The sequence below is a fragment of the Tyto alba genome, unplaced genomic scaffold (genome assembly GCF_018691265.1).
Source record: "Tyto alba isolate M040663 unplaced genomic scaffold, T.alba_DEE_v4.0 Super-Scaffold_39, whole genome shotgun sequence".
Taxonomy (NCBI): Eukaryota; Metazoa; Chordata; class Aves; order Strigiformes; family Tytonidae; genus Tyto; species Tyto alba.
Window position 1 is genome coordinate 1,796,945 of NW_024881314.1, and position 286,182 is coordinate 2,083,126.

The 286,182-nt window shown below is 47.5% G+C and overlaps 1 protein-coding gene and 3 long non-coding RNA genes across 5 annotated transcripts; 3 read left to right on the plus strand and 1 right to left on the minus strand.

Annotated features, from left to right (window-relative positions):
- Nucleotides 1–42,290: 42,290 nt before the first annotated feature.
- LOC116964075 lies at nt 42,291–122,440 on the plus strand. 2 transcript variants are annotated; one of them, XR_004408530.2, is made up of 5 exons: nt 116,604–116,941; nt 117,194–117,288; nt 118,603–118,760; nt 120,169–120,215; nt 122,059–122,440. It is a non-coding gene; the product is annotated as an uncharacterized LOC116964075 (long non-coding RNA). The 2 variants fall into 2 exon arrangements; XR_006166299.1 differs by lacking the exons at nt 116,604–116,941; nt 117,194–117,288 and adding an exon at nt 42,291–42,434.
- On the minus strand, nt 85,237–89,896 carry SOX9 (SRY-box transcription factor 9). Its single transcript, XM_042802673.1, has 3 exons — nt 88,967–89,896; nt 87,655–87,908; nt 85,237–86,990 (listed from the first exon to the last, which is right to left on the minus strand). Exons 1-3 carry the CDS (start codon nt 89,395–89,397, stop codon nt 86,203–86,205), a joined length of 1,473 nt encoding a protein of 490 aa, XP_042658607.1. The 5' UTR covers nt 89,398–89,896; the 3' UTR covers nt 85,237–86,202.
- A 657-nt stretch (nt 122,441–123,097) lies between the features above and the next one.
- On the plus strand, nt 123,098–127,355 carry LOC116964091. Its single transcript, XR_004408547.2, has 4 exons — nt 123,098–123,186; nt 125,385–125,517; nt 126,098–126,177; nt 127,281–127,355. It is a non-coding gene; the product is annotated as an uncharacterized LOC116964091 (long non-coding RNA).
- Nucleotides 127,356–147,655: 20,300 nt separating this feature from the next.
- LOC116964090 lies at nt 147,656–157,536 on the plus strand. Its single transcript, XR_006166344.1, has 4 exons — nt 147,656–147,753; nt 152,628–152,844; nt 152,979–153,349; nt 154,028–157,536. It is a non-coding gene; the product is annotated as an uncharacterized LOC116964090 (long non-coding RNA).
- Nucleotides 157,537–286,182: the final 128,646 nt, after the last annotated feature.

A 286,182-nucleotide genomic window follows, 5' to 3' on the forward strand; every position in this document is an offset into this window, starting at 1 on the left:
TTTCCCCGTTTCTCAAGTTTTTCAGATTTTTCTTGCCTGCCTCCCCCTGAAATAGCGAGCCGCTCACAGAACGTCAGAACTCTGCACTGCAGTGGCTGGAAAGAATGGTTTTAATTTAGCTCTCCAAGTGAGAGTGTGAGACGTGGACCCTTCCCTCGAGCAGTTCACCTGGGGAGCTCGGGGCTTCTCTGCGAACAGGGAGCCAAGCTCCAGCCTCCTCGGGGACGCTGGCCCCAAGCACCGAGGGGAGGTGACCCAGGGCTCTTCCTTTCCCATCCCACAGTTTGCCTGAGGTCCTGGACCACTGATCCTCCGTGATGATGCCCCAGCCAGCAGACCCTCCAGCACTATCCCCGGGGTGGGGGGGGAAAATGAAAGCATTTCAACCTCTCAGTTGATCAGCCAAGTCCACCGTGGCCGTGGTTGGAGCTGGAGGAACCCAATGACACCGCTGCGCCCCTCAGCCTGTCAGCAACCTCCAGCAACGCTGATGTTAAGCTGTACACGTTGAGCCATTTGAACGCTGCTTTTTGGGCAGGACTGGGGTGCTGCTGGACCCACCATCCCCCCCAGGCTGCTGCTGAGCCTGGGCCAGGTTGTTTCTCCATGGAAGTCTTTCACCACATCCACTTGCAGGTGGTTTCTGCAGCTCTAACAAGCCTGTTAATGCTTGGGTTTTGATTTTTATTCCCCCCCCCCCCCCCCCCCCCCCCAAAACGTAAGGATAGAAGAGGTTGGGAATGCTCACCCCAGTCCCACTGAATCGTCCCCTCTCTGTCCTGGTCTAACAGGTTACACCTTCAGCAAAAGCCTCCAGAGCTCTTTGAGGGGGTGTTAGTTCTCAGCCACTTTCCCATCAGTCACCATCTAAAAAACTACTATTTTTTTTATTTGTTAAAGAGGGTGTGGGTGTTACCTCCCTATCAGAAAATTAGGATTTAAAGGCCAGATCCAAAGCCTGTTAAAGTGAAGGGAAACCTCTCCATTAACTCATTTGGGGTCAGGCCAGAACCTTTTCTGTCTTTCCTCCCATGTGTCTTTTCCTCCCCGTCTGCCTTTGTGCAGACACCACCCTCTCTGGCCATGGGTTCCCAGCAGCTGGCACTGCTCGGGGGCACCTGAGCCACTTTTCACTTCTGTATATTTTACAGTCCCTCCGACTCTCCCCCCTTTCCCCTGAAGTCACTGCCCATCTGTACCGGCCAGGGAAGGCAGGCAGCTGCCCTTTCAATGGAGGAGGGACGAGACAAGGGGTCTGGGGTCTTTTCTAGGAGAGGGGCTGCTCCTGGGGCTCTGCTGGCTGGTGAGTGGGTTTCACCTGTTATCTATTTATTCCCACACACCCCCCCAGAATGCCAAGTTTCATCATTAATTTAGCTGCAAGCAGAAAGGGAAAGTGTCTGGCGTTGTTTCCTTGCTGGGAGAAAGAGTGCTGGTTCAAACTGGGTTTAAACTTAGTCTAAAGCCCCCCGAAAGGTGAGCCTTGGTCTCTCCACGCTTGACTTCTCCTCTCACCTCCTTGGAGGAAAAGCTCTGGCCTATTCAGCAGGCTGAGCTGGGGACTTGTGTCCCCTTGCCACTGCTGTGTCAAGGCTCAAAAATGGATTTTTAGCTTACATTCTGAAGTTTAAATAAAGTAAAAAAATGGGGCGTGGTGGTGGTACATGAATGGTGCATGCTACTTCTCGTGATCCATGAGAAAGATGGAAAAAGGCTCTTGATTTGTGTGTGGGTTTTTTTGTTTTTTTGTTTTGTAGCTTTGCTTGGTTGTTTGTTTGGGGGTTTTTTGTTTGTTAGATTCTTTTTTTTTTTTTTTTTTTTTTTTTTTTCTTTTTAAGCTCTTTGGCCTTGCTAGAATATCTGGGAGTATTGTGGAGAGGTACAAAAGCTCTGTAGGCTGGAGGCTCCATATTGCCTGTGATACATCTGGTACCTGCAGAGCTCCCTGCAGTCATGCTATGCAAATGATAGTGATTAATAAGAATATCTGTGGTTGCCATATGAGTTTGAAACAAGTCCTAGGTGCAAGGGCAGCTTCCCCCTCTGCGAGATGCACATTTGGGTTGCACACAGCTTTGCTCACTTGTTTAATTCTCACTTGTAGCAAACCACACCTTGGAGCAAGGCTGAGCACCTGGGGGCAATTTTTGACCCCGACAGTTTCCCAGCTTCCTTATCAAGTCTCAAAGCCCATCCAGGTGTCCCTAAATCTGGTATCAGTTACAAGCTCCTGGCAGAGGCTCAGCCCCCTTCATCAGCTGGGGCTTCGCAGAAGAAGCAGCAGTTTGATGCTGGGAGCCTGAGCAGTTTTCTTTGCACTGGAGGAGAGTGTTGCAGGAGGTGGGTGAGGTCGAACTTTTTCTCCTGATTTTTGCATGTCGTACCAGGCTCCTGGACTTGGCTGAGATCTGTGTGAGCTGCAGAGAAGTGGGGTTGGGGGTTACGTGCCTCGACTATCACATCTGTGTGATGTTGCCAAGGGATTTAATGTGCGAAGAGGGCCGAATCCAGGAATGAAACAGCTGATTATTGTTTTTTTGTTCTTCAGACAACACAGCTGAGCAAATCCAAGCCTGCTGTCTGTTCATTAAGGGACTAATCCTTAGTTTCCCTCTGGAAATATCCTTTCCAGGAATTCCAAGATTTTCTAAGTAGGGTTAAGCTTAGAAAATGGAGGAAAATATGCTCCTTTCCCATTACATTGGGTATTTCTCAGCTATTTCCTCAATTATTTCTCCCTCTTGCTTGTCTACATGTGCTTCCCTCCTCTTTTCCACCTTCTGCATGGAAACTCCTCTGGGAAGGTCTGGTGTCCTACAAGGGATGAGCTGATGTTTCACCTGCCCCTTGGGCACTTCTCTCACTGCTACCTTGCTGAAGACTTTCTTGAAACGCGTAATAATATCTTTGTCAAATTATGAGGAGGTGTGGGGCTGGGAACTGGGCTGATAAAAGGTCCTTGCCCTGGTTGCAGCCGATCCAACCAAGGCTTCTCCAAAGAGTTAAGGGCTGGGAAGGGGAAGGGTGGTCCATTCCCACTTGTTTCCTGATGCAATTTGATGGCACTTGCAACACGCTCTCCCTCCATCACCTCTAAAAATAATCACAGAGTACGAGCCGGCTGCGGTGTTGCCATGGGGATGCCTCTCATTTATTTTAATCCTAATATGCCTTCCTAGGGAGACGCTCCCCAGTCATGTTTTTAATTGTAATAACTACAGGGTTTTAAAGCCCTAAGTACTGTGTGTATGGTGCAGAGCTGGCCCCGCTCCATCCCCTGCGCTGCCCTGGTTGACGTGTCCTGCCTGGTGCACAGCTCTGCTGGGATGGCCGGGGCAAAGGGAGGTAAATATGGGGGGCAACGTGTGAACTGAGCGGGAATAGGGGGCGGAAAGTCCCCTGGGGTGTTTGTACTTGGCTTTCCTTTGCTAGTCACCACGACCTCTTGTTCCACCTGGAGACCTGACGTGGAGTGGAGCGTGTGCTCCGCTTTTAAACCACCGGCGAGCAGAGGAGAGGTGGCTGCTGGTGGCCTCTACCCATTTCTGGGTGGTGCCTTGTGTCCTGCTCCCACGGAGCTGGTGGCTTTGCAGTTGGCTGATATCCCAGCCATACCCCCGTTCCTCTGGGATGCTGTGGGGCCAGGTGGGCTGCAGCCCAGCCTCCTCCCCTCCCGTTCCTCCTCTGGTTACCCGCCGCTGTCACGACCGCAGCCTGGCTCACCCCCACGAGCTCCCCTCTGGTTTGGGTGGGTGTCTTTTGGGACCGTGTTTCGCACCGTTCCCGCTGGGGCTCGGTGCTGTGCACCTCGATAAAGCCCCTTGGTGACAGGCGCAGCGGCAGTGGGGTTCCTCCAGACCCAATCCCCTAGGAATGCTGCTTAGCCCCAAAGCCTCTTGGTAGCAAACGCTCAAAGCTAAGCTAGTTCTCCCCTCTAAGCCTTCAGGTTTTGGTTGCCTTCAAGGAGAGGAAATTCTCCTGCTGGAGATACCTCTGATCCCTTCTGGCAGAGCAGTTTTCTGGTGCACAGAAGTCAAAGCTTCCTGTGGTGAGCAGGATGCCCCAGCAGTTTGCTACTGTGCTCTTGGGGGGGGGGGGGGGACGACCCTGCTCCCCGCTGCTGGTGACGTTAGCTGGGTGCTTGTAACGGCAAAAACCTTCCCAGAGCGTGGTCTGACATTCTCCCCCTCCTCTTTAAATTAACGTGCCAGCCATGTCTCACCCTAATTAAAACCAGCAAAGAGGACTGGTGCAGGGTGTAGCTTTGGAGGCTGTAAAATCCTAGGACATTTTTATGTAGCGCAATTAAAAGGAAGGTAAAAAAAATTGTTAAGAAATTAAACACTAATTACTTTTTTTTTTTTTTTTTTTTTTTTTTGCCAGCTGAACTGTTTTGGCAGTGGGGCTGCAAGCGGGATGCAAAGACCTGGGATGGTGGGTTCTCTGCTGCCATAAATCACATTGATCAAATGTTCCCTTGCTTTTTAGCAGCGTAACTCATCTGCTGTCAATTAGCCTAAATCACATTTTTTCAATTAAACAAGTTTAGAGGCCTGATAGCGAAGTCTGGTGGGGAAGGGGAGGGAAAGGCAAAGCCTGGTTGTAGGCAGCGAGGTGGAAATATCTTTTTAAAAGGTGTGATCCCATTTTAGTGTTTTCCATATAAAATGCGATATTATCGTCTGTGCTCTGGGGAGCAATAAGGGCTGGAAGCCCGGCCGAGGGGGGAGCCTGTGGAGGGGAGTGGAGGGGACCGGCATGGGCGGCCCCACGGCGGTGGCAGGTCCGAGGTGGCCCGAGGAATTAGACGGGGAATCCCAACCGGGGTGTTTGCAGGTGTGACGGGGAGTTACCGGCTGCAGGGAAACTCCTTCGGGATGAATTCCAGCTGTTCCCTTAAACTCCTGCCCTAATTCCCCGTGGTTGGGGTAGAGGTTTGTAAACCTGCACAGTGCTTGCTGGGCTGGGTGAAGAAGCTGCCCCGTGGGGCTGTGGCGTGAGGGCTCGTTTGTGCTCCAGGGGAGGTGAAATTATCCCACTGTTTGCATGCAGCCGGCAACGGGAATGGGTGGCTTGCATAATGGGTGGCATAATTTGCATTGGATGGTGAAGTAAACCGCTGTTTCCTCTCCCTATGTCTAGTCTTGCTCACCGAACGTTTTCTTTCTTGATTGGAAAAGGAAAACAGGCTGTGAAGTATTTGGAAAAGGATGAGGAAGGGCCCAGCTTGGAGTAAATGGCTTGTTTTTATACCTGCATATCCACCCTGTGCCTTAAAAAAAAAAAAAAAAAAGGGCGACAAAACCTTCCCAGACTGGAAAGAAACAGCTGGATTGGGAAGAAGAGCTGGTCTTGGCACTAGGAGAAAGGGAGAAACAGAGGCGTGTGTGGCTCAGTGGTTAGTGTTTTAGTTATTACAAATATTACCCGTCCCCCTCCCCTCCTCCTGGTGCTTGGTCCCTGCTGGGAGCGCGTGAGGCTGCTGGGGCTTGGGGTGGCCTCTGGTTTGACTGGGGAGTGCTGGGTGAGGGGGAGATGCCAGCGTGGGGGCTTCAAAAGGCTCTGCAGGTAGCTGCTGGTTGGAAATGGGGCTTCGTTTCCCTGGGTTCAGGGCTTTGCAGGGGCTGATGCTTCCTGGATGCTCTGGAAAACAGGGGAAGAAACTGGTGGTCCCTTCCACTTCTCCCCGCACCAGGACGGGATTTGCTCCCAGGACCCCTGGAGTTCCCCCCCCGGCCTCATCCTGCAACACCCGCTCGCTGCAAAAAGGGCTCAGGCCTCCCGGTTTTGCCAACAAGCCCCTGCAGGTTATCCTGTTGGGAAAACCAGACTCATTTATTAATATACATAATGTTAATTGCTGTAATTTGAAGGTTGGCTTCCCACTCCCGGCGATGTGGGTGTGTGCTGCCGGTGTGGAAATGTGTGGAGGAATGTTTCCCCTGCTGAGCCCCTGCGGTGAGGGGAGGATGCTCCTGTGGTTATAATGGTGTTGACCGGTTGGTATTGAGGGTTTGGGTTCCCGTGCTGAAAGAACAATAAGAAGAAGAAGAAAAAAAAAAAAAGTATCCACTTGTTGTAGGCTAAAATTACAGCCAAACTGATATTGAAATAAGTATAATTCACTACCACCATCTCCCCAGGCAAACTTGGCAATGCAGAGCATGCTTTGTTCTTCTTCCCTGCCCAGTTTGCTGCCCACAGACTCCAAAAAGAGCTTTGCTGGCCACTTGGAAGAGCTTGAGCCAGGAGTAGCCCAGGCTGGGGAGAGGCCCACGGCCACCTCGCCATCGGTGCCGAAGGAGCTGGAGACCAAGATGACCCTTGGGGCTCTGAGTCTGGCCTGCCCTTGGGGCTTTGCCAACACGGTTGTGTTGGTGAGGAGCAGAGGGAAGGAGGAGACTTGGCTTTTAGTTCTCAGCAGGGCTGGGCTTCCCTAACCCGTCTAGGAGGTTATAGGATGGGGCAGGGGTGCCTGTGCCCCTGGCCTCCATCCTGCAGTAGCTGTTGGCCCCAGCTCTGCCTGTGTTTAGGTGGCAAGAGTGAGTCCAAAGCTCTGCTGGAGAGAAATTAGGCAGCAGGACCTTGGCTCTCTGAGGTCCTGGAGGACTCCTGGCTTTGTGTTTCTCATCCCAGGAAAGAAAAAGAAACCCACTGTCTTTACGGTCACCTGGGGATGCCAGCAGAAAGCCTGGCTCAGGGCCTCTGCTCCCACAAAAGCAACAAAGCCAGGTCCCCCCCGTGCACAGGGGTGTTTTGGGCTGCGCTTGGGAAATAGCAACTTTGCCAGGAGCGCGTGTGTCCTCACGAGCCAGATCTGCTGTTCCAGCTCTCCTGCCCTGTACCAACGTTTGCTTTGGAAAAGTAGCACTGGTGGTTTCTGGAACGTGATCCATCTAACCCACCATCAGAAAACAACAAAACCAAACCTGTAATTGCCTTTTGGTCTTGAGCAATTTGAGCTGGGTGTGAATTGGCCACGAAGGCTTGAAAAGCGCTGCGTGCTGCAGAGCTGCACGGAGACCGGAGCGCTGCCGGCGGCGGCAGAAGTGAGCGGAGGGGGTGTGTGACACCCAGGTCCAACCCCCCCCCCCCTTTTTTTTGCTTTGCAGCCCTCCTTCACTAGCCCGCCCTACCCTGTACCCCAAAGTAAACCCGCTGATGCTCAGGGCTCTGCTGGCAGCAAACCCAGTGTGAAACCCCAACTTGGCAGCCGCCGCCGCTGCCTGCGTTGGTGGGTGAACGGCGCCACGAGTCCTGGACCTAGCTGGGTGCTTTTAGCTCCCGTGGAGGATTATTAGAAGTGGAGAATTAAGCACTGCATTTCCTGATTTTTTTTTTTTTTTTTCTCCTTTCAGCAGGTCGGTGCGATGCTAGCAGCCCTTCCCCCTTGCCTAGCCTTGCGCAGTCATTAGAATTCCTTTTGGGAAAGGGGTTGGGACGGGGTGTGTGTGTGTGGGGGGGGAGTAAATCTGATTTAATTACAATGACACAACCTGCATGGCCCCGGCGGCTCGGTGGGTTTAATCTGATTTGGAGAGGGGAGGCGGTGCAGCGGCTGCCGCTGGCCTGAGTGCCTCCCGCACATGATGGGCTTAGGGCAGCGCCAGGCGCAGGCTGCCCCGGCGTCCGGCAGTGCCACGGGGGGACCCGGGCTGGTGGGTCCTGGCCGTGGGAGAGGGATGGGATCCTCAGCCTTTCGCTGCAGAGAGCTGCTCGGGAGTGCTCTGCTTCCCCTCGGGTGCCGTTCTGGAGCTGGTGGGATCCAGGCGAGGAGATGGTTTGGTTGGAAGTGACTTGTCTGGTGTCCCAGGGAGGCCAGAGAGCTCTGGGCTGGTCAGCAGCAGCTGCACAGTGTGGAGGTGATTAAATGTTGCTAAGCTCAAATAAAAGAGCTGCTTCTAGTAAATAATTTGAAAAAAAAAAAAAAAAAATTAGCTCCAGACGTCTTAAAAAGTTGAGGCATAAATGGGTCCTGGCTTCTGCAGCTTGTCCTGTGTCTGTTGAGGAAGGGATCTCCCTGGGTGCTAACGCTCCCTGCGGTGGTGGCTTGAACCATGTGCTCTGCTGCATCTCCAATGGCAAAGCTGCTCCTTGCAAATGTGCCCTTTGGGATTCTTTGTCCTGAGGTTTAGCAGATTGCCTTGGCCTTTTTGTGTAACTGTCACTCAGCTTCCTCCTTCACAAGTGTCCTCTCACAGCTGAGAAAGGTCATTGCTACAGGGAAGAAACTGTCCCCTACGCTGGCTCCTGCCAGGGAGGTGTCACCTTCTAGATGCTTCTCTCATCCAAGGGATGGTTCACATCAGCTGCTGTGGCAGTGTGGACCTTGGCTGCAGGTCTTCTTTCCTTCTCTTATGTGGCTACAGATGTCTTTGGATGGTTAGAGGGGTTTCAGTGTCAAAAGGGGACAGGTTTTAGATAAAGTTGAAGGCCTAGGTAATTGGGAGAGTAGTGGTTTACCCCTTCATGGCAGCTTTGGGGAGGGGGAGACATGCCTTGGGTTCACCTGGTACGGTCTGCAGGCAGTGTACAGTGTGTGGGGTTCCGGCTTTCCATGTAGAGTAGGATTTTCTGGTCTGTCCTAGAGAATAAAAGATCCCAAGGACAAAGTAATTGATTTCAACTTTCTTATCAGTGCCTTCTGATGACCTGCTGGCTGTCCAGCTGGTGGATTCCAGCCCGCACCTGCCCAGATTGGGCTTCCCCTCCTGCCGGTTCACAAGGATTCACTTCATGGTGGCGCTGGTGTCTTTCAGGACATCAGGGGTTAACGGTCCTCTGACCGCGATGCCTTCCCCCAGTTTTCCCACACCTACTCCCCTCCAGGAGCCCACTGCTCTGCAGCTCCTGGGGCTGCAGGGAGGGTGGGAGGTGGAAATGTCACCTCCCGGGTGGAAATGTCACCCCCCACCCTGTCTGAGGCTTTGGCAAGGGGGGAGAACACACCCAGCCGGGGGTGGAGAAGGGGCCAAGGCCAGATCCTGCAAAGGCTGGCAAAGAAGATTTTGGATAAGGGCAGGAACGCGTGGGAGGGGACCATAAATCCTGCAGAAGGATCTGGTGAAAGGTGATGGCTTGACAGCTCTGGAGCCCCGTCTCCGCTTGGCCCATGCGATGCTGGCAGGGGCAGTGCATTCTTCACCAGTCCCTGTTTGCTTGGGCACTGGTGTATTTTGCTACCAATGAACGTTTTTCTTGAAATCCCTTGGTTTAGGGTACTTTCCCCCGCTCTGTGCGGTTGCACTCCTTTCCTGGAGTGGCTCAGGTGTGCAGCACAGAGCTGTGTCGCTGGTGTCGTCCCGGGAACGCAGTGGATACCTATAACCTAATTTCCCTGGCTCTTCTTGGTCCTTAAAGGCTTATTTCCTCAGGAATGGAACAGCTATTTTCCTTAGTGATTGGAAAAGAAGCTTGCCTCAGCAAGTTAGTTCTGGAAAAAAGAAAAAAAAAAAAAAAAAAAACCAAAAACCCACACCCAAACTCAACCCCGTCCTTACTGCTTACTCTCTCCTCTTTTGAGGAGCAAGAGGATCCTGATGTTACCGAAGGGCTCTGCACCTCTGGGGATGGCATCAGCACCACAGGGGACCGAGAAGAGCCAGTGGTGACTGCAGGGAAGCTGATGGGGTGGCCTCCTGCCTTGACTCCCAAGAGCTGAGCGTTACAGGAACGTCCTTGGAGGCTGTGGATTTGCCAAAGGGGGCTGAGATGTTGCCCCGGCTGTTTGCTGGCCAGGATGCGCTTGGGGGGGAAAGGCAGCAAATTGCAAACGTCACCTGGAAGTGCTGCAAGCCCCCAGGCCTCTGCTGTCTGGGTTGCTCAGGACCAGTAACGGGGATTTGTATGGAACGTAAGTCCAGGGTTGGGTGGGCAGGATGGAGTGGGGCTGGGCACGGCCTGGGTGAGCCGATGGCTGTGCCTGCCCTGCAGTTGTCTTGATTTTCTGTGCGGTGACGTTCCCCCATGAAATGTCTCTCCTACAACTGCCGGAATCTGATGGAGAAACCTCTTCCCACCTCCTCCTCCTCCCCTCTTGAGAAATGTCCATCTCTTGCATCCCGGTTCCATAGCTTTTCTCTGAACTTTTGCCTCTCTGCTTTCCATGTGCTGCTGTGATTTCCCACGCTGGACTGTGACCCTTGGGGCCAGGCTGGAGCACGCGATAGAGTGTGATTTTTTTTCTGGGCAGCCCTTGAGCTGCATCCCCAGCGTGGTTGAGAGATCTCCCCTGGCACGGCTGAAGGAGTGCTGCTGGCCTCGGGTATGTGCAAATTGCAGACCAGGCACTCCAAACCACAAAGTTTTAAAGAAAAAAAAAAAAAAACAAATAACCCAATAATATATCTGAGGTTCTTTGTGTTTAACTTCTGGGTTTCAAGCTTAAATTTGAGCTGCTTTGTTTTCTGTGCAGTCGGGAGTTCTGGGAGCCTCTCTGCAGAAGGAAAAGCTAAAATATCCACCTATATGTGTGAGTCCTGCAGTGGCAGTCTGAGCAATGCTGGGGGTGAGGACAGTGGGCAGCGCCGCCGGAGCCTTGACAAGTGATTTCAGGGAAGGAAAATTGAGAGACCAGATTTCTCATCAGCATTTTTAAGTTGAGCTCCATCTTGTTTGGAAAACGCTGGGGTGGAGCAAGTGCCGTGACCCAATGCAAGCCTGACTTCCCAGACCACTGAGGTTTTGCATTTCTGCTTTAAAAGTGCTCGTTTTAATGCCACCCCTCCCCTTTTGTGCCAGAAGGTGGGACAGTATCTGATGCTGGAGCATCTCTGGGGAGCAGGTCAGGTCTGGAAAGCTGCTCCGTGTCTGGGGAGACCTACGTGGGACCTGACCCAGTTTCAAGCAAGGTGTTTCTGCTGACATAGCCACCACGTGCTTTAATTGTGGATTATTAAGAACTGCTTTTATTTTAAGAAACTGGCCCCTCCTTACAGTGCAAGTCCCCAAACCCCTTTACCTACAAAAGGGGTGTTGTGCCTCTTACCTTTCGGCAGCATGCACTTTAATTTCAGTTTGCAGCCCTCGCTGTGTAATCTAGAGGCGGGGGGAGCTTTCAGAGCGCTCTCACCCAATAACTCAGCCCAGCCTACAACCCTAGTGAGGTATTTTACACTCCGTCAAGGCAGATAATTAATCATTCCTAAAGAATGAAGAAATGAAGAAATGTTTCTGGACTTCCCCCCCCCCCCCACCTTCCTTTTTAAAGAAAAACAGGGATTTTGGAAACTGGATGCCCCTCTAATAGGATGGAAGAAGGGGTTGGGGATGAGGAGTATGAAGGTTGGATGGCTATTTGGGGAAAACAATAGTGGGGTGCAAGCAGCCAGGTTGGGCAATGGGTGCTTCTCGGTGTCTGTCTGAATGTAGCTGTGGTGTGTGGACAAGGTGAAGGTGCTGCTGAATCACAGGGTGGGGGTGCATGGTCCCCCCATCACCTCTGGCTGGCAGAGGAGCCCAGAGGTCTGCTTGGTTTCCTTCATTTCTGTGTTGATGCTGATGCTCTTGGTGGCTTCCAACTTGGTTGCCCAGGGAGCAGCTCTTTGACCCGCGGATGCCTTCCTTGTAGTTTTTTGGCTAACTGCCTTCTTTTGCCTTTTTTTTTTTTTTTTGGCAGTTATTAAATAAAACAAGGGTGATTTTTAAAAAACCCAAGCCAACCAACCTGAAAAGAACCTTAAACATGGTGCAGAGCTCACCATTTTGATGGGAGTGGCATTTTTAAAGTGAACTATTCAGGAAGGTGCATCATCAAATAAAGACTTCTGTTTACCATTCCCTTCAGCCTCTCTTTCTTCTATTTCTGGCTGCAGTCTGGACTTCAGAGAGAAGGAAACGGTTGTCTCCTGTCTTGGAGCTGATTGGATTTGTACTTAGGCCATGTAGGCAGGGGAGTGTTGGGTCAGCGCACAGATATTTGCTAAAATAGTACAGTTGAGTCTTAATGTCCCTTATTTCCTCTTTCCATAGATCATAGCAATGGGAAAACCATCAGATGGTTCTGCTGAACAGCATCTGAAATGTATGGTCTGTAAGAAGAATTAAAAAAAGACTTATCAATGCTAGGGGTTAGGGAGGAAGCTTTTTCTCTCTGTAGGGAAAATAAATCACCAGGCTGGCCAGGCCATGGCAGACCCCGAGCACGAGGGCTTGAGTACGTACGTGGCTGTGGGAGCTGGCACGTGCTGCCTTGAGTAGTTGCTCGTGACTTTCCCCACCAGCTCCTCCGTGGGAAAGGGGCCTGGGAGAGGTAATGGCTACAGGGTAGGAGAGGCGATGGTGTGACACAGCACCGACGGGGCTTTCCGTTACCGCTCAGTGCAGGTATGGCTTTGGCTGTTGGCCTCGCAGAAAGTCTCTTTACAGTCTGTGAGAAGCACTGAAGATCTCCTTCGAGCAGTCAATTATACAGCGTACCTTAAATTGCTATCAAAAGGTATACAGTAGAGCAATTTCTGTAGCAAGTTGTTCTGGACAGAGCTGTGAATCAGAAGACCTTGTTGCTCCAAGCCCCTGTGAGTCCCACAGGCTTTTGATAACGGACTATGTGTTAGCTCGCTATAGGCTGCACCACACTCAGTTGTGGTTGGTTGTTTTTTTTTTTCTCCTTTTCCATGGCAGCTTAAGCAGGGACATGGCATTCTTCACCTCCTTTCCTCTACTACTACTGCTCCTAGGGCCACCTAGCAGAGAGATGCGGCTGCTTTTTAGGCTCTTACCTTGCAAAAACTGAAACTCTATTAGTGAAAGTTGCTGAAGTGCCTCCAGTTCCAGGAGTGTTCAAGACATGATACAGGAAAAAAACCCACCAGGAATCAGCTGGCAAAGGGAAGCCCAAGGCAGGCAAACAAACCAGTATGTGCAGTTCTTCCCTATTGTTGTCCAAATGGGGGCGGGATGGGAAGGGGGACGGTTGTATTTGCCACCAGAGCTCTCAGGTTGTCCATCTTGGGGCTTTAAAGATGTTGTGGGTCAGAGTTTTCCAGCGGCCCTCTTGTCCTCTGTGCCTGGCGATGTCTCTCAGAGCTCACCTCAGTAATGTGAGGGGATGCTGGTGGCCCTCAGCTGCTCTCAGCTTCCCGAGGCTGATTCAGAGAAGCTTTACAGGCTGGAGTATGTGGGTAGCGAGGAAAAGCCCCCTTGGAAAAACTACCTGCCAGGTTTTCAGCAATTTGTGTCTCCAGCATCACCATCCGCCTGGGAACTGGAAACACACGTCAGCGCTGCTGAGAGCAAGCCAGCCCTTTGTTCGTGCGTCTCCTTGAAATGATATTGTGGTTTACTTAATTAAAACCACAGAACATTATTGCGGGAATGACAATGAATTAAAAAGATTAAATCTGGGAAAAGACCTACCTGGCCATCTAATCCAGCCCAACTCTGCTGTTCTCTGAGGTACCCTTCTTCTGTACAGCTTAAGGCGCCTCAGGTGATATGTTTGCTCCCTGTTCCCCAAGGAAACCTTTCCGTCATCTATTAGGGAGCTGTTTGTAGAAACGAGCAGGCTGGTTTCATCTGCATCCTGCTGCTTAATTATTCTCCCAGCTGTGTTTCCACCCAGCACTGGGTTTACTAAGAAGCCTGGCCAGGCCTGGCAGAGAGGGCTCAGCTCCTCCTTGCTTAGACCTTGATGTTGAGTTGATGTGCCCAAGGAAGGTGCCCTTGGTTAATTTGAAAGCGAGGTCCTTCCTCCTCCCTTCACAGCTGCTTTTTTTCTGGAGCTTTGTACTAGCAGGTTCTTGGGTTGAAGTGGAGAGTTTTTGCTGGCAGGCCAAGCAGCCCTTCCTGCGTATGCAGCCAGGCTGCAGGGTGCCTCTGCTTCCCCCTGGGTGATTTAAACTTGCATTTTGGGGCCATCCTGCATTAGCTTGTTGACTGTTACCTACTTCAGTCCAGAGATTCTGGAGCGGGAAACACGGCTTTGGGCTTGGTGGCGTCTGGTGGAACATCTGAAAACAGAAGTAGCAGGAGAAAATCCTCAAAACAGCCTTTCCCTGCTATGCCAGAGATAGGCAGGTGCATGTCAGGAAGCTCTAAACTAACACCGAGTCAGTCTGTGCTCTATTTACAGCAGTCACTACAGGCTCCCTTCTCCTCCTTCCTCCTATCATCATCGCTTTGCAAGCAGCTCCGTCCCCAGCTGCAGGGCTCGGTGGCTTGCAAGGAGCTGGGCCAGGGAGGACTTTGTGTAGTTGTGCTCCCAGCAAGGTCCTTTCCGCTCTGTTTTTGCAGGGAACGTCAGTCTCTTCAATACCTTGGGTTGATTGGAATGCTTTTGGGGAAAACCTGCCTCTTCCTCCTCTGTGCATCAGTACGGAAGAGTGAACTTCCGAGTGCTGAGGGTGGGGGAAATGGGAGATCTGCTTTTTCTGGGAAAGAGAGAAGCACCTATTTAATTCAGAGGACAGCAACTCTGCTGTGGTGTCTCTGCCACCTATAACCTAGGGCTAGATCAAGCTAAACAGCCATAAATGACTGCAAGGAGGAAGATGTTGGTGGGTGGATGGGGGTCTTGGAGAATGATGCAGGTGCTGGCAGGGAAATGTTTCGCATCCGCATCCCGGATCGGGGTGGTGGGATGTGCAATGCCCACCGTGGAAATCGAGCGGTGGGGAGGGTCCCACCGCACTCCACAAAGCCACACGGGCCCAGATCTGCAGCAGAGATTTTGCCCGCAGCTAACGCTGGGGATGTGCAAATATGAGCAGCTGCTGCCGAGGGCAAAGCTGCCCGAGGGAGGCCCTGCGGTTAAGTGCTGTGACAAAGAAAACACCAGCGTCGACATTTCCACTGCCCCGGGCTCCTGTTTGACCTTGGGCAAGTTGCATTGTCTCTCTGGCCGCATCCTGGAAGGCTGCGTGTTGAGGTGAGGTCTGCCAGGACGTCTGGGTGTGGGAAATGTGCCTCCCCGTGCTCTGCGCGCCAATGCTGCCGCCTGTTAATTCATTGTTAAATACGAACTGTTTGCCGTGCCTTGTCCCCATGAGCTGCAGTAGGAGGGGGCTGGCTTCTTTGCCAGGTGGCCTTAGCAAAAATTAAGATTTCCCTCCTCCCCGCCCCCCCCCCCCCCCCCCCCCGCCTTTGGAAGATGCTTTCTCCCTGCCTGTGTCTCTTCAGCGGGTGTCTGCGTGTTGCCCCGTGTTGAGACCTGCCAAAACACAAATCATTACCCAAGTTATGAACTGAGGTTTGCACTTTGAAACCTCGCCTGGTGAATGACACAAATCCCACGGTGGTTTTCCGCACGCTGGGGAGCAAATGTTAGCTCTGATGTAGGAAGTCAAAACCTTGGGAGCTTCCTACTGAAAACGTACCCTCTGCAAATAACGTTGCTGCTTGTGCTTGATGGGTGCTCACTTGGCTGCCCGAACAAACACAGCTTCCCCACAAAGTTTTCCAACTCCATGTACTGCAATACATACGCGATGGGCATATAAAACCGATTCTATTTCTTTCTAAAGGAGATTTCCTGGAAGTTTTGATTTACTTTCACGTATCAGCCCTTCAGGGTGTGTTCCAGTCACCCAGAAAAAAAACTCCCCTGGCAGCCTGTTGCTAAAGAAATGTCATTTTCTTAAACAGAAATCCTAAACTTGAGGTTATTGCTTATTCCTGTGGCTCCAGGAGCTGAGGCTTTAAGAAGAGCTGCTCGTTTTCGGCAACCTTCTGTTAGTCATGGGAACTGGTGGTTCTGAAATGAATATTTGCAGACCCTCCCCTCCCTGCTCCTGCTCTCTCTTTAATGCAAAGAAAACTCTCACCTCCAGCCTGACTTCCAAGTACGTGATTGAGAACATGTGAATCCACAATGATTGAACTGTGAGTGACCTCCGGGGAGTAAGTGGGTTAATCAAAGCTGGGCTCTTCCCCACACTTCAGTCCCTAAAGCTCCTGCATTTCCTCCTGATGGCTGATAAGGAGGGATTGAATTTATGAAAGAGATGAAGATGTTTGGATAAGCTACAGTACCAAACCAAGCCTGCCTGGCAAGTCGGGGCCTGAAGGAAGCCCATGGAGTTGGAGGGGGTTTGGTGGTGTTTTTTTTTTTTTTTTTTTTGCCCCAGGCCCCTTCTCCCCCCAGCTGGGATTGTGTCTGCGGGGATCCATCCGGAGATGCGGCTGCTGCTCTGCAGTTGCAAACCCTGGGTACCCTGGCTGAAAGGATGTGCTCCAGGGTTCGGCTTGTTCCTGGGCTCAGCAGGGCACGGCCGGGCTGTCTGGCAGCTTGCAAAGCCTCCTCCTCGCCTCGCCGCCCTCCCGGCAGGGCCATGCGCGGTGAACGGCGTCTGTCGTCACCCCGGCAAAGCCAGCGTCGCTGCTAAACACGCTGCTCCCATAGCAGAGCTGCTGGTGTGATGGGGACTCGTGCCACGAGACCCAGGGGATTTTTGTGGGGACACCAGCACACGGTGGCCTCACAGAAACGTGTCCTAGCTCTTGCTCATCCCAAGGTCCAAGAGGTGCAGGGCTTTGAGACCCGCTTGGCCAGCTCAGTGCTGTCCCGTTGGCTACCAGCAAACCCTGGGCAGAGCGCACTGGTGTGTCTGTGACTGTCTTTCCATATACCCGGGTTCTAAATCAAAAATGTGGGCTCATGTTATTGGGAACAACATTTGGTTATTTCCTTGTTCTTCTTTTGCTGTGCCAGAAAGGCCAACACCTGTATCTCAGAGATCGTTATCTTTGTGTATTTTTAGACATGCCTTATCAATGCTGAAAGGAGGTGAATCGTGTTTGGGAAAGGGATCTGCTTCTCTTCCAAATGTGTTTTGGAAAACAGACCTTAGCTCCAGGGGGAGGGGAAGGAAAGCAGCGGTGGGGAATGATGCAGCAACCCCCCAGCTACCCATGGGGGGACGACAGCCTGTCCCCCTTGGATCAGCGGTTCTTTGCTGGGACACGGTGGCTTCTCAGGGGATGCTGAGCAGCCTGGTTCCTGCAGTGGGGAAAGGAGGTGACACCTCTAAGGGTTTTCCCAAAGCTTAAACTCGTGGCTGCCTTCTGCATTCGTAGACCAGTGGCCAGTGGGACGGTGGAGCCGGGAGAGGCTGGTGGTGGTGGGGCACCTGCATGTCGTGGCTCTGTGTCTGGGCTTCCGTCGGTGGTGCTGCGTGCCAGAGGCTGGGCAGGCTCTGCTGAACCCCTCCTGTAGCCCTGCTCACGGTCACGGTGCCTCGGTTGGCCTCCTGGAGCCACTCAAAGAGGAGTTCTCCACTTGAGTTCAGAGCCTTGGGGTGCTGAAGCCACTGGTTGTCCTCCCCGGGGAGGACTTGGCTTTTTTGCTGCACTCTGAGCTTCCCTTCTCCCTCCTGAAGGACACTGCTAGAGCTGGAGACCCCGGGTGCTGCTGCCTGTGACACCAACGAGGTGACTTTGTGAATGGCTGTGGAGGCTTTTTGCCTTCAAGAAGCTTGCAGGTGGGGTGGGGGAAGTTTAAACCTTTGGAGCTCTGGGCATGATCGTCGCCCCCCTTCTTTGATATCCCCCCACCTCCGCAGGAAAAGAAAGTAATTCGGGTTGATGTCTCCATTAAAAAGCTGCAGCAGTAAAGTGGTTGTTGTGCTGAGGGGAATGCCCACAGGTAATTTATCTTGACGTTTATAGAAAGCATAAGGGTTTACTCATTCATAAAATGAAGGAACAGGGTGTTTTTCTGCATTGGCTGGGCTCTGGAGCTGCTCGAACATTATTGTAGCTGATCGTAATCGTTTCCGGACGTGCCCCAATATGCCTACGGGGGGTTGCATGGGAACAGTAACAATGTGGGACAGGAGAGCAAACCCGTTGGACAGGAACGGGCCGACTGGAGCTGACAAATCCTCTTCCTCCCCAGGCTTTTCTGAATGGCAGGAGAGGGCCAGAGCCAAGGGGAGGACCCGCTGGCGGCTGGCACCCAGGAGCTGGCGTGCACTGGGCTTCAGCTTGAACTGGAGGGAGTCCTTGTGCTGGGACTCTCTGTGTTCTGTAGCTCTGAGGAACGGTGAGGAATGCTTTGTCTTCAGAACGAGCTGTTTTTTGAAAATTATTTCTGTTGCTTGTTATTCAAGGACAGATAGAGAAAGCTGCTCAGTGCAGGATGGAGCAGGAGTGGTGGGTCTGGCTCCAGCCTTAGAGCAGAGAGAGGGACTGGGTGTATCTTGAGATTTCCTCCTGTGCTGGTATTTGTTTGGGGAAGGTCTGTAGCTTCCCATGAGCTCAGACCTGCCTGCTGTGTGGACAGCAAACCTGGATTGGGAAGGAGCACCCAGGCTGGCTATCAGTGCTTTGGAGAGTTGCAGGGTTTTTGTGGGCAAATGCCCTGGTTCAGCAGAGCTTTCCTCTTGCCTGCAGTGCATCCACAGGCTGCTCTTGGCAAACCTTATTTAGCAGGTCAGAAGATTATGGAGGTGCTCTGGCCCATCTGTCTTTGTTGTTGAGATGCCCATATCTCTTCTTGGCAGAGAACCAGGTATGTTAGGTTATCATAAAGTCCACGGTGATATTCCAGCTTTTTTATGGCTGACCTCGTGGCACTGGGCAGCTGAACAGCCATGGAATCAGGAGTGTTACCATCGTTAATCCCCCTGTAATCTATTTTGCTAACAAGCCCCAGTCTCCCTCTTGTTAAATTAGCAATTGTAGCAAAACCATCTGTGAAGGATCAGGAGGGGAGATGCACTGGAGAAGACTCGTAGGTCTTTGGAGAGCTGGGGTGTTTGAGTTCCTGGGGGCTGGAGCTGGCCCTTGGGTGACCATCCCTAGGACATGAAGCAGTGGGCTACAGCAAGATCTTCCCTGAAGAGACCTCCTGGTGTTTCTCAAGGCTGCAGGATGTTAAACAAACACACCAAGCTGCAGTAACTGTGACTTGTGTCTCGGCTGCCGGGGAGAGCCCGGTGCTGCGCGGCAAGCAGCGCATTACCCGACCCGTGCTGCTGCAGCAGGGAGGTGGTGAGGGCTCTGCAGTTTGGGGTGTTGGCTGCCTGGCTCCCAAACCTGTATTCTCAGCTCTAAACGGGATTTTCCCTCTCTGGTTGCTGCCAACAGTGAGTGCCCAGCTTGGGACTGATCCTTAGCGTCTGGTGCTTATCATGGTAGCTACTAGTCTGGAAATTGTAGAGCTCAGGGAAACGTGGTAACGCTTTCCTTGTGCGAGAAGCGGAGGGAGCAGCTTTAGCTGCAGGACAGCCGTGTTTCAGCTGGGTGCTGCTGACAGCTCACAGCCGGGGTGGACAAAAACCTATCACCCAAACCCCCCCCTCTGTGAACCAGAGGAGAGCGGACTTGCCCGTGCTTTGCTGGCCCGCGCGGGTGTTTGATAAACAGTGGGACGGACGAGGAGAAACCTGCCTGGAACTGTCTTAAGGTGATAAAATTCCGGCGCTGCTCGAGCGCACTGATTAGTGCGGCTTTGTGGGAGGTGGTGCTGGGTTTGGCTCGGGGCTCTCTCTCCCCTCAGCACCCCGGCAGCTTTCTGGCCATGCACCCCGTCTGCCTTCATCATCATCGGGATGCCACGTGGGAGATGGCTCCAAGTGCCGCCCTTTGGTCCCCCGAGGGTGGGTGAAGTGGCTGGGTGGTGCGAGCGGAGCCGGCTTGGCCCCCCTGCACCCATCCTCTGAACACAGCTGGTTTTGTTGTTTTTTCTTTTTTTTTTTTTTTTCTTCCTCCCCCTTCTCTTGGGAGCGGTTGAGCCACAGTTTTGGCAACAGCATCTCGTGGGGAATGACGTGCCCGAGTGTTTGAGCAGGTGAGCCCGAGCTGGTGCGGGCCGTGACTCAGATACACCCGGCTGCTGCCGGCACCGGGCCAGGGCCACCGGGGGATGCGATGGGCTCCTGAGCCCCGCGTTGGTACGGTCCCTCTCTTTGTATAGTTTTTTTTTTGGTTGGTTTTGTGTGTGTTTTTTTGTTTGTTTTTTTTTTTGTTTTTTTTTTTTTTTTTTTTTTTTTTAGGAGTTTGGTTTAATCTAAATCTTGAGTGAATGAAGTGCTTCATCACTGGCTTCATTTAAGGTGGGTGAGTCACCCGTTGAGTCACGCTGTTGCCATGGCAAGTGGGGAGACAGGAGAGGGGGACATGCCTGCGCTCAGATGGGACAAAGCCGCACGGTCCAGAGCTCTCCCGACCCTGCTCTCGTGCCAACCTCCTTCCCAGTGCGCTCCGAGAGCCGACATCCACGCTGTCTGCAACCATCACCACCTCTACCCCCTTCCCCCCGTCCTCGACCTACGTTTTCGGTGGTGCCTTGGCCAGCGGCAGGTCCGAGCCCCAGGGTCTGGGTGCAGCCCCTGCCCGCAGCTCTCCCCGTGTCATCGGCCCTTGCCCCATTTGGTGTTTTTACGATGTCACGGCGCGTGGCCTCGCTGTGCTGTCGGAGCCGTCCCGGTTTGTGGCGGGTGCCCAGCCCCGAGGGCCACTCCAGCCCAGCTCGGGGGGTAAAATCCCAAAGAGTAAAAATAAAAATTTGACATTAACACCCCCCCCCCACCCCCCCACTCCTCAAAAGCTCACGATGCTGAAGCTCCTCTGCAGCAGGAGCGTGGGACACACACACACACACACACACACACACACACAACCGTGCGGTTTTGGGTGGGTTTGCTCCCCCCTCCTCTTCCTGCAGGGTGACTGCAGGGCTGAAAGGGCCCTGCCCCCTCCCCACGGCCCCGAGTGGGTGACAGGATGCCGAGGGTCACCCCGCGGTCCCCGCCGCGCTCCGTGGGGGCGAGGCCATGACATCACCGCCGCCGCTGCCCATTGGCTGCCCCGCCGATGATGTCATCGCCGCCCATCCCTTTCTTTCTCTGCCATGGAAACGCGATGCGCGCTCCCTGCCCACGGCCACGCACGACGGGGCAGGGTGGAGGATAAACAGCTCTGTCGCTTTGTCACAGAGGGCGGAAGAACTTGTGTCTGATGAGTTATGGCACTTAAGAGAGTTTACTTCATTGAAATAAAGTCTCGCTGCCTTGCCACCGGGCGCGGGACGGGAGGGATGCTCGTCTGGAAACTGGAATTTCCCAGCCGCCACCTTAAGCAGCCCCTGGTCAGATCGGTGGGAGCCGTCTTTCTGATGCTCAGTGTCTTTAGGGAGTCAAAAAAGCTGCATTTGTCTCACCACAACTTAGTCTTTCACCAGCCCAGAAATAATACTTCTCAAGGACGTGGCTGCTGCCTCGCTGGAAGGAGAAAGTGAAAAAGAAACTTTAAAATGTTACAAAAGAAACATTTTAAAAAAGAAACGGCAGACCAGAGGTTTCAAGGGTGAGGTGGCTGGAAGTGTCTGTTTGAAATATGAGTTAAAAGCAGCTGGTCCCTCCAAAGCGGTGCTGCGGGAGTGGGGGCTGCGCTCCTGCCCTCCTCCAGCCCACGGTCACCATCCCGCTATCGTCGGCTGCTGGCTGCACGCTATTGCCAAGGACAAAACAAAGCCCATTACCCCAGCGTTCAACTTTGACCTTGCTGTGGCAGGATTAAAATCTCATGAAGATGGACAACTCGATTGCAAAGAGTTAATTCCAACCCCCTCCACTCCCTTTTCCTCCCCTCTGTTTTTTGACTCCTTTTCTTTCCAACTGGCCTGGTTTGCTGCTGAGAAATTGGGAAAACAAACAGAAAATAGACCTCGGTCTTGTGGGTGCTGCTGTCTGGAGGATGACGCAGGCGGCCCAGCACCACTGCAGCCCGGGGAAGGATGCACAATCGGGGCTTTAGGTTCTCCCTCTTATTTCGGTGGCTCCTCACTTTGCTGTCACGGTTTGTTTTTTATTTTTGGAGCATCTCTCTCTTGAGGCCGGTTGTAGGGAGCCCCGTGGGCCGCAGAGGGGCTGTTTGTGAGTGCAGGATGTGCATCTGGTGGCACCGAACTCCAATTTTGCTTCACGGGCCGGGGCACCTCGGCGTGCTCTGAAATGGGCTGCACCTTCCACACCAACGGCTTAACCAGGGGGCACCTCCCTGTGCCTGCCCTGGCTGTGTTTCCACCTCCTGGTTGCAATCGCTGTTTGTTTCTCGTAGCAGGAGAGAGGTTTTACACATGTACAGGGAGCAAAGAGAGGGGTGGGGGTCCCTGTCTTGCTGCCAGTTACGGGGACTGCTGTGGAAGCACGGTTAATGTTCATTTTCCCAGGGGAGAGAGGTTTTTTCCTAATATAATCTATCTGAGCTTTCATGCTCAAATCTGGGTTTAGAAACAATTTTGGTGAAAAGCTGAGTTTTGCAAGAGTTAGGATGGCTTTGTCATTTTTTAATGAAAAGAAACCACCTCCCGAAATTTCAAGTGGCTTTAACGGTAGTTTTGTATGCATCCACCGGTCTCTTTTTCAAACTAAAACTTTGTTCACGGTTTCCTCAGCTGATTTCCAGCCAAGCGCTGGTGCAGCTTGTGGAGTCGGAGCATGATGAAATGCTAATGTCCTGCCCGGACTTCTGCCCTGTATCACACCTCCTGTTTTTGCTCCAGCCACCCTCTGCGTTGCTGGTGGGACCCACGGCGGGAGGAAGGTCGGTACAGAGGATGCTTTGAACACCTTTGCAAAGAAGCTGAGCACCGGCTGGCTTTGGAGAGAAAGATGTCTCCTTACCCTAGGCAAAGTAACACGTAGTCAAATTTTTTAATGGAGTTTTAAGAGGCTGAAATAAGTGAAAGCCTGCTTTGATCTCTTAAAATCTTGTCTGTGCAATGAGGCAGCCACCTGTTAGCTAATAGATGGGGGGAGAAAAAATGTACCTTTGCTGCTGGTGTGGTCTTACCCTTAGCGGGGAGCTGAGGCTGCAGATTTGCTTCTTGTGAGCCCCGGCTGCTGGCAGCACCCTCGTTTGCCACCCAGGCAAATACATTTTTCATTTATTATATAATGGCTGAGTGTGACTGACATAGCTAGTCAGGAGTCGGAGCAAACCTCTAACCGAAAGGCTCCTCCAAGCTCCCCGAGAGGGAGGGCGATGCAGCTGAACAGCTTCTCATCTCCTTGCCAAACTCCGGCTGGTCCCTGCCAAGAAGCAGCAACGCGGGGGCTCGGGAGAGCGGGTGGGTGGCGGCGGGCGCCCGGGATGCTGTTTGCAGGGCTCGGGCGTAAGTGAAAGCAGATGTGGGATCTCCAGGCGGGCCAGGAGCATCACCGGAGCCGCTCAGACAGGGCGTCTCGGAGGATGCTGTGAAGTCGAGGCCAGACGTACTTAGGCGCCTAACTCCTCTTGAAGTCAGTGGGATCTGGGCTTCAGAAGCAGGGGCTGTGCCAGACCGTGGACTGAAAGGCTCCTGACCCGTTTCAGGCCAAGCTGAGGGTTATTGTTTGCCTGCAAGCAGGCTGCCAGGAGCCGTTTGGGACGCGGCGCCTGTGCTAGCCCTCTCCTGCCGGGAGCCCCCGGTGCAGAGGGGCCTCTTGTTCGTGGTACCCGGGCCAAGAGCATCGCTGAGTCCTTCTGGGCTCCGAGCGCTGCTGAGACCATCCCTGAGATTTGACTAGGGCAGGCAGAGGGAGTATTTTACTCGCTGTTTGTAGCGCTGGGGAAGCGTGGCTTGTGTAAACCTGTATTCACCGATGGTTGCACTGCTGCGCACCGCGGCGCCGGTGCCTCCGGTGACCCTCTCACCCGCGTTCCGTGGCTTTTGTGCGATGAATGTGGAGGATGCTCAGGGATGCAGGGGGCTGGCTGCTGTGCTTCCATCGTATGCGCTTCTCTCATCTCCCACCCCGGTCTGGTGTCCCAGCTCGTCCTCCCCGATGCAAGGCGGAGGATGCTCGGAGGAGGAGCTGCTTCCTGGGACGGGGAAGAGTTGAGCCCTGTTGTTGTTTCATGGCTGGCACAGCTCGGAGCACGTGGCTTTCAGGGGAAGGGTAACTGCTGGGCGCCAGCGTGGGTGTGGAGCGTGTCGAGATGGTGCAACCGACCCCGGGGAAAGCAGAGGTCGTGGAAATATAGGCAGAGAGAGAGCCCAGGGATTGCGTGCAGGCAGCGCTCCCGGAGGTGGGCAGGGAGGTGGGCACGGGGGCGAAGTGAGTGGAGCAGGCCTGTGGGCCGGGTCCGGAGCGGTACCCCGGGGCAGCTCTTGCTTCCACGGGGCATCTGGAGCCTGGGTTTTGGGCGCTTAGCATCACGAGCTTTCGGGAGCATCCTCAGGATCAAGGGGAGATGGGCAGAGCCGGCTCCTGGGGAGGGGTGGGGAGAACATCTCCACTGCATGCAAATCCAAATTACTGGGAGTGGAAACTCCACTTGAGGCAGGAGTAATTGCGGTGTAAATGAGCTCTGTCCTGCCTTTGGATTTCAATAGCCTTTTTAATTTTTTTTAATAACCCCTGTGCTATCCTCCAAGGACTGGGGAGGGCGAAGGGGGAGGATAAACCTCCTGGTTTTCAGCCCGGTATTACTAAGCAACCATGTCCTGAAATTCACAGCCCAATGGAGAGAACTTTGTTTACCAGGAAGAAAACACTTGAAAAGGGGAATCTTTGGCGGAAGCATGACGGGATTAATGCTGGGGTTTCTTTAGGCAGTTTTGTTGTTTTTCAGGGCCTGACCTTCGTGCTCTGATTCGCTTTTGCCAAGCGACTCTTTCCCTGCCTAATTTAGAGTGCGGTATTGTGCTGGGTGGGAAGGGGGAGGCGGGAGAGCCAGGTTTGGCAGCGCAAAATAGGAGCCGAGATTATCTGGTTTAGAGCAGAGGGAGTCGATCATTAGATTCTGTGCTTCTGAAAATCCCGCTGTAATTAATTTTCTCCTGATTTAATTAGAGGAATTGTGAAGGGAGGCTGGGCCAGGAAGGTGCAGGGGAAGCTTTTTGGGGTGATATATAGGTTGTTGGCAGAACAGGAATTAAACTGCCTTCCTCCCCCTCCCTGGGCTGCTTGTTAGAGCTGCTCTCGCCTCTCGGCCATGACTGGTGTGTGGGCAAGGGTGCAAGGTCCCATGCACAGCACATCCCCAGCGAAACTGTCTCAAGTGTTGATTGCTTTTACACCCGTGCCCCCCCTTTTTTTTTTTTTTTTTTTTTTTTTGTGTGTGTGTGTGTGTGTCACTGGCACCACCAGCACTGCAGTGGGACGGATGGGATAGACAGCTTGCTGGGGCTGGTGTGGTGAGGCTGAGCAGTGCTGGGCTGTGCGAGGGACCATCATTTCCAGGTGCTGCCCAGGACGTGCTCCTCGCCGAAGGGGCCAAACGTGGAGGAGGAAATTCAGTTTCGGTTTCTGGCTCCAGCAGAGGAGAGGGTTTAGGAGGTGCTGGTTTGTTCTTGGCTTGGCCGTGTCTTTGCTGCGTAACACGGGTGGAATTGCTGTCTCAACTCTGCTCAGAAACAGGGGGGCTGTTAGCGATGCCGTGAGCCTTTAGTGCATGACAGCTTGCAAGAGGAGGTAGGAAGGGGGGGGTGCTGTATCTTGGGGTCCCCGTGCTCAGCAGAAAGGTCCCCAGCATCATCCCTAGCTTGGCTTTCTGCATCCAACCCTCCGCTGGTGTCAAGCAGCAGAAATTCCTGGGGCAGTGGGTGTGCATTGATTTATACCGGCATCTGATGTCTGGAGGTGTAAGAAGGTGAAAATTCCTGTGCGGGGCAATTCTTCCCTTTGCCTTGCTGGCATCTCCGCTAGCTGCCGGGCAGGTGGGCCAAAAGACTCCCAGGGAAGGGAGGAAGGGGAAAATGCCTGTTGGTTTTGACAGAGCTGTGCCTGCAGCGTCTGTGCTTGATCCGGGGTTGTGCTTCATCCTCCGGAGCAAAACCCGCTCGTGCCGAGCCGGGGCGAGGGCCCTGCCTGCCCCGTGGCCCCCGGCTCAGGCTGCTTTGCGGTCAGCGGTGGCTAATCCTTCCTTCCCTGCTCGGGGCTGGCGGAGGCGGGTGGGAGGGGAGGGCAGGCTGACGAGCATGGGAATCTGGAAGGCTATTCAGCGGTAATTATCGGCCTCAATACTGAGCGAGGGGGAGAAGCGGGGGAGCTGGGAGAGAGGGGAAGACCCGTGGGGAAAAGCAGCTTGTGGGGGGAGATTCCTCCCCCGCCGTCGGGAGCAGGCTGGGGGCAAGGGGAGGGATGGAAGGGGGGTGACATCTTCAGGCAAATTCTCTCCCCCCCCCCCCCCCCCCCCCCCCCCCCGTGCTGAGGATGAGGCGGGTGGTGTGGGTCTGCTTGACGTCTCCTGCAAGCCCTGAGCCTGTGGTTTGGTGTCAGGGACCCCCAGCCAGCTCCTGACAAGCTGGTCGTTATGGCGCGGTGCAATGTGCGATTGCACCTGTTTAATTAACCCCAATTAGTCCGAGTGCTGCTGCCTCTTCAGGCAGTGGTACCTCCTGGGGGGCTGCAGGCTGAAGGGAGGTGGGGCAGAGACCCCACCAGCACCTGGTGAGACCTGGGCAAGGAGCTCCCGAAGGCTTCTGCGGTGACATTTCCAATGTCCCTGATTTGAAAATGTGTTTGGCGTATCCAAACGCCCGGGGCGAAAGTGGGGTTGGGGGGGTTGCCTAAATTTGCAAGGCACCTTGTATCGCTGTATCAGCCATGCACACAGACCTCAGAGGAGCTGTGACACAGGAACTAGAAGAAATCAGTGATCTGCAGCTCCTCCAAACCCTTTGGGAACCCCCGCCCTGATGGGGGGGGGGGTTGTTTAACTCTGGATTTTCCAGTTTAGGATAATTCTGAAGTAGGCATCAAGGATGCTGGATCCAATGTCTTGTGCGAGGAACAATCTGTGGTGCTGAGAATGGAGACGGCACTGCTGTTTGCTCCATGAGCTCTCTTCTTATCACCCAGCAAAGGGTTTGCTCTCCTAGCCTAGTTTCACCTTCCCAAATGACTATCAGATGTCTCTTCCCCTTAAATTTCAGCAGAGCTTTTTTTTTTTTTTATCAGAGGTTGGGTATATCCTTCCTGCCAGATTACCAAGTAGAAGGTATGCTTCAAGGTTTAATCCCATCTCTAACAAGCTGTGGCACGTCATTTGGCTCCGGCATTATCCTTCACAGCATCCAAACGCGGTTGCCACTGCAGGGACCCGGAGCTGGTTTCTCCAGCAGTTTTCACCCTGTGCAGACCAGGTCTGACAGCACCCCATGGGCGCTCAGCTGTCCCTGCTTCCCTCCTTTTTTATTTCCTCCCACCCCCAATCTGGGATATTTGCGAGGCTGTGTTGAGCAGGGGCTCAGGTGCCACTTCCCAGGGCTGAGCTGCCCCTCCAGCGGTGCCGGTGGCCTCGCCGTGCCGTCCCGCTGCCCTCGGCATTGCCGGGAAGCCAGGACCCACTTCTCTCCCTGCTGCTGCGTCTTCGGGACTGTGATGCTGAGGGTAATAAAACCCCTGAGGTCCCTCTGCCCTGCTCTGAATGGGAGCTTTGTCTCTGCAAAGAAATGACTTGAAACCGATCTGGGGAAAGGCGATTGTTATCTGAGGGCTCCTGAACTGTTTGGATCCTGACTTTGTTAGAGATCTTGTAATTTAAACTTCAACCTGCTTATTAGAAATTTGAGATAATAGTTTAATAATAAAAAGCAGATTTTTTTTTTTTTTTTTTCTCCCCCCTTGGTTCCTGTGTTCCTGTCCTCCTCTTTCTCTCAGCTGCTGTGGATATTTAATCATCTGATACACCCCCCCCACACACACTCCCTCTTTGCTTTTATTTTTTTAAATAGTGGGATGAACTGGTGAGATGTTTCTTTTTGAGGTCTGCCAAGGAAAGATCATGCAGGCCTGTCCCTGCGGTCCCTGTGCGTGCATTTTAGAGCATGCCCACGGAGAGCTGAAAGGAGCTGGAGGGAACGCCAGCTCATGAGTTGTCCTCAGTTCGTGGGGGTCCCCTCCCCTCCCAGGGCCTGGAAGTCCCACCGGGTGCAGGGGGGTCCCCTTCCCCAGGGGGGGTCCCCTCTGAGAAAGGCCCTGGACCCCCTGGCTGCTCAGTGCCTGTGCTCAGCCCCCTGCCCTGCCCCGCTGGCTGCAGCCCCACGGGGCGGGGTGTTGGGGGTGTTGGGGTGGGATTTGGGAGCTCTTCCCAAGAATGAGCCTCATCCAAATTCCCCCAGCTGGGCAGCAGCTCCCTGGCCCCGAGAGCGCCCGGAGGAAACGTGTTTGGACATGTGCGGGGTGTATTAGCATTCCTGCCGCCCTCCTCCTCTCCCTCCCCACGTTGCGGGGGTGGCCACTAGCCACGGGGCTGGAGGTGTCCACCCAGAGCCCCGCACCAGGGCTGGGCCCAGGGCTGGGGTGATTTCTGGGAGAGGCTGGCACCCCCCGGGGCTTTCTCGCGTGACGTGGGTGGGCAGCAGCTCTGCCCCGGTTCCCTGCTGCTCGCCCCGATTAACGGATTTCGTAGCGCGGGGAGGGCTCGCTGCCGGGAGCGCGGGGCCAGAGCCCGTGTCTGGCTGTATCGGAGCGGTTCCCCCGGGGGGGGGGAAGGAACGCGGGGTGGGAGCCCACGTGGGTGACCCCGGTGGGTGTGGGACCGGCCACGGCGGAAGCCACCGCAAGGAACCCACGTTGCTGTGTGCGCTGGGGCACCTTCGGTTCCTCCCCGCAGCTGCTCCCGGCAGCGGGAAGCGTGGGGTTTTTTTTTTGCTTCTCTGGCCGCCTCCCGTGGGAATAAAAGCTAATTGAGCTGAGTGGCCCCGGGCGAGATGCTATGGCTCGGTCGTGGTTTGGAGGTGGCCACAGGGGCTGGTACTCACCCGCATGTGGCTCAGACCCCTGTTGCCACCCCCTGCTCCCGCGCTGCCGTGTCGTGGTGCTCGTTCGTGTGTGCTCGAGTCGGTGGGTTTAGCTGGGGCTTTGTGCTCGGAATTTGGAGGAGGGGGGGTTAAGGTGCAAGGCAGGGCTGCGGGTGTTGGGAACCTGCTGGTACCTGGGTTGCGTTTTGGCTCCGCTCGCTGCTGAGTGCCCCGGGCTGGGAGGATGCTCGTGGTGGTCCTGGGGGGGGGGTGGGGTGGGGAGGGGAAAGGGGGAGTGTGGAGCCTCACAAGGACATCCCGGGGGTCCCGCCACCGTTGCGGCATAGCCTTTTCCAGTTGTGTGTGGTGCGGAGAAAATTTCATTACAGAGAGGCAGGGTTTGACAGTCCCACCCGGAGCAAAAGGCTGGGACTCAGCCAGGAGGGATCTGGCAATTTTAGTTTTTACAGGGGCTGTTGGATACTGATGGCTCCCATGGCTGTTGCTGGCTAAGAGGAATTAAAGGGAGACAGAGCTCAGCCGGAGCCGTGACTAGTTTGCAGATTTGGCAGTCTTGCTGTTTAATGACTGTAGTTGGGCTCGTTTGAAGGCAAAGGGCCGAACTCACGAAGTTACCTGTCATGCCTGTGAGCTCTGGACTTGCTCAGGCACCCGTATGGTGGCACTTCAGCCCTGGGCTTCTTGCCAGGCTGGGGGCTGTTTGGGGTGGGCGAGGGGACGTGCTCCCCCTCCGTGCCCCTGTGCTGGCCATGGGCAGCCCCCGGGGAGAAGGGGAGGAGGGTTTGATGGCTCTGTAGGTGCTGCTGAGTGATTTCGTGCTGGGTCCAGGTTACGTTGGTTCATATTGGCTCCTGCTCTGGATGCCACTTCCATGACATCATTTGGCTCTTGAAGAGTGGAGGAGGTGAGACACTTCTGAGCGATTATCTAGTGCAAATAGCCCATGGTAAATAGACTCAGCGAAGTATTGACACTGAGACTGTTTCTCTTCCTAATTTCCTGCTCTGGGTGAGTTTGCCAAGTAGCCAAAAATAGATGGGGGGTGTGGGGGGGTGAGGGAACCCAAAGCCTTCAATCCCAACCTCAAACCAAGACTTCGAATTTCAAGTCGGGGCATATAGCTACTGTCATCCAGGTAATTGTGTTAACAGTTAATGACTTAACTTCAAATGTGGGATCTTGGCCTAGGACTAATTTTAGGAAATGAGTCTCTATTTAACCTGTTTGTATTAGCTGGGGGATCTTCCTCCTGGACCAGTGCGCTGGTGTTCTTACCATTACACCGTCAAATTGAAGATCCCTGCTCTGAACGGAGTTAACTATCCTGGGACAAACAGCCTTAAAGAGACATTAAAATCGGTTCCATGTGGTTGCCTCTTAGCCGGGTGACACCCAGGATGGACGCCTTTCCGAGGTGAGGAGGGATGAACACAATCCCCGAAGGACTGATGCACCTCAACTGCGATCACCAGCAGTTTTCCCATGGGAAGAGCTCTGCATATGCTCCCTGTCCCCTGCCCAGCCCCTCCGCCCCACGGAGCGGGTGCTGCCGGGCCCTTTGCCTTCCTCTCCTCCTTCAGCACCCTCCCCGCTGGCCGTGCGCCGGGTGAGACCCGGCTCGGCGCGGGGGCTGCGTCCCGGCGTGCAGCAGATACTCTGCGCTCTCAGGTTGGCAAACTTTAACTAACAGAGCCCGTTTTTTATTAACCTGCATTTCCTTCTGGTTCCTCTATTACCTCTGCAGAAAAGAATCTGACCCCTTGCTCTCAACATCACCTTCTTTTTTTTTTTTTTTTTTTTTTTTTTTTCCCCCCATCCCTGCTGTTGCTTTGTGGTTTGGGTGAAACTCCGAAAAGCCCTTCTGAGGTTCCCTGTGCCAGCCAAGCGATCCCTCGGCTGTGTCACCGCTCCCTCCTGCCTTTGTACAAAACTTCTGAGAGAGTTTCGGGCTGGCACAGCAGCAGCGCTAAGCCTGTCATAGGTCCCTCTTAATTAAATTTGAAAACTGCTTGGATAAGAGGGCTTTCTGAGCGAGTCAGGTGCTGGGCCATGGGCCTGAACGACTGCCACAGACTAGCACTACCACCCACAGTCCTGATCCCCATGACATGTGTACAGATTACGGAGAAATCCCTCAGCAATGAGGCTGATTTAACTCCTTCGCGCTCTGGGGCTTTTGCACGGGGCTCCGAGCTGTCCCCAGAGCCTGGCCCTGGCAAAGGGACACGTTGGGGTCCTTGTGGCGCTTTCCCGGGGGGCTGGATCAGCAAATGGTGTCGGTAGTGGTGGCATAGACAGCACCTCCATCCCCCAGTGCCGCGGTGGAGGCGTGATGCCGACCTTACTGGGTATGTGCAACCTGCTCGGGGAAAGTGTCACCGAAATATTTCCTTTGGATGCGCCGCATGATGAAAGGAGGAACATCTCCCAGGCTGCGGCTGTGTGGCCCAGCAGTAAGAGGGAGGTTTAGTGTCCCTGTTTTGCCGAGAAGGGGTGGAAGGTGGACAGAATCCCGCGGGGAAAGCTCTGTGCAATGCAATGGGATGACCTGTTTTCTTCTGGGAAATGCCGTGCTTGCTTCACCCCAGCCCACATGGGTCCGGCTTCCCAGGAAGCGTGCCTACCCAGCCTGCAAAATGGGGCCACGCTCGCTGGGAAATACGAAATAAGTAAATAAATAGGCCAGAGCTGTGTTTTAATCCACCTTGCTGGAAGCAGACCCGGCTCTGAAATGGGTTTTGTGTTGCAGCTATGAGCGCTCTGAAGTACCCCCTTTTGTGCACCCACCTGCACTGGGCATCCTGCTTGTCGCCGTGTATATACGGCACGGAGCTGACCACACAATTGCTGGAGGCCTTGGGGTTTCTTTAAAAAGCAAAAACTTTTTCCATGTCCACTGGGAAGAAAAAAACCAAAACAAACTCAGTCAACCCAGTCCCCATTCTTTGGGCACCTGGATTCTACCTGGGAGGTTTGTTTTGCCAAATGGGTGTTCAGTGGTGTTGAAGCTGTGCCCAGCCCCTGTCCTGAGGTTTTCCCAGAATATGCACACTGGTTTTCAAAATTCAGCGCTTGCCTGGGATGGGTGAGAGCTGGAAAAAGCCAGGCAGGGCTGTGCACACGCAGGGCGATGCATGACTTTGCTGGCAGCAGCAATGGCTTTGCCTTCTATCGCTGCTCCCAGTTCTTGACTGGTGCTTTGGTCTAACGGCAGCGGGTGTTTGAAGCAGGAGGGAGAGGTGGTTTAGGAGGGACATTAAAAAGCAATAATGCAGCTTGTTGAAGTATATTGAAGCCTCCTTCCATCCTGGAGTTTTGCTGGAGTCAGGATTTTTTTGTCTCCTATTAAATCACACATTCCCAAGGAGCCTTTGAGCCTGGCGCACTGGGCACGTTTCAGAGCCAGGCCAAAACCAACAATTATCTCCAGTTTCAGGAAATTTGAAGCTGTGGTTAACAGTGTCTTCTTGAGGACTGACAGATGACACAGGTGGCTTAGCGTGCAGCCAACGCTAACCCTGCGTGTCGATGGCATTAATCATCTTGACAGGTTGCGGTGTGGCAAATTGCTCAAGGTGGGTCTCCTGGTTGGGAGGTCAGGGGTTCAGGTCTTGGAAGAGATTTGCGTGAGCACGGGCTTGCAGCCGTGCTGGGCCCTGCTCATGGATCCAACTTGCCGCGTTGGATTGGCCTGACCCACGGTACTCTGTTTCCTACCGTGGCTCGCTGTTGTTATTTCCCCAGGCGGTGGGGAAATCACTCTATTGCTTCCTGAAAAGAAATGGAGGTAGAAATTTTTATAGGCTGTTACTAGGTCTTTACCATTAAGTAAGGGCTGAGGGAATACTTTATTTGCTGAACAGTTGACTTTCACGTTTTCTGCAACTATTCCGATCAAATGTATTGAAAACCTGGGGCTCCCGCTGCCCCTCTGGAGGCAGTCCTGCATCTGTCCCCCCCTCATTCTGAGCCCAGCTCCTCTTTCATTCAAGCTCTGATGGTTTTGGGTTCATGAGGAGAAAGGGGAATTGTCTCAGCTCGGTGAGCGAGCCAACAGCCAACAGTTTTCCAAGTCTTGTTGGTAAGTCCTGGGACCTGCCAGCCCGAGGGGGTGTTCAGCATCTCTGTGTGACTGGAAAATCCCAGTCTCTCTTATTCTAGGGGAATGGGGATCACAAGCACGCAGGAGCTACTACCCAAATGCCTGAAGTAGGGAGGAAGGATATGTTTTGCCAAAGTGAGTCCCTGCTGTTTGAGTTCCTGGTTAGGATCTTGATATCATCTAAAAACCAACACAGGGAAGTAAACAATGAGTCTGTTTTTATTTTAGTTCTTTTTCTTTCTCCCATTATTTAACCTTTTAATTACTTCAAGAGTAGCTGAAACCATAAGTCCCAACAGATGTAATGATTTGTTTGCTGGAGAGCCTCTGCTGCTGGTTCCTTCCTGTAGTCCTGTAAAAGCTGAAAAGAGGAGGAAATATTTTTCTAAGGCAGCTGAAATGAGTCCTCCTTTGGCTGTTCACTGTAATAATACTAGGTGTGAAAAACCCTCTGGTATTTATGAGCAGATGTGATTCAGGAATAATAAAGACCTGAGAACCTGTCATACGATCATGTGGATCAATGAATCATCTGCCAGATATGGCAATTTTGCATATCAAGCTACATATCTGAAACTGATGCTATTTTTATGGTGTTGTCTGGTGGCAGAGGGACTTGTGGTCACTGCGCAAGTCCAAAGTGTCCCCAAAAGGCAGAGGGACCTGGCTGCTTTAGAGGAACTTCACCAGGAAAGAAACTTGAGTCGACACGAACCACCACTTACTGCTGTCTGCAGCTTTGATGAGGAAATTTATATTTCTGTTGAGCCATGCAGAGAAAACAAATATCACCCCCCATCAGCTGCCTTCAAAGGAAACGCCTCCCTGCCCCTCGGTTTTGCCAGCGGCGGAGCAGCAAACGTGGCACCCACGTGTCGTGAGAGCCCCGGGAAAAGCCGCTCGTAGCCCAGGTCTGCAGGAGGGACCCGGAGGAGGCCGGCGATGGGCAGCACCAGCAGCCACCCCGCGCCGGCAGCCCTGCGCCTCTTGGGCTGCAGCTTAACAAGATCAAGGGATTTGCGTTCCTCAGCCGGCACTGGTAGACAGCTGCTGAAATGCTGTTACCTGGCCTGTCTTCGTTTCACATCGGCTAATGGCTGACCAGGGGCCCGAAAAGCTTGCTGTTGCTTTTACAAAAGCCTTTCCTTGCTGCTTGTCTTCCTTTCTGCGGTTTTCCTCCCGTGCTTTCTCCCCTTCCCTCTTCCGCTCTCCCTTACTTGAAGTTCAGGGAAAATATGTGCAGCCTTCCCGAGAGAACATTTTGGCATAGTCATAACTTGTTAAATACTGTAATTAAAATATTTTTCTCATTAACTTGGAAATAATGTTTCTTCCTAAATTATACCAGAGGACTACTTTTTTTTTTTTTTTTTTTTTTGCTAATTGAGTTGCCAGTTTCAACAAAACTGCTTCAGAAAATCCTGGAGTTGTGAAGCTGTCCTTGCTGGGTCCCTCAATCTGCTTCCTGCAGCCCCTATCATCTGCAAAACAGGGGGAGGTTGTCAAAGGTGATTTTTTTAAAAAGGGTGGTGGGGCACAGCTCAGAGGTTCATTGTGAGCAGATGTATCGGGCTGTGTTTGGTCTAATAACGTCTTCTGGGGTTTCCTAGTTTTCCCAAAGTGATGTGAATCCCTCGGGGGTCTTGGTCTGGGGCTGTTGTGTTGGGAAGCCAAGACTTGTGAGTTCACTGCTGTCGGGGTGCTGCTGGAGCCCTCGTCCTCGTGGGCTGCCCGCAGTGAACCCCCGCAGCAGTGAAACCCCCGGCTGCAGAGGACTCGCTCCGTGCCCCGTCCTCTGCTGACTGCACGGCACTTTCTCTCCTGCATTTAAGCTAAAGCAGCAGCAGGACCCAAGAGTTCACAACTGCTGGGACTTGCATGCAAAGCCAGGAACAGTTTTCAGTGGCCTTGGTGATTTTCTGCATGCTTACACATTTCCCTCCAGGGATGCAGAGTGCTGAGGAGGAGGTTACCCACAGGACTCCTATAAAGGGCTACGGGAGCTGAATTCTGGAAGTGTAATTTTCTGCAAAAGAGCTATTGAGGAGTTTTTTTGCATTAAGCCTAGTGCTGGTCTGGTTCTGTCTTGGTGGCTTTCCAAGCCTGTCGCTTTAGACTTCTTGTCCTTGATCAGGTGCCGAGGTACAAGAAAGCTTGTGCAAGAGTCCAGGGAGCTCGGCAGGGTGGAGTACAGTGGCTGGGTTCATGCTGTGCACTTTGAGCATCTTCTGAACTTGGCTGTGGTCCTCGAGGCTCTCTTTTGAGCCCTGGCCCACATTCAGCCCATTCATGTGGAAGGGTCTGTCGCTCCTTTAGCAGCTGGTGGAGGCTTGTTCCCTGTGGGAGTCACTCCACTCCACAAACTGCTCTTCTAGCCGAGGGCTCCATCCCACCTCCCACTTGCTGCAGTTAAGGTCGGTAATGCCCAGGGGAGGTCCTGGGGACTTCCCTCACCTCCTAAAAGAGTTCGCTGTTCGATGCTGTTAATCCTGTTTTAAGAAAGTCTCCTTTTAAAAACCCCCAGATTTCTTCCCTGCACTTGCAAGTTCCCAGGCACTCCTAGTGCTGAGCTGCTCCTCGGAATGTGGACGGGTTTGGGTCTGCGTGGAGCCGGGTGGTTTCAGCCCGGCCGTCCCACAGGCTCTTTCTTCCCCTGGTTTTCAGCATCCCCCGTGAGCCAGGGGCGAGGGGAGATGTTGGGTGCTCCCAGGGCTCCCCGCAGCCGGCGGGGTCTCTCCGGTTACAACCCCAACAAAGCGCCTCGTTCCGCTCCTCCGACAATTATCTGTCCACGGATCCCAGTTGGGTGTTTTCTGTCAAGCTGGTGATTGCGGTTCAGAGCAAGGACAGACTTATGTACACATCACCCTGGCAACGTTTAGGTAAAAGCCTCTGAGAAGCACTGGGGTGCATATTATGGGCTACTGCCTTTTTCTGCTTGTGCGCATGTGAGCTTTTTTCCCCGACACTAGCCCGAGGTGCAGGGAACACCCGAGCTGGTTTAATTACCTTCCCTGCCTTGTGCTTTTGAAAATCTCTACCTTATGTGGCACTTTTGATTTTTTTTTTTTTTTTTTTTTTTTTTTTTTTTCCCCCCCCTCTTCCTTTTTTGGACTTACATCTGTTGCAAACCCTGTTGCGGATCTGTGCCCCAGCGTGAGCTAACCCCAAGCCAGGGTGCAAGCACGGTGGACCTGGCTCAGGTTGGCTGATGCAAACAGCCCAAGGGCTTTGTAAGGAGAATGGGTGGCCCCTGGATTTACCGAGTGTATCACTGAGGTTAATGCGGCAGCATCTGGAAAGCCTTCTGCATGAGACTGCTTGAATGTAACTCGGGCCAAACTTGTGACAACCAATTTAGTCATCTGGAATTGAAGAGGCTGATCTAACTTGATAAGCCAATGCAGCAGCCTTGGACCTTTATTTTAGGATGGGATGCAGGCTCCCAGCTCTCTCCTTTGACTCCCGAGGGAGGCAAGGCAGTAGCTGGAGCAAGTGACTCCCTTGCCTCGTGAGAGATGCTCCTCTCCAAGGAGCTGACAGAGTTTGGGACACTGGCATAAAAGGGTAGCATTTATTTCTCTGCTTGTATAATCATTTTTGATGAGGGCTTTCTGAATATCCGTGGGGCTTTTTGAAGAGGACGATATAAAACCTAGTAAATGTTGGGCATAGTAAGACTGGGTCACTTCAGTTGGGCTAGAGAGGATGTTTTACTGACCTGTTGTTACTTGAGAATTCTCAAATAATCTCCTTAAACTTTAATCTAAGTGTGCCGATGGGTTCATTAACTTCAAGGATGTTCTTGTGTGCTGCTTTCTGAAGCTAATCAAAATTTTGAGACATCTTTGGGCTTCTGTCTTAAAAATCTGATGCCATGCTAGACTTCAGCAGTGCACTGGAATGCAGAGCCTCCTGATTTTTGCTTTGCTGCTGGTGGTCTTCAGAAGCCCTGGGCTGATCGCTTCATGTCTCTGTATTCCTGTTTCCCCTTGTGCAGAATGGGAATATTGCCTCCTGCCAGCACAGGTTACAAAACGTGTTTAATGTTATTTTTCCACTTGGGAAATGAGTAAACCCTTTTGTGCATTGGTGTTATTTGTTGTCTTGGGCAGTTTGAGTAAAGGCATTCTCCAAAGAATTGCTTTTTGGCGTCCTAACACATCGCAAAGAGGCAACATGTTCGGTCTTGTCTCATGCACAGTGTTTGCTCATTGCAACCAGCTCCTGGAAGAGAGTGTAACCAGTGCCCCGGGCACCCTGAGAGCTTGTGGCCAGGGCAGGCAAAGGTGTTTGAGACTGAGAATGAACCAAAGAGTGCTTGCTTGGGCCTTGCACCTCATGGCGAGGTCCCTGATTCTCAAGGGGTAGATTGTATTAAAATCGGTGTGCTGGTTTTCCTCGTTGCAAAGATGCAGAATTTGGGAGAATATCAGTTAAATCAGCTTCCCCTTCTCCCCCGCCTCTGATGTTGCATCTTGGGGCTTTTATATCCGTATCCATGAGCAATATGTTTTGTGGGTGCCAACGGCAGATTAGCTGATGGAATTTATTAGCTCTGGTGGAACCATTTTTAGGCAAGATGTTTTTGCAAACAGTATTTCATCATAAAGCACTGCTGTCAATCACCTGTAGGCGAATGACTCTCAAAAACCCAACCCTAGATTGAAGGAAATGATAAGTAGTTCTGCCTGTCCTAAAAAAATTTTTTTTTTTTTTTTGTCTCTTTATTTAATATGTTGCTGAGTAAATAATTATTGGCCTTCTGTACTGCAGAATGGGTGTGGAGGGTCACCAAGCGTCTTGAAAATGGTTTCAGTTCTGCATTCGATAGCAGAGCCAGATGTTTCCATGAGCAAACAGGACTGACCACGCTGCATTCCTCCAGCCTGGTTGGCGGGTAGGTAGTCAAAGGCAAAAATGCACCTGAGCTGGTGTAGGAGCTCTCCCCTGGCTGGAGATGGGAGCTGGTGGAGGGAGAGCCCTGGCCACAGCTGGGTCAAACCTTCACCCCTGCAGCGATGGTGATGGATGGACCTCGGCTGGGGCTGCCGTCCTTCAGGGCCAGATCGAAAAGCAGAAAACTGGGATTTTTCCCATGGTTGCACGTAGGGAGTAGCTCTGATTTTCAGTGGGAATTACTGAAACAAGGTGGCTTTTTCTGTAGCAGGGACCAGCCGTGAGCTGTAGTCTGGGAACGGCTCCTCCTTGGCAGTGTTGTCTTGGCTGCGCAGCTGGAGATTAAGTCTTTAATTGGGTACAAGGCATCAGAACTTAAATGCTAATTTACATACCTGACATATCAATGGCAAATATTTTAAGGATTGACTCAGTACAGAAGCAGTACCTGAACGGGGGTGAGTGGTAAGAGATGATGAGGTGATGCATCTCTCCAAGAAGGTGTTCGATACATGAACGTTCCCAATGCCAGGAAACACAGAGAGACACCCAGGGCTGGAAACAGCCATCAGCCAATTTCACACTGGAAAATAAAGTGTGTGGAGTTTTTTATTTGGGGTTTAATTGAATGCTGGACCAGCTCGTGTGGAGGGGGAGAGTAAATTCTCCATCCCTTGGAGTCTTTAACGAGAGCAAGCAGCTTTCTGCAAGACCTGCTGTCATTGCAGCACGAGCTGCTGATCCCTGCACAGGAGCTCACCGTGTGAGCTCCCAGCCTTCGCTGCCGAGCAGGGCCCTCCTGGCCACGGCAGCTGTTGGAAAACCATCTCCCCGGGGAGGCTGCGGGTCCATCCTGGGGGCCAAATCCCGCCCCGTGCCAGGGCTGCAGTGACTGTACGACGGACCGTTACTCAGGGCTGCCGTTCTCCAGGAACGGGGCTGGATACGGCTCCCAGCCCTTCCCAGCCTCCTGACAGCAGCTCCTCATCTCCAGCTACTTTCACCACCTCCACTGTTTCACTGCACTGTCACTTTTCTCGCCTCCTTGTTTTCAATGTTTTCTCCGACAGTTGCTTTTTATAATTGTGTATTTTTTTTTTTTTTTTTTTTTCCCCCCTCTCTGTTGCTACCTGTTCTAGCCCTGAGGCGCTGAGCTCGGAAATGCATTCACTGGGGTTTGCCCTGGCCTGTTGCATACATCATCCCGCGGAGGATGGTGTGCATCTGTTTGGCATTTATTAATCGTTGCAGCTTGACAGAGTTTCTTCTCCTTCTCGCATTTTCTTTTCCAAAATTATCTGCTTAAAATAACAGAGCAGCGATTGGTGGTGGGGGGGAGGAAACGATGTTCTTCATGACCTTGTGTGGGCTTCTTGGGTGCACGTACTAAACATGGTGTTTGGAAACTTTCTGTCTTCAGAAATTCTCAGGGATGCATGCGGCGCCCATCACCCTGCCCCCTCGCAAAACGAGAAAGGTGTGGGCTGCATGGGAGGATTCATGCGATGGTGTCTTTTTTTCTTTGCTTATCAGTTGAAAATGAAGTTAAGATTAATAGGGGCCAAGACTTGTTACTGCTTAATAGCTCCCTGGGCATATTACCCTTCCCTGCTACCGTTAAGAGAAAAATCAGCTTTTGCCACTGACTGCCTTCAGGTGACCATTCGGGACACCCCGGTGCCTGATTTGTGAAGCTCTAGAGAAAATGAAGCTCCACTGTGACATGGCTCCGCTCCCCGGGGCTGGCACGCCGGGGGACTGTGGGTTCTCTTCCAAAAACCCACGGCTCATCTCTGCTGACTTCCCCAAGCCCTGCCTGCCCATACCGGCACGGCGAGGGCATAAATGCAAACAGCAGAGCCTCAGAGGTCTCCTGGTTCGGGTGGTGCTTTGCCTGTGAGATGCGTTTGATCCCAGCTCCCTCTTCCAAAGGTAGAAGTGTTGCACAACAGCACGCTCACCAGTTAAATGGAGACTTCCCACCTTCCCTCTTCTCTGGAAATATTTAGCTATCAGCCAGCTAAGGGCAGAAGGAACTTGTTTCCACTACAGTGTTTTTTTCCATCTACGCGTAATAACGTCTTTAGCTGTATGTAATTAACTCAGAAGTGATAGGCTTGTAATTACCCAGCAGAAGCCTGTGAAAAGGATTGCGTTAGTCTTTATCGCGGGAACTTTATTAACAAAGATGTTCTGGGCTGTTTTGGGATAAGCCGAAATGTCTGCGGTGGTGCTGGAGCCGGGCAGAGCCCTGGATGTGGGCAAGGGCTGTCGGGGGGCCCTGGCTCGGCCCCGGCACCAGGACTTGCAGCAGATGGCTCCAGTCGTTGGTTTGCTGAGGTCCTCTGCTTGGGGATGTCTCTGTTTTGGAGGATCATCTGGGACTTCAGTCTATGCTTCTGATCTTCGCTCAAAAGCGTTGGTTTCTCTTGTTTCTCTCTGTTCATGGGTGTCGTTGGAGGGGTGAGAAGGAGGAAGCCTGTGGTTAACTTGTGGAAGCTGTGCTGTGAAGGAAAGACTTGTGAAATAACCACGTGACATGAAATGACTGTATAGCTCTGGAAATTAATATTTCAGGCTTCTCCTGTTTCAATATGATGAAACTATTGCAAACTCAATATACGTATATCGAACATGCTGTAAGAATGCTATTAAAGTACTGTGGTTCTTACCTCATGGTTCCCTCAATGGGGGAATAAGTTTAATGGCTCTTTTTTTTTTTTTTTAGAATGCGGCTCACATCAGTTTGTCTCTATTATCACTCTGACTGGGAAAGACTAGTTGAGTTGGTCAAATGGAGGTGACTCAGAGCTGAACTCGTATGCCAGAGCCTTCTTCAGAAGTTTTGAGACAAATAAAATCACACAACATGCCCCTGGGGATTAGGCCCTGAATTGACCTTAGAGGTTGATGTTATTTGAGGGAAATCTGCAGCCTGCGATTTGCGAGTGAGCAGTTTCCCCTCGAGTTTGTAGCCACTGCGAGGTGGACGGAACGCTGGGAGGCAAGGCACACCCTGGATGCTGTAATGCTAAAGGACCAACACCCTGCAGCGGAGAAATGGAATTATTGAATTTTGCATCTCAGCTGCTTGGGATTCGCTAGAGGTAGCTCTTGGCCATCTTCTAGAATTGTTCTTGTGGTTTGAACCCACAAGTCTTGAGCGTTTAATGGATGTTGTTCCACACCACACGCTTGCCTGCCTTTGAGTCCGCGAGTGGCTGGAGACTTCTGGGTGCTCCACCACCACCCCCTGCTCTGCAGGGCTCGTGGGCAAGTTGTGCTGCCCGCTCCAGAATACAGACGCTGGATGAGATGAGAATTGCCTTTTAGGTCCCACTAGTGACCCGTGTGTCATCTGATCGTGTCAGTGACTTCAGGCAGGGTAGTGCTGTGCTAGAAGTGGCTGTCTTGTTAACACCCGGGGATTCCTGTGACTTGGAATATCGAGGTGGTGGGTAACCAGGTTAATAAATGTAAAGGTAATTGTTGAACAAGAAAAAAAAAAAAGTGACACTGGTTACATAATTTATTTGGTAATTAATTATTTTTTTTTCCCCTGTCATTTGAGTGATTAATAGAGGAAGAATTATTCATTGATTAGGGCACTGGTCTACTTCTTTGGAAAAGGAGTTTGTGTTGTTCCCTGCCACGGCTGTCTTGTATAGATTGGGGCAAGCCATTTCAACTCTTTATGCTCCTTGTGTTTTGAGGCTAGTTATAATAAATTCAGTAAGTTCTTTATCTCGTGGGATTAAAAATATGTTGTCACACACAAAGCTGAACACTGTTCGTATTTAAGAGTCAATATATAGCAGTAACGCTAACTACAGTGAAACGCTTCAGTTTAAATAGGTGTTTTGAATAATAATACTTAAGATGCTGCAAGCATATATTAAGTGTTTTGTATGAAGCTCCTCTGCAGGGGGTGTGGGGACAGGCAGCATTGTCTTCAGTTTGCAACAGAGAAAGTGAATGCAACCTATCTTGCGCTATCACAAAAGATCATAATGAGCATTAATAGCTCTCATTTCTAAACAGACATAACAAGTTCAACACTCGCTTTTACCAGAATGATTATCGTTTGGAATGGGCTCTTCATCTGCTTCATCTCTTGATGTCTCCCAGTCAAGTCTGGGACTGTCTTCCCGTGTATGTTGTTCAGTCCTTGCTGTTGGGCTTGGCGCTGCGGGATGCTGACACATGCAGAAATTAGAAGAGAGCCTGAGACAGGGCAGATATACTCCCTGGTTGAGGGAACGCCACGTTAAAAGGAAATTTGTACCACTGAAACCACAGGACTCGTCTAATAATTTGGAGTCCATGGCCATGATAATCTGCTGCAAGGTCCCAGACCTCTCCAGCCACCAGGACTCTGCATCCTCACCGCCTGGCCATGCGCTGCAGGGTACCAGGGGGGTTCTGGATCTGCTGGAGCCTTGCAGGTAGCCATGGCCCCACAGCTGAGCGGGGAAAATGCACTTCTGCATTGCAAAGAAAATTAAGCCCTTTAGGACAAAATTCTAGCAGAATGCTTTTTTGATATTTTTACTCCCTTTTGTTGCCTGCACAGGTTGGGTAAAATTCTTCACTTCTGTACCCCTTAATTTTAACACATCTGGCTCTTTTTTTTTTTTTTTTTTTTTTTAGGTCCTGGAATCGTGAGAACTTCCAATGACTTGGCAAATCTCTCTGAATCACTGACGTTTTGCTGCCACCTCCACCCATGCCTGTCCCTTGCTTGCTCCCTCGCCGGGTGTCAGTTCGCCAGCCTACGTGCTGAGAAGAAAAGTTAAAAAGGTAAAAGTCTGTAATCTGATTCCGCAGTGACCTGTCTAATCCTGTTCCCCGGTACAGTGAGAGCTGAAATACTTGTACTGCAAAACAATGACTTGAGGAGACTAGAGAAGGAAGATGAGAATCTGCAGGGATTTATTTTTATTTTTTTCTCCCCCCGCCCCCCTCCATCTTCTGTCTTTTTCTGACTGAAAGGTGTCAGCTGGAAAGCAGGGGTGGCAAGGAAGAGCTTGGGACTGGGTGCATGAGTAGCAGTGCTCTGGGCTTCTATTTATAGGAGAGTAGGCATACGGTTTGGGGCAGCCCCAGACTAAATCTGCATGGCAGCGGCTGCACGGATTCGTCCCCGAGCTGAAGGGCTCAAATGTGATGCGTAAAGCACTGCAGCTCCACAAAGAACTGCTGACTATGTTGTGCTCCTACCTGTGGAGCTCACAACAACCCTGAAATGTTTCCACGTTGGGCTGAAAGTGAGGTTTTTGATATGTGGTCGAGCGGCTGAGCTTTCCGGGCTCCTCTGGGACAGCAGTTCAGACCTTTGCTCTGACCCTGCCTGGTTCACATCTGGACGCCCAGGCTGCTGCTGCTCTTGTAAGATCAAGGCTGGTCTGCCCGTGTTTCCTTCCCCTTGACCTTGTGTTGGATCAGGGAGCTGAGCCCAGGCTTCGAGGTCCTGGGCAAGGGCTGTGGCCGTGGGGCTTTCCCATTTTTCCTGTGCTGTGTATGTATGTTTGTGCAAAATCCTTCATGGACATTTTTGGGCATATGGGCTTTTTGATTCTAGCTTGTTGTTGAGAAAAATCTTCCCTGTACTGAGCGTTGGTGCAGGTTCCACTGAACCTACCTGCCTCTGCAAAAGGGTATTTTGGAAAAGCAGCCTCATTCAGATGAAGAACAGGTTTGTTTCAGTAGGTCCTGCTCTGTTGAAAATACAGCACCTTGTGTGAGGCCTGGATGACAGAGGTTATGTTTTGAGTTTGCTGTTGTATCAGAGAGGTGTTCTCATAAGCCACTTTGTCCTCTCTCCTTGAGAATTTCCTCCTGTTGGGACTCTGTTTTCCCCTTTACCAAAACCTCCAGTTCGCTGCTACACTGAATTGAACCACGTTTTGAGAGCAACTTCCAGCTGGGAACATGAGCGCGTGGTTCCTCGAGCTTAATTTTTCTTAAGTCTTTTGGCTGGGTTGCGTTATTTCCTTCCTTATTTTTTTAGGCATAGTACCGTCCAATCCATCTGATATTGCCAACAGTGTTGATGCAAGTGCCGTAGCGTTGTAGAATGGGAAGGCTCGGAGAGGTATGGAATGAGTCCAAGGTCAACGACAGCGGTGCTGGCCGTGTGTATATCGAGGCGAGTCAGGGTGTTAGCCTGCAGAAGGAGCCCCCCTGCAGAAGGCTGAAGGTTGTTATGGTTTGGAGGGGTGGTTTGGGGTTAGACAGCTTAGGCTGGAGCGTGGCTGACTTCTGTCAAAGTTGCATCCAGCAGAAAACACTTCTCATGGAAGTCGTGCAACCAGGGCTCTGTAATGGAAAATCTGCCACACCTTAAATGCTATCGTATTACTCACGAGCGCAATACTGGTAATTAACTGAGTTAAAAACCAGATTTATTGCATGTCAGTTATCACCTAACAAGTTGGCATATCTGAGAGATGCATCAGAGGCCGGATGTGCTGGTTTCCCACCTAAGGTAAGGGAGGTCACCTGCCTTGCCACCAGTGGAGATCCAAAGGTCCAATGGATCTTGCCATTTTTAAATATAACCTCGTTCATGTACAAGAATGTGTTTAACACCACTGGGCTGCAAGGTTATCAAGTCCAGTGTAACGAGATGCAAAATATCCAGTAATTTCATCACAATTTTGTGTGTCTCTGTGCAACTTTCTAGCATCTCCTGATTGCTTCTGACATCAGAAATGTTCTCAGGCTTTTCCCTTCTGCCCTGATCCAGAACAGCACGGTGTAAATGCTGTGCTGGATTCAAGCTCTTTGTTGCTAATCTGCAGTGAAGGCTGTGGGAACTGATGTGATTTGTCACTGCAGCTGCTTAAAAAGGAAATCTAAAGGCACCCTATGCATGCAAGGTATCCAGGTAACAGGATTACAACACCTGGGTTTAAATTTGCAAATCATCTATAGCTATGAGTTGCAGTTCAAATCTTATTCCCCAATTTAGTCTCTGCCCTTAAATCTTCTATTCCTGGACATGCCTTATTTCCAACTTCTTTTGCAGGCTGTTGCAGAGCTGATGTGCCTGAGTGCTGCTGAAGCACCACATCTCATGTATGTTGAAATGTTGAAAGTACTCTGAAACATGTGAACTTAGCATTTCTGCAAACTTCATTATTTAAGAAGTTAGGAAAAACTAAGTATTTGGAACCCAGAAGAGCACATGGATTTGATTTTCTTGGTGCATACTAGGAAAATTATGATTTCTAAAGTTCAGGTTTTCTAGGTACCCGCGTGCAGAAAAGTACCAGGGAACATGTGTTTGGTTTTGTCTTTTTCTGTACCTGCAATAACTCATCTGAATTTGCTCAGGCTGGCAAAAACTGAAGGGAGATGTGACCTCCTCTGAACTAGCCTGACACCTTTGCTCTGAGACCTCCAAACAGAAGATCCCAACGCTAGGGAGAAGGCTTAGAAACATGATGTGGATGGGCTGCTTTTGGGGATTGAAAACCATGATTTTATCAGCAATAGTATGGCCAGCAGGACCGGGGGAGTGATTGTCCCCCTGTACTTGGCACCGGTGAGGCCACACTGTGAATACTGGGCTCAGTTCTGGGCCCCTCACTACAAGGAAGATGTTGAGGTGATGGAGCGTGTCCAGAGAAGGGCAACGGAGCTGGGGAAGGGTCTGGAGCACAAGTGCTGTGAGGGGCAGCTGAGGGAACTGGGGGTTTTAAGCCTGGAGAAAAGGAGGCTCAGGGGAGACCTTACTGCTCACTACAGATACCTGAAAGGAGATTGTAGCAAGGGGGGGGGGGGGGGGGGGGGGGGGGAGTTGTCCATCTCTTTTCCCAAGTACCAAGCGATAGGGACAAGAGGAAATGGCCTCAAGTTGTACAGGGGAGGTTTAGACTGGATATTAGGATAATTTCTTCACCGAAAGGGTTGTCAAGCACTGGAACAGGCTGCCCAGAGAAGTGGTGGAGTCACCATCCCTGGAGGTATTTAAAAGGTTTGTAGATGAGGCACCTGGGGACAGGGTTTAGTGGTGGACTTGGCAGTGCTAGGTTAACGATTGGACTTGATGAGCTTAAAAGTCTCTTCCAACCTAAACTCTTCTGTGATTCTGTGATGGCTTGAGGGAGCACTGCAGCCTGGGAAAGATTCTCTGCCTGTTCTTTGCAAAGCCCAGGGCTTCCTGAGCGGTGGCTGCTCAACAGAAAGTGTGTGATGAGACCAAGGGCATGGTCTGAGCTCAAATCTTGCCTTTTGAATAAACAGTGGGCTGCTGTGCTTAAGCATTCACTGGTGATGTGGTAATCTTGGGAGGCCTGTCCGTCTTAAAAGTGGCTTTAGCTCACAGCTGGCAGTTGCACTGGGAGGTGGTGGACGTGAGCAGGCACTGAGTTCGGAGGGAATCAGAAGCTCAGCTGGCTGCTGGTCTCATCTTTCTGACCAGGAAGTCTGCTTGTCTGTGAGATAATCTCCCGATCGCACAGACCTGGCAAGGAGATGTGCCGGTGGAGGGGGGACAGGTCAACGTTTGAGCCAGCCCAGCTTCTGCTCTGGTGTCTCTTAAGATGCTTTTCTATTTCACAACGTCATGCTGAGCTTCCTCGATGCCAGTCCCAGGCTGAAGGGCCAGCTGGGAAGGGGAAGTACCTTTGCTTTCTTATAAGTAGATCATTGATTTTCAGTTTGGCGTGTGCTTTTCAATCAGGACTGTGGTGGATACTTCTCATGGGGAGAGAGGATCGCACACCTTCCTTTCCTGCTCGTAAGCAGGAGAGAGCACAAAACCTTCACAGCAGTGTCTCTTGGAAGTCAGAGAGAGATTTCCGAGTATCTGCAGCGGGAAGGGCCGATGCCCTCAGGTCCTTCAGGTTCTCCTGTTTCTCCTTTCCAGAACAAGCCTGGAAACCTGGCTGGGAGCTGAGCAGCGAGGAGCGCTCCAACCTCCCTGCTGCCTTTCCATCCTGCCTGCCCCTGTCCCACAGCTGGGACCTCCTTTTACTCCAAGTCACTCCTGTTGCCGTAAGCCAAACTTCAAAGAAAGAATTCTCTGTCTCGCTGGTTCTGCCTGATGGAAGTTGGCCGGGCAGTGCCCTGGGAGAGGCGGCTTGCAGCCCGTCACTGTGCCCTGGCTCCTCTGTCTGATGGGGTCTGTCTGTAGGAACTGGTTCTACATTTGGCTTTTTCTCACTTATCTGCTCTGCCAAGGCCCCCAAAACTTACCCTAGATATTGCCCATGAGGAAGTGCTTGAGGTCCCAGATGTTCTGGATTTTTCTGGGTGTAATACCAAAATACTTTGGTAATAGTCAAAATTTTCACTGCTTGAAAACACCTGAAAGCTGCTGCAGGTGCCGAGTTGCATAGCTGTTCATTTTTGTTGTGCTCCCTCTGAAGCACTGTCCCTCTTTGCCCTGTGGTGCACAAAGCTGTCCTCTGAGAAGCTTATGATCCAAGTATGATGTTTTCTCGGGGTGCAATAAAAAGTGGTTTTTGCAGAAAGAGGCAGAGCCTGCTGCAATTGAGGAGTTTGGTGTTTTAGTAAGGCTCAGCTGTGCCAACGTGAAGCCTGAAGCTTTCTCATCTCTTGAGCAGTCACTGGCTGCCTTTGCCGTGTGCTATGGAGGGGAAATTATCATTTCCATCAGAGATTTACTTGGAGGCCCTGCCTCATTTCCCTAAATTTTGTACCTAATTAAATTCTAGTTCTTGATCCATCAGATTCCTCCAAAGACAACACTTTTCCCCTTGGCACCTTCCACCCAAGGTACCTTCTTTTCTGCTCCCCAGAATCTGTTGTGTGGCTGCTTTGCGTCTGTCTTTTTTTTTTTTTTTTTGGCAGACAATAAATCATGTTTTGCTTTCTTCAAACATGTGGGGGAGATCCCAACAAGATTGATGACAGAGAAGGACGGCTAATATTTCCCCGTACAGAAAACAGTTTTGTGCAGTGCAAAGCACGGAAACGATACAGCTACTTTTTTGCAGGATTATGTGGGACAGTAAATCAGTTTGTTCTCATTTCCCCACAACCCGTGAGGCTGCAGCGTGGGAGGGAGATCACATCTGCCTTTGGAGCAGGGTGCTGGAGGAAAGGGAGATGTTGTTGGCGATGAGCCTGGTGCTGCCATTCCCCAAACCATGCCATCCTCTTGTCGCTTGTGCCAGGTCCCCTGCGGGTAGCCCAGGGGCTGGGGCAGTGCTTTGGTAGAGCTACAACGAGGTGCTGCTAAAGATGGGCTTGCCAGATGTTTTTTGGGGAGGGGGTACACTGTGCTGTGCAGGATGTTGGCAGATACTCATAGCAGGTGAGAGGGCAGGGAGGGAGGGGCTGAAAGGTGGACGATGGTTTGTAGCAATGCAAAAAAAAAGGGAAATATTGTTGAATTTAGTTTTTTAATTTCTTTTTTTTTTTTTTTTTTTTTTTCTTTAACAAGCTGTGCGTGTGTCCATCTCGGCTCTTCTGAGTCTGCGCTCAGCCTGCTGCAGCTGGAAGCGGCCAGCGAGGTATCCTGCCACGCGGGTAGCGCTTGGACCTGTGCTGACACAGAAATACCAGTTATATTCCATTCCCCTCCGCTCTGGCAGGCAAGTGCGGGCACTTCCCAGCTGCCCATCCTTTTCCTCAAACGGGCTCTGGTGGTCCCTGCTTGGAAGGAAGGAAAGAATAAATCCGCGCGAAGGCCGCGTTGCCCTTGCTCTCCGGCCGGCGAGCCCGTCCAGCTGGAAGCGGGACAGTGGGCGATTCCCATCCCCCTGGCCCTGCCGGCCCCGCTCCCCCTTCTCCCCCGCAGCCCTGCCTTGCCCTTTTGTGGAGATTTATAGAGCCGAGTGGGCTGAGAACAAATGAGCAGACATTAAGGCGATGTGTTCTGCATACTAATGACAAGATACTGCTTCTGCACCTCGGGGCAATACTGGGTCAGGCCAGTTTAGCTGTAAACTTTATTTATGTGCTTATTACATCGCAGCTGCAGTTTGCCGGCCCGGGCTGAGGGCTTAGGGATGTGTCCGGCAATAAATTTTGTTTGTTTATTTGAAATAAGATACCCCTTCCCCCCTAACTCTTCCTCTCTTTCTTTTGGGGGGGGGGGGAGCGGGGAATCTCTTCTTTGCCATCAGAGATTTGTGAGTGGCGTGGGGAAGGTGGAATGAAGAGTGAGGGAGAGGTGATGAACGAGGTTTGTGTGGAGCAGTTGGATTTATTTAAGCCTTGATGGTGTAAGGAGGATTTTCTCTTCCTTGGCAGGTAGCAGTGGGCAGAGGAGAGAAAGGGTCTTTTCATCAAAGCTTTGGGAGACCAGGAATCCATCCCTGGCTCTGCCACTGACCCCTCTGGCCAGGCACAGTCCAGTCCCTTTGCCTCCAGTCCTGTCTGGTACCCAGGGCTTGGACACCTTGTTTTTGCCCATCTCACTGACACCGGTGTCAGTTTAGCTGTGCTGCTCTGGTACAAGGTGTGGGGAGGTGGGTTTGGTTTGGGAGAGGACGTGCTCTGTACTCCTGAGATCAGTGGAGAGATGGGCGGTGATTTATGCCCACAGCAAAGATGTTCTAAAACATTCTATTTTTATGGTATTCCCTCCAGCCTGCTTCCTCCTCGTGTTACATCTTGTCTCTTGGGTTTATAAGTGCTCTGGGGGCAGGGATTGTCGTTCTCTCTTGTCCTGGCTCCGAGCTGCTTTCCGCCTTGCTCCATCATTCAAAGCAGTAAAACACATGGAGGACATGATGAGTTTGGAGCAGGAGCTTTGCCCACTCCTGCTCTCATGCAGAGAAGGTAGGAAAGGCTGAGCAGAGCCGAATTGGTTTTTCAGAGCCTCCTTTGAGATCCCCAGCCTGGCTGAGTCTTGCTGGTGGTGTTGTGATATAAATGAAGGATGCCCTCTCTGGGCTGGTGCTGGGACTTTTGAGTGGCGAGCCCTTGTGAGGATAAGGCGTTATTTCACTCGTGAGCCCTGATGGCCTCTGATTCCTGGGGCTGAGCAGGGCTGGATGTGGTCACCTGGAGCTGGGGAACGGCTGGATCAGGGCTGGAAGTGAACTGGGTCAAGGCACAACTTCTGGCAGGGCTAACTGGGGAGGTGGGGTGGAAGAGGCTTTGTAGACCCCATCACCTCTCTGGGTGAATCCACCTTCAACATCTCCATGTCAGTGCCCAGCTCCAGGACGTGGCTCTGTGATGTTATCTGCTGCCAGATAAGCCTGGCTGGGCAAAAATTCAGCCCAGCAAGGAGGCAAAGACTCTCTGTACCTCTGTGTTTACAGGTATGTCAACATTAACCACGTTAAGCATCCATCCCAGCTCATTTCTCATCAGTGACGGTCAGAGAGAGTTTAGGTTGTGGTGGAGCACCATGTGCCTTGTAGGAGACCAACAACTACTGCTTGAGAAAAAAAAACCCCAAACACAATAAACGCAAAACAAACCCAAAAAACCCCAACAACAACAAAAGAGGAGCCACCTGAACTCCCCCAACTCTCCTCGTTTTTGTTCCCTGGTCAGAAACCTCCTTCCCTATCAAGCCTCGCTTGGGGGAAACTGTCCCAGCAGCGCTGCTCCCTGTTGCCATGCAGTAGACTTGAGCTCTAATTGGGTTGGACTTGATTTCCCAGGCCCTCTCGCCTGGCAGGGGCTCCAGATGTCCCCGAGGTGATGGGCCAGGGCTGGGGCGAGGCAGGATGGAGGCAACGGGAGGAGGAGGAGGGCCTGGCTGCCGCGGGATGCGGCCGGGGGCCCTGGCAGGAGCGCTGCTGGAGCGGGCTCTCCTGGCTCGCAGCCTGCTCTCTCAGCCGGAGGTAACAGGGCAGCCACAAATGCCGAAGAGGAGATCAACGGGGGGTGGAGGAGGGATGAAAGAAAACAACCTTCAAAAGAACATGCCCTGCTTTTTTTTTTTTTTTTTTTTTGTTATTGTTGTTGTTGAGGGGAGAGGTACTAGACTGGTGAGGACTTCTAATGAGCTTTCCTCTAGGAAAGCCCGTTATTGCACTGGATCCAGAAATGCCCTTGCTTGATAAAAATATACATGTGTGTGTATTTGTATGGTGTTACACGTTGATTTGCTGTCCCTGCCCATTCCAACGCCAGAAGACTTTGCAGCTCGTAGGCACGTTGTCTGTCTTGCACACTGGTTTCTGGAGGGTTGTCTCCCCTCTTCATTCCCGGCTCGCTCCTGTCCACCACTTCTCTAACAGAAAATAATTTTGCCGTGGTAGTCAAGGTTCTAGACATAGAAATAGGAAGGAAACCCTCCATGCTAAGAGTTTTCTGCATGCATAATTTTAAGAGATTGTCCATTTTGGAGAGTGTTGTTGTGTGTGTTATGCTGTGGCTGGGCCCTGGGAGGGAGAGGAGTGCATGAGGAGGCATCACCCTGTTGATGCGGTGTCCTGGGGTGAAGGTTGGTAGCACGGCTATTGACTTAACTCAAAAATGAGTCCTTTGCCGCTTCTGCCATGAAACCTGAGATTTTACATCGTTTCAAAATGGGCTGTTGGGTGATTTCATGTGTTTCATCTTGACTTCTGCTCTGCAATACCTAAAACTAAGAGGTTGGATGTCCAGAGTCACTGTCCCGTACCCGACTAACTTCCCCAGTACAAAGGGCTCCGTTTCTCCTGCAGCCTGTCATTTACAAGTCTTCCCCACTGACTGAAGTAGAAATTAGGTAGGATTTGTGTAACAAACCCTGGATGTGCCTCTTATTTTTATATCTCCTATTCACTCTTAGACGCCCTACAAATCCGTTACTTCTCTGGGTGCTTCCAGAGCTTGGGGTGTTTTGGGAGGTCTCTGGAGGGCTGTTTTACGCCCTGTGAACAATAGGCATTGACCCAAGCCCTGTGCAAGCAACGGCCTGATGGCTTTTTCAGTGAGATGCCTCATCCCTACAGTGCTGTTGACACTGGTTGGCTTCCCAGTTAAACCCATGGATGACCCTGCTCCTGTGGGAGAGGAATGGAGAAGAAAAAGAGCAAAGATAGGGCAGTTCAGGGCAGGATTGCAGTATCAAGGACCCATGGAGAGCTGATGGATGAGATTGGGAAGGGGAAATGGTGGTGGGACGGACTCCTGATGTCTGCAGGCAATCCCCCAAGATGGAGAGCCCTGCTCTCTAGCCGCTCCTCGTTAGAGGTTTAGAAAGCTCTAATTGGGGTTTTCACTTTGCCTTTCCCAGCACTCAGCCCAGGGCTTTGGCTCAGAGCTTCCCGTCAGCTCCTGTTCTGAGCATGAAGCTGTGCTTTCAGGTGAAATCCTACCCCGGAGGAGGCTCTCCTGCTCCCCTCCCTCCTTGGCCGGCTGAAGGTTTGTGTTTTTGGAGCGGATGTAGGAGTTTCCTCCTCATGGCCTTCAGGTAACTTGCCCACCTGCGGCCTCTGGATCAAACTCAAACCTGTTTTTCTAACAGCAATTGCGGAACTAGGCTGGGTTTGCAGGACTACCGCTTTCCAGCAAATCCGCCCCATTCAAGGAAACCTCCCGGCACCCCCCTCCCCACGGAGCCCCAGGGGTTGTGCTGGATGGGGATGACTGAGCGTGGATTAACCCTTCCAGCTTTGCTTGTCCAGCAAGTTTAGACATCATCTGGGTCCATGTCCACGACAGCTGGTGCAGGGGTGTTGCGGCTGTTACCAGCTCTGCACCCCGAGGTCTTTGGGGTGCAAACTGGGAGAGGGATGTGACACTAGGGTTAACGTATTTTTGGGGAGGGAATTTCTCTGCTTTGTTGTTGGATACAGCCTCTCAGCCCTACTGAAGGGAGCTTTTAGCATGCAAATGCACTTTGCCTCATGCTTTTTAATGTTTTACTTCTCGTAATTGCCGAGACCGGTTGTAATTTTTGGACGTGGCTGGGTTTCCGAAAGCAGCTTCCCCTTGAAAGTGGTTCCCGTTGCTGGTGAGATTTGATTTCTGTCCCCTCCGTTTTTTGGTCTATCGGATTGAAGGAAGCAAATGAGTCGCCCTGGTTAATGTTAGTGCTGGAAAGTCCTGAGGTGCAATAGTGAAAAATAACACGTGTTTAACCTTTGAGTGTTGTTGTATTATATTTTGTTGTTGTGCTTCTCGTACAACTTTGCTGGGAAACAATAAACATTTTGGGCCAGGACAGATCATCAGCTGCGTAAGCCATTGGAGCAGGTCCAGCGGAGCTGCACGGCGTCGCTCTCGGCGGAGGCTCCTGCCCCTCCGGCCGCCTGGGCGCCCGTTGGACGTGATGCCTCTCCATGACACTCCTTGTAGAGATGAGCTTTCCAGAACTCCAGTTCTTAACCCTGAGCCTGGATTGCAACACCACATCTCTCCCCAAAACCAGCAAAATAGCGGTGCAAGCTGTCAAGATGTTATCGTGGTGGTTGCACAACACGCTATTCCATAGAGGGCTTTCCTGGGGAAGCGGCGTTTGAGATGTGCTGTCCGTCCATCCGTCTGTCTCACTGTCAAGAACTAAGTCTTTCTGGGTAGCGTCAACAAAATCTGCTGGTGTGTCAGAGCTATAAAGTACATCAAACTCCAGCAAGTTGCGTGTAGATAGATAAAGGCAGAAGAGAAGGTCCTATTGCTTCCTCTTGTTGAAGGGAAGGGTGCAACCTTATTTCTGCTCAAGCCTGATGGACATCAGAGAATCTAAGTGTGATGTGCCATACTGCAGAAAGCCAGTCTTCATGGGTTCCCCTGCTCTCACTTTCTGCTTTCTTCCTGAAAGCTTTGGCTCCAGAGCATCGAGAATCTCAGCTTTCATAGAAACTCAAGCTCTGACTCTCAAGGTTACAGAGAGAAGCATGAAAATGTGACTCTCCAAGGACTTGAAGCTTGCAAAACTCAGCAACGCTTGCAGGAAATTTGGCTCAAATTTGGTCTCTGGCAGTCAGGCTAGATAGACGTGGTGTTGGAGTTTGTTAGGAAATTTGCACTTGAGTGTTATGTAGATGGATAGTTTGTCTGTCTTTGGTCTATACGAGCTTGTGACAGGACAGGCGCTGTGCAGAGCGAGTTACATCAGGCAAGTGGCTTCTGACAGCGCTGGGCGGGGTGGGTGAAATCGTTCTCTGTTAATTGAAACGTGCCCTTTCCTTAGCGTTCCTCTGAGTGGGGTTTTGAGCTCCTGGCAGAGAGGCTGAGGGTCCTCCAGGCCTTTCCCCAAGGTACGAGAGAAGATGATGGTGCCGGCCCCAAGGAGCATGCAGCCCGTGCAGATGGGGAGGGGAAAGAGGCACAGAGAGGTGAAGGGACACGCTCACGGTCACGGTGCTGCTCCATGGGAGAGCTGGGATGAGATGTCAGGTCTCTGGGGCTCTGGCTGCTGAGCTCCCTGGGATGCCATGCTGGCTGGTGAGGGGCCGGGGCTGTAGGTGCCTGTACTCTCGACTGTATTACCAATTTCCTCCTCTTTACAGTTATTGGCTGCGCCATCTCGATGCTGACCTTGTTCTTGTTTAACTTGGCTTTCGCTGCGGCTGCTGCGTGTTCCCGAGTGATGGATTTTTACCTTTGTGCCAGTTGGTTTGGGGGAAAGGACGTAGCTTCACTGACGTGTTTGGGTTGTGGGTCTCTCTTCTAAGGTCCTGAAAAAAAGCATCCCAGAGTGCTCTCACCCTATAAAATATACCCTGGCAGGAATTTTCTGTCCATATCATGTTAGTGAGCCAGCACTAAATAGGCTGTGATTCTGTACCAGGGCAGTATGGGTCCCCACTTCTCTTTCTTAGAGTGAGCATTTAGTGGAGGCACCCAAATGAGCGTGTTTCCTTTTTGCTGGTGGGCATTTCCAAGGCAGTGCGCTCCTGAGCAGTCTGGGATCCTTTTGGAGCTGCTGGTCTCTGAGGGATGACGCTCCTTCAGCTTCAGACACCATCGTTAAGCTTCAGGAGCTGTGAGAGATGGGGTTAGTCTTCTAGCAAGGCCAAGGTTTGGAAGACTGTGACCTTAGGGGTGCTGGTGCTTGCACGGGGCTCCCAAAGGGATGTCACTGACCACAGTGCCTGCCCTTTGCTGGGAAAGCTCTGGAAGCACCCCCAGCACGCGTGTGCGCTGGAGCTGAGCATCCCGCCTGCACAAGGGCTGATCTGAGCCCGGTCCTTTGGTGCAATCTGTGGCAGGAGGGGGGGGATAAAGGGAGAAGAATAGCTCTATCTGCTGGGCGAGCTGCTAGGCATGGCGCTGGAGAGGATGAAAGGGGAGAGCTGCCATCGCGGCGGCGATCACAGGCAGCCTGAGCAGCTGCATGGGCAGCCAGGTCATGCGGGCAACGACTCGGTCCCGCAGGACGTTTCCCCCCGCTCCGGGTGCTTTTTGAATCTGCAGTTTCCAGCTCAGTGGAACTGGGGGCAGAGAAAGCTCCGGCGAGGCTGAGCTGGCCTCAAACAAAGCGCTTAAAAAGATAAAGGGCGAAAAAAGGGCTTTTGGGGCTCCCATCGCCTTGTTCGCGGCGAGCGCATGGTGGATGGTTGTGCAGCTCGGCGGGGACCTGCCCCGTGTGCCCCGAGTCCCAAATGAAGGGGGACAGGGCATCCCCCCGGGGCAGCGGGGACCACGCTGGCTGGTTGAGCCGCTGGCATTTCAGACCTAATGGCTTCCGGCCACCGAGGTCATTGCGTGGCAAGTGACCACCTAAAACCAGTAGCCCCTGGGCACGGCTCCATGCTGGAGCGGCTGTTCTTTGCAGGAGGGTCCCTGCGGAGCCCAGGTGCCTCCCCGCCACCTCTGCCCCTCCCCGGGTGTTTTAACTTGTTTCCTTTTGGTGGAGGAAACATGACTTTTCCCATTGATGGAATTCAGCCCCGACAATGCCGAGTGACACAATTTCCCACTCCGAGCATGCCGTCGAGCTGCAGCAGTGCTGAGATGCTGGGTAGCCCTTTTCGGAGCCATCTGCATGACAATGCGGCGGTCTGTGCTACCATTAGCTGCCCTTTTGCTATTAGTACCTAATGAAAATGTAACCATATTTAACCCCCCACAGTCCGAGATTAGCGAGAAAGGGGCCTAAGTGGATTTAATTCTTTTGTATGGTGAGCATCAAACTCTCCATTTTGATTGCTCTGTCCCCTCTTCCCCTCTCCAGCGGGAGAGGGAGGCAGGAAAGCTGTGTAAGGCTAACTCTATCCTCTCAGCTGTCCCCGGCACAATGGGCAAAGTATCTTTTGTGGCATTAACGGCTTTGGCTGGGGGCTGGGGGGAGCCGGGGTGGAGAACAATGTGTGAGAAGCTGAGACTGTGGGTTTCCCACACGGCCCAATATGTCTCCCCGCACCCCCCTCTGGGACAAGCAGACCTGCAGCAGCCCAGCCCACAGCTGATCCCGGCTTGATTGGCTTTTTTTTTTTTTTTTTTTTTTTTTCCATTTTTTTTTTTTTTTTTTTTTTTTTTTCCTCCTTCCTTCCCCCCTCATTGTGCTCTTGAGAGATGAAAATCCTTTCCTGGCGTGAAAGGAGAGGCGTGCCTTAAATCCCCTCCCTCGGACGGACCGGGCATGTCATATGACGGCCAAATCCACCGGATTAGTGTGTGTGTGTCTGCGTGCGTGTCCTGCCGGGGGCTGGAGGCGGGGGGCGGGATGCCCGATATCTATATTCCTTCCCTTCCCCCTCTCTCTATATTGATTTCTGCCAGGATATTTATTCATTGCACCTGCTGGCTGCCGGCCTCCCGCTGCCCGCCGGCCTTTCGCTGCGGTTTTGAAGATCCAACCTTGGGGCAGGGGAGCACAGTAAATTCTCGACCCTTTTCCCGTCTCCCATCCCCCTGTGTTTTCCCAAATCCGGGGCCGGGGAGGAGGGGGGGGTGGATAAAGGAGCCGTCGCTTTGGCTCTGTGCAATGGAAGGATCTTTGCGGGAAGAAGACGGGATCTTGCCGAGGAAGGGTTGCTTGGCTGGAGTCTGGGTTGGCGGCACAGCCGATGGGCAGGCGTGGGCTTCCAAAGGACCAGGAACGCAGCCTGGGGCCCAACCCCACCTCGGTGGAGACCCCCCCCTCCGGGTGTCCCAGCCGGTTGCAGCTCTGGACAAGCCTGGCACGGTGGGGGGACAGTCCCCTCACGTTTGTCATTACTTGTGGGAACCCCAATGTTAAGGATTTGTGCTTGTGGGAAGCAACTGCTTACAGGGTCACCTCCTCCTTCCGCACGGGAAGAACGGAGGCAGAGCTCTTAATCGACAAAGCCAATGTCATGAGCAAAGTCAGAGTCGTAGCCAAGAACAGCATTTACTACCATTTAATTCCTGCCTCAGTGTTTTTAATGTCCCAAATTCACAACTGTCTTGGTTCCCCTTCAGGTTTTTTTTCAGTCGTGCTGCGTCATTTCATGCTGGAATTCCTTTTTTTTTTCCAAGAAAACAGTTTTTACAGACCCCACCAGCCAAACCAACATCTCCTGCCTGCCCGCGGCGTGAGAACTTGCATGCTCATGGAGGAAGTCTGCCTCGGTTGAGATGAGTTTAGCCAACCGGGTCTGCAGCCTCCAATCTCTTTCTGCGTGCACGAAATCTTGCTTAGTAGGAAAGAAAAATCTCTGTGGGGCAAACACAGGGATGAGGGTGTGGGTGATGGTCCTGGTCAGTGCGGGGGGTCCAGCAAGTGGCAGCATCCCTGTAATGAAAGGGGCACTGGTGAAACAGCCCAGGGCTGAATGAGGTGACCTGCCCCTGCAGGTAGTTAGGTCTTTCTGCGGGTGAGGTTTGCTAAACGTGTGCATAAGTTTGCTGTAAGTGTGGGAAGAACCTTATTTCTAAAGAAAAATCAATCTCTTTGCAACAGCCAGCCTGATAGTCCTTGCCGAGCCCGGCTGGCAGGGCACGGTGTGCCTGGCTGTCCCTGGGGACGGCGAGCTGGTGGCAACAGGCTCCAGGCACGGGTGTGGAGGCAGATGGCCACGGTGGCCACCACTACCATGGTCAGCGGCCGAGGGGAGGCCAGTGGGGCCGGTGGTTTGGCCACCGGCCGGGGCGGCTGCTGGGGAGGGATGTCAGAAAGCAGCACTGCCGGGGATTGCCTCGCCGCATTGCCCCAGGGTGGGCAACAGAGCACAGGGCTGAGAGCCCCCCCCCGGGGCAAGAGATCCCCAGGAGGAGATGCTCAACCCCGGGGACTTCGAAGATGCCCCAGCCGGAGGGTGAGCAGGGATGGAGAGCCAGGCCCTGGAGCAGCGGGGAACGCGCCCTCCGCCTCCGGACTGGGGATGCTGTGGTCCTCAGCGGGACGTAGAGGTGAAGTGTCGCGGGGCTCGGGCGGGAGGAGAAGCGTGCGAGGGGGTGGGGAGGGCGGTGGGGGGGACGGAGGGGACTGCTGCTTGTGTGAATGTGGCCCCGCTCATTGTTCTGCGGCTTTATTCTCCGGGCCTCGATGGGACTGATTTAGAAATCCTAATCAGGGAGCAGTCTCCTCGCCTCCCGAGTGTGACACAACTCGAGCTGCTCCGGGGCGCCTTTGTTCCCTAATGACAGCTGACTTCATGCAGCAGTGGGAACAGTTTGAGCATAACTCCGCACCGGGGCTGGCAGCTGCAGCCTTAACTCTTTCTTGCCCACCTGCACGGCACAGCGGGACAGGGGAGGTGGCGGGGGGCTGGGAGGAAACGTAGCTGAAATGCATGTAGCCTGTGCAGGGATGCTCGGCTTCACCTCCGGCACCTCGCCTGAGAGCGACTGCAGCGAAGGGGGACTGGGGACAATAAAGCTGCAGCCGTACAACTCTGTTGGAGGCAGCGGGGAAGGAGAAGCAAAGTCATTTTCCACGGGCAGTCGCTGCTGCGTGGCTATTTTGGGTGTCTGCTGCAGGTATTCATTGGGAAACAACTCAAACAAGCCCAACCCAGGGCAATGTTTGCTGCTGCCTTGGAGGAGGGAGGCTGAATTTCAGAAACTGCACGTCCAGTTTTGTTGATGCTTTGAGTGTTGGAGAATGTCTGCAGCCCTGGGTGAGCGTGAAGTGCTTTCACACTGGCTGCGGGGCATTTACATCACTTGCATTGAAAGTAAAAGGCATTGAGTCACTCCAAGATGTTCCCGGAAGAGATTTCTGGCTCTGCCAGCAAAAGAGCTTGAGAGCAAGCGTCATTCTCCCTCTCTTGGCCCCGATTTCTTCCCTGGCAAAGCGGGGCTTGTGATACAATGTCCCGCACAGAGCTGTGTTCTGTAGCGTTGGAATTGTGCTCGGTGAGGCTTGCTGGGCCAGCGCTAGCAACGGTTAAACCCTTTTCCCCTTTCTGTTTGTTGTCAAACCACTACTCTGACCTGGGAAAATACTTCTGGAAAATTACCCTTATTAAAGGGGGGACGACCCGGGAGAGGCAGAGCTGGCTTGGCCTGATGGGTTGCAGTCCTCCCTCCTGCGCCGGGTGAGCCCACGGCGGCTCTGCCCTGGCTGGCTCCGGCGGGGGCAATTAGCAGATGGGTCTATGCTGGTTTCCCAGCACCTGTGTCCCCTCTGCTGTCCCCGAATCGCGGCCGCCCATGCTTGGCCAGGGTCTCCCTGGCGACAAGGCCACGGGATGCTGTGCAGTCCATTTGTCACCAATTGTCACTGTTTTGTTCTGCCTTGTATGCGCACTCGATTGTGTCACGGGGGAGGTGAGGAGGAGCAATCAGGCCTTGTCTAATGGGCTGCGGTCTCCCGCTGCGGGGAAAAACGGAGGGTCTGCCTGCGGAGGGATGGGGAAAAGGAAAGGGAGAGGGAGAGGGAAAGGGAAAAGCCAGCACTGCGGCTGTGCCTGCCGGGAGCATCCCAGGTATGGCCGAGACGGGACGGCTCCTGGCACCGCTGCAGGGCAGGCAAAGATCCTTGCTTCGCTTAGACAAGAATTTAGGTCAAGGATGAGTTTGGCTCTCTGCAGCGTGGCCGTGTCCCCGCCAAGGTGGGGGTTGAGGGGGTGTCAGCCCTTCTCCTTGTAGTGCTGGCAGGGCTGTCCAATCCGCCCCCCCCCCCCCCCCCATCATCTTCCACAGCGATGTTCCCCCCCTGCCACGCTTGTGCGTGGCTGTGGGATGGGGGTTGGTTCTCCTTGGGTCTCTCCTCATCCAAAGGGAGGTGGGATTCCTGCAGGATAAGCCCACCCCAAGGTACCCCTGGCCGGTGAGGTTTTGGGAGCTGCAATGCCCCCGAGGGGGTCTGGCTTTGCAGGTGAGGCTGCTGTAGGCTTCAGGCTGAAGGCGGATTAACACCTCATTCAGACCCCAGCTTCTGAGCAATTCAGATTTCCCGCAAGTGTGCTGCTGAAAGGGATTTGATGTATTATGGATTTTGGTATGCCTCTGTTAGCATATGTCAGTTTTTGGCCGAAGATGTGATCTTGTACTAAACTATATAATTTTTTTTTTTCTCTCTCTGCCCTATCATCTCCAGCTTACCCAAAGTGACATGATTCATCTCTCCCTGCTTGGCTTCATCAACCCCCTTTTTTTTTTTTCCTTAGTCTCCCAACTTCAAGAGCCACCAGGACTAGCTCAAACTAGAGCCGTGGCCAACTCTGAGCCTCAGCACCCACACTCAGGTTTTTCTGTAAACCCTTAATTCAGACCAGGCTGGCCAAAACGTTTACGGGAATTCAGGGAAGTTGTTCAGCATAGCTGCGAGGAGGTTGGGAAAACTTGAGCAGTCAACCCCAAACCAGGCAAGCTGAGGCGGTTCCAGTTTGGCTTCCAGACCTGGAGCTCAGCGTGAAATACCGCAGAGGGAAGGGAAAAGAGGGTGTCCTTGGCAAAGTGTCAGTCGAGGCAACTGAAACTGCTGAGCTTTTGCAGCGCGTGGTATTTGGCAGGTTTCTTTCCTTACTCCCTGGTGGTCATCGGTCCATGTCTCCAAACCGCTGTGTGGTTCAGCTCACTTGGCTGCACGAGCTGGGGGAGTCTCAGGGGATGGCTCTACGATGGCACCGTGGATCCCTGGGCTGCTTTTTCGGTGTTGTTTTTTCGGAGGGGGGGGGGATGTTGTGCCAGTTGCCCACCCAGACTTTGCCATCTCTGAGCCTGGCAGGAAGCTGCTGCCTGAACGGCCCCTTTGTGGTGGTTGGATCCAGCTGAAACGTGGCCAGGAGAGCAGGTTCTGGCCTGGAAAATTGATGCTGGTGCTGTTGACGGAGGAGAAGATATGCAGGGAAGAGTGGGAGGCTAGGGTAAGGTCAGCTACAGGACTGGGGGGAGGCTTGTAAGATTTTTCAGTGATCCCTCCAACCTCACCATCCACCAACACCACGCTACCTCCTGGTGAAGACCAGGCGGTGTTTTGAGAGAGCACCAAGGGGCAGCCCTTCATCCGCAGAGCTGGTGGAGTCCCTGTGCCAGGTGAGGGCACAAAGGACCAGGAACTTCTGCAGAAAATGAGTATTTTCTCTTTCGTGTTGTAACTGTACAATGCAGCAAAGCAAGGAAGGGAAGGACTTCCAAGCAGGGAGTATTAAAGAGGGTCCCAAGCAACTGTATTTCTTCAGTCCTGGGTTTTTCCCTAAAGGAATGGGGATGAAATTGCTCCCCAGCCATGCTGTAGAGCGACATCTGCTCGGCATTTATTTCTTGCAGGGGAGGGCACAGGGAGCTGCTCCCTTCAACCTCTGCTCGCGGTGGTGGAAGGAGAAAGAGCACGTAACCGCTCTGCCCTGGGGGGAGTTTCATCTCCCTTTTGGTCTGGGGTGAGCAAGGTGTGGGGCAGGAGAAAACCAGGCTCCAGCAGTCCTCGGCGTTTGTCATCGCTGAATGGGAACAGCTCTGAAAGTAGAAAGTTGAGCTGAAAGGTGTGACTTGTCATTAAGTGCACGGGTGTCTCCAGGGTATCTGGAAGGGAACCAGATCGCCCAGTTGCACCACGTGTGTTGTATGAATCGCATACTTCAGGGGTGTCCTCTGGTTGCTCATGATGGAAGGACCGTCTCCTCCCCAACGCTTTGTCCTCTGGCATATTGCAAATGTGACTTTGGGGTCTTTTTCCTTAATGCTTTGGAAAGTTTGGGGATCCCTGTGGGTTGAAGACACATCCCTTGCATGCATTGGGCTCGCTCCGTGCCCGAGGGGCTGCTGGGGAGGGTGGTCGTGGGGCTGGGAGCACTGCAGCAGTGTGTGTGATGGGAGACAGGAGAATGGAGTTTAGCTATGATTAAGTTCAAAAGGGAGGAAATAGGAATTATATGGGGTGTTTGTTTGTGTTTTTTTTTTTTTGTTTGTTTGTTTTTTTATTTTATTTTAATAAAGGAAACAATGCTGATGGTGAGCAGTGCCAGCCTGGGAATCCAGGCGGAAATTTATAGCAGGCAGCTCTTCTTTCTCAGCCCTGTTTTCCACCAGGTGCAATACTGGAAAACTTGCTTTCTACCCGAGCCAAGCTACTCCCATCCCACTGCTGCCAGCCCTGCTGTGGGCTGCCCGGGCTCATCGCTGCTTTTCAGGATCTCGAAAAGCCCTGGGTGATACGTGCCCCGTTGCCGTGATGTCTCTCCATCCCTTTGGGCTTTCTGTTTCTGCCAGAGACGGCTGTTTCTCAAATTCCTCCTCAAACCATGGGCGGATCCGTTCTCACAATACCTCGTCTGCGAGAGGAAGTGTCAGGGATGATGCAAATGGTTTTTGTCAAAATATTTTTGGAGGGAATAAAAATAGCTCTTGGACCAAAATCTATTTCTGTTCCCGAGAAGGAGTGCTTGTTACGACTGTTTTCTACAGGTGCTGTCAGAGCAGGGGTGGAAACTGGAAATGCTTGGTTATGCCTTGCTTTTTGGATGAAAATCGGTTGGTTTCCCACAATGGTAGAAAAAGTGTTGTGAAGAAGGGGCTGGTTTCTCTCCGCTAATGTGGCTCCCTTGTACTCAGCTGGGTCTCTGCCTCAGCTTCTTAGCCAGCCTCCTTCCTCCCTTCCAGGGTGAAAAATTTAAACTGGTTTGTTTTCAAAATAGCTTTTGCAAAGATAGTAGAAAAAAAAATCCCTCTGTAATTGTCCTAATGGTACAGATAGAGGAGAAGTATGTGCAGGCCAAGCAGTGTCTGCCCAGCCCCAGGGCAGAGGATCCTGTGGATCCCAGGGCAGAGGATCCCATGCCACAGGGGTGGTACTGCCAGCCCGGGGACTGAAAGTGCCTCCTTGTGCAAAGCCCTGGAGCTGTTGATAAAAATGCATTTCAGTGGGGTCCTTTTAGCCATTTTTCATTTGTTTTTCCCATTTTTTTTTTTTCTTTTGAGGGTTGTAGATTATTTTTTTTTTATTCTGGCTCGGCAGTGTGTTCCCACAGGCAGGCTCTCTGTGCCTCCCTCGGTTCCCTTCGGTGGGCAGAGGGACAGGAGCTCCCAGCCCGGCTCGCTGGAACTGTGTGTACAGGGTGGCTGTGTTCTCCTGGGACAGGCATCAGGATATTGTCCTTGGGGGACATCAGGAGCCTTCCTGGTGGTCACCTGCACATCTGCCTTTGTGACCACCCTTTGAGGGCCATACCCGGTGTACCTGTCCCTGCAGATGTACAGCCAAGCCGAGGGCAAAGACTGTAGCTCCAAAGAGCTGGCTGCATCCGAGGCCTCCCAATCCCAATAGCACACGAGCATTTTTTTTTTTCCTTGCCCTCTTGCTTTTTTTCCTGCCTGGGAATTTTGCTGTGAGTCCTTAGCAGGCTCACAGAAAAGGTTTTGGGGATGGACTGATTCAGGGGAATTTGAAGCTCCGTGTGACTGTGTTCCCAGCTCTGTGACACCTCAGGATGGGCACTTGTCTGGCAGAGGCAAACAGGCTGCGATGCCTATTTGGGAGAGCTGGACCAGTGGCTTCCACTGGAGAAATGATGGGCAGTGGCTGGCTTGGCCAGAACTCTGAGGATGACTTTCATCCACAAGTGTATTATCCTGAAATATATTTATCTTTGGAGCAGCATGCAGATGCGTTTTGCCCACTGCAGAACACCTTTGTGAAGGAGGAGGTAATATTTGGGTTTGGGGAGCTCACGACAGATTGGTGCTTAAGCTACCCTGCGTTACAAGAACTAATATTTCCATCGATGCCACGGGGAGGGGGTTGCAGCTGGGGCAGAGGGAGGCCGTGGGGGTTTGATGCTGGAGGAGCTGGATTTGCATTTCCAGCTGTGGGAGTGCAAGCCCAGCTGATGGGTTTATGTGCAAATGAGAGCCCAGCAGCTCCGGAGCACACGGATGCTGCCAGAAGAGCCTCCTGTGCACGTGGCCTGCGGGGATGACGGCAGAGAGGGGGTCCCGAAGGACGGGGGCTGCCAGCTTTGTGCAGCTGCTCTCCCGAGAGCCGGCTCCAGGAATCTGTGTTTGCTTTGGCTGCACGTTTCGTGCAGAAATGGTGGTAACACAATGCTCCGGGAGGGAGGAGGGGAGAGAGAGGAGAGGTCCCGCGAGTTTCCGAGCACGATAATGTGCCTGGTCCACACAGAGCCGGAGCTTTTGGGCCGCCCTCCTGTCGGGCTGCAGCTCAGGTGCTTGACGGTGGGACATGGACCTTGGGGACCATCCCTGGGAAAAAGGTTATTTTAATTTACCTGGTTGGAATTTTTCAACCAAAGCTTGATCCTTTCTTTCCTGGAACCCAATTGCTTATTTTTTTTTTGTGGAGAAAGGTTTGGATTTGAATTTTCTGATTTTCAGCTGTGGAAATGGTTTCTCCTCCGTTATTCCCCCTTCCTTGTGCTTTCCCTTTTACTTCTTCATTCCTTTTTTCCTTCTGTTGTCTCAATAAAGGAAAAAAGGGAAAAAATAATCCCGAGAACTGAAAAAGCAAAAATCAAGAAGCTGGAAAGGTTTGAAAATTTTCTTCTGGTTTCGTATTGAAAATAAGAAATATTTCTTCATTTGAAGAGCTGGTGGAGTTTGATTCCTGTCCAAAATAACACTGACCTGTTGCTTCTTCTGGTTTTGCTCAACGGTCTCGAATACTGAGCAGGGTTAAGTCATCCATTTGAACAGGGATGGCTGGACGTAGTCTTGGAAAAAAAAGCTGTTCTTGTAAGTGGCTCTGTCTGCCGTTTCAGCTCCCCTGGAGAGCTCTGGGGAGAAAAGCAGGGGATGTGGGGAAACCTGCTGGGATCGGGACCTGCACCCCCCTCAGCTGTGCTGACCTCTCTCCATCGATGAGTCAGGGAAGGTGGGTGCAGATAGGCTGAAGCAACCCAGGCCTGGGAGAAATCTGGGCCACAGAGTCTGCACATTGCAAATGCCTTAAAACTGGGAATTGAACCCAGTTTGTAGCCGTGATTTCCAGCCTCCCGACTCCTCTGTGGCGTCATTCTTCCCTTGGAGACACCTTGGGCTTAGGTGGTCGTTGACAAATCCAGCCACTTTTCTTACTCAGTGCCAGTCTCCAGGAGCCAGAAAGGAGCAGAAACAATAAATAAAAAAGGGAAAGCTTTTACTCTTCATTTTTCAGTGGTATTTTTATGTCTGGCGCCCTGTATGAGCAAAGAAAACGGTGGCCCATCTGTTTCTAGCACCATTAAAGGCATTTGACTGCATGTGGCCCTCAAAAATAAAATAAAAATAGGACCCTTTGGTCTGAAAATGTCAAACACTCTTTCATCTTAGACGACCCCCAGCCGGGACCATATCCTCCCAAAGCTGAGAAGCAGGAGTGGGTTCCCACCAGTGTTCTTCCCAACAGAGGCATCTGCCCCCTTCCTCTCCTCATTTTTTTTTTTTTTTTTTTTTTTTTTTGCAAGAGAAGGAAGTTAGGCACTTGAGGTTCACGCTGGCTGGTGACCTCTGAGTGCCGCTGCCCTGGACCTCTTCTCCGGCTTCTTTCCTCCTCCAACTCAGCAGACTTCTTTGGGCCTCAGGAGTGAAGAGGTTAAAGCCTCTCTAACAAGTGTTCGGAGGAGGGAAGTGTGTTTGACATGTTTTAGGACCAGACTTTGAGAAGGCTGTGCCAGCAGGATGCAATTAATGACTGGGAAGAGAAGATTGCTACAATATGGGGGTTGCTTTCTCCTCATCCCCGTCTTCCCCGCCACTTGAAGCCACAGTCTGCATTCTGTCCTGCCGGGAGCCCGTGTAGATTTACGGAGACTCTCCTCTAGGATGTACTGTAAAAAATTGGTGTGGTGTTACCTCTGCTAATTTGGCAACGGTGCACCTACACGAAGAAAGTTCGGGTGTAACTTCAGGCTTCGGAAACTTCTGCTAATTAGAAGAGTGTTTTAAAGGTTGCTGGAGATACCTGCATAAGTACGTAGCCTTTTTGACGTGAAAGCTCTTTTTATTTATCAGACTCGGGGATAGTGTAAGTCCTGCTGTGTTGGAAAAGGGAAGCAAAGGATTTTAATTTAGGGGAAAAGCCTCATTATTTCCTTCATAAAAATCTTTGAAGTTTTTTGTGCATTTTTTTTTGCCATTACATGGGGGTTAACGTTGATACGAGGTACTTTGGCGCATGGCGTCTTCAGACCACCGGCTCCTGGGGGAAGAAACGGGGCCAGATGTGCAAACCTGCCCGAGTCCCAACGGACGAGCCGGGGCTGCGATCTGCAGACCCGCTTCCCAGCCCGGCGAGGCAGCTCCAGCCTTTCTTGGCAGGTGACCCAGGGAGGAGCAGAGGAAGGAAGGTCTGAGGCGTGACTGTTAGTGGGAATGCTTGCGAGAGTGTTTCAAGTGTCTCTACGTCTGACCTGCAGAAGGTGCGGGTCTTTTCCCCAAACCCTGGGCAGAGCCATTGGGTAGCTCGTTCTGGATGTATTCAGCCCATAATCTAGTTTATGGACCACAGTGCCAACCAGGACATTACTGTGACATGATGCTCTTGCAGAAAAGTGGGGATGCTTGTTGTCATTCTGTTCTCTCTTGCCACAATGAAAAACTGAATCCAGAGACCCATTTCTGATATTTTCCTATTCAAAAAGGTGTTGGTCTGTTGGGTGAAATGGCTCCTGGGACCAGTGTTGGCTTGGTGGGGCTGTGGGGGGCATGAAGACCCTTGGAAGACAGATATGTAGGCAGCTGTGTTTCTCCAACCTAATTTTTAAGTAGGAAGGGCATGTCAACTGCTTCGAGTCTAAGAAAAATTGTTATAATGAACATCTTCCCCCCAATATTTGAAACAGAACGTTTTAAGGGCTTGTGAAGTTCAAAGGAGCTTTGCCTGTGCCGTCACACAACTCGTGTGTGCGTTTCCCTGCTGCTGGGTCCCTCCCAGGTCTCAAATGAGTCAAACCAGCTCTTGGACTACAGGGCCACTTTCAGCCAAGGACTCGGGCAGGATGCACGTGTGGTCCAAGTGCCTGCGCTGCTATTCCCAGGCTGTTGGGCTCCTTACCTCATTCCTTGGTTTGGCCCCAATGGCCTCCTGCACTGCTGAATGGATGGGTCCGGGAAGCGCGACCGCAGCTGGGGAGGTGCAGGCAGCTGCTCCTCCTCAACGCTCGTTTTTATTGGAAACAGCTCTTTGAGCTGGGGAAGTTCTTTCTCCTCCTTTGGGCACTCAGACCTTGGAAATTTAGGTCCAGCTGAGCCATGGCCACCCATTATGGCACCAGGTGACGTCTTCAGCTACTCCGTGCTGTACCTCCCAGCCTGGGGGAGGACAGTCCTTCCTCCTCATCAGTCCTTGCCCAGCAGCCTGTATTCCTGTGGCCTTGGGTGGCTCCTCTCCCTCCTTGTGGGGTTGGTATGTTGAGGGCCTGATCTTGGTAAGAATCCCTTGGTGCTACTGGTGGTGTATAAATAAGTGGAAAAACCACTTGGTCTCCCCGGAGATGTGCTTAGGGTAGGGTATTATTATATATTTTTTTTTTTTGGCTAACCGGGCCCACACAACAGCTGTTGAGCAATCGTTCCTCCTCTAAAAACAAATAAGGAGCAAGTCTGGTGGCCAAATGTTGCAGGCACGTTGTAATGACTGTTAGCAAATTGCATTTGCAGTGTGGGGCTGCTTAACAAAACAGCTGCTAGGTTTGCCTCTCCTCCTGTGTAACATTAGTTGCTCGCTGGTGTTGCTGAGCAGGGAGAGAGGGACTGTTGCGGAGCAGGCTGGAGTCCCCGTGGGATGATGCTTGTGGTACAAAGACATCGTATTGGCCATAGTGTTCTTGAACACTAAAGTTTTGAGGTTTTGGATTCTGTGAGTGGAGGCTGTTTTTTCTCCCACCTCATCTTTGCACAGCTTGATGGCTCCTGGGGTTTCTGCATCTGGCTGGAAGAGGGATGCAGCGAGTGGCAGCGAAATGTCCGTGTCCCATCCCAGTCCTTGTGCTGGAGACAGCACAGGGACAGCAAGTGCTGTGTCCCATCTCCTCCTCCTCCTCCTCCCCTGTCCAAGTGTGGCTCTGAGCTTCAGACACTGACCCACCTAGAGTGCTTTCCAGGAGAAAATTGGCCAAAGATTGGGTATTGCTTACCACTGCTACGAAACAACAACACTATTGCTGGTTCACTCAAAAAAAGACCTCGAAAACTGAGCCTGGGTCTGGTAAGGATTTTTGGTGTAACACCTGACATCTGGGTTGAGATGGAAAGTCTTTCCCAAGATAGCTCTGCTACATATGGTTATGAAAAAGTCCTTAGCCATTTTCCTCCTATTATTTTCATTATTGTTATTATTTACTGGCATTTTTTTCAGCCTGGATAATGGAAAAAAGCTGAGCTGATTTCACTGTTGTAATTTCTATCCTGCTGTGTTTCTTTGGTCCAGCATACTAACAAGATGCTTCATGGATTTGCAGATCTGCAGGAGATATCAGACTGGTAGTGAAAGCAGTTTCTGCTGTTTAGACCTGCTGGAAGCATTTTTCAGTTGTGAAAACTGCTCAATTACAGCATTTACAAACATTTTTGCTGTTCAGTAATAATAATAATAATAATAATACTAGAAATAAAACGATGGGAATAAATGCAAGAGCCCCATGGGCAAGGTTGAGCTCCAAAAGCCTGTTCCTCAGAAAAGGACTTGTATGTCCCAGCAGCATTTCTTCCAGGATCTCAACACCTTTGGCTGCCGTAGTCCCTGCTCCTCCCTGGGGCGAGCAGGGGGTTTGCAGTGCCTCCAAGTAGTGTTTGTAATGATATTTGGCTTGGTGCTTGCAAGGGGGTTGATTAGAATTGCAGTTGGATTGACCTTCGCATAGGAACGGTTCCCGACGGCTGGGGCAGCGGTGTAGGAAGGGGTTTGGGATCAAACTGATCTGAGATCCAGAAATCCAGATTTCAGTCCCCACTTGGCAGCTGGGGTAAATCCCTTAAGCTCTCTTAAGTCCGAGTTCTCTGCCTGTCACATTTTCTCACACCCCTTACCCATTTTGCTTATTTAGACTGGAAAATATTTACATTAAAAACTATTTGTTGCTTCCCATTTGTGCCTCCACTGGCCTGCAGAGGAGAGCCCAGATTTCCGCCTGGTTATGATAAATGTGCTGCTCATCAGCAGCGGAGGCCACGTGCAAAACTCCCACAGATCCTGTTAGTTTGGGTCCATCGGGCCGTTCCCTCTGCCGGGGTGCTGGAGCTCAGCGCACTGACCCTCGTTGGCACCATAACCAAGTTGCCACATTGCTAAGACTGGAGGTCTTAGCTCTGCACTGGGCTTGCCTGAAAAATGATCATATTTTCTTCATGCTTTCTTGCACCAGGCGGTCCCAAAAACACATGCAGGGCCTGACCCAAAGCCTGCTGGAAAAACTTCATGGTGGCTGAGTAGAATTTTTATTATTTCCCTTCTTTTGTGGTAGCTCTTGATGCAAATTCAGGCTAAAATGTCAGAGGAGTGGCTCAACAAACTCCTCTCCAGCTCTGGGGTTGTGCAGAGACAGCGTATGTTTGCAGGAGAGGATTTTTATTATAGTTATTTGGCTCAAAACCCGAAGCTGGGATGGGACCCAGCATGCAAGGCACCCAGAGATAACGTGGGGAAGGTGTCAGTCTGTCTCCGCACACGGCCAAGAGCACACCACCGTGTTGTGCTATGGGGTGACGGGTATAACCTTCTCCTGGCCTGCTCCACAGACCGTGGGAATCTGTGTGTCACCGCAAGAATCGAAACCTGTCATGCCACTAAAGAGTCTCCAGCCGAGTATTTGAAAGGTGATAATCTGATGTTTGGTGCCTTCCTCTCCCTCGACTAACGGGCTGCTCCTTCTCCAGTGCTGTGACACTCAGACACCGCTGAACCTCTGGGTGCCTCTAGGAAGAGCAGCATCCCGAGGAACCAGCCTCGGTCTCCTGGTAGATATCCCTCTTCTGCCTTGTAGCTAATTTCCCTCGTAATAACGCTTTGCATGAGCTTCCCACTCATGATGCTAATTAGAACTAAGCCTGCCTCTGTGTAAGCAGCATTATAGGTGATGATGATTGCAGCCGCTCGCTCCTTGGTTTAATTATTCAGCCGCCAGCAATCCATTTTGGAGCAATTCACAGCCAGGACCTTGTGCAGGAGCGAGCTGTCTCGCTTGTCAAAGGAAGGGAGCAATTGTCAAAAGCCCAGTCTGACGTTGAGTGGTGGCTGGTCACCTCCAGGGAGCACGTGGGAGTGACCCCACTTTGCAGGCACCCACCTATTGGTGACTTATTAGTGGGGTAACGGCGCTGCTGGCGGTGCCCAGCACCAAGGGCTTGCTGGGGCAGAGGGTGGTGGCTCTTCAGTCCCAACCTCAGCGTTGGGCACCTGGAATGGGACATCCTCTGCTCAGAGGTGTTGTCCTGGGCTCAGGTCCGTCTGCTCAGACGTTCCCCCCCTTCGAGTCTTGTGGCCTGGGTTCAAGCAAGCGCTGCAGGCGCGTGTTTACACTGTCAAACAACACGGTCTCTCCCTCCGTATCCAAACACTCCTCTTGCGCAACCCCCGGCTCTCCGTGTTTCCGCCCCGAGCAGGAGCAGCTCCGCCAAGCCCTGACAGAGCTGCACCCGGGTCTGGGATGGGGGAGGCTGAAGCCTGTCCGTGGGGCTGTTTAACGCTTTCAGTGCTGCTTCCACCTGGGCAGGGGTCCCGCGGCGCCGAGCCACGGCGTGCCTTGCTCTGGAGGGGTGGGTTGGAGGTGCAAGACTTCGTTGCCGTGGCTTTGCAGTTAAGGAGACTATCACAGCAGCAATTTATTCAGGGTAGTGCTACTAATCCTAATATTTAGGTTTTGTTGTTTTTTTTTTTTTTTTTTCTCTTTTGAGAAGTTGCTTCCACTGTTGCTTGGATTCCTGCAAACGAACTCAAAGCCCAGAGTTGTCCTGTTGTTGGCTGTCCAACTTTCAGCAGGCCTTCAGCTCGCTGTGGTGAGAAGACCCTTTGCCAGTTGCTCATCATTTCTAGGCTGGTGCTGGTTTTTTTTTTTTTTTTTTTTAAGCTCAATGTGAGGCTTGCATAAGGCTCTTAAAATTAGTGTTGCCTTTCAAGCCAAAGGGCCGGAATAAGGTTTACAAGCCATAAAAGCCTCTTATCAAAGTTGATTTCCTCCTATGCACCTTTCATCTTTTATAGTATTTACTTTTCAAATCCTTGAACTTAAAAGGATTAAACAGGTTAAAAGAAAAAAAAAAGGAGGGGGAAAGAGAAAACAAATAAGAAGGAAGATGGATTGAGTATGGATTATGAGAGGCCTGTATAAAATATGAATTAGGAGAAAGTCTAAACAAAGACTTGTCATTTTCTGAACTGCTGAAAGTTAAAGTGTTCTGGAGGTTTAACTTTAGGGAATATTTAATTTCTCTGGGTTATTTTTTCACTTTCCAAACTGAATGAAGAGAGCAGCTGACTAGGAGGATATCGGGAACTTGCGTTGTTCTGCTCTATCTTCCAACTCCTTTCTGTCCTGTGGTGGGGTGACCCTGTGTGATCTACTTATGTGTAAGATCTTGTCCTGCTGCAAAATCATTTCCCAGGAAAGAAGCCTTGCAGGAAGCAAACCAGAGATCTTCCTGGCAAGGGCTGCTAAAATAACAAGGGTGGTGAAAGGGATCAGCGATCTCTTCTCCTGTCAAGGAGCTGGAAAAGCATCCTGGTGAACTGGAGACATTTCCAGGATCCTTCCCTGGCCGTGACCTCCCCTACAGCAGTGCTCTGGGGATGTGCGGGAGCAGGTATGGGCAGCAAACCCGGGTTGGCTCTGCGGCTCTGCTGCTGGCTCGCCTGCAGTGGCTTTCCCTGGAGAGCTGCGACCCGAGGCCCCAGTGTGGCCTTGTCCCACTCCATCGTTGCTCTGCGCCTTTTCCCCAGCTGTTGGCAATGCCCTCGTCCCCCTCCCTGGGCCTTCGCTCCCTCCCCAGGGGCTGAGCTGCCACCTCGCCCGAATTTACCCTTAGAAAACTCTCTGAGATTTGCACCCGGACACCATGCCCTGCCGCCCTCCGCTCCTCGCCCGGCTTTGCAGGAGGCTCTTGTCAACCAAACCATCTAAACCCAGGGCGGGGGGGAAGCGCTGCTGGCAGCTCCTCTTGGCATGCTCCCCGTCCCCGAGGAACACGCTAAGCCTGCTGCCCCCTCCAGAAGGTTGCAATCAGGGGCTCGGCCGGGCTGGTTATGGGTCACCGGCCGGGTCAGCCCCGGCTGCCGGCTCTGCCTGCCTTGCTGCGGCAGGGTCTGGGGGCAGGCAAAGCAAACACGCCGGGGAGCTCCAGCCAGGAGCGATGCCTGACCTCCCCGGCCCCGAGCATCCGCGGAGGTGGGGGGTTTCCTGCGGCCCGCCGGCGTGGTGGCCGTGTCGGTGGCTGTCAGGGACAAAGCCCCTGGAGGTCTCTGAACAAAACGATGCCACCTTCAAAGCGGATCCGACTCATTTTAATTTTTTTTTTTAATTTTTTTTTTTTTTTTGGTGTCTCGTGGCTGAAGCGGTCTCCCCTCTGCTGCTTTAGCACCCTGTCCCACGCGTGTGCCCACCAGGCAGCTCCAGCATCAGCTGCGGCGTTCAGTATTAGGTTGGTCACGGTGTCCCTTCGGCCAAGGTCTCATCGTTTTAGGGTGGGTGGGTGCAGGAGGGGGACGCAGGGGTGGACACACGGGTGTTTGTACCGCCCCTGGCTCCTTCACCGCATTTTCATTCTCTATTTCCCTTCAGGGAAGGGTCACGTCGGGGGAGGTTACACAGGCACACACAGCCCAGCAGGACTGTTAATGAATACCAGATCCTTTAACAACCCACTGATGAACAGGGTGGCCCTCAGCTCTATTTTTGGCTGAAATCACTAGCTTTGTGACTGGTGCAGCTCTGCGGGGTGTTGGCATCCTCCAAGGATGAGGTTGGGAGAAATCCCCGTCCTCCTCCCGCTGACTCACGCCTGCTCACTTCTGCAGCCGCATTTTAAATGCCGCTGCTTCGGGCTCCGCTTTGAGGGAGGGCGAATTCCCAGGGTGAAATCAAAAAGCCGAGCTTGGAGGTTAACAGTTAAACCCAGGGCACCTCAGAAATGTCCCAAATACCTCCCCCCTGAGATCACAACTGCCCGTGAGTCAACCTGCTGCAGCGGGAGCCTGGGTCAGGGCGATGCCTGGGGCTCTGAAGGTCATGAGCACCGTGAGGAAAGTTCAGGGATGCTCAGGTAGAGCGAGGTCCTGTCTACGGTGCATTGGGAAGCTTCCTGCGGTGCATATGCATGACGCTTGCAATCTTGACCTTCACTGAGCAAGGGTTAGTGTGAGGGAGGGCAAAGAATGGCAAAAATAATAACCAGAAGTGGCTCGGAGCAGATGCCGTCCTTCCCCGCAGCCCCCGTTTCCCACAGGTTTTCTCTGAAATTTCTGTATCAAAAGCGTTCTTGTTACTGTTACAGAAAACGTTGGCAAAGCAGGTCAAGGGATATGAAAAGACATTGAAACCTTGGTGCCAAAACCCACGTCAGCTGGTGGGGGGGAGCAGAGGAGCTGGCATTTGGGGGGGGCGGCGGGGAAACGCTTGCAGGGTGCTGCTTCAAGGAAGGATTAGCCCTGCCAGGTGTCTTAATCTCTGACCTTCCCGAAAGCGTCCCAAATCGTTTCAACACGTTTCAATTACCCGACTGCGCTGCCCAGAGCCACTCTGAACTCAGCCACTTCTTCACCTTTTGGTGGCTCTCGTTGGGGGGTTTTTATTAGATGTCAAGAAAGTAGATGGAAACCCCATCTGGGATTCCTCTCTGCCCCTGACCAGACCCCACTGTGACATCGTGTCCCCCCCCCCAGCCCTGCTGCAAGCTCCTGTGCTTGCTGGATGTACGGCACCGCTCCAGGATGAATTACTGATGCTTCAGGGCAGGATTTTGGGTTTGCTTTGTTCTGTTTGGCGGGTGTGGAGGAGCCCCTCTGGCCTCTGCCGCTTCGGTGGGTGTCGATCTCACAGGGATGCACATTTGGGACCCCAGGCAGCGAGCTGGCAGGAGAGAGGCTGCTTGCCTGCCCGGGCTGCTGTTTGTGGAGGGGCCGTTGCATTTTGTAGCAAATGTGCCCAAGGTATTTGCCAAAATGGTGCTGGGGGAGGCAGGAACGATGCTGTTTGATGCAGGCAGAGCGAGCTCGGCTGCGCCTTTGCTTAAGGAGGTGCAGCGGCACAGGGGGGGATAAAGGCAGAGCTCAGCAAAGCGGGGGGCCATCCCGGGAAGGCACGAGGGCTACCTGGCTGGCTGGAGGGAGCCACTGCCCGGGACTGGGCTACCACCCACCTTGCCTCCCGGGCCCGGACCGAGCTCGCTGCAGGCAGCACGGAGCCGGACTGTCAGAGCTCTTGGCTCCACTGTCCAAGCGGGTCCCTACACAGCCCGGCCATCCCCCGCCAGCCACAAGCAGGTGATGAAAGTTAAAAACTCAGTGGCCACGGGCATCTTGGGTTTGCCTGCAAAGTGCTGGAAAGCAACCCTTTCCAGCCAGGTGTGGGGCAGGAGGGAGCAGATGTGGCGTGTTTTTTGCAGTGAGCGTTTTGGGGAGTGATAAAGTGCTTCTAAACGTTCTCCCTTGGAGCAAAATCTTCCGACTGGAGGCTCTTAAGCTCTTTGCAAAAGTGACTGCTGCACATGGCGTGCAGATCCCCTGCAAGAGAATGGGACTTTGCTCATTAGGAAGTTAAATCCCTTCTGAAAATGGGACTTGGGTATTTCTTAGATTCTATTTATATTTTTACCTTTATTCTCCCTTTATGAGCTGATCTTTTGCTCTGCCATATGGCAAATGTGGCTGCTCTCAGCCCGGTAGGTAGATAGGGGTGTTTTCTCCTGGCTCTGCTGAAGGTATTTGAAAATCTGCTCCTCCTAATTGACAGCATTTCTGGCCCTTGGGAAAATGTGGCTCCTCTGTCCTTGTGCCTTTTACATGCCCACACCAGCTCACCTCTGCTGCCCTAGGAAGGCGGGAGGTGGCAGCTGAGAAGGGGAAGGTTTTGGGTGAGGGTGGCTTTGGCTGAGCTGGGCTCAGCATCGAGCCTATCTCCTCCGTTGAGTTGTCCTGGGCCAGCTCACCCGTCTTCCTCCCAACCTGCGTGAACTCTCCCGAGGGACACCACCAGTATCCAGCTGGGGCAAGGCAGACCCATGGAGCCAGAAGACCCCTGAAGACGCTGATTTGGGAGCAGAAAAATCTTTTTGAGGCTTTTTGGCTGCACGTGAACTGTTAGGGAGAGCGGTGGAGGACAGAGCCCATCAGAGACACGTTGCTGCAGCGGAGACATTGGTTGAGCCCTGTTGTCCCTTGTGGCTGGTGGGAAATGATTCTGTGGCTGCCTGGGGTGGGGGGTTTTAATTTATTTTAATGAGCTAAAAGTATTACACAAAAATGTGAAGCCCACGGTTGGATGGGTGCAGGGGAGCCCATGGGTGGCTGTGGCTCTTTCCTCGTGCAGCGGTGGGGTTGTGAAAGGACCCCAGCACCCATCAATTAATTAAAATCTCAAACCCGTGCTCAGTCCAGTTTGCCTTGGCTAAAACCAGTGTGAGAAACTTCCTCACAGCATTTCTGTGTCGTCCAGGCTGAAGTGTTGTCATCCGAGGCTGCTTTGCATGACAATGCCTTGGGCTCTAATTATGCACGAGGATGCTAATAGGCACAGAGCAGGCTGGATCTCCATGGGAAAACTATCTGTTTGTGAGGGGCAGGGAGAGAAAAGAAAAAGAAAATCCACCCAAACAAAATAAACCATGACAGTTTGGGAAGGGAGGAGAAGTAGGGGGCGAGGAAAGGGGACGGGAGGCAGCAGAGGGGTTGAGGAAGGCAAGTATGAAGCTAATAAGGCTCAGCTTTGACTTTTTATTGGGGTCTTTTCTCGGTGGTAAGACATGCCTGTGCCGGACCTCAGAGGCTTCTGCTGCCCGCAGGACTAAGGTGACTGAAATCACTTCTGCAGTGCTGATACCTGCAATGATCTGGTGCAAAATTGGGTTTCTCTCTGATATCCAAGTGTCAAATGAGAGTTGCTCTTGCAGTGCAGTGCAGCTGGACCTTGGGTGGTCAGGTGGGGGGAAACTGAGGCATGGGAGAGCTCAGATTTGCCTGGATGGCAGAGGTGTGTGTGGGAAGACTTGGGGGTCATGCTTTTCTTGTGTTCCCAGTTCCTTGTGCTCCAGCACTCTCTTGTCCTCCTTGCTTTATCACTCTAGCATAGCTACAAGAAGCAATTGCTATTTTACGGCTGAAGAAAAGCCAGGTGGAAGCGAAGGGTTTTGCCCACAGCTGCATTCAGAGGATGATCTTCCCAAGGGCAGCTGGGCTCTTTTCAAGGATGCCCTGTTGACTTTTCCTTCCTATCTTTGCTAAGAGCATTTTGCAAAGAGTGGAATATGAGAGGAGGACAGCATCTTCTGCTGTGTCCTCCCGAGTTTTCTGGGCACTGTTTTCCCTTTTTGTCTCCTACTTTGAGAAGGTTGAGGTGGCTCTGGAATGGGGAATGTCTGAAACTGGTCACGCATGGATCTGTCTGAGCTTGGGTTTCCATCCAAGACGGGGGGAGTGGGACCTAGAAACATGTTACACCAGGGTCTGTCACAGGCTCATGGTAGGACAATCTGGGTCTTGAGGCCTTGTGTTTGGCATCTTCAGCAAAGCAGACAGAATTCCTGGCTCTCTCAGAAGAGCCGCAGAAGGTGCCTGATGACCAGAACACCTGACACCTGCCCTGGGTTGTGAAAAAATATATGACAGGAGCATGGATGGAAGCTGCTAAGTGTGTAGGATTGTTATTAGCCCTCACTGAAATGCTCTCTCACTTAATGAAAATGAAGAGCATTAAAGAGCCAGGTGCAAGAGACTAAGGAGCTTAAACCTTTCCCTTTCTTTTGGTGTTGATGTAGTCATCTGGATTTAATGATATTGGCATTATCTGCTCTGTTGGTGTTTAAAACAGGGGATGTATTTCTAACGTCCAGCTTACAGGGATCGCTTCTGCGTTGTTTCTTTCTAACCTCCTTGTGTACCCTGCGAGTCCTGGCTGAGGACAGTCCCCACCCAGCCACCACCAGCAGCTGCCTCCAAAGAAAACACAGCTGAAAACACCTTGGCTGCTTTTTCCCTGATCAGACCCCGGGCTAAGCAACCTGAGAGTGGCAGGGATGAACCACGCTTACCCTACCCGGATAGTTCTCCTTGGGTGTTTCTGTGCACCAAAGGGCTCGTCAAGCCGATGGCTGAGGCAAGCTGGGGACCAGAACAAGTGCTGGAATCTGGAGCCTTTTCCCTGCTTTGTTACACAGGTATCCCACCCTATTTCAGACACACAGGGTTCGTCTTCCCCATCCTTCAGTGCGCAGCGTGATCTACAAACGCTGTCGATGGCACTGATGCTGCTTGTTCCCACGAGACACAGCTCATCGGGGAAGGGCTGGAGTGGTGGGAATGCCCGGGCGCTGGGGCCAATAGCTCCCGTGGGGATGACACGCATCTGCCCACCCTCGCCCGGCTGAGTCCAGTAGGAACTGCTGGGTGGGGAGCGACTCCGGGTCCTCGAGTCTTCCTCGTGCCGTTAGAGGGATGCTGGGCTGAGAGGAGCCACCTGCTTCCTTGAAATCACCCTCCTGCCATCTCGGTAGCAGTGCGCAATCCTCCTCCCCCCTAAATTGAGTGTATGCCAGCCCAATGCTAATGAGCTTGATTGCTCTCCCTTGTTTTACTGTTGCATCGCCGAGAGGAAAATCTGAGCCTGGTTTGCTCCAGATCGTTGGGGTTTGGGGGAGGGAGAGGAGGACGTAAACATCCAGAGTGGAAAAATAATCATCTGCGAATGAAAAACTCCGGGGTTTACCCTGAGAAAAGGGGGATAGACAGACTGACAGACCTGATGACAGACCAAGCTCGAAAGCACCCTGGCCCCACAGTGCGGAGAGATGCCTTATTGTTTGATCTGGCTGTGAGACAGATTAGCAGCCCCAGGTGGAAAGTCATAATCTGCATTTAAATGGGCCGGTTATAAAAGGTAGGGAGCCCAGGAGCCCGCAGCATTATGCTGTGTCTTTAGGACTCCGTAATCTCTCTTTATTTTCTCCGCAGTCTGACCTGGGGGCACAGTTTCTAATTACCAGGTCACCCTGCTAATATTGTCATTTCCAGCCAGTGGGTGTGAAACCATAGCAACGCCACATTTGCTTCCAAGTTTCTAGAGGAATAAAATTTGCCTTTTAATCACAGAAAATGACTGGGTGTCTCCCCCCCACCCCCACCCCCTCCAATTTACTCCTCACTAATGCAATTCACTATCGGGGGTTTTTTAAAGATATTTCAGATGGGACCTTTTTGAAGCTTCACCTTGTGGTTGTGGGCAGTAAGGACCAAGGTCTCGGTCTGTGAAGGTTGTGGGCTCCAAGTGGGGTGTTTTGGATGCCAAAGCTTTCCTAAGTGCACATGCTGTTCACCAAAGAAACTCTGTACTTTCTTTGCAGTACGTTTTTTATCTTTAAAAAGTTGTGAGCTGGTGAAAGAGGGAGAAGAGGGTATCGTACACAAGTGAGTTATAGGGATGTAACCCGTCGTTGCACTGTAGGGATGTCCGTGTGTGCCTGGTCGGCTTGGCTCGGGTTGGGGGGTGACCACTGGGATGGGGGCTCCAACTCATGGATTTCACCTCCCAGTTTGGACAGCTCGGAAAAAGCCCACGGAGAGTCAGGAGGCAACAGGGCTGGTGTGGTGGCCACGTCCTACGCTCCACGGCACGACGGCATCGGGTTATCATCCCCTGTGCATCTCTGGTAGCTTGGGGCTTCAAAATTCCCATCTTCTTCTCCCTCACCTGCCTCGCAACTGCTAAATCAAAGGTGTGTTGAGCCAGGTTTGTGTCCCTTTGGAGCAGATGATAAAAACTTGACCGGGATGAGTCCAAAGAGCTTCAAAACCCGGGGAGGCTGGTTTCCAGCTCCCAAAGGCTGGGCTGGCAGCCCTGCGGGATGCCCTGGAGAAAACCTGCCCCAACGTTGTGAGAAATTCAGGTCAGGTCTGGGCTGAAACTCTGCCCCTCGGGCCTTCCTCCTGGCTCTGCACGACAGGTTTACTGGGTTTCAAAAGCAGTTTCTAACTCAAAGTGAGTCAGACGTGAACTGGAATCACATTGTAAGGTGATTTTCCAGCTGACAGGAGTAGGTTAATTGTAAACTGTCTACTGAAGCTTTAAAACTCCTGTCCAGCCTTATTATTAGCAGTTTAAAATTTATGGAGTGAGACTTTGCTTGGTGATAGTTGGGCTGTGCCCAGACAACGTGTGTAATTAATCCCCACATTGGGGGAAGGAAAAATCAAATGTAAAGCGTTGTTGTTTTTTTGTTTTTTTTTTTTTTTTCTCCCCTCTTTGACACATCTTGGGGCACGCAGGGGACCTGGTTGGGCTGCCGGGCAGAAGCACCGTCCTGCCTACACTGAGCTGAAGGACCACAGCCACGTTGTCACCTCGAGCACCGAGGGTTAAATCCTTTCCAGTAGCGAGAAACTTCACTTTGTATTGAAGGAAACTCCAGGCTGGGGACTGAACCAGTCCCCTGAAACGCTGGGAAATTAGACCGTGGATCTGGAGTCTGCGGGGCGCAGATCCCGATGGGATTTTTAAGGAGAATGATGGAGGTGATGTCGGATCCAGGGGCTGGAGCTGACCTGCTGCAGGGCAGGGGATGGGGCCGGGTTGTCACCGTGCTGGTTGCTCACGCCGGCACCTCTGCGGCTCCGACTCCGCGTGGGTGTTTTCTGCACGTGGCTGTCTCAGGATGGCCACACGTTATTCAGCCTGTGGGTTTCCTCAAGTCAGAGCTACAACCTTGTTAAAATTTTACTTATTTCCAGGCTGAATAGCTGCATCTGTCTGGCTTGGGCAGCCCCCGGACCTGGTTACGTCTCTTGTCGGGCTGAAGAGCCGTGTTATTGCGTCTCCGCTCCCGGAGCGCTGCGGTTACAGCGCTCGTAAGCTGCACAGACCGAGCTCTCAGACTTTCTCCCTGTAAAATGTTGTAGTCACTGAAAACTGAGAGCAGCTCCCAGGCAGGTAATTAATTAGAAATGTGAATTTGGAGGCTTGTTTCCCTTCCCTTCGTATAGTTACTGTTTTTTTCTTATTTCAAACGATTTTTATTGAGCCTCTTATAAACATGACTCTGTTTTAATGAAGAAATAGCTCCCCGCCCCAGCTCTACAAACAACGCGTCTCAAAGCTCGAGCTACTCGCCCTCGATGGTCTCAGCCTCTACGTGCACGCATGTACACACACACAGAAGCACGCACACACGCAGAATTAAACTGGAATTTCACAGCCGCAGGGTTGGCTGAGCAGCTCTGATCCAGCTCCCTGCGCGTGGGCCAAGCTCCTGTTGACTTCAATAGAGTCTTGCCCGGTTTATGAGCCTTCGGAGCTCAGCCCTGAGCAGGGGCTGCTTGTATAACGGCTATTGCATGATTAGTATTTGTATTACAATAGCACTTCAGGACCCCAATTGCGGCTCAGTGCCCCATTAGAGTAGTCCTTGTACAAACACGTAGTAAAGAGGTGGGCTCTGACCCAAGGAGCTAACAATCGAGGTCTTTACGGCCCCCGAGGCACCTTAGGATCAATTATTTATATTACAGTAGCACTTACGGCATGTCTGTGCCCACGCTGATGCGAGCAGCTGGGGTGTCTGTGGCCCGTCCCTGGGAATTTGGGGGGCTGCGGGGCGGGCGGGCGACGCTGGGCTTTGCTGCTTGAGCCGTGATCGGCCACTCGATAATATCCCGTTCCTGCTCCAGAGGGGTTAATCCTGGGCAAACCCAAAGCCCGTGGGTGCAGTCCCTCCCCCCCGGGGTGAGGGCTGGTGGAGGGGGCAGCAGCCCAGAGCATCGCACGGGTGCAGCCTTGGCACCCGCATCCCTCCCGAACTGCTCCGGGCCCGCCTGCCCCCTCGGCCCAGGCACTGCAATTCCGATCACTCGAGGCAGCCTGGAAGGCAGGAGGCTTTGGCAGAGATGAGATATTTAAGGCTTTTTTTTTTTTTTTTTTTTTTTCAGTCTCCTCTCCGATTCCTCGGACCCGTTTGTGCTTTGTGTCGCTAAGCTCTCCTCTCCCCCCACCTTTTCTAGATGGGTTTAAGCGTCGAATCCAAGCATCTTAGTCAAATTTTGCTGGTGTCAGCAGAGAAAAGGGGGCTTGTGTTTGTCCCCACCTTCCTAAGCCACCTCTCCTGGTGGGGCAGCAATTCCCTGGTGGGGACTGGGGAGTCCCAGCTGCTGAGCGTCTGAGGTGCAGGGGGTGGGGGGAAAACCCAGCTTGCTCTTTTCACTTTGACATATAAATCTCCATCTCATTTAACCACCTGACTCCTGGAACTGGGCCCTGAAAAAGGGAAAGAGAAACCCTAGCAAATCTCAGTCGACTCGCAGCGAGCCTGGCTCTGCTGTGATATATCACTCTCCCATGTCCCAAACGCTGCAGCTGGGCAGGAGCCGCGGTCGATCCCAGGATCCCGGCACACAGCTGGCTGTGATCTTGCCTTCTCTCCTGGAGAAAGCCCCGGCTTTAATACGATGTCAACATGAACAGCTGGCTGAGGAAATGCAAATTGAAGCTACATTTCTGAGCAGCTGACACCGCTGCAGGCGGCCGGCACACAGAGCTGTGTGTGGCTTTAGCTGACCGGGCGTAGAGCCCGGCACAACGGGGCATTACAGGGACCCGGGTGGAGAAGAGGGGGTGTGCCATGGGGCTCCCCAGGGCTGCTTTGAAACTTTCTCCCTGTCCTTTTTTTTTTTTTTTTTTTTTTATTTTTTAAAATTTCCTTATTTCCACCCCCCCCTCCTCCCCGAACCGTTGAAAAAAGCAAACTCAGCGCTAAGCCAAAATACAGCGCTGCGAGAGGGGAAAGCAGCCAGCCGCACGCCTCGGCCTCGCTCTGCCCACCACCCTCCCAACCCTGCGGCTTTCAGCAGGAGCTGGGGGGGCTCTGCCTGTCCCGCCCCCCCCCCCCCCCCAGCCCTGCCCGCAGCGCTGCCGGCGCTCCCCGACCCGCCGCGCAGCATTGCAGCAGCCCCGGTGCACATCTGTCCCTGCGCCTGCTCTTATCTGCTGTGGCTCAAACCTGCCCTGCAGCATTGTCAGAGTTCCCTTGAATTAATTTTTTATTTTTTTTTTAATTTTTTTTTTTTTTCCCCCCTCTCCCCCCACCCTTCCTGCTCTGCTCTCTAGCACAAAGTGCCCTGAAGCTTTGCAGCTTTTCCAGCATTTTTCTCTCCCTCTCTTGGTGTCCCCCTCGCCCCCCCCGCCCCGGAGCGGGGCAGAGCCCCGGCGGTGGGTGGGCAGGAAGCTCGGAGCTGCCCAGGGACCCGCGTCCAGCTTGGCTTTCCCGAATGGAGGCCAAGAGCATTAAAGCCCACACCATAAGTAAACAGTGCAGAAATTATAGGTCCAGGGTTGGGTCATGAGCTTTGCTCTTTTGGTTTCTTGCGAGGAAAATATCCCTGGGATGCTTCCGGCTGGAAGGTGGGGGGGGGGGGGGGGGGGGGGGGGAGAGGGGGGAACTGAGCACGGCTGTGTCGGGACAGAAATGTCACCGCAGACCCCAAGAGCAGCTGGGGCTCACTGCACCCCTCTCTGCTCGGGATTGTCCCCGCTCTGCCCCGCTCCGGTTCTCGCTGCGCCCCGTGCAAACTGGGAGGGGAGACGGGGGGGGGGGGTGGTGGGGGTGGGGGTGGCAATGCAAAGGGTCCCTCCAGCCCAGACCCCCCGGAGAGGCAGGCAGGCAAAGGCTGTCCCATTTTTGGGACGTTTTCCAGCTCGCCGCTGGGTAACAGCCCAACCCACCCACACAAGCATCAAGAAAGATGGGGACTGGTTTATTGAATTGTGCCGCGCCGGGCCTGCCAAGCTCTTGCCGGGGCTCCCGGGCTCTTCCTCGCCATAACACCGGGAGCTGCGTTTGTTCTTCTTTCCAAAAGGAGCAGCAAAGCCAAAACTTGCAGCGGGCAAAGTCCGATCGGGGCAGGGGAAACCCGCCACGTGCTGCGGGGGGAAAAAATGGCTGGGACCAAAGCGTTCCCACCAGCCGCGGTGGCTGATTGCACAGGTAAATAGTGACACTGACCCGAACTAATGCACAAAGTAAATGAATCCCTTTCAGTTAATTGGCTTAAGTGTTACTTGTAGCGAGAGTAAATATTTTACAACGGTGCGGAGGCTTTGCATTGCAGTGGTGAGCTCTTTGTGCTCTGCAGCGAGGTGCCCGCGGTGAGCCCGGCTGCCCCGGGGAGCAGGTCTCCCCGCCGGGGTGGGCGGTGGGCTTTTTGGCCAGGGAGAAGAGCCTGGAGACAATAAACTCTTGGCAAAGTGATGTTGGATCAGGTTGGCCTGGTAGGATTTATTACCAGGGCCCGAGGTGTCCCACGACGCGCTCGGCTGGCGGCGTGGGGCCGCCGCCTGCGAGCTGCGTCTGCCACGCGGAGCCTGGGTCAAGCCGTGATGTTTTTGCAGATTTTTTCGTACAGGGATAACTGCGCCCTGGGAGAGGGGAACCTGCCCAGACTCGTGCTGTCACCAGCCGCCTCGGTGGTGATGCCGGCAGCGGGTGGACGTTTCTCGGTGTCGGAAATCAGCGGGGCTGAGGACTTGCAAAGCTCAGCGCAGCTGTGCCCCAGGGCAGAGGGTTAAGTGTTGGGGGGGGGGGTTGAGGTGGCAAAGCTGGGTCGCCCGGAGCACCGTGAGCTGCTCCTGAGGAGCAGGGGGGGGTTTGCAGACCAGGCGAGCTGGGAGCACTGGTTTATCTGGGATGGGTTTGATGGGAGAGAATTCCTGGCCGAGGCGGGGGGGGGGGGGCTCAGGGACGAGCCGTGACATTGATCTCGGAGGATGACACGTGTCCCGCTTGGCTCTTCAGGGGATTTCAGCTTTTGGGGGAGAATCGCGGCAGTTTTGTAAGAAGGACCTGACAGCCCAGCCCACCTTGGGCCGCTCTTCTCCCCCCCCGCCCCCCCAGCTCACGCTCAGCATCTTCCCACACGGGTGCCAGCGTGGCTTGGGGACGGCTGGAGCTCAGTCGTCACCTTTTGAGGTCACACCCTGCACTGTCACCCAGGGCCAGTGGGGGTTTGTCCATCTCCACTTCCCCCCCACCCTGCCCAGGCCCCCCCCCCCCCCGGGGCGGCTGCTGGGGACTCTGGTCCCACACTGAGAAGGGGGGGGGGGAGGGGGGATACACCCCAAACCCCCACAGTGAAGCCAAACCCCAACCTGGGGCTTCAGAATGGACCCGGCTTTGCTTGAAGGCTGTTAATAAACCAGACGGTGGTGGGGTGTTTAACTTTTAATACACTGTATATTTATTGCAAACAATAATATACAAAAAAAAAAAAAAAAAAAGGTAAGTTTCACAAAGAGAAGGATCTTGCAAACAAAACAAAACAAACTTACCTAAAGACAAAATATGATTTAAATGACAGGTCTTTTAAGTTACAGAAATACTTTAAAAAGATCTGCTTTTATACAGAAATAGAAAGATGCCATATTATAAGAGTGCTTTAAGATTTTTTTTTTCTTCTACTGAATCCCTAAAAAAAAAAAAAATGTTAACAAATATATCATTTTTTTAAATAAAAAAAAGTTTGCTGTCTTTTTAAAAAGCAATCCTTAACTGTTCAGCCACAGCTTCACCAAAGTCAGTGTCCCCACCTCAAGCCAGTTTTGGGGGGTGGAAGGCTAAAACGGTGCCGCCCCCGCGGCACGGCCGGGGCGTTGGGTCTCGTCCTCGCACGAGCTCGTGTGTCCCAGAGAGCTGAGGCAGAAAACAAGGCAAATGATTCAGTGATACGCTACATTTGCAATCTTCAGTTTGTACAAATTATTTTTTTTTTTCCAGTTTATCCTTAAGACAAAAGAAAAAAGGAAGAGCACAAGTTTGTACAAACCCAGGACACAGATTCCAAAAAGAATAATAATAATAATAATAAAAAAGAATTAAAGAGATAAATAAAGGACTGGTTACAGTTTAGACCATAATTTAACAGGCACGGTTACCTTCCAAATAATGCTCCGACAAATGCAATCGCTTTTGAAAGGACTTAAAATAGAAGGGAGATTAAAAAAAAAAAAAGAAAATGGTGATTAAAACCTGCTCTTCTCATAAAATAAATAATTTAAAGTATCTGTGATGTCCCGCAAGCAGAGAGGAGCCCCTGGACGGGTGTCGCATCTGGCTGGGGGTTGATCTGGGGGGGCTGGAGGGGTCGAGCTCAGCCCCCCCAGCCCCCGGGACGGGCAGAGCTGGGGACAAGTGATTATCACAGGGCTGCTTTTAAGGCTTCTCAACAGCACTTCTGGCTGTCTTTTTTTTTTTTTTTTTTTTAAAAATATTTTTGTTTTTCTTTCTTAAGGCTCAAGGTTATTCAAAAATAAAGTTAAAATCTCCTCCTGGCTGGTTTTGCTATTAGTTAGAAAAATAAAGCCTCTCCCATGCTCGTCCCCACGCGCTCTCAGCTCGCGTCTCGCGCGCTGCAGGGCTGGTCATCGCTAAGCCTGACGCTGGCCGCTTAACAGAGCTTTGTTCCCAGTTAAAAGCACGCCGTTTTGCTTTTTTATTTTTATTTTTAGAGAAAAAAAAAGACACTTATCTATACAAAAATACCTCTGACTGCAAGAAAACCTAGGACTGCCCCACTAAGTGTCATTTTTTTAGCTGTTGGAAAAATAAGAGCATTTAAAAAAATCTCTAAAAAATATGTATAAATCCCCTCAAATTGGTAACGAATCATACACAGTACATACTAAAAAATATTTAAAATAGAGAATATTCCTCACAGAGGACTCTGAGTTTTCTCTTTTTTTTTTTCCCCCCATTTTTTTTTTCATTTTTTTTTAATTACTGCTAAAAAAAAAAAAAAAATCATTACAAAAGTCCAGAGAACAGACAGCTGAGCTGGTTGGTTAGGAATCTCATCTCCACACTGTGCCCTGGAAACAGAGTTAAAGTCCAGTCCTTGGAAAGTCTGTACCGAGTTTTGCTGGTTCTCGGAGCGGTCTGGCCACTTCCTGGAGGATGCTGTAGTGCAGAAGGCTCGAGGTGCTCTCTCCTCCCCCGCCAGCTTTAAGTTTAGTGTCTTTTTCATTGTAATTATTATTTTAATTTCAAAGAAGGCAAAAGTCTCTGTTGTTGTTGCTTCTTTCGTGCTTTTTTTTTTTTATTATTATTTTTTTCAATGCGTTGTGTTTTTTTTGTTTTGTACTTTTTTTTGTGTTTTTTTTTGTGGTTTTTTTTGTTTGTTTGTTTGTTTTGTTTTTTTTTTTTTTGCTGTATTTTTTTTTTTTTTTTTAACCTGGCTTTAGGGTCTGGTGAGCTGTGTGTAGACGGGCTGTTCCCAGTGCTGCGGGCTGTGGGTCTGGGGGATGGAGGGGACCCCAGAAGTGTCTGCAATGGGGGTGTACATGGGGCGCTGCGTGGGGTTCATGTAAGTGAAGGTGGAGTAGAGGCCGCTGCTCTGCCCGGCGGCGTGGCTGTAGTAGGAGCTGGAGTTCTGGTGGTCGGTGTAGTCGTACTGGGAGCGGGTGATGGTGGGGTAGGAGGAGCCGTAGTGCTGGAGGTTGAAGGAGCTGTAGTTGATCTGCTGCGGGGAGTGCTGCTGCTGCTCGCTGTAGTGGCTGGGGCTGAGCTGCTCCGTCTTGATGTGCGTCCTCTGCTGCGCCTGGCCCTGCTCCCCGCTCAGCGCCGGCAGCCCGTGCTGCGGCGCCTGCGCCGGCGGCGCCTGCGCCGGTGGCTGCGCCGGTGGCTTCGACATCCAGACGTGGGCAGCCCCCCCGCTCTGCGACCCCGACGTGCTGCTGATACCGTAGCTACCGGTGTAAGTGACCTGACCGGGCTGCCCGTGGGTGGCCGGACCCCCCGGGTGACCGTTGGGGGGAAGGTACTGATCGAACTCGTTGACGTCGAAGGTCTCGATGTTGGAGATGACGTCGCTGCTGAGCTCGCCGATGTCCACGTCTCGGAAGTCGATGTGGGGCGGCTGCCGGCCGCCTTCTTGCAGAGGGCGGCCCTCCCGCTTCAGGTCCTGCTTGCCCGGCTGCGCGTCCGTCTTGGGGGTGGTGGGGGGCGTGGGGGGGCCCTGCGATTGCCCTGCGGAAGGAAGGAAGGAAGGAAAAGGCGAGGGCGTGAAAAGGGGGGGTGTCGCTCCGGCGGCTCCCCGATAACCCCATTAATAGTTAACCCGCGGGCCGGCCGGGTAACAGCGCGGTGCTTTTGCAAGCGGTTGCGTAGGGTAACACAAACATCTCCAGGTGCGAGGAACACAGACGCGAGCCCTATCATCAGCGCCGATCTACCCCGCCGGGTAAAATTACCCGAGCCTTCAGACAGAAGCCGCAAGAGCGGGGCCAGCTTTTGGTTTATTTTTATTTATTTATTTTTTTTAAAAAAAAGTATTCACGTTTCCCATGGGCAAAGCGGGGCTGGCTGGAGGGGCGGGGGGGGGGGGGGGGGGGGGGGGGGGGAAGCGGCTGCAGGGGCTTGCACACGTGGGCACGTGTGTTTGTGTGCCCGTGGTACAAGCAAAGCTCGTGGGCAGCTCTGCCCCGTCCCCCTCCTCGCTGTGTTTTGGCGTCTTTCCCCCCCCCCTCCCTTCCCCCATCCCAACCGTCCCCTCCTCACGGTGTTTTGGCGTCTTTCCCCCCCCCCCCTCCCTTCCCCCATCCCAATTTCAGCCTGGGTCAGGATGCAACTTTTCTTAGGTAGCCCTAACTTAACCCCCTCCGTCACCCCTCGTGGGGTCGCAGATACCCACCCGAGTGCTCCCCGGGGGAGTGCACCTCACTGATGCTGGAGGACGACTGCGGGGAGTCCGCCTGCAGCGCCTTGAAGATGGCGTTGGGGGAGATGTGGGTTTGCTCGGAGCCTTCCTCCTGCTCCGACTGCCCGTTCTTCACCGACTTTCTCCGCCGCGGCTGGTACTTGTAGTCGGGATGGTCCTTCTTGTGCTGCACCCGCAGCCGCTCGGCCTCCTCCACGAAGGGACGCTTCTCGCTCTCGTTCAGCAGCCTGGGCGGGGGGGGAAGGGGGGGGACGGGACACACACATGGGACATGGGGGGGTGAGGGGCTGCAGCTCCCCCCACCACAGCACTACCACCAGCCCCAGCCTCTCCCCGCATCCCCCTCGAATGGCAAAGCAAACCCCTCCCCGATGCTGAACCCCCTGTCACCCAACGCTGGTTGTCACCCCCCCGCCTTCCACCCTGCCTCCCCCCCCCCCCCCGATTGTTTCAATGGCCAAACAAGAGGTGCAAGAGCAGTGGCAGGGTCTGCCCCTCATCCCTCCCCCCCAGCCACCCCTGCCAGGGTGCACAGCCCATCCCCGGGGTGCTTTAGGTGACAGCCCTGTCTGCTTTCTCCTCCTGCCACAAGACCAGCCGCAAATTTAGGATTTCCCCCCCCCCCACCCGCTCTCCCCCCCCCTCCCCAGCCTTCTGCAGTCACAGAGTAAGAGGCGGCCAGGTGACTCACTTGCCTTCTGTTTTTCTCCCCTCCCTGCCTTATTTTGGAAGTCGGAGGGCACCCAGCCATGCGCCACTCATCGCACCCACCCACCCACCCACCCGGGGCTTGGCAGCGCATCCCGGCGCTCACCCTGCGCCCGGCTTCTGCCGTCTCCCCCCCCATCCCTCCCCCCCCCCCTTGCCCCGCATCGCTTCTCCTCCCGGGCCAAGCTGATGCAATCCAGAAAACCATCATTTCCTCTGGACAAGAGCACAAACAAACAAACGCCAAGGCAGGCTCCGCTGGGTGGGGGCTCTGCCAGCGCCCCCCCTGCCCGGTGGGGCCAGCTTCCACCCGGGGCATTGCTCAAGGGAAAAAAAAACACTTGTAAGACCAGAAAGTGGCCACAGGGAATTACTTTCCCTACTTTTCCCCTACTATTCTGGCTTCTCCTACGCCAAACAAGTTTGCCAGCACATACAAAAGTTTTCAGTGAGTTTTCCTGGCTTGAAACCATCCTCTCCCTCCTCTTTCACCTCCTCTGACTGCTGGTACAGGCTTAGAGCAGGCTTTGCAGGCTGCAGCCCCCCCTTCACCCCCCAGCCCGGCCTCCGCACTCACCTCCAGAGTTTGCCCAGGGTTTTGCTGAGCTCCGCGTTGTGCAGATGCGGGTACTGGTCAGCCAGTTTCCTCCGGGCCGCCTGTGCCCACACCATGAAGGCGTTCATGGGTCTTTTCACATGGGGTTTGTTTTTGCTGGATCCGTTCACCCGGACCGGCATGGGGACCAGGGTCCAGTCGTAACCCTTGAGCACTTGGCTCACGGCCTCTCGGATGCACACCGGGAATTTGTCCTCGTCGCTCTCCTTCTTCAGGTCCGGGTCACCCTTGGGAAAGGTGTTTTCTTGGGGTCTGGTGTTTTCCGTGTCCGAGCCGGATCCAGAGGGACAGGGGGACCCGGCAGAGTCATCCGACATGGTGGGGCTGGGGGCGTCGGAGATACATTTGTCCTGTTCTTCTGTCATTTTCATGAAGGGGTCTAGGAGATTCATGCGAGTAAGTGGCAGAGGGGGGAGCAGGGGGTGAAAAATTAAAAAAAAAACAAAAAAAATAAAATCAGGTGGCTAAGGGGCAGGGAAGGGTTAAAAAAAGTAAAACGAGACGAAGTCTCCACCAGCTCGAAGCCCGGCTGGGGAGAGAAGGGAGAAAGCTGGAAAAAGTTTGCAAAAGTTTTTATTATTATTATTTTTCCCTACCCCTGTAATTCACCAAAAATAAAAAAAAAAAAAAAAAAGAGAGCGGGGGGGGCGGGAAGAAACTTTTGCAAGTTGCTGGAGAGAAAGGACGGGAAGGAACAACAACAAACAAAACAAAAAAAGACCAAAAAAAAAAAAAAAAAAAACCCAACACAAAACCAGAACCCCGGAGTGGCGGGAGGCCGAGAGCGGGTGGGCGGCGTGGGCCGGGGGGTGGCCGTCGGTGGGCGGCGTGGGGCCGGGGTGGGCAGCGTGGGGCCGGTCGCGCCCCGCCGGTCTCCAGCGCGGCTCTGCGGCCCGCGCCGCGGCGCGGGAATAAATACTCTGCGCGGCGATTTCGGCTCGGGAGCGCTCGGCCAATGGGAGGCCGGCCCCCGGGGGCTGGCGCGCACGCCATTGGCTGCGCCGCCGCCGAGGGGCGGGGCCTCCGAGCCGCGCAAACGCCGCCGCTCAGCGTCCGCGCATGGGGTGGCCGGGGGGGGGGGTGGCCGCAGAGGGGTGCGCGGAAAGACGGTGAGCACACCCCCCCCCCCCGCCTCCTCCGCGCTCAGCGCCACCAAGCGCGGGTGCGGAGCGGCGGATGGATGGCCCCCCCCGCGTTCCTCCCGCCGCCGCGTTTTCTGGTTTCTCGGAACGGTTGCGGGGAAATCCCTGCGGGTTTTCCGCGGGACAGCGCGGGCTGGAAACTCCTCCCCCGTCCTCTCCCCCCCCCCCCCCCCCGCTCTTTCCCGTCTCCCAGCTCTCCGCGGGCGCGGAGGAGCGCGGTGGCCGGGGCTCTGCGGAGCGAAGCGCGCGGTGCGCGGCGCCGTCCAGAGGGGGCGCCAAAGGCCCAGGAACGGCGCGGAGGGGGCGGGGAGCGCTGCGCGCCCGCGGGGGGGGGGGGCTGGTCCGCGCCCCCTGCGCCCCCCCCCCCCCCCCCCTTCCGCACCCTTCCGCAGCTCCTCCCCTGCCGGGGCAGTGCGTGGGGCGCGGATCACCTCAAATATCCCAAAGTCCCTTTTTTTTTTTTTTTTTTTTTGTTTTGTTTTTTTTTTTTTTTTGTTTTAGGGGGGGTGTGTGCGCGCTCCGGCGCGTCCCCCCGCGCTCATCCCTTCCCGCTTTCTCCCCCCCCCCCCCCCCCCCCAATATCCTCTCCCCTCCTTTTAGTTCTCTTTATAACATTATTCAGCCCGGCGGCCCCGTCTGGCCCTTCCCGCGGCCGCGCTGCCCCGCGGGGCGGTGATGGAGCCTGCGCTGGAGCTCAGCGGGGGGGGGGGGGGGGGGGGAAGGAAAGGGGCCTCCTCCCTTCTCCACACCCCCCCCCACCCCCCCAAAGTTTTGCCGAGTTGACCAACTCTTACCATCACAAAACAAAACAACAAAAATCAAATAAACACTGGGAGCTTTCCAGGGTTATCTCTAGATAAATGCAAATATTTCTCTTTATAGTGAATCATACAGTCGCTGCGTTTTTAGCAGCAAACTGCTTTTCCGTGCCCAGAAGAATGAAATATCAGGGATGCTGGCAGGAGAAAGGTCGTTATCTTGATAGACATCGGAGCAGGTCTCATCTTTTAAGGTTGAAAGGAGAGGGGACTTTGGTGAGGACCCAATTTCGGCGCAGCTCTGTGCGAAGGCAGCGGGCGAGGCGGGCTGCCCTCCTTCCCCCGTGTCCCTCCCCTGCACGCTCGGCTCCACGAGCGTGTTTCGGGGGGGGGGGGAGAGACCTTCTACCAGTTCTCCCTTTGCAAAATACGCAGTACATAATTTTTCATTACAACTCGAGCGTTGAAAGTTGGTGTTTTATCGAAGCTGCTTTAATTCGCTTCTTTGATTTGCAGCCTTTGTCCTGTTGGACAGTCCTCGGGGCAGCGGCTGGCTCGGTAACCGTACCCCGGTGCGGATCCCTTATCATGGTTGTCACTGTTCTGCTAATAAGTGTGTTTTAAAGGTATTGGGAATGGCACATGAAAAAAAAGTTTAAAAAAAAAAAAAAAAAAAAAAAAGGCAGCGGGAGAAGGAGCTCTGAATAAATGCGTTTGAAAGCAATCTCCCTGGTAGACCCTGCTTGTCTTTTGCTATCTTTCCCTGAGATTTTTTTTTTTTTTTTTTGTCTTGCAAACTTTTGGAAAGTAGTTTTCTTTGGGTGAGTTTAAAGGTAAGTGTCTGTCCTATTTCCAGAGCCTTTGTCTGAAAGAACAGGGGGACTGAGAGCAGAGGGTGATTTTTCTTCAGGAGCATTAGGGGTTTCTTATGCCTGCAACAGCAAAGATGGTTTTCACAGCGTTCTGTATCCTTACTTTGCTAAATATTCAGTAGTCCGAGAGAAGAGATGCTGAATTTTTGTGTCGTTATTTGCCATGGAAAAGGTAAACTTATAGCAAATGTTAAAGGAGATAATTTCGAAATATTTTCCCTTGGCAATTTCAGCTCTAGGCTAGTGCATGGATGGAATTTAGCTCAAAAATCTCTTTTAATATATGTATTTGTTATAGGAACATCAAAGAAAACTCGGGCAGTAGATTGTTCTTATCTCAGCTGGAGCTGCTGTAGCAAAAATCTGAACAAATGTACCTGGAGGAGAAAAATATGGTGACAACAGATTGTTCCATGGCTTTACTGCTGATTGGCAGAGATAAACACAAAAACAATTTGGGAGGATAATTGATTTAATGAAAAGTGTAATAATTAGAACATTTTTCATTCTGAAAGTCCATCTGCTGAAAGGGACTCTGCCTTTTTATTGCAAGAGAATCTGTTTTAACAGAAGAAAGTGGTTTGACAAGTTTGAACAATAAACAAAAGAGAAATGGAAAAGAGCTTTCTAGTTATGTTACCGCAGGTAATTTTATAATTTCTGAATTATTATTTTTAATTCCCGTTCTATGGACTATTTGGACTATACGGGCAAGTTGATTAATCACAGTCGTTTTGCAAGCTTAGAAGTTTCCTTTCGAGCGACGAGCTGTTGCTGCTTTTCCGTCAGGATGGAAGTTTTCTTTTTAAAGAATTAACATTGTTTTATCGCAAGTGGCAGGCTCGGGTATCAGGAAAGATTTTCAGCAAGAAGCGCGTGGATTATAGCCCCCGCTTGATGTTTTTTTTTTTTCTGCCTCGCGCTAAACCGAATCACCGTTTTTTAGGCAACAAGCTTCCCAAGCCTCTGAGCAGCGAGGGAAGGAGGCAGGAGGTTTGGTGGCAGCGGGACTAGCACCCGCGTGGGGCACTTGGGGAGGTTTTTCTCTCCGACCTTACAATATTGATACACGCTCGAGCCGTTGTGCTGAAATGAGTTATATTTTACTGATTTGGGGGGGGGGGGGAGTGGGGGGGTTGCTGCTGGTCCCCCTTTGAGCCTGATGGAGTTTGTTCCTTCCTAACGCCGGCGTGCCTCTCCTCCCCGCCGCGGGCTGCCTGACCCCCCCCCTGCCCCCCCCCCCCCCCCCCCCCCCGGGATGGGTGTTTGACGGGCGCTCGCATCACCAGGGAGGCTGTGATGTCACCCCGTCCCCTCTGACCTCACGCCGGGCCCGCGCGGTGCCTCCGTGGCACAAATCGGTCTCCCCCGGCGAAGCTGGCGCTGCCTCCCCAGCCGCAGCAACGCTTTCCCCTGCTCGCCACGGCGCGAAATGGGGGCAAAACCGCAGGATTTGGGGTTATAAGGGGATTCACTAAAAAAAAAAAAAAAAAAAAAAAAAAAAGCCGTTCCCGCACCAGATCTCTTAATTTTGATATCTAAACTGTACCAGTCATTGATCGATGGCACAAAACGTGAACGCCAGATGCGATCATGCCTTTGAATTTATCCGGGACCGTCGGCTCCGGTGTTTTTTGGATGGCGGCTTTCGGCAGGCAAGTCTTGGGGGTGGTGCAGCGCAGTTAATTGCAGAGTAATTATCGCTCCCTCCTATAAAAATCACTCCCTCCTAAACAATGACATTTTATTAAAAATGAGAGGTGTGCTGCATCCCACCACGCGCAAAATAATTCCAGCAGCCAAGCAGCCTTTGCGCGCTCTGAATTTTTCCTCTCTAATGAACGAGGGCTGCGAGCCGGGCAGGGTCAGCCGGCCCTTGGTCGCCGCCGAACGTTTTCACGTGCCGTGCAAGATGTTAACGTTTTAGTTAATTTTTCTCCATCACCTTTTTTCAGTCATGGTCAGGTCCCCAGGGCAGGCATCCTACATCTCTCCAATTTGGATGTCACCGTGTGAAGCGACACGGATTCCTTTCCCACCTCAAAAGCGTTACTGGTGCAGGAATGGAGCTCGCGCTTCGGTTTCTAGGGTGGCCTGCCCGAGAGCCGCGGGACCGGCCGCCGTCCCCAGGACATGAGGCTGATGTCAAATCCCTCCCGAGGTGGCCCTTGATGCCCCAAAGGATTTGAGCCGGTCCGGAGGTGACCTCGTGCCGGGGCTGATGGACACGTCTGCCACGGCCTCCCGGGCAGGGTGTGCAGCCCCTGCCTTGCGCAGAGCTGTGGTCATATCCCCTTTTGTGCCATATCTATTTATTTTTCAGAAGCCCGAGCGTTTCTCAGGCACATTCTGACATGTCCTTATCGGAAGGTCATTGTACAGTTGAAAAAAAAAAAAAAGAGAGAAAGAGCAGTAGCTGATTGGCGATGTACTGGGGACAGAACTGTCATTCGTTTTTTAAATTTAGCCAAGAATTCCTTGATATTGTATTAATTTAAAAAAATCTATCTATTTCTCTGGCCTGTCATGATAATATATCATCCTCAAAAGCTGCTACGACTTGGGTTGGAGACGACACGGTGTGTTGATTTAAGCTTGGCAAATGCTGACCTGGGAATGGATGAGAAAGCTGGAGGACGGGCAGCTTTTTCCCCCCTTTTTCGGTGTGTAAGGTGACAGGGAGCCTGAAGACTCCAAAGCAAGTGCCTAAAAGATATTTGCTTTTACAGCGTTTTAATTCATGCCTAAAAATACCATCTTGATGGACTTGCTGTATAGAATAAAGTGAAAGAAATTCAGAAGTTTCAGAAGAGTAATCTCAGCGCTGCAGTAAAATGATTCTGATTATTGCAGTAAAATAATTCTGATTATTTACAAGGGCTGAGCTGGGTGGCAGTGTTAATTTGACCACGTCTGTCTGTTTTAGTTATTAAATAACTGCACACTCATTGTGGCTGGTGAAATAGCATCACTTTAAATAGTGCCGAGATTTACCACTTAAAAAATAATCCTGGGAACATGAAGCCGCCGGGGCCAGATCCTGCCAGGGGTGATGAGGATTAGGCTGAGTCTCAGAGATAGTGGTAAAGGCATTGTAGTCTTTTGAATCAGAGAAAAGCTTTTTCCCCCTGGGAAAGAGTTTTTTAAAATGCTAAAATTATAAGAATCTGAGAAAAGGAGGGGCGAAAGACAGGGGGTTTTATCTTTGCTAATAAGAAATACCGGTGCTGATCGGCAGCTCCCCAGTTTGCTGAGCTGCTCCCCCACAGGAAAACCCAGGGCTGGATTTATTCTCACTCACATTTTGGAGCCCAGAGCTCCGAGCTGAGCAGCGCTGGAGGAGTTTTAACTCTCCCTGGCTCCGGCGCAGGCTCCGCCATAGTAAATAGACATAACCTCGCCGTTCTTTTCTGCTCTTTCTCCCACAGCTGGAAATCACTGTGCACAATCTTGTACTTCACAAATGCTCTTTTCTGGAGATTAAAGCGATACCGTTTTGGGTTATTTATTTATTTATTTGCTTACAGCCTTTGGCTCGAAGCTCTGCAAACTTGGGTAAATAGAAAATTTATCAGGCTCAGTTAAAGTGGAATGGAAATACCCTCCCAAAAGTGCCGGCTTTTTCTCCTAGGAGTGAAAAAGGAGAATAATTATTATTATAATTTTTATTTTTTTTATTTTTTTTTTTTTTCCCCAAGGTGCTCCTTTAACTTGTGGGACTACTTTTGGCCTGCTCAGAGGTGTCTGTTGCTCGGCTGGCGGCTGTGGGCTTGCCCGGTTTGCCAGCGGCAGCATCCCCCGGCCGTCCCCTCGGAGCGGATGTCAGCCAGAGCTGGGAGCAGTTCTCCATCAGATGCTAAGATAAATCAATCTGGTTCGAATCACTCCGGGTAAACTGATCAAAGCCAAAAGTAAAGCTCCAGCAACGAGGACAAAAAGACGTAGTTTTCATTCATAACAATACTGAGCTCTCCAGAAAAGGAGAAATGCCCTAGAGCGAATGCTGGCAACAAGTGGTCAGCATCATCTCCTGCCTATTTTCTTCCGTTTTTTCTAATGACCAGGTGAGTGCCCCGCCGCCGGCATCGCTGCCTGCGCTCACTGTGACATCAGCCACCACCGCTCCTGTCCTCGTGCTCGTGCAGGGACACGCGTGGCATCGCGAAGGCTCCTGCTCTTAGTGAGGTTAAAGAGAAGTAGGATTGCTTAAGAAGGTATAAAACCTGCTTATAAATGAAAAAAAAAAATCTCAGCCCAATTATAATCCCTGGTGGATTCTAGTTTATACCTATATCTATTTTTAGTTTTATTTTGAGCCATTTGTTTCCTACAGCACCCTCCTATAAGCGGCGGTTCGCGTGTAGCTCGGAAGCAAACGAACATGCTGTGCAAATCGTACATGATGTTTCATAGTCACATACAGATAAATAAATGGCCGTAATTTTAAACCGGCCCTATTATGTTTTCCAAGCAATAGTTCAAATTACACAGCCCAGCAACAGCTTACAAGAAATCCATCAGAATTGGAAAGGGGAATAAAACTGCCATTCTCTCTACCTGTTTGTGCAGCTCCTTGCTAATGCAGGGAGAGCCCGACTGTTTATTTGGAGAAGTAAAGTTGTGGAAATATACTTGGAGGGTGTAATGTGGACAGCACGTGTTTCTGGGAGCTACCTGAAGTCTGTGTCCTAATGGCTTGCAGATGTCCCCGGGTCACCGATTTCCTATGGGCCAGCGAACGCGGCAGCGCCCACCCCTCCTGCTCTTCAAATTAAAAAAAAGAAATTAAAAAAAAAAAAAACCAGGGGGGATGGTGGATAGGGGGGCGGGGGTGGGTGGGGTGTGTGTTCGGCTTCTGGAACTTGTAAAATTGTTTGTTTGGGTTGTTTCCAGCTCCCATCCCACCGCTGCTCCTGAGTGATTTGGAAATTCTAGCTGCCAGGTCCATGTTCGGGTGGAACGATGATTTATTTGAAAAATAGAGAAATCTGCTATGGGATCACTTTTAGTTTGCTCAGGGTGGGGAGTTTATTTACACTGGGATTATTTATGTAAAAAACTGCAGTTTTCTCTACTGAGTAATAAACAGGGATTTGTTTTAGTTATATATATATATCTAAACACAGACTCACGTATGCATGCACTCATATATACTGAAAATATGTATATCTGTGTCTTGCTGTTCCTCTTTTATGCCAAGTGCATAGCTATGTGCCCGAGCGCTATATAAATATTTTATTTTACATAGAACATAAATCTTAAGACGTGTCTAAGAATTTAGATAAAAAGTTTTTTTGAATTTCGCGTTGTAATTCTTCCTCGGGGCTGCTGGAAGCGGGGAAAGCGAAGGGTGTGCTCAGGGCCACCCTGTTCCCCCACTTCTCGGGGTCCGGTTTCGTGCGAGACCCGACGGGCACCCACGGTGGGGGATGCTGAAACCGCCTCGGGTCTGGCTTTGTTCTGCTTAAATTTGGACACATTTTTGCCCATTTCTGCCCTGGTCTCTCCATCAAATAGGAGCAGGATGTGACCGGGAGCGTGCGCTCAGCATTTTCCTAGCCCCAAGGATGCTGCTGAGTGTGGGCCATCGTTTTCCTGCTCCCCACGGATGCTGAGGTGTCCTGGGAAGCGAGGGACGTGGCACCGAGAAGCTCCCGGGCTCCTTTTCCCTGTGGGAAAAGGTTTTCAAGGCATTTTTACGGCGCCTGTTTTTGATGGTGGTGGCTGGATGGCATCGCTGGGCACCCCGGGGCTCGGGGCTGGTGGGATGCTCCCGGCAGACCGACATCCCTGAGATGTTCATGGTTGCTTCACCCATTTCCTCCCTTTTTTGCCCCGTGCTGGTAATTAAGGGAGTTTCCCGGGGTGGGTGGCTAAAGGAGCTGGGTGAAGGACTGTGAGCCTTGTTCAAAACGTGCTGAAATCAAACACTGATTTTAAATACCTGCCCTGGAGCTGGACCAAGGTCAAGGTCTCCATACGGACCCATCCTGACCCGGAGGCTCCGACGGGCAGGACAGCCTGGCAGGTGCTCTTTTAATTTCTCTCTAAATCACTATTTATGCTGTAAACAGAATTGTCTTTTTTTTTTTTTTTTTTTTTTTTTTTTTTTTTTTTTTTAATTTAACAATTAAAATTTGCAGGGGTGTATCATGTATTCCATTTTCCTTCTATTTTCATTTGCTTTATTTGTGTACCAAAAAAGAAGGAACGGCTGTTGCAGGAACAGCGTGCTTATGGTTAAAAGAAAAAATAGCGTAACACTTATCGTGTTAAAATTAATATAGCACAGTGGAGTATGGTAGAAAAACAGAAATCAGAAGGACAGGGAGTACTGGTTTTTCTGCGTCTGCCTGTCTACCTGCCTCTCCTATCTGTGACAGATTAGAAATATGCACTGGCCATTTAGCTTGGCAAAAATCATACTTTTTTTTGCATGAACATGAGAAAAAAAATCATCCTGCTGCTAAGTGGGAAAAGCTTATTCTGAGAATAACACCATCCAGCTCCCAATTTTTTACCTAGAAATGTTTGCTATGTCTTAATAATAACACAGAAGGTCTCAGACTCCATGACAGAATATCATTATATTTTTTGGTTTTAGGAAAAAACCTATTATAAATATGTCTCCGAATGGTGTATATATACCTTGGCTTGCAGTTTAATTTGCTGTCAGTCTGAAACCACTCTTTATCGTAATCCTGGGTTCCTACTCATAACATACAAAACGATTTTTGACTTTGAAGAAAAGGATGAAAACAGGTGCTGCCTTCAGAAAAGACAGAGAAAATGCTGCTTTCCCATAGCCGGGCAGGGGAGCGATAGCCCGCAGCTCTCTGGGAAACCCCAGCAAAAAAAGACATCCCCAATTTTTAAATTTAATTTAATTTAATTTAATTTTATTTTAATATTTAATTCTGAAACCTGCACTTGAGAATTTAGGGCTACAAATTCTACTTGCCGCACTTATCCAAAATAAACTCTGGCTGAAGAATAATATTTTAGTGGAGTAAATGAAACTGCCGCAAAAGAAGCATCATGAAAACGTACCTTCGTGTGGAGCATGACTGTCGACTTAGTCCCGACTTGCTAAGCGCTGTCTTTTACAGCCACTTACACTGGAGAGACTTTACTGGGAATTCAGGGGGATCCGGGGAGGGAGATGACTTTTAATGTGGTGTTTTTAAACATAGCCCAGGTGCTCGCAACCGACTGTTGTGATCCCCTACCCAGTCTGTCCTCAGGTAGTTAACATTCACCAAAATATTGACGGCAGTTACCTTTCCTGCCAGCTCTTATCTGAGTGGGCTTGAGTAGGACTTTGGCAGTGCCTGAAAGGAGGTATTGTTACCTTACAAAAAAAAAAAAAAAAAAAAAAAAAAAGGCAAAAAAGAAAAGAAAAAGGGGTAAAAAAAAAAAAAAGGCAAAGAAAACTCAAACTCAAAGAGCCAAGTTGAGAAACAAAGGAGGATTTTGGATCAGCTCTGCCCGGGACAGCGCTGCCCTGCCAGTGCCGGGATGGGACCGTCCTCGTGCCACCAGCCCTGCGGCCTGGCAGTGAGGAATGTTTGCTCTTTATAAAAGTTTTTTGGTGTTTTTTTGTTGTTTTTTTTTTTTTTTTTATTTTTCCAATCTCCTCTTAATGAGGCTTCTTAACATACCTTTTGTGTGCCTGAACTCAAACCAGAGTACGAGTATGTATAATTGTGTCTCCTCCTCCCTTATCTGTGCCCTGCGTCCTCCCTTTTGAACTCCGATTTCAGCCAAATCCGACAAAGGGGATGTTGAGGAGATCACATTTTTTAGTAATGTGTGACGATATAGTAAAACACTGCTGAGAAAAAGAACAGCAATGTGGGCTTCTCCTGTACTAGACCATAGAGAATCCACAGATGCTGAGGACTATCTGTAGGAAGCCAGGCTCCCGTCGTCTGCCGCCCATACAACTCCTCATGGGCTTTTTACTTAGTTATTTGCTTGTCTGTCACCTTATTGTTTGTCCTAAGTTGGCTCAAAGACTGGCCTTCAGGTCTAGAATCAGGTCCGTTAATTTTTGGGGTCTAATGGTCCCAGTTTGGTGTCCAGAGCAAACCATTTCCAAGAAGCCTGTTTCACTGAGACAGCCTGAACCCCAGTCCCTGAGAGGGTGACAAATCTGAGGTCTCCAAAATTACCTGAAACTACACAGATAACGCCCACATTTTTTCTGTGTTACTGGGGTAGGAAGGATATATTTTGGGATAGGAAAAAAAAAAAAAAAAAAAAAAATCCCCCGAAGAAAATCAAATCCAGTCTTACTGGTCTGGCAGCATTTGTGAAAGAAAAAGCCAGGAGTGCAACTGGGTGGCTGTGGAGCGTGTCCGTGTGTGTGCGAGAGGAGACCCCTCTGCCTGGGTAAGGCTCTTAAGGCAAATATCAGAAATGATTGGACTATTTTAGGGGAATTTGGTGGACTGGGCTGACGAAGGTAGTGCTCTGACCCATTAACTCCCTGCCTGGTGATGCCACCCTCCATCGGAGCTCTCCCAGGGGAATCGGTGCTTCCCTCCCGTACAGGCGAAGTCCTGGCAATCAGCACTTGGAGGTTGATGCGGGATGCTGAGTGCTTTCGGCTGACTCCGTGGTGGGGTTGGGACTGCTGGGTGCTTTATGGGAGCTCGCTTCTGCAGCGGCTCATGGTGGCCCCAGGAAGGCTTTTTTTAGCAGAGCATTAGGGCTCCTTGCTTCAGCTGAGGAAACGAGGCTGTTTGCTCCCACCACATGCCATCTCTCCAACCAAGCAGTTCCCTGTCAGCCCCAGATGCTGATTAATTTTCAACATCTTGTGCCTGACTTGCCTGATCTAAGACCGTTGACTCAGAAAACAGGAAAGGTCAGTTTGACTAACATCTAACCCAACGCACCAGGCTTCGCATCCAAAACAAACAGCCGTCGTGCGGGATGCAGGCTCGCCGAAGATGATTCCCAGGTCTGTGTGCTTTCCCACCGCCCCGACATCCCAGGGCTGCCCTGGTGGGAGGGGGAAGGTGTGGAAACCCTCACGGGTTGGAAAACCAGAAACATATTTGCAGAGGGATTGTTTCAATTAATTTAAAAAGGGGTGGGAGAGCAACGATCTGCTGAAATCTAGGAGAAGGAAAGCATCGTTGTTTGTCATGTAAGATCCTGGTTTCTAATCTCCTTTGCACAAGGTAGGACAACACCCTGTGGCTATGGCTTGGGGAGTGTCTGCTGTCTCGGCACACCATAACTGGTGATGGGCTCCCAGGTCTGCAGAAAAGAGAGGATGAAATTCTCAGCACAGTATCAGCTTTCCACTGCGTTTTTCTGGCATGCAAACAAAGAGCTTGGCCAAGGAGATTTACAGTGCTTTTTCTACGTGATCGTACCCTTACTGTGCCACAGAGAGGCTTGTCTGGTGGAAAGATGTTGTTAGGGATAAGGGAGACCAGAGTGGTGGAGGGGTGTGGTGGTAGGTTTCAGCTGTGTAGTAAGTCATTCCTGAGAGCTCCCTACTCTGCCGAGGTTCCAGCTCTGGTGACCTTGGCGCTCTGGGTTTCAATAAGCCACTGACAGTTCCCTGAGGCCAAATCAACCAAATTGTTCCTTACTTTCTCCAACTCATCAAACCAGGACACCAACTATTAATATAACCCGTTTACAAGATAGTGCATTTATGAAATATTAATATAACCCGTTTACAAGATAGTGTATTTATGAAATATTAATATAACCCGTTTACAAGATAGTGCATTTATGAAATAATGAAGCATGAAGCATGGGATTTGGTTTGCACAGAATTTTAAACTGTTTTGTCTTGGAATCTCTGGAAATAAAGCAGTCACAGTAATCCATCACATTAATGGTCTTACAAGATCCACAGAGTCGGTAACCTGTGATAAAGAAATCTCCATACCATAGTGTGTCCTCCTCTTTACTTGTGCTTTGAGGTGCATCACTAGACCAGCCTTGGCCTGGCTGTGTTCATGGGGCTAGGATGGGTCTCTGCTACAGCAGTGTAGGATTAGGAAATGGGTATTTGTGGTTTATGATTTACGGGAGGCAGAGATACCAAACTGGCCCCGAAGGTTGGTTTTTTTTTTTTTTTTTTTTTTCCCTGATCCAACTGCTAATGCAGTGCCCTGGGAAGGATCGCAGTATTGCAGAGCTACATTTGACCCCGTGCAGAAAAGTGCTGGAGAAAAAAAATACATCCACGTTCCTTAGCTTGGGAGCTTGTCCTTGGCCTGATGAATAAGGAGGTAACCGAGTCACTGCCATAATTGTGCACTGTTTAGACATGGAAAGGGATACCACATTTCCACAGTAATTCCAGGTAGTGTTCCCCTGTCCCTCCCACCACCTCCAGATTATATTTCTAAATGATCTAGGATATTAGAGCAAAATCAGTAGCTGATTAGCCAGCCTGCTTGGCTGCAATCACACCTTTCAATACTGATTACCCACTCCTTGACTCTGATGATGTTGAGCGTCTGCAGCTAGGGCTGCTTGGTGTTTGGTATCGTTGGCCAAAGTCAAGGATTTAAAGGGACAAAATGCCCACGATGGCCCGGCCAGCGCGCAGTGAGCGCTCGTTTGCAAACGTGATGGAGGACCATGATCAGCTCTTCCAGCCGTCCGAGCCCAAAGGCGGCCAGTCTGGTAACGCCGGCCCCCGCTGGGCAGGCAAAGATCTTTTGCATTTCAAGGAAAGACAGAGGAGAAGCAAAACTGTCCCCTGAGGGGTTGGGGCCAGGTTCGGAGCTGGTGGGAGCTGGCAGAGCGGTTGGCACAGGCAGAAACGCTGCCTGTCTGGGTGGCTTTCTAGGGACACAGAGGGGTGGGCTGGCTTGGCTTGGCTCGGTGTGAAGATGTTCAGCAGCTCAGGCTGAGCTCTTGGAAATCTGTTGGAAGTCGGGTTGGAAAGAGATGCTCCAGTGGGTCCTCTGCAAGCTCCAACCCTCCCTCCTTCTTTTATAGGTCGAAGCAACGTCTTCATTTTGCAATTTTGGTTTTTCTTTTACTGACTCCAAAAATAGGGCAGTGCAAGAAGAACAACTAGACAACCATATTCATAAAGTTTTTCCGCAAAGCCCGGCAAGATTGCTGTACGTGGAGGTGAGCTAGCGTGGGTTGTGCCAAACTGATTTGGTGTCCGACCTTGCCCTGCTTCTGGCTGCTGAAATTTCAGCTCCGACAGAAGCCCAAGCGCCAGCTCTGGGCTTGTGGCCACTGCAGGGGACAAGCCCGGCCACTGGCACTCACGGTGAAGGTGCAGGAGGCTGAGCTGCTGCTTCTGTGCAGTCGGGAGGGGGGGGGATTCGAGGTGAATGCCTTCAGCCTCAGGCTGGGGGCTGGCGTGGGGCTGAGGTGGTGCCGAGACCTGCACGTGGTGTGTTCCCATCCCGGAGTTCAGGCAGAGTTCGGCCGCGGCGCTGGGAGCCGCTGGAGACAATGCAAATCCCACCTGCTCCTGCCAGCTGCGCGTTTCGCCCCTGGTCTAACCGCTTGTCTGCATATCACAATGAACCTCAAAGCTCCTGCATAAAATAACACTTTATTATTATTAATAATAATAAGTAGAGGTAATTTGTGATTCTTGAAACTGGCCCAAGCCACCAAATTCAGATCGAGATCTGACTTCAACCTCCTGAATGTGGGGGTTTGGGCTAGTCCCTATGCATGCATGGGACCAGTTGTGAAATTTGGAGTTCAGGTCCTAAGTCCCTTCCTCCTGCCCCTGAGCTTTCAGAGCTGCGGTCTGGCTCCAGGCCAATGTTTAACCATTATGAAAACCTCTCTATTTAAGGGTGTGCCACCTGTCTCTCTCCTTTTTTTTTTTTTTTTTTTTTTTTTTTAATTATGATCTTCAGGTGGGTGAATTGTATTAATGAGATCTGCTAGCAACCGCAGGGCGATCGGTTGGGTTTGGGTTTGCTTGCAGAGGCAGGGTTTGCTGTGGTGGAGAAAACCATAGGGGCTGGTGAGTCTGTGTGAATGGCATAGCCTGACCTCATTGGTCTTTATGGCCATTTTCACGTGCTTTGCCTGCTGGAGAGTCCCAGCCTTTGCAGTGGCCTTGGCACAGGCTGCAGGAATGTAGTAAACAGCAAATGTAAGAGGTTACCCCAGGATTTTCGGAAGAGCTGGGTGCAGCATGAGACCGTGCTCCGGTGCTGGTGTGCAGGTATTGCGCACCTGGCTCAAGAGGGCTAGGAATAAATTCCTCCTATCCTATAAATCTTATTCCAAAGGTGGGGTGGAGGTGGGAGAAGCTCTTATTCCTTTAGCAGAGCAGATGGGTGAAAGCTTTTCCCATTACTGGGGCATTCAGAAAAGCATTCTCTGGGTAAATTCTTTTATGTCCAATGCATATGTCCACACAATGTGATGTCTGTCCACAGGATAGTCCTTTCTCATTCACCATATCCACAGGCTTCCCTTCCTCTCCTTGACCATCTTCTGCCATCCTTTAGGACCTCCATCCTTTCCCAAACAGGCGTGAAACCAGCCAGAGGCTCGGTTTATCTAAATAGCTTTTGAAGTTATCAGAATGGACACACAGAGGCAACTACATAACCATCTTTTAGAAAAACAAGTAAAAATAAGAGACGCTGAGGTTGCATTTCGTTTGTGTGGCAGCTTTCAGGTTGGGTATCCAGGACGCTTCTTGGCTCATCTTGTTTTTTTAAGATTCAGCAAACAGAGTGGGGGGTGTTACGTGTTCAGGAGGTGCTGGAGAGTGGCCGTGTGCGAGTGGGGAACGCGGCGCAGAATCTGCCCTGGAGTGTTTGCTGCACTTCGGACTCCCTGTGTGTATTGGGGTGTCACTGCTGGCAACCCCCAGCAAACAGTTTGGTGGCAATGGTGCAGCCATCGAGTGTGAATCTCCCCTGTCTTCAGCGGCAGAAACAAGCTGCCATGGGAGAGAGCTGAAACGAGCCCTTTGGGTCATGCAGCAGGTCCATCCCAGAGGCAGCCCAGTGAGTTCTCTGACCTTCATCCTCACCCAAAACCCGGGCAGACCATGGATCACTCCTTTGCAGAAAGCAAACTCTACTGTTTGTAAAACTGACCCTTGGTAAATGAGTTTTTGCAATACAGGAGGGTTTGTGTCATTCAAAACCAAATATATGAAAAAAAAAAAAAAAAAAAAAGCTCTGACCAACCGATTGGCATTTTTTATTAATAATTTTTCAAAGCTGCAAGCGTACAGCCTCTCTCTTGTTCCAACACACGTGGGTGGGAGAGGGTTTGCAGCCCAGCCTCACGCCCGGGCGCGGAGGTGGGCGAGCGATTGCAGGCTGGCTCTGGCCGAGCGTTGGCTGCGGTGCAGCTCCGCTTCCAGAGCTAAGGAGAAGCCAAGCCAGCGGGAACGTTCTCCAGCATCGTTTTCTGCCATTCACAGTAATTTTTATTTATATGTTTGCTTTTTCACATGCAGATGGCCAGCATCAATGGCTTAGAGCTGTGGTTTGCATCCCAGAGCCAAGCGAGTCGTCTTGTCCTGGCTCAGCCTTCAAGCGAGCTGGCTTGCCCATGTCTACCTGGGCTGTTGCTATCTCTGCGAAGTGGGTAGTTTGTTCCACAAGCTTCCAGCAGTAGGCTGCTGGCTGTTTGCATCATAAACTAGTGTTTACAGTGTGGTTATGGTCAGAAAAGAGCCAGAGGGCGACTGTAAAAATGACATCCTAGGGTGTTTTGTTTTGTTTTTTTTTTTTTTTTAAATATGTATCCCTTGTCAATGGCTGTCCATATCGAATTTGCTCCATTTAGGAGTCACAGGGAGATTTCTCTCTCCCAAGCTCTGCGTGGCAGCTGGAGGCTGCTTCCAGTCTTTGCTTTGTATGGCAACAGGAAAGCGTTGGACAGCACTGCTGGGGCAAAGAGGCACACAGCCACCACTGCTTCGAGTCACGCCGGCTTCCAGGGCTGGACCCGGCTTAGACCGATGCATGCTCAACCATGCCTTGTCCCCGCTGATGTGGACTGAGCGACCAGGAGCACATTGTCTGCATGTGGACTCCCTCCTTCAACGAGCGTGGGTTTGGGCAGCCCTTGAGACGGCTGCAAGCTTGGTGGTAGGAGCCCTGAAAGAAGACTTAAACCCGCGTTGAGCTGGCAGCAAAGGTCTGCCCATCGTGTTTCCAGAGAGAAGTGGCTTTTCCCCAGGAGGAATCCAGCCGGGAGGCTGGTGACCATCCCACAGCAAGGATGGCTCAGACCAAGAGGGCTCTGCTGTGGGAGCTCTGGCTCGGAGCAACGGAGGCTTGGACTCCGCTCCACCATCAATGGATTTTATTGTGCTGCGGGGTTTTGCTCCAACACTTAATTCAGCAGCTCCATTCATTTTGATCGGTACGTACATATATACCTTGGCACTTGGCTGCCAGGACAGGCCAAACGGTATTACGCAGCCCTAGCCAAAAAGCACAGGGCGAGGTAGGGAGGTTGCAGAAAAATTCCTCCCTTGCTCGGGTGAAGTTCCTAGAATCTGCGGGGAGGTACGGGGCGAGGGTTGGCACCGGCGCGGCCGCCCCACTGGCTTGGACAAGGGCTTGAGAAACTTCTCAGCTTGACTTCGAACCGCTCCGTAAAAAATTCAGGACAAACGTTGGAGGTAAACTGCTAAATCATGTCTTAAATCCTTTCCTCTGGAGTCAGATTCCACTCCCGGCCGCTTACCCGGCACATCTGGAGAAGGGATGCGAAAGTCTGAAATTCACTCTAAACACCCCTCCTTTCCCTTCCCACCTCCTCCCCACCGACCTGAGACCTCCTTGGGTGTGGGCAGGGATGGGGGGGACACACGGCGCTAATTACTGTCTGAAACGTGGGTGAGTTATGGCTGCTGAGCACACAGGGCTGGTTTTGTGTGCTGAGTTGGGTGTGGGCATCGCTCTTTCCTCACAAAGGTGAGACCTCCAAGTTTTGAAGTCGGAAAAAGCCCCAGTCCAGCTCCTGAGATCCTTCCTTAGCTTTTCCCCTAAGTTTTGTATTTTCTTAATTGGAAGGACTTGTACAGAGAAGATCCCTAGGTGGGCGTTGGGTGGTGATGGCTTGAATTTGGTGTCTGCTTGGGAACAGCGAGGTTCAAAAAAGCTACCGTAAAGAAATGAGTTTGGCGTTTGGTGATACACAGAACAAAAAGAGTGGTAGAGACAACGAATCTGGGGAAACCTTGGCCGTGGTGCAAGGTCGGATAGTTTTGGTGCATTTTATTTATGTAGTAGCGCTGGATGTTTGGAAGTGAGAGACATCCAGCCTTGTTTTCAGTTTGATTTTCAGCTGGTTCCTTATTTTATGGTTCTTTAGAAACTGGAATTTTTTGGCACTCTTGCCTGTACTGCTTCATGCACATAATGGTGCAGTGAGATTCCCAAGGACCTGCCATCTAGTCTTGAGACAGAAAAAAGGAATTACAGATACTGCATTGCTCTGTGGGGAAGGAGCAGATGGGCAAAGCATTTTCTGCAGGTTTCTGTCTGTGACTGTGAAGAGAAAGTGGCTCGTTATTGTAGGTCTGCAAAAAATTAAATCTGTCATATTTCCTAGTCTGCCTGAAGTTCTAAAGTCACAAATTAATTTTTCTTTGGCGTAGGGCGAATTGTTGGCCTCCTGGGGCTCCCTTTGGACAGGCTACTGATGGGGACAGTAACCAAGTATGACAGGGCTGCATGTTGCATTTCCATTTCCTTTACAGAGCCCCAATTCCTGAAAATTGGGTAAGATCTATGATTTCTTCTTTGATACACCAGCCAATAAGGAAAAGTATCTTTAGCCCAGCTTAAAAAAACAATGGAAATATTTTTTTTTTTAGTAGAGGAGTTCTCCTTTTTATAGTAAGTTTGTCCCAAAGAGTGTACTAAGGGTGGACTCACCTGACCTCTGGATCCTGGGGAGCGAAGAAAAGGTTTTACTTGAAAACCTGTATCTTGCTTATCCTACTCTTTCCCCTTTCAGTGGGATTTTTTTAATGCCAAAGGTGGATGCCTCATTCTTGAACAGATAGCAGCAAGGCCCGTTTTCCATAAGGCACCAGGTCTGGGTTGCATCAGTGGCTTGAAAGTTCAGCTTGTGGGTCCACAGCAATGTCATTCTGGAGCAACCTCAGGCTCCGATGGCTTTATTGCCCATGTCTGATGGCAGAGTCCTTGTTAGAAAATGGCTTCTCAAGTATGAACTTTTGTCCAAATCGTGAACAATATTTATTTATTTATGTTTTTTCCTCTTCATTAAAAAACCAGAGATAATCTGATGTTTCCCATCAATTTGGCCCCAGGTTGTTCAGTGCTGGAAGAGGATGGGCCAAATTACCCCGAGAAGGACAATTCTCACAGCACCAGCTTTCCGGCCTGAGGGTAGGGAGGAAGTGATGGAAATCTCCTGGGGAATCCTGTTCTCTTCTCATAGGATTCCTGGCCCAACTTTCCACTTAGTCCAAAATTCTGTGGGAAAAATTATATATATATGTAAAAAAAAAAAAAAAAAATATATATATATACACACACATGCTTGCACATTGCTTTTACTGTGTTAATGGAACTGGCCAGTTTTCAAGAGCTGTAGGCAAGACCTCAGTTCAATACTGATTGCCTTTTGCTCCAATAGTGTTTAAGATAAATATTTCAAATATTTTTATGCTATTACCTTTTTTTGTTTTGCTTTTGTTTTTAGTATATCACAATTTTAGGATCTGCAATGGGAAAAATCTTTCTTGCTCTCCTCCCTGTCCTGCCTGTGTCCCAGGACTTTAACTGGCAGGAGTAAAGAGCCGGCTATTGGAAATAGGTGCATGAACAAGGGTGAATATTGTCCGTGTACAGGTCGGTCTGTGCCTTTTAGTAAAGAGAGAGGAGCTGGCAGGGAGGAAGGGCAGCGGTGGGCATATGGCTCTCCAAGCAAATAACCCCCCGCTCCTCCAAGAAGTGCCTTCCCCTTAAACCCTCACCATCCTCCTGCCCCTGCCAGGCGTTTACTTTCGACTTGCAAAACGACAAAGCATCTTTTCCTTCGAAACCTGCCCCAGAAAGCTGGAAATCCTGCTAGAAATGGGCAGGGAGAGGGAGCGCAGCTAGGGGAAGAGGCTGAGTGTGCAGAGGAGGATGAGGAGGATGGGGTGTGATGGGGGGCCAGTTCCTAGAGCTGGTGGCTCAGGGAGGTGTCTCTGCTGCTCCCAGGATATTGGGTTAAACAAACCGGTAGCGATCCCGGCCTCTCCAAAAGCTTTTCCCTGAAGCAGGTGCAGGTATTTGGGCACTTTGCAGACTCTCCTCCCTGGGGCTGTACTGCCACTGCCCTGGGGTCCCAATGGGGTCTCGAGTCCCTTTTAGTGTCCAACCAACTTTCGTTTGCTGTTTCCCCTCCTATTTCTACTGCCCACCCCTTCCTTTTTGGGAAACCTTTTTCTCTGCCCTGGGGCTGTTTTGCAGGAGTTGGTGCTGGTGGGTTGGAAGGTGAAGGAGGGGAGGCTACTGGCTCTGGGGTTCTTTTGGAGTATTTTGTTCCTGAGGATGACACTGAGGTGTTCCCGTGTGTCAGGTCCCAGAGCTACCCTGGATCCGGCTGCCGCGTTGAGGAGGAAGGCAAAATTTCTCCAGTGCCACCCCATAAGGCTGGAGAGGCACCTTTAGCATCGTTAGGAAAACCTTGACATCTCTGCTCACAACCCTGATAAAAAGGGATCACGGAAAGCGTGGGAAAGTCAGCAGGGTTGGCTAAGCCTGCCCATCCTCCCCCGGGCACTGCCGCCGCCTGCCCGCACTGCCCCGTGGCTCTGCTCCCGTGTTTGATTTGAGTGGTGAAAGTCCATGTGAAGAATGAGAAGAATCCCACCAGCTCGGGGAGCTGGGGGTCCTCCTTGCTCTGCCCAGCACAGGAGCTTACAGGAGCACCCAGTGCAGGGGGGGGCTGATGGCTGTTGTGGGGTCATATCTCCAAAAGAGCTGTTTTTCGCCACTCCCCTGAAGGGCTATAGGGCTGCTTGCTTGAAAATGGAAGCACCGTCTATCATACACTACTGAAAAATATCTTTATTTATAAGCCTCCAGTGTGTTCCTGGTCCGCAACTGTTTGTCCAGCTCATCAGGGTCTTAAAAGTATTGGGCAGGAGTCCCAAATGAATGGCAGAAAGCTGTGAAGTCCAGGTGCAAAGCATCTTATTTTGGGGCTATATGTTTTTAAATCAAAGTTCTTTCAATATCCGTATCTGCCTGTGGTTAATGGGTTACAGATGCAAATTGGCACTTCCAGCTCCTGACCCGAGGTGCCCCGGCTGGGTCTCATGACTGAATCAAATGGGGCCAAGAAATATCGACAGGCTGGAAAAGCTCCGGGCTCTCCACTCCAAGGCTATTTTCCTTAAAGCTCCAGCTCCTGGAACCATGTGAATCCTGACTTTTCCTACCTGAAAGCCACATTTCAGTAGAGGAGAGCCACTTTCCTGAGTGAACATGAACAATGTGAGAGCCAGGTGCCTTCGTCATTTCATTATTTTTTCATTTCCATTTAATGAGGGATTTAATTATAGTTTATAGCGACTATTCGATGAAGTCTGGGGACACTTCTTGCTTGTAGCACCTGGTTTGCCCAGCCTCCAGCCCTGCAGCACCAGCTTGAGCCCAAATCCCCGGGGCTGTTTGTGCATCCGCACCCCACGATGGGGCTCAAGGGGATGCTACGTGTGGTGAATCACCCCGAGCTGTGTCTTGCTGTGGGGTACAAGGCAAAAGTCCTCAAAATGTGCAGTGAATCTCATGCATTTTGAAGGTATTATCCGCAGCAGACAGACACCGCTGGGGCAGGGGTCGGGCTTTGTTGACGTAGAACTGGTTCACGAGCACCGAAATGTGCTGGTGGGTGGTGGGGAGCACTTGGCTACACGAGCTAATTCTCATCATACCCTGCAAGACTTGGCTGTTTTCTCAGGCTCCTCTGGGAGTGGTGGATTAAGGGCCGGGGTGTGTTTGATTTGGAGGGTGTAACTGTTTATGGACGTGTATTAGAACGGGATATTTGGAGGTGCCGAAGTGAGCACAAGTCCTCTAAAAGTCAGCTGGAGGCCTGTGCTCCTAAGTCCCTTCACCCCTGGAAGAATCCCATTTTTAATGTCAGTATGGCTGCTTGGGCCTCTGGTTGCTCTTGGGAGGTGATTTTTATTTATTTATTTTTGCTAGAGATGTTGCTTTAAATACTTTCCCCCTCCCCGTTGCGTTCCCTGGTTTTTGTGAATGCGTCTGCAGCAGAGCTGGGCGCTGCTAATAAATCTCAAATAAATGAATTACATTTATTAAGAAAAAGCACTTCGTGGTAGATGGCTCCTGATATACTTTTGGGCATTTCCCTTGGGCTCGGGCTTTGCTGCCTTCCTTAGGATGGAGCCCAGAGTAGCTGCTGTTTAGTGGCAGTTTGACAGCCAGGGAAGCGCGGGGGGGGGGGCAGGGGATGCTGGGCAGGTTGGTGGGCACAGGGCACGGTTCAGGGGTCCCATGTCCTTGGTGCATCATCTCCACGTAACCTGGTTTTGCAGAGAAGAATTTATGGAGGAGCAAAAGGTCATCCGTGGGGTTCAGCAGGGAGTAATGTGAAAACACAAGTTTTTTGCCTCCTGATTTTACCCAAGTCAGTCCAGGATGGGGTCTGTTAGCTGTGCAGCAGACCAAAGCAAGTCTGCATCCCTGTGCAAACTCGCTCTTATTTAATTAAGGAGGCCAAATGGGCATAAACTCCTGAGCCACTTGCTCTTTATGAGCAGCTTATTTCAGTTTAGCTTAAGCCCGTTCCCAACCTGTTGATGCCAAGGAGCATCCCTGGAGCCAGTGGCACCAGGACACCTGGAGTGGATCAAAGTCACAAGTGAATTTAGACACTTTTGAGTTTAGATCGACTGTGAACCATCGGGTTTTGGGGCATCGCTTCGGGGACCATGTCTAGCTGCAGCACTTGGTAGCTGGTTGGTGATGGCAACGATCACCCCCACTGCCCCTTGCCTTGGTCTCCTTTTGAGTATTTGGGCTCCCCTGTGCAAGTCTTTGCCTGCTCCTTTTGTAACTGCACTCACAAGGAAATCTTCAAAGGCTCAGTCCTATCAATTTTCCCCACCATATGTTCTCATTAAAAAATTTATTGTGCACTTTATCTTAGGATTATTTGCCATCAATTAATAAAACATGTTGCAAGCTTCAAATGAACATTCTCCCCTCCCCGCTTCCCTTTAACGAGGGAAAAGACAGAGAAATATGAAAAAAAAATCACCATGACAGATGGTGTTTTTTAACCTTTCTTTTGCCCAATCTGGAAGAAAAAAAGAGTTCTCAGAATATTGACATGGGTTTTTAATTATGAGTTGCATCACTTGAAGGCCTAATCTGAAGCTCAGTGAGCTCAGCGGACAGACGGCCAGCCTGAAATACGTTCCTGTGTTCAGGTGGATGGATGCTGACACATGGGCACATGCCGGAGCAGGGCAGTGGGGATGGGGAGCTGGGGGGTGATGATGTGGGTGGCTGCGGGGGCAGGTCCCCCCTCTTCTCCTGGCAGCAGGGCAGGCAGAAAAAAAACTGCAAAATCCACTCCTGGAAGCAAACGGTGTGACTGCTGTGGCCAAGAGCTCCCCAAGGCATCTGCTGTTGGCAGCCAAAATGTCGTGTCGTCCTTGGCAGTGGATGTCTGGTCTTGTAGGTAACGGTGGGCTGTGATGGAGGTTTAAAAAAGTGGCATTTGGGGTTTTTTAAAGAGTTCTTGAAAGGAGAGAACCTTGCTGCTGTGCCCCTTCGCACGGGGAATATAATCCCTGGTTTAGGGGGATGAAGGGTGACGCGGAGGGAGCCTGATGACCCCCAAGCTAACGTGTGACCCTCCCTCTCCTTCCCCCCATGAGGTCAGAATCGTGGGTTTTCCCTCCTGTTATTTGCAATTTTGGGCTGGCTGACAGATTCCCGGGGCCAGCAAGGTCGGTGGTGGGGAGATGGGGCGGGAGGAAAAGCAAATACAACATTTACCAGCGGTCCCTGCGGATGCTGCAGGGCTGGTACACCGTGTACCCTGTGGAGCATTTGCTTTGTGTCTGTGCCTACCAGGAGAAAATAAATACAAAAATAATGCATACAGATGGGTTTCTTGTATAAATAAATGTCTGGGGAGAGACCTGGCTGTGGGTAACCTGCTGGGAAAGTCCTGGTCAGATGGGAATTGTAGAGTTAAACACTCCAGTCTCACTTGGATGTGTCTCGGCTTTGATTTATACTTCTGATTGGATGTTTGCCTGGCCTGATCAGAGAGCTTGGGCAGCAGCTCATGTTGACACTTGGTGTTTAGCTCTGGGTAAAGTTTAAACAGGACTTATCATGGCTCTGACACCTCGCGAAGGCTTCCCTGGTTTAATAGCATGCTTCATGCCATCTCTTGCATAGATTATTACTGTGTTGCTGTCCTAGATACTCAAAAAGAAAAAGGTAAACTTGAAAAATAAATCCATGGAATAGCTTATTCGAAACCTCATCTAATTTTAAAATAACCCCGTTGCCCTCGAGTCGTGTGGCCATTTCTCTACCCACGCTGGTAGAGTATAAAGCCAGGAGAAGTGATCTGAGGTCACCGAGGCCGATCCAGCCTTCCAGAAACTGTTACCTGCATTGCCCATACTGCTTGTATTTGCCCCAGAAGCAGCTCTGGGCTCTGCTGGGACTAAAGCAGCCTCGGGTGGGAGGAAAGGCTTGTTTCTGGGGTGTAGCATTGCAATAAGACTTCAGCCAGAGCGGGTTAAAGTGGTAACTCTAGTTTAGACTATCTTGTGCTTTTTCCCTCTAAATTGTAATGGCTTCTTCCTCTTTTGCTTTTACCAGAAATGGCACAAATTAACAGCTGTCAGGTTTGTTCCCCCAGTTTCCTCCCGTCCGTCGAAGGGGAGCGTTGAGGTACAGGTCCGGGTGGAGCTTTGGGGGCTCAGGTGGCCAAGGGCTGCCCCCAGCTCTGCTGGCACCCTCTGGCGCAGGCTGGGTGACAATATTTAGAATGAGAATTCTAGAATTAGAAATTTATCCTACTCACCCCAACTGCTGTCCACCTTATTTCAAACTCAAGTACCAGCAGAGAGGTGCATTGGAAGTGGAGTTTAACACAGCCGTTCCCGGCCTGATGCGGGCTCTGGCTTTGGACAAAGCTCGTGCTAAAGAACACTGAGCTAATTTAATTTTATGCTTTGGTTTTTATGAGTAACAATTAAGAAAAAAATCAGCGGAACGTAATTACAGCACTTTGAAGTGTAGCGTTACTGGGCCAAAGACTGAAATGAGGTTACGATATGACAGCCTTTTATCTTGGATCTGATAGGTGTGTTATTCATTGTATTAAAAGTTTGCCAAGAGAGGCTTCACTGAAAATTAACCCGTGTTATCACAGTGAGTAATATCCTGGTTTTTATCATGTAGAACAAATAAATAACACAGACTTTATGCTTTTGCTTAATGAGGTTACACTGAGTACAGAGCAAGGAAACAGGGTTAACTCCGATGCAAGAAAACAGTGATTAAAATAAGATGAAACTGGAACAGAAAGTGCCCTCAGTTTTCTTGCATAATGGCAGAGCTTGTATTACTATTAATTATATTATGCAGTGGAAATAGGATGGAATTTGGCTCTATCTAGCAACAGACCAGGGTGAAAAAGTCTTTGCAAGCATCTCTGTGATTTCTCAGGAAAATTGCACTTCCTGATGCTCCTGACACCATTTTCTCGCCTTGACCGGTTGTGGTTCTTTGGCTCTGAGCCACCTGCCAAAACGACCCATTTGGCCCAGCCTGGGGACCCTTTTCTGCTTGATTTCACTGGTGCTTTTCCCACCTGGATCCCCAACATGCTGCTCTGCACCGCGGGGCCAACAAATCCAGGCTCAAAGTGACGGCAGCACCGATGGAACAAAACCCCAAATTGGAAACATAGAATATCTCAAATTGGAAAGGACCCATATGGATCATTGCGTCCAACTCCCAGCTGAGGTCTGCTTGGTCACAGCACGTGGTCCTGGCTTGCTTGAGCCTGTACGATGGGCCAGAGATGCTGGACAGGCACTTCCCTCAAGTGACTGATGGTATTTCTCTAGGTAAATAGTTAAACCCTACAGAATATGCCCGTGATACTAGTGGGAGTGGGCTGGCAAAGCATCTCAAGCCAAGGAAAGGAGAAGGCTGGCATCTGCATGGCCACTGCGACGTGGTGCTTGGGAACATCCCATCCTATGGCACGGGATGGAGGGGACACTCGCTCGTGTTGCAAGCCCAGGCTTGGGAATCGATTGGCCTGATTACGAGAGTGTTGTTGCAGGCAGAGAGATGAATAGCCCGGTTTTGGACTTCATTAGCCAAGAGCCTGAAATTGTTTCACGTGAACAAAAGGATTGTCCGGGACGTTAATCCTTTGCACCTGCTTAGCTTTGTTCACCCTCGCTCTGCCCCAGCCGGGGTTGCGTCAGCAGGCACGACACCGCAGGCAAGGAGAAACCAGCCACAGCAGAGGAATTAACCATGCTTTTCACTCAACGCGCTCGTGGGATGGAGAGCTGAGCCGTGCCGGATGGGCTTGGACTCCAGAGCCGGCACGGGGGAGCCCCGACACCTCCTGGGGACACCCAGGGACACTGGGGGGGGGGGGGACGGACACCTCAGAGGTTGAACGCCCAGGGGGAAGGGGACGGGGTGGCCATGCCCCCGGGGATGCCCGTCCCATCGCTGCAGATCTGCACGGCGAAAGCACTGCGGAGCTTGGGCTTGGCACCACTCCTGGCTCTGGCTGCACCCAGGTTTCCCTTCCAAAAAGGAACTTTTTCCTCCCCCTCCAAAATAATTACACCGAAGAGCTTAAAAAAAGCAAACAAATCGCTTGTCCCTTCGTGCCAGTGGATGTTAATAATACCAGGAATACTATTATCCTCTGGGCTATCATCATCTATAATACCTCCAGAAATCGCTCGGGTAGTTTTAATTATGTTTGTGCCTTTTCTTTCAGCCCTTGTTATCTCTCGGGTTCCTCTGGGCTGGGGGAAGGGTCACGGCACCGAAGTTGCTTCTCTAAAGCGCCTTTGTTTTCCCTGTGCAGGTATTAAGTTGATGGCACAACAATCCCCGAGTACATTAGATTCGCTTTCCTGCCCTGCCCTGCCTGAATGCAGACCTTGTGCGTCCCCCGTGCCCGGAGCGAGCCCGGCGCGGGCAGCCCGAGGAGCAGGCCCGCAGGAATGCGGGTGAACAGAGCCAGATTGTTCCAGCCCCGAGAAGAAGGGAAGAGAGAGGGAGAAGGAGAGGAAGGGATAACAGAGCGAGGAGAGGAGGAAGAGCTGGGAGGCAGGGGGGGAAATAATCCTTGTCTTGTGCGTGGTGGAATTTCTCTGGAGATATTTGCAGGATAGTGCGTTTTAAAAAAAAAAAAATAATGCTTAGAAAAATAATAGAGTCCTCCCTCCCATGCGTGCCTGTAAGGGGAGGTTTTTGTCAGCGCAGTGGCCTCCATGGGAAGGTGACGTCTGAGAGAACAATTGCTGGGCTGTTGCACCATGCCTGCCGCTATGAATGAAGCTTAAGAAAAGGTGTCCTTGGACTCTTGCTAAAACCCATCATCTTCTCCATTCCCTGCGTGTGCCCGCTCGCTGCTGCTGCCTCCCGAAACGGGCCAACAGCTTATAAACAAAGCCGTATAAAAGATGAGTTTGGAGCAGGCTCCAGCCTCATTTCCTTGCTGGCGGCAGCAGCCGGCTCCTCGCTGCTCACGGTGGGATGCCGGGGCTGCGGCTCGGTGGTCCCTGCTCTCTGAGAAGCTCTGGCGTGGCAGAAGGCAAAGTTGAGGATGGAGGTGGAAGGGAGGAGCTGGTCGTGACTGGGGGCTTTGGGGCAGCCTGTCCTTCGAAGTGGGCCAGGCGGTCCCCGGGAGCTGTGCGCTTGCCTGGGGGGCTCGCCCGGCTCGCTGCAGCGCGCTCCGGGCTGCGAGTTCGCCCGTGAGCGCCAGGGTTTCTGTAGCACCACGGGGACGTGGTCCGGGCGACGGCACCGTGCTGTTCTGGGGAGGTCGGACATCCCTGGTCTGCAGAGGAGCCCTGGGATCCCCACCAGAGATGGAGAGGAGAAGAATGAAGAGCAGGACTTTGGAATGTCTTTGCATAAACCCTCGGATGTGTAGGTATGTGTATGCCTATGTACGTGTGTGTATGTATATGCAGAGCACATGTGCCCTCCCTCTGTTCCTGGCCTGGCTTTACTATGTTCAAAGACTCTTAACACCTTCTTTCCCCAATCTGAAATGGGAAGTAAATCGAGTTTTTTGCTGCTGAGAGTTTCACTTGTTCAAAGGTAAGGAGACTATAGAGCTGTATGGGGTCTTGGCAGCATTGCTGTAGGATCCTCTCTCTGACCACGTCTTCTCCTGGAGCAGGGCTGAGGAACCGAGCTGCAATGATCCAGGGAGAGGAATGACAGTGGCTGAATGTCACCTCGCACCTTCCTGTCTTCACTGAGCTTTCTTCTCTGGTGTGTTCTCTTTTATTAAAGTGTTTGACTTATTTCTTGAAGTTTAGCAGGCATTCACAAAAGATACGAGTAAACCACTAACTGTATTAGTAATATAAAATGGAGATCTGTGCTGTCCATATGTGGGTACGCAGCAGAGTACACTGTGCAAGTACAAAGCTTGTATGTATTATCAAGCACAAAAATTAGGGTGATTGTAGTTTTGGGCTGTGCATATGTTTTTGGCTAAAAAAATTTTAAGTTGCAATGAACATTTAGGACATCGGGAATTTTAAAATATCTCCTTGTGGATTTTGAATGTTTCTTCTTGTCTTTTCTCCTGACGTGTTACTTGGCGTTTACCCAGTGATGACACCTCTCAGTGCTGCCCTTCATAGTGGTACCTGCTTCTGCAAAATGGAGTGAGGTTAGGGTGGTTAGAAATGTGTGTTTCTAACAGCAGAATGGAAGGATGATTATGGGCACCTAGGAAAGACTGGCCTGGGGGTTAAATGGAGGTGCAGGTTCAAAAGAAACATTTCCCATTTCTGCTTATGCTTTTTGCCCATAGCAAATTACTTAATGTGTCTCCCTGCCTCAGTTTCCCATTTATTCGACGAGAATGATGCTGATTAAGGGCACTCCCAGTAATGGTGAGATGGAGGAGGAGGGCAGAGTCTGTGCGGTGTTGATGTATTCACTCAGGTGGCAGCAGTGAAACTGCAGTTACTGAAGTGTCCCAGGGAAACACTGCACTAAATATCAAGGATCTGCTCTGAGCACTGAAGTGAGCAGAAATTCATGGTGAGTAAATCAGGTGGAGGGGAAAACCAATTTCCCATGAGTTTGTCATTGGTAGACGTTAGGGGAAAGTCTTCTGTTGGTTTTGTTAAAAAAAGAGGAAGAAGCAGATGCAAAGAACACCTCTGACACTGATAAAATATTACATGCAGCACTAAGCTGAGAAATCGTCTGTCATCACACTCCCATACTTAAAATCTACTCAAGCCATAAACTCTTCAGGGCAGGAATATGTTATCTGTTTGGTGCTACTTCCTGAGTGCCAACGCATCACAACTGCTTAGGGTATCACACCTGGGAGAAATAGTAATGCCACCTCGGACCCGTATCGCTGGGTAATGCAGCTTCCTATTGTGCTCAGGGGAGCAACTGCTGGGGGGTGACGATACATCCCCACCGGGGAGCAGATGTTGGCAGGAGTTTGCTTTTCCCTGTGTGATGCCACAGTGGCCATCCCTCACCTGATACTTTGTGAGTGGGTTTCATTCTCACTATGCACGGTAAAGTTAAAACAGCCTTTTTTCTGGTTTACAGGGAAGAAACCAAGTCTGAGGAGCAGCCGTGGGACTTGTGCAAAGCCTGGTGGAAAATAGGAGTGACCGTGGAAGAGAGAAAACCCACCAGACTCTACTCCAGTCCCTGTTTTTCCCCTTTATAGCCTGAGGGATGTGGAACGGGCACAAACACCGCAGGTAACCAGCCAAGAGCCCTGATGTCCCTCTGATGAGCCCCCGGCAGCTCCGCTGGCTGAAGCAGGTTGGACCCATGTGTGGGGTGGGTGCAGTGCGGACCTCAGCACTCATGCTGGCTCATTGTCATTTTCTGTTGGCTGATAACTCCAGTGTTCTTCTTCTGTAGTGTATTTGTGTTTTGTTTTGTTTTGTTTTGTTTTGTTTTGTTTTGTTTTTATTTTTATTTTTTTTTTCCCCACTGGAGAATAGGCAGCCCCGTGAGGGAGTTGGTGTTGCTGTGGAGTGGGTATGGTGGCGACGGGAACCTGTCTGGCAGTAGCCTGAGGCTATTATAAAAGAAACTGAAATGGGAGTGTTAATGCTTTAGCTGAGTTACGGAGAAATGGTTTTACTGTTTGAAAAGAAACTGTGAGAGTAATATATCTGGAAGGGTCCGGGGGCACTCTTCACCCCTTCAGAGGCCTGGGAGAAAGTGCAGGCTGGCTGGACACTTGGGAGCACTGGGTGGGGTGTGCAGAGATGCAGAACTGCCGATGATTTTGGCTGGAAAAGACCTCCGCAGGTGCCCAGTGCAACCCCACTGAAAGCAGGGCCAGCTGCACTGGGTTGCTCAGTGCATGACCTGCCAGAGTCTGAATATCTCCAAGGATGGAGATCCCACAACCTCTCTGGGTCCCTGATGCAGTGTCTGACCACCGTGATGGTGAAAACAACTTCTAATGCCCTGTGGTCCTGCTGGTGACCATTATCTCTTGTCCTGTGCCTCTCCAGGAGCAGCCTGGCTCTATCTTCTCTGTACCCTCAAATGAGGCAATTGAAGACGGTAATAAGATCCATCCTCTTCCTTTCTAAGGCTGATCAAACCCAGTTCTCTCAGCCGGTCCCCAGGTTTCCACCATCTCAGTGTCTTCTGCTGGACCCAAACCAGTATGTCCGCGCCCGTCTTGTACAAGGGAGGACCAAGACTGGCCACGGTCTTGCAGGTGGTGAACCCCCTTGGGTGGGCTGCACAGGGCTCTGCCCTCCTCTCCTTTTCACAGCTCTGGTTCTTTCAGAGATTAAATGTCGTGCTGGCGATGGCAGCCCTTGTGTATACTCGCATCTGTGGTGCTTGACAGCGTTGCATCCCATCACGTGGAGGAGGAAAGGAGATGTCCTCTAGTTTAGGTTTCTCAGTCCACATGACCATTCAGCTGGTGCCTACCTGCACCATATGGACTTGGGGCGTTTGGTTTTGGTGTTCTGGTCTTGTCCCATTCCTAATGTCTTTAGGAGAACATCTTCAGCCAGCGTGATCCTCTGCTGGCAAGAGTCAGATTAACTCTGCTGAAGTCAGAAGCTCCTAGAACAACAATCTGCTGGGAGTTATGAATAAATGCAAATAGTGTTTGTTTGATTTACTTTTCAGGTCTGGCCAGGAAACCTTCAAGTAGCAGCACTTTCCCTTTTAAGCAGGTAAGTGCTTTTTAAAAACATACACGGGAATGTCTGTTCTCCTCTGTTTATTGCTATAAATCTTTCTGTGCCTGAGTTTTTAAGCAGCAACTCACGTGGTAACTTCGCACTCATGAAATTCATGAATGTGAGGAGCTGATGGACCGAGCGGCTGTAGCGCGTGGTGGGACACCTACGCGGATTGGAGAGGGGGAGAGAAACCACGGGCACGTGGGGAATGGGGTGATGGGGAGAAGAGGAGAATGGGGTTGGAGGAGACCTGGACAAGCAGTAGAAGATAGTTGAGCCTCTGGTCTGGGCTGGTGGGATGATGAACCTTGGCGCTGGTGCATGGGGGGTGGGGATATGGGTTCATGGGAGATTTATTTCATCTGGGGAATCTGATCTGTTGGGTGAACTGGAATATAAGGAAGTTCTTTGAGAAGAGATGATGAATGATCAAATCAGCTGAGATTTTGGGCTTGAATATTTTTTTTTTAATTCTAAAATAAAAAAATGTTTTTTTAGTTGTGATATTAATTTTTTTGACATTTTTCCACAAAAGGCAGAAACTTTTTCAGGCGAGGGGGAAATGTAACCTAAGCTCCAGTTTTCTGTCCCGAACCAGTTTTGACCAGCCATACCGACAATGTAATTGTCAGGAGTTTTTTGTTGCTTTGTTTTGTTTTGTTTTTCCCCCCTCCTTAGCAAACAGCAGGCGAAGTATCATTTAAAAAAAAAAAAATCACCAATAAAAAAAAAAATAGCAGCCTTTTGCCATACATGGCTGGTGTATTTTTCCTTTGGAAGTTGGCCACCCCAAGCACACACAGGGCTCTGTGTGAGCCTACCTCACCCTCCAAGAAAGAGCAGAAGAGAAAAACTCCCTGTGACTTGGATGGGTTCCTTCTGAGGGGGAGGTGGGCTGGCGGGAAGGGGGGTGAGCGCAAGGCAGCGTTTTGAACTAAGTTCCTTTTTCTATTTTATTTAGATTAGGTTCTGCTCAGCAGGGTGATTTCTTAATTAGAGCAGCCCAGTCTTGCAGGCCTGTCGCTCCAGACCCCTGCTCTGCCTTCTTAAGTTTCACGAGGGAAGTTGTCGTGCCTTATTTCCTGAGCTCTAATATTTGAGCAGTGTGCGGTGATTTCAATGGGAGGAAAAGACATGTAATTTAATCATCTTTATTAGATTTTGGGCGAAGGAAGGGGCAAAGCCGTAGGAACTGTGTCCTCTGCTTGTCTCTTGACTTTCTCTTCTGCTTCTAGTGGCCAGAGATGAGATTTCAAGGGAGAAGCAGCAGAAAAGGAATGATCCTAAAAGACCGTGTAGTGATGGACTTTTTGTCCTAAGGTTTGGAAGTTTTCCTGAGCAGTAGCAGTTATCTCAGTCTCAGGCGGATCCATGGCCCTGCAGGGATGCATCATGGGCTTATTAATGACTAGCTGTAATCAAAAATTTTGATTTTTAATCTGCTTGATTGCATGAAAAGGAATCCAGTTCCTCCAAAGGGTGTTGCTGGAGTGGGATGAGAGGCTGGCGGAGCCAGGTCAAGCAGAGTAAATGAGGAAGCAAAATGTGGAATTTTGCAAATTTCGGGTGTTTTCTGGGAACCCAAGAAGGGCAGGCAGTATGTTCCCAGGGACGTCCTGCCTCCGCCGGGAGCGTGGCATCGCCGCCGTGTCACGGGCACGGCTCTGCTCAGCTCCCACTTACAGAGAGCTCCCCCAGCCCTGCCGGGCCAAGGCGGGGAAAGGTTAGAAGAACAAAAATGGGGGAATTTTTTTGAAAGTAGAGACGGTGAGGGAAAAAAAAAAAAAAGCTTCATTTCACAGCAGTGGCTCAAAAGTTTGATTCTTCCTTTTAGCCTCACTGCGCAGGGCTGATACTAAAGAGCAGTGGGGATGCAATCCACGTGCCGAAGGACACTGGGACCTCTGCGTTTCGGTGGATGGTGGAGGAGGAAATCTGCCGACGCCGAGACCTGTTCATGTTGACTTCCTGCCTGAACATACGCACCATATGCTCAATCTTTACTTAATGTAAATCAATGCTAATCCATCGACGCCACCGAAGCTGGGCTATTTTAGCCATCGAGAGCCTAGCCTTCTGTATCGTACGCGCTCAGCTGTGACTTCATAGCTCAAAAAATATTAAACAGCACTCAGTGGGGAGCAAGGGGGCACATACACATTTAATTCAAGTGAAATAAAATTCTCAATTTTTTTAATAAATCCATTTTATGGCTGGAACAATAGCGAAAGAAGCAAATATTTGTTACCTGGAGACACCGTATTCTCTCCCTCTCACCACATGGGTTTGAGTTATTATTTTTCTAGCTGGCCCTATGAAAGGCTCCTGTGGAGGATGGGAGAGGTTTATAACTCAGTAATAGGCTTCCCACCTCAAAGTGGTTCCAGTCGCTCTCAGCTGGGTTTGGATGTGATGGTTTTGATTACGCGCCGTCAGCGGGCGAGGGCCGGCTGTAATTACGTGCAGTGCCGTTGCAGTGGGCAGCAGGCGGGTGCGGGGTGCTGCGGGGGCAAGCGGGGTGATGCTGAGCCACAGAGGAGCTGGAGCGCAGGTGGATGCTTGCACCCTCCGAAGACAGGTGGTGGCTGGGGAGAAAAACATCTCCTGCATTATCTGAGTTTGGCAATAACTTTAAGAAATGTCCTTTTCTTTTTTTTTTTTTTTTTTTTTTTTCTTTTCTTTTTTTTTTTTTTGCCCCTGAGAGGGTCACTTTGCAGTTGAAGAAGGAACTGCATCACTGCAGCTGGGACTGTATCGGGGTGATACGTTTAAAGCGTTGCATTTACGGGGTTGCATGGTCCTAATCACGGGGTTTAGCAGCTGTTTATCCGCATTTGTTGTATCTCCCCCCATGCAGCTTCTCTGTGAGCAACAGTGCTGCGGTGGAGGTGGATCCCTCGTTTATCTTGCTGGTGACAGGAGGAAAAATTATCCAGAAATCTTCCTCTTTAGGGACAGCGATGTGAGTCAGTAAAACACTGTCGTGTCACATGTGGGGTGGTGGGACTGTGGCTCTGGGGAGCGGGGTGTTGCGAGCAGTGGGGGAGGAAGGAGGTTGTGATGGTGGTGTACTGGGAGAGGTGCTTGCCAGATTTGGGGAGTATTGTCAGGGCTGTGGGGAGGACCTTGTGGAAATGTGGAGTGGGATGTGCATTGTCCCAGGACACATCCACCGTCCTTCCTGTCCTTCCCCCTCTGTGTGGGAGCCTGCACAAAGCTGCCCTGTGGAGCAGGGATGCTTTTGGACAAGGTGTTGCTTGAAAAGCCCACGAGACACCATCCCCGGGCAGATGGGCTGTGAAAGCGGCTGCAGGTGCCAGGGAAAACTTCTGCTAGTACTTCTTACCTGTGTGTTTGCATCACGGAAGGACCGAAAAAACCCGCTATTGCTGACAAAGTAAGTTGCTCCGGTTGTAAGCTGTGTTTTGGGGGGAAGTTGCAGCAGCTTGGAGCTTGGTTTCTGGAAAGCAGCATGCCTTGTGAGAGGAGGAGAAAGAAATTACAAATTAAAACCAGAAAGCCCCTTTTCCCTCCATCGCCTGATGTCTTGATTCAAGGTATGCATAATTATAATCATTATTTTTAAGGGCAGCTCCCCCCCCCTCCACCTCCCAGAGCCTATGTTATCTCTAGAACCACCCTCTGACTTTCGACTGCAAAAATGACACTGGAGAGAAATTCTATCTGCTGGGAGTGAGGCAGCTTCAACCCCTCCTCCTCCTCCCTGAGACCATCCGAGCTGCAGGGGTAGGAAAGGAAGAGGAGGGAGTGATGAAGGTCACCTTCCGCTGCCCCGGGAAGGTAACGAACCCCACGCAAAGGCCCAGGTCGAGCTCTCCAGAGTCATTATCGCAACAGGCTGCGAAAGGTTAGGGAGGAAAGAGCTTTTCGGAAGTCTTTGCCCACTAATTGATTGCGAAGAGAGGAAGGAAGGATGTATCGAAAAAAGAAAAAGCCCTTGCACTGTTTGTAACCCCCCTCCTCCCCTTCCCGAAACGTGCACGGCCAGGAGGCCGCAGGTTGTAGTTTTAACTGTAACGGAGCAGAAGGGAAATCAGATTCAACAGGAGCAGGGTCTCCTTTCAGTCTAACGGCAGATGTGGAAAATGTTTTCCAGCATCATTAGAAAGAATGAAAAGCACTAAAGGCCGGGTTGCGCCCCGTCCCTGCCCAGCGAGGAGCGCCCAAGGGTTGGCTGTGCTTTTGCCTGGTCTGCTGTCCGTGGCTCTTGGCACGTGGCGTGGCATTGCCACCCGCTCCCCGCCAGCAGGCTCCAGCCCCCCTGAGACACACGTGGTGGCCCTTCAGGGTCAAAGCTGCCCCACGGGGGGCAGATGCTGCACCCCATGTAGTGCAAGGACCAGGGAGCCGCTCCGGTAAAACCCCGTTTGAGAAGGTAAGTGTTGTTTTTAGCACGAGTGGGCGGGATTTGTGCCCCCAGCATTTGCAGCCAGCCTGGAGCTGGGACGAAGCACTGAGATGCCAGTTTAATACCCTCCGCCCGTGCACAGACAAAATGCACTGCAGCCACAGCACAGGGGTTGAGCCCAAACCGGCTCTGGCCATTGATGATGCCCATCGATGGGCTGAAAGATGAGGGGATTAGTACAGAGCATTTCTACAAATTCTCCTTCCCTACAGTGCATCAGCCCATGTTTCTGTAGCCCTGAGAGCAGCCCATGGATGAGGTCTCCAGGTGTTTCCCAGGGAAAACGAAGCACCAGACGCTCCACAGGGTCCCCGAGGGTGGGCTGTGTTGCATGGACTGGACCGAGGCTGGAGAGGAGATTTTTCCTTCTGATTCAGCCTCAGAGACGCTGCTCAGCTCTGTGCACTGGAGGGGACTCTTTGAGAAGGAAGTCCTCCCAGTGATCATGGCTTTCTGGCCCCGGGCGAGACGGTGCCCAGAAATGAAAGGCAGCTGCAGAATTTGCCTCCTCCCAAGGCTGGATGAAACCAGAACACTCTAAGATGACACAGTGCAAGAATGAATCCATTCAAGTGCCACCAAGTGTCTACGTATATCGAGTATCTCCTAGAACAACATTGTGTTAGTATCTACACCAGGCAGCCTAATTTCATATTTCCTAATCAAGTCCTTGAAAAGAAAACAGGCAATTCATGACATCCTCTAACCACTACCTCTCCTTAACCTTTCAGTCTGGCTTCCAGGCCCAGAAGAAAATGCAGTGGAAGAGATGAGTTACTCTTCTGTGGAGTGACTTCTTTCTCAATGCTGATGCATGAATCCTGATGCAACCTCAGGACATGAATTATCATCATTGTTATATGGGTAAGGAACAACAACAAAAAAAAACCGATTTTTAGAACTGACAAGATTTGCCCAAGTCACCTGGATAAAATTGGGAACACTCTCTGACCGATCAGGAACAGACTGAGACTGGAAACCAGTTGCCTTGATGCCTTGCTCTAACCACTAGACGACCCACCCTGTATGAGCAAACGGAATAAAATTTGAAAGAAAACAAAAATTTGACTTGAAAAATGTGTTCCGCATAGAACCAGAATGTTCAGCGGAGAAAAAAGGATGCAGTCCAAAGTTTTACTTCCAGGCAAACATTTCAAAATGGACTTATAATGTACCCTTTCATTTAGATTTTATATGAAGGTTTTACTTGAACTTGTAATGAAGATGGAAAAATCCAAGGTTACCATGGCTACTGGCACTTTGCCTAATACACTCAAATCTTTTTCCCCTAATAAAATTGATTTCAGAAACCCCCCTATAAAAAGGGAAGAGTTAAAGACCCTATAAACAACTGTAGGACGAAGAATATTATTCCATGTAAAGCAGGTTCTGAACATCATGGTGAGGTAATTACATTCATTCTTTTTTTCTTCTCACCAATTAGGTCTCCAAAATGCAGTCCTGCTCTAGATGGTTGTCCTGCTAATAACCAGGAAAATGCCAGAATGAGAAAACTGGGAGGTGGTGAGCAAAGTGCCTTGTCCTCTTTCTGGGATGTTCTCTTGTTGGTTGGAAGAGCACTGACCCTGTCATGTAGGAAGGAACTTGGTTATTTTGGATGCTCTGGCAGTCTGCAGCTCCATCCCAGCTGTGATGGACCCTCTTGGGCAGGCATTTCAGCCGTGATAGGTCCTGCTCAGCGCTCATGCCAGCAAATTTCAAGATAGCTCAGGGTCCTTGGTACTGTACAGCAGTTGCTGCTGGTGAGATGATGCGTATTTGACCTAACTCAAGGACTGGACTTGAGGTCTTGTTTGGTCAGCATGTGTGGTTTTATGGTCTGGGCCTCAACTGGGAGATGAGTTAGTCCAAGCTCTGATGCACACCTTGGATGTTTCAGGCAGAAAGCAGCTGGGAAGGGGTAGAAGTGGCAGCTTGGAGCCATCTCCTCCCGACTGTTTGCATCTCCCTGACTGAGCCAGGAGACTTGGATCCAGCAGTGGTCTTCTTCAGCTTCAGCTGCTTCTTCTTCCCAACATCCCTGCAGGGATGGGTTCTTTGTTCACAGGAGCAGCGAGGGCTCTGGCCATTCCCTGGGCCTTTGCAGGGTGGTTGTCTTGTTTGCCTGATGAATTCGGGTGAGACTGGGGCTTTTGTAGCTTTTGTCCTTGCAATTTCCCCTGGAGATCTTGGTGGAAGGTGATGTGGGCCATGCAGAAAAGAGGTTGGGTTTGAGGTCTTCTTGGAGAAGATTGAGCATGCTGAAATGCTGAGATGTGTGGACAGAGTGTGTGTGTCCAGAAATCACCAGGGCTGGTGAAAAAACAGTTGTGACATTCATGTGGATAGGAGACAGCACAGACCTTGGAGATGCATGATAAAACTCTGTGGAGTTGTCTTGGCCCTGGCTTTGCTGTTGGGATGGACAGAATTGATGATGCTCTTGTTCTCTTCAGGCTTTTGGGGGATCCTTTTAATGCAACGGCTTTTTGGCTTTTCAAAGTGGTGGCTGTCCGCCAGCCTGATTTATTTTAAACATCTGTTTCTGATTTGAAAATGTCCAGATCTCAAAATCTTTAATCTTCTCACACCTAGGGATTTTTTGTTTTGTTTTGTTTTTGTAAAAGGCTGAACCACGTGCACAGGATAATGGATAAAAAGCAATACAGACTGTTTAAAAAACAAAAAGAAGAAAGAGAAACAGTAAAAAAAAAAAGAACCAAAAAAACAAAACCAACCAAAAAATCCAGCTGGCACTCTTCTATTATCAAAGCAAGATGCAGCATGGAGATTTGTGGATGCCAACAAGTAAGGCTTTTGTTTGTTTCACCACCATAATCACTGATGAAACTCCCTGAACTTAGTGCTGAAAAAGATCCTAATAGATCCCTCCCAGATGAAAAAAACCCCAGAGTATTTGTAAGGCTGAAACAGGTTGTCTTCCCGTATGTTTACATCCAATCCAGTTCTGGTGTAAAACTGGAAGAATTGGGTCCCCTCGCTGCCGAAGGCTCAGCAAGGCGGGAAGGCTTTCCTCCTTGACCTGGGATTTGGGAAGGTCACTTGATCTTCCCTGCGTCTGCCACGGAGGCGGAGAGGAGAGGAGGTCAGGTCAGCCCGGGAAAACCTCTCCCGGGGAGGGAACAGGAAGGACTCGGACATGAATCACCAGGAGGACTTCAAAGAAGGTTCCTCCCCTCCCAGCGCGGGAGGAACTGCGCGGGATGAGCCCTGCTCCACGCCGAGAGAGTCCCCAGGACGTTTCGCATTAGTAGCATGTGATGGAAATCAAAACTGACAGATTTAAAATGTGCAAGGGGAAAAAACTTTTTTATAGCAACCTACAATTAACGTGCGGCTCAAAGGGGCTATATATACAAACGCCTAACCGAAGACACTTGCTGCAGAAAGATGTTTTTTTTTTTTTTTTTCAGGCACGAGGCTTATTTAAGATCTAAACAAGCGATTAAACTTTTCGCTCTGCGGAACGCTCATCACTTGCCAAACTGCTCTGGGAGCGCTACCGCCGGCTTCGGCCGGAGCGGCGTTAGCAGCTGCAGAGCGGGCTGACCGAGCGCCTTGGCGGGCTCCCTCCGGCTGCGTTTTCATGCTTGTTTGCAAGCTGCCCCTCGAGCTGCTGTAGCCCTCTGGTGCGAAAGTCTGGGCAGGACAGAGATGAAGTCAAAGCATGCCCGAGAGGTGGTGTCTTCCGTTCACCCCTGGTCCATCCAGGAGCATCCCCCGCGGCCCTGGGCGCACCGCGCTGTCCTGCCGCAGCCTTTACGGCTGGTACGGAGAGATGCTGAGGGAGGATAAGCAGGGGGATGCCGCGGTACCTTTGGTGCTACGGCCCGTGTGAACGCAGCAGCCAGCATCCTCCTGTAATCTCCTGGGGACGGTGTGCCAGCAGAGATGGGGTGGAAGGAGAGAGCCGTGTCCCCATGCCCCCCACGATACGCGTGTGGATTGGGGGTTGCTGCCTCTTCCTCCTTCCCATTTCACTGCGGCTCTCCTCAGAGCAGAAGGGCTTTTAAATGTCTCCCTGTGCACTAAGAGTTAAGGGGACTGTGCAGCTCTGAAGATAAGAAACAGATGATAAAGGTTAGAGGAGGGATCATGTTTCCATTATGCAGCCTGTAAATGCAAACTAATTAGAATGCAGCCTTGTTTCCAAGAAAATGCAAAGAAAAAAGGAAAAAAAGAAAAAAAATCCCCCTTTCCTCCCCAGGAAAGAAGCCGAGTGAGCACCAAGGGCCTGAGAATATGGAATAACTCAGCTTTGTGCTTGGGGCTGGAAAATGCACATCAGCCAAGGTGTGCGGGCGTGTGGCAGGCGGCTCCTTAGCGCTTTCCTGGGAGTGCTGGGAGGGGGCTGGGGAGGTGCTGGGCTGTCCTGGCCCTCTCCTGGGAAAAATGCTTTGGTATTTACCTGATTCCAGCTGCCCAACGGGACTGGCGGCAGCTGATCCCCGCCTAAGTCAGACCTAATTCTTCATTGTGTCGGTCTAACGCTCGGGAGTTAAAGCAAACCCAGTGGTTCTTGGTATGTTACGAGATTTTAGAGCACCAAATGAATTTGCTTAGCACAACTTCAACACAGTTATTGCTGTTTAAGAAGAAAGCACTTAAGTGTGTGCCCAAGTTAGGCATGTTTATTGCTATTTACACTGACACAGATACTTGCTGGGCTCTCGTCTTACTAAGGCAGAAGGGAAGTACGCCCCTAAAATTTTTGCTGACCTGGTGCCTAGGGTTTTATTGGCAAAAAGGGTCCAAATGCTGATCATTTCTGGGCCTTTAACGCCACCTATCCTTAACCATTTCCCAAGAAAGGAGGGTAGGTCCTTATCTAGTGACTTAGAGACACATTGCAGTTTCCCTCTATGGATCAGCTGGATGTGAATGTATGACCAACACTGAGTTTCATTTTTTTCTTTTGTTTTCATTTTCTTTTAAGCTTTATTTTTGTCTCCTCTGCAGTTCATTAGCATCTTCCCTTTCCTTGCTTACTTTTTCCCCCCTTGCTTTCTTCTGGAACCTAGAAGTATTTCACTGTGGCTCGCCAAATGATTTCTATCTCAGTGAAAAAGAACTTGCTATTTCCTGAAAACCTACCACTGTTTTCTCTTGCTCTCTCTCCCTCTCTCTAATACATTCTGAGTATTGAAACAAATCCAGGTAACTTGATAAGAAGTTAATGAAAACAAATGAATTCTGTTTTGCAAAGGTGCATTAAGGAGAAGGGCAGCAGTGTTTGGAAGGGAGGGAATTGTCTCTGCTGAAAAGAGATTTCAAGGGACGTCTGGCTTTGAAACCCCCCCGTGCCAAATTTTGCAGGGGAGAAATGGCAAAAGAAGAGGCTCTGTAGTTTTCCACTACCGCGTTTTTTTGGTTATTTTAGGTGTTTGTGAGAAAACGCTGGGGTGACATGGTTTGGTCAATGCAATTTGATGTGGTTTCACTCTCAGCTGGTTCGCACCGGGGTGGGGGTGAGAAGGGTTGTGCTTTTCTGCCTGATGAACCCCCCCCCACCCCCCCCAACCTCCCCGGGACCCCCCGCTCCTGGCGCCGGCCCTGGCAGCCGCCCCCGACCACCCATGGCACCCACGGGCCCAACCCGCACCCCACAACTCCCTGAGGAGAGCCGCGGCCACGGCTGCTAACGCCGAAAAAACCCCCAATTTAGCTGCTAGCCCGCTGAACAGCTGAGCCCCCCCGGGACGCGGGGGGACGCGGCCTCCAGCCGTGCTCTGGCTACTGCTCTCAGGCCAAAGTGTTTCCAGTGCGATGGAGATATCACCATTTCAAGGGGCATTTCGGTAAGCTTTTATATTTTGTTTTCCATGGAGCTGTTTTATGAACTGCACTGGTGCACACTGGGCAAAAAAAAAAAAAAAAAAAAAAAAAAAAATTCTTCATTTAATGAGCTGATTCTTTTATTAGGCTGATTTTCAACTGCATTTTACCTTTCAGCACACGGGAAGTTTAGCTTTTAAGAAGTTTATTTCTTTATCGTGCATTCATTTCCGAAGGCTTCGGTGTACTTCAGGGTAGATTTCTGTTTGGTTTGGGACTTGGAGAAATGAGCCTTTGAACCGATCAGTTGTGGGATAAGGTACTCTGTTTGTTAGCTGGGTTTCTGTGTTGCATAACTCACAAATATCTTCCAGCATTTAAGAAAATGGATGATCTTTATTTTTTTCTTCACCCCATCCCCCTCTTTAGCCCTCCCCATCTTCTATGTGATTTTTTATGGTCCATGATTGGAAGCAAAAGGTCTAAAAGAGAGAGGAAATCAAGCCCGTCAATAAATGCTAAAAATATTTAGTGTGGCAGCCTCTGTATTTTCTTTTTTGTGAAACACTGATTAATATTCAGTGGTTGAAGGTTAATACCCCATTCATTTTATTCCCTTTACATCCTCTGCACAGCAGTTGCTGCTCCAATTTCGACTTCTAATTCATGCAAATCTGGTTCCAATCAGGATATTAGTAACTCACTGCATAAGCAGGAGGGGAGTTAAAAAAAAAAGGGAGAAATCACACGATTGTTAAACTTATCTTTCAGTACAAGCCTATACGCACACATGGACACCCCAAATCCGCAAGATTGCTGTAATGAAAAGGTGTTTATTGTGCATTTTTCTCCTTCTTCAAAATATATAGAGAACATCCATGTAGAAGTTTTTTGGCAGGCTTAACCAGAAGTTATTGTTTTGGTACAGCAGCGAAAGTCCCTGGCCAGGGTTACAAAGGAGATGGATGATAATAATAGCTCATGCTGAGCTTAAAATCTAAGATTCAATGCAGGGACAGGAGTGATCCGTGTTCAGGTGAGGTTATCAAGCCAAGCTTGGTGCATGGATAATGCAGAAAAAAAATTATATTTGTTCTCCCCCGCCCCCTTTTTTTTTTTGAAATGTGAGTGCAGAGCAGTTCCCATCAGTGAAGTGGCTGTTTCCAGCTCCCTGGTGTTGCCTGCGGATGCCTGTGCCCGGCTTTTCCGTCCTCTTTGGGGGGCGATGGGGTTCGGCATGGCCGCGGCACTGTGCCATCAGGAGAACGGGCTCCGCTGAGGGCTGCGGGGCCCCAGCTCCTGCGAGGGGAGCCCCGGCTTCACCCCGGTGATTGCAGCACCACGGGCCAGATCCTGCAGCGGGCTGGCTCTCCGTCACCTTCCTCACCGGGAGGGTGCCGGCGCGGACCCGCACCCCAGGGAGATCACGCTCCCACGGGTGACGAGCCGCTTGCTCCTGGCGGGCTGGCACGAGGTGCCGCGGCACTTCCCGCATCTGGTCAGAGCAGACGGGCCGCAGCAAAGGGCCTCCATAGAGTAAACTGCCTAAAACCCAGAGTATTTATCTTGGAAAATACTCAGGGTTCAGCCTTCCCTACCAGGAATCCCGGGCGGGGCCGGGAGCCAGGGTGGGTATGTCAAAACCTGCTGCCTGTGCCTCTGGGGGTGAGGATCGGGGCTGGTTGGATCCCGCACACCCAGGGATGGGGATAGCTTTGCTGCTGAGTGATTTTACCCAAACTGAGGGTGCTGTGAGAGCTACGGCATGTGGCTGTGCATCCCCATCCCAGCAGCAGCGCAGCTGAGCTGCAGCTCTCCGTGCTGGAGGGGGAATCCTCTGCCTGCCACAATCCGCGTGTGAGCGGTTCTGGTGTCCTTGAGCACCGCTCCAAAGTGGGAGCAGAGAGAGGAGCGTGGTTGGGATTTGCTTTAGATGGGACATAAGGACATATAAGGGATATGTTTTTCGAGGAGGGTGGTGAGACACTGGAACAGGTTGCCCGGAGAACTTGTGGATGCCCCATCATTGGAAGTGCTCAAGACTGGAAGAGTCTTGGAGCAACCTGATCTAGTGGAAGGTGTCCCTGCCCAGGGTGGGTTGGACTGGATGATCTTTGAAGGTCCCATCCAACCCAAACCATCCTATGATCTAAGGCAGGCCTTCGCCAGCGAGCAGGAGGAGGTGGCAGTCCAAGCCCTGGTCTTTGCCCATGCGTTGTTGGACCAGGAGGCACGCACGTGTGCGATGGCCCCCTCAGGCCCCCCCAGGAACATCTGTGCTCTCTTCCTCTGGGAGATGCTGATCCTACAGTATCTTCCTCAAAGGCAAAAGCATTTTCTCCCTCCGTGGATCATCGGTGACTTCAACTCTGAAAAATAAGCAAAGGCTCCAGCACAGCCCTGCACGCGATGTCTAGCCAAAATGCAAAACTTTACCACAGTGCACAAGTGGGCTGTGTTTTTCCGACCAGGGAACAACGTTAGGGCCCTTTCATCACCTTTCTTTTGCACTTCTTTTAAAAATGATTTAAATTGGAGGCAATAGTATTGAACCTCTGACACTCAGACAAGACTCTTTAAATCAGACACTTAAACTGCATCCATTTTCTATAACCACTTTGCTCTCGGCTCTTGTGGTTTGTTTTATTTTTTCTCCTAAGCATTTGTTCTTTCCACTTCATTTGCTATTTGTACCATCTCCGTGAGATTTCATGTAATTTTTTGCCTTGATATAGGAGAGAGTGCTGGTGGCTGCCGGGGGTTCATTTCCCAATCCTACTGCTGATGCACTCCAAAAACCAAGGCTTGCTTCCAGCCCTTCTTGAGCAGCAGCATCAAAAATGTGCTGAACCCTTAGTCCCCACGTCTACTGCTGAGGAGAACGCAAAGAGGAGGAAAGTCAAATTCCAGATTGCTCAGCAGAAAGGAAAAACCAGCTTGGAAGTCCCTTGGAAATGGGCCAAGCAATAATCTCATGCCGTGTGGGTGAGAATGGCAACATCTCCCTTGGATTTAGATGGAGCAAGAGCTGCTCGCGCCCACTCATCATCCAGCCTGCTACATTTAAAGCCTTGATTTTGAACCAGCTGAATGAAAATACTTGTGGGCAGCAAAAATAGCTGGTGCTGAAAACCTGTGTCTACTGAGGGTGGAAATTGCTGGGAGTTCCTCCGTGGCTGCAGCCGATCGTTAGAACCTGTGTCATAAATAAAGATGCGGTTGCGCGGCGTGCCACGGCCAGGCTCCCCCCCGCTGCGGCGGCGTGGAGCCCACGCACCCCGGCCACGGCCCCGGCAGCTCTGAGGATGCTGGTGAATGGCCCAGAGAGAAATAGGCCTCTTTTGGGGCGGGGGGAAAAAAAAAAAAAAAAAAAAAAGCATCATGCATTTTTCCATTGCATCAGCACAGCATGCGGTGCGATGGAGGAGTTTGTCACCTCAGATGTTAATGTAATTTCTACTCCCTCCTTGGGAGCACGGCCCTTAGTGCTGTGATCCCAGAGCAGGAGTGGGATTATGTGGAGCCGCTTGGGTTACCGCATCCACGGCGCATTCACAAAGCGGAATTTAGCCCTATGGGTATGTAAATGTGCCATGCAAATGCGTGCAACCCCAAATTTCCTATCAGCTGGCAACGTTATCAGTTAAACAATGTAATCTGGAACCCTGAAGGAAAACGTTAATGCTGTGCAAACCTCCTGCTCTCAGAGGGGAAGGCGGTGTGGGCAGGGTGAGTGCCAGGCTCCTGGAGCCTCTTCCCTCGGGAAGGACAAACAGCTCGTCCCCCGGCTGCGGGCAAGATGCTCTTCGGAGAGCAGGGAGGGGAGAGCTGCCGTGCGTTGCTGTGGGGAGGCAGAGGATGCTTTTGCATTGGAAGAGCCTGGCGTCGGGTCGGGGCTGATGGAGCAGAGCCATCCTCGGGCTCGCAGGGGCCGGCAGCCGGTTGCTGCCGCACGTGGGAAAGCGGCTCGGCGCCCGGCTGGGCCGTGGCGGGGGTCCCGGGAGCGAGGGGTGCGCGGCGGCCACGGCCCAGCAGCCAGCAGAGGGAGAGTCGGAGCATGAAGCGTGGCTGTTCCCAGGGTTTATTTCCCAGGAGCACGGGCTTTGAAAGCTATAGGTTGCCGTTGGATTTTAGCAAGTGGAAGGAAGCCCTTTGCCTCTCAGCTCGGCGGATGCCGTCTCATGCAAGAGATGGCGACAGCATCGCTGGTGTTTTGGTCGGCAGAGCCCCGTGCCAGTTAACTGGGCCATCTGGGACACGTCCCAGTCTCATCTCCTCCCATCCCCTGCACTAGGAGGGGAGGGAGGAGGGATGGGGACACATGCCCTCTGCACGCAGGAGCTGGGGTTGCTGCCAGCGCTGCTTTGCCTTTGCAATACAAAGGAGCAGGATGAGCCTGGATTTAGTCCTAAAGGTCTCTGGGGGCTTTTGGTGGATGGTGCTGGGGAGGTGCAGGACAGCCCGAGCACACCAGGAGCTGCACTGCTTTCAGGGGGTGCCTCAGCTCCCCCTGCCTGGGCTTTGCCTCTCCCTGCAGTACAGCAGGAGCACTGGCCATCAGCTGTTGGTACCTCTGTACCGACTCATTTAGTTTCTGGTGCTTCCAGGGCTGGCCCTCAAAGCCCATGTGGAAATGCTTGAGCAGCCATTCTAACCTTTGGGCTGCAATAATTAGCCTCACATGGCATCTGATCTGCAACATGTGGCCCAGGCCATTACTTTGCTTTAGCTGCTTGTTAGGCCCTAATCTCTGTTTGATTTCAAGGTGAAACCGACTTGAGTTTCCTGAGGTTTCTCCAACGAGCTGCAGGGGTGCTGCCCCCTTCAATCCTGCTTGTCTCCTGCAGTTGAGCATGTGTCTGGAAGGAGGAAGGAGTCAGAGATCACCTGCTGACCCCACTCCTCTGAGTACCGTCCCTGTCCCCGTGATGCTGTGGGGAAGAGAGGTGGCGTTTGATTCTATTTGGTCCTTACTGTTCTGAAGTATCCGTGGGCTCATTTAGGAGCAGGTGAGTCCCTTGCTCACTTTGGGAGGAAGGTCTGCATCCTGCTTGCATGCTCCTAGGTGGGTACGTTGTAAGTTAGCCACTTGTTGTTACAGATGTTTGAAGCTTTCCAAGTCAGCTTTGCATTTGGTTTCCCTTCTGCCCTAATTGAGACCAGAAATCCAATTAGACGATAATCCTGTCCTTTTTGAAGTCCCTGGCTGCTGCGTCACATAATCCGGGACGGTGGATGTTGTGCTAGTGATGGGACCAACCGGCCGTGGCGAAATCCTTCCCTGGTACGGATGATGAAATGCATTTTTAAGGTCCATCCATCGCCCTCCATGTCAGGAATCGGCGTGAGCTATACTTTGCCGTTCCTATTAGGGACAGCAGATGTTCAAACAAGGAGCCGTGGCACGCACGGCCACCTCGCTGTTACTGATTAGGCAGGAGCCCATGCCTCACGCGGAGGGGGCGGCTGCTGCTTGAAGGGGCTCGTATTTATTTGCACAGATGCGCTGGGCAAAGGGAGGTAGGGCAGATATTTCAGGGAGGCCCCTTTAGGCAAGCTCCCTAAAAGAAGCTTGTTTATAAGTGGCATTTCTTTGATTCAGAGGTCTTGGGGGGCAGCTTTGAGCAGCCCCTGCTTAATACCTGCTGAAGAGTCGCTCTCGCTGACTCCAGAGCCCGTAGCTCTGGAGTGAGGAGCTGGGCACAGCTCTGCAGCTCAGCACAGTGCCAAGCGAGTGTCACTGTCAATTAGCTGGCTCCTAAAAATAGTGTAGTGCCCTGGAAATCGCTATCCTTACAAAGCGTGCGATGTATGTGTATGTTATGTATATTTTTAATATGCAGATATATGCACGTAGTGTGTGTGTATATATATATACAGTGTGTGCACGCATGTTTATATGCATACACTCCTGGGTTTGTACGTGTTTTGCAGAGACTTTGAGGAGTTTAGACGTGCATGTCGTCATTGTGCTTGGAGAATAATGATGAAGTTAATGCTCGTGTATCAGGCTTAAGCATTATAGACTCAGTGGTTTCTAAACCCAAGGGAGGTCAGCGATGACCGTGCAGAGCTGGAAGGGGTTTGTGCAAGCCCCGAGCTGGCTGATCAGCTGTGGCCAATATTGCAAAACCAAACTGCTGCCACGCCGTAGAACCAAAACCCATCCCTTGGCTTCCAGTTGCGAGAGCCAGCTGGTAGTTTGTGTATCTGTTGCCTCGCAGTGGACAAGCTGCTTTGGGCTTGGGATTAATCACGGGCTTGAGCTGGGTCTCCGAGAGCACCACACTGAGCTTTTCAGCCCAGGAGCACAAGAGCTACAAGCTCGAGCAGCTCAGATTAGCTGCACCTCCCTTCTCTCCTTCTATCTGCTATAGAAAAACAGGAAACTGCACCAAATTAGCTCGGCAGCTGAGCCTCCCGAAAGCCACAACATGGCAACCGTAGGCACCGCTCAATTGTTTTTTTCCTACCCTGCAGCAGCCGTGTGTTAGGCCAGCAATTTGATTTGGTGTCTCAGCCTGCTATTGTGGAAGAAAGCAAGAAGGGAAAAAAAATTAAGGGGAGAGATTTTAAGCTCGGGACCTCCCACTGCATTATTTTTTTATCCTTTTCCCATCCTGGAAAAAGAATCAAAAATAGCTCAAAACCCATTTTTCTGCGCGATTAAATTAGGCTGAAGAGACGACGGAAACAGCACTGTCCAACGCTTGGTGCTTTTACGCCTCGTTGGGCAGGACAGAGTTAGGTTGACTTTGTGAATGTAAGTGTTCTGAAGGAACTGGGCTCCAGCTCCAGAGGGTTCAAGGACGAGTTTTTTGCCAGTGGGTTTCCACAGGGCGTGTAGCTATGGCCATATCATACCTCCCGTGGCTTGGCGCATCCCGTGTAGTGACGCGAGTCCTTCAGAATCACCAAAGTACTTTTAGGTGGTTGTTGTGTGGTTGTGCTTTTGTCTGATTGAAAAAACCCAAACCAACCTCAAAACTTAACATAGCATAATGTAATACTTTAAGATGGGACTGTTTCAGCCATTATTTTCATGTATGTTTGCTTGTGACTGGCATCAATAGCATCAGCAGTAGAAAGGACATTCTTGTACCTGGGAGATCGGTGTTTGCAGGAATGATTGTGTGATGGGGTGAAGTGAGAGATTGGGAGGCTGGGAAAGGGGAAAAGTCCCAAATTTTTGGGAATCTGGAAGCCTATGCAAAAGGAAAAGACAAGAAAATGGGTGACTAATTCTGGGAAGGTTTATAAAAGACAATTAATTACAATGTCTAGAAACATGCGCCACTGTATGTTGGTATAGAAAGGAAGAGTTTGCCCCAGAGGGGCACCAGGAATTTCAAGGGGAAAGAAATGAAGCCTCCCCCAGCTGCATAACCTGCATTTCTCCCGCTGCTGTGGCTTGTCCTGTCTTCAGTGTAAAGATATACCTGTTAAAAATGTAATTGTTGTTGGTTTAATTTAAAGTCATTTTGGCAAGGCTGGTAGGCCGGACAAGGGTCACAGAGGCATTCAGCCTTTATTTTACGAAAAAGTTGTTATTTTTCACTCTCCTGCGATTCCATTGTTTCACAGCCTGGTGATTCCTTCAACCTTGCCTTAAAGCCCTGATTCTCAGCTGACAAAATTCCCCTTACGCCTGTGATTTGACCCATTATTGGACTTGTTTGCTTTTGTCCGTTCTCCAAATATGCCTTGCTCCCAGATGCCTCCGTTTGCGGATGCTTCAGATTGAAAGCTAACTATGTGTGTTGATGATTTAAATATAACACTTTATTTGGGGGGGGTGGGGCGGGGGGGGAGGAAATTGCAGCCAGTGAAAGGGTGGGAAAAGTGTTTATGCAGGGTATGGTCCTCGGTGTGTTGCTGGGTTTGGGTAGGGGAGGCTCCTGCAGCTTTACCCCCCCGCTGGGGACCTGCTGCTTGGGGTGGCCGCAGCCGCCAGCCCCACTGCAACGGGCTCCTGCGCCGGAGCCAGCGCCCGCAGACCTGGACGGGGACCCAAGCGCTGTCACCCGGCGCTGCCAACTTCTCCTGCAGCTTTGGGCAAAGCGACTAACACAAAGCGGAAGCCCTCAGGAGGACCAAATTCTTCCTCAGCCTTTCAATTAGCTTCTAATCCCTTCGCTCCCATAAAATCTCAGCTGCAGGCTGCCCCTGTTTGTGTATTTCCACTGGCCACGAAAGCCACCTCCCTGAGCATCTGTCTATGCGGTTTAGGCTGAAACCTCTCTCCGTGCCAATGGCCACACCTCTTTGCAAAGAACATGTAATTGCAAACTTTTTTTTTTTTTTTTTTTTTTTTTTTTCCCCTTTCCTCCCATTTAACATAAAACAAGCAGACACCCGTCACCATCCTCTGCTTCGGCTCTGATGCAAACTTTTTCCACCTGGCCAAGTTAGGCGTTCAAAAATATAAATAAATATGAAAAGAAAAGGGGAAAAAAAAAAAGGCCGCCAGTAAAGATATTTTTAAACACATGACACAGAGGAGTGTGACACACTTGGTGTTCTCAGTGGGTGGGTGCAGTGTTATTTCATGTTATTCTTGTCGCTGGGCCCAGCATTACAAGTGTACATGTTATTAGTGGTGTCTGATAATAGCATGTGGCATGACTGCCTGGTCCCAACCTGCTGTGAGGGGATGGGGGGCTGCGGCTGTGGGTGCTGGGGAGGGTTTTGTGGGTGGGTGTCCAGCTGCAGCGCAGTGCTGATGGTGCAGGGGTTGCTTATGCCACCGAGCATCATTAGGGTGGGGAGGCTCCAAATAAAGGGCACTTCCTTGCCTCGATCGTACCCTGTTTGCTTTGGGCACGAGCATCTGAGCTGGCATTGCTGCAAGTCCATCTTTCCGTGTCCACTTGCCTGTCTGAAGGGCACTGGTCCTCAGGGGGTGGCTCTAGGGATGGAGATGAAGGGAGCAGGGACCACGCGCGTGTGGGAGCCAGGGAGGTGGTGATGGAGGTGGCAGAGGTTGATGCTGGCCAACGTCTGACAGACTCGTACATGAACTTGCGGTTTTATAGCCCTATAAAAGGCAGCTGACAGAAGAGGTTCTGATTTCGGAGGCTCCAGCTGAGCTGGGAGGAGCCGGCCTCGTCTCCCGGCGCCGCGTCTGCTGGTGCCGAGCGCCGGCCGTGACGTTGGGGAGGGAGAGCCAGGCTGGGATTCCCGGCGTGCCGGGGGGCAGGAGCTGGGCGCTCACCCCAGCCATCGCCGCAGCCCTGCCAGCAGCGCCGAGCTGCTGCTTTCCTGGCTCACCTCTCGGAGACTGTGTGCAAGGCTTGGAAGGGGCTTTCTAGCACCTTGCTCGGCAGGGCGGGCACATCTCCCCCCCCGCTTCCCTGGGTTTGCTGTTGGCGGTTGCGTTGCAGGTACAGGAGTTTGCAGGGAAGGACGAGGCCGGCTGAGGTCCCGGGTCTCTGTTCGTCGCCAGCGCACGTCCACCAGCACGATGGGCAGAGCTGGTGCAAAGCAAGACAGCTCCACGATCTGGCCCACAGTGGGCTTCCCTGACATGGCCTCCTTCACTCGTGGGTTTGCTCTCTCTTCCCTGCCCGCTTCTCGCCGTATCCACTCACGCACTTCATTTCTGTTAGCTCCCTAAATACCTTGCTGGAGCCAGGCCAGGCGGCTTGGCCTGGGTCCCTTCTCACGCTCGCTGCTTTCTTGTGGATTGCTGCCACCGTCTCTGGGGCTGAGCCCTCGGCAGGACCATGCCAGTGATGGAGCAGGACGGGCACAAAGTAGGATTACAGAAGATCCGCTTACTCGAAACCTTGGAGGTTTCAAATCAGGGCGGGGCTGGGGATGCAGCTTCTCTTCCCAGTTATACTTGGGGCCATCACAGAAACTTTGCTTTTGTTGCAACACGTGCCAGGGTGAAGGTTTAACGTTGGACTTGGGGATGCTCCATCTTAAGCAGACTTTAGCCCCGAGTTACCAGCTCAGAAACCAGGGAAGTGTCCTTCTCATCCCAAAACAAAACAAAGGGAGTGAGAAGCAGCTACAGACTCTGAAAAAGGAGGATTAACCTTTCAAAGAAGTTGAATTTCTGTTAAATCCTGTAAGACATAGATAGAAGGAGAAACTAACCCTTTAGAAATGTTTGACTCTGATAGGTTTGTTCTATAAAGCTGGAAACTGGAGGAAATTTGTCCTTTGGCCCATTTCCCTGTGAAAGATGGGGAAACTTGCTGTAAAACTCATCATGTGGGATGTGCTACTTCATCACCCGTTATCTGTGTGGAGATACAGGGCCAGCTCGGAGGCTCCTGCACCTCGTCTGGGTGCTACCTCACGGGAAACCGGGGAAAGAAAGTGAAAAGCAAGCTTTCCCTTTCTCCCACTCAGCCTGCTCAGAAATCTCCGTGGTGCTCCTATGCCTTGATCCCCCACCACGACCAATGGATCCTGGCTCTTTTTTTATGGAGACTCCCCACCGAGGTAGACGCTAGTTAAAAGGTTACTACCCAGCTGTGAAATATGTAGACAGGGTAACAGCTAAATGGCGGAGTGACCTCATATCTCATATTTATTGACTAAATGTGGCTTGAACTAGTCACCACTAGTAAAATAAACCACAGCCCCAAGTACTGCAGGAATATTCCATGGCCGACAGACTCCTGGTTCCTTGTCACACTCTTTCTTTCACTTGGAGAAAAAAAAAAAAAAAAAAAAAAAAAAGGGCAAAAACTTTGTTACTAATCTCATTTCATTTACAAGGTAGGTCCTGCAGAAACCCTTTCAGTGCAGACTTACTTTCTCCTGCGAGAAGAACTGGGAATCTCCCAGGTTTTGCACCGAAAGAGAGGGAGAGAATGAGCCCTGTGGATTATGTTTTTGCCAACATCCACCTCAAGAAAAAGCTTGATCAGATTAGGACAGATGTGTCAGGTTTTAACAGAGCTGGGGTCAGGCAGCTTTTTTGTGACATCTATGTTCATGTCACACTTGCTATCTCAGGGATGAGAAATAGCTATGAAAAATCAGGAGACTGCCTTAGGTTTTGTCTGCCTGAAATAATTGATGTGATATAAAGGTAAAGTAGTTAATTTATTTCTTCTGCAGTGAGTTCAAGCCATTCAGCATCAGAAATGTTTTCCTGAGCATCTCCAGCTAGTCTAAACCCTCTGAAGTCAGGAACAGCTGTGTCATGAGTATTAGGAGATGGGTAAATGCACTGGAAGCTGCTGCTCTGCTGTGCACACCCAGGAGAAGGGGACATGGAACAGATGAGGTTGGCTGATAGTGCTCCCAGAAACAGGGAAGCTTTCACAGCGCTGCCGTCAGGAAGGGCTGTTCACCTCCAGCTTCCTCTGCTCAGCAGCCAGCAGAATTGGGGCAGAATTGGGAAAAGTCGCAGGGACTTGGTTTTTCAGCTTCGCCGTCGCGACAGCAGCCGCTCACCATCAGCATAAAAGAAAAAAAAAAAAATTGAAGTAAATTGTAACTGAAACGCTTGGAAGCAGCAACGAGAGAGAGTTTGTGATTCTGGGTGCTGTTCAACCAGGAAACAGCAATTCAGTTTGTCCCCTTCTCTGGCACCCCGATTGCTCTTGGCATCTCTGTCTTGACACGGAATGTGCCTTTTCCACCCCCCCCGCCCCGCTGAGCCCGGGCGCTGCGCGGGGCTGCGGCACGTACAGCATCACCTTCCCCGATCCCCCAAAGTCGCTGCCCGGGTGACCCATTTCTCATCGCCTCGTGACCCGAAAGCCCGCGGGGTGTTGTAAACTGTCTGCACTGCAGCTCATTAGCTCACGGCCGTCTGCGGGTCCTGGGGGGGCGGTGGGTGATGGTGGAAGCCCTGTGCCCACAGTCTGGGCTGGAAAAGCCGCGGCGTGTTGCAGGTGTTGCTATAACGTACCTCCCGGGATTACCTTTTTGGTTAAAACCCATGATGCAGTGTTTCCCTTTGGAGATTTACATGCACGTGGCAGGGGATGCCAAGTATTGGAAAAAAGATGAACTTGGCACCGGGATGGGATACAGATGTTCCAGCTGCGAGCCCACGTCAATGTGAGCTGTAAACTGCAGGCTGGGAGCTGAGCAGCTCTTCGTGGCTGCCTTTCAATAGCACAATCATGCAGAATTCCCCTCCCTTGCCTGTCCTTCCCCTCCCCAACCCACCAATTTCTCAGCTGAACTCTTGCAGAAACTCAGAATTCAAGGGCAGAATGAGAATGATTATTTGGAGATTACTAGTGATATGCAGTGTTGATAGTTAGACCGGTCAAAAGTCTTCTTGGTCATGCCACCTGGGATCTTATGTTAATTGTTATTGTGGTTAGTTTTTCCAAGCTAGTATGTAGATAGATAACGAGGGTCAGAGGAAATGGCCTCGTTAATACTCTGTGAGATAATAATTCCTGCTTTTGGCTGGGGGGAACTGCCAGCAGAGAACAACAGAAGAAGCGTCTTTCCCCACTGATGTGACACCCCTTCTTCCCTAGAAAATTGGCTCACCGAGACTGAAGTTCTCTCTCTTTCCTCCTTTTTTTTTTTTTTTTTTTTTAGGTAGGAAAAAAGAGTAGTGTCTCCTACTGTCAATGATATAATTTTGATAGGGGAATAAATACTAAAAAGCCATTCTAAATGTCCTGAAATACTATAACACTATTGCAGAATTCTGTATTTAGGGAAACGCTATTCAAAGATGGTGAAGCTAGTGAATTGCTACTTTTCAATCAGAAAAAAATAACTGTATTGCTTGCTCGCCCTTGTTATTCTTTCATTTGTTTAATTTCCTGTCTCTGACTTGAGCAGGACACTCGTTTGATTTATGTGTCAGCTACGTTTACTCAACACACGATAAACAGGGTTTGAAGACTTTGTTGGGATGCGTCTGTGCTGTTTAATTTAATTGGTGCTTCTGGCCATCCCAGTTCTGCAGGACCTCTGGGCTGGGGTAGCTGACCATCCTTGGGTCGGGGCTGAAGCCATCGTGTTTCACGGCTTCCACCCGAGGCCATAAATCATGCCGGAGCTGGATTAAAGCTTAGGTTAGATTCACTGGCAGTTTTGCTATTTTCACTGAACCTTGCAGTGATTTGGACGTGAGCTGGAGATTTATGCGTATTTGCCGAGCCCACGGTTCCAGGTCAGAGCTTGGACTGAGGCATTACCAGGGAATCATTGCTTCCCCAGACGTCTTTGGTGGCCTCATCTGAAGCGAGAGACAGTGCTAGGAAAATGCATCCAGTGCTTATCTCCCTGCTGAGTCTCCTCTGAAAAGTGAGACACTCGATAAAACAAGCCCCAAAATGCTGATATAAACATTGCTCAGGAAAAATGTGATCTTCGCCCGTTGTTCTTAACTCAGGCAATATCAGGGTCTGCATGTAACGATGCTGGGAAGAGCATATGGGCAGATCAGGAGCAGAAAATGAAAAGTGGAACGGAATATAGATTTTATTTTCCTTTTCTAATCTCAGTACATGCAAACAAGAGTCAGAGGTGGATGGGATATCTCAGGGAAACCCCAGCTCTGTGTTCCTGACATAAATGGGCTCATGTGGTACCGGTGCTTGAACCAGGGTGATATCCTCCAAAACGTCCTGTCCCAGGGCAGTCCCTCTCTCTGGAAAGGTAACTTGGATGACCCATCTGTTACAGTTTTTCCCTCTGGATTTGATGAGCGGTTTCCTGACGTGATTGCTGCACATCGTCTTGTAACTGTGGGCGTAATTTTCCTTTCTGTATTTATCCTGACGTCGTTGTCAGAGCTTGGACCACAGGTGAGACCTTGTTTTGACCGGTGGGCAGGGGGATCCGGCTTTGCTCCCCCGGGATGCCGCGATCTGAGACACCTCACTGCTTACCCAGCTCCCCCAGCTCACACGTGCCAGCCCACGTGCCCATCCGTCCGCACACGTGCACGCGCGTTCCCTCACCGGCCGATCTCCAAATCTGTTCTGGAGGAATTGGAGCCATAACAATATGGCAGTAAAAAATAATGAAATGCCATCATAAAAAAGATGTGGAAAAGCAATTATTTATTTATACCTAGGGAACTAGGAATAATACACCTGTTTCGAAGGGATGGCTGGCACAAAGCTGGCATTGCATAGTGGTACTTAATAATTTTTTACCGCACTTTATAGGCTCTTTCCTGCAATTAATGCTAAATAAAATCAACATTTTTCCAACTTGTGTTTCTGGGTCTCATTAACTCACTTCTTGCCATTCACCATCTCTTTCCCTCTCGGTATCTTTCCTTCTTTCATATTTTTCTGAATTTTTCTTCGTTCTTCACTTCCAATAAGCTCTGGTGTGTGGCAGCTTCAAAGAGTGGGGCCTGCTCTCTAGTTGAGTTAACTGAGAATTGCCAGCCTGGTGCAGATTGTTCCAAACTTTAGGCTTTAGCAAGGGCTGCTCTTCCTAGTAGAGCACAGCCACCTACCCAAGGTGAGGGGATGAGCCCGGAGCCCTGGCACGGGGCTGGGTGGCAGCACCTTCCCCCTCGATTTGAGCCCACAGCTTGGAGGGGGCAGCAGAGCAGCTTGAACCACAGAAAACCTATGGAGGCCCCGATTTACAGTTGGTGGGTGGCAATGCACAAGGAAGGCTGGAAATTTAGACCATCATCCACTCAAGTGAATTGGTAGATAAATGAATGCATGAAGCAAAATGCTATTGATGGTGCTGGGAGGTGATTTCAGGGCAAAACTGACCCTGAGCTCTGCACCGGATTTATTGTCTTTTTCTGCCTTTTTAGGAAGGGGAAACTTCAAGGACTTGCAGCAACTGAGAGCCACCTAGAAGTGCTGGAAGCTCTTGGTGGTGAAATGTTTGTCCAGATCTCAGGAGATGTGAGTCCTCTTGCTCTCTTGCTTTTTGCCTCCCCTCCCCAGATTTCCAACTGATTTCAAATTATGTGATTGTAACGCTTTCCTTTGTTGTGAACCTGGAGGACAATATTTCCTGCCAGCAACACTGACAACAGGTAGGATGGAAGGTCTGAAGAAATAGAAATCTTCTTAAGGGACTATTTCAGACTTTTAACATTTTCATATTATAAATATTAGGCAGAAATTTCTGATGGAGAAAATATCCCCAGTTTGGTTGATACTTTCTCTGTTACTTCATTTGATCAGGTGATTTTTCTTTCTGCTGCATCCCACCCCCACATCCCAAATATCTTCTATTAATTCCCACCTCAAAAAGAAGAGGGAGAGTTTTTGTTTCATGAATCCCTCCCTTCTCATTTTAAAATTGCAGATTTTCTGGCTTCAAGCAAAAACCTCCTGAGTTTCACACAGAAAAATATTTTGGATGAAACTCTCTCCCCTTCTCAAAATCTCCTACCCCAAAATACATGGATTTATTCCTAATGTCACTGAAATTATTTAATGCATTTGATAATTATTTAAGTAGATAAAATGAGCTGGGAGAGTATTTAAAAGGCAGGGTTTTCCCTGTGCCAGTGAACTCCAGGTGAGAAACTGGCCCGTAACCTCAAAGGCAGGGGAGAACTGGCTCCAAGAACATGCACCACAAAGCCCGAAACCAAAGTCACCCAGGGAACTGGCGATGGTGTAGGGAGCCCTCCCGAACCTTGCATTCATTACATCGAGAGGGGTTTTTCTTTTTTTTTTTTTTTTTAATCAAGAGCAGTTGCAAACATGCCTCAGATCGTGGGACAGCTTTATCTGCCATCTAGTTCAGATGTGGGGAGGGTGGGGGGAAATAGGACCCACATGTTATCAGCTGATATATGAAATAGAGAGAGGATTATTAAGGAGGATAAAGGCCACAAGGAAAGAGGAGCCGTGCCTGCTGCCAATACCCATCTCTCCCTCCAAGCCTTTGCTCCCTCCTCTCCCTCTTCCCTACAAACGCCAGTTAAATGATGAAAAGGCTGGTGTCAGGGTTTCAGGATTTATGTGGATAACGGCACAGCGAGGCCTGGCATTAGAGAATTAGATCCACGTGTTGCAACTGCAGGATGATCTATAGGCAGGTTTCTGGGGATCAGCAGAAAAGTGAAATACGACGGTGGCTCTCCGGCTGGCTCTAATCTCACCCCGCTCCCTTGTCCCGTACCTGCCGGCGGCTCCTCCCAGCTGGCTGCTGCCATTACCCAGCCCACGCGCCCGGCACCCACCTCAATTACTTCTCTGTGGCTCGTGGGTGCTCCTCTCGGGTGGCCCATCCATGAGCAGTGGCTCAGGAGCAGCACCCAGGGCCAGGCATCCCGGGATGCTGCAGCCCAGCCTGGCCCGGACCCGACGGAGAGACCGGGAGTCCCCGCAGTGCCTTGGGGTAAGAACGATCTGAGCTTTTGCAGAGGCTGTGGAGTTTCATCTAGCAGCTCTGACAAGGGCTGAATGTATTTCCACAATGTTTCTGGCAGCAAATAGGCAGCTGTGGCTGGGCACAACCACAGCCTCTCGTTCGCAGAAGCCCATCCAGCCAAGTGCATCAGGGAAGAGGGCAAGTTTGGTGTCAGCATCTCTGGTGGTACCCAGATTTGGTAGCAGGTCTCTCCTGGAGGAGAAAAGAAGGGAAGACAAGCTTGCAGTTGCACCATCCTCACAGGAGGGTGGGAGGGAAGCCCAGCTCAGCCCTTTCCCACTCCCTGTGACTGCTGGTGGGACTGCACGTGCTTGTTCGGCTCGCTGCTTGGGGAGCTGTTGTGCAACCTCCGCTCTTCCTTGGTGGGCTGGATTCAGACCTGTGGTGCAAGGCAGAGTGTCCTGCCCCAGGACCTGTTTCTCTGCAGGCTGTGGTCCTCCTCGTGTGAGTCTGCTCATTAAATGCACGCCTCCACACATCCATATCTGAGGAGGCAGCAGGTGGTTATTATACGTCTCTGGAATCTGATTAATCTCAACCTAGACATAATATTAATAATTTAATATTCCCCTGCATATAACATTTTCTCTTGCCTCCCACATAGCCCAAGTAAAAGGTTAGAGATTTGCCTCAAATAATATTATCTTGATGTTTTTCTACTCTGAGCTTTAACCTTTCCAGATTTTCCCATTAAAACACTTGGAGAGGGAAAAAAAAAAAAAAAGCAAACAAACGAGATATCGTCAAAAAATAGGAACCTCTAAATGTGTGACCATCAGCCCTTCACTGGAGTGGGTTCCCCCAGCACAGGATTTGGGATGTAAGTGGTTTCAGTTGCCTCTATCAAGTCTGTCATTACTGAAACAAACCTCTTCCTCCTTCTTTTCTTTAGATTAAAGCACCTGTGTGGGTCAAGCCAATCTTGCTTCTGTCTCTCCTGGGCCACTGCACTCCTACAAGATGATAGGCGCCATGAGCTGGAGTCAGCATCACAGGGTGGGTGGCAGGAGAGTGCATCTCTTAAGGACTCTGCACACCATAATCCTGTTGATTTATATCTCGTGGTCCAGTGGTTGCCTTTCTTGTGAGGGCAGTTGACTGGTGACTCCTGTTTGACTACGACAGGCGCCATGCCAGGCTCGCCCAGTGATCGACGGCCGTTCCCTGTGTCAGTCATCCCCCTTTCTGTGTGTGCGCACCCCGTTATTCCTTGCTGAGTGAAACGCTTTGCATTTGTCCTTGCTGCGCTGACTTTGGGAGTTTTTTTCAGGCTCTAGTTCCGTTTTTTTCGAGATCAAGCTAAATGCCTGGTTTTTGGCACTGCTATTTAGGAATTGTCTTGCTTGGATTCTGCTTGAGTTTCTCTATCTTCAAAATAGGGCTGACACTAATTGCCCATTTGCAATGCATTTCCAGACGCGTGGCTATAAAGTGCTGTATGAAAAAAACAGGCATTGTTATTATGAAACCTTCAGGAAAAAAAATTAATAGATTCATATAACTCCACGGTCATTAAAACAAACCTTATGTGGATGGAAGAGACCAGAACTGAATAAACCTTGAGCAAATACAGCCTTCCACAATGAAACACAAACTGGTTTTAATCAGCAGTGCCAAATAAGTTACATTTTCTGAGGTTTTTTTCTCCCTCCATCTTCTTTCAATATTAGCAATTGCAGAAGAGCACATTGGCCTGACTAAAAGAGAGGAACTTTGCCCGACTCCTGGTCTTAATGAATATAATTTTTAAAAGACAACAACAAAATACTCTGCTTGGGCTGGCCAGGTCTCAAGTTGCTTTCAGCTACACAAGAATCCCAGCCAGTTTTTCTGAGCGTGTTATCCTGTGGTTAGAGCAGTGTTATTTGCCCATAGATTTTGGACAAGATGATTGGGTTTAAGCCCCATCAGATGGTAAGAGAGGGCTGACGATCACCTCCTTGTGTTCACTTCCTTTAGGGAAGTCATGCAGCAATTTTTCATTCTGCCTCCCCAGAGCTTCTCCAGTGGTTATTTTGGAGACAGAAATAGCTTTCTGCTAAGAGGATGATGAGGTTACACATCCTGAGCTGTCACGGTGAGTCAATAGCCTGGAGCGGTGGGGCTGCCTGCAAGTCAAGGAATGAGAAACACCCTGAGAGAGGAGCCCTGTGCTGTTCATCTCATCTCTGCACTGGGGAGCTCTCTGCAGCTGGACACCTTCCTCGGAGGGATTTTCTCATTGCTTTTTAAGTGCTCTGGTTCTATGAGGTTGATAGCTTGATCCTGAAAAAGCCACCATCCCTACCTTTCACCAGCATGAGACAGCCTCCAACTGGAAAAGGACAGAAGAGTTAACTTTCATTACAATAATGACATCTCTTTCTGTCTATCCCTTTGCCTCTTTTCTCCATCCAGACCTTCCCACCATCTGCCTAATGACTGGGATGCTGGAAGCTGGCATTGTCAAATACTCGCAAATAGTTACCCCTGTACAAAGCTGACCCTGTACTGATCTCCCAGCATCATCGACTTTTCATTTTCATACCAGATGATATCAGTGTCCAGCACAAAAGCTGTTGCAAAAGGTCATGTTGCCATCTAATTCTTGATGTGAAGGGTGATGACTGTAAATCACCGGTGGTGGGCTTCACTGAGGAGAAGGAAAAGGGAACTTACCTTCTCACTTTATCCTGAATCCTCACACTGAATCCAAGCTCACCTCTGGGGTGAAGAAGGTGGAGACTGCATCTTGTGAGCTCTCAAGGAGGAAAAGCTGGGAGCAAATGACCCAGTGGTTAGCATCCTTGCTAATGAACACCTGATTTTTAGTGAAAGCTGTGATGTCTGCTTACAAATTCATTTCCAATTATTTAGTGACATATCTTGTAACGACATATGCGGAGGAGGGCTTTAGGGTGCTGCATAAGTCAGGCTCATTCTTGCATGGGAAAATTCCAGCCTATGCTACTTTCACTGTCTGGAGTAAATGAGCACCTTCCTGGTGATGCCATCAGACCATGTGAGCACCAGCCAGACCTGGAAATGCGCAGGTTCTTGGTAGCTGTAGGAGTGTAAGATTGTGTAACTCATTGGCAAAAGTGTGTGTATCTATTTGCAATCTATTGTCTCCTGCTAACAGGTTTAGGTCCAGATCAGTAATGGTATTGAATCACCTACCTCTTTGTAATTACACTGGTATGTAGACATTTAATTATATTTTGTCCTTGACTAAGCTAGGCCCATCATTTTTCAATTGTAATGTGTCATAAATTTTAAGCCACTGCCAATTCCTGGTAATGCTGAGACCTTCATTTTTCAGCTCAGCTGGCCAAAGTTTACGTGCTGGTGATCTTGCATTCAAATCTAACCCAAGCTGAGGTTTATAAAAATGACACAGTCATTGCCTTATCAACAAATACTTTCAAACAGTAATGACAGTGCCCTAAAACAATTTCCTTCTGAAGTTGACTGAGATGATGACAATAACTCATAAAAACTAGAAGGCTCTAGATTCTTTGGCCAGCTGGAATGTCCTGCTGATGCTCTGAGGGCCTCGCACTTGGGTGAGACTTTGTGTTCCTTCAACCCAAAGGATGGTGAGTGAGTGGTGTCCGGGCTAGGCTGAGGAAAAGATACAAGGCAATGGCAGAGACCAAGAATAGAACTGATGATATAGCAGTGGGATGAGTTCTGGATTTGACAAGCAAAAGGCATATTCCTCTCTTCATAATTTCTGCATGGATTTTTTTTTTTTTTTTCTTTTAATTTTCATTTTATAGCACTTTTGCAAACATCAGTGCAGGAACACACAGTCCTGTCACTGAGGAGAAGGGGGCAGGCTGCCTTGTCCTGTCCCCAGTTTTCTACAATAGCACTGGGCAGATTCCCCAGCGATGAGAGAAGTACAGTGATGTGCACACATCTGTTGGGTGGTTTAGGTTCTCAGTAGCTCTGCTGGAGCATGACTAACAGGTGAGTCCTTTAAATACCGGAACAATGTGATAAGGTCTTCCCAAATCTTTGTCTTCTCTAGGCTGAACAAACCCAGTTCTCTCAGCCTTTCCTCAGATCGCTTCCCAGTCCCTTGATTAACTTTGTGGCTCTTCTCTGGACACTTTCCAGCCTGGACAATCTTTTTTTTTTTTTGCATAGTGGGGACCAAAACTGAGCACAGTATTTCAGATGTGGCTTGACAAGCACTGAGTGAGGTAATGACCTCCTCCTCTCTGCTGGTGATGCCCTGGTTGATGCAGCCCAGCAGCCCGTTGGCTTTTTTGCAGCTGCAGCCCTCTGTTCACTCACGTTGAGTTTGGTGTCCACCAGGACCCCCGGGTCCCTTTCCCCAGAGCTGCTCCCCAGCCAGGTAGATCCCAGCCTGTGCTGCACTCCTGGATTATGCTTTCCCAGCCACAAGACCTTACACTCATCCTTGTTGAACTTCACCAGGTTCTTGTTAGCCCCCTCTTCCAGCCTGTCCAGGTCTTCCTGCAGGATGGTTCTCCCTTCTGGAGCGTCTTCTTTCCCACTCAGCCCCGTATCATCAGAAAACTTAATTCAAAGGAGAGTCTCCTTGGCAAAAAATGTGCAGCCTGATGAGATGGGGATAGAGCAGGCAGTGAGGAGCAGTGTAACGCAATCCCATACCCTTCCCACTGACTCCAAGGAGCTCCGTCCAGTGCTCTTGAACTGCTGCGGATGACAGTCTCACCTGCAGACATTTCTCCATATGAACTCATGAATGTGAAGCATCAGCAGTACGTCACCAGAGACAATTCCTTGAGGCAGCTGGTCACATCAGCCAGTCCCTCCGCTGCGTTTGTCACCAATGAAGTTATTACATGCCCCATCCAGCATGACTCCAGAGTTACTCACTGTGTTTACTTTCCACCCAACTCCCTCCTCCTGCAGCGCAGAGCCAATCATGCCAGCTACCAATTGCCATCTAAATGGTGTGGAATGGCCTTCTTATGTGCTAGATATGTTGGGTCATGTAAGTCCTACCCAAGGGGTATAATTAGAGATCGCCCCACCCGCCTTACACATGTTGAGCTTGACAAGGCTTGTTGGGCTGTGAACCACCCCCCACCCCCCCAGTAGCACAAGTAAACAGCTTGCAATGAAGTTCTGCCCAGGGGGCTGGCTGTTCCATCGCTGCCAAATTCATGGGCTGGAGACGTCTGCCTGGGGGTTTGCACATAACAGTCGTGCCGGCCAGCTGGGCGATGCTCCCCGATCACAACCCATTCCCATTTGCTCGCTGCTTATGTGTTGCAACCAACATGGGCTTGGGGGGCAACTTGTAGTGCTCTGCTATGAAATATTACTAGGGGGAAAATACCCCTCTCTTTGCACAGTTTGGCCATGAATATTTTCTGTTAAAAAAATCAGTCTCTCCAAACTGAAGATATTTTGCTTTTTCCATTGCTGCAGCTTCCTCCCATTTTCCAGTTGCATAAATAGAAGTGGAATATATATATAATTTTTTAACTTTACATTATTTTCTGAAAAGACAAGAAAAAAATTGTATAGAGGTAAATGTATCTGGCAAAACCTTCATTTATTTAAAAACAAAAAAAAAACCCTCATCCGACTTGGAAGGACAGTTCCAAGACAATATGAGAAAATGTAAGATCAGCTCTATTTGAAAAGGAATTGCCTTCTTTAATTGACAAGTGCCAGAGAGGAGACTGCTGTTCTTATTTAAGCACAGCCCAAACCTGCAGCTTATAAACTTCCTGTTGATCTTAGTCTTCTGGTCCCTGTTTCTTTTTGCTTTTCATCTTCAAATCTGTTTTTTTTTCCCTTTTGTTGTCATGCCTGGACTCCTTTTCTCTCTCATGTTAGGAGGTCAGCTTTTCAAAACTGATCTTGTGTCATCTTGCACCCAGAGTCAGAGTCCTTGCATCCGAACAGCCCAGCATCACTAGGACGTTTCAGCGCACAGAGGCTGCTGTCTAAGAGCTGTTTATGCAACTTTCTCTGAGGTACCTGGTCCAGGCCACACGGGTTCCTGGGCTGATGCGAGCTGGAAGTACCTGTGTTTCAAGGTCAAACATCTCAGAAGATCTCTGATGCTCCAGACAAAAAGTCCACAACCTTCAAAAGGTGAGGAAGATGCCTCCAGTTAAGCTCTCGGAGGGGTAAAAAAAAAACCAAAACAAAAACAAAAAAACCCCATCCTCTATTTCCTTCTAATTGATTTATTTTTTTTTTTTTCAACTTTGCCCTTCCAAAACAAGAAAATAAAACCCAAGGCGCATGTAGGTATGAAACGGAGCAGGATGTTAAATACGCAACCTACGTCAGCAAGGAGCTTGCTCTTAATCAACCATCCACCTGAAATACCTGGGGGCAAGGAAGGAGGCTGCGGGAACGTGTTGCAACAGACTGAAGCCATCTCAGAGGAGAGCTGCCACACAAACGGCGAGCCGGAAGGGTGGCTTCAGAAGCCACTTGTTAAACGTCTCCCGTTTGATCCCCACGCGCCAGAAGCAGGATGAAAATGTTAATTCCAAGAAAGTCCCCCTCCTCACTCCAGCAGGTTTATTATCCTAATTGACTTACGGCGCTCGGTTCTAAATTAGCCTGCTTGGAAATGTGATCGGCACCGGTAATTTTCCACTTTATGACATACTTTATAATAAATAATGTAAAAAATCATAAATAGCAGTAGTATTAGATCACTGGCGCTCATGAACTAGCCTTACTTTAAAGTATGGTGTAGAAAAGAGTGGGTTTTTTTTTTTGATGAAGCATCCTTAAAAAACATGTCTGTGTTAGTCTTTTGCCATAATTAAATTATTGCTTATAAGAACTTTTACTTGGTCAAAAAGAGAAAAAATCCCTAATTATAATAATTCCACTTCAGTGTTTTCCATAATCTCCTAGCCAAGTTGGCCAATGACTAAGGCAAAGAGCAAGGGAAAAAAAAAAAACCAACCCATATGTATTGTATACTCACTTAAAACTTGGCTAGAAATGACCTTTTATTGTCTAATTTTTTTTTCCATGCCCAACTTGGCTACTTGAGACGAACTTATTGCCAGGTTTCTATAGCGTGTTATTTTCCTACGTGTTATGTGTTCAAAAACATTCTAAAAACCTGCCCTCCAAGTGTTCTACAGAGGTTTTGCATGGACAAGGGCAGAAGAGCCTGGGTTTGATAGCGTTACCACTGAAGATGCTGGTGTTAAAAACCAAGACATGTTTTGCTTGCTTTATGTTTTTTTTTTTTTATTTTTTTTTTTTTATTTTTTCCCTTCCCCTTTCCCTCCTGTTCCCCATGCAGCCCAACATGGCAAGATCTCCAAAGGGGCTGTGCTAACAAATACAGCTGAAGACAGCCATGTGATGTTAATATAAACCTCCTCTGTCAGCTTGGAGAGGCACCAGGAAATCGCCCAGGAATGCTTTTTGCAGCGCCTGTCTCCGCTCGGTGCCACGCGGTGGCATTTGTCAGGCGCACTCAGCCGCGGCTCTCCGGAGGGCATGGACCCTGTCTGGGTCACCGTAACATGTGTCGTGTTGTGTCTGAGCACATCGATGACTTTTTAATGTAAAAAAAAAAAAAAAATTAAAAAAAAAAAAATATAAAAAAAGGAAGTGATTCTGGGTTACAAAAAGCGACCCCAAAACCAGTTCCTGTCATTCTGGCTCATCCATAAGGATCCGGCCATCGCATAAGTGATACTTGAGTCATGATAAAAAGAGAACTGCAGTTCTCTTTACATTTCAAGGGTAATTTCTCTTTGAGCCCCTCATCAAAATCGCCACACTGGAATAAACATAAAAACCATGGAACTCAGGCGTATTCTTATTTGGGATCACTTCATTTAAGAAAGGAGGAAAATTGATTTTAAAGTCTGATGCAATTTCTTTTGTGGTCATGCAGTTTAAGTTTGCATTTCACTGTGTTTGCCTCAGCAACATGTTTAATTTCTTTCTTTTTTATATTTAATTTTATTTTCTGTTTTTTATGAAGTCCCACAATGATGTTTTTTTTTTTTTTGTGGTGAGCTGTCATGGTGTTACCAATGCATCTGAAATATTACAGGCAGAAAGACAGCCACTTGAAAGCAGTAATGAGGCAAGTCTAACCTAGCTTTTATTTCCTATATGTATTTTGTCCTATATAAAGTTATACAAAGAGTAAAGCTTTCATCCCAATACTGCAACTGCTTGTAAATATATTTAGTTTTATTATGCAGCAGCACAAGCTGATTACATCTATAATACAGAGGTATAAGCCCTAGCTTTTGAACATAATTTAGAAATACATCTAGAGAAAAGGAAATAAAAGCACAATTTGCAAATGTTGTACAAGTTTTCCCTCTGTATCTTGTGATACCAAACATCTTTTAAAACCCTACCCCAAATGATTTAGGAGCAAAAGTCCCACTAACTGAGATAAGAGCCTAAATCAGTCAAATGTGGCAGAAGGTGATTACATTCCTGACGGGTCCTTTTCAATTGTATTTTCACATGTTTATTTTCACTCTGATGTAGATAGACTGACTGTTCCTTAGCATGTTGGGAGCCGAGTGCATATTTAGCTCTGCTATGTGCACTGCCGGCATTTTTGGGGTTACTTAAATGTAGGTCAAATCAGAGAGGACTTGGAAGAAGTATGGTGGAGGCAAAATTGAGGGAGGAAAGGTCGTGCGCAGCACGATGCAACACAGATGGCCGCTTTATCGCTAGGACCGTGTGGCAGGATCCAAACTCATCTGACAGTCGTCTGGTGTCATGATACAAAACTTTTTCAGGGACTGCTGAACCTCTGAAAGTATCTGGGTGTGTTCGGCATGATGTTCACGCTTCGCTGACCTTGCAGAAGCCTTGGAGTAGTTGCAGTTTCAAGTCTAGTTTTGCAAATGAAGAGGTTTGGTGCAATGCTTGTGGTGGGATGGAGATCCAGCCACACATTTTGGTGCTTGCCAGGTCTCTCAACCCAGACTCACCAGGTTTCTATAGGTTTCCAGAGAGCAGATGGACATTTTGTGAGTCCCACCTTGCCTGGCATCTCTGCAGGGGTGAGAACAACTCAACAGAACTTCTTCTCTGTGGATCAGCCCTTACGTTCCTCCTGCTCAACGACTACGCAGAAATCAAGAATGAAGTGACTGGAGGATTTACATTGGAACTAGATCCCCATGGATCAGAACATGAATAACACCTCCATCCCCTCCCAAATCTTCCAGGCCTGACCTTTCACAATCTCCATTTCCTGACCAATGACTCCAAAGAAAATAGAGCTGCTAGTTGGTATTTAATGGAAATCTGTGCAAAACTTGTCAAAATACACCACCATGCCTGTCAGATGCCTGGGACAAGACCTCTACAGTAGTTTCCAGAAACCTAGTGCAATTACTTACATTTTAAATTATCTTTAATTGTCGCATGTGAGCTACAGAAACATTTTTTCCCCACTCCGAAGCAAGACCTCGCTATTAAGAGTCACCCCATAATTGCAGCTTTAATAGGGGGACCGCAGCAGGTCAGCCACGAAGGTTAGCGCAGGGCGCAGCGAGGCGAGAGCGGCTGCTGAACGCCAGTAAGTGGAAGTGACACATCACAATAGTCCCATCAATTATGTAGGGGCAGTTTGGAGTGCAAACTTTTTAGTGAATCTAATTACCTCGCCAGATGTTTTAATCCAATCTCCTTGCCTCTCCTCTGCCGTCAAATACTACATTGGGTTTTGAGTTCCTGATATGAAAAATTTACCTTAACTATAGAATCTAGAAGAAACTTGTTTGTTTTGTTTTTTTTTTTTTTTTTTTTTTTTCTGGAACTGAGCATCCTTTTGCTATCTGAGAGATTATTCAGGTTCACGTGTGACTCGGTGCTCATGGGATTGCACTGAATCAGAATGAATGCGCTCCTGAATTGATAAGGGTGTCACAAAGGGTGCAAGACTGATGGAAAAATAGATTAAATGGTGTAAATGTGCTCAAGAGCTGAATGACAACTGTTAGCCCGGCAATGCCAAATTTAAGCAGGCCCTGTCAGTGACGTTAGAGATGCTGCACCAGATTTTCCAAGGCTGTTTGCAACTTGACCTAATGTTCCTGTTGACACAAAACCTTGAAAGCGCAGCTAAAAGCAGGATAGCTGAACACTCCTGATTCGCTCACAGATTGCGGTCAGAACTGAGCATGAAAGAAAATATTTGCCTATGCATCCAGGAGAGGAGAAAATAGTGAATTAACTGTGCACACAGATGCATGATATTACCTTCTAGAAGTGCAGCGGGGGGAAGGAACCTACCAGCATTGGGGGGAGTTTCCCTGTCACTCAGTAAATGGTGATTTTTAGTTTGGTGGGAAATCTGTGTGTGCACATGTAACACGTTGATCAGTCTTCAGCCTGGACTGTGGTGCATGGAAAAAAAAATCTCCGTCTTTGACAATTTAAAACTCTAGCATGCAAAAAACCCAACCCAAATCAGAGGAGCCTCAAACTGTTCATTGTTAGAACTCCAGCTGAACTATTTGATGGCCTTTATTTTCACCAGCTTGTCACATTAATAGTTGCTTTTCTTCCCTTCTTGCCCCATCCCGCTCCCCAGTGAGAGACCATTCAGACTTGTACCAGGCACAACGTTAGTTGCATGCTCTTGGGAGGGAAACACGCAGAGCAAACAATGAAACAAGGCTGTTTATAAAGCCTTCAACACATTAGGCAGTGGAGAAGAGCCCAAGTTTCCATGTAAAGGCCTGAATGGACAAGCATGATGTGAAACACATGGAAAATGTGGAATATGTAATAAAATTATAAATAAAACAAATACAATAAATTGGGAATGCAGTTTTACTCGTAATGATTTGTGTTCCTAGTAACCCAAGACTCCCTTACCTTTGGAAAATTGCATGTTTTTCCAATGGGGGAGCTGACGGCAGGTAACAGGCCTGGTGGGTTGTGTGGTGGGTTGGATCACTGAGTGGCTCAAGCGTTCAGCGGGGACTGCTGTGGCCTTGCATAAGCCCGTTTTCTGACAATGACTTGCATCATGAGCTCGGGAAGAAACACTTAATCAAAGAGTGGAGAGTGTTAGTGCAGGAGCTTTGGCCAGAAATGAATCTTGGCTTGTTCTGGGTAGAGAGATTTGCCTGCTGGAGTAGCCCAGATGCATTGTGCTGGGTTTGCTTTCTTCTCTGCGTTGTCTTGGTTATTAGTGACTGCACTTCATGCACTTCCCTCCAGGAGTGTGAGCTCCCAGTGATACTCTGTGGGTGTACTGGTGGGATGGGGCTTCCACGTTGTCATTGCCAAGGAAGTTGGCAGATATTTCTGCATCTCATACTACGAGGTTGCCTGCAAAACCTTGGCTTTCGTAAAACGCTTGTACAGAGTCTCTCTTTAACAGCTTCAGTATCTTTTCAGCTCCAGAAAGGCATGCTCAAAAGCTAACTCTGAAAAAAAAAAAAAAATAAAGTGTTTGCTTGCTTTAACCACTGCTTATTCTCTATTGTTAGATTAACAGTAGCTAGAGTTATAGAATAAGCTTATCAACTACATGAAACATGTCTCGCATTCGTAACTAGCCAAAGGTCTGTTGGAGCCCAGGGCCAGCATGGTTAAGGGCAACTCTAGCAAAAGCCAATAGGACAAAAAGAGTGATGGAGCCGGACGCAGCTGCTTCTGACCTTTTGTTCTAATTAATTAGGTACCACTTTAGATGTAGTCTATGGGGAATGGTTTCGGCACAAGCCAAGAATAAGGCCTAAATTCATGACTTACTTTCAGACGGAAGAATTTATGTCCAAATGGACCATCTAAAAGGGCAGCAGAAGCCCGGAGGAATGAAGCAACTCGCCCTAAATCAGTATGAGAACCAAAGCGTGCACACAAAGCATGGTCTGAGATGATTAAATGCTGAGTTATATAAAACTGTCCCTTTGCTGTATGTCAACAACTTTGAAAAGTTTCCTTTGATACCGCTGTGATGATTCGTTTTGCTGTGCTAGCAATAAAACAAAAAAAAAAAAGGAAAGGGGGAATACAAGCAGTGTATGAATTGCAGCTATTCTTCAAGGTGAAAGATCTGAATTTCCATTTCCCTGTGCCATTAGGACTGATATGGGTCTGACTGGCCAGTACATGGTGAAAAAGTCCCTCTGTGTGCCAGTATTGAGAACTGTTTGTGCATTAGTTGGAGTCCTTGCCAGTGAAATAATATCGTCCCCTTTGTTTATTATATTGAAACTCGATAAAAGAAAGCGTCGGAGGGGGAAAAAAATAAGTTTGCGGTGTGAAATGAATGTTCTCGTCTGGGCTCCAGGATGCAGCCGTGAGTAACGTCTGTGGCATCGCCTGGCGTCCTACTGCAAAAAACAAGTTCTTGTGCTGCAGCTGTAATCAGCTGGGGGGTTTGCTAGGAGAGGGACAGGCTTTGCCAAGGGACCCCCAACACGCCACCAGTTATGGGCCTGTCCCCTTTCGGGGGGCTTTGCTTCCTGGGGTGACGAGGAGCGCACAGACGCTGTAACTCACTCAAGTCCAGCTCTAGATGCTCCATGCTGCTCTTCCAGAAAAAGGCAGACCCATGCAGGCTTGTTTTGAAGCCCAGCATTATCTCAGTGCCCCAGCATTCAGAATAGATTCCACTTCCCCATTCTTTTTCTGGAGAAGGTGCTTGCATGCTGGACCTATTTGTGAGGCCAGAGTTAGTTTTGCTGCATTGAAAATTAGCAGAAAAGACCCCAGCCAAATTCAGTGCCCTTTTCAAATGAGAAATCTAGACTCTGTGTGTTGTCAGTGTGCTTGCAAGTTGATGGAACACCTTTACAATATAGTGGTAAAAATTACTTCAAATTACAGAATCAAAGCAAAGCCAAAACAAAACCAGACACCCCTCTTCCTCCCCGCCCAAGTTCAGAAGGTCCCTGTACATAAAAGGATATAAAAATCTCACATGGCCGAAATGCTGCACGATTCCAAAAGTATTAAAGCAACATCAGTTTGTAAGGGGGAAGAAAAATATTAGTCAGCTTGTAGATTCTTTTGGCCGGTCCTTACAATTTTATTTCACATCTGTGGTAGCACTGAGGGCTTTTACTCGGTGACGGGATCTAGGTGTTAATAGCAACAACAACAACAAAGACCAGTAGAAATGTTGGCGTCCACCTCACCCAGCTCAGTGCACACATCACTGGGCTATCAATCAATCAATTAGATGAGTTTGGTTTTTACCTGGGCAGCTATAAGGTGTGAACACATGGATTAATACAATAAAGTGATACTGCACAGCTGTATTTCACTTTCTGGAGCCCAAACTGGAGCTGACACAGCTCTGGGAGGGAACAGCCAATCCCTGTGAAAGCTCTTGTATTTCTTTGGGTCCAGGACCAGTCCAGCACCTTCAATATTACCAGCACAGTCTTTCAAGAAATTGTTTTTCCAGAAGAAAGACATCGGCTAAATGAATGAAAATAATAAAGGTTTATTTGAAAACGGGGATCCTTCATGTTTGGTTTTTAGTTTTTAAAACTTCAGAGGATATTTCAGATCACAGTTTCTGGTATCTGTGTAACAACAACATTAGAAGCAGCTTGGGTTTAAGTGAAATTTGAGAGTCACATGACGCCAAAAGCTGGAGTTTTACAAAGCAAGAAAACGACCGTCACTCCACCCCAGCTTACATCATGGAAGTTTGAAATATAAAAATAATATTGCTTTCCTGAAATGCTGCAATGAGTCACCCAATCCCTTCTCTCCTATACTGCTCTGTTGGATAGGTGTCTATCCTTTTCCTCTCGAGACGAAGGCTGTGATGAAAGGATACCCCATCAGTTTAATATAAAAAAATAAGGACTACTAAAGAGAAAGAGCCTCTTCTGGCTTTATATGGTAACGTTTGTGAGCAGGGAATCTTAAGGGTTAAAAGAAGAAATAGTCTCTACACACACACAGACACACACAGACACAAACACACAGAGACACACGGACAGACACACACACACACACACTCTCTCTTTCTCTCTCTCGCTCTCTGTCCCTCAGCATGATCCAGGTCACTCCAATTTCAGGCGACTTACTAGCTTTCCAGTGTTAATGGAAACCAGTCTCCAACGTGGGGTGGAGCAGCGAGGTGAAGCAGGAGGCCGGCAGGGGGAATTTGCTCTGGGAGGTGTTGAGTACTAAAAGTGGCAGCAGCTTCTGACAGTTCCTTCAAGCCAGCCTTGCTGCAGCTCACAGTTTCTGGGCAGAGCCTCCTGCGAGCAGAGCGAGCCAGCAGCCCCAAATGCTGCTGAAGGCCCTCACCTCCCCCCCCCCCCCCCCCCCAGCAGATGCCCTGGGGAGCGGCTTCACAAAGAGCAGCTCACCGGTTTTTGCATGGAAAGACAAGTACATGCCTTCCCCCAGCCTTTGGAACGGGTTCACAGGGGGGTTCTCCTCCTAATGTGTAGCCCCTTAACGTGCAGCCCGGGATGCCACTTGGCGTGCTGGGGAAGCAACGGCTGCTGAGCAAAGAGAGCCCGGAGGGGACAGATGAGGCGCTCTCTTGCTCACTCTGCCTCCTAACCCGGGCAACCCCTGTGATTTTCCACCTTGGCATGTGTGACCTGGGATTGCTCCCCACCCTCTGCACCTGCGGCTGCTGCCAAATCCCTCCGGGCAAACCCGCATCCCCATTGTCTGCTTCCCTCCGCGGCTCCGGGAGCTGTGGCAGAGCTGCCCGAGCACGGCAAAACCACGAGACGTGTCCCAGAGTGGTGGTTCAATGCACTGTGAATTAACCGGGGACAGTTGCGGCATAATACGTGCGGCAAAAGGCTCAGCTGCTACGTGGTGAGGCCTTTACGCTTTTAAGCATCTTTGCTCTGACCGTCTCACAATTATTAGGACCTCTGCAATGTTGTCAGTACCTAACCCTAACCCTAACCTCCAGCCCAAGGCACAAACAGCCTTATAGTATTGCTGTACGTGAGACAAAGGGGTGTGTGGCATGATAAACAAACCAGAGAAAGGCAGCATCCCTGCTCGCAGCTCTCCAGCACACACGAGCAGCCTTGTACCCCAAAACTGCTGCGCCGGAGCTGAGCTCTGCACAACCCCCCCCACCCCCCCCCAAAAACATCTTGTCATCCACCTCCCTTGCCCAGCATCCCGGGAAGGATGGCTCCAATCTCTGGTTGGAGAGCTCGAGCAGGGATTCCGCAGCCAGGGAATTGCCCTCCGCAGCAGCCGTGTGGGAGCTTGCGTAATGTTCTAGCACTATCAGTCACATCACTCATATTTACTTCTTTTGGCCTGATTCTCTGCCTGCCGAATAAATTTGCAGCTGCAGAGGCAGAGCTCTGGTAGAGAGCTGAAGGATTTACTTCCAGCTATTGAAAGGTTTATAGCTGAGAAATGTTAAGTCGCACAGATTCCGCCGCTGGAGCTGCGTCCTCCTCCACTTCTTCCCCCAGATGCTGCTGGGTTAAGGGGAATATTGCATCACGGGCCACGTTCAGCTGCTCCTCTCATCTGAGGAGACAAATGCCACCTTAAACACTGGTTGAAGGCAGTAATTCAGAGGCAGAACTTGCTGCTGGTGCTGGGAGCAGAGTGGTTCATCGCCGCGTGCACGGCAGAGACCCCTCATGGGCACTGTTTGAAGACGAGCTGGGATGAACAATTCCTCCACATGTTATTCCCAGCCATCCCTGTCATCTCTGCTCCATTAACTCTGGGACTGGCCCAGACATCTTCACTACGAATGCGTTTGTCTGGAGGAAGGCTCACCAGTGCCCGTTGCAGCGAAGCACTCCGGAGTGCTTTTATTTGACTAAAAAAGGTCATTCTGTACAACTCTTGAATTCACAAAAGGCAAATTATGAATGCGTTTGTCAGGGTTTGATTTATTATCAATAGGCAGAGGCTGTGCTTTTGCGGGTGGTTGAACCAAACAGGAACAGGCCCTCAGATGAGACGTTTCCCCGTGCCGTGGCATTTGGCACTGGGTACTTGTATTACTGCAACTGCTACAGCCCCATGTTCATTGAATTGCCCTGTTCAGCTTGACGCTACCTTTTAAAAAAATCCCCAAAACAACACAAACCACAAAAAACAGAGCAAGACAGTAGCATAGAGAGCATGTAAACAGATTATAAAAAGCACAAAAGCAAAGAGCTGGGGAGGGAAAAGGCATCTGAAGAGCAAAATGTTTGCCAAAAGAGAGGAAGAGGCTGTGGCTGAATACAACAGAGAACTTGGGTATCTTCACCTGAGTCAGCCTCAGCATCACCACGTGGGAGCAAACACCCCGTAGCTTTGTCCAGGAGATGTTAGGTAGGGTGACAGGTTGGTTTCTTACTCCTTAGTCTGTGTGTCTTCAGCTCTGTGGGGTTCCCAGTGTTGCTTTGTGCCTGGGAAACCACAAGACAACGTCAAGCTTTAACCCCCCATGATTTGATGACATATGGCAGAGGCTCACAATAACAGAAATGAGATCGCTGAGATTGCTTGTCCCAAAATGTCCTCTTCAACAGGACAGTGTCCCCTCCTGGCTATGGGTCCCAGGGGTCTGGGGACACTTGGAGCAAGTGGGACTTAAAGGGTAACTGCTCCCTTGCTTTCCCTTAAACCATGCTCAAGCCTGATGGTGTTGGATGCTCTCTCCATCCCTCAGGACGCCAGCCCTCACTCAAGCTGTCTTTATTTAAGCAGTTGGTGCTTCACAGATTACTTTCAGGCCCCTTGAGGGTAGAAAGCTTTTTACCTCCTCTGGCCCTGAGACTATTCCAACAGCTGTAACTATTTCATTTTTAATTTACTTGATACAACTTGTCTCTGCTTAATCCATCAGGACAAGTTTGAGGGTTCCTGACCTATAAATCCAGCGTGGGGAGGGTGGTAGTGTTTGGAGGGGAGGGAAAAGAAGGGGGAAAAAATAAAGGAAAAGAAAAAAAATTGCAAAGGATTTGAAAAATTGTATCTAAATCATAGCCAAATGTATTTTCCTAATTTACTGCAAAGTGCAAGACTGGACCCAGCAAAAGAGCCAGGTCTCATCTCAGTGCCTGGGGGTGAGGCAAGACCTTTGCTTTATCATGGTGACATACTACACTACGCTTAACTTTTTCAACAACTTAAAGCTCCTAAATTTGTTTGGAATGGACCTCAAGTCTTTTTTATTTTTTCCTGCTAACCAGTTCCTCTTGTTTAACACAAACACTAAAGATAAAAAACTGCTTTGCATCTTCTTTACATAAATACACACAAATAGGTTTTATGTCACAAATTTTTAAAGGCAATACCTCCTCTCCTTCAGGTGCCACTTTCCCTCCGTTGCCACTCTCAGAGTCTCTGTGCTCTTTTTTGGGTGGGTGGTAGGACTGCTCTAAATCAATCATTTGACATTAGGCTAATGTCTAATTAGCTATGGGTGGGCATCTGCTTTGATTATAGGAAGAACCTCGGGCAGTGACTTGTGTTTTTAAGGCCCACTTCTACACGTATCAATCATGTTTTGACATGCAGAGCAGGAGGGAAGAAAAATAAGCTGTAATAATAATAAAAAAAAAGAATTCTAAAGAAAGAATTCTGAAATATTAATGTATACATGAGTGTGTATAACCATATGGCTACACTGCAGTTACGGATGAAATGAAGAACACACTCGTGTACATTGGCATTAATAACAAGAGTTTATCTGGCTTAGGAAGAAGTCCAAGAAATAAATTTTTCTTTTACCATCCTCTGTGATTTTAAGTAAGGAGAGAGGTTTCCTTTTTAGGGAGAGAAAGGTGAGATGTGTCATCCCAGGGAGACTTGATACTACTAATGCTATTTTATGCAGAGCTAAACAGACATCTCCAATCAGTGTAACTCTTTCTTTGGGAGATGTAAAATCAGGCTGCATTACCTGCGTCTGCTGCTGCCGTGTCTCATGGCCACGAGAGGCCACAGGTCTCTCTTTCTCCTGCTCTTTTCCAACAGCCTGGCTCTCACGAGACTGAGTTTCCCCTTGGGCTGCTGGGCACATTTTTTTTCCCCCTCCAAATCAGGTCTTATTTTGCCATGACGAGGGTCATTTCTCTGCTTTTTTTCATTGCACATGACAATTAACCAAGGCTTTGCTGCGTGTGCTCCATGTGTTTGCTGCTCGCTCTAACTAGCTCCATCTTGCTTTCTCTGTAGTCACCCTCTGCCTCCGGAGGCTGCCCAAGTGTGGACAGCACTGCTGAGAAGACAAAATTGATGCTAAGTGAGAACATTTCAGGTTGGAGAATTTTTCTGCAGGAAAAAAAAAAAAGAACAAAAAAACAAAAAACAACAAAACCCCTCTTCAAAAACCAGCGTCTCCATTTCTCACTTTAATTGTTTCACTTCAGTCTGTGTAACAATGCTTCAGTTTATTGGGAAAGACAAGAGGGATTTTTTTTAGAATTACATGTAGATATAGAAACTGTATAGGAAAGGTTCTAATTATAACTATTAAACTTGGAGAATAAAGGGATACAGTATTCCTAGCTCGCTCGGCGGTTAGGAGTTATGCAATACTTTCTGTGCTTTAAAATGTGTGGCAAATGATGTGATTTTTTTTTAAAGGAAAAATTATTTTTATTTTATTAAACTCGCCCTCAACATTGTTCTGCTTTGGGTGATTGACTTTGCCTCTTTCCTGAAACATTCTATGCAGAGCAGAAGGGTGAGAGGTTTTTGTGAGATATGCCAGAGGTGTACTTTAAATAATAATAATGCTAGTAATGCTAATAATAATGAAAGTCCTCTAATGTACACACTCTGATTGCTTTATTCCTGGCTCCTCCTGTAATTCTCTGAGGCCACATTTTAAAATTGCTGGGTGATGATTATCCAAGGATTAGGGATTAGTATGGTGGTTTGACTGCCTGACAAAGCCTTAAAATAATACACAGATTAAAATAATTCCATTTTATCATCAATAATAAAGCAGATGCAACATCTAATGGAAAAAAACCTACACTGGATAATGAGAAGGGACAGATTTTCTGAGTGATTTCATGACCTCTATCTCAATCTTAGTTTGGTCTGATTTCTGCAGAGATTTAGTAATACCTACAGCACTGAATTAAATTTCAGAAGATCATTAGGCTTTCAATCTCTTTTAGTACGCACATATATTGGAAATTTAGAGATAAATGTAATAACTAAATATAATAGAGCTGATGACTCAAAGGAAGCAGCTTGCTCCCCTTCCAAAAAACCCCAACCACCTTTGAAAAGGAATGCTTAAACAAACAAACAAAGCAAATCAAAGTTTTCCACTGAAACTTACTCATCAAACCTTGAACTCCTCCGTTCCTTGTGGCAACTGAAAGCCGCTGGAGACTGGGAATGGAGGAAGAGGAGTAGCTGGGGAAGGCAGCGCTCAGCTCAGATCTCTTCTGAGGAAAAAACGCATCTGTTTTCCCAAGGAGAAGAAAAAAATATGTCAAGAGGCAAGCAGCAGAGCCATAACTGGTCTTAGTATTAAAAAAAAAGAGGTGGGAATAAAAAGGCAAAGATGCTGAAATCACAGATAAAGGGGTACCTGGCTCACGTGCAGGACATGTGGACGTCACTCTAACTCCTAGAAAATAATTCAGTCAAGAAGCACAAGTGAGCAGTGCTCACACATGTACCCCTGCCGTGGATGTGGCTCCCCAAGCTCTCCGCGGGGGCTTTGCTGTCTTGGACTCTGGAAAATACCCACTGATCTTGAGCCATTGCACGTGTACATCCCTGGAAGCCTGAGCCCACTCTTGTGGGACAAGCTGGGCTCCACATGAGCTTGACCCGCTTGAATTCAACCGGTGCCTCTGAAAATCTTGCCCTACACAAGAGCTAAACCAGCCTGCCCTGTGCCAGGAATGGCGTTGGAGACGCGATGCCGGCGCATGGTGTAGGCTGGCTCCGAAGACAACCTTGGTTTCTTGAGGGTCTAACTACACCTTGAAGGCAGGGAGAATTAAAACAACAAAAAGAGCACGATATTTTCAGAGAAGCTGTGATCCAGGGAAAGGGTTCAAATTCTATATTAATATTCCTCAGTGTAACAGTAATCTTATAGAGTATCTGCAACATATTATGCTTATATTATATTGTATTAACGTGTCATATCATAATATCATATAATATAATAATATATTATATCATATCATATCTAGAAGAATACCAATATAGTCTTAAGACTGAAGAAGACTCCGATCAGGAATGCCAGAGACAGAGGAACACTTTTTCTTTTGATATGTTGCAAAGGAAGATTTTTTTTTTAAAAAAGTACCATCATGCTGCTTTAAGCAGTTACTTTGTCTTGCAGCTTGTCTGCAGGGAGAGCTGCTGCCCAGCGGTTAGTGTCTAGAAATGAGAGTGAAGACACCTGGCTTATGTTAATGGTTCCGCCACTGACTTATGGCTGACAGCTATAAACTGGGAGGAACAGCTCTTCTAAGTGCTCGTTGTCAGAGGCTGAGTTGCTCTTAAAGAGGTTTTTCCAACACGGGTTTAAAACAAACAGAGAGCAGAGAGGCTTTATCAGATGACAATAAAATCCAGAGGGATGAGCTGGCGGTAGAGCCCAGCTCTCGTGTGCTGGGCACGTTCTCACCTCCGGAGGACACGGAGGAGGAAGAGCAGGTCGAGGTGATGACCACCCTGTGGTAACAACCACCCTGCGGGCATCTGGGAGAGAGCCAAGGGTATTTTGTGGAGGCAGAACAGAGAAACCAGGGATACCTGGGAGGCCTCACGGCTAGATGAGTGACCCTGGATCTGCTTTGTGTGTTGCTTCATGGTTTGGAAGAAGGTCCCAAACCACAAATCCTGCACTGAACCGCTGTACCAAGCTCATTTACTCAGGCTTCACGCAGGGAATTAGGCTTTTTGTCCATTATTCTATTTATTACCAGACATGAAAATAATGACTCCTTTAGCTGTGGCTACACAACCACAATCGGTCAATTCAGTCCACAGCATAGACGTCCTCCTGGACTCCTTTCTGACTTCAAACTTCCACCGAACAGTTTCTGAGAACAACTTTTCCTGTCTTTGCTCAGCTAGGAAACTCCATCCCATCCTGGCAGACAACGGTCTGCATGCAATTTCTCACATTATAGGCCTGCTCTGTGAGACTGCAGCAATAAATATGCCTGGGGATGGTGTCATTATCATGTACAGAGCTCCAGTTGGTGCAAAACATGCATTTTTCTTAGCAGTTCAGGTGTTGGGAGGCACCACATAGCTTCTGTGACTTCCCCACGAGTTGCAAAGCCTCTTTGAGGACACTGGTCCCTGTTTGCGTTTAGGAGTAAGAGGGTGTCTGAAATACGAGCAAGCTGAAGCAACCTTGCAGAGCTCAATGCTGAAACCTCTTCTGCACCACACTTGTCCCCTCGGCAAGGGGACGGGAGAACCAGCAACAAGATGGATATTTGTCACAAAGCTCAGCACCTTCCCGGGCGACCTCCAGGCTACACAGGCCACTAAATGTAAAGGAGGACATAGCGCTGAGCAGGGTAATATCTCTTGGTGTGTCTGAGTCCTGGATAAATTTCTGATGTGTGGCAATAAGAATAGACCAGACTAACCTGGCTCACTGGCTACTTATCTGCTGGATGGGACTTTACTAAAGCCTGCTTGTCTCAGAAAGTATGCTGTCGTGCCAATAGTTAATTTCCCAGCTACAAAGTTGGTATTCAAAAATGCCGGAGGCTCATTGGATTGCAAAAAATCTCAAAAAGAAATGGTCGAGTAGCTTTGGTACAGGAGTGACTGGATATTTCAGAAATGACCACAGAGGCAGATTGTGGTATGACTCTACACAGTGGGCTTGAGCTTCCAGATGCAGTTTAACGCATCCCCATCACCAAGAAAACCACTAATGGTGAAGTATTAAAAAAAAAAAAAAAAGGCATCCCTTGTTTCACTGCTGCATAGACTTCCTCTTAAGTTGCTAATTACGAATCCTACAAAATCAAGCAAAATGCATTTACGGCTTTAAATGTGTCACAACTTTGAATTGCGCTACAGAAAGTCCAGGTTACCATTTTATTTCTCTTCCCAGATCTCATGTTTGCTCATTAATTAATGCTAGTTTCAGGAGATTAGATGACTTTTTAATGTTTCCCATGTAAAAAGAACATAAAGTGAGTTTTTTGGTTTTGTTTTTTCCCTTTACAAATGGAAAAGGAAAAGTAAAGAGACCTTTTTCATTTGTATGCAGCTATTTTTTAATTTTCTTTTGAAAAATGTTGCCAGTACCCAGAAGTGTCAAATTCTAACACGCAGGGGGAATAATGTTGTTTTTTAGCTGGTAATAGTCTGTGTTTTTGTGGCTGACTATTGGGAAATTTTTAACATATTTCTTCATCCTGTATTTTCAGATGAGATGAGATGACTTCTTAATGTTCCAGGGTAGAAAACCCATAAAGAAAGTGCATCTTATTTTCAATAATTTTGAGGATATCTTTTACTTAGAAAGCAAAAGTAATTACATAATTGGGACTGTTTCTGTATATATATATATATATATCTATATATCTTCATGCTCAGTTAACAACCAGAAACCTGGTGATACAGGTTTTTGTGAGGAATTCAGCTACTTGCACACTTTGCTTAGGATTTCAGTGGTGTGTTGTCAAAGCCTAGGACTTAAAGGCATGCGAGGGGACAGAGCAGCCCTGCAGAGGCTGCCCCGTGCACTGCACCTGCTGTTTTCTGTGATTTTCAGAGCACTTGCAGCGTTGGGTCATTTAGGAGGACCACTGGTTTTGCTGGAGGTTGGGGAGGTTTCAACGCTGCCTGGCTGAACCTTTCCAGCGAAGGAAACGCAGAACATATTGGTACCTGCAACTTCATGTGGGGCTGGAAAACAACCAGTGAACTAAAGAATATCTCAGGGCATAGCCTTCAGGCAGCTGCTTCTTGGCAAAGGTAGTGTGGAAGATATATTTCAACTATGGCAGGGGGGAGGCATCCAAAAGACACAGATGGACACTGCAGAGCACATGTGGGCACCCCGACCCTGACCCGGCCACTCTGCCCAGGACGTTTGGTGCCTGGATGGGCCAGGTTTAGCTCTGACTGACGAGCAAAAGCTCAGTCAATCATGCCCAGAGCTGCACTGCTCGGAGATTAGGAGCTAGCTGGGGGTGGAGAGGGAGATCTGCTCTGTGCTTTGAGAACCTGACTCCCAGACCACACGGGTTTGTCTTTGTGCAACCAGGAATTCAGACGAAATTCCTAGAGCTCCTGCGCTGATGCTGTCCATCGAAATTGCAGCATCTCATCCTGAGCTGTGTCGTTTGGGTCTGATTCTGCTTACTCTTAACCCAACAAAGCCCAGGAAAACCTCAGCAACTCCATTGAGGTTTCTGCTTTGGGCACTGCTGTGAGAAGAGAATTAAACTGTGGCAACGATGTGAGCTAGAGGCAACCCTACAAGCCAGAGATTCTAATTCTTAGCACTGATGCTAGCTCTTGCTTGGACCAGCACACAGCCTTGGATGCTTATGGCAACGCGCTCGTTCCTAGGGCTGGTCTCACTGAGCACCTTTAGCCTCATAAGGGCTGTGTCGCAGCCTGTGTGATCAAAGGGGCTGAGGAAGCTGAAGGTCCTGAGCAGCCCTTCATCCCCTGTTTTCAGACCGCCGCATCATTTTAGCGAAGCCAAGAGCACCATGTGAGCCCTCCCCTCCATCTCCACACCAGCAACAACCCTGCCCAGCAAGACTGGGACGACCTGCGCTGCCGCAGCTTTCGCCTGCTGCTCTGTGACATCTTTCAACATTTACTTTATGTGATTAAGGACACAAGTCCAGGCCTATTTCTTAATCCCACTGTGCCTATGAAACAAGCCTCTCTGGGCAGTTTCCTTCTGGGAGTAAACTGTCATTTTTCACCACATAAAATTTTATAAGTTTCAAGCGAATGGAAAATGGATTTTATTATTATTTTTTTTATATATATATCTTTTTTTTTTTTCTTTTTTTTTTTTTTTCTCCCCTGAATGTTTTATGGCTGCAAAAACAGAATTTGTGGTTTGAACTGTTAAGGTTTGATGCAGAGGGCTATGGAACCTTTTATGTAACCCGCTGGCCTGAATAATTATCAAAATATTTTGCTTTCCACTCTTTCTAAGCCTCTGCATCAGAAAAAAATAGCGTATGCAACCTTTTGACCACAAAATAATAATACTAAGAAAGCCCCCTTCAGAAGCTGTGCTCACGGAGCTGCCGCAGAGGCTGCCCCAGGGAGGGCCGGTAGCTCACGGCGGCGGCCGATCGGTCCTCAGATGGGGACAGGGAACCTGGGGGGGAACCAGCCCTGGGGATGCAGGAACGGACCTCACCTTGAGAAGGACTTTCATGCAAAGCGGCTGATTCCAGAGGACGAGGAAATGGCTCTTTGCTGAGATTAGCGACGTGCACGGGAGAGCCACATCCAGCTCAGCCGCGGAGACGGGCTCTGCTGACACCAGGGACAACGCTCCATTTTCCAAAAGCCTAACGTCTTGTAAGATCTGCCTCTCTGAGAAGCACCTTGGGTCTAGTTCATCTCCTCGGCCCTTCAGTAGAATGCTATTTCTGTTATTATTATTAGCCTGACAGGAGTATTTAGAATCCATCACGCAAGGTGTGGTAAAAGCCAGTATCTGTGGTTACAAAGCCTGTGAGCACAGATGGCTTTTGCACACACTCACACAGTGTCAGAGATGGGGACAGTCCCCAAATCCAGCGCCTGGTACAGACAACGGTTTTAGTAATTGAATTAACAAGTATCAGCGGGGAGATATTTGTCTCCATGCTCCCGGGCAGGGTCAATGCCGAGAGCCCCATCCTGGCAGGGTGCGATGCTCCTTCTGCCCTGATCCTGCTGCTCCTCTGTGCCGAGCTCACACAGATCTGTGGAGCAGGGAAATTGTAACGCTTTTTCAGTGGACGTAGCATGAAGTGTGAACAACTCCCCCCATCTCCAGTGTTTGGCTGTTATTCACTCTCTGATTTACTATAGTCTCTTAAAGAAAAGGCATTGCACTTCCACTGCTCCCTGAAACTCTGCTTTTTACTGGTTTATATTTACTTGTACTTCTATATGTTTAAATATAGAATTTTAAGTGCTTTTAGAATAAAAGTGTGTGTTATATATTTTTGCATAGCAAGTAGGGAATTGTTATTTCCACTCCTACTCATTAATCTTTAAATGGAAAGTTAGAGATTTGATCATATTAGTGTCTATTACATCTTTTCTTTCTCAGAAAATATGTTGCCTTTTTTTCATCTAAATTTTTTTCAGTCCTCTCAGCTTTTGGACAACATATTTTGATTGCTGAAAATCCAAAAGAAATGTTAAAACCATTTTTTTTTTTTTTTTTAAAGTAAAAACAGTCAGCAAGGATGATCATCAGCTCTCACAGAGATACGGCAGTCACTTTTCTTAAAACTGAAAGGTGCCAGAGGCTGTTTTAAAGACTCTGCCTGAGTTCAACTCCTTTTGATGCAGTTTCAACCATAAAAGATAAAGGATGTCCTCATGTGCTGGCAGCAGGAGGATGCCCCGGCCTCAGCACAGCTGATGTGCTGCAAGTCTTTTGGTTCAACCCCACAAGCAACATTCATGACATTTTGGACAAGAATTAATCAGGAATGCCTTAGTTATCACTGGTTTTACCTTGGGGCAAGGGAAATAGGCTGAATGACCTCTGAGGGTCACGCTCCATCTTACAGTTCAGGATTTTTCATGCCTCCAAGGGGGTGGAGGATTTTAACTCTGGCCCCTGCAGCCCCTCCCTGCATGCTCTCCTCTGGCTACCTGCTGCACAGGACAGGGAAAAACATTCTTGTTCTGCTTGCCATAGCTCTCAGAAACACACACAGCCTCATTGAGCCTGGAATGAAACATTCTCTCCAACATGAAGATACCTGCTCTCCAACATTTACAGAATTATATAGATATATATATTTTTTTGTTGTTGTTTTGAGGGGGTTAGGTGCTGGCACTCTTTGTTTCCACTTTTGCCTTTAAAGCAAAATAAATCCAAGGAAAGCAGTTTCTCTTTTCTTTTTCTGTTGAGCACTCCCACAGTGAAAGGTGGGCTGAGGACAACCAAGACTAGAGGCTACTGAAACCTCTCCACACATGTTGAGCAGATGTCTGTTCAGCACTGAGGATTTCCTCCCGGGACATTGCTTGCTCTCCCCACCACTTGGTCCCACACACTCTGCCCTGAGACATCTTCCAGAGCCAGTTTTCACAACCCCTCAAGTGCCACCCTCCCTTTCCATGTGCTGAAAGTGGGAAAACATAGGAGGTTTTGTTGTGCTTTGCCCTTAGTATGTCCCATCTGGAGTAGGATGGGAAGAGATCAATCTTTCCTTGCTGTAAATCAGTGTAATTTGGTCTAATTCATTGGACTGCAGCATTTTGGATAACTGTTCAATCCTAGATTCCACTCTTGCACCCAAGCTCACACTTTGGTCCTTCTTCTGTATTACAGCACTAATTGGACAGGGTTGTTAACAAAAGGTGATGGTGAGGGGAAGAACTAGAAATTTGTCCCTGATCTTATTCTTATGAGGATGCAGAGTAGAATCAGGATGGACAGAAATCCCCATTAGATGACTAATTTAGCTCCTTGAGCAGATTTTAGCCTTTGGCCCTGGAGCCAGAAGCAGCACTTATTGCTTCTGGGTTTGCCATGCTTGGCTGATTATTGGTTAATTGAAGCTTTTCACTGAAAGGCCTGGAAACACTAGCTAACCTGAAGGAATGTGTCTTATGCCCTGGAGTCGTCTTTGCCAACTCTGTCTCCCTCCTGCTTCACCAGCAGTTAAAACATTGAAAAAGAGCTGGGGGAGAGGCCTCAGGCCACAGCCCAGCAGAGGAGAAGGGATCTGGGGAGGAAGAGGGACTTCAAAGGCTTGTGTCAGTGGGATGCTCCCTTCCCTTCTGCTCACTGTGCCTGAAACCATCTGGCTGAGCACAGACAGAAAGCCTTACTTAATTACCCAGAGTTTAATAAGAGCACTAAGTGGGGCCACTGATTCCCCCAGCGTTGGTCCATCCATGCTGGAGCTGCATCACCTACCAGGGCACAGGGGGGGGTTTCCAAAGCCCCCTGGCCCCAGGAGCACACCCAGGCAAGCGATGCTGCACGTGCAAGAAGGATCTGGGAAGGTGACATTGCCCCTATCCCCATTTGGGGTCTGGTGGGACCAGCTCCCACATATTCACACAGTCCCTAAAACCAACTTCCAAATCATGCAAAAGCTTATGTCTATCCCCGCCTCTCCTTTCTCCATAGGTCAATAATTCACAGTTGCTATCCTGAAGTGTTTTGTGAGGATTTGCTGAATACTACCAAAAAAAAAAAAAAAAAATTCTTCCTTATCTTTTTCTAGGAAATCTTCTACAGAAATAGCTGGTTACAATTTACCGGAGTTCAGGTACAAAGCCCTGTGCCTTCCCTTCCTTTGCCTCCTAAATCAGTCAAATGCTAAAAGTGTTTCTTGCTGCAGTGGCAGAAATGCATTACGCCTTGGGTAATGTCCAGAATAAGAGCATTTTCCTCCTTTACAGCACTAATCGAGAGGTTTGTAGGTGCACAAAAAAAAAATATTCCACAGCTCCTAGGGATTCCTACAGCGTTGCACACCTTGAAGGTCTGTTTTCTGAAAACATTAAATCATGCCGTGTCTCACTGTGAAATGGGAATTGAGGTGTGGGAACATGGGAAGAGGACAGGTCTCCTCTCCCAGACTTTCTCACCCATGATTGAGTAGGGCTTTGCCTTGAAGGGGATCCAGCGAAGTTTTTTGTACTTGTCCACCAGACATGAAGAAAGCCTTCACATCCAGCCACAGATGTTCTCAGTCCCAAGTGTCCCCCAAATGAGGCTCCCTTGAACATCTGTACATGTGCCATATTTCTCTACACACACAACTAACAATTTTAAACAGTGCCTTGTCTTTTTTTTGTTTTGTTTTGTTTTAGATTTGGAAATGACCAGCTGTATTCATTTGCAATGTTGACTTTGAGCAATGTCACACATTTAGAGGCACTTTAAAAAACGCTAACTTCTGTGAGAAAACAAATGCAGTGTAAGTGGTATTTTTCACAACAGAGCGATGCAACAGGCTGCATCAAGAGAAGGGTGGCCAGCAGGTCAAGGGAGGGGATTCTCCCCCTCTGCTCTTGTGAGACCTGCCTGCAACTCGGGGGCCCCCAGCAGCAGAAGGACCCGGAGCTGCTCGAGCGGGGCCAGAGGAGGCCACAGAGATGCTGGGGGGGCTGGAGCAGCTCCCCTGGGGGGCCGGGCTGAGAGAGTTGGGGGGGTTCAGCCTGGAGAAGAGAAGGCTCCGGGGGGACCTTCGAGCGGCCTCCCAGGGCTTAAAGGGGGGGCAGGAGAGGTGGGGAGGGACTCTGGATCGGGGCGCAAAGGGATAGGACAAGGGGTGATGGTTTTAAACTGAAAGAGGCTAGATTTAAATTAGATATAATGAATAAATTCTTCCCTGTGAGGATGGTGAGACGCTGGTACAGGTTGCCCCCTCCCTGGAAAGGTTCACAGGTTGGACGGGGCTGGGAGCACCCTGGGCTGGGGGAAGGGGGCCCTGCCCGGGGCAGGGGGTGACACTGGGTGATCCTTAAGGACCCTTCCAACCTAAACCATTCTATGAATCCTCTGAGTTTGCACACCCAATGCTCTTCAGTAGCCTACACCTTTGTGAGCCTTGGACCTGGAATTCAGATTTTTGGGACCATTATGAGTAATCATGAAGACCAGAAATAGGTCTTATTTTTATGGGGAAAGCCAAAAAAATTTTCCACTATTGCTAACCTTCAGAGCAGAGACTTCCAATCATAACATCACATGCTGGGAAGCTCACAATCAATAACAAGTACTGGAAATCAGGATGCTCCTCCCTCCACTTCACTGTGGTTCAGTGTGAATCTCTGGGTCTAACAACTTCTAGCAGGTACCTTGTAACAAAGTCATCTTACAAAAAAAGCTCTGCTCCACAGGCTCATGGTGTCATTTTTTTTTAGTCTGATTGGTGTGGGTTTTTTCACCAGTGTAACTGGATTTCATCCCTACACAGCACTGCCCAGTTAGAAGTGGGTTGCAAAAATACCTACTTTTGCCAAGATATCCTAAACACCATTTTTATAGGTAGAATATGCAATCCAGACCCTCAGCTGGTGGAATTTGGCATTTCTCCACCAGAGCCAGTGCAGGGACACTGATTTACACCAGTGCAGGAGCCAGCCCATGAATTTTCTCAGCCTCTTTGGTTATCTCAAACTTACTCAATCATAGTGTTTGGGTTTGTTTCACCCATACTGTAGGAACAGATCTGGTTTGGAGCATTGAGAATGATCAATCTGCCTCTACATAGGACTCCATCACCATTTCAGGCACTCTGAGGATACTTTCAATCCCTGTTTGCAAAGGGACAACACCAAAGTGCTGTAATTGGAATCCCATCCTTGTTCTTCTGCTTCTTTCCTGAACTTGCTGCTGTCCCTCCTCTGCAGGCGATGAGGAAAAGAATGAAGATGGTTTAAAAAAAAAAAAACCAACCAAACAAAAAACTTCCCTTTTTTATGGAGAGATTTTACAGTATTTCAGGAAATAAAGATCTCAGTAAAACCCAGACCTCAGTAAATTGATGGACAGCCTCAGAAACAGGCAGGGAAGTGACAGAGTTGGAATCCTAGAGAGAATAAGGCCTTCAATTACTGCAGTGATATAATTAATTAATTTATGACTGTAACCAGACAGCAGTGACAGCAATATTGACTGACTTCACTGCAATCTACATTGCTGACTAATGCTCATATCAACACCTACAGCAACCAACCAGCCACCAGGCTCTCTGCTGGCTGAGATTTAGCCTGATTTCTCTAGAGAGAACCTTTCCAGATCATTTGAACTAATTGAGGTAATGGAGAAATTGTTCTCATGCCAAAACACTTTCTTTTTTTCCCCTCCCCCTCTTCTTTTTGGTAAGATGATAATATTTAGAAAGCTTCTGGGTACTCCTTAAAGGAACAGGGCAGTATCTTCAGGAGCAGCTCAGAGCCTTGGTGCTACACCTCCTTGGGGTGCTGGGAGCCAAACCGTACCCCATCATCTGCTAAAGCAGCTGGAACCCCCCCTTCAGCAGGAGCATGTTGCACACTAATTGCAGCAATTACCAGCAACCAGCATTTACAGCCTCTCTGGACACAGGGGGCCAAAGGTGGCAGCAAGGTGGGTTTGATCCGGGCTGTCTGGGGAGGAGGTTCCTGCTGCCCTTCCTCTCCCACCGCACACAGAGGCTCCGCTCGGGACAGGGACTCACCCCTGCCCACGGGTGCTCGCACCCCCTGGGCTCAGAGATGCTCTTCAGGTGAATTTTTAGACACCTAAACACCATTTGACTCTTGGCCTTACTCAGTGCCTCGGTTTACCAGGCTGGTTCCCTTTAGACTCAGCCGCTTACTACAACAACTCAGTGGCTGTTCGCTGGGGTATCACCAACGTGGCACACTTAACCAGGGCAGTCTGAAGTTCCCTGAGGTTCCCACGATCTTTGTCACCAGTTATGTCACTCCTAACACATCAAGAATAGGTTGTTCTGGGACAGTACATTAAATGGAAGCTTATGGATCCATCCGTGACTAGAATTGCTGCTGCACAAAAACTACCCAGGTAGGTCCTACCCAAATTTGGGATCTCTGTAGGACAGTACTTTTGGAAAACCTGTTGCCTCTTGCAAGTTGGGTAATACAGGAATCTTTGCCAGGCAGTCTGGATTGATCAAGGTTAACAGACAGATTGTTCCCAGCAGCAACCCCAGCCCTTGGAGAAATGTTCCGTAAGCAAGCTTCCTGCGTGTCCAGGACAGACCGCTTGGACGTTTGGGGAGAGATGAGGAAAATCTAGGAGCAAACCAGGGAGTGGGCAATGCTGGGACAGAAAACTTCCCTCTGGAGCAGACCCCCCAGTCCAGCCAGGCAGCAGCATGAAGGGCTTCCTAGAAAATACAGCTGGAAGTTCAAAGGAGGAAAATCTTTTCCTGTCTATAAGGGAATTCAGCCTGAAGTCTCCAGGAGAAATGTTGGGATGAAAAGCAAAGCCAATGGTGGGGGGATCTACCCCAGGCTGCTCAAAGCAGCATTGTCCCTGAAATGCTTTGCCTTCAAGATGTGTGGGCTTCTGGAGTTAGAGGACAGAAATGCAGCATTGGGTGGGCCAGTCCAGGTTTTAATTTTTTTGCTGTAGCACAGATATAAAAATGCTCATTTTCATGTTACATAACTTTTTCTTAAAGCACGTTTTTGATTTGTGTCCAAAGACACAGCAACCCCCCCAGATGAAGCTTAGTGCCTGTGTGTGCTTGCACATACGTGGACGGTTGAGAGAGAGATTAATCCTAATCTCTGTTGAGCCAGTTTCCCCCAGCCCATATTCTCCTGTAACCTGCCTGCTCATGAGGCACCTTATTAGAAATCACACTGACTGTAACGGACAACTTTTAGAGGGGAGAGAAAAAAAATAAATCAGCCAACACCATCAGTTCTGCTCTTTTGCTCCAAGTGAATGTTAATTAGAGGACTGCCACAACTAGCATTAATCATACCAGAGTGACTAGAGGCCTCTAGTGTCCAGAAGCTACAAGAACTAGGCCAGCACCTCCATATAGGCAGAGACACTCCTGTTCTAGAGCCATGCCAAAATCACCAGGAAAAGCAGGATGGGGTGGGGGGGGCTGAGAGGGGCAGTGCTATCAGCAGGAGCCTGATTGAAACTCACTGCTTTGCTACGATAAACATCTTACCCAGGGAAAAAACCAAACAAACAAAAAAAAACCCAAAACCCCCATGAATAGGTGCTTTTTCAGTACTTACACACAACCCAAATCATTCAAGACACAGAATGCTCTAACTCCACAGCTGTACACTCAGACCAAGACAAGCCAGCTGTGCTCCGTTCCTGTGGGGGGGATCTCTGCAGCTCACCAGGTCAAGCAATGACCAAAAGTACTTGCAACAAGAACAGCATGTGCAGGGACAGTATATGCAAAACCTCACTAAACCAGCACATGCGTAGTGTTATCTACTATCATACAAGGCAAGAGAAATCCTTACTTTGGCCATACAGGAGTCCCCAGACTCTTAGATTTCCACAGATGGAAGCCTTTGACACCAAGAAGAATTGCATGTTCGCTGTTGGAGAGAACAGCACTGAAGGCAGAATCATCCCAGGACAAATGCTTCCACCTGGGGGACGGAGAATTGGGAAATTAGATTTTTATTGGTTCCCCATGCAAATACCCTGGCTGACAAAACTATCTGTTACAGGAGATAGGGGCAGCAGAGGTCCCCTCTCCTCCCACCTGCCCATCCCAACAAATTGTGCTCCCTGTCTCCACTGGTCCCGCATGGAAATGCAAATAATCAGAGGCCACTTTCTAAGGAGCAGAAAAAGCTCCTGCTTTTCCAGTAAGTCAGAACAATGTGAATTTAAAAGAGATGATGGGGGAGGGGGAATCTAACAACTTATTGTTTTCCAGAACTGCTTCAGTTAGCAAACATCCCAGAAGGGGAGAGAGAGAGAGGGAAAAAGAAAAGAAATTTCATGCACTGACACAGCCCCAGTCAGCAGCAAATGCTCCCAGCTCCTGCAAGGAAAAAAACTTTCATCTCCCTTCGCTTGCTCTTGGCATTACATCACACCAAGTGCATCCTGGGCAATATTGTTATGCTAATAAAGCTGCCCATGAGACTGGATTCTCCTGCACCGGGAGAGACATTCCCACCAGGTCCTGGCACTTCAGCTTATTCAAACCAGGCTGAATTGCCTCTAGAGAATAAAAGATGCAGGCTTAATTAACTACTGCTCTTCGTTCCCAATCCCAGCTCGATTGTTGTGCTGGCTGCTCTGGTTGCTAAAGAGGCAGTGTCAGGACGCCCGATACCGGGGCTGGCCTCGGCACCGGGGCTGCTGGACCACAGCGGAGCTGAGGCTCTCCTCTTCTTGTTTTATTTATTGCTATTGTGGTGCTGCGGGTGTTGCTTTTCCGTGCCAGTGGCTTGCAATGCTCAAATCAGTCATGGAAAAATTCAGGACTCTTGTGCCAGTTTTATTCCCCCTTCCTTGTTTTCACTATTAGGTGGCTGTCTTTTCCGGTTTGGATCTCTTTAATAGCTTTTATGGCTCCGGACAAAAAAAGAGCCAGCTTTTACATCCAACAGCATCTTTAATAGATTTTTACGAGCTGCCTATGCTACTGATTTTGGAAAAAAAGCTGCATGCTTTGAGGCAGAAAAGCAGAGAAGTACCATCTGGCCTTCTCTGACCCTCTCCCCAGCCCTCCTTGAAAGGAAAAAGCAAGCAGGAGCCTGGCAGGCGACACAGACAAACGACTGAACAGCACAGCCAGGACAGCCCGGAGGTTTGAGAGGGAGGAATCAACACGCTTTCAAGACAGCAAGTTGGGCATGGGGAAAACCAGCCAGGGCCAAGACCCTCTGGGCAAAGTCCCTTCCAGCAGCTCAGGAAAGCAGTTGTGGTTCTGCAGGGTCCTCCCGGGGAACATCCCCGGAGAGGCTCGTGTGCATCTCCTGTTTTCTTTGGGAAGGGCAGGAACCGAGGGGGAGAAGCTGCTGAGATTTGGTGCTTTTTCTGTCAGGCAGGTGAGGGTTTATCACGAGGGAGCAAGGCAAGGTATAAAATGGGAAGGCTGCTTCCATCTCAAGCAGACAGTCTAAGGAAGCACAACAGGGCAGACCTTTGACATATACAACTGCAACCTCACTCATGGTTGCTGTTTGTGTCCCCACTTTTTCCCCACGGGCAGATTTCACCCTGGGAGCAGAGGGAAAGCAAGGGAAAGCCCTCAGCCACAGCCTGTCCATGCCGGACACAAGGGAATCTTGCATTTGAGATAATGCATAAGAAACTGAGCTGCTTGCAGAGACGACTTTGCCCACACTGAGCCCGGCAGCCCTAGAAAAGAGGATTTCCTCGCTGCAGAGCTGTGAAATGCATCTGCCTCGGAGCTTGCTTGTGTCTGCCTGCAAACCCTCATGTAGACATACCCTCAACTCAGAGGCTGCAAGAAAGGAGAATAGCAGGGATATTGGCTGTGGGGGAGTAAAGGGAGTTCACAGCAGGGTGAGGGTCCTGGGGGGACAAACCTCTCACATCTGCACAGCTGGGGCCCTGCCCCTCCAGTTACTTGGCAATTAATGCTGGAGAGGGCACTTAATGGTGCTGTATATTAGCTTATCTCAAATGGCAGATCAAGGAGGAGACCACTTTAACCATGAAGCTGGTTTATCTCTTAGGGAGAAGTGGAGTATTTCTTTCTCTGTCCCCTACCCCTGTGATTTATACTGACCTGACATTTGCATTTACACCAGTAAACCAGGTTCTGACAAGAAGCTCATTAAATGTTGCAATAAATCAGTTCCTCTGACAAGTATCTTTTTACTGCCTTTGGAAATGATAGATGTATACCTATCCTGGGACTTCCACACATGCATGTTCACACACAGATGCACACATACAAACATACACTTTTTAAAAAAGCCCACCAACTTGGCTCAACATCTCAAGGCTTTTCAGGGATGAAATACTAGCCATGCTCAACAGCAGGGGAAAAATGCAAGTTAAGAGTTATAGACAAGGGAGAAGAGAGGCACTCAATATGAAATGAGATGGGTCACCTGCCAGAGGGATCCAGGGATCTCTTCCAGACCACAGAAGCTCCAGAGGCAGTGGGCTATCGCACCTACCGTGCTCAAATTGCGTGAAAGTTGGGACAGGGCAGGAGCCAGATGGTATATGGATATGTATATTTATAAGAAAAACTAGAATTAAATCTTTTGGAGATTACATTCAGAAAGTACACAGATGTTAAAATGAGAAAGGAAAGCCAGTTAAAGTTGGTCAAAGTACAGAATTAAAGGAAAATAAACAGTTTAGAAGCAGCAGCTACAGCCGTCACAGGAGAATAACTCCATTTTCAAATCCTTGCAGATGCTATTTCAAAGACCAAGCGTGAAAGAGCCAGATTAAGGGAAATTATTATTAAGGGTAAGAGAACAGAAACACACAAAAAACCCCCTTTCTCATCACTTACCAACTGCAGCCTAATACTAAGGATTTCTTCCAGTTCAAGTAGATACACGGTAGGTACTTGAAGCAAGCTGGATGTGCCCATAGCCCTAGTCCTTCAGGAGCATAATAAGTCAACATTTCTCTCCAAAAGCCTCTGTAAACCTACAGCTGCTACACATGGCTTTATTTATACACACTAGCTTTTCCTGGAAGGCACTGGCTTACCTGGCTTTAGGTATCAAGTAAATAACTGCCACCTTTATGCCCTTGAGGAAAAAGTTCTACAACATTAATTTCACCTGTGAAATTAATCAGTTCAGCTGGAATGAGCATTTTCAAGGGCTTCTGACCCTGGTAATGAAGGCTCTAATCCCACTCTCAGTTGCAAATTGCTACAGATTGAGCCTTTGCCTGATATCAACATTTGGCTCGTGGTTTTCCTTTACAAAAGCTGTTGGATGGTGAAAGACAAGAACAGGCATTAATTCTGTCTATATATCAAACTGAAAGTCTTGGAGGGTGCAGGCTCTCCATCTAGATTACCAAAGACAACAGGGACAAGAAACCTCCCTGTGGGACCTAAGACATGGATGGATCATGTCCCATATCTTTTCACTTGCCAATCACGATGCCTCCTGACTAAATGAAAAGTTCATTTCCCCATTTTGCCATAATAATGTGGTCTAAAAATAAACTCTTGCCTTAAAAAATATCTCTACTGGCCCTAAAGAGAGAGAGTGGAGGAAAAAAGAGGGGAAAAAAAATGAGAGAGGGAGAGGAGAAGAAAAAAAAGAAAAGTCATAAGTTGTGCTGTTCTTCTTGCCAACATCCACAATCCCTCTTCCAAATAACCTCTCATTTACATGCATGTTTATTTAGTTTTCATGGCTGTCTGGAAGTCAGAACTTTTTTCCCCCTTCTTGTCTAAGACAAAGATGCGGAGAGGTAGAGAAATGTAACCTCCATTAGTCAAACACATCACCACAACCAACCACCATGTTCAGTTTTTCTGACTGACCAAACAACCAACTCACATGTGCTGAGGGCTCATGTACATGGAAGGTGTTTTAAAAATGAGCTGATAAAAAACAAAACAAAGAAAAAGGGATATGCATGAGAAACAGCCCTTCCAGCTCCCTCCTAACATCCGTAGCAATGTTTCTGAGCTTTTTAAACTTGGCCTTGCTTTATGGAAGGTGGTATTTCACCTAAAAAGCTCTGGATTGGTTTAATTAGATTTCCTTGAATACATTATTTTTTTATTTGCCTTTATTAATTACATTGTGTTTGTGCTAAATATCTCAGGGAGTCATTTGAGATAGATTATACATTAACACAGGCTCTGGAAGTGTTCTAAAGACACATCCAAAACTCATGCTTCTTGATAGGAAAGGCTTCAGATAGTATTTAAGAAGGACAAACTGCATTCTTAGAGGATCCAGAAAGTCTAAAACACAGAATATCATTTACTTTTGAGACCAACAAAATCTGCACTGGAGTGTGAAATGGAGTAAGTGTAATTAAATATTAAATAGCCTATTGATGTTCTTTCCTGGTATGTAAATCACACCCCATGTGGCTCTCATTATCCAAACACTCATACACATGCTTAACTTTGATCATGCAAATACAATGAAGTAGGAGAAATATGTTCATGTTCAGGAAAAGCTACAGTGCCATGTTCATGGGATCAGGTCATGTCTCTAACTTGCTGCACCCTATTTCCTTTGTCGGGAAGAAGCTGCTGATTTATGTAGTCTAAGAGATGATCTCCCAAAGCCTTTTACTAATTTTTTAGGTGTAAAAATCTTCAAAAGCACATAGGTGACAGGGGCTGGACACGGTCGCTGCTGGTAGGTGACACCTGTAGGAAGCTCAGGGATGGAAAGGGGCCAGGGTGCTCTGCAAAGCCTCCGTGGTCCTTCCAAGAGCACTTACCATGATGGGCTACTGGGAAGAAAGAGCGGAGCGATGTGTTTCTGTCCATACCAGATATTTTTAAGCTTTCATAATTCTTCCTTTCGATCACCTGATTGACTGAAATTGGGAAGTGCACCCAGAACCTATCACTGTAATCCTGGGTTATCAAATCTGGGCCTTGATTTACCTTTTAACACTGGCCTAGGCATAAAGAGGGCAGACTTGACTGTTTCGGAATGCCAGATACACAGGTAATTTTTGGACTTTTTAGGAAACCCCTTCCTTCAATGTCTTCAGGCTCCTACTGGCTGGCTGGGCAGTCAAGAAGTATTTTGATTATCGCTACCTACCTCTTTAAGGATTTTCTATGTAAAAGTTTATTTTTCTTTCGATAGCTAAAACTGTATAATTTCCCTGATGTGGGTGAAGCTCTACTAATATAAAAACACAGATATTCTTATGGCTTATTCCTGTATGAGAAAAGGGAATGAGCTTAGATGGTATAAGGCACCGTTATGCTGTCCACACTACAGGATATGCTGCTATAACTGTATGGGTAAAATATCACAGCCTCAGCCAACATAATTACACCAGTACAAAAGATACTGTGTGTAGACTACAGCTACATGTGCCACTTCCTAATACCTTCATATGCCACTTTTGGCCACTGTTGTACCCGAATTAAAACACTTCGTTCAGTCAGGTCCTTGTCAGATCCCAAGCAGCAGGGAAAAAACTGGCCAGTCTACCTGGATCAACAGATATTTCCAACATGGAAAGGCAGAGGCCCAGGGCAGTCCCTTTGTCAGAGGAAAATGTCTCCCTCTCATTTTGGTTGATGAATTTATGATCTAGGACTCTGCTCAAGAGAGAGATTGAGATTAGAAAGGGAGAGGTGTCACAAGGCAAGAAAGCCAAGTCATCTGAAAATCTGGATAGTTTTTTGTTGTTTCTGGGGATAGTTCTTCTCTGCGTGACATGTTGAATGTCAACCACCGTGTCATCCATCATGGAAAAGAGAATTTTTCTTTGAATAAACATTTAAGAGCCACTTCCAGTGGGGAAAAGGCCACGGGAGATAGGTAGAGGAATAAGACCTGCCTGCTCTGCTCCTTCATGGGTGGCAAATTCAGAATGGCTGGCACTGCTGAAGGGCTTTGTCCTTCTGGGAGAGGACAAAGGGCAATTTAGCATAATTCTCTGCAAACTTGATAGTGAAGTGGAACCATCAGATTCCTGGTGTGCTTTTGGGTTGTTCAGAATTTCTTGGGATGTCTCTCCCTGTGCCTTCGTTCAATCTCTTCAAAATGGAGACAGTAGTTAAGTGAATTGCTTGGATTTTGGCCAAACAGGCCGAAATACACTGAACTCATCTAATCACGGAAGTTAAGTAGCCTTAGGCCCCTACAGTGCTTGGATGAAAGGCCAGGCCAAGCCAAGGGGTCATGGTGGAACATTAAACCAAATAAATCAAACCAGCTGGGAGACTCCATTTGCTCTCAGCATTGCTTTTGAGCTGACGGATGGGGAGAAAAAAGAAAGGAGGAGTTCATTTGCTCGCTTTCTGGAAATGACAGCTGCTCACCCATCTGAGGGGGAGACAGAGCATGAAGATCAACTGCTATTATCAATCAGTCAGTCCTGGGGTGGGGAGAAGCTGGGAAAAAAAAAATATTGGGTCCTAAGAGAAGTAAAAAGAGGAGTTTGGGGACAGTGGTGTGTTGTGTCCATAACTGCAATGAGACACAGAGTTTGGGGGTTGCCAACACCTTCCTCAGCCTTTCCTGCAGCACCAAGCCTAATGTGATGCTGAGTGTTGGAGAGCTGTCAGCCCAACTGTAATGGAAGGGCCTGGAGGACATTCTCTGAAGACAGGCTCTGGAACTGTGTAAACCGCTCAGGGAGGTGTCAGGGAAGAAAAGGCCTAGCTTGGTATGCATCAGAGTGAAATAAAACAGTTTGAGTAGCTGCGGGCAAGGGCAGAGCAGAAACAGTTGCTAAACAGGATTTCATCCCCATGGTACTGTTCAGTCAATCTCTTGTGTTAGCAGAGAAACTGGTTCTGGTAGCACGCTCCTGCTGTGGGATGCTCTTATTCCCACAGAGACTTTCATACCATGTGTATGAAGAAGGGCTTGAATACAAAGCTGAATAAGACCCCATCCAGTAAGGACTCATGGAGAACAGTTGAATAGAACTGAATTATCATTTCAGTAGGATGGGATATGGAATATGATATCTTTATGAATTCCAAAAAAAAAGTGAAACCCTAGAAAAACAAGCCCATTGGAAACGGTTCTGAAGAACCAGACGATGCTTTCATAGGGAGGATTGGGTACTGTTTGCATCACAAAAAATAATCCTGAAAGGACTGTAGTGGAACTGAACCATGTGAGCTGGTAGAGCAGTAACAGCTGGAAATGTTGAGATAGTTCCTTTTCCGAGTCCCAGTTTGCCTGGTTATTTGTCTATGAGCTGCTGAAATTATTCTTTGAAGATGTGCCTTAGGAACAGCTTATTATTGTTCAATCTGAGTGAGAGAAAGCCACAGAAATAATGGTGCAAAGAAGAGCCCTGTATTATCAGGGCAAAGACATCAGTGCCTCTGAGAGACCTTCAGCTGAAAGTGCCTTGTTGCATTTTGCCTTTAACTTCTCTATACAATGGCCATAGTAACTTGATGTTGAAAGACACCTGTGGCTGGGAAAGCCAAGGTGCTTCATGCCATCAGACTCATTCAGATTCAGTATTTTTTCACCATCACAGAGCTGTGGCCAAGCTACTCGGCTAGGTAGACCTAAGGGCTGACCTAGTTTGGAAGCTCTTTATGCATACAACCACCCTTGTTTCTTTTGTCATGACCTTTTTGCTTTCTTTTGAAGCTCTTTTCTTATAAGTTCTGTCTTTCTATATGTTCTCTATATTCACCTCCACTGTGTATTTTTCATACTTGTTTGCATGATGCCCTTCAAACTTGGAACGGTCTCTCCGATTTCCACTGCTTCTGCCTCCTGGTCTCCTGCATCTCTATCCACTTTCTTCTGTTGTGCCTCTTTTAAGCTGAGAAAAATAATGGGTAGCACTTGTTTGCCTCTCTATGGGAGTGTCACTGAGCTTGCACAGGGAGCAGCAGCGGTGCCTCACTTCAGCTCTCAGACATAATGACATGTAGACCCACTGGGGACATACTCACACTGCAAGCATGCATCAAACCCCGAACGAGCACGTCTTGACAGTCATTGTACCCTGGTAGGGCTTCTTTCAATCTCACCTCAATTTTGCTGAGTGTGTTTTGGGGGTTATATTATTACTATATGCATAAAAGAGAATAGCCGTCATCACCAGACTCGTTGCATGCACTGCACAAAGCACTTCCAACAGTGTATGAAGGAGGGGGGAAAAATTAATTTCTGTGTTAGCACAAGCTTCAAAAATTATGTTAGGCTCACCAGCAAAAAGTGAGTCTAGCCCATGTGGAGGCATATATATAGAAAAATAACCCAGAATTTGGTAAGTTATTCATGCGTCAGATTTGCAAATTACTTCAGGTTCTATGTTAAGTAGCTAATTGTTTGATCACACATAGGAGCAGAGAAAAATATGAACGCAGCATTTGCCTTGCCTACTACTGTGAGGATCTCGAGTACAGAGTAATTAGAGTTGGGTTCCCCAAGTGTGGAATTAACAGTATGTTTGGGTTAAACTCTTAAGACAAATCATAGCCGGTGCTTGTCTCAGCTTCCCTCTGCCCCCACAGTGTAACCAGCCTCTGCGTTTGAGAATATTTTGGTCTCCAGTTCTGTTATTCTATCACTTCTTATTATTAGAAGTTTTTCTCATATCCCGATTGGTAGAAAATGTCATCATCGATTGCCAAGAATAACCTAATATTGTTTAAAAACATTATTGCTGGGGCTGACCCAGGGCATGTCGTGCTGTGAGCGGAGTAGACTTGGAATCACAAACTCCTTTCAGCTTATGGAAGCAACAAGGGCCGATGTGTTTCATGTGCTTTCTGAGGGCAAGCTGGAGAAGAAGGTTACACCCGCTTCACATTGGCACTTCCTGCCAGTCAGCAAAGCAGCAGTGTCCTGCGATCGCTGTGATCGCAGATGTTCATCTTTCCCTAGGTGAGAACAGAAGGGCGAAACAGAAAGTACAAACCCGAGGGCGACGGAGCTATTCACACTTCTGTTTCGCCTCATGTGTCATTGCCTCCATCACGAGTGGTTCTTGCAGAGGGCTGGCAAACTCCTTTTCAAAGAAAATAAAAGCATCTCACAACATTTGCGTAAAACTCGAACCACGTCTTTAGGGATTTTGAGAAGTACTGGATTGTATTAGAAAAGTTTTGCCATTATATTTCCCCCTCATCTCCAGTTACTTCCTGCCTTTTGCATAGCTCTGGACTAGCCTTGTGCTTTCTAGGATAGGAAACATTGGAACTGTTATTGCTGCTTAAATTCAACAAGACTTGCACCAGATGTTTCTGATGGGGCCATCCGATGCTAGGTGCTAACCCCCAAGAATTCAACCCCTTCCTGGTGGTTTTTCATTGTGACCAAGGATGACACAGGACAGGATGAAAGTGCTGTAATTACTGCGTTTTACATGCCTGACTGGAGGCATAGAGCGATGCAGTGGTTTGCCCAAGTATCCAGTAAATCAGTGGCAGAGCCAGAAGTCTTAAGAACGAGGCTTGTATTTCATCCAAAATACCCTCCTCCTGCCAATTCGAGAGGACAGCAAGACATTTAAACCCTTTGGAGGGGAAGGGGGATACAATCACGTCCATGCTTGGGCTAAAGGCGAAGTTGCTGTCTCCAAACTCTGCTTTTTGACCCCCCAGAGAGGCTGGTCATTCTCCATGGGGCACTGCGTGAGCCAAACACAATACGGCTCTTAGTTCCTTAGCTTACATAAGAGCAGCTCTCTCCCACCCTTCTCTTGCCCCATTATAGCTATTGAAAACATCACATGTAAACAAACTACCACAAGACAATTTATTTCACCATTTCCAGTAATCTCTTTTTCTATTCCTTCTTCATATCTGTGGTCCAGTTATAAAGAATCCAACATGCGTTTGCAAACTTGAATATTCTGTGATTCATCTATGACTATTCCATGGCAGATTAATGTACTGTTACAGTGAGAAGACATAAATAATTAGGTGCTTGTTGATTTATTTGTTGACGTTAATATTTGTTCACAATTCAGGCTCTTTTTTTTATTTTAGTGTCTGTGAATTGTTTATAACTGACTCTGGTTTTGTTATAATAGTAATTTTTTTAATAGATGTTTGACTGAGAAACTGAAAGAAACATCACCAGATTGCATGCGATCTGTACGATTTGATCATTTGCTGCTTCTTATTCTCAGTGTGTGGTAACCACCCGATTCACAGGGCATTTATTTCTGCTTCTGGTCTGGATGGTTAATACTTCTTGGAACAGAATTTTGTTATTATTGTTTTCATATGTCTTTGAAATGTGTTTATGGCCCTCACATACACACACACACACAAAAGCAAAAATTTCTAGTGCAATAAGAAAATAATGGCTATGAGAGGAAAGAAAAGGAAAATAAGACAATGTGGTTACTCAGTGTGTTTTCACCTCACCTTAACTTTGTCATTTCACCCTTTGTCTAATTTAGTTTGCCTTCTAGGTTCAGCCTTTTTCATTAATCAGTTTGTAGTTAACCCCTTGTACAGTGAATTTCCCTGCTCTGCTGGCTACGGGGCTGTTTTCACTGCACGAGCAGCAAACAGCAGCAGTAAGCGGTGAGTCACGGAGGTGGATTTCACCAGAGCTGAACAATGGGCACGACAGAAACCTGACTCTTGCATTTGAATAATCCCATAGTTTGGGGTATCAGAATATTTTCATGATAAAAACAATTACTTGCAACAGGTGATTGTGGTGTAAGTCAGCATCTTCATTGTTCTCTTCATTGGTTTGGTTGTGTAAATTATGTTCTAAGCAACCAATTTCACACCTGCTTTGCCATCTGAGTATAAGTTTTTAACTCTTACTGAAGTTTTATTTAATGTATGTAAGGGTACAAAGATTTTGAGGCCGGTGATTTTGTATCATTTAAGAAAAGATGCCTGACGAAGACAGCATGAACTCCTACAAATAAATTACAGGGTAGTAATAGCTACAGCAAATCGTTTGTCATCTGAGATGATGCTGAGAGAGGAAAGAGCAAAAAAGAGAGCCAGGCCAAGGCTGGGAATTACAAAACATATGGTCATAGTAAGAGCAGTTTGGGGTAACAGGATAATATCCCCCAGGGTGTGCACAAGAATTCATCACTGCAGAGATCCAGCAAAAAGTGATTACACAGAGCATTACCGAGTTGCTCTGGAAAGCGCAGAGCTCAGATGGGATGGCCCACGGGACCTTCTTCTCCTCCTCTACTGTTTGCAATTCCATCAGCTGAGGTTGCCAATGCCAGTCTGCAGCAATTTTGTTCAAGATCTTGCTGCTTGCAAACTGAACCACATATTGAGAAGGAACAAATTTTATGCATGTGTAGTATATAAACAGGAGCTCCCTGAATTTGTTGCTTTCCTGAAGAAGCCTGAGATTTAGCACTGTGGTAGGCCACTCATGCAGCTTCCATCTTCAGGGACTCACTGACAAAGTTGCCACTGGAGAAGACATGTTTAACTGTCTGAAAGCGAGGATACAGCCACATCACTCTTCAAATTCCCCCTGCCAACTGTTCCATGGTCAGACGATACTATGGAAAAAGAGTCCCTTGCCAGCCCTGGAGGGAAACTTTAATGCTTCTTGCCAGGTGGGTGGAAAGAGAATCATGCAGCCAGCATGAACATTATACTTCTGATAGCGATAGAACAAATTCTTGTACTTTCTATTCTTTTTTTTGCATTACGTGTTAATCAAAATTCCTTGCCCAAGTTCTCTTCCTTGATGTTGAACACGCCAGTTGGACACTTGTTACCAAAACCAATGCATTGACTCAAACAAAATAATTTTATGTCATGCTCTTCTTAGCAGCAGAAAGAGGGAGAAGAATGGGGAAAGCTCCTGGCTAAACTAAATATAGTTAAGTGAAAAGACAAATTGTAAAGCAAACTGGAAGAAAATGGACAGACCTGTACCTTGTGGGTGAAACCACTTGGAAGAGAGTTGCAGAGAGCAAAAGCTGAGGGTAGGCATCTTTTTTTGTGCAGGATTTGATCTCAGCTGGAAGAAGACTAATCCTGAGTTACTCCATCAGCTTCAGTGGATTTCAGCATGGTGTGACTGTGAACACTCAGCCATCAATGCTTGGTGGATTAAACAAAAGCTGGAATTGAAGACCAAAGGCCACTAGGTGCTTAGATGCTACTCTGATTACTGACGGATAATGTCTCTCAGAAATTGTAGTCTCTGAAGACCAGTTTTTAGTGAGCTCGATTGTAGGATTGGATTATTCCAGGTTATTTCTTATGTTCTGTAGATCAGCCTTAGTAACAAGGCCAATATTCTATCATATTCTCAATTTAGACTGCTGTGTGACAAATGCTGGACCATATGTATGCTTAATCTTTTTCAGTGTCTGGAAAAAGTTTGACTTTCCTTATGTTCAACACAGTAACCTTAGTGTATGTGGCTTTTTTTTTTTTCTCTAGTGATGGACTGAGTGAAACTAAAACTCCCCAGCGATGTGCTGTTCCTTTAGCAAAGGGCCAGGGTCCATTGCATCCCTATTCCGGGGGACACAAATCCTTGCTCAGGATAACTGCAGAACAGAGGTCTGGCTTTCAGGCATGCCTAAGCTAGGGAAGGAGGGGAGGGGTAGATCCTGGTGCTGTAGGTGAAATAATGCTGGTTTTGCTCACTGTCGTCAAGGTTTTGTCTCTGTCTTTGCAGGGAGTATAATTCCCGTGATTTATACACAACAGCTGTCCCAGTTTGAATGATAATTAAACTAACTGGACAGGCTACTCGACTCGTACTCAAGCTGTACGAATGGCACCAGCTGATCCGTAGCTCTGCTTGGGCACCCTCGAGATTCCCCGAGCTGCCCTGACCTTGTTCCCCTGAGGAGCCTAAGCAGGCAGATGTCTAACAACCACTGGCCTTGCACCAAACACAAATAATAGAAACTGGGCAGTTTTTATAAGAAAACCTTTCTGAAGCCATGGTAGTATCCCGGCAACCCAAAAATGCAACACAACATAATCCACAAACAGGCTCCTTGAATCAAAGGAAAACAGGGGCAGATAACAGCATGGGGCTACTTCCTTCAGTGCAAATTGATAATGAAACATTCAAAATAATGCCGCCATCTCCCTTTAAGCTGGTGGATTGCATTTGATTTCTGAAAATGCTGAGAGTAGCATGCTTTGAACAAATATACCGGTGAATATTATTTTCTTTCCTAATGGGAAGAAAGTACACCATCTAAAGTCTCAATCTGTGGCAGGGAAAGGAAATCACTAATACTTTCCCAAGCTCTGTTTTTATTTTGTATTTGAAAACAGAAGTTTCAGCTACCATGCAATTATCTTGTGGAGCCATTATCTAGCTTAGTTATTTCCAAGCTCTGCTTAATCACTTTCTGCTTTCAGTATTGCATAGCAAGTATAAGAGATGGTTGTTCATCTTGTAGCTTCAAGACCAAAGATTCATATAAGCCTGGAATCCTAAGTACTTGCATTTCATAGCTTCTAATCAATACTGTCCTTCTCAGAAATTCACCTCTATGCAGTTAAGAAGTGAAGGCTAAAAGTCTTTGCAAATATTTAACACTTCTAAAACAACTAATGCCATTAAATTCAACAGAATAAACATGTAAAATTCAGGACAATCTCTGTACTGAGGAAATTGAAGCCAATATTTAAACAGGTTAAAACAGACATCAGACAGATTCTTGAGAAGACAAAAGGAGAAATATCTCCTATCAGCACTTTAATCCATTGCTTCCAGAGTGCTACTGTGCACTCTTGACCTGGGAAAGGAATGAATCCTGAAGGGGAATAGCAGTCATTGCAGTGAAATTGGAGTTCACAATTCAAAGGTGCTAATTTTGCTTAATCTCATTCAACCCACTTAGAAAGTAACAAAATATTAAAAATAACACTTATTTCATAAAAAAGATTGGCAGCTCCAAAGCTGAGAGCCCCCGTGGCTCCATTACCAGCACAAGAAAAAGTGTGCAGATCAGATAAGGGGATTAATCCAATTTGAAACTCCTGGGTGAGCTCAAGAAATGGCTGAATTTTCCCCATACACCTCGTGGGTTTTCTATGTGCCTAAAAACTTGAAAATCAGTGTGAATCCTGAAGAGCATGATGGTGTGCGAGTGCCTTTTGCAGACTGTCATTCATAGACAAGACACTCAAGGTAAAGATAAAAACAGCTTGTGTGATTCAAGAAACTCGTCTCCTGTGTTGCCCTAATAAAAACACTGGTCCTTAGAGTAGTCTTTATCTTTTGCTTATTTAGATGGTATGGTCTTTAGGGCAAAGAGTGGGTATTTCCATAATGTAGGTTAGTGAAAGAACTTGGAACAAAACAAAGCAAAGTCATCAGTAGCTGATGATTCTCCTAATTTTTTGCTGATGTTGAATGTTAGAAAAACAAGACTGTTTCCTCTTCCATTTTTCACTCAAAGCCTGAGGTTGCCCGCTGGCAGCCCACAGCTGGGGGCTTTGAGTGAAAGCTGTAGGCTGAGTGTTAATTTTCATGCTAGTCAGTCCCTCCTGTGCCAGAGGATAAACAGTCTGTTTGACCATCCCGTTCATCACCCAGCTGCAAGGAGGGTAACACGCACCTGCACGGAGCAGCCCCGGCCACTCTCCAGCTCTGCAGGCAAATGGCTTTTGGCTGCTGCTTCCTCAGACAAGAGCGATGCCTCGAGCTTTTCCAATTTTCACTCCGTCTCTATCCAGCTGCTCGTGTCTAGCCACAGATAAGCACTTAATAGGGAGAGGAAATGAACAGCGATGGAGCTGTCTTGGAATGAAGGCAGAAGACAGTTGTTTAACAAAGAGCTTTCTGAAACACAACAGCTTGAGGGATCTGCTCACCGCTATCTTCTTCATTGCCCTAACTAGAAGGCGATCTGATTACAGGGTAGCTGTCTGGCTGGGTTCCCTCCAGCTGACCACAAAGCAGCTGGCAGAAGAAAATGGCTTTAAACCAGTCCTGTTGTCAGGCCACAAACAAGATGTTTGTTACGCAGGATATAAACCTCAAACCAAATGAGTTAAACAGCAATGACAATGCTCCTGCCACACTGCTAAGGCATTCTGCTTTGCTCACAGTGAGCAACTGGGCATGGAAAGGTGAGGAAAGCACTGGTTTCCAGATCAGCAGCAGTGTCATGCACAGTGAAGCAATTTAATAGCACTCTTAAGGGTATTAAAACTACACTGAACATCAACCAATAACTCTTCAACTACTAATTAATTTCCTTTTTGGTATCCTACAACTCAAAAAACTGTGGTGTGCAGACATCTTTGCCCATGATATTTAACCCCCCCCCAGAAAATCACCTCCCTTAAAGATATTTCATCCTTACCAGCCAGATCTGCTTTATGCAGCTTTTACTCAAATAATATCTTTGATTTATAGACACACAAAAATCATGTAAAAGAAGTCTACCTGGGGCAGTTCTTGAAAGTCTTTTTACAGCTGCAGCACAAGCAACAACGATCATTTTTACTGCAGAGACAGATCTTAATAAAAATATCAAAATCTAGCTGTCAATATGTTCAGTAATTTTTATTCTTGTTTTAACATCCATAGTATGGTAATACATCTTTATTTTAAAGCTGGTCTTTGTTAAGGAAAAGTTAGCTCTACAAGTTAGATCCAAAGGAAATGAAAAGCAAGCCCTTCTCTGGAAATCCACCCAGAAGGAGACAGTCCACTTTTGTTTAGCGGCGTTTATAACACAGCTGCAGCTACATCTCAGTTTAAACCAGTTTTCTTGACATCTTAACAATTACTTGTACATGCTGACCAGGCTGTGGCAAGAGAAACAAGGTCGTCAGTGTGTGTGGTGCGAGGGCGTGCGTGCGGAGGTCTCCCAAGCGCCGGCGACTGGAGCGGGCAGAACGTGTAGGCTCAGACCTGTCCAAGCCATGCCTCAGTCCACTGCAAGCCTGATTCATTGCATACCGTGGAGTGACCCATGGTATACCGCTTGCTTGCATTGGCTTGGCTGAAGAAACCACAATGCCTGCCTTACCCAACACGCCTACAGGAGAGGCAAAAAACCTCGGTAAATCCTTCTTCCCACATATATCCCCAGGTCTTCCCCCATTTGGACCTTTTTTAGGGGCCCCAATATCAGGGCAGACTCCTCTAGAGCAAATGAACAATATCCTTTTAGGAAAAACCTATACCAGGTCTGGAAATTTTACTGACATGAGGACCAGAGACGTGACCGGTTCCTTGGGTGGTTGGCTGAGTATCAGCTGGTTAATTCCAGTTCTTTAGTTCCCTATTCCCTTGCTTCAAAGTCATCCAAAATCCAGGCTGTCAGAAACGCTTCCACTATGGGGAGATCAGAAGTTAGATGGCAGCATGGAGCAAAGCAAAGCATCTGTCTGGAGGCACTTGCATACCTCATCCAGACCCATAATAGAAGGTTGTGAGGAGCTAAAGCATGAAAGACCCGAACACGCAAAGATATATAACCCCTTTTCTCCAGATGAAGGGCAGGTAACATGAGATTAACAATGGGTCACTACAAGAATATCTCTGAGAAGACACTGCTTGAGTACATAGAGTCCTACAATTTCCATCTGTCGTATCAGCAAGAGCAGTGTGGAAGCCTAGCAAGAAAAGGGTCTGTGGCTTAACTTGGCATTCACAACTTTGCCAGTCATTAGGCAGTACTGAGGTTTACTAATAGATAAAAAAGGAAAAAAAACCTGAGCCAACTCTGAGTTCTTTGATCCAAAGTGCATTACTCTTTCAACTCTGAGACATCCTTACCAATATTTGTAAGGAGGAGAGACCTCCATCTGCCTTCCCTGGCTAGTTCTAGGGCATTCGACCTCTCAGACGAACTGCTGTGTTTGCATGTTTCGCCTCTTTGATCCCAAAGTCCATGGCTGCCCAAATATGCACTTCCATGGGGAGGAACGGCATTCCCCGTCCAAGTCAGCCTAGTGGGAAAACAAACAGTGAGGGAGCAAAACAAACCTATAGCATCAAAAAACATCAATCACCAAAGGTGTCAACTGCAGAGGCATTTGTACTCACACCATCAAAGCTAAGCAACTGTTTTCCATCCAGCTAAGTTGGAAGGGTTATTTGTTTTGCTATATAATTTAAGCAAATGTAGTTGTGAGACAGGGCTACTATGACATAGATTTATCTTTTAAACATCTCGAGAATCCCACAACTTTGCTGCTAAATATTTACAGAAGATAAGAAAACAGGCACAGAATATACAGCCGCTTCTGGTGAGGGAGGTGGTGTTGGTTAACATCTCTGTGTTGGAGCACAAGAGACTTGTGGGTGCATATATAAGTTTTTAAAAAAAGCAGAGATGGGTCTCTTCAATATTGTAACTACCCAGGGAAACAGGATCTGGAGGAATAACTCTCCAGTAATGAAGCTGATTCAGAGATTAGAATCTGCTTTTAAAGCACTGCTGTCGCAGGGAAAGAAGCTAAACTCAAGCACACTCCTCAGCGGTGGGCTGAGAGGCGGAGGTGGCAGTGGGAATTCGCTGCTTTGCTATTTCCAAACATGAGGCTGTTGCTTTCGCCATCCAGGTGGTCAGAAAAGCTCCGAGGATCGGTCCAGACAGGCCGATTGTGCAGCTGGCCCCGGGGGGGCCGCTGCCTGAGCAGAGCAGCTCGCCGCAGCGGGGGCTCGAGAGGGAGCTGTGGCTGCCGCACCGCCCGCCGACAGCTCGAGTGACCACTGTAAGACAGGGAGAAAGCTTTAAGATGCCCATTGAAAAATCAGTGTGCTGAACTCCTGATATCCGCGTCTTGAACGAGATGGTCTCTGCAACACCACTTTCTTCAGGGGCTCAGATCTGGGGGTTGCTTCCACTGCAGGTTGTACTAAGGCGTTTAAAGACTTTTTGACCTGGATACTGATTGCCTCAGTGCTGCTGGGGGATTTCAAATCAGTGGCCTTAGAGAATAAAATGGGGACAGGCAAAGTAAGTTCTTTTACGCTGAGTAGCCAATAGGTCACAGGCTGGAGGGGAAGCAGTTTTAGTGAGTGCTCAGTATGGGAGAAAAAAAAACCCCACACAAACAAATCCCAAATTACTGGGTTCTCTATTTCCCATCATTGGTGGGCCAGGTCCAATTTTCTTAGATTTATTTATGATTCCTTGTGGTAAAAACTGAAAATGGGAGATTAAGGACGTGCAGCCATCTTCTGAAAGCAGCGGGGTGATTCAGAGACCTGCTGGAGGCCATGTCCCGTGTCCCAGGTCACCTCCTCAGCCACTAAGATCTACGTTACTTTGGGTAAGGCCCAGGGTAAGGAAGGTTTCCTTTCACTATGGTTACATTTGAGATTGAAGAAATAATTTCTTCAGGCAAGTTTGGTTCTTCATTTTAGAGGAATGTCCAAAATGCAGTAGTTTCCAGTAGTTGACTTCAGTTCATCCTTTCTTCCCATTGTTTCATAATGGGAGACTGGGAGTTATCGCCTTTCCAAACACTTTTGCTTTTGATCGACACAATTTCCTCCTCTTGGAATTTCCTCACTTGTAAAATACTGTTTAAAGACTTAATCATGCCATAAAAGTATTCCAAGACCATTAGGGTGGAAGCAGCATTGCCAATGCAATATCATATCAGTTCTATTATTTAGGATATGATTGCCAAAGCTGTTATTATCTGATCACATTACTGCAGACAACTCAGAAGCACAGCTCCTAGTGAGGGTGGAAATACATCCTATTCAAACCATCCTGCTCCATCCCAAGCTCCTGTGCCTGCGAGTGCTTCACCGTCCCGTGAGGACCAGCCTCGTGCCTCATGGAGCGAGGAGGGATGAGGAGGAATGTGGAGGGATGAGGAGGGATGAGGAGGGATGAGGAGCTCCCACCTGCTGAACTGTGAACAAGGGGATGTCCCCTGCTATCAGCCAAGGCCCACGACAAAAGCATCTCCTGATTACACCCAAGGGAGAGGCTAGGAAGGAAGGGATATTGTTTGTTTCTCTTACATCTCCCTCCTGCACTAGAAATTTTAAATTGGTTTATATGAGTTGCAGGCTAAGCTAAACATTTTAACTTGTCAATCAACTCATGTTTGTTGACCTAAGATTGGGAGATATGGGAGACAGTTATTAGGGAAAAAAATGAGCACAGTGGAAAAATCTTTTCTCAGGCTTTGTTTCAGCTATATCATCTTGGCATCAACTCAGTCTTTTTTTCTTACTCAGTTAAATAATGATGTAAAAATAAACACACCCAATCAATTCATCTCCTTAAAAGAGACACGTGTGTGTTTAATAATGTTTAACTTGTTTACTGCAAGGAACTCACAACTCCTCACTTTATTTCACTGATTAAACCCTTTTTTGAAGCCAGTGAAAGTTAAGGAGGTTTGACATCTGCATTTTGCTGTGCCTTTAGCATACTCCAGAGTAAAACATTTTTTTCTTTGGGGGAAGGGAGGAGGCAACTACTGCTGGGGAGCTCTCTGAAATTGCTTTGCTGGAGTTTTGTGTAAAACTGCTCTTCCATTTTGCTCCAGGAAGGTTTGACCTAAATTTCAGGAATAAGCAGATTAAAGCAAGCAAGTGGAAACTCAGTATTTGCATTCTTCTTTCCAGATCAGCTGCTGACTTGAAGTCCATAGGATCTTCTGGTCCTCAGCGGTAGTGAAAGTCAGGCAACAAACCAGACAGCTTCATATCAGTATCAAGCATTGCCACGGATTTGACAGCCATCCAGTGCATTTGCTGGCAACTCAACACGTTTCCCAAAGTTGCTCACAAACCTCTGCAAGGGTTGTCTAAGCAAGCATGGGTGACCACTCATGATAGTCCACTGCAAAGGCCGAGGCTACATTACAGAAGGCAGAGAAGTTCCTCTTACCCTGATTATTCTGTCTTCCAGCATGATGACTTCTCGTGGTCCAACCTCATGTTACAGAAAAGAGTGGGAATAAAGCTCAGGGAAAGTGGTGGTAACCACAACAGGCTGACCTCCCCTTGGGTGAGGGTGTGGAAAAACAGGAGGTATCGTAATTTCTTGGGGGATTGCACAGAAACGCTGGGGAGTTGCTGCTCCCCAAAATACAACATTGCTGGTCCTCAGTTTTTGAAGAAAAAGGATGTGACAGGACCCCCAGTGCAGTGTAAAACTAAGGTAAATAAAATCACAACATTCCCAACAGCCCTTTCCTCCTTAAAATTGAATTTAAGCTACCCTTTGCAATTTATTTAAACCCTAGGCCACCAGCAGAGCTGGTGTAGACCAATGTGTTTCTCTTGAAGTCAATAAGGTTTATATCAGCTGAAGAATCCCTCCCTCGATCCTTAATTTCCAAATATTATTTCTTTTTCTGGCAGGCATTAAACTTGCATCATAGCTGGATGAAAATTGACTTTAAGGTCTCAGACAGGCAATTCCCACAGGCCAGAGGTGTCATAAATGTGGTTGGATATTTAGCAAAGGGCCACCGCTGGCAGCAGGCTTAGAAACGCCTTTCATACTTGGACACATACTGTACATAAGTAGAAGATGACTCTACAGTTTGTGGTAACCTACCTCCACTGCATTCCTTCCACAAGATTTAGCAGCAGGTCAGTTCTTAAAAATCTAATACTATTGGTAAAGAGAATGGGTCTGATATACCTCTGCCACCAAACCTCCGTTGTAGATACCTGTGCAGAATATTTCCAGTTGAGAATGGCTGTGTACTAAAGATCACTGACTTTATTGTAAATGATTGCAGTGGATATCAGGCGGTGGAGGGTTCAGCTCAAGGTTTTGGTGTCAAGGAGAATGCCTGAAGGTCACCTCACAGGGAATGGTGATATGTCAAAAGAAAATAAAGAGAAAGAAAACGTGATTAAGTCTGCTTCTTGCAAATGGGCATTTCTAGCTTCCGAGCTGACATCTCAGGCAGTGAGAGAGGGCGAGTGCTCAGTTGTTATCCCCATCCGCTGTGGGAGGGGCAGGGTGGCAGCCTCTGCTACAGCAGAGAAGATGCAGGTTAGGTGTGAGGATTTTAGCTCCAAAATAACGGGCTGTGTGTTGCAGCGGCAAAGTCTCCTCCTTGGGAGGTTTATGTGAGCTAATTAGGGTCATAAACATTTCTGGTCATACTGAGCTTCAGCCACTGGCTGAGGCAGGAGGCAGATGCCTTTCCTGCACCACTTCCCTCATTATTAAGACGGGAACAACAGCACTGAGGGCAAACCTGTCCCACCAGCTCTAAGAGATGCAGCACCCCAGGGGATGGGACCCTCATTTGTATTTGTTGCAGGTTGGATCAAGGAGAAGGATGTTCTCAGTTTGCTTCTGTAGCACACGTGCTTCCTGGAGTTGTATCTGGAGGGTAGAGACATCTCCTCGGCCACTGGAATTTGGCCAGAAATATGAAAGAGAACACCTCCTCCCTCTGGGTATTTGTCCTGCTAAGGCTTAATCACTGGAACACCTTTGCTATAGGAGTTCCTCCAGCTAACAGAGGAAGATACCTATTCCTTTAAGGCTGTCCACGGCAGAGAACATATTCTTCCTATTACCCCAATGCTGCATGGGTTTCTAGTTGGTGTTCAGGTGTTTATGTGGATCTATAAAATCCCACATAGTTTGGCTTCTGAAATCTTAGGCATGTTCTGCAGACAACGTTGCATTCACAGAACTCCAACTATGCCTTTAAACTTGTGCAATTAACTACGGGATGCACACACGCACACACTTGTAGAGTGGCTTAAACCTGTATTTTGCTGGCTTGCTCTGCACCAAAAGAGCTCTGAGGCACAGCTGAGGTAGAGATAGAACATGCTATCAGCATCACCAGTGTCTGCTGAAATTGTTGCTCTTATTCCTCCCCAATTACAGTTAATGTTACTGAGCTCAGACTTCAATGAAAGTGTAAATGAGCGGACACAGCTGAGTATACTGCTCTTGAAGAAATATTTGTGCATGTGCCCAAAGGCTTAGGGACAAGCACATTTTAGATATTGTAAAGATAAAATAATATAGGCTTTGAAAAAAAACATTTGAAAAGTTTATGGGAAGTATGTGTTATTTCACATGGGGCATAATACTGCAATCAGCAGTGAGATAAGATTTTTTTAAAGACTAGTGTTTAAGAGCATTTCAGACATACATGTACCCTGACTTAAATATTCATCCAAGGCGCTGAAATTTTGGTCCAGAGAGACAATAGCTGGCTGATTTCATATCAGACAAATGATTTCTGTCTAGGTCTGAGCTGAATTAGATAAAGGTACAAATGTGGCTGAAATATCCAGCCAAAAGACCTTCTGATGCACCACCAGGAATTGGTTTTGCTTCTTCCTTAATCAAAGTGCTACAATTTCAGAAGATCAGATAAGATGTTTCCTTCACTTCAGGATGCTTCTTCCATGACAAGGAAGGGGAGAAGGGAAAAGGCAAATAATAGCACAGTCCCAGCAAGGAAAGAAGACCAAGGGAAAAGCATTTCAGTGGAACTACCTTAAGTTCTGATGAACTCCAACAAGCATCCCCCTTTCCGCTCAAATAGCCAAAGGACCAGAGGTGCTGTAATTACCCTGCAAACCCGTATGTCATTTGCTGGACCACAATATTTTTCTTGCTCACTGTGCTCTCTTTCTTAAAGACAAATTTGCTCTGTTGATGAAGACATGAATTATCCTGGTAGAGGCTTTCCAAAAAAACATTTTATTTTAAAATGGCTGGGGAAAAACCTAAACGATGCCAATGCAATCTATTTATTTTGTTTTAGAGAGGTGGTGTCCCTCCTCTTTATGCCAGTGACATTTAACTGCAATATATATTAGGAGCCTGATGAAAGCCTCTATGTGTGAGGAGGAAGGTCACAAGGGAGATGAGTTTGCAGTCATTAGCCCCGGCCGCAATTGCGAATCTACCTCAGAGGTTAACACACCTTGTTACAGTGGGTTTTCAGAAGATGGACTGTAGGATTAAGTAACCCCTGGGTGGTCCTTCAGGGTCAGATGAAGGGATATTTCCATTAGCTATATGTCAGGAGGGCTGGTTTTAAAAGGGCTTCAGTTTCCACCGGTTCCCCCGCCCTTTCCCACCGGCAGCCAGGGTGCTGGCACCGAAGCTGCTCGCCTCGCCGGCAGGCTCTGACCGCTGGCTCTGCTGCCGGGGCGACTGCAGAGGCAGGGTACAGCCCCGCGGGACTCAGCACCACCCGGGACAGCCCTCGAGGGGCTCACTGCACGTCCAAACCCCAAACTCTGTGCCGAGCCGAACGCAGCCGCGTCGGCAGTAGCCTTTGAGCTACCAGGAACTGAGAGTGCGACAAGAGAGCAGATGACTGGGGGGCTGGAAACTGTCCCAGTTAAGAAGGATGGCATCCCTCCGTGTAAAAAGCAAGAGAATAAGAAAAGGAAGAGAGATAGATACCGTGTTTGATCTGTGCACGTGTGGGAGAGTGGGGAGCGAGGGCAGGAGCCACGCAGCGTCTGCACCTCGGGTCAGCTCAGGCTCTCACTGCAGCTTCTCCCGCGGTGGCTTTTCACCCATGCAGCAGCCAGAAAGCTTGCATCCCCGCCAGACATGCACCACCTCCGCTGCAATTTAACCCTTACAAGAAAGCTCTCCTCCTCCTGACATCTGCCGCGGGGAGGGTTTGGGCCAGGAAACCAGCAGCAGCAGGGGAAAGAAAGAGGGTGCCCGTGGGCTCTGATGTCTCCTGTGACAATAAGACTTGTCTTTCAGCTTTGTGTCTTGGAGGCAAGAGGTTTCAGGCTCTCTCCGGAGGGCAGAGCCTTCCAAGCCGTCACAGGATGCTGCTTCCTGTCTCCTCCCTGATCACTGGAGCTTTGCTCTTTCTTTTCTGGGAAGCAAAGCACCAGCACAGCTCCCTACTCAGCCTCCCCTGGGAGAACAAGCAAATAAACACCATGAGAAAGCATCTACAGTGCACTCACATGTGTGTGCACATGAGCCAGCGAGTCATGCAACTGCATCTGCTGCAGAAACCTCAAGCCTGCAGCAGTGCGAAGCCCTTCTTATCAAGGAGGGTAAGAGGAACAGGAGAGGAACTCCGGAGTTGGGACATAACGTCCTGCAAAGCCAGGATGGTGAGCATGGAACAGGACAGGGGCTGCCTTGCTGTGTTCTTCTTCCCACTGGTGAAATGCCACTGCTACCGCTGAGCTCTGGAAGAGCTTTGAAGAAAATTGCAGCCACTGTTTGTCTCCACAGGAAGCTAGATGGGTGCTCCACGGTTTGCTTCACCTTTAGGACTGCTTGCACAAGGGATTTGTTTTCAGTCATGGGAGGAGGAACCGTTGTTGGAAGTGAGAAGACAGTTAAGCCCTACCTGTGGCTGCTACCTCCGTTACGGAGAGAGCAGCTTTACCTCCTGCGCTTGTCACTGCAGGCTGTGTGCTTGTCCCACGCTGGCAAATGGTCGCGTGACTTTTTGCAAAGGGTCAGAGTATGCTGGCTTGGCAGCTGCCCTCGGTTCCCTGGAGTAGTGGATCACCAAGCAGATCACAGGCAAATATTTAGACACCAGTGCACACAAATGGGCATTCTCTCAGCTGCTTCACACAGTGATACAATATTTAATCAAGCCCTGGGCAGAAAACAGCAGCTCTGAATTGAAGAATCATTATATAAAAGACTCTGCTGGCTTCTGGCTACGTAAAGGAAAGTGGTTACTCTATGATGCAAATGTTTCCAGACTATTTCTGGGTGTAGGTTTTCTGGGGCTTCCTTATTTTCTGTCTCCCCTAAAACTTCCCATGTCACCACTTCAGTTAAACAAAAACTCAACTGACACAACTATAATGGCCTCTTCTATTCTTAAGAGCAAGACTCTTCTTCATTTTTTTTTTTAAAACCTCTATGAAGTCTGAAGGGTCCTGAACGGGAGAGAATGCCTGTTGTCATGTTGGTCCCTTACTGAAGTGGTAACTATAATTGAGACAGTCTCCTGTAATAGTTCTTCTTGTTCTGAAAATGTTATAGGCACAGAACAAATGAAAAAATTGGATTATTACTGCTGAGAGCCAAACAGTGACATTCTTAGACTCAATACAAACATTGGCTGATACAGTCAGCCCTAATTTCAGCCAAATGAGCAGGCAAAAATCGCAGACTGTTGAGAACTAATAAAATAGTTGAAATAGGGGTAGGACTTGCTCCTATCCTTTACTCAAACAACACAAACAATTTGTCATCAAGGTTTGGGGTTTTTGGTAACACATATGCAGCTTGTCCTGATCAAGAACACAGTGGTTCTGGGAGTGTTACAGAGCCTGTTCCCTCGCCAGGGCTCTGCACCCCTGGCAGATGTTTTCATGTCGCTGCTGGAAATATAGCACGCGGCTTCTGCTGCCCCAGCCGGTCAGCAGAAGTGTCTCCTCTGGTACACGGAGCAGAAGGTGGAAGGTTTCTGGGCCTGTAACTATGCAAAACCGGTCTACTTTGGAGATGGGTAAGTTTTACAGCTGTACTTTGAAATGACTTGGTCTGCCCTTCGCATTGCACGCCACCGAAGGAGAGCCGTCTCCAGGAGGTCCTCGGTCTGCCTTGGCCCAGCGATGTGACGGTTGCTTCCACAGCAATCTTTTTCTTCGTGGTGTATCCCCAGCTGGGCCACTTGACCAGAGCGCTGCTTTTCTGAGGGTAGGAGCTGAAAGCACCTCGGTCATCCACACCTATTCCAGAGGCATCCATTTCACATCCTGCTACACACTACAGCTTCTTTGCCTCGCCTCTTCCTACAGAAGACAGGGTGAAGCCTAATGATCAGTAAATCACTAGTGAAGCAGCTTGTTTACAAGCGGCACCAGCTCATTTGTGACGCAAAGAGCTGGTCTGATTCAACCGTGCTTGAAAAAAACAAGCAGGGGAGACATCAGGTGGGAGCGTGGACCGTCCGGACGCTCCCCTTCCTTCAGCAGTAGTGGATGCAAATCAAATAAACTTGGCATGAGATCAGGTGGGGAGGCCACAAATCTCCAGGGTTTCTTAGAAACTGCCCTTCTTTGTTTGTTCGCTTCGTTTGTCTTCTTCACCCCTCTTCCCTGATGTTTGATTTAAAGGAGCAGTTTGAAAAGTCCCACCTCAGCCTGGGTGCTTGACTGGCACGAACAGGAAACTCAAGCTGCTGGCAGCAAAAAGCATTCCCGCTGACGAGCATGTTTTCCAAACTACCGAGCTCTCTGCTTGTACCTGCCCGCGTTTAACATCAGACAGCCTTGATTTACAGCAGTGGACCCTACAATGGAGTTACCTCAGGAAACATCTGGTGGCTCAGGTCCCTCTCCCTGGAGCTAACAGGCCCTTTGCAGTCTCTTGCACGAACACGGCGATGCTGTGAATTCATTGCAGGTCCAGGACCGGCGATGTCAGGGCAGAGGATCATGCTTAGGCTCGTCCTGGAGCCGGGGGGGGTCTGTGCGAGCCTGTTTGCATGACATAACCGGGAGGATACAGTCTTGCTGCAGGGGATGTTCTCCAGGCTGCAGATCAGCGCTGCCTGATATCAATTTTGTGAATGAATCTGTCAGTTGATGCCAAAATTACTCCCCAATAGATGGACTCTGTTGAGTAACATGAAATCAGTGCTAATTGGAATCTAATAATAATGACTCATACAGTCTTTAGGTTGTTTTTAAACCATACAGAACCAAGAGGTGTGGGTTTTTAAACCCCCAAACTGATTTTTGCCGCTGAAACTTGCATCATGAACAGATGTGTTATATATTGAGGTCATGTTTTTCCTCTAAAATTAGTTATCAGCTGCTGGCTTTCAGTCCATGTTTTACGGGCACACCAGGCTTCCCTCCACCTTCCCTGAATCACAGCAAGCCCGTGGGATATACAGACATAACACAACTGGGCTGCCCAGATGTGCAGAAGCCCATTACTCAGCAGTGCACCTAGGGAGAAAACAGGGCTGTCATTTTTCAACAAATAGAAAATCTCCTTTCTAAAAGCTGACCAGAAAGGCAAGAGATGTACACAGCTCAGTGCGTGAGGGGGAAGGAGAAAACTCGCTGAGTCCAGGTAATTGTTAGTGTGTGACAGCCCGGAGCAGAGATGGCGCGGAAGCAGCTGGAGCCAGTAAAACCTCTCTGAATGTGACAGCTGAACATGGGTTAAACTCTATGACCTAAGAGTACCCAAATCAGACTTTTTTTTTTTTTTTTTTCCCCCGTGTACTTTCACGGATTGATTTTTGCTTGTGTTAATTTTGCAGAAGACAAAATCTGGCTGAAGGACACAGGCAGAAAAAGGAAAAACTGTCATTATTCCCACTGCCATTCCTGCGTGTTGTTTTGTCTTGACACAGGGAGGATCCCAGGTCATAAATTAAATGTCCAGTCTTTCTGGATAAATGGTATAAACAAGCTATTTTACTGAGGAATTACAACAGGATTTAATCTGATATTATTTTCTAAACGTACTGGCAATTTGTTAGCATAAGTGAAAACTTTTCTTGGTACAATGAGTGCTGGTGGAAGCTCTGCACAAGATGTGGTATGGTGTTTGCTGTCTATCTTACAGCAAATGTAAGACCATCCCTTTAAGTAGAGAAGGAATCTGTTTGAAAGAGCCCTATTCTTAGCACACCATACTCAGAAACTAGTTCCTTGAAAGGAAAACCCCAAATTGCTCTTAGATTTTATTTTTCCTCTTAGATAAAGATACATCCAGGAAATTATTTCAGAAAGGGGCTATTAAATAATAAAAATATTTGGGAAATTACACAGTACAGTCCCTTATATCCTGAGCTGCAAAGAGCTGTTTCCAAGAACATTTCTCTTTCACAGCTATCTCAAGCCACCTGCAGTTTGCAATATGCTTTCTATTTCCTTTCAAAGGCTTTGCTTAATACAAATGCTCACCGTATACACATGCACACAGCTCAGGGTTTCTCTGCCCTACCACTTCTTGAGAAAGTGCCTCTGAAAATATTTCAGCTGAGAAGATCTCACTCAGGACTGACTTCACAGTGTGTTCCTGCTTATGAATCTGTAAAAAACTGGAATGAATTGAAATCCAGCCCTCATTTTCTTATCATTTATCATAGTCACTGATGTAACGTTATGGTTGGTTACGTAGTCTGATGTTTGTCAAATTCACTTTTTCCTGCTCAGAGATCTGCTATTGCCAATGGCTAATTCCTGCTGCGTCCTCATCAGTATTCCTGCAAATACTCAACGGCTCGTGGCACTGATGGCTGGGGTCTCCCGAGAGCCTGGGCAGAGCAGGGCTCCTAGCCCTAAAGCCAGCTGAGATGGCCCCTGCCATCCAGAAAGGGGAACTCAGCCAAAAAAAGAAAGAGCATCTGAAAAGCAAAGGAATTTACATCTGAGAAGCGTTTTGAATGTCTGGGCATAAAAACAAGATTAAGTGCAGAGCTACAAAGGAAGTAAAGTTAAGGACAATTGTGGTAAAGAGCCACAGGGACCTGGTGAAGTCCTGTAGCTTCAGACACTTGGTGAAGGCACCTCAGACGAGTGGTCCAAGGGCCGAGCAGGGCATGGATAGTAGATCTGGTCTGCGTCTCTCCCTACCCTCAGAAGTGAATGGCTGGATAGAACACAGCCAGAAAGCTGGTTTGTCTCTTCCAAATCTTGGGGACTGTTTCCAGACTTCTAACTGGCCATTCCCCTGGCCGGGACAGCCGCTCACGCTGCCTAGCTGCTCCCTCTTCTGATGGCAGAGGGATTCACCCTTCCACAATTTCAAACACGGGTTATGATTAAAGTCCTGTGGGACCATTGCATATTCCTGCCAGATGAGCAAGGAGACCTTCACCTGGCCCGCTCGGGGGTCCTAAGATCCTGTTGTGCAGGAGACGGGGACGCGCCAAGGACCCGGTTTACCCCATTGCTTTGTCTCTGGCGGCAGTGGGACTCTCCCAAACACTCACTTCTGACCCTAACCAGAGTGAGGACTTCTAGTTCTTCCCTAGACAGGTACTTGCCTTTATCTCGCTTCGGTTTGAAACAAATCTGCCCACAACACAGATGTTTTTAGCTAAACGAGGTGCACTTTTTTAAGGTCAAACTATCCATATCCATTCCTCTGAATTTTCTACGCAAGCCTGCCATCTCACTAGACTTAACAAAAAAATACAACTTTATTTTGGCTGCGGAGCTTTCCTGCCCTTTGGGGACGGCGAGAGAAATTGTACTATGTAGCCATTGTTTCTGACAGTTCATTTACTCGAATGAAACAATCCATTCATCACCAGGAGTCCATCAAACAGAAACTGTCTTCAGCTTCAGCTTGCATAATAAATATACAGTATTTCAGCACTATGGATTTACATTCAACAGTGTGTATCCAATACAACACACATTTGCCTTAGATCCCTGGATAAAATATCCATGGCACTGCTGGTTTTGCTACTGTACCAGCCTTTGAGTAGCTGTTCAGTCAACTCGAAGCTGCCCTCTCTTAGCCTGTTAGTCACACAATATCCCTTTTATCAGAACCCCGATTGCACTCTCCTGTTTCATTAAAAAAAATATTAGAGAAAATTGATAGCAACATTTTTTCCCCTCTCAAACAATTTCATCAGATAATGTTTTAATTTCAGCCTCCCTTGCACAGGTGAGACAGGCTTCATCATATTTTTAGGCTGCTAAAACCTAGGAGTCTGATCTAAACCAGTTATCCATGGTTGTTCCATAGTCAGCGGGGGGAGCAAGGGACCTCTGGAGAGTGGCTCAGCTTGTCTGGGTTAAATAGCCAAAGTCAGCCAAGATGAAATATTGTTACATGAAAGGAATGAGGGAAAAAGAATTCAAACAGATAGGTGTTTATTTGGTTTTTCTATGCTTGTTTGTTGTTTATTTTTTTTTTTTTTAGACAGTGAAAATTCATTCCTGTTTGCAAAGTTAAACTTTGTAACGTTTAAATATTTTGATGAGAGGAAGAATTAAATCCGGTATAACAAAATGAAAAAAATAAAATTAAAATATCAGGGAAGAAACTTGGGATGCACTGTTGAGAAAGAAACCTCTAAACAACTAAAGAAGTTGTGGAAGAGCAATAAGAGCATGGTTTGAGCATTACAAGTTGATGGCTTCATTAGGATGGTGACTTATCATGAAAACTGATTTCAATATTACATCTTTGTTTTGAAGAACTAAAATATTGTTTAACTGAGAGACCATCAGTATTTATGTTAATAAGAAACCCCCCTTTTTATTCTGTGATGTAGGAAGCAAAGGAATTTGTTTTGGTTTTTTTTTGGTTGTGGTTTTTTTTTTGTTGTTTTTTTTTTTGTTTGTTTTTTTGATAGAGATGGTATGGCAATTTTAAAATGAGACTTCTGTAAATGAAGACAAGACTAGAAGGCAAATGAGATTATTTTTTTTTTTCCTCTTTTTGTAGGCCTGGTTTAATCCCTTCCAATTCTAAGTCAAACCAAGACAAAATTACACTGTAACATATTTCTTTTCCCTGGTGGGACAGGTACCTGGCAATTGAGAAAAACGCTAAATCCCAGGAACAACTGCAATCTTTCTCCTAGACTGCCGCCTTATAGCAGGAATGTTCCCTTGGGGCTGAGCTTCCAAATCACTCCCCTGGGGCTCATTTCTGAGGACTCATTGCTGCTGGCCCAGATAAGTTATCTGCTTGTGTGTGGATTTGAAAAATGGGCATGTAGACTGAAAAAAAACCCAACACAACAACAAATAGTTCCCTCAAATGTCTAACTGTGTTTATCAAAGTCCTTTTTGATGTGCTTACTTTTCGAAAATTATTACTGACCATGGAACTGGTTTCCTGAGAGACATGCCCTGCTGTGGTGGGTGGGTGGATGGTGGATTTGGAAGAAAAAAAACAAGAACAAAAAGGTCTTGAAATTGAAATTAAATTGCTTTTCAAGCCAAGATGAGAAGGCAAAACTGTGGAGGAAGTGTGGTGGGATCAAACTGTGATGAGGCTGGACATTTAATTAAGAAAGAACAAATTGATCATTATAGGAGGGGGGCTTAGTCCTTTGCTTTCATCTTTTTGGGCTGTGCTCTTCTGTAGCATGAGAACAGAGTGAGCCAATAATATTTCTCAAGCCCTGAAGCAACAACATTCACCCAACACCCACGCAGTGGTGCTTAGTAGTATGCCTCCTCCATCAAGCATCCAGTCAGCTGGTTAACTTTAATCAACATTTTAGCTCAGAGGACATATGAGCTTTGGTTATCTTGTTCCAGGCCAACTGTGTCCTCGTAACAATCAGCCACACACATGCACAGAAGCAACGTGAAATGGGCTTCAGGTTCCAGAAACAACACCAGGTAGAGGGGCACTCCAGCAGCAGACAGCAGGACGGGTGTCTCAGAAGAACACAAATAATCACTGTTGTTCTTGTGTTGCCTCCAACTCCTTCAAAATGCAGGCCATTAAGGGGAGAGGCAGAGGTAGGGAAAAGCTGCCTCACAAATCACTCCAATGAGACCCTGGAGTGAAAACGGAGTCTGCTTACAATTGCTAATGAGGTGTCAAGCAATTTGTTTCTTCTTCTACTGTATGTTTTATTTTGGGAGGAGATAAGTTCTGACTAGAGACTATTTTGCTTGATTGAATTTAGTGAGGCTGTGAGCCTTGGGCACCAGGCTTGACCCCTGCCAACTTCTGCTTTTTTTTGAGTGGATGGTCTATTCTGCTGAAAATGGGAGGGGGGAGTCTGCAGACACTCGTCCCTGGTCTCCAGGAGGCTCCAAGAGCCCAAGCAGTGGAGCTATAATGTCCATTTGTCCTGGGGAGCCTTCATCCCTAGGATTCCTAGAAGCTTAGGACAGCTGGATGTGGTGCTGGAAGACATCTCTGAATTCTTGAGGCTCTGTGCATGGAAAGTAGGAACATTTTTGGTCTCAGCAGGTTCTCTTTATTGAGCCTGAAAACAGAAACCTCAGCTTGTTCTTAAGGAGTCCTCCTCAAGCCACAAGGAGTTTCAGTTCACTTCAGATAAGTTTGATGCTTATCCAAACGGTAAAAACCTCAGAGGTCTGAAAACTCAACTATATACCTCTTGTGAGATGAGGCTATCCAGTGCCTCCAGAGGGAAAAAAGCACAGGAGCAGCAGAATCTGATATACTTTAGCACTTTTGCTTCCAATTGCAGCAAACCAAGCAGACTACTGGATAAATTTAGAGTCCATCAAAGTTGGTGGGAGCCTTTATTCAAAGCATCACAGGAGGCACAAACTGTAACTTGCAGCTGTTTGTAATGCCCATTTCACCAAAGTTTGCAAGACCCACAGAAAAGCTCATAGCCAGTCTTCTCACTTCCTGGTGGTATTTACTATCTTAGTACATTCAGCTCCCGGGTTAGATTTTAAGCACACAAAAACCCCAGCATCAGGCAGCACTGCTGAAGGGAGGGAGAGCAAAGGTGGGCAGAGCAGTCGGGACAGGAGCTGGGAGACACGGCAAGGTTCCCAAGGGAGGGAAGAGCAAAAGAATAAGAATGGTTTAGGACTAAGCTCGCAAGCTATTGTCAAATAGGAAACGTGCCTTTGCGGGATGCTGCTTAATGGTAGCAGCCCTGCCTTTGATTGACAAAGACCCAGGGCACCCAATGAGCTTTTGAAAAAGAAAATTGGGACAATGAATGAAAACGTGTAATGAATCTGATTTTAACAAATAATTTAAAAACAAGTCCTTCTGGCATGTTCTTCCCTTTCAGTTGCATATATTGAAACGGAACAAAGGGGAGGAAATGTCTTGACCCTGAATGTGAAATGAAAGATGTGAGCTAGAATAACATTACCTTCATACAGAACCAAAATAACGGGTTTTTAAACCTGAACACCCCGACCAATCCAAGCATGGGGCTTGCTCCTAGAGTCCAACATGCTTATGCTTTGGGGTGTTTGGATCAAAGCCTTTGCCATCATTGATGATGGCAGAGGTCATGAGCACAGGAGCCTGGTATAACTGTGCTGACAAAGGAAAACCAGCCTTTGACCAGCTGCACTGTCACAGGGAGAGCCAGCTCCAGCAGGCTCCTGGAGCTCTTGGACGTTCAAGCACTTGAGAGAATGATTAGACCCAACCGTGCTGCCCTTCCACAAGCACAGTCAAGCAATGAGGTCCCGTGCATCCCTCCTTCCAAACAGCCAGATCTGGCTCCTGAGTGCTAGAGAGAATAGGGAGACAGGGGTGGGGGGCAGAAAGAGTGGGAGTGGTGAGAATTTAAAAATGCCAACTCTTTGCCATACAGCCAACAAAAAAAAAAAAAAAAAAAGAAAGATTTAAGAAGTGACAGTTTTGAAATCTCGCCAAAGTCAAACCATCAAAATGGGACACTGTCTCTTTAAGCGCAAGGCTGCACAAACGAAGGGAAATTAATTAAGTATGGGAGGCTGGTGTGGCGCCGCAGAGAGAATGCACAATCTGGACCCGCATGCCAAAGCTGGGATGGAAAGGAAGGTGATCTGTCATTTTCTGCTGTTTTTTTAAGACAGAAAATATATTTTTGAGAATTGACTAAGCAATTACCCAAATTAAAGAAACTGGAAAAGCAAACAGCGGTAAAAACGCTCTAAATTTTGTTTCTTTTTTAGAAAAGGGGGCGAAAGAGATGAGGATCAATTTGAGCTGTTGTTTCAAGGTGCTCCTTATTAATACAACGCAGAGGAAAATAAAACAGCAGCTCACAACAACAGCGATTAACTCTTTCGCGGCCCTGTCCTGCCAGGAAGGACTTCTCCATCCCCTTTCCTTGCTGGAGGGCTCCTGTAGGATCTCCTCCTCGCTTTGGGAAGACGAGGCCGAAACTGGAGAGACGCATTGCTGGGAGACCCTTCGCTGCCACCTCTCAGCACCTCCCCACGCCAGGCCCCCCCCCTTCTTTGATCTGGAGGGCCCCCACCTTGGGGTCCATGCCACGGTGTGACTCCGGATTTAGGCGGGGGGGGGGGGGGGGAGAGAATCAGAGGGAGATTTGGCTCTCACCTTCCTGGCGCACGCCGGCTGCCAACTGGCCCCTCCACGCGTCACCCTGAGCCGGGGCCAGGTCTCGGCGCCAGCGCCGGTTGCAGAGTGCCGGGTGAGCGGCTGCAGGCGGGGGGCACGGGCTGGCGCTGCTGGGGGAAGCGAAGGCACTGGCGAGCAAATCGCTGGGGGAAAAGGTGGGTTTTGTGCCGGCGGGGTTTGCGATTTTCTGCAGCCACCCCGCGGGCCACGTGCACGCACGTCGGGGCAGCGGATGGAGCCGCGGACGGGAAGAGCTTAGCGTGGCTTCCCCCGGGCTTCGGGGTAGTGTCCGGTGTGGGTCTTCCAGACATCCCCTGGGAATTGCATCCTGCCGGGACAAGCAAGTCTGGGAAATTCCTGAATTACGTTGAAGAGGAAAAGCGGACGAACGCTGGGCAGCTTCACCGCCGCACCGTTTGAGCCCACTGACCGATCAGGACACTCGCACTCTGAGCTGTGGGATCCTCGTGCACATCCCCTCCCATCTGCCCTAAATAGCTTTGATCCTTTTCTGCTGCTGCTGAAAATTTAAACTTAAAACATCCAATGTGTTAGGTTGTCACTTAGGATAGACTCAAGCTCTAACTAGATTGGAGAAACCAGAGGCATCATTTAATTTGTTCATCTAACCCCGTTTTAAAAACTGGGTTTAAAATAATCCCACCAACACCAGTACACAGCCTTTCTAAATCTCACTGCATTTTTTTTTTAATTATTTTTGCATTACGTGCAAGACATTTTTCAAAAAAAAAAGTCTTCAAAGTCATAAACTGGGGCTTGCTCAAATAAGGAGGGCAGCATTCAGAATTATAATACTTAGACATTTGTTTAAAACCACACTCATCGTTTATAAACCTCTGCAGCAGAAAAAAGCCACCTTTTTTCTTTAATGGACGGGTGACTGCTTCCCGAGATTAATTTTAATGCCCATTCCAGGACACATGTCTCAATGTTGCATTTAGTTTTGTTTTGCTTGTCTCAAATTTGTCACTCTTAAATGGCTTTTTACTCAATTGCTTTCCAGCCTCACTGATTGCTGTGATGTTCTACAAGTCGATGGCTTTTTATGCCTTTGCAAATAACCTACTCCATTGCTCTAAAAGAAGAGGGGCTTATTTTTATTTTTTACGGAATAAACTGGTTGAATCAAAGGTGCAAATGAGGTTATAGGCTATAAAATGGTTCCTAAGCTGGTCTGTCAAAACCTCTGGACTTTTAAGGTTTTTCAGCCAAGTATTTACTTTTCTTCCCACGTTGACTGTGCAGCCATCCAGGTTATCATTTCTCTTATTAACAATTGTTTAAAAGCACAGCATTAACTTAAGATTTGAATCCTGTGGGACACAGAGCCCTTTGGAGTCAATGGGAACTGGCAGAACTGAGCCCTTGAAAGGATCAGAGGCTAAATTTTTGGTTTGTTTTAGAGTTTGTTTAGAAAACACCTAAGCCATTGTAAACATAGTTCTTCTTTGTTGTTGTTGTTTGGACAACTAAAGAGTAACAGGTTACCTTAACAGGGATTTGAATTCATTACTCAAGGGATATCATGTATTCTAAATTATATTCACAAACTAGTAAAATATTTAATGTAATTTTAGACAGGTAAATCCACTCTAATATTCAAGGTTCAAGAAATGTTTTCCTGAAGTATACCTTCATCAAATGTAGAATTAAAAGTAATTTTATGAAAGCTTTGAAAATATCAGGAATAGCTTTTTTCTGAATAGGGCTATAATGAACCAGGGCCTTGAGGCAGAATTAATACCACAGAGGTGGACTGAAAAAAGGAGAGAAGTGTGTCACAAACCATTTCCCTTGTGTCCATTTATTTGAAATGTTGGTGTTTTATGTGTGTCCATGGGTACGAGTTAGACAACTCTTGCCTTTTAGCCGGTATGGTTTTGGCACTGCGGGCACAGCTCCCACCCTTCGCCTTTTGTTAAGCCAACCCGAGCCATACTGGTGCGAATCCCTTGTTGGCTCATCCTTATGTCTGAGGCTGCAGGCCTTTCCCCCATGCTAAAGTTATTCACTTTTTTTTTTTTTTTTCTGTAAGTATCTTAAAGCAGAATATTTCTCTCACTCTGTAGCCTTGGCAGCAAGAAAAGTTTCTAATGAGTTACAGAACTGTGTGTAGCGATAACCAGAAGTCCCTGGGAGCCAGCACACCTGCAAACAGAGGAGAGAGCAAAGAGCCAGCAGAAAACCCTGCCGTGGTGCCAGATAAGGACTCGATCCACCCAACAGCAGCAGTGCTTGTGCCTGGGAAAATCTGGCTTAGCGGTCTCTTGCCGATCTGTATTTAACGATGGGCTAAGCCAGGAAAAGCCAGATCGATACATCTTGAGCAGAGATGAGCGCAGACTGTGCTCTGGGAACACGATTCAGAATCCAGTGAGAATGAGACCACCCTACAGATCACGTATGCAAGGGAACATGGAGCTTTGGACAAAATTCGCTCTTCTGCTTGTGGCTTCCCAGTTCAGTTCTCCATCAATTTGCACCCAGGAGCAGAGGGGATTTCCAGCCCCTATGTATGGAAAATGCTTGTGGGAGGGATCTAGTAGAAGAAAAAGTACTAAGGCTTCCCCCTTATATGTCCTTTCTCCTGTCCAGCTGAGGAGTGATGGGAAAGGAGAGTTGAGAGCTTGGTCCACAGCCTGAGATCTCCAGGAGCTCAGAAAGTTTGGGCCTTTGGGCCACTCAGAAACGGCTGAAGATGCTGATTTGGAAGCATCTCCTCAGTCTGTTGCACTCAGGTACTAAAGCAACAAAATGAAGATGATCACAGTTGCTGTACACAAAAGACTTAACGTGAGAAGTATGTTTCCCTTTACAGAACATAAAGCTATTATTAAAAAAGAAAGCGGAGGAAAAAAAGTAAGCTGTGACTTGACTTTGGCCCTCTTAGCTGGTCCAGAGAGGCACATGGGAGCAGCTCGACACACTTTAAATGCCACGGTTTCCCCAAGCTTCTGTCCGGGCAACATGAGGAACCCCAGGAGCAGGGGGATAAAGAACGTTTTACAGCGAAGCATCATTAGCAGGCTCCTATTTAAGCCAGGAGCTGAGCAGCAGGGGCTTTGCTTTTCCCTGTGATGCACTGGGGAGGAAATGTTCAGGGTAGAAACATGAAGAGAGTCCCCTTCATACCCTGTCCAATCCTGCTGCCTCGACAAAAAAAAAAAAAAAAAAAAAAAATTAACTGCATTGTGCTGTAATGAGCCATGCCCAAACTACTGTTTTCTGGCCCTGTGTTTATTTTATTTCCTTATTGTAATGAAACTCAGATGGCTGTTGTTTACACTAGCATGGCACAGCAAGAGCGTGCTTGACTCAGTCTAATTAGCTGCAAGTCAGTTTTAGAATTACAGCAGAGGAAAGAACAAATTTTTAGTAACTACTTTAAATTGAAGCCCTCATTTATTTTCATTATGGCCAGACAAAAGCAATATAATGTTTCCTAGCCCTTTCCACCCACAGCCTTCGCACGGGGCTGCATTTTGCTCTCAGAGCAGCCGTCTGCCCTGACTCTGCTCCGTGGATGGGGAGGCTGCGCTTCTCCCGCGAGACAAACGAGACCAGCTCGGGCAGCAGCATGAGAACGGGGGCTGAGCTGGCCTCAGAGCTCACAGGCTTTGACCACACGCAAGTCAGGATTAAAACCCGTTGCTGTAACCAGCTGCTCGTGTGCTTTGTCCATCGTGTAACACGGCCGGTGCTCGGGTCACCTCCCATCCTGCTCGAGCAGCGATTTCCGTTTGCAAGGCAAACACCTGGGAACCATGAGGTTTAGGTTCTGTTTTTAATTCACTGCTGGACGGATCCAACCCCTGATGAAATCCATGGAAAGGCTTCCATTGACTTCAAGACTCGAACAACGTTGAATGAGTCACATAACTTTTCCGAACTCTACAGGCCGTGGATCATATCACATTTATTTGTAAGGTACAAGCACACGGGGGGCTGAACCCTTGGGTTGGGTTGGCAACTCAGCGCTTGGTCCTTGTGTACAGACTGCCCTGCAGGGATGGTGTCCAACCCAAATCAGTATTGGTACTAAGGCATTTGGATAATGATGACATTAAACGCATTTGTAGCCATTAAGGATTTTTGAAGTAATTTTCTCTACCATTTAGCAACTGTTCATATCATTGATTTATTGTGCTGCCCATGTTTTGCTTAAGATAATGATTGAAATTACAGTTCCCACCCCCCCCCCCCCCCCCCCCCCCCGTTCAAAATGAGCAATACAGTATTTCCAGAGCAACAAATATATGGATGTGCCAGATGATCAAAAAAAACCAAAATCATGCTGTATTTAGGGCTTGACAAGAAATTGCTACAAACAACAGGAAGCACTGAGGCAGCAACGACAGAAACACCTTCACTGCACTTTTTGAAAAGCATCCTGTGATCTCCACCAGATAGGTGGGTAGAATTGAAAAGGCAGTTTGCAGGGAAAAATCCTCTACCTCCTCTGTAAAAACTCTTTCTGCTACAAAATCTTAACATCTAGGTGATTTTTAATCTAGTTTTTCAGCTACTAAACACCACTACAGTCACAGAAATACAGACTATAGGAAAACAGCAACAGGTTTTCTATATCAGGTTTGCTATAATTCAAATATTGCAACCCTTTATTGGATATAATAGAAATAAATTTTGACAATCCTGACAAAGTGCCACCTCAGTATGTACATGAAATTAACTCCCCTCAAATCCAAACTGCACGTAATAATGCACACAGCTAAGTAGTCACACACAAATGATTTCTCTTTATATAAACCAGCTCCTGATTGAAATGCAAATAACTACCACAGACCTTAAAAGATCAAGCTTCTCCATCTATATGGGATACTAACGCTAGATTATACATTTAAGTTACATGGTACTACAGCAGAAGATCTATAAAATATTCAAAACACTAACACCAGAAAAAGGTATCCACAGAAGAGTTCTGTTGGGGAATATTCAGAGGGGGTGGCTAATATTTTAATTTTTTTAAATATAGCTTTTCAGATACTGAAATCATCTTTCCAGGTCAAATAGCTTTTTAAAAAATATATTAGGTAACACATTTGTTAAAACTACTTTGAGCTAAAGCACGCTCAGATTAAGCTGCAATATATATTATTTACAATAGATCTATTTTCCAAAAGGGTTCCTGTGTGTTGGATGCAGTGTTGCCAACTGTCAGTAAATTTACGAACAGCTTGTAAATTTAAGTGCTTTCCAGAGAGCTATTGGTATGTGTGTAAAATACTCATTTTGTTCCTAAAACATGGCAAGACATTTTTTTCTATGCTTGAAAAATAAGGAAAAAACCCTCATAAATAATATAATTGAAGTGATGACGTATCAGTTTCTAAGAAGAAGAAACTGAAGTAACTCACTTGGTGAGCCAAAGTATCAGCTTTTTCTTGCCTTCTGTGGCTCAGAAGATACTAATACCTCGATGCACTTTCAAGGCAAGAGTCTCCACAAAACTTAAGGGCTGCCTCATTCCTCCCATGAAGATATATGCCCTTGTGAAGAAAACTTGACAGCAGTAGTAAGGAAGACAGTAATTCACCGAGTTCCATTATTTAAGGTAACACTTGAATTTGGAAAGACTTCAGTCAAAACTGGTGGCTTGATGCAAAAATAGTTGAAGGAAATAAAGGTAAAGGCCAGAAAAAGGAAGGTTTTTCATGTCCAAACACAGAACTGAAAATAATAATTGTCATTTCAAGAATAATAGGTGCCAAGCCTGAATACTCTACTACAATACTAACAGAAAGACAACAGCCCGCTTTAGCAGCTACTCAGCAAAATCAACCCGAGCCTGCTTTCCTAAGCCTGACTGTTACAAATCCAAACAGAAATAACCCCTCTTCCTGACACAAGAACCACTGAGGATAGTTTCCTACAGACTTACATAGCCTATTAGCAGACTTTGAGACCCATGGTCAACAGGAATATCTCCTTCCTCCTACAAAGTTATCCTCAACTGGCTGATCAAAGGTGTTTGCAGGTGTTTAAGGTGAACGTGCTGAGATCCTAGAGAAATATCCTGTTTTGTTATCTTTGCAGGTCTTCTGTCAACTGCTTGGGGAAACAGACCTTTACACAGGCTTGAGTGAGGGTAAAGGACAGGGTTTTGCTAGCATCTACTGCTAGGGTGCAAAGTCTGCTCCCTGCTTTATTCCTGGACTAGCTGATAACAGGGCTGTTAACTCTTAAATCACGGCAAGAACCTTTAGATTATTGGAGATTTATTAGCCACTTTAGCGGAAACTCAGAGGCTTGAACTCTGCATCTGCTGGTAGAACAAGTGGAAAACTATTTGCACTCCACGGTTTAAAGCTCATTTGTGTTTAAGTTTATTCTGTGCATCAGGCCAAATTTAGCCAAACATGAATTGGCTCCGGGTGGGAAAAAGCATAGACTCGGGGTGATCTGAGGAGTTAAGCAGATGATAAACTTTGGCAGTTCACTCTCCTTTTCTTTTTTATTAAGGAAAACAATCTGGGCTCCCCTCCGAGGTCCTTTAAGGAGTGTGTGAGTGTCTTCACAGTGACTGTGAGAGGGGACAGGGCGGGCTGAACCTGCTCGCAGCCGCGGACCGGGGAGAACAGCCAGGCTCCCCCGAGCCGCAGGCTCTCCAGCCCCTGGACCACACCTCCCGGGTTGGTTTTACAGCTGTTTGAAAGCCCTGTTATGGTTACCTAAACTATACATCCTGCTGCAACAGGCACGGCACCTTGGCTCTATAGAGGGGCCCTATAATGCACTGTATAACACTAATAAACATGATTGTTATAAAAAGATAAGGTTACAGAACATTACACTTTGCCAAACTCCAGTTGACTGTAGCTTTAAGTTTTGGCTGAGCAAAGAGCCAGAGAGAGATTTTAAAATTCAGCAGTAGTAGCTATTCAGAGGGTTGTTCTAATACTCCTGCCAGGAAAAACTTTGAGTGAAAGGTCTAATTTATCACACATTGGGGTTGCAAACCTGTGCTCTGGGTACCAAGGCAGTTGCTTGTCAGGTTTAAAAAAAAAAATGTCTGGAGGAATCCCTGGGTTCGGAAGTGGCAAGAACTCCAGTGTGATGTTCTGGGCGAGCAACGTTGCAGGAACAGGAACGTGTCCTGCCCATGCATGCACGCACAGAAAGGATGGATTTGTCCCTGTGTTGCCTCACTATCTTCCCCCTACAAATCACTAAATAAAGAATAGCTCATTTTTGAGGAGAAGCTTACATTATAATTTTTTTTTTTTTTTTTTTTTTTTTTTTTCTCCATACAAGGGTCTAGTACAGCAACCTCCTGTGTTGACACAAAGGGAAAACTCAACTCAGGAATCCCGTGAAGTCCCTATGAACTAAAATATTTAAATTGTGAGTTATTTTTTTCATCTATTTGTTTATGTTTCCTTTTCTTTTCCTATAGTTATCTCATTTACTATAGGAAGACTGATCTGAGTTGTTTTTGACAGCAGCTTTTCCTCTTATGTTTCTTTTAGTCTGTCTGCAAATATAAAGCTTTTATGAACCACTTCAGACATGACATTTTGATGGGAAAGTCAATACACACCTTGCCCTTTGAATCTGAGGAGCTGTTGCAAAACACGCAGCTATCACTTTAAAAAGCTCTTCAATTTTTTAATGGGATGGCGATTAAGTACAGAACACCTGTTTAATTTGAACATCATAAATACCCCATCGTGTGACAGATCTGCTCATCTCAGAGATGAGAAAAAAATAACCCCCCCACGAAAGAGATCTAACCTGCTTGAGCAACGCAGTGCACTTACTGCGCCTTGATTCCCACCTCCCAGGAACTTTATACCTACCGGTAAACAATAAAACCACCAAACCACTAAATCAACCTGAAGAAGGGTCGACAGACCCAAAATCTTGGCTTTCTTTCCTTTCTCCAGCCCCTTTTCCAATGGCACTGTGAGACACCCTACCTCTTATGCAAACCCAGCTTCCCACAGGCAAGGCTCGCTCTTCCCACTGACCCACTGCACCCCACGTGCCACCCACCTGCCTCCACCCTGGCCGTGTTTCAGCAGTGGGTGAAGCGATTCCCACGCAAACAAGAACATAAGCAAAGCTAGCGGAACGCAGGCTGTCTTTTTAATCTTCTTGAGATCATAAAACAGAAAATAAGGGCAAGTCACACCCATCAGTTTCCAGGAAAGCAAAAACTTCAGACTGAGCCAGAGGAAAAAAAAAAAAAAAAAAAAAAAAAAAAAAAAAGCAGATTTTTTTTCCCCCCATTTCTCACTGAAGTTTCAATTTAAAAAGGACAACCACCAGCACAGACCCAGGCAAACCTCTCCACCATAAAAATAATGCAAGAAAACTTCTGACCAATGCTCTGTTTCTGGATAGAATTAGAGAACTGTAGGGACAAAAACGGGGAGAGAAGGAAAAACAAAAGTAAATTAGTGCAACTATGAATGAGACTTTTTGAGCCCCAGAAGAGGCAGGTTCTCACCAAATCGGGGAGGAGAGAACATTCCACCGGGCAAGTAAAGCTCCCCCCATGCTGCCCACTCCTCAGCCCAGACCTGCTGGGAGCACTTTTAATGCCAACTGTCTCTGTAGGCCATTCAGCTCTGCATCCCTCATTTGAGATTGCCAACTGGGGTGCTAATTAGCACCAGTTGCGGCCGACAGCATTTTGCTGATGTGGGCAAGCATCCACTGGGAATGTGCTGGAGACCACCAACTCAATTTGCAGAGATATTTTTATTTGAATGTTTTTGCTATCCTGGATACCTTGAGCTGTTTAGTTAAAGGAATCCTCCTAGGAGTTGTGTGGGAATATATGCATACCTATAGAAAAACCCAGGCATTATGCACACCAAATGCATATCACAGGCTAATTATAATTTCTCTGCAGATGCCAATCAGGAGAACAAGTTAAAGCCATTGAGAGGGGGAGGAAAAAAAAAAAAAAAATGCATGTGTGGTTTGCAAGGTAGGTGTACTTGACATGTCCTTTTATTAATTCTAATTATAGAGATTCCACAAATGGATGTCAAACATTTTCATGGTGTTTTGCTAAAAAATTTCTGTGATGGAAAGAGGAAGAACTCCACCCCAGCAGATCATTTCTTCTTGTTTGTTTTACTATTTTCACTGTTTTCTTACTTTTAGGGCAACGAAGAAAGACAGAAAGTGAAACAAAAAAAAAAAAAAAAAAAATCATCTTTTCTGGCCTATGTTCAATTGCTGCCTGCCCCTCAGGTGAAGCAGAAAGCAAACAGTTCCCAAATCTGTTGAATTCGAACAAATGAATTGGCCAGCATCAGCCCAAGAGAAAGACTTAAACAGGAGCAGTAGGAATAATTCCAGTGGTTGGACAGATGAGTCCTTACACCTTCTCTGCAGCATGGCTCGTGTCTCCTGTCTCTCACTCTGGATCTAAGGGCCATGTTCCTCCTTGTATTCTGCCCCACAAGCTTTTTCCTGACCAAAAGTTGCAATTCATGATCCTCCTGGGTCCCAGTGCAGCTGACTGCCCTTATTCAGTAGATGAAACACAAGCTTAAATATTTGCTCAGGTTCCCCTGGGTTTGATCAGACTGGAAGGGGCTGGAAGTTAATAGAGATGAAAAGTATGCGACTGTCCCATTTCTCCCTTTCTGAAAAGGGGAGGCTTGCTTAATCTCCACTTGTAAAGAATCAGATGGAGCCATTGCCTTTTGACACAACTCCCTGGATTTATACTAATAGACCTGAAATTGGAAAATCTCTTTTGTATTAAGTCCTGAGATCTATCACAATGGGACATCTCCAGTGATAGCACCTATTTGTGTTTGTACCTAGGTCACGCCTACATGGTCCCTCCTTTAAAAGCTGAGCCTGCATTTTAGTTTTGCAGGATTTCTCGGCTCCTGCAATGCATCCTGATATATTGCCAGCAAAGTCCCAGCTTGCCCACAGCACACTCTTCCCTTTAACCCCTGACATACAAATGGCTGTTTTCCTTCTAGGCTCAAGCTCCAGACCAGGATTGTTCCTGCCCAACATGTTCTCAAAGTCCATTTTATTGGTATGACAAACCTGAGTGCCTTAAAAGCGAGGACAAAGGGTGATGGCAGCCTGTTTATTTAGAAATTAAGAGTTTGATTTGCAGCAGGTATAAACAGAGATAATTCCACTGAACTGTGCATGGCCTGCTAAGAACCAGCCCACTTGCTAAACACAAAAAAAGGGGATATTTTAACCAGAAAATCAAATGCATTGGAGATTCCTTATTAATTGCCCTTGCACAGCTGTCAGCTACTACCAGAGGTTTAACTAGACCCCACGAACAAACAATTCACTAAACCCTTTGCCCTCTCTCGTCTCCCCATCAGCCACTTGCCACATGAATATGCTTCCCTGCAGAGGGAATTCCACAGTGTTGTACAAATCTGGAGACATTGGAATCCCAAACCCACCTTTTTCCTTCAAAAAAGCATCTATAAATGGAATCATCAGCTCCATCCATGGCCCTGATCACATGCTTGAGTAAACGGATCAGACTTCACCGAGAGCAACGCAGCTGCACACGCTTACTGCAGTGGAGAATTTGGGCTGAGGCCCAGGTCCTCAAAAGGGACTGAATTGCCTAATTGCTATTGAAATAAATTGGGGTTAGACACCTAAATGCTTCTGAAAAGCTGGGTCCAATTTTTTTTTTTTTTAATTAACTAACATAAATCCAGACAAAATTAGTATTTAAAAAAAAAATAATAATCTTAATGAGCTATTCTGAAGTAGTACACTTAAGGGTTATTGCTCTTGACTGGCTAATAAATTATATTTTTATTTGCCAATAAAACAATAAGAATAATTTTGGTTATTCTACTTTCAGAAGAAATTATTTCTTTCCTCATGCAATGGTTTGCAAATGGTAAAATATGCTATAGTATACCAGATGATTCATGTAGCAGTAGAGAAATAGTGGAAAAATACCCTAAGCAAACAAAAGAAACAAGAACAAGTTGGAATCTGCATCTCTGAAATCCATGATATTACAGTTCTTCATCAGTGAATGACCTGTTAGAGACCATCTCAAAAAAATGAGCAGTTGCTGAACTCTGTGGTAGGTGGGATTTATGGTATGAAGCCAGGAAAGAAGCAGCTGTAGGAGTGTAAGAGCTTTGGCTTTGTCATAGGTAGTTGAGAAATGTTTTTGCAAACTATATGAAACTTTGCAATAATAAATGATGCCTTTTGGTAAGGTCACCTAGACCAATCTGTCACCCATCTGCTTTTACAAGCAATAGCACAACGAGAAAGTGCAATAAAAGTAAAAAAAATCTAGTCATCGATGCAAGATGGCACAGGCAAACTTTTCAGAACAGTCCTAAAGTACCACTTCATGTACAGCTGACAGCAGTGCCTGTGGGTGAGCTCCTAGGGGAATCTCCTCTTAAAATTCATGTTTTCCCCATAGTGTGAAATAAAGGCAATAACCCTGAGCTTCCTAAGAGTAACACTCCCCTTCTGCAACAAGCAATGACAGAATTATCTGTTACCATCCAAGGCTGTTCTCAACAAAAAGAGAATTTTTCCACACCAGGCAGAGGCAGATACTGTACTTTGCAAAGAATGAAAGGAACAAAAGAACGTAAATATTGCATCCAACCATAATGGGAAAGAGTAGGTGTTAGATATAATTTTTTTGCCACAATGTTACATTGTTATTCGAGATAACATCCCCTAACTTCTCAATTAGTAACAATAATCAGATAACTCCAATGAAAATAATATCTATACTGAGGCAGTGACACTCCCCTCAATACCTCCAGAACATTTTACCAAAAAATCAGGTTCAGAAATAATTTACTGCAGGTATCAGTAAACTCATCTTTGCCCCACTGGATCCCGACAATCAGCTAGGGAAACTCTGGCTTTTCTTATATAAAAGTCATTTTCCCTCTGCTTCTACAATTTTGTCTGCTCAGTTCAGATGGTGGGTTCTTCACACGGGAAGCTTTAAGCAGCTCCTGAGATAAAGCCACCTCAAGAGCAATACGAGCATGCAACCAAAGAGGTTACTCTGAACAACCAAGCAGTTATTTTCATCCCGATTGAGATGAGTCTGTGGAAAGGCTCTAAGCAATCAGGAAGGAGTGGCCAGAATCACATCACAAAGCAACTGTTATACCCGTGACTGCAAGCCAACACACACCAAAACTGAAATACGTGTTCTGTGTAAGCATCTCCTAGCACGACAGACAGTAACTGGTCTTTATCAGAAAGAGCTACGACAGGGAGACATAATAGTACAGAGAAGCTCTTACCTCCCGGCCGTGGTATAAACGGCGGAGCTCTAGAGAGAAACTTTACCACCCAGACTCATCCCTGGAAGGGGGCTGCTTGGAGCCTGGATTTTAGCACAGCACCATTCGCCCACTTAATCTGCAAATTCTGTTTAGTTTCAAACACCTGGCAGGAGGACCCAGCCCAGAGTAACGCAGCTGCTGGCAGTCACCGTGCCTCCCGTTCACCACCAGCTGGGGTGAGGTTGGGTTATTGACACCAGAGTGCTCTTAAAATCAGAAAGTCTTTTCTTTTCTTTTTTTTTTTTTTTTCTTCCCCTGCAATCAATGACAATTTCTTGGATCTTCATTCATGACCAGAAAGTAGCATGTTATACCTAGGAAAGATAAAAAAAAAATAAATAAAATATGTCTGGATAATTTTTGCTGGCATCACTTGCAAAATGAGCAATCCCAGACTGAGAAATTAGATTTAGCAGCTCCATTCTGGACAGGAGTGTTGAGGGTATCAGTATTTCAGCACTTTCTAATGGTGATAACTGACTAATCTGCTGAAAATAAGCTAATTATATTCCTCATAATGAAGTTTGGTATTGAGAAACTGTGCTTTTCCTCTGAGTACATGAGTTAATCAGAACACGACATACAACTGCAAGTCCCTCTGACTCTACAGATTTTGTAGATGTGGATTTGCCATCACTGGGAGATTGTGTTAGGGCTGAGGTTTCCCTCACAAATTTGCTTTCTTTTTTCTTCAGGGATTTTAAAGGGGGAGAAGGGAATATCTTTTTCCCTCTCCTATAGTGTGTTTTCTTGATGAATTTAGAGTCGTACATAGATTTAAAACCATAAGATTAAACTTTTCTCTATTGCATTACATAAATGTGTTTCTGATAATTACAACCATAAGCCTGATTGTTTGGGCTTTTGTGATCATGCTATCCAGTGAAAAACTATATGCTCACGAAGGTGTACTAAAATCCATATTTAAGTAACCACAGAATAAGTTACCTTGACAAAAGGTCATGAGGTTGGTTCTCCGCTACTCCTTCCCTTGCACAGGCATTTATACCATTAGAAAGTGAGTTCAGAGTGGGTACAGAGTTGTACTGCTCCCATCCAGCAGCGTTTTGAGACCCATCTTGAAATCAGGAAGACGACAAGATGCAGCACAAGAAAATAGAAAATGTTACCAGAGAGATGATTTGATCATTTCCGTATATTATATTAATTAATCTTCTCCATGGACTTTGGCAGAATTATTGTAGCGTAGCAGCGGGAAATACCAGGTTCCCTATCTGTCTTTTGTACCCGTCTTCATGACTCCAAGGAATGAAACACGTGAACGAGACACCGCAAAGGAACAAGGCACATGTTAGCAAATCCATCTACAGATTGTCACTCTGCATGAGTTGATGAGTGGTAATTTCTTACTCCACAATAAATTAGGATACCTAAACTCTGAGTTGCCAAATACAGCCCATGTTGCAAGCTCTGGAATTGCCCAGACATTTGATTTGTTTGCTGCGTAGTGACTCATCTATTGGTCTGACCTTCCTTCCTTCTTTCTTTCCTATTTCATGCTCAGTGCCTGTAGCAGAAGTGTACATTTACAGCTCTCTTGGAAACATGTTTAGAGAAAATGGTGGTAAATGATACTGCAGAAACTATAAACGGTTCCAGAAAGACAGTAACACATGCCACAGAGTATTTTGGCTAAAAATATATATGGAACCAGATTGCCATTCGGTGGATTGGCGTGGTTCAAAGGATGTTGTTGAAATGGTGCCAGTTCATGCCAATCGATGAACTGATACCAGTGTTTTTGTTGGCAACTACGTAAAATAGAGCCAAATGTGATATTTTATGTCCTGGCATTTTTAATTTTATCTTGAGGTTCTGAGGACAGGAAAACTAAAAAAAAAAAAAAAAAAAAAGCACTTCCCTCATGAGGTTTATGTTTGTTCAAGAAATGCTTAATATAAAGAGAGACTCATATCATACACACAGAAACTCCCCAAGCTCTTTTGAATCTGGAAAGTACACATGCACGGTATCCACTGAGCCAGACTGCAACACTTACGGACTTGTTCTATCAACCTTCTCTAATTAGCTGAATTTAACAAATATGTTGTCGCCAAACCAAGGATAAGGATAAAGAAATTTGTCCTAAATTTTTGGCACTGATTTCTAGCCCTGCTGTTCCCATGCTTGGTACACACTGTTTCAGAACAGCTTGTTACCTGACACCTAATGAAGGAAAATAGGCACATATAGGTGGTTATCCAAAGCCACAAACCTAAAACTAGAACAGAACAGACTGGGATTATGAAATTGCATCCAATTTAGAGAAAAAACCAAGGGTGTCAGCCGCTTTTTCAAGCTCTCTTGGGAGTCTGTTGTCTGTCTCAAAATATGGAAGGTATTCTCAGTAGGTCCCTTGAAGCCATGAAAACTGTAATTTCCTTCTGTGAATTTCAGATTTCCTTCTTGCATCTACAAGAGAGCATCAAATCTGTGGATTGATGGATCAAAACGTGCACTCAGCCTTCAGCTTTGGGGACTAAATTGGAGAGGGGAAGGCAGGGAATGCTCCCATGTGTCATTTGGGATTAGAATACAGATTTCGACCAGAATTTCAAAATAAATCTTGAATTGTAATTGGCTGAAGCAAATTTATGCTGTAATTGGTAAACCTCAAACCATAGGTGAATCTCAGCTGATGCTCTGACCGTAATCACAAGCCCTGTATTCTTTCTTGATCGCTAGGGCTGCGATTTAAAATACAACATTCAAAGTGCCCCTGTTCTTTCTTTTTTAGTTTATTCCCATACTCCTGTACATTTCCAGTAGGGCTGACACCTGCACTGCCATCAGTGGCTTGGGATGGAGTCACTCCCCCTGAAGGTCCTTGACGATATTTTGTGGCCAGAAGCCAACAAAGAGCGGCCACTACCTTTCTGTTGTACCAAACACTACCTGTGTTTGGGCTTTTTTTTCCAGCACAAGTTTTCATCTCCGCTTTCTCACTGCCCTCTACCAGCTGTCTGTGCCTACAGTATCACACACTGCAGAAGAGCTGTGGAATGGATTTTAATCGGCATGAAACAACAGTTGTCCTGGGCCAGAGCCTCAGTGTGGGCTCCTTTTCTGAAGACCAATGTAGGTGGGAGAATTTCATGGCAGATCAGGATTTTGCTGATCAAGAAAGCAAGGATCTTTCATGGGGAGGCTACCTCATTCAAAAGCTACATGACTTGGCAGCCCAAGGAGCCTTTCTCTTGCATGCTTGTCAATTCTGCTGGCAGCACACGGGTAGTCCGAGCTTGTGCTTCATGGATTTCAGAGCCCCTGGATGGCTTTGTACTGCGTGCCAAATGGGGAACAACAGCCTAAGAAAACAAAGCCTGTGCTATCGTGCAACCTGGGAGGGATTTAGTCTCCATGTAAATGTTTCCAACCAGCAATTGTGTGAAGGTCACAATTTACATTACAGTGATTGCCCACTGCAGGAGGCACTGGTGTGGTTAACCTCCTTCTCCATGTGCATCATATCAGCAGAAGTGGGATGGATTAGTGTTACATTGTCACAGTGCTCTTTGGGGATCCTGGTTTACATTTCAGTTCTGGCTGGCAAACAATATCCTTGATTCTTCCATGTGAGAACAGAGGAGACCATTTCAAACCAGGCAAGAAACAAAGTGCTTGCATTTCAAAGCACGGGGGAGAATATTTCTAGTGGATCCTCTCTATCCTTAGCTGCTCAGAGGATGCTCTTCGCTATATACCTTTTGTTGAACCCCTTTGGAGTACTCCTAATGCAAAGCGTGGGAGTTCATCTTTGAGATTGACCTTTCTTGTCCACATTGAGAAAAGCGTGCCTCTCCTTTCCCGCTCCACCATCATGTTCCTCTGCCTGTAGCGCAGCAGATTACAGAGGCAAAGTGCAGAATGCCACCTTGTGGTTTCTGACCTTTGAAGGCCTTTTTGGGAAAGAAGTGTTTTTTTCAATAGGTGAGTTTTAAGAAGCAGTTATCCAGCAGAACTGGTGCTACCAATCAAACCACCAGCCTGCGGCAGCCACGTTCTCCTTGTTGTTCTTTGCTTCCGTAAATACCCTTTACCTGCCGGAACTGGCTGTATTGCAGAGATTTCCTTCATTTTGAATTCTTCGGCTCTTTGAAGTGCTTTATTTTGTAGAAGCAGGCCTCTGGAAAGCAATTAGACAATTCCAGAGAAAAACTGCATTAGGTCAAAAGGTTTGTGCCGAGGAGCTTCTGCATCACCTTTCTTCCCAGCCACGCCATCCCTTTTCCTTCCCCCTTTTAAGGACCAATTCGACAGGTGATATATTTAGACCCATTCTTTTTTTGCAGACCTGGTAAACATGTCTTGCTACCAGTGGTGTGGTCTGACTTGACTTTTGACGGAGATGGTGAAATGAGTTGTGCTTGGCTCAGCCTGAAGGGCTTCCTGGCAGTGACCTTTGCAGGGAGCAGTGAGGATACCTCCCCCCTGGGAGCACGCAGACACCCAAACACGGCAGGAAAGGCGATGTTAGTCACAGTCGTTGGTACTGGCGGTTGTGCAGGATGGCACTCACGCTGGAAGCTCTTTGAGACAGGGACAACTTATTTTCTGTTTGCTGTGTGTTTGTTAACAGCCTGGCATCGTGACTGCTCATGAACAGGACTCCGAGACCATAAACAAATACCTGCAAATAGTAGTGGTCAGTTGAAAATCAAGTAGCCAGTCAATCCAGAAAATGAAATATTTGTGCAGTTGTTAATTCTCCTCATTCTGTCCCTCACGCTGCACTGGAGATTGTGCAATTTGCCATTTGTGTCCTGACATACAACTGGACTTCATTGCTGCTGCATTATCGTTACTCCATCAGCTGGTACTGGCTATGGATTCACTGGCAATACCACCTGAACCCTGGGGAACACCTTCATATGCCCCTGCAGCAGAATGCACCTTAACCAGGCAAGGCGGACAAAATGAGGCTCACTGACACGTGTGGGTATCGCAGGCAGATTGAGATTGACAGGGAAGTAGTGAGTGGCAAGGGTTGCAAGAGAGATCCAATGTAACTCTGCAATTGCCGAGGCTGACATTTAAATTGCAGGCAGCCGTGGGCTCATTCCAGGAGCCGCTTGCGGTTGGATGGAGTTTTGATCATTTAGAGAAGAAGCAGGAAAAAAAAAGGGGGAAAAAAAGAAAAATCAAATTGTTCTCGGAAATCATGTTTAATGTAGAAATCTGGTTAATATTAAATTGTAATCTGCAGTTTTCAAGTATACTATTCCTCGAGGAAAATGTTTCCTGTTTGAGGGCCACGAGTATTAAGGGTTCCCTTATTACATCACTTCCTATGTCAGACCCAACAAGCCTTCAACATGCATTAGCGTATTGATAATGGTAATTTCAAAATGATTGTTTTTTTTAAAAAAAAAAAAAATCTGGGCAATACTCCAATCATATGGATCAATTTAGCTTTAGAATAATGGGGCCAAGCTGGTATTTTTGACACGGTATCCAAGTAGGACTTTTGCAAGAGCAGTAATACTGGAGGTGTTCACCACTGCAATTCAGTTTCAGGAGCATGTAGTGTTTGGCCATCAATTACAGCACCAGGTCGATTTATTCGCTGCTAAACTTACTTTGCAGGCAGAATTCCCCTTAATCCCACACAAATTGCAAACTGATAACTGTGCATGGAATGGAATGAACATTATGCACCCAAGTGTAATAATTTATAATAATAATAATAACCCACAAAATATCTGGACACTTTTACAAAAACACAGCAAAAACATGTATTACCAAAAAACCCCAACCACTAATAACCAATTCTGCCAACAAATAGTATATACACAACCCAGCAAGCCTCACGAATTATGAGGAAGGAATTTTTGCAGGAAGACACCACTTATGCTTTCTATAAAAAACTGATGGAAAGCGCTTTCCAGAGCTGTTGACAAGAACAGAAAAAGACCAGAAATCTACTTTTAACTCTATCAGGCTTAAAGAGCGTCAGTGGTTTAGGATTTTAGTTATCATAACGTGATCCATGAGTCTTCAGCAGAAGTGTTCATAGGTCGCTCATAGTGTCATGGTTATTTAACAACTGGTTGAGAAATTTTTCGGTCTAACTTTGGTTGAAATTGTTAATGGGAAACATCAGCTAAATACATTTCTCATTGTAAAAAGGAAGGAATTACTGAAAATTTCAATTTGACATTTCTTTAGGAATCCAAAATAGGTTTTCATTTGAAAAAAAATAAAATCAAACTGTAGTACAAGAAAGTGAAACTCTGAACAAAATGTTTCTAAAGCAATCTAAGTGAAATGTTTTCATTAACTGCAGTATGTAATGATTTGAATAGGTCTTATATTATCTGATGACAATGAATTCTTGGGTGGTGTATACACTACTTTTCTTGGAAATACAGTGATTTACTCCCAAACATTATCGTTCAGCACAAGAAGCCACTGCTCAGTTAGATAAGGAAGTTGTCTCCTAAACCATTCCAAATACATGTCTGTGTAAACCAAATCACTATAGTCAGATGGCCTTTTTATTCCTTAAATTTGTCCTCCCTAGAAAAGGTTAATGTCAGCTGTTCTGATCGTATGAGATGATTATTCTTTTTGATAGGTAATTTAGTTCTCTATGAAACCCTCTAGACCTTAAAATATCTTTTAATAGGACTATTGTCTCTTCGAATGGACCTTTGTATTACTTGATGAAAACCAATTTTATTTCAAAATTTAAATATAGCTGTATTTGCACAACTTGATTTTGTTTTTTTTTTTTTTTTCTAAACATTAACCAGTTATTGGAGCTGCCACTGCAAGCCGCCAGCTAACTATACTGATCTTTGCAGAGCACCGACAGGAGTGAGTTGCCTTCAGTAGGATTTCAGGGGGCACAAGCACAGCCCTTGCCTTTCCTAAAGAGTAATACTGAATGTCAGATGTGCTGAGATAAATGCTTATCATTGCTAAATCCAAACAGTATTAATGAACTGGTATTTATTTAACATGTAAAGATAATCTTAGTGAAATAAGTAATAAAATCAACTAGAATGCCTATAGATACAGCAAAATATAATATACATTCTAAATTTGTAGTCAGATTCTTTCTTTTCCTAGCAAAGAACACAGTGTGTGTATTTATAACATATTCAAAAGTGTCTAAACCATGTGTTACATATTAGAAAATTGATCAATTTTCATACTGTTCAAGATACGCGGCACTATACGTTGTACTTGAAGGTATCATCATAACATACAATGCAAATGCAATGAAAATTGTTCAGTTTTGTCATACTGTGAATGTGCTGCACTTTACATATATTATCCTCTTTTATTTACATATATATGTATAAAGAAATGGTATCAAAATTTTACACTGATTCTTTCCCCTCTACTAATATTGAAAATAAATAAATAAATAAAAATCCTGTTTCCTTTAAAAGAGATAAGGAAAGAGGTAAAGCAGAAAATTTAACATTTCTTTAAGTTTTGTCCCCATTGTAATTATTTTGAAATTAAAGGCTGGCTACTCAGCTGATGAAAAAAATGCTGTTGTATTGAAAACAAGCTGAGAACGAAAATATCTTTTCCTCTCACTTATACCAAGGAAATACAGAAAACTTGTTCAGAGCAATAGGTCAATTTTTTTGCCGAAATAATTTCACTGGCGTCAGAAGTCAGCTCTGCAGGACCTGCCCTTCTTCCACTCAAACTAACGTAAAATCTGCAGCTCCTGCACAGACAAACCCGGGCTCGATTCCCCCGCTGCTCACAGCAACACACGCAGCAAGATTTATCCTGCCGAAGTCAAGAGAACTGGACCAGAGCAAAAACCCCTCGCAGTAGGATCGGAGTCAGCCCTCTGCATTTCACACAAACACTCCAGATTCAGATGAGCCTGAAGTTAACTTGGGGCCAGTGACTAAACCGGTGTGACCGGAGGAACTTCCATCGAATTCTGCAGCTAGAGAGATTTGGCTCTTGGCCCACGTGCAGGGATTTACACCGGGCTAACAGAAAGCAGGCTTCATCCTTCCCGCCACCCTTCTGTTTGTCCATCTCCCCCCTGCTAGCGCAGGACAGCTCGGCAGAGTAAATCACGCTGCCGGCCCGGCCTCCGGAGCTGCAGCTTGTAAAGAGGTTTTTGCAGACTAGCAGAGTCATACCCTAGAACAACAAAATCCATTGGCAATAAGAGCAGAGAGAAAGCGGCTCATTTTTCAAGGGCTTTCCAGCCTGCTTTCTGCTTCGGCTCCATCCAGGAGCCAGCCCTACAGACTTACCAATATTTTCATAATTAACTGACCAGAATTTTCATAATTTGTAAACACAGTAAAATAGCTTTGAGACATAGGGTGTGCAGTCAGAGGCAGCGGTGTGCGATGGGGGAATGGTGCCGGGGCGAGGGGCAGGAGGGGGACGTTTCCTCAGGCAATTTACATTTGACTCAGGAAATCTGGGAGGGTGCCCGCTGCAGTTAAGTGATCAGGCTCACGGCTCAAAGCGATTTTTCTTGAAGTGTCACTGCTACACACAACCACCATGTGTTCTTTCTTGGCTCGGCTTTCTGTGCTGATGCTCCAGAACTTGGACGGGCTGCTCCAGCCTGCCCGGTTTTCATCCATTTGCTGTAGCAGGGAAGAGGACAAAACTGCGTTTTGATGCATGTGGGAGCGCTCCCCTTGCCCTCATCCTCCTTGCGCTTCCACATGAAGGGGCCCTCCTGATTTTTGGGATTTGGACAAAACTGCTCGGAGCTAATGGACAAGAAGGTCTAGGATGTGTGTCTCTGTACAGGAGACAGAGGCTATGCGAGGAAAAGGAAAGAAAAATTTCAGAAGCAATCCAAATTGCATTTGCCAGACTCAGCCACCTCCTCTGATCTGCCAGCTCCTAACTAAAAGCGATAGCCCTGACCCTGTATTGTTCTGCACATGGGCCCCTCCCTTACACTGGTGTTCACTGGGTGCAAAATGCTTCAGCTCAGAACTGGACCCACACTGGGCCCCCCCAGGGCTTGTGAGAAGTGTAATGGGATTACCCAGGCCTGGGAGCAATCAGAGCACGAGTATCATGTCTGAAGGCTGTAAGTAACTGTCAGTCCCATCGTGCCAAAAGAGGACACTAATTTGGTGCTGTTTCACGGGGGTGATTTAATCCTTACCACCATCTGGATTCTAGCTGGAGGCCACCCACCCAAGCACTGACCAGCTCATACATTGCTTAGCCCGGATGATTTGATGTGATCATGACCTGAGGCTGTATAGCTGTCATAGGGGGAGAAATAAAAACCAGCTTCGTTTACAGAACTGAGTTCAGTTTCAACTCCCAGTGGAAAAAAGAAAAAAAAAAAAACAAAAAAAACAAACCCACAACACAAAATAAAACCCCAAAAGAATTTAAAATACAGTAACTCTGAGAACTGCAAAATCTCCTGTGACTGAGAGCAATTTCTATAGGGCACACGGTAGCGATTTACGTCTTGAGAAAGGCAGCTGGCCTGGCCGAAATCAGAACCACGGCCATCCTGACCTCGATGGCCACAGCACTGCCAAGCCAGCAGGCCACTGGCGCGCCAGGTCCCAACGCATCTATCACCTTCCTTTTCTCCATCTTGGGTTTCTCCTCTTGGCGGCCGGCAGCAGGGCTGCAGCACAGGATTGTGGCGAGGGTGGATGGATGCTGGACACGCTTGGCAACAGCAAGTGATTGAGCTGGCTGTGGACACAGCTCAGCTCCGGCGTGGAGTGGGGGTGAGGTGCTCGAGGCAGCGGTAAGGAGAAAACAACACAGGCTGACCTTACTGCGTGAGGAAATGCTTCTGAGGAGGCCAAGAGCCAGCCAGCACACGCTTGTGGATGGAGGGCCATGCAACACTGACTTTTCTGCTGTGTTTTTTTTTTTTTTTTTTTTTTTTTTTTTTAAAGGCTATTGTTTTCCTAGGCATGATAAAGTGGGACAGCCTCAAGTCAGTGGTACATTAGACTTGTTCTGGTATACCTTAACTCCTCTGTTGCCAAACTCTTACGATCCCCTGCTGCTGTTTCTGAGGTCACCCGAATTTCTCTTAGCCCATCCTTGCAAGAAAACATATTTTGGTTCTCGACTAAATCTCACTAACGCACCTATCCCCAACGTGCAGAAGCTCTTTCCTTTTTAAATGCTAAGATCTGTGCAGCTCAGCTAATGTACATTCATTTTAACCTACAGTGGTTTTGTTCACTCTCAGTCTGGTGTGCTGAGATCTTGGACCCCTGATCTGTAGCAGGCATCATACCCCAGCCCAAGATGCCATTAGCACCAACCCTCGGAGCTGCCCCACCACTGGCTGTTGTTGGCTTTCGCTTAAGCAGAGCTGTAAAAATGAGATGCCTTGACTAAGCATGTCAGTAGAGGGCTTTTTGGAAGAGTATGTGTAAAGATAAAGGAGAGCGCAGTCTTCAAACCACCCTTGCTTTTGGATCACCCTGATGTGTTGGTTCCCAACAGCTCACTGACCTGCAGTGACTAGTCTCCTAATTGAGCTGTCTAAATAAGGTGTACAACATTCCACAGTGTAAGCAAGCCTCAGACTTTATCAGCCTGGGTGGTAACGGGTCTGACAACATCAGAGGGAGAGGACATGCCTACCTGCTCTCCAAGCTGGCCCGATATGAGCCAGCTCCGGTCTAGCAGCCTTCTAGCTGCATTAACGTGGCACCTCGCCCAAACTAGTAAGTCCCGTGGAGAGACACCATGTTAACATGGCCATAAAGCTTCCAGATTGGAACAGCTTCACAGGTAGGTCTGCCGGGGAGCCCGGGCCAGTCAGCACGGGGAGAGGTAGACCTCTTTTTTTTTGCTGCCGTTCCTCATTTTTGAATCCAATTTCAGCTGAGGCAGAAGACCTCCCACCTTAGGTATGCCCCTGAGCATGGGGCAAAGGTGCTGCCTCTGTAACACTCTCCAGCACAAACAGTTAGACGTTGGGTGGTTTTGCTTCCTTCCTCCCATGCACAACACATACGAAGTCCTGCATGTGCTTGTGAGCACAGGCACACATGGACACACGTGAGTTGTGGTCTGATTTGTGCAGTTTTGAAAGCAACCTGGAATAATCTGGCCAAATTATAGAAAGGAACATCATGTCCTGTTTTCTTGTGGGTTTTTCTTGCCTTTCATTAAATGAAAGATAAATGGCAGATAATGACTCACTCATCTTGATCCACCTTATAAGTCCCACAATCAAATCTTATTGCAAAGGCATCTAAGGTATGTAGTGCTGAAGAAAAGTGCTTGTCAGGAGGGATAGAGAACAAAGGGTACCTGAAGGTTAGTAAATGTTTTTCATGGGTTCTGTAAGCTGTGGTTTCCTCTATTGGGGGTGTTATATACTTTCAGCTTTCTAGCTCCTCTGTCAGACGCCCAGCCAAACAAGGGAGTGATTAGCAGAGCTCCCTTGTTGAGGCTATTGTTGTAGGTATGGTTTTAATACACCCACAGTTCTTGGCACTGACATTCATTTTCTGACTCCAGGAAATCTTGAACTGTTTATTGATTCAAAGGCAAGAAATAGAACATTGAGATGGAGCTAATTGGCCGGAGACATAATCTGCAAGTCACCCAAATAAATATTTCCATTAATTGAGACCCAGTTTTGTGGGAGGAAAAAGTAGCCTGGTTTAATACTGATAATTTCTTGCAAATCTACATTTTATTAGTTTGTTTTTTCATGGACAGACCCTTAAGTGCGGGCTTAGCTGAAGCCACGCTGATGTCACAACACAAGACCCAGGTGCCCAGTCTGCCTGCTCTGGCACTGATGAAGGCTGGCCCTGCTCTGAAGAAGGGCGGTTAGTCTGCCTGGGACATTTCAGTGTTTGCCCAGGAAAATGGCCTGCAGCGACCTCTGGCCCTGGCAACCTGGCTGCTTTTTTCTGCCTATGAATGCTCTTCAGTGATAGATGGGATAAGATCTGCCTCCGATACCTAAATTGGGCATTCACTATCCTAATGAAAGAGTCACACAAGCCTGCATCATTTCCCAAAGAACATTTTCTGCTATGTTGGACTCTTTTTGGCCTTTTTAAATGTTGCCCTTCCATGCTTAGAAATATCCATGGGCTGCTGCCTTGCTTCATCAAAATTTTGCAAGAGGCAGACATGGTCTCAAGCTGATCTGGGGAAAAAGGAGCCCATGATTTAATAGACTTGTTGTATGACATGGGAACCCATGCTGCAAAAGATGATGTTAGTGGGAACTAACAGTCCCTCTGTCGTCGCTCTACAACCTCCAGTAACTGGCACCTGACAGAAGGAGAGGCTTTGGCCCTCTGTTCGTCTTTCCCTTCAGTGTTCACTTGTCAGGAGATCAGGAGGACGGCAGTGATCCAAAGTACTCGGAAGAGAAATAGGAATAAAGACAGACCAGAAAGCAATATTTATAATGTTTCGTTCTTTGGAACAGCAAGGGCTGGGTTATACGCATGAAAGCTCTTGCACTGGAGAGAAACACTGTGCTGGCTAAAGTATCTCAGCAACCCTTTTTCTAATTAAAAAGGACTCCTCTCTTCCCTGCTTCTCATTTTACAGCAAATTAGATATGAAATCAGATCTGCTTTCTCTGCTTCTCTGAACTCTAATGACAGCTTACCATTGAGAAACATTTTGTTTGGGCCTAGGAGAGAGGGCAGAAGCCAAGAACAGTCTTCGCAGTTTGAAATACACTGAGAAATGTTGAAGAAACTCCCTTGCTGCTGCAGCAACAAGCCCCATGCATGCCACAGTCTGAGAGCAGAGCCTCAGGCCAAGGAGGAGAGCAGAAGAGCTGGGGAACCGCTACTTCTGCAAGTGAATGACAACGCAGACGTAGGTGTGCGGAGGATGGTGATGGGTACATTCAGGAAAGCAGAATTTACCTACTTCTAGTCCAGACGATAACAGATTTACGTCTTGCTGCTTGTGGTGGAATACCAAGCAGGTAGATAAAACCCTTCATACTTAAGTTCCCACTGGAAAGCAAAGAAAATTAATATCTTCACTATCTGTGCAAAGAGACAGGTTTTCCAAGGGTATAAACCCACAACCCTGCTCTAATGTCACTGGTGCAACCTCAAATTCTCATCTTCTCTGGAAGAAAGGTTTGACTGACCCCAGAGTAAATGGAGCCTGGTAATTCTACAGAGAAACTTTGTCAGGATTAAAAAATGAGCCCATTTCAAGGTATGTTATGAGCAGGATAAAAAAAAAATATTAATGCACCTTTTCAAGAGCCTTGGTAAAGTGTCAGTGCTGGAAAAAGATCTTGAATTCAACCAGTTCATGGAACAGAAGGATGAAAAAGCCCTTTCCTCCCTGCGTACCCTGATGCTGGATGTGCTGCAGCACAGTCTCTTGCATCACATCACAGCATGGGGAGACTGTGGCTGTGGGCTCCCCTGGGTATCAGATCAGAGTGACACTTTCTATTAGGTACACCCCCTTACAGAACTGCTCCATCAACCACGCTCCCAAGTTCACTCACTCAATTCTACTGGAGAAATCCCTTAAGGTACACAGACATATCTTCACCATAAAGAACAAAACCAGCCCTGGAATGCAATGGCCTGTCTAATCCTGTTATTTTCTTTTTTCCCCAGTGCGGAAGTCCTCTATTGTTTATCAATGTTTGATAAGCTCATAGTGTAATTTGCCAATCACAAAGGACTGGCAGAAAGGGAAAGGATTTGACTGACTGAAAAACCAAGGAGTGCCTCTGTTAATCTCCCTGCCATTCTTCCGGCATCCCTGAAAGGCAAATACTGGTGGCTGGGGATGATTGATGGGTGGCTGGCGATGGCAAGATGCCCCTGAGCCAGTCAGCAGGCCGAAGGCTCAGCTACACCTCTGAAAGTTGAGCAATCTTACTAAACGCTGTGTGATAAAATTCTAATCTATCGGCTATAAAAACCTGGTCAAGGGAATGTTTTGGCGCAGTTGTTGAGTAAGAAGATAAACAAGATTGGAAGAGATGGGGAAGTTTCTTGTTTAGCTTCTAATCACTTTTCTTTAAGTCCAAGTCCAGTCTGAGGAAAGACATTTCTTTTGTCTGTTAAAGTCCCCCCACGGCATTGCTGCATGTCAAATCAGAGCCTGGAACTAAGCGCAGGGGTAAGAGGGTACATGCACAGGCACACACATGCACACACACCCGAGCTGGTCTTTTTTTGTTTTTTAAGTGGGGAGCTCTGCAGAGTCTGGCTTTCTCTGAGAAACCAAAAGTTCAGGTAGATGCACGAACACACCAGCGATTTCAACACACCCCAGCATCATTCCATCTCTGGTTGTCTGTGCACCCGCTCTCATTAGTCCCCAACAACCAACTACATCTGGAGCTACTGAAACAGGAGAAAAGCTACAGTGCTTCTTGGGGAATGCACACCATATCAGGGTCTACAGCAGCATGGGCAGGGAGTGAATTGAAAGGTGGGTTGGGGAAATTGTAGGGTAAGAGGGTAGAATCCCTTTGAGCCCTTCCAGTGCGCTGCTACTACTGCTATCCACCTGAGAAAGTGCTTCAGAAACCAGGTGAAGGATCATCCTGCAAGCTATGGACACTTTGAGTCCATACCTAATCATCATTGCTGCCAGGATAAGGGCCTTGATGCTACTGTTCCTTCTGCAAAGCTGTTGCCTTGCAAAGGGACAAAAATCATCCTTTTTTTGCTGCTTCTTACCCGTGATCTGCTGATCAACCGAGCTGGTTTGCAGCATGTCACACTGCAATCTCATAAGGGTACTTCTGAATCACAGAAACATGCCCAAATCAAATAACAGCAATAACAGAAACAATAACAAACATTCATTTGTATGCTCTAGGGTAAGAGGTCCCCAAATGCCTTAACAGAAATAACCAAAAATCAAAATTACAATAAACAAAGGCAAAATGCTTATAAAAAAAATATCCCACTTCGAGCACTCCTACCACTTAATCCCATCTGTCAATAACACAGCTGCACTGCAGGGACTGTTCAGCATCTTTCTTTATTTTTCTAGGCATCCTGGCTATGTGTAGCACATTAAATGACTCAGAGTTCCAACAGGCGATTTTGAAAGTCACTCTCTGTGGCTGCTACATGTTTGCTTTTCTCTTGACCTCACCACTCATATCTTGCTGTTGTTGCAAAACTAATTCATGGGTTGGATCCAAAAAAATGGAAACTGCACTCCCTTCAGATTCTTGCATTTCTGAAAAAGTCCTTCCTGCTTCCTGTTTGCACTCTCGGCAGTGTTTCCAAAACAAAATTTCCACTGCCTTTGAAAAATACAGAGCCACGCTGAGCAGGAATGCAAGTTCCAGGTCAGTGGCACATCCAGGACAACCCAAGAGAGCGATGTGCTTGTAGAAGAGTCTGGAGAGCGAAATTTTATTTTTATCCATTAAAAAGAGGCTTCAGGCTTCCAACATCTTTTGGATGTAGATGAGATAGATGGAGCTCACAAAGCTACAGCACTTACCTAACCACTGTAACAGGTTGAATGCCATGAACGTCTGCGATTTGGCTATACATGAGTTAGACAGATGTGGACCTTCCAACCCTTTCATAGTGACTGTTGGGACCAAAGTTAAATGACAGTGCAAGCTTTCCTCATAGCATGTACAATAGTTTTATCCAGAAGTTTGAGGATCAGCTAGTTTCTGCAACATGTTTAGAGCTTGCCTTTGCTGAGATTGGCAGGATAGACTGATGGCGATGGCTGATAAACAAAAAGGTTGACACTGTGAATCCCCAAAGGAACCAGATTGAACCTAACAGAGTAACATTTAGAGGAATTTTCAGCAATACAGGTAACCTCAGCCACTAAGGAGTTACAAACCATCTAAAAGAGTCATGAGAAGATCTGAGTTAAACAATGAGAAATTTTTAATCATTTTTATACGGTGCCTGACTCATCTGTCTCTGGGGTAATACTTTCTTTTTAGTCTTTCAAGTTGAACTTGAAAATACTTTGAAACGCTTCCTATTTTATTTTCAGTGAATGCCTGGACCCTTCTGTGTGCAGTTGACTCCAGAAGCTGGGGTGTGAGAAAACTGGACTTCTACAACTTGTGTGAAAGCATCAGTACTCTGTTATGACTTCTGCTGACAAGGCTGGGGATAATTAAAACAGAACTGGGGGGAAACTACTGTGTAACTTACTCATCCCACTTTCCTACAGTTTCTATGGCCCCAAAAAAGCACAAATCCCTGCTGAGACTAAGAGAGTTTACAGTATAAGAAGATGAAGAACTGTCTGTCCTGGATGAGAATAATAGCAATTTCTACTTTTGTTCACTCAAGACTACCTCATTCTGTGGGCTGTTTTCAGAGTTATGATGTGAGCTGTTCTCTGCAAATGGAAAAGTTAGAATTCTGAAGTTGCTGCCTATCAAAACTGAAGAATACTGAGGCTAGGGCAGAAACAGGACTGTGATGGGATCAGCAGTGGTGTGCTGCTCCTGGACTGCCGTAGATCAGGTCACTTTTCCTGTCCCTTTGCTCAGGCTGTGGGCAGCGCCGCCTGCTCCATCACCAGCTCTGCAGACAGATGCCTAGGACAGCAGACTACGTGGAAGGAAAATTCCCCACAGCTCAGCTATCCATTTTACCCTTTCAATAGTCCTGGAAAACCCAGATGGCTGCTAAGGACAGATGGGTTGAAAGAAACCATAGTGGGGAAAGAGACTATCACTGTCCCAATCTCCCTCATTCTTTCAGCTGTAAAGAACTTGAGGTTTTGCATCTCTCTCCCAGTTCATTGTCCTCGCTTTTTTTTCCCACCTATCCTTTTCCTTTTGAAGTCTGGGACAATCTGGACTTTTTTTCTGGGGCAGCAAAATTCAAATCTCCTTGAGCTGCTGAGGAGCCTTCAGCTGCTTCCGGATTCCCCTCCTTGATGCCTGTGTTTTCTTAATGATCTTTTATCATTCATTAGTTTTGTTCATTAGATGAGAATCTGGTGAGTCTTTAACTCAAACAGCACAAAGATGTTGAGATTATTAAACGGAGTATCATTACTGCCATCTCTGCAGGTATGAAGCAAGTCAGTTGAAACTGGCTGGGGGTTTTAAGTGGATCAGTAAATGGAAATTGCAGACACCTGGGCTGTGCAAATTATGCATGAACTTGTTTTACAGCTTCCGTTGATGCCAGATGAAAGTTACTTGGACACACTAGAGATTTGCAGGTGATGGTTTATGATGGCAATAGAGTTAAGTGTGGCTAGAGGAAAACATGATTGCACTTCAAACGTCCAGTTAGGTCTTTGCTTTCTTAATATTGTGCCAGCTTATCTGGAACACCTTATTCTGTAATTTCAGGAAGAAGGTGGCTAAATGTTAATGTTTTTCTGTTTTGTTTTCCTAGTATCATTTTTTCTTTGTTAAAACTCAAATATCTCTTTCACAACTAGGGATGTTCTGCAATTACAATGTCAGTCATCATTATCTGTATTACCTAGATTTCATAATTTGTGCCTGGCACCTGGACTATATTTGAAAAATGTCATTTTATATTTGCACAAATACTCACAGAAATTTATTCTGTGATGGATACCAGTCATACAGTGGCTACAAACAAGTCTGGTCTAAAATATGTATTTATTTTTACGAAATAAAACCTTGCAACTTTTAAAGCATTTCTCCACATGTTAACTCTGTGATGAAGGGAACTGTTTTGCCTGTACTGTAGAGGGGGTGAACTAAAAAACAGAGAAATTTAGTCACTTTACTCAGGTCACGTGGAAACTGAGCAGAGGGTGGAATTCGGATCTGTCGTGTCCGGTGCTGCTGCCCTCCCTGCACCAGCAACCTCCCTTACTGGAAGAAGAGGGGTACCAAAAGTTCACCTTTCTTTCCTTGCCATTTAAAAATCTTTTTTCTACCTTTATTATTATCAGCTTTCTGTGGGCAGCCACTAGACCTCCTGCATGTGATGCATTGTGGCTACCTGGTGAAAATAAGGTCTGCATGGACAGTGCTACTCAGAGAGCTGCCTGTCCAGCCAGGCTATGGCAGAATGGTTGCACTGTGTGAGTGAGAAGTACCCCAAAGTTTCAGGATTTTTATACCTTCATAGCACCTCTAGTGTGTATAGATAGAATTCAGTGTAGTTGTTTTTCCTTTGCTTTAAAGGAACCACATCTCCGTCATGCTTTTATCATAGCCATGCACAAAAACAATGGATAATTCCTCCTCTCTCTTCACACTTTGAGATGTGCCCTCAAACTGGCATGGCAGAACTGAGGAGCCAAGGGCAGGGGAGCAGTGTGGGAAAACATCTTTGCACATGGAAGGCAGAACATCTGCAATAAATATGGAGATCTCTGGGCAAAGGGAGCTTTCAGGAAGCCATTCCCTAAGGCTATTTATAACATTGCGGAGCCTTTTCTCTTCACAGTAGGCATGTGGTATTCCATGTGGCAATTTCTTAGCCATCTGTGATTTGAGATTAAACATCATTACAATAATTCACTATGTTCTGTGCAATCAGTCAACTTATTTTTTTCCTCATTCTTTTACACCTACCTCGCTGCACCAAGTTCCACGCAAAATCCTTATCACAGCTGGGCTATACATCTTATCGGCGGGTTCAGACTTTCCACGGCTGTCACAGACTGTGGCAGTGCACTCAGGAGAGTCATTGCCCTGTTATATGTCTGCCCTTCATCTGCTGGGTGACACCACGGAAAAACAACTCAGTAACACAGCAATGAGTGGCATCTAAATGCAAATAGACAGAAAGAAGATGCAGAGTCAGCGTATAGGGAGCCCTCTGAGAGTTATAGGACTGGTACAGGTAGTATAGACCAGTGATAAAGCCATATCTTTTCTTTGAAGCTGAGCATTAACAGTTGGCTTGACGCCAGATTTGGTAGCAGGTCCAGACACACTTCCCGCAATCCCTCGTCTGTAATCTTCTGTGTTGTTAACCATTATTTCTGATAGATGTCCCTTTGTGTTGTTGCACAACTCCATCAGGATCACTCGCATCAGTAAAGGAAAAGGAATTGGCTGTTAAATAACTGTTAGCCCTGTCCTCTTTTAACCTGCAGCACTGAATTCACACTCCTATGAAGATTAACAAAAACCATGAAGATTAAGCTATTTCTCTTTTCTTCCTTGCCCCAAGACTATCAAAGAATTACAGCACACTTTCCAATGTCACTTTTCTTTTATCTGTGTGAGGCAAGTTATTATCTACCCTGATGACTTTACAAGCTTTCCCTTCCATTTTTGAAAGTCGATTATGAATGACCTGAGAACTTCACTTTCAATGGAGGTGTTTTACATAGCAAAAAGAGGATCATTTTAATTTACACCTAGGAGCTGAAGTCATGCTGATGTGTGGGGTTATCTGCCTGGTCCTGTCTTCTACAACTTGACTTACGCTATCGTTGTTACCCACTGGGTTTCTGAACACAGTCTTTTTCTCATCACCTAATACTCTCATTTTTGAGCATCTCCTGAGGCCAAAGGAACGCACTTTGGTTGTCGCTGGCTCTGAAGACTCCACTGTGCTGCAAGCTCTGGTAGCAATGTGCCTGTGACCCAGAGCTCCTGTGTGCCCACGTCTGAATTCAGATGAGAGCCTGTGCTGGAGTACCCCATGCCCTTAGTCATGCAGTCACCGGGTATATTAACGTTGAATGAAAGAGCAAAGCAGAGATTCAATCCATGTTTATTTTGAAATAATCTCTGGAAACATAACATGATAGCAACTCAAGTAACTCCTTTCCTTTTGGCAGTTGCAGCTCTTCTTGAAATAAACAGGTACGTTACAAGCCTCGGGGGGGTTTTAAAAACCACTTGTCCCTCAATCATTTTTCCACTTTCCAGCTACTACTCAGTACAAAAAGACTTAAATGATATTTATGTTCCTGTAGAGTTGGCAGCGTGGTTCTGTGTTCATAATGGGCTATGTTTTTGAGACTTGGGGAAGGGGGGAGAAATTTCCACTCATTTTGTATAATTATGATATAGAAAATATTTGTAGATCATGTTTTTGGACCATGACTAATGTGCTGTTCAGTCCTGCCTCCTACGTGAGCCTGACACATTTGCCCTAATGGGGACTGTGGGGTGTGCAGAGTGGGATATTTACACCCTGATGGCTTTTTCAGTGACATCATTGAACAGACTCAAGAAGTTGCAGCTTCGGGGCTGGTCTTCATCACCTGATTTGTTTAGAATTCCCTCTGTCACAAACAAAACAAACCACCAGGGAAAGAAACACCCCTAAAAATTCTCAGCTCACTCATGTGCAATTTTTTTTAAACACTGTCCTGGTTTCTGTTTTCTGGTGTGTGGAGTAGTCAATGATGAAAATCACCAGGGGAAAAGGTATGTATGCACAGCTACCTGGAGTGGCCATATTTAAGCAAAGTCTACATCTTGCTGAGTGTGTAGCTTGGGTGTGCGATTTTGGTGACTTTGCTGCTGCATTTTCCTCCATTTTGGACCATATATATAAAATCCTTAGTTGTCTGTCAATGCAATGGGAGAAACGAGGTGTCCTGTGTTATAGGACGTAGGATTACAGGTTTCATTATCTGGCATTCAGAAGGAGTTTCAAATGGAAAGATCAAGTCCTGGGAATTACTAAAGGGTTCTCCTCCCCTCTCAGGACACACTTTGCACAGACTGTTCCAGGCACTGGGATATGCTGGGAATTCTGCTGGAAGTCCTGATCAGCTACTACCACGGGGCCATTGCTGGCCCTTATTTGCCATGGGACAGGGTAAACAGATGCAGCGCTGACTCTGACTGGCAGCTGAATCCAGGACAGACTGAAGGCTCCCCTCCAAAGCGAAGCAACATTTTTCTTTTTATTTGTATATATCTCTCAAGGCGTGTTACCCTTCCCTAGCCTATGTGAGGTGATGTAATTGCTTTTCTTCTGACTCCCAAACACAAAGAGAAAAGAAATGGAGAACTTCAGGGCAGAGTAGACAGTTTTCTCAGTTTTCTCCATACAATTAGCACTGCCCACAAATCCCGTCCATCTGATTAAATCCATAAAAATAATATCTTCCTACCCCACCAGTTCACCATGCACCCAAAAGCCCTAAATTAAAATAAACACTTCCAGGCTTGACTTTTTTTGTTCATTGTAATCATCCTAAATCGGTGGCTCCAGCCTCTCTCACTGGCTTCTGTAAAAATAGTTCTCCTTTACTGCTAAACCAAGGCTTCTTTATACGTTCTCTGAGTGCACAAATGCTGCTCTTATTTACATAGAGAAATTACAAACAGGCTCTTGATTCTTTGATCCTGTGTATTCAAACAGCCCCGGGCTTCTGCTGATTCTAGCTACAGGAATCAGGTGCGTGGTAGTGGGTTTTGCCCTTATTATGGTGCAAAGCGCTCTGATTTTAACAGTCACAGCACCTATTTGGGCATAAAACCTCAGGTCACTGAACATTGTTCAATTTTTTTAGTAGCCAGAAATGGATCTGTTCCTGTTGGCTTTCAGTTGCAGAGCTGTGCCTGGTTCTTGGCTGATCTGGGAGGCCAAGTAGTTTTTTGGGATGCATCTCACCTGTAGCTGGTTTATTTAACTTAGGCGTTGGTATAGCCCCGACACCGAGCACTGAATGACAGTATTCAAGGGCTCACTGGCAGTTTAGCAATCCTGCAGTCATGGTGCAGCATTAAAAGGACGGCAGGCTTCGCTGTTCATTAAACGTGTCGTGCAGCTATGAGAAGTGGAATGGTTAACGGGCTCTGGAGAAGGCTGCGCGCTGACCCGAGCACTTTGTTTCTGCTGCAGCATTGGTACGACTGGATCATCACAAGCTGTCAGTAGAGCAGCAAAGGGAGCCCTGGGAAAGAGAACCATGAGGAAAAAGTCCCTTCAGAAAGACCTGAGCAGATGCTTTCACTTTTCAGCAGAAGTCTTACAAATTTAATTTCGGTTTCCACTTGAAATATTGCCAGAAAATTTAAAACAAAACAAAAACCCCCACCAAAATGGGAAAGAAAAAGGAGAGGGGACTGACATCCTTTGCGATTTTATCTCTACTTTTTACTGTTTCAAAATGTATTTTCAGTGTCAAAGGCTGGAGGACGAAACCAGGATAAGAGAATTATTTTCTTGTTTTTAATTTTTTTTTTTCTCAAACTTTACTTGAGGAAAAAGGAATTTAGGGAATGTTCCCCAATCTGAAAATGTAGAGGCATCTTTTTTTAATTTCTAGATCTTAAGATGGATGCAAATACCTCATCAAAATGAAATTTTACAGTTCATGCATCAAACCCATTTTTTTTTCTGCTTATCCTCCACTTCGACAAACCAGACAATTAATCAAGAGCCACCATTTTCCTTAAGAACAGGGAAAATTGTGATCCCAGGGAAATTTTCTACTTGTTTGCCTCGACATATTTTGACTAAACTGCAGGATTTTCATCCCAGCTCCGGAGTAGGGAGCAGTGCAGTTGGGATGGGAGACCTGACTGCTCGGCCTTGCGGGCGTCTCTGATCTCAGGGCACCTCTAGCAGCATTGCACAGTCTGTGCTTGAATAGTAGAATCAGAAATAACATCAGGATTTCCTAATTCTTAGCTGGGCTAGCTAATCCCAGAGGAAAAGTTGAAATAATGCTGCTAAGAAAAGACGAGGCCGAACAGTAAGTGATTAAAAAGTCAGTAAGATCCATAAAGGCCTTCCTTGGAGGTTGTTCCTGCCCTTGCTTTCTTGCTTTGCTGTCCCTTATGCTGGGAATTTTATCCGTAGTAGCCCCCCCCGTGAGTTTTGCCTAAGAGTGGGAGGATGGTCCAGCAAGCAGCACTCTGCAAAAATGTTTCTTTGCAAGCTTTGGTGATGATCTTGTTGCATTCTGCAGGCAGCGTGAGCTCTTATCACTTGGCCTTGACATCTCCAGTCTCTGCTTGGGTGAGGGTTAGAATTCGGGAACATGTTCTTTCAAATCCTTCCTGCACAGATTGCCAGGCAAGACTTGACTTTGTGCATAGTCTCGCAGGCTACTGGTTTTGCAAGTATTTAACAGGGCTTTTTATTGTTACTAATATTACTTAGCTGCGTGTGAGATGTTGGGCCAAATCCTGTGTTAATGCTGGCCTTAGCCAGCAATAATCCCCATCAACTTTATGTGAGCTTGCTACTAAGTAAGGCCAGAGAAAAATTGTGTGGGAAGCCTCAGGTTTTCTCCCTGAGCCTAAGTCATTGAAACCAAAAGGAAGGACTTCCCTCAACACGGGGAGCTTCGGATTTGGGCACGGAGCAGAGCCTGATAGCTTCCTGATTTTGCCATTCTCTAGTTTTGTCTTCGAGGGCACTGTACGTATGTGCCTCCATGCAAGAGATGAACAGATAAAATCCTTATTCCTCATAAAGACTGCGGCTAATTCACAATGCCCCAACCAGGATAAATAATCCTCTACTTTCTCCTGAGTATCCTATCTGATAACCCTCATTCATCTCCCTTTTCTCACACCCTGCCAAACCTCCTTGCTTTAGAGAACAGGAGGACCCTGCACAGCTAGATCACATTTTATCTTGGTTCATGGATCGCTCCTTATTTATTTAAACCTCCATTGCCTCCAGCTTCAGTAACGATGCTGCTGCCCTCAGCATCAATGCCTCTGCCAATAACAACAAGCTCCATTTAGTCTGCTACAGCTTCCTACGGAGAATTGTTTTCTCACTTTACTCCTGCTTCTCAACCCTTTAAAAATAGGCAAAGCCTAAAAATTATCCCCAATAGGCTTTTGCATTCGTCCACTTTGAAACAAAGCCTTTACACATGTTTGTTCTATGGGGTCCCACTGATTTTTCCCCTTACAAACTTTTCTCCCATTGCTTTTTCAAATCCAAGCCTTTTCCTTCAAGGGCTTTTATATGAGTGTGAAAGGCTGGAAGGAGAGGGGGAAAAAAAAAAAAAAGGAAAGAAAAAATTAAATGTATTTCTTTTATTTGATTACTGGTTCCTTATTTATGCATCTACATACATACAAGGGCAGATGCTGTGTTTTAATCCTGCAATAATTGGCTTTGGAAAAACAGTAGCTCATAATAATAATATTGTGAGTGGCCAGAATAAAAAGAGCTACTTGAATGATGGGGCAATTAATCATGCGTGCGTAGGCTAGCGTAACAGTGCCAAGCAGCCACTGAGGGAAAAATCATCTCCCCTACGTCTCCTCCTGTCTTCAGACCCACCTAATTGGTAGTCAAAACAGACTATCTCACTTCTAAATTTATCTGCCCCTTACACACAAGCAGAGCTAAAGGTCCCATTAGGTCTGCGGTAGCGGGTGCTCTGGTGAACATGCAGTGTTTATACATAAACCATATATGAATAGCTAATTCCTGGCACTGCTGCTTTCCTTAACAGCAACCTGGCAGCTGAGCAGCATCGCGGAGATGGAGGCTGTGGTTTCGTGATGCAAAGTGCTCAGGAGCGAGGCTGGCCTCCCATGCCGCTTCTGCTGCCTGCTGTGATGGGCTGTCCCTGGCCTGGAACGGGGAACTCGGAGCTGTCTAAAAACCCCATACAACGTTTTGTCTGTTTGTTTTCGGTAGTTCTTTCTTCCCAACGCCAAATCTGTTTCCTGATCCAACTCATGGTTCAACCTCCAAGTAAGGGAGCTGGCACAGTGGGGAGGAGGGATCGGACAGCATAGCATGCAGCGAGGTGGCAGGGATCAGTCTGATCCGGCTGTTGAACCCCTTCTGCAGGGAAAGTGCAGCCTGAGAAGACTTTGCAGCGGCCTTGTGCTGCGCAGCCTTCCTCTATCCCTCAAAAACAATGAAAATCTAAATAACGTTGCTTTGCCTGCAGGTCACTGCTTTGTAGCAAGGCTTGCAAGAGAAAATCAGCGTCCCCCTGAACACACCACACTGGGAAGTGAGGAGAAGGCAAACACTCCTTCAGCTGCAGTTGCTCGGGGGACAGCTGCTGTGTCAGCAGCTCTAGCTAAGCTCACTGGAGTTCATCTATCTCCCTCAAGTGCAAAGGTCCAAATGGTTTTGGTGCTTGGTGACTCCAGCTCTCCTGGAAGATGATGAAACTTGAGTTCCTAAGTCTTCTTGCATACTTTGGGAACGTTACTTGCGCCTTTTGGGAAAATGTCCTTGACACGAGTACATCTCATCTATTCAGTCATAGGATATGATTTCATAGTTGGGCTTAAGCTGATCTAAGTCTACTGCTGCTGAAAGGGAAGATCCTGCCCTGCCTTCTGCCTCCAGCTGCAAAGTCCCACTGCCTCGATCAGCTCAGCTGCTCACGGGCCCGCCGCCAGGTCTGTGAGCTGATCCAGCTGAAAGCCAGTCCTCCTCTCTGGCCGGGTGGTGGGAAGCTGTAGCAAAGAAAGCAGTTGACCTATTTGGGGTCCTCTAGACCTTAACAATATAATCTCTAGGTCATTTTTTTTTTTTTTTTTTTTTTTTTCCCCCATTTTGAAGAGCATCCTGGCTTGGTTTCTTCCCACCTCTTGAATAACATCATTATTTCTGTGCATCGTGTCTGTGATCTTTATGCTCTTAGACAAAAGGGGAAGAGAAGATGTTTTCTCTCCTATCTTCTGCCCCTTTCACACATACTCCAAAATAGCAACATCTTGATGGAGACATCAACAAGCCTCGCTGCTCTAAGTGGACAATTGCAGTCTTTCACACTGGAATCAACACATACATGAACTTCAACTCTCCCAAAACACCAAACAGACAAAATCAAATAAAATACATTTTACTCACAGCCCTTCCTTTTCACAAGCCTTGTTGATTAGCTTCTGTAGTGTAGACAATTTTCCTGTTTACATGGTAACTTCTTTGAAAGCAGGAGAACTCATGCTGTAGCTCATTCATTAATTCCTGATAAACTGTGTCAATAACCTGCATCAACACTGTTGTATTAACACTTCCTGGAAGCTGACCTTCAGAGCAGCATTCTGGCATTTTTGAGAAATACATAATTAGCAGTGAATGTTCAATGAGGCAGAGCGCTTAGAAAGGGGAACTTGCACTTGAGAAAGCCCAACGGGAGGAGAATTGGTGAGTGAAAAAGGCACATCCCAGCAGTTAAAATAGCTCTTCCATTGTACAGTCTTCAAATATTTTATAATTGGTGATGGGAACCTCCCCCTATATCTTGTGTTTACTCCTTTTGGGGGGTTTTAAATTTGGCCTTCAGATGACAATTTAAAAAAAAAGTGCCACTCAGCACATGGTAGAGTTAGCTGCATTCTGAGCAGAGCAAAATCTGACAACAACGTGGTATGGCAGAATGAGCTTTTCCCCCCTCACTATGAGTCACAGGAAGTTGAAAACGAAAGAAAATCTCAGAGCAGTGAGTTTGCTCATTGACACTCTCTTCTGAGAGTACCTAAGTACCTTAACAGCAAACAAAGAGAACCCAGGAGACCTGCATCCAGTTCCCCAGTACCAGCCATTAGACCAAATCCCTCTCCAGAAGATACACAGCTGTCTTCACAGCTGATTGGGAAGTTCTCTGCTGAGTCCTGCTGTGAAGCCCCTGCTCTGCCCTCATGATACCCCAGCATACGATGTTGTGAAATCACTGTTCCAGCAATACTAAGATTTGTATTACTAAGCGCATCTAAGTACCTAAGGTGAGATGTTGGGCTGCATAAAGCTCCCATGTTTGATCCTTTTCTTCATATCCCCTGAACTCTCCTCAGACACGAGCCAGAACTTAGTGTCTTGGCACCAAAAGCTATATGAGCAGTTAGCTGTTGTAGGCATAAAACATGAATGAACCCAGTTTGGGCTCTAGCCTTCATAAGGGGATGTCTTGAACAGCTAAGCTGCTATTGGGTGAGTTGTGATTTAGTTTTGATTCATAAGGGCTGGAAGGAACCTGTACATTTCCCATCTTGGGAACGTTCTATTTTTGAGGCGGTGCTAAGAAGTCTACAAACCTAGTATTTCTTAAAGATACTTTAAAAAAATATTTCCAACCACAATTTCCCATTTCACATGCACTGTTGTCATCTGGATGCAAGAATCCACAAAGAGAGTACTCTCCTTGGAGAGTTCATTTGACAAAATGTGGGACAGAATTTTCTCCTTGGTTATACTGCAGAAAGAGTAAGGCTGAACTGGAGCAATTCAGATGAGAATTGGTCTCTGGTCTCCATACATTGCACGTTGAAAAGTTTGCTCCAGTATGAAAGTTCTTTAAAAATACAGGCTGCATATCCGAAGTGAGCCCACCAGAAAAGAAAAATAATAAAGAAAGTAGCTTTGAAAGACTGGGCAAAGGTCTGGAGGAGCCACAGTTTTCCTTCCCTGCAGTAAAGCGTGGCTAAAACAACACAAACTCCTATGGCTTACTAATTTTTCAACCCAATATTTTCATATAATTTGTGTGCTTTATAAGCCTTGGAAAACCCACAAGAGGCCACACATTTCTGATGTAATCGTCTTTGAATTCAACAAAGACCATTACCATGTCAATGAGGGGGATGGTTTCAAAGAGCAGAGGGTGGTTTGCAGAGCACCCAGAGGGGATTTTCACTGCAGCTACTGAAATAATAAACTCCTCTTTCTCCCTCCCTTCCAAATTTTGGCTCCAGCTGGAGACATTTCAATAGTTTAGTTCTAATCACAGATAATTCTTTTTTTATTGTGTCATTTTGGATGCTGTTATTATACATAACAAACGTTGCTATGTTACTAGACCATAAAGTCTAAGCTTTAGCTTAGGTCAGTTTGAGCACAAACTCTTTGCATTTTGGCCCTGAAAGATGTTGTATGTTTGGGGTGGAGGTTGCCTTTGTTTCAAGAGGCTACTTCATAGAAATGGCTTTTCTCTCTCCGAGTTTATCCCAGTTTTTATGCTGCCTGAGATGTGCTGAAATTTTTTTGCAAGCTTTAAATTAAGAGAGGTTAATCACTTATGCTTCAAATGTCAAACACTTCTGCATGAGAATATTTTTATGCATGAGAAATATCACTGGCTTACACTGAGGTATTCATGGCGCAAAATATTTTATAGACATTCAGTCCTTGCAAGTTTGGGACCTCAAGTGTGCCCTTCTAGGAAGCTGAAGTAAAAGGAAAGGCAGGAATGCCATGATCAGGCAAACACTGCATCACGAACTACAATTGTAGGAAACAAACAAAAAAGAACAACGATGACAACAACAACAAAGTTTTATCACAAATTATTACCCTAAGTACAGCCCCATGCAAAATGCATTTTGATAGACTATTCAAAGAATACTTAATCCAGTGCAAAACTTGCAAGTTGAAAATAAGAGCTCAGGGTAGAATGGCTGAAGAGTTGGATTTCTAGCTTATCAAAAAAGAAGCCTAAAAATGAACATCGAGGGTACCTTGGCACTATGATATATTCTTTTGTGAAGAAAATAATCTATTTAAGTACTTCCCCTGTTGCTCACAGTACACTGATCTCTCTCTTCTGTATCTACTTGCCCATGAAATGACCATGGTGATGAAAGTCTGAATTTTTTTGTGAGTGACCTCACCCTGTTCCCTCTGCAAGTGCTCCCTGAAGCTACAAACTCTGGAGCTCCAGATCACATGGAGTTTCCAAGCAGATGTCAAAATACCCTGGAGAGAGGGAAAATTCATCAGCAGACCTATCTCTTTCTATGGACTAGGGAAGGAGGCTAGTCACCCAACTTAGTCTAGATGCTGAGGGCAGGATTCAGTTGCCGAAACATAGATGTCTGTTGCCCTTGGAGAGCCCTGTGGTAACCCAGACATGTGTGTGCGATAGCAGATATAATTTAAGAGGTCATATGATCCCTATGATTTCACAAGAGATTCCAGACCTTTCCAAAGTGGCTGGAGAGCATGAGAGATACACCAGCAATGAAATCCCACCCTCTTCTTATAGATGGTCAAGCAGAAGTACTTGGGCCAGGACCAACAGTCACAAAGAGACAAAAATTTTGAGGGGTTTCAGAGGAGGGAAGAGCATTTTCCTCCCATGTTAAGAAGACGCCACTTGTAGGCTTGAAAAAATTGCAGCTTGCCAGAGCATAACCATTAAGAGTTTATTACAATTGAGTTTTATAACACACGTTCTAATAAGTCCTTAAAGAATGTGGCTGTATGCAGTAATCATTTCATAAATATTAATACAGCATTTAGAAATGGGGCCTTAATTTAAAGTGTTACCTTTTTATTAGCAAGTGCACAGTTTAATTACTGCAGTAAAAATATAGATTAGTTAAGCTTTGCTGCTGTTCTATTACCTGGGAACCAGCACCAGCCTAGCTTTAATAAGCAGCTTCTGAGGAGGTGAAAGAAATTCCTCTGGCTAGAGAGGCTGAGGGGGGAAGGTTTGCCGCTGGAAACTGACTGTATTCTTTAACAAGGCTAGACTGTGGAATGACTTCTTCTTGCTGTCTGCATTTTTGTGTGCGTGTGTGTTAATTCACACACGTCTCCAGTTATTTCCATTAGGGATTGACAGGCCGGTTCTGAACAAACAAACAAAAATAAAACACCAGAACATGCAACCAGTATTAAAGCTAAACTCAAAAGGGTTTGATTTCTTTCTGGTTTTGTTTTAAAAACAAATTCTGAAAAATATTTACTCATTTTTCCATAAAATGGTTATTTTCATTTGCTTCTGCACTCTCGGGTTGGAAGCTCCTTTTTCTTCCTCTACTGTTTTTCGTTCAGCAGATAGAGTGGTGGGGAGGAGGCAGGACACTGAGTTTCCACCCTGAACTGTGCGACCGATGTGCTCAGTTGGAGGGAACAAGTCAACCTCTGTATATCAGTTTCCCAACGCACTAGATAAAAATAACAATCCTGCAGTAATTTATCCTGGTATTGTTGTTTGGAATATGGGCCTTGGGAAGAGCCAACAGAGGCCTCAGCAGTAGCTGCACTTTGAGCCAGTACATTAGATGACCCGATTTAATGACTACCTGCTTTGGAACAGGGAAAGATACCCCCCAGTCCCTAAAATCCCAGGTAACTGCAAGCACCAACTTCCCTCTAAAATCAGATATTGCTCGGAGGGACCAGATGAGTAGGCTGTTGCAAGACACTGCCTTTTCACAAAGAAAGGATATTTCAAGCAGATAAGACGGGGAGAGGGAACAAAAGACCATATCCCTACTTTGCAGGAGCAGATTTCACGATCAGCCCCCTCAGTAACTTGTCTGAGATCATTCAAGAGGTTTGTGGCTATGCCAAAAGCTGAACTCATGTCCGTTTGGTCCCTGTCTAGTAAGATAAGACAAGTCGTTCTGTGAAAAAGTCCACGGGTGAAGACAGCTATGTAGAAGCAATGCATTTGTAGTTTCTCCTATTATTTGCAACCCCCTTAGTCTTGTGATTTATTATGATTCCTCTTCTACAGACCCAATGTTTTCTGGCCAATACAGATTTAAACAGTTGGAGCCGCATGCAAGTCACACCCTATCTCAGAAACATTTGTGATCACAAAGTCTAAGCTGTTTTCTTACATGCATGAGAGCGCGTGTGTGCTTTTGGCAAGCTGAGAGATGGGAGGACAACAGCCACCTACAGTTGGAGACCTAAGGGAATTCTCAAACTTGGTTTCTGGAAACAAGGGCAAAAAACCCTTTAAGTCATTTGAATGTGGCAAAAAACAGAGCAAAATGAGAGTTAATAGAGGAGAGAAATTAAGACTGAAGGTACCTGGAAAAGTGAAGTCCCAAGAGATGTGATTGATGGAGGATGAAGGAAGAAGAGAGATCTTCTGAGCTGTCTTGTGCATCCTTCTCCTACTGCAGGAACAATTAGCTTTTCCTGTGCTCTGCAAAGCCTTCTGGGTGGGGACCAGCACCCAATTACTGCAGGTGCCTAGATGGCTGCATTAATTTCCTCTGGCATTCTGCAAGTTTAGGACTGAATACCTGGTGGTCTGAAAGCTGGAGATGACTTGCAGGATGCATCTGCTGGTCTCCAACCCTTTTGAAGGTTTCCTTATGCACATGCCCAAATGTTTACTTCAACAAGTTGTTAACGGCACACCCCTGTGAGTCCAGCAAGCTGACAGCTTGCAAGAATTGAGAGGGAATTGGTAGAGCCTTGTGCTATCGTGGAATGTCACGGTTTGGTTTCTTCTGGTGAGAAATTAGAAAAAGAAAAGGAGGACAAGTAGCAATACTAAGAGACTGGTACTGCATCAGGGGCAAATACGAAGCATTCATGTCAGACTCCCCTGTCTGGATGCAAACGGGGAACCCGAGTGCTGTCACCTCTCCAGCTCTTTTGCACCTTATTTGGCCAAGCTGAGCAGAATTCTCAGCTGTGACACATGGATCATTATGGTATGTTGCCATGGTTGATTTCACAATTAAAAACAAATAAAGCTTATGCTGCAGCCGGTGTTATAAAAATAAATGGGGCTACTTTGCATAACAGCATAATTAGGGCCTAATTGCCAGCTGGTCTGTTAAACCATAAATGAAAACAAACAGGGTTATAAATTAAATTATTAGAATGATATTATGGTTTGGGGAGATATTACACCGTGAGAGCTTATCTGGAGGATCACATTGTAAACAGAGCAAAGCCAATCAGAGCAGAGGCGAAGCAGCCCCCTTCTCCAAGCATCTTTCTCATAACCCTGGGGATCATTCAAACAGTTCATCATCATCTTCTTCTTTCCACTTGAGATCATCAGTGCATCCTCTCTAGAGGAGAACACCACAAAAGACAGACTTTAATTTGCAGTGTGAAGAGATGCAGCAAATCCAGTCCCGTGGAAAGATGCAGATACAGAAATGGACTATATGTTTTTATATATTTACTTAGTTCTTAAAAAGGGGGAGTTTGGAGTGACACTGGACCCAGAGCTTTCCTGGCAACTTTACCTGATGCTGAAATTTGATCCATCATTAAAGCTAATTTAAATTTTCAGCGTGCATGTTTCTGCCTTGCTGTTTTCAGCTGGTGTTACTCGGTTTTGGGTGAACAGTCAGACTTACAGAGACAGTCAGACTTTACCCATTCAACACAGTGCTGGCAAACCAAGGAATGATGCTGAGCATCATCTCTAATAGCACCCGGTCTGTATGCTATTTTCCTACATGTACAGACACAGGACATACTGCAGTGCTATTAGGATGAGAACTTGGCCTCTGCTATTAGTGTAAATTCAACTTTCTGTGAATGGCTCTTAAAGCTCGATACATACTCAGCTTTTGCATTTCTACCTGGCTCTTTCTCTCTTACTCTCCCTTCAGGATGAGCTGTCCTGTTAGGCAGTTGTTAAAAATGAATTTACTCAGGGCAATAACAAATTCAGGGCAAGAGCTGTTGAAAACAAAGCATAAAACATCTGTTGAAATGTAACAGTAGAGATAAAAGTTCATAGGCCACAGGTGTGCCCACAGATGTCCTACATACGTCTCTCTGCTGATGTATTTTTACTTGCTAATGATGTGATAAGAAGGACGGGGAAAAGCCAACCCAGAGGAAAGTCAGCAGGTTAGAAATGCTCAGCAGTGAGCTAAATCTTTTACAAACTCCCATCCTTCCATGGCTCCGCCATTGGTTTTGACAAGATAGCTTACCTTCATTTCACAATGTAAGTCGACTAAGTAACTTAAAAACTGAAAGAAGCAACAACCCAAGGGTCCTTAGGATCCTCAAGAGAGCTGGTAAACCTGAGCTAATGGCAGTTGTACTGGAGAGGATTTTCCAGCTCTACAATCGAGGATAGTATTACAACACAGTTGGCAGGGTATTGTTCTGCCAGGACACGTGTCACGAATAGACAGCTGAAGTGCCTATTAAACACATGTGTTATATTAACGGTAACAATCGAACTTCCCTTGATGACACTAGACACAAGGGCAGGTCCAGGACCTGGCTTTGCCATTTCCTGAAGTCTCTTCAACAATTAGGGTAGCAATTGGATGGGGAAACAGGTTCCAGCCAAAGGGATTCAGAGCAAAAGGGAAAAGAAATCACGAATATTTGAGGCTGCTCTGATGGCATCAATCAGCAGCAAGCTGTCTTTCATTTCATGGCCATTGCATTTGCTGAGCCTGCTCACTTGGACGATGTTTTGCATTTTTTGCAGAACCTCTCACTGGAAAGTTTCAAGTCCCTTCCGAACAGTAGGTCAAACGTTGTGTTAGTTACATTAACAATTGTTGGGCCTTTGGCTGAATGTGGACCACAGGGTTTGGCCCCCAGAGCCTCCTATAAGGCATATCTAGGGAGCTCTTTGTTAGTGCAGGTGAAGAGCCTCTGAGATGGAGCGCGATGCTGTTCAGCAGCGCACAGTAACAGTAAATAATGTTTTGGAAGGGGACGTCGGTACGACCAGATCTAGCTCATAATGTTGAGGGGAGATTTAGGTAATTTAGCCAAAGCTGGAGTTTAGCCAGGCTACCCTGCTCTTCAGCAGGCCCGTCAGCACAGACGCACAGGTCTCCTGTTTCACATGCACCTCCAGCAGCACTCTGCCCGAATCCCCAGCCTGGGTGTTAACTCACAGAACTACCTGGAAAATCACCCTTGTGCCCACACACAATCACTTCCCCGTGGCACCGCTCCCTTCCCCTCTCCTGGCCAGGCTCTCAGCCTCAGGCTGAAGATAAAATAAAAAGCTTTTCTAAACACAGAAGTAGTTCTCCCTGAACACCCCAAGCTCTTTTTTTTTTTTTTTTTTTCCCTCCAGAAATTTCCACGAGTCTCAGTGATTCCTGATTTTGGCTCCACCGAGGAGCAGGAATGCGAGGCTGCGATCACAGCCATTGTGGAAATGATAGCAGGCAAAGACCCGCTGGCTTTCGGAGCAGATTGTTATTGCAGTAAGTTACGCTGTGCTAACAGAACCCACTTTGTCAGGCAGCCACAGGGTTGGCAGCCTCTTCCCCCCTGTTTGTCCTGTGCCAAGCCAAGGGGCAGCCCGCGGAGATAGGCCATTTGATTTACTTCACAGTTATTTCTTGCAGGATGAAGGAAAACTAGAGAAAGGAAATTAAAAGCAGACTTGGATCACTGAGTCAGCACAGACACACATGCTTGCTGCCTGCTGGGTCATCGGTTGGCACTGGCAGAGCTCCACTGGGTGGAAGTTTATAGACTGCATTAGAAAGCCTTTTGCCTGGAGTGGTTATCACGAGAAACGCAGGAGCAAACGAATCCAGGCAGGATGGGAAGAATGCTGTGAGGATTAAGGAGCCCTTTGTGTCACCTTTTAACTCCTGCTTGTTATTTATAACAAAGGAAAGTATCTGGGGCCAGAACATGGTGTGTATCGGTGTAACCTCCCCAGCCTGCCCCTGCTATCTGCGAGTGTTAAACAAGCAGCTCCACTCACCCGGGCTGTTATTTTACGCACCAGCATCCTGCCAGCCCTGCATTTCACATCCCCTGTGCTGGGCGGGGGACCGGCTCCCCGAAGCCCGGGCGAGGAGTGCGGTTCCGTGGGAGGGTGGGTGTCTTTCCCTGCCGAAAGAATGACAACTTTGTGGACGACGGATTCCACATGCGAACTGCTGTCTGGTGTCCAGCGCGTGGAGCCAGCTGAGCATCTTCCAGAGCAGCAAGGTTTAAGGACTGGGGTTTAAAGAACATTTTGTATGAGCAGAGTAGCAGGAGGAGGGAGGTGGTGGTAGCTTATTTAATATATACCAAATGTACATCTGACACAGCAATATCATCACTCCATGTCCTTTTCCCACAGTCCCCCCCTCACTTCTTTTTCCTTTTTCCCTCAAGCAACAGATCTTCCTGGAGTCAGTTAAACAGATTATTGAACAACTGGTACTCGCTCTGTTTTCCCTTTGCTTAGAGCTACATCCATCTGCCTGAGGACGATCTAATCTCCATGTTTTCAGGACTTCCAGGCAACAAAGTTTTCCTGTGGATCGATACTATTTGTACGTGGGTCTTTTTGAGACCTATTTTACTTAGACCAGGAAGCGTTCCCACATTTGTACTAGGCACTTTCTTAAGAGACATATCGCCATTCACGTTTGTTTTCTGTTCTCTTTGGCTGCCTCTCATTGCTTTCCTCCAGAGCTGCGCGTCAGCGGTTCTGGCAGAAGTGGATAACTAATGACTTTAGAAGGTCCTATTTCATGTAAAGTTTATCTCCTTCTGACTGACAGTTAAGTGGACCCTTTCCAAAAGCTTCAGGTTAGTTTCCCTGGTTCCTGATATCCTCTTATGTCAGACACAAGATCTATTCTCCTGCCAATACCCAGAAGGTTTGAATCACAGAATATGCCTGTCATGCTTTGCCTCTCCATCAGCTTTGATGGGCATGTGGGGTATTAAATGGACACTTTCTTCCTTGGTTAAAAAGGGACTTTATTTTAACATGTTTGCTCCTCACTTAAAGTGGCATCTGTGAGTGAGGAGCAAGAGAAAGAAAGGTGGAAAGAAGTGAAAGAAAGATGTGGAAAACCTGAGCAAAATTAAAGGCAAAGAAAATGAATAAAGGATTAATAAATGTGAATAAAAAGAGGGAAAAGGGTTGGAGATCTTAAAACATACCATGGAAGAACTAAACATACCAAATCCTGCTGCTGAGAAGTGATTGAAAATTGTGACCGTTCCCTGAAGGAGAGGAAACCCCTCGGCTCAGTGAGGGGCAGATGAGTTTAGGGGGTACAGAAGGACGTACAGAGCGGAGGTGACCTCAGAGGGATCTAGGTGGGTCTGAAGCATCGGTGCCTGTGCTGATCCTGCTGCTGATTTCAGCTGCCAGGCTCAGGTCCGGTCTGACACTGTCCCAGAAGAGCGAAGTTTGCATCGTGTCAGCGTCTGGGGCCGCTCCCCAAGAGGGAGAGCAACTGGCAGAACAAGGAGTGCAAGTCCCCCGGCCGGCGCCGAGCCACGGGGCCACGCAGACGAGCGGCTGCAAACGCAGAGGAGAACCTGACGACACCGAGGGCTCGCTTCACTGTCGAGTCACGAGCAATCCAGAAAAATCTGCTGTTCCTAAAGCACCCCTGGTAAGGGTAACACAATAAAACAAGATAAAGGGGAGAGCCAAGACAAACAGAACATGCCTACTTTCAACATTTATTCATATATATTTTTTTTAGAAAAAGAAAATACAGACTAAGCACATAAATGGACAAGACTTACTTAGCTAAGTCATTTTTTTCCCTCCCATGCACCACTTTGGAAAATAAATAGTTTTAAAAAATTTAGGTTTTTTTTTTTTCTTTTTTAAATCCAAGGCCCGTATGTACAGTAACAGCAAACCTTTAAGAGCTACATTTTTTCCTTTTTTTCCTGCTGTAATTATGGTCTCATTAAGATTCCAATAAAAAATAGTCAAGAAAACCGTTTTTTTCTCCTTTTTTTTTTAGAGAAAACAGAAGTACCCACAGTGTCTCTCTACATGTTACGCTTTTAAAATATTTGCATTTGAAATTCCTCACTGCAAATAATTCCAAGCCAAATGTAAATATAACACTTAGATTACTCCCAGAAGAACATTCTTTTGACCATTAATCCCTCCAATTCGGAATCAAATTTTTCCCTCTCTCTCCTTATTTTTTTTTTTTTTTTTTTTTTTTTTCCCCAGGACTGTAATTTCACTGTATTGACTGGATCCTGCAACTTGACAGGCAATGTGTGCTAGAAAAATATATATATCTTAGAACCCACTGGAGCTCACTTTGTATCCTCTGCTTGCTTTTTGTCAGCCTCTGTCAACTCTTGCTGCTCTTACACAGCCCATGGGGGAAGAGGTCTGTTTGTTATGACAGAATGACTGGGATGAGGTTCTTGGCAGGATGTTGAGTGGATTATGAGCTTCCAGGCATGAGAGACAAGGTGCATTAACATGCGGAGCTCTAGCAGGGAAGCAGAGCACAACTCTGAGCTATAAGCAGGTAGGAACATTATCACTCTTGCTTCTCACCTACATTTTCCTAGAACAGACATAGAGGAGGCAGGAGGAACTATCCAAGCCCTCTAGGCAAACCTCCTGCAGAATACGAGCCAAAGGTTTTCACCCAAGAATTTCTGTTCAAGCCAATCTTTTAAAAACAGACCGAATCCTGCAGTGAGGACACCATGTGCTGGAGCTTCCACCATCTTCCTAGTTGATTTGTGCCAACATTACTCCTCTTCACCTTTCAAAATGAATGGGTCATGATAGACTGCTCCCAATGAATCTCCTGGATGGAAACTAGGTTCCTCGCTCAGGCAGGACGAATCCACGCCTGTGTGTTTCTGTCGGAAAGAAAGGGGCTTGTCTCCCCCTTCTGCAGTCCGCTTCCAGCTTTGCATCCATCTGAGCAGCACTCATGCAGGTCAGGGAGAAATGGGGCTAACTCCTAGTACTTTCACGGCTCTCTCTCAGGCACGATGCTGATTCACATTAAAATTCTGAACATGATCTTCTCTTCTATTCTTCTCCCGTGAATAAAACAAACAAACACAAAGAAATAGTGAAGATGACAGCCCTTAGTGCAATGCAGAGGTACCTCGAGGCAAGGGTGAGCCATCATTCAATATATTTTATCAGTAATCTCAGCTACTATGTCACTAGGTTTTCTAAGGTGCAAGAAAAGTTTGCTCTGACATTTGAGATGAGAATTGATACAGAAATAGCTGTCTGGATTTTTTATTTGGGTTATTTTTCCTTTTTCCTTTTTCCCCCCAATTGCATCCCATCTTGTATGACCATGAGCCACCACATACAATGAATTGGTTTTCAGAGCCACTACATCCAGAAGCTCCACGAAGAGATCACCTTATAAAATCATAATTCACTCTGTGACTGAGCCAGGAGGTAACAGAGAACCGGTAACTTTGCCGTGGTGCCCAAAGGCTGCCAATATAATAATTTACCTCAGTGTTTTTGACAGCTTCCCCCCTCCTTTCCCTAAAACCATATGAACTGCAGCTCCAAGTCAAGCCCTACAATTCCTCAGTGTGACTCTGGTAGACATGCATGTGCATATGTCCATATCACTCTTTATAAAATCTTACTTTTTGGACTCATTGACCACTTTGAACCTGATCTTTCAGAGGAGTGGTAGCTCCTATGGATCTTATGAACATAGTAATTGAGAGCGACCCTGTTCTCACTGAGGGAAAACACTGGTTTTAGCTTGGCTAATGCAGGCTCACAAAGGAGACAGAGCACAAGATACAAGAACGACTGTGCTGTATCCCATCATGGGCTCCTCTAAGCCACGACCCATCACGGATGGAAGAAAGAATATAAGCAATGCGGCAACTTATATATCCTTCTGGCAGAGCAGATGGTGAACGAGGTTTTGTTTGTTCTACTCTTTGCAAAAGAGTTGACTGACCTGAGAGCTGGAGCTGTCTCAGCTGTGCTAGGACAGGGTCGGTCAGAAAACTGGGGCTCCCTCTCCCACTCAAATGATGGTGATGCCGAGGGGAGTTCGGCTGCTGAATTTGAATCTGGGTCTGTTACTGGTGCAGAGAAATGAAAGACCTGATCCAGAGACTTCTACGCAACGTGTTTATTAGTATTTGCGTAGTGTTTTGGTCATAGCCCTGTCCAGTGGGGGATTTGAATATTTGAACAGAGCACTTACCCAAACAGCAGCTGGCTCCTATAGCCAGCAGCGTCAGAGACTTACAGACAATGCACTTCTATGCTACGCTGCCATGCATTTGCAGGCTTTCCTCTTCCAGCCCCCCTCCCCTCCCACCCCTCAGGAAGATGGTTTATGAACTGTGTACAAATGTTTTCATTCAATGGGAGGAATGTTGTTTTCCTAAAATCAGGAATTAGGACTGGGGCTCATTTCAGGAATTAAGGTGTTAAGCCTCAGGAATCCAGCTGCAAAGACACACAGCATCCAAGGTACAGAAATGCCAACCGGCAGGAATCTGGGTGCGGAGACTATGCAGTGTTAATTGGCTTTTTTTTTTTTTTTTTTTTTTTTTTTTTTTTACAGATAGGTTTGTCCTGGTTAGTGGAAGGCATTTTGTGCTCTCTCGTTGAAGCAGCACTTGGAAAAAGGCCCTGGGGGACTTCTTTCCAGACCTTGTATTCATTGGAAACGATTGGGTTGTATCATCCGACTTTATCCATGTTTTTTTCCCTTGTGGGAATTGAGTGTGGTGGTGTTGGCACACAGCTGCCTCCCACCTCTGTGCCTGGGGTGGAATGCAGGGAGCACAGACAGATCATCCCAGGAATGCAGTGGGTGTTTCCTTGGGTCTTGTTTCTATGTTTTAATTGCTTTCAAAATAATAGCAAGTGTGATTAAAAAAAAAAAAAAAAAAAAAAAAGATAAAAAGTTGTGAAGTGAAGGGGAAATTAATTTGTAAGACAATGGAGCAGATTGCATTGCCTTGAGCCAGGCAAAGCAAGTCCTGGATTAGCTTTCTCCACCTCCCCTGCTTTTCATTTGGCCTGATGTGTATCTCCCAAGAGAACCTACACATCTCTGCTGACAAACCTCAGTCCTAACCTGCATCTCCCACCCTTGCTCTGATTATGGGCCACTTGATGACAGGCTGATGCATCTTCAATCTGGACTTGTTGTTTCAGAGTGACATGGCATTGCTAACATGGTTGAGTCCTGAACCATGCACCAATTCCTCTGTCAGCGCTCTCTATGAAAAGAAGCTCTCAGTCAGGATTTTAATCTTTCCATCTATGATGCATTTTGCATAAAAATACATAAAAATAGAATAAACGTCCTTAAAAGCATTCTTCTTGTTTGTTTGTTTTTCTTTCAGGTCTCCACTGTAGCACAAATTATTCATTAAAATTAATTCCAGTATACAAATAACCAGCTAAACTTGGGAGCACAGTTTAAATACATTTAAAAATGCATTAAATTGGACACTGCTAAATCAGATCAGCATTTCTCTGAAATACTGCTCAGTCAGGTTTGCAGGCTGTTTGTTTTCTTCTCTATGAAAAGGAAACATATCAGCCTCTGTCCTTGCCATGAGGGGAGATAGGATCTCGGGAGACTCCCTGAACCGGAGAGAAATCAAAGTCATTTGATTGACCTCGTATTTGGAGACACTAATTTCTGCATTGCATTTCAGATACAGTTGCAACATTTGCCATGGAAAGTTGCTTGGAAAAGATAAACTTCACAGTTTCCCCACACTACAAAATGTATTTACTTATTGCCAGCAGCAAAGATTACCCCCGTACAAAGAGTTCAAAACAGTCTCTCTAGCTTTAACCTCCCATCCCCAGCTGGGGCTCTACCTCTACCCCACCATCCGTGCAGCTTGGTTTTCTGCTCAACTGACCCTTTTCTTTTGCTTTCTGTATTTTCTTCTGGATCCCTAGCAGTTCCCCTGAGATGTAATCTAAGGGTGTCACAGTAAAATTTGCTTTGTGGATTTCTTCAAGAGATCTGCAAAGGGTGCGAGGAGTGGGAAGAAGGAAAATAAATGAAGAAAAGTAGAACTTAAGGTAACCATCAAGAAAAAAATTGTGAGCATTAGGATTTCCATAGCATAAAGAATAATTTGAAAGCAGAGATGGTAGAAGTCACTCAGAATTTACTGCAAGGCCAGTTGTGGGATAACCTTATCCAACATCATGCTATGAGTACCACATGTCCCAGTCCAGCCCAACACTGAGCACAATACATGTACTAAGCTTAAAGCACATTCAGAATCCCAGCAAAGCTGATAGGTCTTGTGGAAATGCGCTTGAAATAAAGCAGGTGTCTTGTGGAAAAGCTTGAAATAAAGCAGGTGTATGAACACTTTGCTGGAGCAAGGTCATCAGATTGGTCCCTGAAGGCTTCATCAAAGCCCACTGCTGTTTGGGGGAGTTTGCCTCTAGATGTCAGTCAGTGGAACAAGAATAAGTAACTAATCACTTGCTGTGGTCAGGCAACCTCCCTGTCCAGTGTAGTTAGCTCTGCAGTAAGAAACCTTCTGCATTTACGTCCTGCAGCCTTAGAGTTCATTGCCAAATTTTTCCTTTCCAAAATCCTTTTGAAGCAGGGGCTGTGAGGGACGGCAGGAGGGTAGCAGGTAGGTCTGTCCCAACACTCCCCAGCAGCTAAGCCTGGGTCAGGCAGAGGAGCTGTTTTGCAGGTGGCAGGAGTGGCGAATATGGGGCTGGTTTTTGACAGACGTGGAGAGCTGGAAACCTGAGCTGTTGATCAGATCTTCCAAAGTCTTTCCCCCTGCATCTTTAGCAGTAAGAAGAGGCCGCGAGACTTTAAGGCCCAGGAATCCCCTGGGAGAAAGGTGGGAGAGACTTTACTAGTTTTATCATCACCCCAAGCAAAGGATGGTGGACAGAAGGAGGCTCCTTGCTGGGGGAGCAGAGACTGTAAATCCAGTCCCTTTCCAGAGTTTACTCAACAGTGCAAACAAAAATAAACGGGTGTCAGCTCGCCTGCTTAAAGAGGCCATGAAAGGTGACACTGTGTCACTAATCCCTTGTTGCCATTCATTAAATACATCCTCTAGGCTGTTAATCTTCACACCTTCCTTTGGGGGCCACCAGGCAACAAGCTGGGAGGTCTTGACCATGGCAGAGGATGGCAGGAGATGCCTAAGGTCAGCCTGAATAAGCAAAAACAAGAGCACTGGAATTGTAATAAGATCATGTGTGAAGAATGCATGCTAAATATGATCAAATTAGCTGTGTTATGAGAAGCAACTAGCAGCCCAGCAAAGTCGACAGAGGATATCCCAGAATGCCCAGAGAAACTTGATAAGCCCAGATCACTACTGCTTCCCAGATGTGGTATTTCTATCAAAGCATGATAGCACATACCCTTGGCCATGCTGGGGACAACAAGAAAGGTGGGGAAACTTTTGGGGCTAGCGAGAGACACGTCCATGATGAGAGCGGACCAACCCCTCTGGCCTGCCTGCAACATAAAACATCCAAAGAAAAGGAACAAATGTGGATTGGCTTCCCACAGAAAGCAGAGCAGCTGGAGGAAGGATTGACGTTTCAGGCTTTATCCCCCTGCACCTACAGACCAGCCAGGCTGCCCCAGGATGACAGGACAAGAGTGGACGCAGGGACCTGATAGAACTTTCAGGGGCAGGACAAAGGCGCTCTTCACCTTGCCTGAGGTTACTTCTGGATCAGAATTAGTCTCATGTAGCTCATCTTTTCCATCGCAAATCTGTTGGCAGACCTTTCTTATTTGTATGGAATCAGAAATGCAGTAGAGCGATCACCTCCCATGGCAATAAAACAAGCGAGGGCTGTCTCCAAGGCAACCCAGGGTGGGATGGGTCGGTCAAACCCAGCAGCCTGGGCAGAGTGCTGACCTTCAGGGGCCAGACAGGATCAGAAAAGGTGACAGTGTGTGTTGGATACTGAGATACCGCATAAAACTGGTCTTGTCTTAGAACCTTTCCAGGTTGGGACCTCTACAGGCTCTGCCTTTTTGTAGGTCCTTGGAGCCATATGTGGCTGCGCATGCTATTTCTTCCTCCCCGGGCTCTTCATCTAAACAAACATGTTGTAGAAATTCCCCGCAAATGTGTGTTGTTCTGGGCTGAGCTAATCTGGTTTATGTAAAGCCAACAAACAAACAGAAAGTAAGATTTGGGAGCCTGGATGCTGTGGTAGCCTGCCCATGAGATACTTGTGCCAAGCTCTCAGGAATGTAACGTATCTCAGGCAGGACGAAACAGCCTTTATTCAAGCATCAGCATATCAACCCCATTCTCCCTCCTGACCTGCTCTAAATATAGGTCTCAGGGCCTCTCTCGGGCTTGTGCACGGAAAGGAGGTGAATATTTGGGACTACAAAGTTTCTTCCTTTAGTAGATAAATTTAGTAGCATGTCTGCAATGAGGATCAAAAGGATGACAGCAAATCTGCAAGGCATGATATTCAGCTCAAATTCTTTCCAGTGTTGCACCACCATATAATTCTCTGCAGGTGTTGTTGTTATTATTTTTTCATGATAAATAATCCAAACAAACGGACACTTTGTTATAAAAATATCTCATTGGCACATATATCCACTTATTATTCCCTGGCTTTCTGTGCTACTGTTGAAACACAACAGCTTTTTAGTATGTAATAACACTGCCCTTGTCTGGAGAGGAGAGTTCAGGCTCAGGCTTTACTGCCAAATATGCAGAAAATAAGAATGACACCTGACAAGAAAGAAGTAATTCAGCCTGTCTCGTCAGCCAGCCATGACTCTGTGCATATTTTCACATTTTTCCTTAGATACACTGAGGCATCAGGGTGACTTTGTTGGGTGAGAGACAGATGAACAATCTACTGACTCCCTGCTCCTTCGTGTCCCTTGGAATTACTCTCCTCTGAAAGATCTGCCATAGTATCCTTGAACTAAAAGGAAATCTCTAATTTGGTTCAAAATGATGACAGCCAAAAAAGAATTGGCACAGAGGAAAAACACACCCTTTTTGTCACATTAAATTGACAGGAAATAAGATATTTAGAAGAATTAGCTTGTAGAGATCAAGCTGCACAAGGGAGAGGTGGACAGAGAGGCCACTGCAGCTGGTGGTGGCTCCGAGTGACCCTGTGATGAAAGATGGGGAACTCTGCCTGCAGTATTCAGCATCATTTCAACATGGCAATGAAAGAGCATCTCCCCCTCCCCTTCCTCGGAGCAGGAGGCAGAGCTGGGACGCAGACCCCACAAGCCCTCCCTTAGGTGCAGGAGCTGCTTTGCCAGAGGGCAATGTAGCTGCTAGGTTTTGCACCCCAGGACCTGTTTGTCCATGTGCTTTGCTACCAAAATGTATTTGTGTCCATTTTAACAAAAGAACCCCAACACACAAGCCCCGTCCTCACAAACCAATGATCCTGTTGCATGCCGCCCTATTTACTATTTATCTTTGCTAAGAACATATGGTTCCACTTTCTTAGGCTGTTGGTCTCCAGGGTTAATGACATATGACCATATGGCCCAGAGCAAAGAGTGATGGGACCAACGTGCGGGACAATTAATCTGGGGGGGGGGGAAGAAAAATAAAAAAAAGAAATACCAAAATGCTCCCCTTTACACATAAAATGTCAGATCCTTGGGCTGACATCTAGACAGACGTTGTTAACATCTGGGAAGATGTTAAGTGTAGGCTTTTTCCTTTTTACATTTAAATGTTCCAAATGTAAATATTATACATAAAAACATTTATAAATGATACTGTCTTTTTCACCCTGCTGAGGCCATGGTTGTCTCCACACCACTTACATCTTGGCTTTTAAAGGTTTTCCAGTGACATACTCTCAATGTGTCCAGTGACAAATGATGTAACGTGTTATTAGACCATTGGTGCTGTTTCAGTGGAGCCCTGGGTTTCATTAAAGTTAGCACGCAACATTTCTTTCTAACTAGCTCTGCAGAACAACAACACCTCCATACACACAAAGTGATGTGAAGTCACTTTAAGGTATTAACAAACTGACAAAAGCAAATAGCCAGAAGTGTCTTTCATACCGTCCTTTTCTCATATACCCTCTCTGGGGACTTCACCCATTCAGTTGGCAGGGGACCAGGCACCCCAGGGAGATATTTCACAAATGAGCACCAGCCACAGGGCCGAGGCCACGCTGGAAGCCCCATGGGGTTTGGGGGAACCTCTCCAGGTCAGACCTAGAGCCTGGACTTGCCCATTGCTCTGTGCTTCCAGGTACCCGGCTCACTAAACATCTCGGGGGATTTATATGAGCCATGAGCAAAAGGGGCTCAAATGCCAATTCTGTGCAAGCTGGCTTGCTCTGTAAAATCAAGCCGGCATCCTGCAAATGCATTGTTTGCTGCTCATTTTCAAGTATATAGGGCTGACTCTGACAGAAGCGATTGTTTTACTGGTGTCGCTTAAAGGAAGATTTTCTTTAACTGTATATGGCCATATTTTTATACTCGTGACGCTAAGGGCAGATACAGTTTTGCTGAAAGAAGAGTGCTTTTTTGAGGATTGCTTATTTTGTTTGGGGCACTAATGTAAACTGTGCTGGCAAATCCTTTCTCCTGTAGGCAAAGGTTAAGTAGTCCATTGATTTAATTGGCTTAAAGTTAAGTAGGTGTCTACAAGATTAGAGTCTGGGAGCAGACCTTCATTTCAAGCTGGCTTCCTTCTTCCTCTGACATCACAAAAATGCTGTGTGATTTTTTTCCCCCAGCTTTGAAACTTCAATATTATCTTTTGTCAACATCTCAAATGTTGGCAGAAAGATGCAAAGCAATGGTTCAACAATATTTTCAGCTCACTCTTGCTTCAATGCTCGTATAGATTCACTGACTCTTTGCACACAGCAGAAGTCACATTTGTCCTGCACCAGGACCACATCTGAGCGAATGGAAGGAGAAGCTCAGTTCACTGGTCTAGTATTTTAAAGGCTGACATTCTAACTAAATTTTCAAACATATCATTTTTGTGCTGTTCACTCAGGTCATATAGTATGAATATAGAGAGAATTCTGGGGAAATACGAGACATAAAATGGGCAATGAGTGTCACAGGCTCTTTCGAGATACTTCTTCCTGGAGGAACATCCACCATCCCATGATTTTCACGTGGCAAACACTGAAGGTTCGAGCAACCCTTTACTGTAAATAGCCTCCCAGCACAGTGAGCTCCTGGGCACAGTTATCACCCGTCTACCTGAATCAATTCTGTGAGGAGTGCGACCACCACTGGGAGTCTCTGTAGCATGTGAGAAAAGACAGTACTTTAATGCTGGAAAGCACAAAAGGTCGAAGCAGTAATCTGAGTCCAAAAGATGAGAAAAAAAAAAAAAAAAGACTTCAAAGGGTCTTCTCTGTCATTTCTACCTATTTGAGTCTGTTCCTCGCCACTGCCAAAATCAAAACCCTGCTGCTCACGGCATAGACAGTCATCTCAAAATACAGGGAACCAGTAATTTCAAGGCATCTGCTTCAAGCTGAAAACAAATTCTTTTACAAAACCCCTCCTTTTTACTATTTTTGGTAATTTCTTAATACTCTAGATGCTTGTTGGATTATAAATGTTTATTGCATATGCTTGTAATGCATACCTGGCTCTCCAGGGCATATATAATATTAATATATTAGATTATATAGTTAAATGTTTATTGAAGACATCTTAGTAACGTGTCACTTTCAACTGCAGAGAGAGAAGGTGAGCATTACTTTAGTGATTCAAGGATACACCCATTTTCTTCATCATCCTATTTAGGATAGAAATACTGTATGAAGAAGCAGGTAGCTAGCATTCTCCCCCTTCCCTCCACGGTCAGTGCCCCTCTCTCCAAAGACAGCACTGAGGTCCTTTCATTGGAGTGAAAAATGTTCCAACAAAGTTCATTACTGTTTCCCGCTGAAAAGATGGCACTTCTTAACTCATCTGCTTATGTTATAAACTCTTTAGAATGTGAATAGAGTTTCTTCTCTGTTTTCACAGCAGCTGGCAGAATGAAATTCTGGTTTTGGCTCTCCCTTAAGCACTTCCAGTAAATATAATAAATAAAAAGATAAAATTGAGGGATCTAAAAGAAAACACAAATTGTGCTTTGATAGATATTTACATGTTAAAAATGCAGATAAATGCACATTTGTTTTTAGCCACAAAGTGAATCCGGTTCCTAACTCCTATGAGCTAAACTTCATGGAAAGTTTTGCAAATGCCACTAAGAATAGCTCTTCATCTCTAGGTGCCTAAGGATCTCCAGTGAATTTGTCCCTTAACTTCTTCTGCTGTAATATACATGTTACAAAATGTGCGAGACAGTTTTGCATCAACGGGTAATTGCTGTGTAAACACTTGAGAGTTTTTAACAACATTGCTCCTGATTCAGCTTGCGGAGTTATTATGGAAACCATTCTTCCCTGATGTGACTCAACGCTCCTGCCATCTCTGGCTGGTTTTCATGCCCTCAGCTTCAGCACTGTGAGTTGATGTAAAGTGCAGAATGTGCTACGGGTACATTCCTGTTGCACAAAAACGGGCTTGGAACTGCCAGTGCTTTATGAGTGTAAAGTCACGTACATTTGGGATTTTAATGCCAAAAAGAATTAGAGCTTTAATTTAAAACTGAAGATCCCTTAATGCAGAAATTACCCATTAAACAAGATAACACAACACAAAGCCCTGTTGGAATGAGCATTGGATGTTTATGTAAACAGACTGAATCTGAGCAAGGGAACATCTGTAGGTTACGGCTGATGTCTGTCGGTGTGTGATGGAAATGCACTTTTTTCTTTCAGCTGGTACTTTGAATGGCTCTGCTAATTGCTTATCTCATTTTCTAATCTGATTACCTCCGGCTTCAAACCCATCCATGCTTTGCCTCTTGTGTATGTTTATTAAAAGTGTTTTGAACTGTGAAAGGCCTGCAAAGTGCATACCCCTTACAGAAGACAAGTTAAAAAAAAAAAAAAAAAAAAAAAAAAAAAAGAATAAATACCTCCAGGGTTTGTCTTTTACCTGTTTCCTCAACTGATTATCTCAGAACAATCAGACTTCGCAGTGCTTTCTTTGGAGCTGGCTGTGCACTTACAGAGCTACAGGAGAATGCAAAATGAACATGGTAGCATGTTGAAGCAGGCAGTGACTGCTCCGGACAGCTGAGGAGCTGTGCGCATGATTTCCCCACTTTCCTGGGCAAGGGAATTATAAATACATAATTTAACAATAATATTAGTAATATTAATAAGTACATGGCCAACCGTTTGATCAAACGGATCTCCCTGCAGAAATCATAGGTGTTTTCTCATGGCAGAACAGGAAAGTGATATCTGAGCTGCCTGATCGGGGAAAATACCCTTTGCTAGTCTCCTTCGTCTCCTTAATTAACACCGATGTAGGGGGTATGTTCTGGGTCAGTTGTGCTAAACATGTTGGGTCCAAAGACACACTCTGGATCTTGAGTTTCATGTCAGAAGTAAAATACACAATAATCCTTTAATATTTTATCAAAATAGTTATGGGCTGTTATTTTGAACAAAAATTGAAGTTTCCTGTGGCTATTTCAGGGGCAGATACTAGTCAGTGTGCATGGCACTGTAAAAGGCATCTGAGAATCTTAAAATCTGAATAGAAATGAAATGAGCCTCTGCTTTACCAATAAATATTTAACAAAGACCGAAATAAACCGGTATCACAGTTCACTGACTACAACACTCTTCTGCCTGCTAGACTCAAAAACAAATATTGTGCAATATCAGGGTTGCCGTTCCGACCATTGACAAGCAATTAGGTATTGTACTCTTTTCTTTCAGTTATTTTGTGATAACCCAGTTTACAAATCTGATTTTTTTTTTCCTGATGTGAAATGAGAGAATTCTTGGATTTCAAAATAGTTCATGGGTCGGGAAAAATCCAGCCTAAATTATGAATGTTCAGTTATTCCAGGCTTGAAAAAAATGCCAGGACAGTTCCAGAATGGAATTTTGTTTCGTCCTTTACCCACTGAACCTTCATATTTTATCTCTAACATAACCATCTTACCAGAAGAGAGCAGTCATTCTCCCATACTAGAGACTTGTAAATTGGAATAAGCTTGGGTCCCCTTTGGAGCAGACATACAAAGCTGAAGCACTGAGGGAGAAGTGAACTTAAATGCTCTTCATGTTTATTTGACTTAAGCAGGTCCACTTTGCCTAAATCAGCCTAATGGTGCTTCAGAGGGGAAGAGAACCGGGAATTCTATAGCAAAGAAAAGTCTGCCTTACTGAGCAATTTGTGTGACAGGCAGTTGTTGAATCAGACAAAATAAATTAACAGAAATTTAATTAGCTTGGATCGTTTCTGTCAAAACTGACAACTCAAACATTGAGAAAAGATCATGTTTTTCCCCGGGGAGCATTTTTTATATTTTTTTACTCTCTCTGAGAGGGAACCTGAAGTTGGATAGCTATTTATAAGTTTTACATGGCCTACTGCTTCCTGTGCTGTGGGAGGGTTCAAGAGTGAAGCCATAAATGAATTCAATTTCCTTTTCTCCCTTTAGGACTGTGGATATGGACCCTTTGCTTATTTACATTCAGGCTGACAAGTTTTTCAACTGACTAAGCCATTTTTCTGTAATCCCCACTGGATGCTCAACATGGGTTTCCATCACAGAACGTCCTTTCAAAGCATCATGTCTTGGTTCTGGCCTAATATATATTAGTACTTTCTCAAGAGAAGCATGAAATAACTCAGATGAATTTACTACAGCCACGAAGAATTCCTCTCAGAAAAATAGAGCCAAAATAGCACTCAGAGCTAGAATTTATTAGCAAACACCAGGAAGAGTTCTACATATTTAACTCTTACACTTTAAAATCCGTCTCCCACCTCCTGCCAAACTCCGATCAGGCTGTAATTGTACTGGAAAGAGTCGTGTGGATGCCACAAACAGTGCAGTATCAGCTTTATGTCCCAGAGTGCAGCCCTGCGCTTCTATCGGTTGTCTTACCGCGAAGAAGTTCCTTACAGTGCACTACTAGCACCGGGGCTGGCACTGTCAAAGAGCAAAGGAAGGTGTTATGGTTGGAGTAACTGCTTCCTGGATGCCAGCTTAGTGATGATTTGGGGTTTTGAAAGCAGCTACTAATTGCTTTAATTAAACAATTATCCATAAGATCAAATAAATAGCAAATAATAAATCTTGCAGCTCTGGAGCACTATGCATTTCACTTAGATAAGCATCTACAGTGAAATACAATAGAGCTTCATAGTTATTATTAGTTTTAACTGATGACTTGGTGCTTACAAATCATGGCCACCTGAACTGTGCAAGACACAGGAGATGCAGGTTCCTTTCCCAGGTAAACCAAGAAATAAAACTAAAGCTTATTTTTATCTTTTTTTTTTTTTTTTTTTTTTAACAAAGAAATACTTGCATTTGCTTTTCATCTCTCAGGTGGGAGAACCCTTCATGTGGTGGGGGAAGGTCTGCCCCCCAGGCCCTGGGAGAGAGATATTAGTAACTTCCCTGGCTCTGCTGTACCAGCAAACTAGTCAGCAGGAAAGACAATATAGTTTCATTCATTATTTTTCCCTTTAAGGTTTTTTGTGGTGTTGGGTACCTTTGGTAGCTCACATCCTCAGGCTAGCCTCTATTCACTCACATGTTTTGCAATTAGTAATCAGGAAAAGATTCAACACTGGTTATAGAACGAGGGAGGGAGACAAAACATATGTGAGTGTTCCCCTTGAAGAACAAACTTCAGGATCTTTAAGTCATGGTATACCCTGAAATGTCAGTTATTTGTGGGTTGGTAGAACTTCCACTTGCCTGCTGCAGCCTAGAGCCCCACGCTGACCAGGTGCTGTATGACAGAGGAGGGAACAAGGCACACTGCACCTCACAGCCCTCACAGTCTAACTGGGAATTGAAAGAAGGTCAAAAGAATCTGAATTTGTTCATCTCAGGAAGCTCTGCATAAACAAGATTCCATTTTGAAGTTCCTCGTGCAGTGTGTGTGCAAATACCCGTTAGCAGGGCAAGTAGAAAGGCAGTGAAGTGCCCATGCTAGTGCATGCCACCAGTGCACATCTTCCCCTTCATAAATGGGGATTTTCCTGAGACTCTTCTCAACGGGTAGCTCAGAGAAAAGTGAAAACTGTTGCTTTTCTGTCTCAGCAGCAGAGGGAAGCTCTGCAGCCCCAAAGCACAGAGGGGGTTCCCCCTGTCTCTCAGCAGTACATGTCTGTGCTTGCCTTAAGCCAGTGCCCAGTGATATTTTTGGGGCACTCTGCCTGGTGGCACTGACCTCCTCCCCACGCCTCCCCAGGTATGGATCCCACAAGGTCACAGAACAGGACTATTGTAGTAAAACTTCATTAATTCCACGCATCTTATTAAATAAGCAAAAATCTATGAGCCCTGCCTGTTTCTTATAGCCCAGTGTTGGATTCATTTCTGGATCTGAGCCACCAGCTTCCCGATCTGTTCAGGAGAGGCACAAAGCAGACCATTTCCAAGTCAGTAACCAAGCAGTGATTTGTGATATGTCAGGAATATTTAGGGAAAAATGATGGTGCCAGTGACCCTAGAGAAGGGAAATCCATCTTTTGGTTGGGAAGCGGTAAATAACTCTTGGAAACCTAACACATTTTACACTCCCCCCTTGGTTTCAAATAGGTGCACTCCATTCCAAGATGGAAGATTAGTAGCTTGCAATTGAAAGAATGTCACATAAAAAATAAAAGGAACAGATTACCAGGAGCAAAAATGATACTAAAACTAAGCAGTGAACCACTTTCTCTCTGTCCTCCACTGAGAAATACTGAGCGAACATTTACTTAGCAATTAGGTTTTAATGGCAAAACTTTCAAGGCAGCGCTGGGCAGAAAGTCAAAATCTACATTTTAAGGAGATATTTTAAGTACCTTACAATGCACAGGAGCCCCTATGGTTTTTCTTTCATGTAACACAGCACTTTGTCTTCCTACAAATACACGTGGATGAAAAGAGATAAATGCAGCAGTCATTAGGTATCCCATATAGCTTGTTTACTTAAGCTTCCCCGAGTGGACTGCCAGTATTATCCACCTGAACCCCAGATGGGTTTCAGAGGAGGATGGTGCAATGTAACTATAAAGCGTTCAGCTCTGGAATAAGAGAAGGCCTTAAAAAGGCTTTGAGATTAACGATTTTCCTTAAATTAAAGATTTGATAGGAAAAAACCCAAACAACTACACCTTTGAATTAAGAAAAGAAAAAAAAGAAGCAATCAAAAGCACAGTTAAATATTTGCATGTTTAGCAATGTTTGAAAGATCCTCCTCTTGTTAAAGTACCGATTTTCCATAGTGATGATAATGTGCAATTTAGGAGGAGGTTAAATGCTGCTTATTCTATGACGTATTTTCTGGTAGAGCATCCAGACACCTGCATCTGCTGCTGCTCTACTGCTGGTGTATTGTGCTGAGTTCACCTTCCTTCTGGGACTCCCCTGTGTGCCAAGAGCACCCATTTGCTCAGGAAAGGACTAACTCTCATCACTCATTTGCAGAAAACCTTGCTTCTTGCAAGCTTAGTACAAATACATACAATATAACAAGAAATATATAACAAGACTATAACAAGAAAAAGGGCCATTTCAGACTGGCTGGTCTGCTACTTCTTCCTCCATTGAGATCAAGACAAAACCTTGACCAGAGAAAGATGAGTTATTCCTAGAGCGATGAGTTGTGCAAAGAAAAGCATGCAGTGAGAAGAACTGAGCATGAGATAGAGAAGTCCATTTGTAACCCCATACCTCACTTTCCCTTTAAAACAGGAATATTAACAAAAGACCAGCTTTGTCCAGTGCTGAAGTCAGGCCGTTAGAAGTGCCTGAAAGGAACCATGTCTCACTATAAATAAATTGTTAATAAAAAAGAAAATAAGCTTTGAAGAGAGTGTGAAAAACCCCCAGGATGTAGAGACTACATCACAGACTGCTCCACTGAACTCAGAAACAGCATGAGATGGCTGGAGGTTACCATCTCCTTGCTAATACAGCTTGTTTATTCCTGGTTTGCAGTAAATGCAATGTTAGAGAGGGAAGACGGGGGGGGGTGTATGTGTGCACATTTCCATGAAACCTTCCCCCATCCTTTTTTCTCCTTTCTCTAATGCTGCCCCTGATACATTAAGCTACATTCCAGCCAGCTTCAAGGACATGTTTCTGAATCCTATTCAAAATGCTGACAGCCACTGAACGTGTGAGAGGAAACATGCCCTCAGATGGACTGCATTTATTCGTCTGGTTATACCTTTAATCTGACATGTTTAGTAAAACCTCTGCAGAGACTGCTGAGAATGTTCCAAGAGAAGAAAGAAGGAGAAGCAAGATTCAGGTGTTGCCTCTGAAGGTTGTTGTGGCGTTGGTGGGGCAGACTCCAAACTTGACAAGGAGAAACTGGTTCAAACCAAGGAGTGGGGTTCTCCGCTGATGCTGGGCTGGTGAGGCTGCCGTGGTTTGGCTGCTACCGACCTTGGGGATTACTGCTGGTAATCATGGTCTGAGGGATTTCTGAGGCTAATGTAATGCTGAGCAAAGGGGAGAAGGTGCACTAGTCGAATCAGTCCCTAACTTCTTTAAATCCTTCTTTTCTCTCCACTGTTAAAATAAGAGGAGAGAATTCACTGCGGTGCTGAAACTCGGGCGATGGGAAAAAAAGATCACTTTGCAAAATACAAAGCAACTTTAATCACTGTGATAAGATTCTCCTTAAAAATGTTCAGTTCTGCCCTGATAGTCCTGCCGCAGACACATTCATCAGCAAAGAGACCTTGAGCCACGTTAAATTGTATTTGCTATCTTGAGCACTTGTGGTTACAAAGTTCACTTAGGACAGTCAGCGTGGACAGCCCAAGGATGAGCTGGTGCTTTCAGGCACAGCAGCAGGACCTACAGTCTCAGGGTGGTTCAGAAAATACTCAGTCCCTTCCTCTGTGTACTACTTTCCAATCACTCAGGTCTGTTGTATTACCTGTGCCTGTGCCCATTTTGGATCAGATTTTAAAAAGAGAAAAAAAAACCACCTAACTCCAAAAAAAATCATGTGCCTAAATATTTTTAAAGACTGGCCATACTGGCGCAAACAGCCCCGCTGAGCCATGCCCCCCCGTACGGCTCTGCACAGCATCGCTCACGTCACGGTGCCCCTGCCTCTGGTGGCACGGTGACCTGGACACAGTTTTTCTGGGGACAGAAAAGGTCTGTGAGAGAGCCCATCCTCTTGCCCGCCATGTAACAGAGACCTCGCAGGGTCTCAGCACAGAGAAGGAGGGGAACTGAAACCGCCTCGGCTTCCCTGCACACTTGGAGTCTGTCGCGGTGAGAGCATTCATCTCAGACTGCAGCCCTTTGAAGATGGAGCTATACGCTGATCCCAGTGGCAAAACCTTCACAGGGGCTAGAATTTGGCAGTAAAAGCCAAGTCTCCATTATCCAAGTGCAATCACTTCAGTTCACAATGACGCACGGGCCTTAGATCTCCACTTTGCTCCTTTATACCAAGTAGAAAGAGCAAATCATAGGACACCCCATAATCCTTTGAGGCGCATCCAGCATTGGTTTTACAGCCCTATGACTTAACTGCTAGCATGGCTTGCCACTCTCTACGTCTGGAATAAAAAGACAGACAGAAAAAAGCACCTTTGGAGCCTGTAAGACTAATTAAGAAGTGTATCAAAAGAAAAAAAAAATGAGAGAAAGAGAGAGAGAGAGATACATTTGGCTGACTGTGAATGAATCTTATAAAATGGAAATGGGAAACATGTGCAAACACTTTAAATATTTTTGCCCCTGCAAGATATTTGAAGACTTCCCTTGTAAAACAAATAGGGAACAAAATAAAACCAGGTTTCCTTCAGTCAGCACATAATCATTTTCATGTTAATTTTTATCTTGTTAACCCAAAAATCTATTAGAAGAAAATTATCTGCCTGAAATCTAGCTTGTGACTCATGCTAAGTGGTTCTGATATTTTGAGAAAATAAATCTTTACACTGTTTACACAAGTCTATCTGAAATTACAGTGTGTAAAAGAAATAATGGTTTCGAGTGACCATAGGTGACAAATGATCAGGCTTCTGATGTTATTCACTTTGGCCTTGCCTACATTGGATTTTTTTTTTTTTTTTCTTTTAATCCCTACTAGTTGTAACAATGGCAAACCACTACCAGAGCTAAATGCAAAACTAATTGAACTCGTTCAATAGAAAAACAATCTTTGAGTTCACGGTGCTATGGATTATGCCCAGGTGCTGAACAAGGTTATGTGGTTAAATCCAGTTGTAATTCCAATGGGCAGAAGAGCAATTTAATAACACACAGGCCATATCCTTAATTGTCACAAGCCTCCCCGCTTATTATGCCAATTTATACTACCAGAGGACTTAGCTTTTAGAAAAGATCTTTCGCACATACAGGGCAAGAGTTTTTTAATTGAGCAGAAATTCTCAAAACTCAGTTTTGAATTGTAAGTGTCCAACCAACTGACTCTCTAAGGGGACTGTTTTTATACAGAAAACATGGAGTGCTGCTAGCCATGCAATTCATGTGGAAGACACACCTGGCATGGGCATATTCCAGTGAAATCCTTACAAACAGGAAAGCACACCCTCTGGTTGCGCCAGAAAAAAGGAAAATAAGCTGACAGTGCGAGACTGAATAATGGTCCCTCTAAATAAATACATTATGTTTGCACCTATAAGTAGACATTCTAGGGTGGGGCAGTGTATTTTTGTGTGGATTTGTTCTGGAGGCTTCAGGAGCCCTTCTGCCTTCGGAATATCTGGGGAGTGAGCGTTGCCTTCAGTAGATTTTAAATAGTTCCTTCACATTTTTTGCATGCCAAGTGTTTTCCCGAAAGGTAAGTTCAATGTGTGATACAGTGAATTGAAACACAGCATTTTCAGTTCACTCTGGCAATGGTGATTTATAGATCTTGGCCCAACACAGATACTGAGGATTGTTAGTGCAAGAGTAACAAACTGTGCCAGGGACAGGAGGGTGGAAGGCAAGAGGTGGGGAGAAATAAGAGACTCTAGAATACATCTGAGAGATCCAAGAGCCATCTGAGATACTTGGCTGGTAGAAGAAAGTGAAGCGCTGTGGTGTGTTAGTCTGTGAGTCACTCAAGCAAAGGCCCACGCTACTAAATGACCAAGATGACCTGTAATGAACACAGGCAGTAGGAGGTTGCATAGGTTGTCACCTTAATTCTTCATTTTCTAAACAAGCCTATTTATTATTATTATTGTTGTTATTACTGAAGAGTAAAAAAAAGAATTACAGTTCATTTATGATTTAAATATTCCCATGTTTCCTTTCACAGATCCCATCAGTCTCCACACATTCCTTCTGTCATTCCCAAATACAGTACAATAATAATAATCCAACATCTGTGGCTAATCCTCTTAGCCAAGGACTATAATTAATTCTAACCCCTTTCTTCTGCTTGAATTTCAGCAGAATAAAATAACAGGTAGAAGGAGATGGTCAGTATTGAGAAATCTGGATAAACACACAGAAGTTCTAACTAGTTAATAAGAACAAGTGGTGTGTTTTGGCTAGAGGACGTCTCTTTGGGCAAAGAGAAGGAAAAAAACTACATGAAAACTGGGCAATATTATTCCAGGTACTCATTCTGTCTGGTGTAATATTGATTAATTAAAAGAGAAGCTAACATCTGAGATTTTCTTATAAAGAATTTCAGCCAATTGGCAACATCTTCACTTGGGAGGGGCCAGCCCCAGCTGCAGCTAGGACCAAATGAAACCACAACCTGCTTTGGAGGATTGTACTGACCATCAGACTGTACTCTTACAGAGAAAGAATTGAGCTGGAGTTTCTCATTATATGATGAAAATGCTCAGAGACCTCTTCTCACGTGTTGCACAGAAATCGGCTGGGCAATAAAAGAATTCTGTAGACGGTCACTTTGGAGAACATCTTCTGCCAGCCGATGTAACAAAGTTATTTCTGTCAGCAGCTGTCTTGAATCTTCCATATTCTACACTGATTTGTTTTGTTCCCTTAGCTAAGGCTATGGGAGGACAATTATTTTGTGGTTTATATTGAAGTTATTTTTGTAAAAGTTTCACTTAATTTCATAGTGGGCAGCTTGGAAACGCTGCTTTAGGTACTATGATTCCTGAAGAGTGGACAGCATAAAATGAAAGACTGCAGTCAAAAGCTGCTTTTTAGCATTTTTTTGTTATTTTGCAAATTTATTCAATTTCAGTTATACTAGTTATCAACACATTTACAGCTGACTTTTGCTTTTTAAAGGGAATGTAATCCTTTCCACCCTGCTTTACATGATTCATTCCCATGCCAGTTTTTCCACCCTCTGGCTTTGAAGCCGGCTAACTTAATAAATAAAACCCAATAAATAGATAAATGCTCCTGCTTTTCAGACAACCCCCTGAAATCCTATGAGGGACAGATGGTCGGTCCTAGAATTCATTTGACAGGACCGACACATGAATTCTCTCTTCATCCAGACTGGGAAGGCAACATGTTGGCAGAGACTGGTATGAAGAGCTTTTGTGCATAAGTATCAGTAAGGTGACTCGCACCTTGAAATTTGCAGTGGAATCAGAAAAATAGTAAGTGGTTTTGTCTGTAGGTGAGGGACAGCTGGGGGGGGGGGGGGAAGGAGGTGGGAGGACACGCTGCTGCATGAAGTGGAGCCCAGGCTCGGAGCCTGAATACCTTTGTGAATTTTCTCCCCTGTTTAAAATTTGCTCCTGTGGCTTGGCTGGGCACACTTGAGTTGTTTAGCAAGCAATAACACAGATGCTTCCCTCTTCTCCCTAGGCAAGATACGGCAGAAACCAAAAAGCAAGATTTGTTTTAGCCAGAAAGAAAAACCACAATCTGACTTTGCTGGTGTGGTATTTTCCACTGCACAGCTCTGGATTAAAGCAGCACCATAAAGCCAATGTTTCCTTTTCATGTGCAATTCTCATACCCTGTTTCAAACCTTGGCAAGCGTGTGCAGTGGCACTATGTTGATCTAACCAGAGCTGTGGATTGCCATGGTCTGTTCCACCAGCACTTGGAGCCTGCCACATCAGAGGGGACAACTCATCATCATTTGAGGAGTTAGCAATGATTTGGGTTCAAGTGGGAGAACGAGAGGAAAACCCATTTATTATAAATCAGCACATATGCCCTGAAGACTGCAAATTTATGAGGTGACAGTATCTCTGAGTATTTGCTTTATGTCGGGAGGCACCGTGCCGTCCTCAGTGAAAACAATATCCCTGCCTTCAATGGGGGCAGGGCAGGCAGAGAAGTCTGATGCCCGCTACCATTCTGGGATGAAATCCACTGTATTTTTTTTTTTTTTTTTTTTTTTTTGCTGTTTGCAATATGAGAACTTTGCAAAAATGCTGGGGGTGAGCTTCCCACCAAGACCACAGAATTAATTCTGTTTAGTTTAAAATGTAGATCACCCACCACAACAACTAGCACTAACGGCATCTGGTTAGCTGGCTCAGCAAAGGCAGCAAGAACGAAGGGCTCCGGTCAACCTAATCCCATGCAGCAGGGCGAAGGATGTCTGTGAGGAAAGCATGGAGAAGTCTTTCCTGTTATTGCCCAGGAAGTTAAAGAGCCACCCTTACTGTATCTACACATGTACCTAATGGGTTTGTTTCTTTCAGGTGCTTGAGAATTTGAGTTTAAAATGCACTATAATTTCACAGAGCTTAGCCAGAAAGGAAAAACCAGTCTGAACACTACCACAAAGGCAGCCACAGAATTATACCCTGTGTTTCCTGAAGCAAGGAAAATTTTCTTCTCTATTACCAAAAAACGACACGACTGAGCTCAGTGGCTTGAAGTTAATATAATTTAGAAACATAAGCAGGAATGATTTAAACATTTTTGCAGTGAAGTGCAGTGCTTCTCTTAATAAACTGTTGGTGGCTGTTTGCCTACTGCTAAAAAGTTTAAAAACTCCTCTGAATTTCCTTAATTTCAAGTCAATCTAGTTATCTTTATGCTCATTTGCATCTAGTAATCCAGATTCTTCTCTGCATGTGAATCTCAAGGTTATTGAAACACTGTGAACCAAATGTTAGCAAACTTGAAAAGGTCATAAACCAGGGCAGAAAAATAATGAAAAATGACCAGCATGTACATTATCCACCCAGCACAATCAAAGAGAGACCAGAAGATGGCTGGTAATAGAAGAGGCTAGAAGTTAACTAGCTCATTGATAGAAGAATGGGGTTGAACAGTATTTTTGGTGAGAGGGTTTCCTGTGTGACAGAGAAATTCAGGAGAAGTTCTTCCCCATCATAAACTATGTTTATTGTGTTGATGACTGTGAAGTTGGCCCTAGTGAAAACAAAGGTCTGTCAGCAAGAGAATTTCTGCAGAAGCATACTCAAAATTCTGTTCTAAAAGACTTTCCCTGTAAAAGGTCTGGTACCTTCAGTGAGAAGCAAAAGGTATGCTTCATCTCCACAACTTCAGTAATTAATGCCACCATGGCCATTGCTGTTGATTGATCCTGGGGACCCTAGCAGGTGAGTCTATTCAGATATTTCACCTGCTGTTGAAAGGCATTTTTCAAATTGCTTATTGCCCTAATGAGAATGGCAGGGCTGGGCATTATCTCAAAACCAGTGCCACCAGCCAAATAAAGCAGAGAGCTGTCTGCCAGCTACTCAACAGGGATTAATAAAGTGGCAAGATTTACAGGGAAGTCAACTCAAAATGCTTTCCAAAAAACATGAATCAAAAACATTATATTGTCTTGAATATACGTCATTAGTAAATGGATTTGATGGGTTTCTGGCAGAAGGACCCTTTTTTAACCCTGATAGGCTAAAATAAGTTCTACTGGAGCTTTTAAGGGCAAGGAAAAGGTGAATGTGAAGCATGTGAAGTGAATATTAAAGCCCCTATTAAAATGGCTCCACTGAAGCTAACAGCATTTTACTGCTTTTCATCAAACTCACAGGGGTGTGCAAATGGAAATCAAAGGTAGTGGGACATCAGGGAGCCTCTCTTAAGTTGGTGGAATAGACCCTTCTCTATCAACATGTTTTAGATAACATCTTTTCTTTTTTTTACCTGGAGATACTTAGGGTTGAACAGATTCCAGGAAAGTATGTTGGTTCCTCCAGTGTTGCCTTCCCAAACAACAATTTGTTGTTCCCCTCAATATTCTTTTTAAAAGTCTTAAGAAGCTATTCTAGGACTGAATCTTTCCAAATTCTTATAACTAACATAAAAGGAAACAGTTTGATTTGCTGAAATAAAATAAAAGATAAAAAGTGATTTTAACAGTATTTTGAGCAGACTAGTGAAAAGTACTTTTCATATCCACAGTTGCAAAATCCAAACAATTGCCCAGACATTGGCTGAGCAATGGTGACATCATTCCACTGATTTCTCTGTAAGAGCTATACAGTTAATGTCTGCTGGAGATGTGGCCGGCACTGAATTTCTGTCATACATAGCTCAATTGCTTAAGTGAAACTGTATCTTTCTAAGGTTTGGTTGTTTGGGTTTTGTTTTGGGGTTTTTTTTGCATTTTGTCATGGTCTTGTCTAATCTCTGTACATACAAGTATGTACCTCTGTTGTTTAAGAAAATATAGCAGAAAGCTGTTGTCTGAGTACTGCGTTCATCTCTGGGACCCCCAACAGCAGAAGGACCCGGAGCTGCTCGAGCGGGGCCAGAGGAGGCCACGGAGATGCTGGGGGGGCTGGAGCAGCTCCCCTGGGGGGCCGGGCTGAGAGAGTTGGGGGGGTTCAGCCTGGAGAAGAGAAGGCTCCGGGGGGACCTTCGAGCAGCCTCCCAGGGCTTAAAGGGGGGGCAGGAGAGGTGGGGAGGGACTCTGGATCGGGGTGCAAAGGGATAGGACAAGGGGTGATGGTTTTAAGATGAAAGAGGCTAGATTTAAATTAGATATAATGAATAAATTCTTCCCTGTGAGGATGGTGAGACGCTGGTACAGGTTGCCCCCTCCCTGGAAAGGTTCACAGGTTGGACGGGGCTGGGAGCCCCCTGGGCTGGGGGAAGGGGGCCCTGCCCGGGGCAGGGGGGGGCACTGGGTGAGATTTAAGGTCCCTTTCAGCCCAAACCATTCTGTGATTCTGTGAGATAGCTGGCCTGGTTATTGTGGAAACAGATCCAGACACATCCAGGATGCCTCTGTGTGGTAAAACCAACACAGAAATACGCTGGTTATCTAAATGAGTCAAGAAATCTATTCACATTCACTAGAAGAGAGGACATCTGATATGCCTGTATTATTAAAGGTCTGACAAGCTAAAAGAATACATCCGTATATTGACAAATTATTTAAGGTTAGGAAGCATAGAGTAGATGATCTGGAGGGGAGATTAGGTATGGATAATTTCTGTGCATATATTTAGTATTTAAAGTACAAAGAGTAAGTACTGGAAAGAAGGTGAAGACTAAGAGACAGAAGGACTATGGTTCAAGAAAAATAAAAGCAAATGCTTAAATGTTAGAGACGGCAATTTTTGTTCAGGGAGGGTGAGCTAAGCCTTCTGTCTCGGGCTTAGGATGCTATCTCTATTTTGCAGAACTCTTCAGAATGTACAGTTGAACCCTGTGAACCAATCCTTCTCCTATGGCACAGTTGTTTTCAGAATCTCTGGAGACCTGTACTTTCTGAATCCTGCTTTGTTGGAGGTCAGATGCTCAGCAGTGTAACATCCATTGA

What these genes read in the sequence shown, in the direction of transcription:
- SOX9 (XM_042802673.1), bottom strand. Translation starts at nt 89,397, where the DNA reads ATGAATCTCCTAGACCCCTTCATGAAAATGACAGAAGAACAGGACAAA. An exon ending in ACCCTGGGCAAACTCTGGAG is followed by an intron (nt 87,909 to 88,966) that starts GTGAGTGCGGAG and finishes CCCCCCGCCCAG; the next exon opens with GCTGCTGAACGAGAGCGAGA. An exon ending in CTCCCCCGGGGAGCACTCGG is followed by an intron (nt 86,991 to 87,654) that starts GTGGGTATCTGC and finishes TTCCTTCCGCAG; the next exon opens with GGCAATCGCAGGGCCCCCCC.